The sequence below is a fragment of the Schistocerca serialis genome, chromosome 10 (genome assembly GCF_023864345.2).
Source record: "Schistocerca serialis cubense isolate TAMUIC-IGC-003099 chromosome 10, iqSchSeri2.2, whole genome shotgun sequence".
In the NCBI taxonomy this organism is placed as follows: domain Eukaryota; kingdom Metazoa; phylum Arthropoda; class Insecta; order Orthoptera; family Acrididae; genus Schistocerca; species Schistocerca serialis.
Window position 1 is genome coordinate 110,098,925 of NC_064647.1, and position 288,358 is coordinate 110,387,282.

The 288,358-nt window shown below is 42.4% G+C and overlaps 1 protein-coding gene and 1 long non-coding RNA gene across 6 annotated transcripts; one reads left to right on the plus strand and one right to left on the minus strand.

Annotated features, from left to right (window-relative positions):
- The first annotated feature begins 3,632 nt into the window (after positions 1–3,632).
- Positions 3,633–208,334, plus strand: LOC126424960 (uncharacterized). 5 transcript variants are annotated; one of them, XM_050087832.1, is made up of 9 exons: positions 3,633–3,753; positions 40,558–40,758; positions 65,827–66,300; positions 115,334–115,807; positions 152,335–152,520; positions 156,064–156,423; positions 187,536–187,787; positions 202,198–202,979; positions 207,917–208,334. In XM_050087832.1, exons 2-9 carry the CDS (start codon positions 40,586–40,588, stop codon positions 208,252–208,254), a joined length of 3,039 nt encoding a protein of 1,012 aa, XP_049943789.1. In that variant the 5' UTR covers positions 3,633–3,753; positions 40,558–40,585; the 3' UTR covers positions 208,255–208,334. The 5 variants fall into 5 exon arrangements, with proteins under 5 accessions (XP_049943789.1, XP_049943788.1, XP_049943790.1 ...); XM_050087831.1 differs by having other exon boundaries at positions 3,661–3,753; positions 40,561–40,758; XM_050087833.1 differs by lacking the exon at positions 156,064–156,423 and having other exon boundaries at positions 3,661–3,753; positions 40,561–40,758.
- Positions 34,964–35,730, minus strand: LOC126424961 (uncharacterized). The gene is made up of 3 exons (XR_007576238.1): positions 35,604–35,730; positions 35,335–35,445; positions 34,964–35,156 (listed from the first exon to the last, which is right to left on the minus strand). It is a non-coding gene; the product is annotated as an uncharacterized LOC126424961 (long non-coding RNA).
- Positions 208,335–288,358: the final 80,024 nt, after the last annotated feature.

The following is a 288,358-nucleotide window of genomic DNA, read 5'->3' on the forward strand; positions in this document are numbered from 1 at the left end:
GATGAAACGTGAGTGGCCTATGTCACACCAGAATCAAAGCAACAGTCCTTGGAAGTTGAGCAAGGGCATCGTTTTGCTGCAAGACAATGCCCGTCCGCATGTGGCGAATCAGACCAAAGATCTCATCACATCTTTTCGATGGGAAATTCTAGATCATCCTCCGTACAGACCCGATCTTGCACCCAGTGACTACCATCTGTTCCTGCACTTGAAGAAACACCTGGGCGGTCAGCGTCTTCAAGACGATGACGAAGTCAAAACAGTGGTGATGCAGTGGTTAACAAGCCAGGCGGCAGACTTCTATGAGGAGGGTATTCAAAAACTGGTACAACGTTATGGCAAGTGCCTCAATATTGACGGAAATTATGTAGAAAAGTAGATTAAGGTACAGGCTTTCATGTAAAAATAATATTATTGATATATCTTAGTACGTCTTTTTTTAAATTTCAAAACGGTACTTACTTAAAAAACACGCCTCGTATGTGCGACAATGTGTGGCATGTCAACGGAATAAAGTTAGCCGGCACATTGGGTAACCTCTTGGCACATTTCTTCCTCCAAATCGGAGATTTGATCACGTCCACCTAGACCTAGTAGGACCTCTCTCACCATCGGAAAGATACAGCTACTGCCTTACAGCCATCGATTGTTTTACACGCTGGCCCGAGGTGTTTCTGATCGCCGACATCACCGCCGAAACTGTCGCGACTGCGTTCTTCAGGGGATGGATCGTCCGTTTGGGATTGCCGTTAGGAATCACAACAGACCAAGGAAGACAGTTTGAGTCGTATTGGTTCAAAGCACTCTCTATCCTACTGGATACAAGGCACATTAGAACTACAGCTTACCAACTGTCAGCAAATGTTTTTGGATGTGAGGTCCGCCAGTTATGCAAAACACCGTTCTTCTCAGTACCCAAACATGTTTCGGCACTACTGTGCCATCGTCAGTGGGTTTTCATTTTTTATTTATTCTGCAATGTGAACATTTTGTTAAATGGTTATAAAATTATGTGCATTTTTGCTTCAAACAACAGATCATTTCTTTATGTAAATACCTTTACATTTGGTGTGCATGAACTTTCTGGATCACTTTTATGTTAATTACCACAGGTAGCTTGTCATCCGCAACCAAACGATGTTGGCTCAAATGGTTCAAATGGCTCTGAGCGCTATGGGACTTAACGTCTGAGGTCATCACTCCCCTAGAACTTAGAATTACTTAAAACCGAGCGAGGTGGCGCAGTGGTTAGCACACTGGACTCGCATTCGGGAGGACGACGGTTCAATCCCGCATCCGGCCATCCTGATTTAGGTTTTCCGTGATTCCCTAAATCGCTCCAGGCAAATGCCGGGATGGTTCCTTTGAAAGGGCACGGCCTACTTCCTTCCCTAATCCGATCAGACCGATGACCTCGCTGTTTGGTCTCTTCCCCCAAACAACCCCCAACCCAACAACTACTTAAACCTAACTAACCTAAGGACATCACACACATCCATGCCCGACGCAGGATTCTAACCTGCGACCGTAGCGGTCACGCGGTTCCAGACTGAAGCGCCTAGAACCGCACGGCCACACCGGCCGGCCCAAACAATGTTGATGAGAAAGTTTTTTGCTGGGAGTTAACCTATCTTCTAGAATGTAATTTAGTTTTTCGCGCCTGTTTCCGTATTTACTTACGTTTTCGTGTGGCAAGCGCTTCCATTCTGCACATCATGCTGAGATGTGATGCATACGTAACTATAACAAGTATTTTCCGCAAAGAACGTAGTAAAACACTTTCTCACTACACTTTTTCACTCTCTCCCCTATACGAAACATGCTCTTCTTTGAACTTTCTCGATGTACTCCGTTAATCCTACGTGGTAAGGATCCAAGACCGCGTAGCAGTAATCCAATAGAGGACGGACAAGCGTAGTGTAGGCAGTGTCTTAAGTAGATCTTTTGCATTTTCTAAGTTTTACCCAATAAAGCCCAGCCTTTGGTTTGCGTTCCCTCTTCCAGGAGAGGTGTGTGATCTCTTGTATACAGAAAATACAGAAGAAAACACTTAAAATGACCTAAAAGCCTTGAGCTAATAAAATAAATACAGCAGTAGTAGGAAAATGCAACATTCTTTTAACGTATTTTGATGTCTGTCGCTCTGACTTCCGAGCGACGATTTATAGCGGGACCCATACTATGTTATTCCTCAGTAAAACCGTTTTGGAAAAATGCGTTTAGTATTTCGGATTTTTCTCTCTGTCACCGTTTCGATGCCATTACAGTCACGGAGAGTCTGGACAAATGACTTCGATGTGTTTGTACGTTTAACGTAAGACTAAAAATTCTCAGGATTTTCTGCTAAGTCGGTAGATATAATATTACTTTGTAATTCGTTGAATGCTCCACGAATTTTGTAGAATCCTAGGCATTTGCGAGACTCTCGGTTTCGTGCTAGTTTATTGTCCGAAAGTTAACTGAGGAATTTGGAAATTGGTATATGCAGCGGGAATTAGCTGCCCCTGCCACTGACGTTATATGCAACCCGCAATGCTATAGCTGGCCTTCAAAACCCTACTAGAGATATTAATACTCTGTAGCTCGCTACGCGCAAACTATTAATCCTATAGGAAGAATGTGCAGAACCTTTTTGTACTGGGATACGTTTTCCCTGCAGGCCACGGTTTTCGAGTTATTAAAGAAAAAGTACAAAAAGGCCTTCAAACGTTTCTAGTACGTTTTTCGTGGCACTCCTTCCTACCATTATTCAACAATTCCCGACTACACGAACATTCCCGATATTTACCTTTTTTTACCATTACTGACTGGGCTATTACACCAGAAGCACAGTCGGTTATTTCGTTAATGTTATTGGTTTAACCATGTCCTTGAGGGTAATGAGCGAAAAACGACTTTTAGAACATTACGCTAAAACTAAATATGCTCACAATTCGATCCAAACTTAACTCTTACAAACACAGTGGCCTCGTATTCAGAAGGCCTGACGAACACAACGATGTAATTGTTTATTTTTTGCTGCTAAAATTCGCAAAGTTAGTTTGCAAAATTTACACAGACGTCAATTTTACTATTTGTAATTGCTCGACTAAGCTGGTGGGGTAATACGGCCTGGTAGCGGAGACTAAAAAAGGTCGAGTGAGGGAAATAATTCGTGCAGTCGCAAACATTTGTGGAGTGGTAGGAGGGGGTGCCTTGAGCAACAAACATACTAGAATTGCGGAGCGGTGGCGGCTGAGTTTGATCACTTTTGTACGTATTACTTGAATAACTCGAAAACTGCGGTTTCTAGCGGAAACGTACCGCAATACAAAATTTCAACTACATTAAATTTCTTACAGTTTGCACTAAGCTAGCGAGAGACTATGGAAATATGCGACGTAATTTATGAAGGTGAGTTATAACGTTGCGGGCTGCATAAAACGACAGCGATAGGGCCAGCTGAATCACGCTGTCTGTAAAAATTAAAGTGTTACTAAACTGTGCTGTGTATGTGCGTGCCTTTGCTTCATGGAGAGACCTAGTTGTAACGAGCAGTTCAGCGATGACGTCACGGTTAGTGCGAAATGCACGAGGATATTTTCCTTGATTCGCGGAACGCCGTAGATCTCCCAGCGCTTGGCAGTAGTTCCCAAAGCTGCCGCATGGCACCACGGAGCTCTGATGTGGATCAGCCGACGCCGGTCAGTCTGCCTCAAACAGTAACGTGGATCGGTCCCTTCTTAGTCGTTTGTGGCTGTTGTTACTCACGAGGTGAGTTTGTTCATGTCGCTGGCTGTGTTGTCTGACTGTATACTACACATCTTGGTTTATATTAGTCTTGTGGTGTTGAGTGTAGTTTGCAACTAGATACCTGATCTTATTGTTGTTGTTTTGGTGTTCAGTCCTAAGACAGGTTTGATGCAGCTCTCCATGCTACTCTCACCTGTGTGAGCCTCATGTTCCAATAACTACTGCAATCTATATCCTTCTGAACGATTCCCCCCCCCCTTCCGCCCCTACATTTCTCTCCAATACTAAATTGGAGCTCCATTAATGTTTCAAAATGTGTCCTAGCAACTGATCCCTTCTTTTGGTCAAGTTGTCACACAAATTTGTTTTCTCCCCAATTTTATTCAGTACTTCCTCATTGGTTTCATGGTCGACCCATCCAATCGTCAGAATTCATCTGTAGCACCACGTTTCTCTTGTCTAAGATGTTTATCATTCATGTTTCACTTTCAATAATGGCTACACTCCATACGAATACTTCCAGAAAAGATTCCCTAATGCTTAAATCTATAATCATGTTAACAAATGCTTTTCTTGCCATTGTGGGTCTACATTTTATATCCTCTCTACTTCGAACATCAGTTATTATGCTGTCCAAATAGCAAAACTCATCTACTACTTTGTGTCTGGTTTCCTAATCTGAATTCCTTAGCATCGCCAGATTTAAATCGACTACATTCCATTATCCTTGTTTTGCTTTTGTTGATTTTCATCACGATACAGTCCATTTCGTTCAACTGCTCTTCAAAGTCCTTTGCTGTCTCTGACGGAATTACACTGTCATGGGCAAATCTCAGTGTTTATTTCTTCTCCCTGAACTTTTAATTCCTTCTTCAAATTTTTTTTGGGTTCCTTTACTGCTTGTTCAATGTACATATTGAATAACACCGGGGATATGTTACAACACTAGTCCACTCCCTTTTCAACCACTGCCTCCCTTTCATGCACTTCGACTCTAATGACTGCTATTTACAAGTTGTAAATTGCCTTTCGCTCCCTCTATTTTACTGCTGCTACCTTCATAATTTCAAAGGGAGTATTCCAGTCAACTTTGTCAAAACCTTTCTCTAAGTCTACAAATGCTATAAATGTAGGTTTGCCTTTCCTTAACCTATTTTCTAAGATAAGTCGTTGGGTTAGTTTTTATTCGCGTGTTCCAATATTTCTCTGGAATCCAAACTGATCGTACCCGTGGCGTGCTTCTGCCTTAACGTAGGTTTGCTATAATTTTTGTCTTGTATGTTAGATAACAAACTGGAACATTTCTCTCAAACTGATTAAAAATGGACCTAATTTGGGAAGCAGAAATCTAGACGCTTCTCTTAAGCTTGAAAAAAGTGAATTAATTAATGAAAATATTTTCTCGGCTTTGTTATTACTACTGTGTGCAGCTATGTCAAAATAAAACGGACCTTTGAAAGGTTGTCGCATGTCTAACACTGATTTCTCAATTAATGTTGAGCTTTTTCTGCCCAAAGTCACGTTTTTTGCCGATTCGGAATCATTAAAAAGTTTGGAGCGTAATCTACAGGTACAATCCACTGGTTTCAAAGACGTAGTATGTTTAAACTTTACGACTGCACATTGCTAATTCCGCTGCTGTTACTAATTTGCCCTGTTTAACTTAAGCTGAAACAGAATGACTGTCCGTTTTTCTAAAAGTGCTTGCGAGTACACGTTTGATTTACCCTTTACGCTAGCTAAATAATTCTGAATATCTGCTCTTCCTCCATGTGCATTGGAAACAACACAGATTCTGCTTCTCGTTTTACGAAGAACCACTTTTCTTGGAATTAACAAGGATTTTTGCCGAGGAGCTTAAAACTTTTTGTACTGTTTTTATTTTACCCTCCAGCACACAGCTTTTGTACACACTTAATACTACTGGCTCATGCTATTCTCTAAAGAAATATTTAGCTTTCATTGTTGGGTGAGCATTGTTGTGTGTATAAGATAACTTGGTTTGCTGAAAATGCATTATCTGCCTGGTTTTTTAGCTGATTGGCAGTATAACTTCTCTGATCTCGTATGTTTTAGAATACTAACTGTTTACATATTCTCTCAGAATGCCAGATTAATGTACTAAAGGATAATATGCATGTCCAATATAACCTCAGTAATAGTCTATTTAAGAACATCATTATAGAACTACACTAGTGTTATGCATACAAAACTCAGGTTCAATATGTCCTGCAATTTCTCTTTTGCTGTGGCGTGTACTTATACTGTATTTTAATGACAAAAGCGTACTACAATAGTACAATTAACTGAAATGTATATAGCAATGGAAAATCCAGGATGGAATGAGGGTGACCAAATTATTTTCAGTGAAAACCGGGACACATTCACCTGGGTGCCAATGGACACCTCATTCCACATGTACCCAGGTTTCTTAATTTTAAATATTAATGTTTTGTTGATACATTATGTTAACCCGATCATTATATATAACTAATAAGAGGATACAAAAGATTGATATAATCTAGATTATCTGTATAATTAATGACATTTAATAAACATATACAGTAATAAAGAAATGTATTACGATTTTACAAAATTTTACAGCCATTCAACTTTTAATCAAATAATATTAACATGAGGTTTAATATTACTGAGCACTTGTAGATGGAATTGACTGTCCTTGGAGAAAAGGGTATTTTTCACTGCCTCCAGCCTTCTTGATCATGTCTTTCTTCTTTGAAACACAGTGATAAAACTCGGCACAATCCTTTTTGTAGTTGTACAGGGTCTGCAGGATTGCTTCAAGAGAGTCCACCTCCATTCTGTTTCTTTCATCAGTCCACTGGATATTCATGAACGAAAATATTCTTTCCACATTGGCATTATGGGCTGGGATTGCAAATAAATACCTCGCAATTATTACCAACTCAGAGTAATGCTGAAGACAGTCAAAGCTTTAAAAAAACTTACCCACTTCTCATGACATTCCAATGGTGTTTTCTTTTTCATCATTCCACTTGTGAAGACTTTCTTCAACAAAATTTGTCAGTATGCCGAACTGATCAAAGAGAATGGAATCATCGATTTCAATCTCTTTACTCTTCAAATAAGAAACTGTCTCTTCAACACATTCCCATTTTGGCATTCTCTTCAGTAACATACAATCAAACACCGGCGATGAGGGTAAATATGAGGCGCTCCACTTGCTGAGATATTCTACACAAGTGTCATAAAACTTGTTAACTTCTTCTCTAAAACTCCTTTCCGCTGCTTCTGATACTTATGCTCTTTTAAGGACAGATTTAACATTAAAAGAAATGAACTGCTGTTCTCTCCTCTTAGTAAGAGTTTCCAGAGTATTTTTCAAAAAATCATTTACCTCTATTACACTTTTCGTGCTTCCCTCAATTTCCTTTATCCCATGCTGCAAGGTGCTAAGCTGACTGTGAATGAACCATAAGTAGGCTTCACTTAAAGGGTTACTGAAAAACTGAACCAATATTTTGGGGGCTTTGTCTTCATTTAGGAAAAAATCTTTTAACGGTTCAAACAGTCGGATTACTCTTTCAACTGCTGGAAACAGTGATAACCAGCGAGTTTTCGAGTGACACATTACATTCATATATTCAGTTCCCACATAATCACAGAACTCCTTAAGCCTCACTATTCTAACAGTATATATGTAAAAGTGTGAGTATACCTTCATGACGAGAGTTTCAACATCACAGCTTTATTTTAAACTGTCAGCAGATGTCTGCACGCTATTGTGTAAAACATGTGCAGGGCACCCTATGCCTTCAGTGTTTTCATGCAATGTCGCCTTTAATTTGGTAAATACGTTGCATTTGCCTTGCCTTTTTAAACCACCGAAGTCTGTGTTGGTGTTGCCTCCACAAAATGCCACACATTTATTTTTCTCAAGATCAAACATTTCGATAGTATTCATACAAAATCTTGAAATTTCGTCAGATGTTTCATTAGGTAGGGAACTCACCTTCAAAAGTTTGGTCTGAATTCCCTGATTAATACCGAAAAACTTAACAACAAACGGAAATATTTTAGTGGCCTTATGATTGCTGGCATCAGTGGATATCCCGTAGAAAGAAGACTTTTTGATGTATTCAAGGCTTTCTTTTACACTCTGGGGAGCAATAACTCCTAAGGCTGACACTTTAGTTCTTGCTGAACTAAACTTTTTGGCAATGGAAGAATCATCAAACATAATGCTGTTAAGGTTATTAGTACAATCACTAGATCTACAAGTTTGGTGATGTTTTACCGTGTGGTAGGCTAGTGTAAGCTCGGCTGCTCGAATTTTCGTCTCTTCACTTGACTGATGTTTCACAAAATAATTTTGTAGAGTTTTACTGCAGCTCGGTGCACTGCATCTGTTAATGTGTTTCTTTGACCTGATGTGATCAACTATGTCGGAACGTCCACAATGACTTATACTAATAAAACAGTTACATACTGAACACTCTGCACGTAATCAAAACTAACTTTCTTAATGAAATTCCATTCCTTGGAATAACAGTCACTGAACTTGCAGGAACGTTTCGGCATTGCGTTTCACAGTACTGCAGCAATAATACCACTAATATGAGAAAAAACTATTGCAGTTTGTCTGACAAAACATCAACTACTAGACTGTTCTGACAATGAGTGTGTGAGTAAGTGGCGCGACAATCGGACGGTTTCATAGCTCTGTTACAATAATACAACTTACTACGTGTTGGCCAAAGTACCACTCAAAGTAAATTATTGCCTGAGTGTATCAATACTGATACTGCGATTACTAGTATGGGACAACGGAGGTTTTAGACAAATAAGCTAAAATATATTAATTTCTTGTGTTGTATTTCCTTTAATATAGCGAAATCCCAAAAATTTGAGAAAGTTTCACGAAATGTATTTAAAAACTGAATTCCGGGACTTTTGAGCGTCCCGAAACAAATTTTCGGGACACCGGAACACAGGGATGAAAACCGGGACAATCCCGGTTTTCAGGGACGTTTGGTCACCCTACATATAGGCACAGCTACAAGAGACTGGTCAAGTGTGTGTGTGTGTGTGTGTGTTGTCTTTTTCTCGACAAAGACTTTGTTGGCCGAATACTCACTTTGTGACAGTATTTATGTTGTGCCAATCTGCGACTCGGCATCTCCACTAGGGTAGCGACTACCTTTTTCATAATATTATTAAAAAGTATATAACGTGCACGCAGTCATATTTACCATTCAGGCTGTATAAATTTCCACTGTTGTATCAGATATAAAACCTAACTAAATTCATGTTACTATTGTTTCGGAAATACACATATGAAAAACTTTATTTGCGAGCTGTTACTTTATAAGGAGCATTTTTTCAGTAGGATTACTCTCATCTCGTTATAACGAATAAAATGCAGTAGTATGAAGTGAATTACTGTGTAAAAGTAATTAAGTGAAATGAAATAGAAACCCGGAGGGACATTTGGCTTCAAACTGAGGCAATATACAGGACGTCCCAAAAATAATGACCCTATTTTAACTTTTAATAATATTGAGACAAATGTCACTAGGTACGTGAAACAGCTCTAGCTGTAATCGGCATGGTCTAGAGTTTCAGAAAAAATCCGCTAGATGTCGCTACGAGCGCTGACCTGGAGCGTGCAGCTAATCTCGCGCAATATGGACCCTACTTTTTTTAGGAAGAAACCGTAACAGAACAATCATATCTTGTAATACTACGGAACTGGTTATTCCCAGAACTTGACTCTGACAATTTCATCTATCAGAAAGATGGAGCACCACCGCACTGGCACAACAACGTGCGCAGTTTCCTCAATGCCAACGTGCCTCAACGTTGGATAGGGCGTACAGGACTGCGAGACCAGGCTTTACACTCTTGGCCTCTTAGGTTCCCTGACTTAACACTATGTGATTTCTTCCTGTGGGGATATGTTAAGCAATGTTTTTACGTTCCTCCTTTACCTCGTGACATTGATGAACTAAAAACCAGAATATCGGAGGCTGTAGCTTCAGTGACAGAACACACATTACACTCACTTTGGGATGAATTCGGCTATAGGCTAGATGTCGTCCGTGTAGCCAATGGACGACATATTGAACATTTATGATGGATTTTTATAAACTTCTGTCTTTTCTGAGTAGTTTAGTATGCAATTTATTGGTGTTGAAGCCCTTTTTCCTAATAAATAATTCTATTTAAAATCGGGTCATTCTTTTTGGGACACCCTGTATAAGCGGCTTCAGGAAATGACGACGGCATAGTGACTGGCAACAAACTGATGCTGTAAATGCCGCTCATCCAGTAATGTGATATTCACTTAGGTCGAAAAGACTGGTAGCAAGTCAACAAGCAAGAGTCGTATACAAGTTTATGGGTGGAATTGATACAGCTCACAAATATTTCACTGTATAGAGTATCTATCAAGGGTAAGAAATTGGATTTCCCCATAACTGCAGATTTTGTCAGTGTAGCTGAATACAACGTTGTTGTCTTCAGTCAGACTGGTTTGATGGTGAAGTTGTGCCACAAACTCCTCTTCTACCCAATTCTATTCAATACCTCCTCATTAGGTATATGATCTACCCACCTAATCTTCAGCATTCTTCTGTAGCACCACATTTCGATAGCTTCTATTCTCTTCTTGTCTAAACTATTTATCGTCCATGTTTCACTTCCATACATGGCTACAATCCATACAAATACTTTCAGAAACGACTTCCTGACACTTAAATCAATACTCGATGTTAACAAATTTCTCTTCTTCAGAAACGCTTTCCTTGACATTGCCAGTCTAAATTTTATATCCTCTCTACTTCGACCATCATCAGTTATTTTGCTTCTCAAATAGCAAAACTCCTTTACTACTTTAAGTGTCTCATTTCCTAATCTAATTCCCTCAGCATCACCCGACTTAATTCGACTACATTCCTTTATCCTCGTTTTGCTTTTGTTGATGTTCATCTTATATCCTCCTTTCAAGACCCTATCCATTCCCTTCAACTGCTCTTCCAAGTCCTTTGCTGTCTCTGACGGAATTACAATGTCATCGGCGAACCTCGAAGTTTTTATTTCTTCTCCATGGATTTTAATACTACTCCGAATTTTTCTTTCGTTTCATTTACTGCTTGCTCAATATACAGATTGAATTACATTGGGGACAGGCTACAACCCTGTCTCACTCCCTTCCCAACCACTGCTTCCCTTTCATGTCCCTCGACTCTTTATAACTGCCATCTGGTTTCTGTACAAATTGTAAATAGCCTTTCGCTCCCTGTATTTTACCCCCGCCACCTTCAGAATTTGATAGAGAGTATTCCAGTCAACATTGTCAAAAGCTTTCGCCAAGTCTGCAAATGCTAGAGACGTAGGTTTGCCTTTCCTTAATCTATTTTCTAAGATAAGTCGTAGGGTCAGTATTGCCTCACGTGTTCCAACATTTCTACGGAATCCAAACTGATCTTCCCCGAAGTCAGCTTCTACCAGCTTTTCCATTCGTCTGTGAAGCATTCGCATTAGTATTTTGCAGCTGTGACTTATTAAATACAATGTATGGTAGCTCTAAAAAGGAGTACATGGTAGTGTATCGAAGAATGGTCACTGCATTTCTGGGATAAAACTGCCATGTTACTATGCAAGTGGAAAGCCATCTAAAACTGCAAAAACTGGTTGTAGGTTTGACAAGCTGGATCACTGTCACAGATTTGTAACTAGATCCTGTTCTGAGAAAGAAGAAACAACTCCACTATCGCCAGTGTTTGAAAAATCTACAACACAGTTTAAATGTGGTGTAACACTTCATATTTCTTCTTTCATACGGTTCCATACGAAATAGTAGGAGTATTGCTTCACAAATAGTCACATTGTTTTAAGTACACGTATATACAGCTGAAGTCCTTCCAGAAGAAATTATTCCAATCCATCTGTGGCATGAATCAGGAAACCAGTGTTTAGTAGTATTAGTTGAAAACGGTCTTGGTTGCAATTTTAGTTTTTTTATTTATCAACTACGCGTTTCACCTTATTGAGGCATCTTCACGCTGATCTACATAGAAAACAAGAGAACAAATACACCTGTTTAAGGATCGCGATCGCGTTGTGCAGACATGGATAACCTGAAAGCATGTATAAACAGATCAAATAGTGAAAGAGCAAATACTTTAATTTGGTATTTCTTAGGACGATCCTTTAGTTTAGCTAAAGGGCATCGTCGGGTACGTCAGGCCAACATCGCCTTCGTTAACCTCAGTGAATACTAGAAATATAAAATAGTAAAAACGGATAAAGAATTGACCATTTATCGGACACTCGGACTCTCAGAAATCAATCATTTTGCCGAAGCCTTATGACAAGGCCTTACCTTTCTAGATGGAGGTGAGTAACTCCAAGACCTGGATAACGCGCACACGTTCACAGGACCAAGTAATAGTGTAAGATGGGTCTTAAGTAGTTAGGTGTGTGCTAATACTGACGCCTAATACAGAATCACCCAAATAGGTGGCGCTGCCACGCAGCTGCTGGTAAGAATGAAAGATCGTAAACCGGATATACATAGCCACTAAAACGTTATAAATATAGCGCACATAAAGCATTAATAAGATAAAATTACTAGACGCAACATCTCTGCATTAATTTATCCAAAACTTATGACGGAGTAAAATACAAAAGAAGGCCTATAATTTAAAATATAATATCACGGTGTATAATACAACACACAGATGCAGTGCCTAAACGGGTATGGTGTACCATATATCACTACAACGAGAACATTACTAACACAGGACCATAATTTCGGATGAAGAGGTCCAGCTATAACACGCAATACTGCGTCATACGGAGGAAGAACTTCTAACTAACAATAAAATTCTTTTTATAAAAATAACATAGTAAAATTATTACGCTTGAAAGATACACACCAGCGTGGGAGGAAATCGTAATGCGAGTGAACTTCTTTCCCATTTCCATTTTATACTTAGATTAAAATGTGTAAGATACCTCGACATTTGAAGCCACAAACTCGCAAGTCATTTTCTAGTCAAGAAACTCTTAACGGGTTGGCTAACATGACGACATAAGGCCAGAGAGGAAAGGTGTCATATTTAGGCAGAAACGCGAGAGCCCCAGGATTACATTAATAACACCGATTTCATAACTTCTAAAAAAGGCCCGATTAGCGCCCAATATTTGGTCGTTAAGGAGGGTCAAATATTTGTCCTCCATATGCCAAAATATTTCAATTTCTTCTAAAATGCCGGCCGGGGTGGCCGAGCGGTTCTAGGCGCTACAGTCTGGAACAGAGCGACCGCTACGGTCGCGGGTTCGAATCCTGCCTCGGGCATGGATGTGTGTGATGTCCTTAGGTTAGTTAGGTTAGAGTAGTTCTAAATTCTAGGGGACTGATGACCTCAGAAGTTAAGTCGCATAGTGCTCAGAGCTATTTGAACCATTCTTCTAAAATGTTTAACTTCTTACCCTTTTGTGCAGAATGCAAAATTTTAAGATTATGTGCTTACGGAGGACTATGGCCACTGGCTTTAAGGTCTTGAGCAAAGGCAGAGTTCTCTTTTACCTGTCCCCATCTTTTGAGGAGATGTTCTTGTAATCTAATTTTAAAGGTTCTGCCCTTTTGTCCGACATGTCGTACATTACAATCGCGACACTCCAGCAGTTATAACCCCGATGCAAAATGGTTGTTCTTTTCAGGTGATTCATTATGTATGTACATAAACTGGAGATTGCAGCCGCGGAAAATACTATACGAGAGCCCACTCCCCGAAAACGTTTTCCCAGTTCATAACTAAAATTGCCCATAAATGGCAAAGCAATGTAATTGTGTTCCTCGACAGAAACTGCACTGGGTGTACTCCGAAGGGGCATTGATATTTTGTCTTAGTATAACTTTTCAACTAGCCCGACGCTGTAGCCGTTATTACGGGCGATATACTTTAGATGAATAATAGCATCTGTGGTCGAGGATTTCCTAAAAATATCTATGGATACTTCGTTATCACGCAGCTATAACCGCAGATCTAGGTTCAAATGACTCTGAGCTCTATGGGACTTAACATCTGAGGTCATCAGTCCTCTAGAACTTAGAACTACTTAAACCTAACTAACCTAAGGACATCACACACATCCATGTCCGAGGCGGGATTCGAACCTGTGACCGTAGCGGTCGCGCGGTTCCAGACTGAAGCGCCTAGAACCGCTCGGCCACCGCGGCCGGCGCAGATCTAGGTAGTTAAGGACTCGGTCAGTATTCATATCTACATGTGTGAAAATCATCTTTGGATGAAGGGCATTAAATTCATCAACTAAACTCGAAATTTCGGATTCATCGCCATTAAGCACGATCAGAATGTCGCCAGCATAACGCTGATAAAATATCCTTCCAGGAGGATGAAGTATTTTTCAGAAACTATGCAATGTAAAAATATTATACACATGTAATTTAAATTATGATTAAGTGATTAATTAAAGTCTTCATTAAAATGCAAACAAAAGCCTTATCTTGGTTAAGGGGCCCAATCAGCTGCGATAGTAAAAACGTTCATTCATATCCACATAGATACTCCTCAAGCTATGTTACGGTGCGAGGCGCGCACCCTGTACCGCTGCTAGTCATTTCCTTCCTGTTCCAATCGCAAATAGCGCAAGGGAAAAACGACTGTTTTAGAGGGTGAGTCAAATGAAAACCTTAAATCTGTAATAACAAATCGAAATTTCGCCCCGTTATCGTGTAAGTTGGTAAGCGTGCTACAAACAGCGTGCAGAATGGCCTGTAGGTGGCAGCACAGTGCAGATGCACACATACCGTCGCAGTATCAGTATAAAGATGGCCGCCCCACTTGCGACTTGCACCAGGGAAGAACAGCGTTCTGCTATTCGGTTTTTGCGTAGTGAAGGTGTGAAACCTATTGAAATTCATCGACGAATGAAGGTTCAGTACGGTGATGCATGTTTGTCACAGCAGCAAGTCTACGAATGGAGCAAGAAGTTCGCAAATGGTATGACTTCAGTGGAAGATGCTCCTCGTCCAGGTCAGGCACAACTAATTGTGACTCCACAGAACATTGCAGCAGTTGAAGCCATAGTGAAGGAAAACCGCCGAGTGACACTGAATGACATTGCAGCATGTTTACAGATTAGTCATGGGTCAGCACACCACATTGTGCCATGACGTGCTCCAGTATCACAAAGTATCTGCAAGATGGATGCCACGGCAGCTGACTCCTGAAATGAGAGAACGACGTGTTGATGCTTGTGAAGAACTTCTTCTGCGCTTTGAACGAGAAGGCGATGGCGTCCTTGCAAGAATCGTTACTGAGGACGAAACCTGGGTTCACTTCCACCAACCGGAAACGAAGAGAACGAGCAAGGAATGGCGCCATTACTCATCACCAAAACCAAAGAAGTTTCGAACAGAACCATCAGCAGGGAAGGTTATGCTGACTCTCTTTTGGGACGAAAAAGGCGTCATTTTGGAGCATTACATGCCTAGAGGGACCACCGTCACCAGTGCATCACACACAGTTCCCCTAAAAAATCATCGTCAAAGGGACGTGGATTGCTGTCAGCAGGTGTCCTTTTGCAACAAGACAATGCAAGGCCCAACACTGCCTGTACAACAGTTGCAACAATCACAGACCTGCATTTTGAGTCTTCCTCATCCACCATACTCACCAGACCATGTCCCAAATGATTTCCATATATGTGGACTATTCGAAGACGCAATAGGAGGAAAGAAGAGGTACGCCACGCGGTGCATGGGTGGTTGCGCGGACTACCAAAAGAATTTTTTCTAAGGGAATTTATGCGCTTTATAAGCGCTGGAGTACTTGCATTGAGCGTGGGGGAGAATATGTTGAAAAGTAATAAAGCTTTGTACCACTTCCGCACAATAAATAATATTTAAAAAAAATTTAAGGTTTTTATTAGACTCACCCTCGTATACGCCAACTTTCGATATTTAGCTTGACAGTTGGAGTTGAAATATAGATGCGCGCATAAATTTGTAGAGAAAATAGGTAGTTTGAGAATATTTCTCCGGAGTTTGGGACAAACAGCCGGTCCGAAAGTATTTATTCGGGACACTCATTTCTTCTGATTTCGCTTGTTTTGTTATGATGTTCTTTTCTTACTATGTAGGTCGGCGTCTACAAAATATTTTCGCATTTGGAGGAGAAGGCTGCCGATTGAAATTTCGTGAGAAGATTCCGCTGGAACGGAAAACGCCTTTGTTTTAATGATGTCCACGCCAAATCCAGTATCATGTCAGTGACACTGTGTCCCCTATTTGTCGATAATACAAAACTCGCTGCTCTTCTTTGAACTTCCTCGTTGTAATCCTATCTGGTAAGGAACCCAGGTTGCAAAAGAGGATGGGCAAGCGTAGTGTAGGCTGTCTGTTTAGTAGATCTGTTACATTTTCTAAGTGCTCTGCCAATAATAAGCAGTCTTCGCCTTGCCTTCCCCCACAACATTTTCTGCGTGTTACTTCTAATTTAAGCTGCTCGTAATAGTAATTCCTAGATATTTCATTGAATTTACGGCCTTTAGACTTGACAGATTTATCATGTACCTGAAGTTTACCGGATTCCTGTTAGCACTCATGGGGATGACATTACAGTTTTCATTATTTAGCCTCAGTTGCCAATTTTCGCACCATAAAGACATCTTCTCTAATTCGTTTTGATCTTCTGATAACTTTACTAGATGGTAAACGACAACATCTGCAAGCAACCTAAACGAAGACTTTCCGTCAGTTACTACGAACTGTTACGAATCCAGTCACATAACTGAGACGATATTCTATAATGACGCAAATTGATTACAAGCCTCTTGTGAGTTACAGTATCAAAAGCCTTCTGGAAAACAACAAATACGGAATCAATATGAAATCCCTTGCCAGTAGCACTCAACACTTCGTGTGTGTAAAGAGCTAGTTGTGTTTCACGAGAACTATGCTTTCTAAATCCGTCTTGACTGTGTCAATAGACAGTTCTCTTCGAGGTAATTCTGTCTTGAGTGCCCATAGCCTAGTACGCTTGAAATTCAGGTGTCTGTTACTGAAGTAGCAAGCGTTGCCTAAGAAAATATCATTGTAATTCATGTGTAGGAAAATGTGCTGTATAATACGGGGTGTTCAAAAAGTATCTCCGCAGTGCCGTATGATTATTAACCGCGCGTGCCGTATACCGCAGTGAATATACCGAAATGAAATTCAGTGACATACAAGCTATTAATTTATTGAATATTCATTTGTTGTTGTTGTGGTCTTCAGTCCTGAGACTGGTTTGATGCAGCTCTCCATGCTACTCTATCCTGTGCCAGCTTTTTCATCTCCCAGTACCTACTGCAACCTACATCCTTCTGAATCTGCTTAGTGTATTCATCTCTTGGTCTCCCTCTACGATTTTTACCCTCCACGCTGCTCTCCAATACTAAATTGGTGATCCCTTGATGCCTCAGAACATGTCCTACCAACCGATCCCTTCTTCTGGTCAAGTTGTGCCACAAACTTCTCTCCTCCCCAATCCTATTCAGTACTTCCTCATTAGTTATGTGATCTACCCATCTAATCTTTAGCATTCTTCTGTAGCACCACATTTCGAAAGCTTCTATTCTCTTCTTGTCCAAACTATTTATCGTCCATGTTTCACTTCCATACATGGCTACACTCCATACGAATACTTTCAGAAATGACTTCCTGACACTTAAATCAATACTGGATGTTAACAAATTTCTCTTCTTCAGAAACGCTTTCCTTGCCATTGCCAGCCTACATTTTATATCCTCTCTACTTCGACCATCATCAGTTATTTTGCTCCCCAAATAGCAAAACTCCTTTACTACTTTAAGTGCCTCATTTCCTAATCTAATTCCCTCAGCATCACCCGACTTAATTAGAATACATTCCATTATCCTTGTTTTGGTTTTGTTGATGTTCATCTTATATCCTCCTTTCAAGACACTGTCCATTCCATTCAACTGCTCTTCCAAGTCCTTTGCTGTCTCTGACAGAATTACAATGTCATCAGCGAACCTCAAAGTTTTTATTTCTTCTCCATGAATTTTAATACCTACTCCGAATTTTTCTTTTGTTTCCTTTACTGCTTGCTCAATATACAGATTGAACAACATCGGGGAGAGGCTACAACCCTGTCTTACTCCCTTCCCAACCACTGCTTCCCTTTCATGCCCCTCGACTCTTATAACTGCCATCTGGTTTCTGTACAAATTGTAAATAGCCTTTCGCTCCCTGTATTTTACCCCTGCCACCTTTAGAATTTGAAAGAGAGTATTCCAGTCAACATTGTCAAAAGCTTTCTCTAAGTCTACAAATGCTAGAAACGTAGGTTTGCCTTTCCTTAATCTTTCTTCTAAGATAAGTCGTAAAGTCAGTATTGCCTCACGTGTTCCAGTGTTTCTACGGAATCCAAACTGATCTTCCCCGAGGTTGGCTTCTACTAGTTTTTCCATTCGTCTGTAAAGAATTCGTGTTAGTATTTTGCAGCTGTGACTTATTAAGCTGATAGTTCGGTAATTTTCACATCTGTCAACACCTGCTTTCTTTGGGATTGGAATTATTATATTCTTCTTGAAGTCTGAGGGTATTTCGCCTGTTTCATACATCTTGCTCACCAGATGGTAGAGTTTTGTCAGGACTGGCTCTCCCACTGCCGTCAGTAGTTCCAATGGAATATTGTCTACTCCGGGGGCCTTGTTTCGACTCAGGTCTTTCAGTGCTCTGTCAAACTCTTCACGCAGTATCATATCTCCCATTTCATCTTCATCTACATCCTCTTCCATTTCCATAATATTGTCCTCAAGTACATCGCCCTTGTATAGCCCCTCTATATACTCCTTCCACCTTTCTGCTTTCCCTTCTTTGCTTAGAACTGGGTTTCCATCTGAGCTCTTGATATTCATACAAGTCGTTCTCTTATCTCCAAAGGTCTCTTTAATTTTCCTGTAGGCGGTATCTATCTTACCCCTAGTGAGATAGGACTCTACATCCTTACATTTGTCCTCTAGCCATCCCTGCTTAGCCATTTTGCACTTCCTGTCCATCTCATTTTTGAGACGTTTGTATTCCTTTTTGCCTGTTTCACTTACTGCATTTTTATATTTTCTCCTTTCATCAATCAAATTCAATATTTCTTCTGTTACCCAAGGATTTCTACTAGCCCTCGTCTTTTTACCTACTTGATCCTCTGCTGCCTTCACTACTTCATCCCTCAAAGCTACCCATTCTTCTTCTACTGTATTTATTTCCCCCATTCCTGTCAATTGCTCCCTTATGCTCTCCCTGAATCTCTGTACAACCTCTGGTTCTTTTAGTTTATCCAGGTCCCATCTCCTTAAATTCCCACCTTTTTGCAGTTTCTTCAGTTTTAATCTACAGGTCATAACCAATAGATTGTGGTCAGAGTCCACATCTGTCCCTGGAAATGTCTTACAATTTAAAACCTGGTTCCTAAATCTCTGTCTTACCATTATATAATCTATCTGATACCTTTTAGTATCTCCAGGGTTCTTCCATGTATACAACCTTCTTTCATGATTCTTAAACCAAGTGTTAGTTATGATTATGTTGTGCTCTGTGCAAAATTCCACCAGGCGGCTTCCTCTTTCATTTCTGTCCCCCAATCCATATTCACCTACTATGTTTCCTTCTCTCCCTTTTCCTACACTCGAATTCCAGTCACCCATGACTATTAAATTTTCGTCTCCCTTCACAATCTGAATAATTTCTTTTATTTCATCATACATTTCTTCAATTTCTTCGTCATCTGCAGAGCTAGTTGGCATATAAACTTGTACTACTGTAGTAGGTGTGGGCTTCGTATCTATCTTGGCCACAATAATGCGTTCACTATGCTGTTTGTAGTAGCTTACCCGCATTCCTATTTTCCTATTCATTATTAAACCTACTCCTGCATTACCCCTATTTGATTTTGTGTTTATAACCCTGTAGTCACCTGACCAGAAATCTTGTTCCTCCTGCCACCGAACTTCACTAATTCCCACTATATCTAACTTCAACCTATCCATTTCCCTTTTTAAATTTTCTAACCTATCTGCCCGATTAAGGGATCTGACATTCCACGCTCCGATCCGTAGAACGCCAGTTTTCTTTCTCCTGATAACGACGTCCTCTTGAGTAGTCCCCGCCCGGAGATCCGAATGGGGGACTATTTTACCTCCGGAATATTTTACCCAAGAGGACGCCATCATCATGTAATCATACAGTAAAGCTGCATGCCCTCGGGAAAAATTACGGCTGTAGTTTCCCCTTGCTTTCAGCCGTTCGCAGTACCAGCACAGCAAGGCCGTTTTGGTTATTGTTACAAGGCCAGATCAGTCGATCATCCAGACTGTTGCCCTTGCAACTACTGAAAAGGCTGCTGCCCCTCTTCAGGAACCACGCGTTTGTCTGGCCTCTCAACAGATACCCCTCCGTTGTGGTTGCACCTACGGTACGGCTATCTTTATCGCTGAGACACGCAAGCCTCCCCACCAACGGCAAGGTCCATGGTTCATGGTTCATGGTTCATTTATACAGCCGAATTTTCAAATTAAATGTTGAAAGAGTCACCTCTGTTGTTGAATACACAATTCAATTCGTCTAATCATGTAACATTTCTTCTGTAACAGAAGCAGTGAAAGTGGATATTGCAGTTTTCAATTCATCGCTGGATTTTAGGCGGTTTTTATAGACAGTTGCTTTCGCTGCACCCCAGAAGAAAAAGTCAGGTGGTGTTAGGTCAGACGATCGTGGAGGCCAAAGTCCCTGTGAAATTACGCGATCACCAAAAACCATCAGCAAGCAGTGACATTGAAACGCGAGCTGTATGCGCGATTGCACCATCTTGTTGAAAATAACCATTCAGTATTTCACTTAACAAAAGTTCTCCTATGAATGGGCACAGAATATCACTGCAGTATCGTTGTGCATTTATTGTTTCGTTGAAAATATGAGACCCACAATCCGACGTCTAGAAATTGCAATCCAAACTCCTATTTTCACAGAAGGAAGTAGTTCCTCATGAATACACAATGGATTTGCAGTACTCCACTTACGAGAATTTTGCGACTTCGTGCACCCGGATAAATGAAACCACGTCTTATCAGTGAAAAACGTTTCATTAAGAATATCCCTTCCATTTTGTTGAACGAAATTTTTGAACCATTGACAATAATGCCATGATCAGAATTTTTCAGTTCTTGCACGACTGTCACTTTGCATGAGAAAAGTTCTAATTTTTACCTTACAGCTGTGTGGGCCGTTCCGACACTAACATCGATTTCCTGGGCAAGTTATCGTACTGACTTGTTCGGACCCGTGGACATTTTTTCGGAAATATCGTGTAGTTTATCCTCAAACAAAACGCTAGGACGACCACTTCTCGGTGCATCTGTCACTCAATCCGTGCTTCGAAATATGTTAATCAAATCTCGTACAGTATCGCGATGTGGGAGTGTTGTCTCCGGGAAAACTGAATTAAGTTTTTGACGAACTGAAACACTGAATTTACCGTCAGCTTTGAACACTTTTTCGACTAAAAACACACGTTCTTCAATGGTTAGCATTTTAACAGTGACAGAAACGAAACAAACGAGCAAAGGAACTAAACTTAAGACGTTCGCGTCAACATGTAACAACGCACACCAATAATACTACTGACGCTGGCTGAGATAAACGAAACAGTGGAATTCATGTAACATTTCTGGGCTGAGCTGCCGTGGTCCATACATAAGACTCTCCCCTGACGTTTCGCCTTCGACTGCAGAACGCATCCTCCGAGGACAATCGTCGAACTGCAACGAAAGCACTAGTGATCGCCGTATACATAAGCCATCCAGAGGGCGCCTTTGTCAATCGCGTGACATCGGCTGTGCTATGATCCTTGGTATTGCCAACTTTCTCAATTGAAACTAATCGATTGTCACGCTGTTGCTGCAATGGTGACATCCATATCTTATCCAGCTTAATGCCTTCATCTTTTCTATTAAAATTATTGCTGTGTTTGGCAATCTCAATGGCCTCTCTGTACGTTCGCGCATAATAATGCGACGTCTTTGCTATGACGGTCGTCTCACTAAACTTTATTTCATCATCACCTCTCTGAAACACATGTTCCGCTACAGCTAGAAAAAGACCAGCCAGATGGTATCGTTATGTAGACGATACATTTGTTATATGGACCTATGGGAAGAGGAACTGGATGCCTTCCTGTTACATCTGAATAGTATTAATCGAAGAATTCAATTCACTATAGAAAAGGAAATCGATGGTCACCTGAACTTCTTAGATGTGACTGTAATCAAACGAGAGGACGGTTCATTGGGTCATAAGGTTTTCAGAAAAGACACACACACTTATCGTTACCTGAAGAAAGATTCTATCCACCACCCAAGACATAAAAGAGGGGTGGTTAAAACATTAATAGACAGGGCGCACAAAATATGTGAACCAGCTCACTTAGATAAGGAGATTGAACACCTTAGAGCGACCTTCAAAAAGAATGGTATTCCAACACAAAGATAGTTCGTGCACTATGCCCTAGACTGACAATTAGGACGGACGAGGATAGACATCAACCCAAGGGGAAAATGTTCTTACCCTTCATCAGTAAGGTCACTGGTCGTATTGGAAAAATTCTAACCAAGTACGATGTGGAAACTGTTTTCAGACCCACTACGAAAATAAAAGAATGTTTAAAATCCGCAAAAAATAAACGACATCGTCTAGCTACACCAGGTGTCTATAAAATTTCGTGCAGTTGTGGAAAGGTCTATACAGGCACAACAAAAAGAAGCGTCAACACCCGTCTGGGTGAACATAAAAGGAACTGCCGCCTCGGACATACTGATAAACCAGCTGTAGCGGAACATGTGTTTCAGAGAGGTGATGATGAAATAAAGTTTAGTGAGACGACCGTCATAGCAAAGACGTCGCATTATTATGCGCGAACGTACAGAGAGGCCATTGAGATTGCCAAACACTGCAATAATTTTAATAGAAAAGATGAAGGCATTAAGCTGGATAAGATATGGATGTCACCATTGCAGCAACAGCGTGACAATCGATTAGTTTCAATTGAGAAAGTTGGCAATACCAAGGATCATAGCACAGCCGATGTCACGCGATTGACAAAGGCGCCCTCTGGATGGCTTATATATACGGCGATCACTCGTGCTCTCGTTGCAGTTCGCCGATTGTCCTCGGAGGATGCGTTCTGCAGTCTAAGGTGAAACATCAGGGGAGAGTCTTATGTATGGACCACGGCAGCTCAGCCAGGAAATGTTAAGTGATGACAACACCTTCCGTGAAAGCCTTCATTCTATGATAAAACAGTGGAATGTTGGGAGAGTCCACTCGAAGGGAAGTAACCCAGGCAGCCGAACAATCATACGGCACGCGCGGCTAACAATCATGTGGCACTGCGGAGACTCCCCATATAATTGGGGAGGTTTCTTAAAGTTCACACACTCAGATGTTCCTAGCGATGTGGAAGTATCACATGCTGGTATGCGTTTTCCTAGTGTGAAACTTTCGAGATTTCACCTGATCATCTAAGCCGGACGACTCAACCAGGCGCGCTGGGAACGAAAGCGACTCTGGGAGTCCCTCTACGTTCTAGTCATCTAGTGGAACAGCCACACCTCCGGCTGGTCCACTAGCTTACAGTTCAGTGCGAGCCCTGTGCCAGAAGCGGTAACCGTTCAAGCTGTCCAAGTACGATCAGAAAAATAGCTCGCACCGACGGAAATCGCTCAGGATATCCGTTCTGTACAGACACCCAAATTGGCAGGTACTGATGCTGTCAAGGATGCAAAAAGTGTCAAGGGGGCTAGGACGTCAAGCGGGCCGACTTGGAGCAGGAGAGGCACCACAGGACATTTTAATTTCCACTGTCTATACATTTATAAATAAATTCATAAAACTTTGTCAGCATGACCAGGAAGGATTCAGGATTCACACTAATAGCAGTGGAAGTTCAGAAACATAACAAAAGAAATTTTGATTTTATCCATACTGGATGAGAGGTCGTGGTTGTGAATGTCAATGTTAAAAAAATATATCGGCTCAACCACTTGTTTATAGTGTAAAACACTAAGATTGACGCGTTTCGGAAGTCAAGCTTCCATCATCAGAATAATAAAAAGTAAAAGAACCTGTTAAAACTCGCTAAAATGGAACATGCACCAGGCACAATAAAATTGATAATAAAGTTAAAACATTGTGGCTACTTCCCTTGTTGCTGCCATGTCTTCCAAGGTGCATCTCCACATGGTCTTCAAAATATGAAAAACTCTAAAATGGTGTCGCCTATGGTGTTCAACATCTAACCACATGGCTCTCCTCTATCGTCGTAAATGCCCGTGCGTCTTCGTTGATACCACACACACCACGTAGCCAAACACGACACTGAAACGCGAGTGAGCTTACGCGCAAGTAAGGTGCGTGTTCCATTTTAGCGAGTTTTAACAGGTTCTTTTACTTTTTATTATTCTGATGATGGGAGCTTGACTTCCGAAACGCGTCAATCTTAGTGTTTTACACTATAAACAAGTGGTTGAGCCGATATATTTTTGAACATTAAAAAGAAATTTTTTTAAATGTGAAATTTCATCATTTTTTCCACGTATTTGTTGCTGTAGGTACACTTTTCTTCATATGTAAGACATTCTTTGATGAATTTTGCACAGCATACAAACCATACTTGCAGGTGTGTGGAAAATCATTCAGGGAACCTGTAAGTAGAATTTAAAATATTACTGTGCCATAGAAAAACCAACCACTAGAATTGTTTATGTCCTATATTTACACTGTGTGATCAAAAGTATGCGGACTCCCTCGAATACATACATTTTTCATATTAGGTGCATTGTGCTGCCACCCCCTGCCAGGTACTCCATATCAGCGACCTCAGTAGTCATCAGACATCGTGAGAGAGCAGAATAGGACGCTCAGCGGAACTCACGGACTTGGAACGTGGTCAGGTGACTGGCTGTCACTTGTGTCATACGTCTGTAAGCGAGATTTCCACACTCCTAAACATCCATAGGTTCACTGTTTCCAATGTGATAGTAAAGTGGAAACGTGAAGGGACAAGTACAGCACAAAAGCGTACAGGCCGACCAGAGACTGCCGACAGTTGAAGAGGGTCGTAATGTGTAATAGGCAGACATCTATCCAGACCATCACACAGGAATTCCAAACTGCATCAGGATCCACCGTAAGTACTATGACAGCTAGGCGTGAGGTGATAAAACTTGGACTTCATGATGGATCGGCTGCTCGTAAGCCACACACCATGCTGGTAAATGCCAAACGACGTCTCGCTTGGTGTAAGGTATAAGGTGCGTAAACATTGTGTGGAGTGACGAATCACGGCACACAATGTGGCGATCGATGGCAGGGTGTCGGTATGACGGATGCCCAGTGAACGTCATCTGGCAGCGCGTGTAGTGCCAACAGTAAAATTCGGAGGCGGTGGTGTATGATGTGGTCGTGTTTTTCATGGAGGGAGTTTGTACCCCTTGTTGTGTTGCGTGGCACTATCACAGCACAGGCCTACATTGATGTTTTAAGCGCGTTCTTGTTTCCCACTGTTGAAGAGCAATTCGGGGATGGCGACTGCATCTTTCAACACGATGGAGCACCTGTTCATAAGGCACGGCCTGTGGCGGAGTGATTACACGACAATAACATCCCTGTATTGGACTGGCCTGCACAGAATCCTGACCTGAATCCTGTAGACCACCTCTGGGACGTTTTGGAACGCCGACTTCGTGTCAGGCCTCACCGACCGATACCTCTCCTCAGTGCAGAACTCCGTGAAGAATGGGCTGCCATTCCCCAAGAAACCTGCCAGCACCTGACTGAACGTATACCTGCGAGTGTGGAAGGTGTCATCAAGGCTAAGGGTGGGCCAACACCATACTGAATTCCAGCATTACCGATGGAGAGCGCCACGAACTTGTAAGTCATTTTCAGCCACGTTTCCAGATACTTTGGATCACATGTTGTACGTTGAACATTGTCCCAAAATATAAACTAAATAGCAATAATATGTACATGTTCCAGCCCGCTGAAGATGCCTTACAGAGAATAAAGCAGAAACGCATATGGCACGATAATTTCATTCAGTTGTAGTTAGACTGTCCAGAAATAAAAATTATTGGTATACCGTAATATTATACGCAACTGAGTTGGTCACGACTACAAAGTTTGAAGATGTTCGATGAGGGATTTTGCGAGCATTAAAATATTTGATGTAAATAGACTGAAATGCCAAACAAACTGGTATAGGCATGGGTATTCAAATGTAGAGGTACAGGGTGTTTAAAAAATGACCGGTATATTTGAAACAGCAATAGAAACTAAACGAGCAGCGATAGACATACACCGTTTGTTGCAATATGCTTGGGACAACAGTACATTTTCAGGCGGACAAACTTTCGAAATTACAGTAGTTACAATTTTCAACAACAGATGGCGCTGCAAGTGATGTGAAAGATATAGAAGACAACGCAGTCTGTGGGTGCGCCATTCTGTACGTCGTCTTTCTGCTGTAAGCGTGTGCTGTTCACAACGTGCAAGTGTGCTGTAGACAACATGGTTTATTCCTTAGAACAGAGGATTTTTCTGGTGTTGGAATTCCACCGCCTAGAACACAGTGTTGTTGCAACAAGACGAAGTTTTCAACGGCGCTTTAATTTAACCAAAGGACCGAAAGCGATACAATAAAGGATCTGTTTGAAAAATTTCAACGGACTGGGAATGTGACGGATGAACGTGCTGGAAAGGTAGGGCGACCGCGTACGGCAACCACAGAGGGCAACGCGCAGCTCGTGCAGCAGGTGATCCAACAGCGGCCTCGGGTTTCCGTTCGCCGTGTTGCAGCTGCGGTCCAAATGACGCCAACGTCCACGTATCGTCTCATGCGCCAGAGTTTACACCTCTATCCATACAAAATTCAAACGCGGCAACCCCTCAGCGCCGTTACCATTGCTGCACGAGAGACATTCGCTAACGATATAGTGCACAGGATTGATGACGGCGATATGCATGTGGGCAGCATTTGGTTTACTGACGAAGCTTATTTTTACCTGGACGGCTTCGTCAATAAACAGAACTGGCGCATAAGGGGAACCAAAAAGCCCCATGTTGCAGTCCCATCGTCCCTGCATCCTCAAAAAGTACTGGTCTGGGCCGCCATTTCTTCTAAAGGAATCATTGGCCCATTTTTCAGATCCGAAACGATTACTGCATCTCGCTATCTGGACATTTGTGGCGGTACAAACTGCCTTAGACGACACTGCGAACACCTCGTGGTTTATGCAAGATGGTGCCCAGCAACATCGCACGGCCGACGTCTTTAATTTCCTAAATGAATATTTCGATGATCGTGTGATTGCTTTGGGCTATCCGAAACATACAGGAGGCGGCGTGGATTGGCCTCCCTATTCGCCAGACATGAACCCCTGTGACTTCTTTCTGTGGGGACACTGGAAAGACCAGGTGTACCGCCAGAATCCAGAAACAATTGAACAGCTGAAGCAGTACATCTCATCTGCATGTGAAGCCATTCCGCCAGACACGTTGTCAAAGGTTTCGGGTAATTTCATTCAGAGACTACGCCATATTATTGCTACGCATAGTGGATATGTGGAAAATATCGTACTGTAGAGTTTCCCAGACTGCTGCGCCATCTGTTGTTGAAAATTGTAACTACTGTAATTTCGAAAGTTTGTCTGCCTGAAAATGTACTGTTGTCCCAAGGATATTGCAACAAACGGTGTATTTCTATCGCTGCTCGTTTAGTTGTTATTGCCGTTTCAAATATACCGGTCATTTTTGAAACACCCTGTATATAAACAGGCAGAATAACGCACTGCGGTCGGCAACCCATATATAAGACAACAAGTGTCTGGCGCAGTTGTTAGATCGGTTACTGCTGCTGAAATGGCAGGCTATCAAAGTGAGTTTGATCAGGTGCTGTAGTCGACGCGCGAGCGATGGGACACAGCATCTTCAAGGTACCGATGAAGTGAGGATTTTCCCGTACGACCATTTCAGGAGTGAACCGTGAATATTTAGAGTCCGGTAAAACATCAATGGAATGACGAGATACGTTTGAAGTTCTCTAACGCTATAGATACAGCAATAAGGAATAGCGCAGTAGGCAGTACAGTTGAAGAGGAATGGACATCTCTAAAAAGGGCCATCACAGAAGTTAGGAAGGAAAACATAGGTACAAAGAAGGTAGCTGCGAAGAAACCATGGGTAACAGAAGAAATACTTCAGTTGATTGATGAAAGGAGGAAGTACAAACACGTTCCGGGAAAATCAGGAATACAGAAATACAAGTCGCTGAGGAATGAAATAAATAGGAAGTGCAGGGAAGCTAAGACGAAATGGCTGCAGGAAGAATGTAAAGACATCGAAAAAGATATAATTATCGGAAGGACAGACTCAGCATACAGGAAAGTCAAAATAATCTTTGGTGACATTAAAAGCAACGGTGGTAACATTAAGAGTGCAACGGGAATTCCACTGTTAAATGCAGAGGAGAGAGCAGTTAGGTGGAAAGAATACATTGAAAGCCTCTATGAGGGTGAAGATTTGTCGGATGTGATAAAAGAAGAAACAGGAGTCGATTTAGAAGAGATAGGGGATCCAGTATTAGAATCGGAATTCAAAAGAGCTTTGGAGGACTTACGGTCAAATAAGGCAGAAGGGACAGATAACATTCCATCAGAATTTCTAAAATCATTGGGGGAAGTGGCAACAAAACGACTATTCACGTTGGTGTGTAGAATATATGAGTCTGGCGATATACCATCTGACTTTCGGAAAAGCATCATCCACACAATTCCGAAGACGGCAAGAGCTGACAAGTGCGAGAATTATCGCACAATCAGCTTAACAGCTCATGCATCGAAGCCGCTTACAAGAATAATATACAGAAGAATGGAAAAAAAAATTGAGAATGCGCTAGGAGACGATCAGTTTGGCTTTAGGAAAAGTAAAGGGACGAGAGAGACAATCCTGACGTTACGGCTAATAATGGAAGCAAGGCTAAAGAAAAATCAAGACACTTTCATAGGATTTGTCGACCTGGAAAAAGCGTTCGACAATATAAAATGGTACAAGCTGTTCGAGATTCTGAAAAAAAGTAAGGGTAAGCTATAGGGAGAGACGGGTCATATACAATATGTACAACAACCAAGAGGGAATAATAAGAGTGGACGATCAAGGAAGCAATGATGGAAATACAAGAAATGTTAAGGAGTGGAATTAAAATACAAGGTGAAAGGATATCAATGATACGATTCGCTGATGACATTGCTATCCTGAATGAAAGTGAAGAAGAATTAAATGATCTGCTTAACGGAATGAACAGTCTAATGAGTATACAGTATGGTTTGAGAGAAAATCGGAGAAAGATGAAGGTAATGAGAAGTAGTAGAAATGAGAACAGCGAGAAACTTAACATTAGGATTGATGGTCACGAAGTCAATGAAGTTAGGGAATTCTGCTACCTAGGCAGTAAAATAACCAATGACGGACAGAGCAAGGAGGACATCAAAAGCAGACTCGCTATGGCAAAAAAGGCATTTCTGGCCAAGAGAAGTCTACTAATATCAAATACCGGCCTTAATTTGAGGAAGAAATTTCTGAGTATGTACGTCTGGAGTACAGCATTGTATGGTAGTGAAACATGGACTGTGGGAAAACCGGAACAGAAGAGAATCGAAGCATTTGAGATGTGGTGCTATAGACGAATGTTGAAAATTAGGTGGACTGATAAGGTAAGGAATGAGGAGGTTCTACGCAGAATCGGAGAGGAAAGGAATATGTGGAAAACACTGATAAGGAGACGGGACAGGATGATAGGACATCTGCTAAGACATGAGGGAATGACTTCCATGGTACTGGAGGGAGCTGTAGAGGGCAAAAACTGTAGAGGAAGACAGAGATTGGAATACGTCAAGCAAATAATTGAGGACGTAGGTTGCAAGTGCTACTCTGAGATGAAGCGGTTAGCACAGGAAAGGAATTCGTGGTGGCCCGCATCAAACCAGTCAGTAGACTGATGCAGAAGAGCAACCCTCCCGTAAATTGCTGCAGATTTCAATGCTGGGCCATCAACAAGTGTCAGCGTGCGAGCCGTTCGACGAAATATCATCGATATGGACTTTCGGAGCCGAAGGCCCACTCGTGTACAATTGATGAATGCACGACATAAAGCCTTACGCCTCACTTGCGCCCGTCAACACCGACATTGAACTGTTGATGACTGGAAACATGTTGCCTGGTCTGATGAGTCTCATTTCATATTGTACGTGGATGAACGTGTACAGGTGTTGAGACAACGTCTGCGTGTCAGCAGGGGACTGTTCAGGCTGGTGGAGGCTCTGTAATAGTGTGGAGCCTGTACAGTTTGGGTGATATGGAAGCCTTGATACGTCTAGATATGACTCTGGCAGGTGACACGTACATAAGTATCCTGTCTGATCACCTGGAATCATTTATGTTCATTGTGCATTCCGACGGACTTGGGCAATTCCAACAGGACAATGCGACACCCCACACGTCTAGAATTGTTACAGAGCGGCTACTGGAAAACACTTATGAGGTTGAACACTTCCGCTTGCCACCAAACTCCCCAGACTTGTACATTATTGGGTATATCTGGGATACCTTTGAACGTGCTGTTCAGAAGAGATCTCCACCCCCTCGTACTGTTGTGGATTCGTGGTGTCAGTTCCCTCCAGCACTACTTCAGACATTAGCCGAGGCCGTACCATGTCGTGTTGCGCCACTTTTGCGTGCTCGCACAGGCGCCCTACTCGATATTAGGCAGTTGGACCAGTTTCTTCATTGTCTCTTTGGCTTGCATTGACGTTGAAACTTAAATTGTTTACATTGCCAAGTGTAGTATGTGACAATACGATACGATACGTGCACTCGTTCCTGAGAAAACCGGTTCTTAGCAGTCGGAAATAGATGGACAACAAAGTGATCTTGTAAGAGTTCCATTTGTACCGATTTAGGTACGGAATCCTAAAAATGATGGTGGAAAAAGGAAACAGTGAACCAAACAAAACGGGCGGCGGGGGAAACTGAAAGTCAAGAGATGCAAAATGAAGAGGACTGGGCAAGTGACAGGGGAAAAGATGAAGGAAAATGCAGGCCGCCTCAGATGCAATGACGTCGGAGTGGGAGATGATGAAGTGGCGTTAATTCGTTCAGAATACATTCAAGCTCTCTCTGACTAATTGTGCGGCGAGAATGTCAATTCAATAATTTATATACTCTGTGACGATTACTGTGAGGCATTCGTTACAGATTCATCGTCATCGTTCCAACTACAATTTTCCGGCTGTGGTGTACAAGCGCTCGCCATCTCCTTCTGTTTTCATACATCTTCTGTTCCAGGACAGCTTCCCATTTGTTCCCCTTCTCCTCGAAATCTGATCTTACAGTCCCTGTCCAGCATTTTCCTGGTCTTTCCCGTGGTCTTTTTTCTACGAAGCTAAAGCTGAAATACCTTTTGGCATGTCTTTCCATGTTCATTCTCATTATATGCCCACACGAGTGCAGCCTGCGTTTCTTCATGACACTGGTGACAGGAAGCTCAAGACCAGCTATTCTATTCACCTCATTTCTGATTTTGTCCTTTCTAGTTGTTTGATTCATAATTCTAATGAGTCTCATTTCTGTTGTCTGAATTCTGCCGAGGTCTTTGTTTAGTAGGGTACATGTTTCTAAACCATATATTAGGACTGGTACGAAATAGATGTGGTACATGGTCGCTTTTGCTTTTCGTGGCATTTTATCAATCGAGAGAAGAGTTCTGATTTGACTGTAAAAATTGGATGCTTTCTGTGTCCTGCTGAGTATTTCCTGCTTAATTGCGTTGTTTTTGGAGATCATGCTTCCTAGGTGCTTGAAATGCGAAACGGATTCTACTTTGACTCCTTCTAGAAATACATTTGAGGTTGTTCCTTGCCTGTTGATGGTCATTTCTACTGTCTTTGTTATACTTATTTTTATTCAGAAATTTTTGAATGTGTTGTTCCAGTCATTAAGTTTCTTCTGTACTTCAGCTTTTGTCTCTCCCCGTAGTATCAAATCATCAACAAAAACAAAGGCATTTGGTTTGCTGTCTATTGTCTTGATAGATTTTATTGTCCATTACTATTACAAACAGGACTGGTGATAGGGGACTTCTTTGTTGGAAACCTCTCTTTGTTTTAAACCATTCTGATCGTCTGTTGTCTATCTGGACACAACTGTAACACATTTGGTATAGCATGTTGACTTTATCAAGTATGTACTTTGGCACCTTTAGATCTTCCCAAGCTTTTTCCAGTCTTGTTTGGAGGAACACTGTCATCTTTTTCAATCTAGAAATACAATGAAAGGAATCCTTCCACATTCCCAGTACTTTTCTGTCAGCATTTTTATAGATTCGTAAACGGTGTTTAACATGGTTATAGACAACCAATGCACCGTCTGAAACCCTGACATACGGCATAATAACATTAAATAAAAATATAACAGTTGCCAGGGTGATGCCTTTATGCTCCAAGTTTGGTGAGACCAGTCGCTCAGACCAACACAATAAATAATTCAATAAACGTAGTATTTATTAGTATTTCAATTAGAAACAACAGAACTTCTCTTCAGTCATTTTCCTTCGTTTTAGGGACTGTTTATAAGTAAATGTGGCAGTAAATGGTCATTAAACAAATAACACGCAACTCTGGTCAGATAATTAATATGTACCATATACTAGCATATCACCAAAAAACTAAGGATATTCAAGCAATGCTTTCAAACATTTGCACACAGTATCATCAGACTATGTAATCAATTTTAAGAAGCTCTGAAGAAAACAAAAAAATTACACAGTGACTAATTATTTGACACTGTGCACAAAACTACTGCATGTTTAAGACGCATGTATTTTTTGCACTTCCTGCAGTGATTTTCGTTTTCCTATTTTGTTTTAATGTACATATACGGCATGTGCAAAAGGCGCCGATTGTCTCTTGGTCTTGTTGTAATCTTTGATCTGCTTTGCAATCCTCAGAAATTCTCTCAGGCAGAAGACATGGAATATTTGTCATTGCCGCTGTAGGAAGAAGATGACTTTTCACAAGGGTGCTTGCTACTTCACAAATAATAATAAAATTTATATTTTAACAATGCTTTAGCACTACAAAGTTATTGTAGTAGGTCTAGGGCAGCAGTTTTTAAATTTTTCCGTCGTGCTCCCCTTCTGAGACGTAACTTATTCCCCCACCCCTTTTTCTTTCCATCCTCAGCACTTCACATTCTTGGCACAAAAACGGCCACAATTTCTACGAGTATTTACTTCTATCCAAATGCTACAATTATCAATTACAATAACAACAATAATAAAATTAGAGGGTGTGCTTCGACTACATCAGCCGTACGCATGCATTTTTTAAAATTATCACACATTTGTATTTTTCAAAGGTGGTGAAAGTTAGTAGTTACAACTGGTTTATGAACTATGTCTGGTATATTTCACTACAATTGTTTTATAAATTAGTTGGTTAATTAAAGTTTAACTGTTTCCAGCTCTGTTGCTTTCAAAGCTTTTAATCACGTCGTACAAATGATGATAAGACAATAGCTAACATTTAAATGCCAATTTAAAAACTTTTATATTCTACAGACGTGCCAACTCTCCCGATTTTTCCTTCTTCCTCCCGATCTCCCGACAGTAAAGACCGATCTCCCGATTTTCAGAGCAGTTTCAATACTTTCCTTATTATTTGAAAATCCTGCGCCTTCGATATATTGCTGGATGACGAGGTATGGCTACTACTTGTCTATGTTAATTTGGTAGATTGGTACGGTGGCTGTCGGGAGCGGCAGTAGCCTTAGCTCTCGCTTCGTATCTACAAGGAAGTAAGGAACTTACCGTTCCCAGTAGTGTTGGTCAGGAAATCGCGTATCTGTTAGAAATCACAGTGACTGAGAAGTCGCAGATATCACAATAACAACTTTCGATTTCAGTCACAGTTGGCAGTCGCAAGTAGTATTTCACATTCAAAGACGTGAGCCATCTATTGGTCTAATTTAGCACTGCTTTCTGCGATTTCCGTGACAAGTCGCAACTAAGAGTTGCAAGTAGCAACTAAAAAGCGCAGTTAACATTCTTTTCCTAGTGCCATCTGTTGACCGACGTACGTACTTCGTTATGAGAGCCTTGTGCCTCACAAGATCGGTGTGCTGTGTGTGCATATGAAGGACTTATTTCATTAGTGGTACAAGTCTATTTTTGTTCATTTTGAGGTACAGAGTCGTAAAGTTAAATGAGCGCTGAAAAATCTGCAGTTGAGATACCAGAAATATTCAAGCATATGGCTTCTTGCTAGAGATGAACCTTTATTTATGTTTGTTTGGATCATTAATTTCAGAAGCATTATAGACAGAAAAGTGGAGGTAATGGACTTGTACCACTATTGAAATAAGCCCTTCACATTATATGACGACATGCCATTCAGCATCAGTTATGGTTGGTCAAACACAGCTGTGACTCTGAAAGTATTATATTAATAAGAAGCAACATTGCCTTTTTCTCCTGAAAATATCAAGTAACGTAACAAATGTGTTTGATTCTGCTTCCAATATGACAGTTTTGCTTAATACTCCACATGCCTACAGGACTTTGCAATGTTAACACAGAGGAACTCAGACATCTGTATAAGTGTAGTGAAATGAAAACAGTATTATTGGGTCATATGAATGCCTCACTTTTGTTCCGACACAGTTCAAGACTCGGGATGAAAGTTTTACACCTGGTGTTCTACATGGCAACTTCACACACAAGAACTTTTTGCCGACACTACTACCACCTACATAAGTAAGCTTTTCCTGTGTTACTTTCAAGTAATGCACTTAAGCTATTCCTGATTTAAATGGAAGATCTGTACTTCCCACTTTCATATCAACAGCCTCAAAATGCATATTGTAGACTTTGGGATATGTTACAGGTCAGTGTCACACCAAGATTGTGGAGAAGAGGAAGGGGGGGGGGGGCGGGGGAGCGGCATGTCACTCTCCAACTAGTGTTTACCAGTAAATAAGTGGCGGAAAATTACGGGTATAGGACGGCTTAAACATGTGGAAAATGAGATTTGCATTATTCACTCACTGTATTTAACATTTATTATTCCTTTAAAATCGCACAACTACTTCAATAAAACACAGTTTAATCACTCATCTGCACAATTATGTCACTTTTAAACTGCAAAATCTTCTAAGAGCTGTCTTGAATCTTCACGAGTCTCTCTCAACAGCCTTGATGTGGATAGATACGTAAAGCAACCAGCAATCAGAGTCAGAACTGTGTCTGCAAAATCACAAGGATTATTAAACAATTTTTGCTGTCACTAATTACAGGTAATGTAATTGACAGAGTAGATTGCTAAAATTTGCTCTAATGAAAGCCACTCAATGGGGTATATTTCACATTAGCAAGAACGATCTCACTGAAGTAATTAAGTCAATCGAAACACTTAGAAACTAACCTCTCGTCTGACGAAAACGGTCTAAAGACGCAGTGGCAATTTCTCCAGATCTGTTGACAATGATATTTTGAGTTATCACTTTACTGAGTGACTAAAATGTAGTTCGCGTACCTGTGAACATAACAATATGTTAGAATTCATTTTATAAACATGAACTATTACGCTACTGTATGGCTACTTACATATTAATTACACTATTAATATTTTCACAGTTGTTTCTTCAATACAAAATTAAAGCCAACGGAAGAACAAACGTAAAACATGCTTACCAGTGACAGGTTTGTTGAGATGCAATTTTCTGTGTGGACAGATGTAACTTTTTCATACAGTGGTAACTCGCAGAAATCGCAGGAGTCACAGAAATCACAGAAGTCGCAGAAATAGCAGGAATCACAGAAGTCGCAGAAATCGCGGAAGTAGGAGGAATCACAGAAGTCGCAGAAATCGCGGAAGTTGCAGAAATCGCAGAAATAGCAGTGGCGGAGGGATACACGACTTAGGTTCCTGAACTGCGACTCTTAACTGCGACAAATCACAGTTAAGAATAACAGATACTGAAAAGTAGCATTCACAGAAATCACTGATATCGGAAAATCGCAGTTTAGCTCATCACTAGTTCCCAACGTTAGGAGACAAATGAATATCTTTCAACTAATGTCAGTTTCCTCCGCTTCTGGTAGCACCAGCGCAATCGTAAAGTTATCGTGGACAAGGAGTAGTCGATAGTTGTTCCAAGCGAAGTGATTAGCATTGTTGTGTCTAAAGGGCAGTGTTGCCAAGTTAGGGGATTTCCCCCTAAATTTAGGGGGAATTAAGCTGCCTAGGGTGAAGTTAGAGAGATAAATGTTTCAGGGGGAAAAATCTTTAGGGTTACTACCCTCCCCTCCGCGCCCCTCTGCTCGACAATTTCATTCTTGACTCCCTTTTACCGCCCCACTACCCCGCTTGTTTACCCGACGGTGTGATAAATTATTTAGGGAATTTGAAGTGCAATATAGGGGGAAACGGTGCGCGAGGGTTGGCATCACTGCTACAAGACCATTGTCTAGAACGTAGGATCATTGTGTTCTCAGTTCTGTTGCACGATTATAATATACGTTAATTTGTTTCCTCGGATTGTAATTCCCAACTGTAGTTCTCTCGAGAGTGTTTCATTTGAATGTGTGTGAATCCAAAGAAACATGGAGAGCTCATCATTCATATTCTTCAGCATGTTGAATGATAAGTTATACAGTCCGAAGGCTCAGGTATGTCCATTATTTAGTATTTACATGTAAATAATAAAGCAAATGTAATTGAATTGTTACAGTTATTGAATTATTGCAACTTTAATCGTCAGGGATGTGTTATACACCTCTAAAATTCTCCTGATTTTTCACTTTTGAAAGTTGGCATGTCTGATATTCAAACTGATCACCCAAAAAGGAAATAAACAAGATAAAAAATGCATATAGTTCAAAATTCGGAAATTTTATGACATATGCACATTTAGTGCGACGTGTACTTGAATTTTTGAAGAAAGCAGATTCAGTCTTGGTTGGATCTTTGAAACAGAAGCTTACAGATGCCATTCCAGCTGCAGTCGAGCAGATGTTTTGTCTTGATTAATGCCATTGCCGGAAATGTTGATTCATACAAGTGAGTTGCTGCGCAGGGCAATAACACGTCCGCGGCCTTCTTGCTAAATTGAGACATTCGTTCCGACGTCTACACCAAAAAAATTTCAAGAGACTTCCATTTAAATTAATTTGGTTTCAGAGTTCTATTAGATCCTCCTGCAAGTGGTCTCTTGATCGTATTGAACGAACTGTGGATCCAGTCGTATTCAGATGAAGGTTCTGGAAATTTGTCTTCGAATTGTTGACGGAGGTTTTCGAGCTGTACTAAGCCCATTCGACTAATTTTCCTTTCATCCAACTAATTTTCCTTCACGAAACAATTCAGTCAAGAAAAAATCTCGCATTTGCTCTTCTCCGTCAGCATTTTTCGAAGTGCATGTATTCTCCTATAAATTAGCACTTCGATTAGAAAGGTAATATTACCATTTCAGTCTTGAAGTGACACGTTAAATCATCCAGTTTCTCGAAACCGTCGGGCAAGTAGCACCCAGGAAGTATAGGGCTGCTGTTCAATAGGAAAAGACGAATAAGTTCATCCTTCAGGGCCATAAAGCGACGAAGAATTTTACCACGAGACAAACAACATACCTTCATGTGCAACAGAAGGGAATCATGAGTGGAACCCATCTCCTCACAAAGAATGGAAAATAGCCTAATGTTTATAGCTCGTGCTTTCACAAGATTTGCAGCACTGACTGTGTATTTCAGCAAATTATTGACATCCGATTGTACTACTTTCGAAGTCAACGCCTCCACGTACATCATGCAATGTGTGATTTTACAGAAGGAGAAACAGCACACGATTGTGGTCACGAACCTAAAAAAAAAAAAAAAATGGTGATATTGGAATTCGATTTTTCATGTCAGTGGCTATTCTATCAATACGACGAACCACGGTTATGACTTGCAGGTGGTATCAAATTCAGAGTGTCGCCAAACCTTTCTCCGTGCACTATTTCGCACATTTTGACGGCTGCGGGAAGAAGTATTTTCTCACAAATAATGGGTGGTGATTTGAATTTTACAATGAAGTAGGATACCTCTAGGGATGCACTTAGCGCTTTCCTGAGAGTTGGTACATGTTTTTTGAGGAATCTGACAGTGTCTTTCAGTTATTGCCCATGATGCTTAAAACATTCGCTGTGTTTACACTGGGATGAAAAAAAAGTCACGGGAAAGCTATATGCACATATGCGAATGACGGTAGAATCGCGTACACAGGGTATAAAGGAGCAGTGCATTGGCAGAAGAGTCATCTGGATACAGCAGATTCACGTGTAAAGGTTTCTGACGTGATTATGAGCGCACGACAGAATTAACAGACTTTGAACGCGGAATGGTAATCTCAGTTAGCGCATGGGACATTGCATCTCGGAAGTCTATGGGGAATTCAATATTCCAAGATCCACAGTGTCAAGAGTGTGCTGAGAATACCACATTTCAGGCATTACCTCTCACCATGGACAACGCAGTGGCCGACGGCCTTCAAAGCGGCTCTAAGCACTATGGGACTTAACATCTGAGGTCATCAGTCCCCAAGACTTAGAACTACGTAAACCTAACTAACCTAAGGACATCACACAGATCCATGCCCGAGGCAGGATTCGAACCTGCGACCGTAGCAGCAGCACGGTTCCGGACTGAAGCGCCTAGAACCGCTCAGCCACTTAATGACCGAGAGCAGCGGCGTTTGTGTAGTTGTCAGTTCCAACAGACAAGCAACACTGCGTGAAATAATGGCAGAAATCAATGTGGGACGAAGGACGGACGTATCCGTCAGGACACTGTAGCGACATTTTGTTTTAATGGGCTATGGCAGCAGACGACTGATTCGGTTGGCTTTGGTAACAGCATGACGTCACCTGCAGCGTCTGCGCTGGGCTTATGAACATATCAGTTGGACCCTAGACGTCTGGGAAATCGTGGCCGGATGAGTCCCGATTTCAGTAGTAAGAGCAGATGGTAGGGTTCGTGTGTAGTGCACACACAATTAAGCCGTGGATCCAAATAATCAACAAGGCACTATGCAACCTGGTGGTGGCTCCATAATGGTGTGGGTTGTGTTTGAATGAAAGGGATAGGTTCTTTGGTCTAAATGAAGCAATCATTGTCTGGAATTGGCTATGTTCGGCTACTTGGAGACCTTTTGTAGCGATCCATAGATTTCATGTTTCTGAATAACGATGAAGTTTTTGTGGATGACAGTGCGCCATATCATTGGTCCACAATTGTTCGTGACTGCTTAGGATACTCTGGACAATTCGAGCAAATGTTTGGCCACCCACATCGGCTGACATGAATACCATCGAGCATTTTGGGACGTAATTGAGAGGTCAGTTCGTACACAAAAACTTGCACAGACAACTCATTCGCAATTATGGACAGCTTAGAGTCAGCATGTCTCAATATTTTTGCAGGGAACTTCCAACGACTTGTTAAATCCATGCCTTGTCGAGTTTCTACACGAGGCCGAGCAAAAGAAGGTCCACCACAATATTATGAGGTACCCCATGACAAGCATCTCTTTAATTTTATAGGCTCCACACAGTCGTTGGCCAAATTCTCCAAACAAAGAGCATATTGTGGTTGTGTCTTATTATTGAAAAGAATGCTGGAAAAGCCTAATGTCAGACAATCAGCTTGATATTTACGCACGTTGTTTTTGCATTTATAACTAACGTTGCTGATAGGAACAGAGAGAGATGGAAAAGAAGAATATACTTTGCATAGTTTGTTAGCATTATACCATGGCAGTCTCAAAAAACTACATCACCTTGCCCAATGGTTTTTTAGTGGGGTGAATCTACACGTTTCAAGTAGCTGCTTTGCTTCTTTTTTTCACGCCAAAGTGAAACACGCAGTTCATATTCATAATTATAAAGCAGCTGAAGAAGTAATCTAAATTGATCTCAAAGAACAACTGCCTCGATTCGGCAGGTTTCTTGAATCAACGTGAGGGGTTGCGGACCTCGAAGGGTGGTTACTTGTGTCCAGAATGTCGGGCAAAATGTTGATAACTAATTACTGACAGATTTTCATTTTGTCCACAGTAGTCTCGATTCTGATACTTAACTTACCAGAGTACCACAACCTCCACGTCTCTTGAACTTCCAGATTCTTTACAGAGAGATGATATACCACTTGGTTCTTCGTCGCTAAGACTTGTTTGGACAACTGCAGCACCTATCTACTATGTCATATGATGCTGCATTGTTGCTGTACACCTCCATCAGCGCAGCTTCGATTGTCGCAGTGTTGTTCCCGTCCAAAAGCAGAGGGCGAATACCTCTCAGTACTCCACTTTATTAATCGACAAGGCTTTTTTTTTTTTAAATTCCTTTAGCGGCCTGTTATGTTACTATGGAGTGGGAATTTCAGTATGTGCCAGGACCGAAAACATGTTCCAGAAAATAAAGAAACAATTACTTAATTTTTCTTTCGAGATGATAATTGGAACTCACTAGTTCTTATACTTTGGCGCACTGCTTCTCCTTTCTAGAGGGAAATGAATAAATGTGGCAGTCTTGTAGCTCAGTATTTGGTTGATAAAAGTTTATAATTTATGGAGACGAAAAAGACCCTTCCCAAGGATATTGTTTTGCAGCAGTGTGTGTGGCGTGTAGCAAGTGACGATGGACTGGCACCTGAGGACTGCTTGGTGTCTGATGGTGGCGGTGTGGTTGTGCAGCAGTGTAGGCCATGCCACTGGCTTCATCTGGAGCTGGAACAAGAACATGAGCAGCGACTGGGGGAGCCAGGACACCCAGATCTACATTCCTGTCATCTCCAAGCCTGGCATCCAGAGGTGAGTCCCAAGCCATAGCCATCTTCTGCAAGAGCTTCAACATTGGGGGGATGCTTATCACTCAGCTGACCGCCATACATAGTTACATACTCACACACAAATGAGAGGAAGCACAAAACAGTACACCATCTCTGACTTTGAGGTCAGCGTGTTGTGAAACCCATACGAGCCAACACTAAACATTGAAGTGTGGAACTGGAAAGGAACCAGATAAGCTACTCAGGAATCTCTGTCTAAACGTTCTGTGTGTGCATGCTCACTGGAACAATGTGATGGGCAAGTAGCCGACTGAGCACATCTTGGCCAGTTTCGCCAGGTGACTGTGTAAGCCAGTACCCCAATGTTCATAGAGAAAGCTTGCCCACTCCTTGTAACAGTTGGCCAGACATGTTTCTGTTGAAATCTTAAACTTGGGATTGTCCAAAGGAGGGGCAGTATCTTGACTCTTAAGACCTTCCTGATGTTATGGCTACTGCAAATTGCCTTTGATGCGTAGGCTCAAGATATGTTTTCGTATGCAGCGGCGCAGCTTAGGATTCCTGCACTATCATCATCATCAATTTCATCTCCACTAATATCATTATTACCATTGTCATACCCATTACCATTGTTGTCACATTATCATTGACACATCACACTATATCATTGTACTTTACTATCATTATTGTGACTGGGATTTGACAAAAGATTGGCTGTGACTCAAGAAAACCGCTGAGGCTATCTGATCAGCTTGGGGTTACCAACAACAGATGTGAACAGAAGACAACGCCGAGGAAATGAACAAGTGCAAATGGCACTGCAAAGAAACAAGTCCAGCAGGTAATCTATACAGAGGCTAAGACATAGAGAAGTGGAAACCAATACGCAACGGTGTGTTGCAGCTAGTGATACATATGCGAGGTGAATATGTCACTGAAAGTGGTGCCACAGAGTGTCACCACTTAAAGTAGTGCTGCGATCACTAATTGCTCAGTTATGGTGGTGATGCACTGTGGCAAGGTAAACCCAGCAGCGCATTATGCTGATGTGTGCGTATGCATCTGTAGCTGCTGCACCTGGCAGCAATTGTCGAGTTTCATGTTCTCTTGTGGGCTTTGAAAGTTGTCTGGAATATATGTCCCCTGAAATGGCCAAGTATGGTTGGATACCTCTCAGCCAATATTTGGGATGTGAACCGTTGATATGGTTCACACCCTGGCAATGAAGCTCGTTGGATGGTGTGGGGAATAAGAAGCATCCAGTGTCACACTGGGTTCCATGTTCTCTTGTGGGGTTTGAAAGTTATCTGGAATATCGGTCACCAGAAATTGCCTGATGCTGGACGCCTTCAAGCCAGCGTTGGGAGGTGAACTGTTGGTATGGTTCATATGCCAGCAATGAAGCTCGTTGGATGATGTGAGGAACCAGAAGCCTGCAGCATCACACTGGGATGTGGTGACACAGGCGTCATTGGCTGTGTCTCTAAAGACTTTGTGGAGACACCAGCCTACATTTTCATGTCTGCAGAAATTGCAGCTAGTGTTCTGTGGAGCGCAAGTTATACGTGTGCTGTTGTAGGACTTGCGAACATGGCGTTTCTAGGCCAAGGTGATCTGCCAGTCGCATTGTAGTCATTAGGTGTGGACAAAGTTAGTGGATGTGATGGCACTCCAAACCATCACATGTCCTCTTTCTCCCCCCCCTTTTCCGCCAAGAGGCTGCTCACATTGCTGTGCCTGGTGGAAATTGCCCAGCATTCTGGGTCTGGGGTTCCCAGGGCATCGGTGCCAGGAGAAAAGGAGAGATTGTGGTTGTCTCCCATGGGGGAGCTCTACAAGGCAGTGGTCATGGATGGAAGTGTTCCTGTATGTGCTTAGGAACAATGTGAATGCAGCTATGGTAGTGGCTGTTCCCATTGCTTTCAACAATTGTTATTTAAATGTCCACACCATACACTGTGGTTTGCCATTGGAGGATGGATGAGATGGCGGACTAAAAGGTGTTTTATGCCATCTGAAGTGCAGAATTGTTCGCAATCTGTCACTGTGAACTGGAGCATGTTCTCTGATACTGTAGTTTGGAGGAAGGTCTTCAGTGGTCAGAATCTGGATGAGCCCATTAATTACACAGTCCGTTTGGTGGTCGCCATGCTGACTGTATAGCGGTAATTAGAGCAAGTGTCTGTGACTATAAATCACAGAGAGCCCAGAAGCTGGCCAACAGAACCCAAATGAATGTGATCCCAGGGGAGATAGGGATTGAACAGGGAGCCTGGTGATGTGACCTGATGCTGGGCACAAGTGGAACAGCAGCACACGTGGTGTCTACGTCATTGCTGAAACCAGGTAAATGTGTTGCTGCAAGAGAGTTTTAATCCGTGACATTTCCCTTTTCCCACCATGGGGTAGTTGTAAAACCTGAGGCCCTAGAGCTCCTTTGAGAGGACATCATTCATGACTGATATACAGTGGTAGTGCAAGCCCAGGTGCAGAGCTTCGAACTAGTGTTCTTTGAAAAGTACATGGCCAACCGATGGAGGTCATGGTGGATAACTTTCCATAAGACAGGATTGCAGCACCTGTCCACAGCAATTCGTGCAACCACAATGGGAAACCCATCCAGCGTTTGTCTCTGTTCTCTATCTATATAGAAACATAAGGTTTCCTATAAATTTCCTTTACTTTATGTCTATGGTCACAAATTTTCTGTCACCAGACTACCGCTTTCGGTCTATAATGACCTTCTTCAGATCTGTTTTATAAAAACGTGTCCTAATGTACTGCAGCCATAGTGGCATGTTTTATAAAACAGATATGAAGGTGGACATTATAGACCAAAAGCGGTAGTCTGATGACAAAAAATTTGTGACCATAGACATAAAGGAAATTTATTCTATATTCGGCTCATTGTTTTATTCCTGACCATGTCGCAACTTGTGAAATAGGGTTTCCTGCTGGTCAGAGGGTGGATCTGGTCTCACAGGTGGTGAAATAGAGCTTCAGTATTTGTGTGTTGCGCTGTGGGCTCGCATTTAATGGTATAACACCGTGAAGTTTGGGGGAAAGTGACCAACACTGAAGCTGTTTTGCTGTCTGTTCTGCAAGACTGGAGCGTAGCCTGATTAGTTCTACCATCGGTTTGTGGTCTGTAATTAAAGTTAACGTAGCTCCGAACAGGTAAACATGTAACTTCTTAACTGCAAAGACAGTCGCTAAAGCTTCTTCTTCTATATGTGAGTAGTTATTGTGCTTAGGTGTCAGCATCTTTGACGAATAGTCAATCTTCCTATACACCAACATTGCATCAGTGCTGTATGGGGAGGCACCTGTGGCGAGAACGAGTGGATGCGATTGTGAAAAGGGTTAAGGCAATGTGATAAGCACAGCATTTGCTTCATTCTTCCGCAACTCGCTTATCTGATGCATGATAAGGGTTGCCTGAGGTAGTAACTTAAAATAATAATTCACCTTTCCAGAAAAAGCTTACACCTCCTACAAGTTTTGGGGATGAGCTGGAGAGTCAATAGGTGCGACATCGTGATAAGTGGGTTGGACCCTTCCGTTGATGAGCAAATGTTTGAGGTATTCCACTTGCTCCAGGAAAAACCGGCGTCTGCTAAGCATCACTTCACTCTGCGTCACATAATGTTGTAAATATGCTCCAAAGGTTTTGCTGGCGACTCTGATACTTAGCATCCATGACAATTGAGCCATCGAGATAACTGGTGCAAGTAGATACTGACCTTGACAGCTGTTCCAGGAATTACTGAAAGATTACTGGAGCACTTGTATTTGTACAAAGCGAAGGGAGTGTTGATAACAATGACTCCTTGCGACTCCTCATCCGGTGGGATCTGCCTTCTCTGCTCACAAGTTTTGTGAGGAGCTCTTCTGGAAGTGGAACAGGATACGTATCTACTTGTGTTTGGGCATTGATTGTTGATTTGAAGTCGTTGTATAGCCAGAGGGAGCTGTTAGGTTTTGTTACCACTATCACTCGTGTGGTCCAACCGCTGGTTTTATTTGGTTCAGTCTCCTCAAGACTCATGGTGTCGATCAAGTGACTGCTCAATGGCAGTCCATAAGTGGACTGCATTGGGCCATACTCAGCAGGGTCCAGGCAACACATCTGGATGCAAGGAGATGTGAACCTGGAAATCTGTGGTGCACTTCATGCCACGTATAAAAGTGGCACAAAAGTCATAGAGTTATTGGAAGGGAACTGTCTCACAGACGACCTGAACCTCACCCTTGGAAAATCCAAACAACGGGAAGGTGCCCAGACCGAAAACGTTTCCGACTGAGTGACTAGCCAAGTGATCTTTTCGTCGAGTATGTTGACCATTAATTGATCCCAGAGGAAATTGAACCGTCACTTTACACTAACAAGGGTGGGGCTAATTCTGGGGAGCTTAAGCGGCATAGGTTTGGAGGTTCACCAAGGAAACAACAGTTCCTGTGTTCATCTAGAGACAGACATCTTTGCTTGCAGTTAAGACATTGGTAAACAACTTTATAACAAAAGCATCGTACGGGGCTATTACTGCCCAAAGTTCATGCACTGTTCTTTGACACTTGTGGAGAACTGGGTACGATTATTGGGAGACGTCCATTTTTTCTGCAGTGGGTGCAGTGTGCCCAGCAACCCAGACGCTTACACACACAGGTGTGCTGTGAAGCAGTCTGGGCATGCCCTGCTTCCCACATCAGTCATATGTGATATATTGTTCAAAGGCTATTGACATATCTGAAGCTGATGGATCATGATGCTGCCGTCTGGTAAATGGTTTACAAGAAATTTGTGTTCTTGGGGCGCAATGGGATGTCTGGACTACTGTCACCTGTGCTCAAACCATGAGGTGCTCATTTGCTGCCTGCACGATTTAAAAAAAAAAATGCGGTGATTGTGAAAATATCGTCCAATGATGGTTTGTGTAGCTGGGGACTGACGTGTGTTCTTCTGGATTACAAGCTAGATGGACCACTACATCTCGAAATAAAGTCTGTGTATGAGGTTTTGCATCCGGGAATGTGAGAGCTACTGGATTTAAGAGAGGAACCAACTTCTTCAACAAGGCAAACGTCTCCAGGGAAGCGCAAGAAAGGAAGCGTGACTATTGGGGAGCGTCATCAGTGACCTGAATGGCGAAGAAATGGTGTTTCACCCACTGTAGAGGCGTGTTCCGATACTCTTTGGCCTCTTTAAAAGGTGGAAACGCAGGTAGACAGCTCTGTGCCTAGAAAGTGACTACTGCTGTTGTTAGTTGGGTACTGTTAATCTGCAGGTGATACTTCAAAAGCTGAATATCTTGATGGAGCTAGTTAGTTTGCTGCTGCTGCTGCTGTTGTTGTTGTTGTTGCTGCTGCTGCTGCTACTGCTGTTGAAACTTCTGTTGGAACTGCCGTTGGAACTGCTGCTGTAGAAGTGGCTGTTGTTGTTCCAAGAGTTCCATGCGTTTTGAGTCCATAGAATGCTGCTAACCTTTTACTTCGTCGCCAATTATTGTGACCGGTATATGACTAAAGACTGGGGATGACTCGAGGAACCAGCTGAGGATGACTTACCAGCCTGGTGCTTCCGACAGTAGATTACGGAGTGGAGCGGAAGAAACCAGCAAGCAAATGGACAAGTAAAGGTGGCACTAGAAACAAACAAGTCCAGCGAGTAATCTATAGAGGAGCCAAGACGTAGGGAAGCAGAAACCAATGAAAATAGTTGCGTTATGGCTATCAATACAAATGCAGTGCAAATACACCACTGGAAGCAGTACAGGCAGGCATACGTCATCTGGTCTGGACAGTAAATCTACAACGAGCTTATCATAGTATCAACCCTAGGTCATAGCCGACTGCAGTCATGAGATGATACACATGGTTTGGCATCTTGTGTGTTTGGTGTTGCACTGGGTGCAAGTCTGATCTACGTATAATTCAACGTCAGAAGGTATTGCCTACCATCGAAGCAGCGTCACTGGCCTCTTATACTTGTCGTGGTCGTTGGTCCCTCTCTAGTTGGTGGATGAGGGGGTTCTGAAAGAGTCAGGGCTTGGTGTACAGTCTTGTCGCCTCATGTTGGCACCTTTCAAGCACATAGGGCTCGACAGACGTGTTATGGAGGTAGTGCACTGGGAAGTTGTAGGGCACATGGAACACTTCATGCAGGATTTTTTCTGGAGGGCACATAGACGCTTGATGTGGCTAGCAGCTGCATTTCCTCACACCTTACTGGTGTATTTCACGATGGGCCGAATACTCAGCCTGTCGATACAGAGACCACAACTTACTGACAGAGGAGACCTCTCGTTTAGCAGCCAATAGAGCATGTCAAGCCGCTGTATTGTTTGCTTAAGCACATGAATAATTTACTCCTTCCATCTGAGATTCTGACGTAAGAAGGCCCTTAGATATTTCGAGGATCTGATCCATTCAATTGGATGCCCAAAGGGCACAACACTGGCAACCACTGGTGGACGACACTTGGTCGGACTCGTGCCTTGGCTTTTGACCACACTGAAACCAGCACTCTAGCTCATAGCCCATTCTTCAAGCTGGTGCAAGAACTTGCAGTCAATGATGCACAGCAACTAGCCATGTACTGCGTGTATCATTAGAGTACACGGCGTTGACGACTTGCGGCGACTTTGGGAAGTCTGCTATATTCAGCACCACACCTAAAATGGAGCCCTGCGGCACCCCGGCATAAATTTCTGTTTGGTAAACATCCCCTATGCAGCACGGACAATGAATGTGTTGTGGTAAAGACAAATGCACTGAAAGTGAGGCCACTTATAGCACTGCTGTGAGCATTAACTGGCCAGTGAGGGGTGTGTGGCGCTACGGCAAGGTGGGACTAGCACTGCGACAAGGCAGTGTGCCCACTTATGCGTGTCACCTAGCAATGATTGTAGAGTTCCATGCTCTCCTACAGACTTTAAGTCACCCCACTGGTGTAAGAGAAGTATTCTCCTCAGCTCCTTGCAGTAGATGCTGACAAAGAATTCACCAGTGTATGATCATATCTCGATGTCCAACAATTGTTTTTGTCACCAGGAACAGAATCATTATCATCTGCTTTTTGACATCTGCTGCGAGCTAAAATCCTCCTCCAGATTTCTCTGCATTATGGTCTTCAGTTGTACTCACACGTAAGGCCATTTCATGTTTTCTAATGTGTGGGGTGGAGCGTATGTCGAATACCAACAGTGTTTTCAGCCTTTCGTGTTCCATCTGCCCATACCACATGAGAGAAAGGACTGTCATTAAGGCTCCGAATGAACTCTAATTTCCTTGACATTTTTCAATCATGGTCATTTTGTGAAGCATGTGGAACTAACATCTTGCCTCACCCTTCATGGAGTGTAGGCACCCATAATCACTTGTCATAGTGTCTGAATTATGTAACTCATAGTATCTTAAATATAAACCATCTTTTGTGGCTACCGAACTGGATATCTAACTTGCTGTTTCTTAATGTTCATATTTGAAGTGTGCATCTCATTGCTGCAAATTGTCTCCATCTGAAAGAAAGTCTGGGCTATTCCTATGTTAGGAGCAACTTGTCACATCAATAAAATCTAATAAATGATGTGGCCAAAATGAAAATGTACTTAATAACTTATTAATATGCACCACAAAGTTGGCATTAACAGTGAACCTTCATTGCTTATATAGCTTTTACCAGTCAAAATTTGAATTCATTCATTATTTCAAACAGTAATTTTGAAGTTTGCAAATAAAAATCTCATTAAGTTTTTCAAAACAGATTACAACATTTTGATCTACAATTTGTTACACTCTATCCAGAATAATAAACATACTGAAATATTACAGTTATCATTGCCAAATTACATGAAACTCCTGGTGGATCGCGCTCTAGTTTCAACAGAGCGCGATCCGCTGGAAAACTCAGCTTATGGGCCGCCATTGCGGTTTCCTGCCACGCCCATCGAGCTTCCGGTCATGAGCAGGATGTGCGACGTATGGCGCTGGTGTTATCAGTACATGCAGGCAGCTACTGCTTGTTTGCTGGACTTGTATTGCTGCTATATAACGAAGCTGCTGCATTTTAATTAACATGAGGCAACTGCATGTTTTACACAGCCATGCTTCCTTTTTATTCATTAATAATTATTATAATTAATCTCTCGTTATTTGTGCAGGAGTTCCGACTCCTGGGGAGTTGGGTTGGTTTATTTTCTTATCTATTAAATACTACTACACATTGATCTTGCCAAAAGTTTGCAATTAAAAATCTCATTAGTTTTTCAAAACAGATTACAACATTTTGATCTACAATTTGCTACACTCTATCCAGAATAATAAACATACTGAAATATTACAGTTATCATTGCAAATTACATGAAACACTTTTCTACAATAATGTTGGATTTAGACATCTTAACAACTTTTTAAATACAGGTTTGATTTTGATATTTACATGAACCTTCCATCCTTAAATTTAGCTGAACAGTAGTTACAATTGTGTGAAAGTTATTTTATGTGTTCAAAGTGACCCCCATTGGCAGCCAAATAACATCGATGCTGTTGACCTGTTTACCGAACTAGGGCTGTCTATGTTGCCGGTGCGATAGCCGCACAGGATGCCTCAATGCTTTCTTGTAGCTCATTCAGTGTAGTTGGCTTCTGTTGATAAACTTAACTTTTAAGGTGCCTCATAGGTAGAAGTCAAGAGGTGTAAGGTCTGTAGACTGCAGTGGGCAGTCAACAGATTCTGTTTGAACTATCTGTTGTACACTTAGATTTTCAACCAAGTAGGCTCTGACCTCTGGTTTAGAGGTGGAGTACCATCTTGTTGTAGGTAAAATCTTTCATTCCCAAACACCTCTCGGATGGCAGGTAAAATCGATGTTAGCAGCCCATGAAAATACATCTCACCAGTAACAGCACCTTCAAAGAAGAATGGGCCAATCAAACTGTGCATTTACAGACCACAGCAGACATTAACACCCGGTAAATTAACATGTTTGCCCATGTGAGTGTGAGGATTTTCAGGAGCCCAGTACATGCAGTTGTGATGTGTTACTGCACCATTCAGATTGAATTGCACCTCGCCAACAGATAACCGTCTCTGCAAACTGTTCACCCTTCACAAAACATGCATTCAACTCCATTCTTTAACCTGGGTCGTCCTTGTTCTTTGTCTGCAGCAATCCTGAAATGTACACTTTCCTCTTTGCAGCCTTCAGAATTTGTTACACACTTTCATGTACACCCTGCTTCTCAGATTTTTGAGGTGACCTAATAAAATGTTGCAACACAGCTACGGACCTTTCCTTGTACACATTCTGATCAGTGCTGTTGGATTCATATTTATTACAAATATGATAAATTGTTGTATGAGTTGGTGGTTGAGTTCTGTAAACATTACGCCATTACCATTGTCCCTCCCTCATGTTTTCGTACTTCCAGTACCACTTCAAAACAGCCTTGCGTTGCTCAGATGACAATCTTACTTCCTTCAGTGCTGCACTGTCATGTGCTGGAAAACGAGTGCCAAGAACTGGTGAGGAAACAATGTATGTTGTTACTGTGCAAAATTGCAACAGTATGCCATTTGTTCCAAAGATATTAACTATCAAAGAGTATTTACATTTTTCTGAACTCCTGTGTGTCTATGCTATTAATCCTATTTTGTAACTGTTCCAGTACGATAAGCAAGCAAAACTCAAAAATCAGTCAACGAGTGTTTTGTAAGCAACTTCTTTTATGGGTGAGTTGTATTTTCTTAGGTTTCAGCTGGTAACCCAAAAACATTTCATCAATAGTTTTATAAGGTAATTCCACTTGATGCTGGCGATGCTTCTTTCTACATTCATCTCTTACATCTGTATCTTTGTTGATGCAAGAGCTAAGAGGATTAATGATACATGAAAATTACATACCACCATATGTAGAAAACTTCATTTTGCTGTCTGGAACCATTCATTGAAATCGCTTTTTATATAGTGAACAGCACACCCCTAGTTTTACAGTCACTAAGGGTGTGAATGATGGTACCTTTACAAATGACGATGTTGCCTTTTTGAACATGGCGTATTGAGTTCTATCTGCTAGAAAGTCCTGGATACAATTGCAGAGATGGCCTGTCTTCCATGAATTCTGTATTTTATTCACTAAGCAATGGTGGGAACAGTATCAAATGCCTTTGGGATGCAAACAACACATTTACCTGTGTGCCATATCTGCTCAGCCTTCTGAATGTTATGGGCAAACACAATGAACTGAGAAGCCCCCCTGCGGGTCCGGGGATTAGAATAGGCCCGAGGTATTCCTGCCTGTCGTAAGAGGCAACTAAAAGGAGTCCCTCCCCCTCAAGGGGGTAGTTAGCGCCTGCATCCGGAGACGGACGGTTCCACGACCTCTATTTGCGGTCATTTTGCTTTTTCACTTCTCGTTTCTTCCTTCCTTTGGTTGGTTCTTTTCTTTGCTCTTCTCCACCTCACTGTCTTCCTTACTCTTTCCCCTGCAAAATCTCCTTGCCTTCTCATTGCCTTCTTCTCCTTGCCTTCTCATTGCCTTCTTCTCCTTGCCTTCTCATTGCCTTCTTCTCCTTGCCTTCTCATTGCCTTCTTCTCCTTGCCTTCTCTGGTCTCCGCCTCGGCGTTTGAGACAGTCTGTCCTCTCTCTCTCTCTCTCCCTCCTTTTTCCTCTTCTTCCTTCCTCCCTGTGCGCGCCTGAAGGCCGACCCACGCGTTCGCACGCGTAGCCGGTGACGGGGTAACGCGTAATTCCCCGCCCTGGGTAGACATGTAAGGCACGCGCGTACCCGCTGGTAAAGGCCAGGCCCGGGGAGGGGTGATTGCCTGAGCTGATACCTTCTGACCATGCCGATTGGTCCCTCCGTCTGTTTCTCGGGAGGTGTGACCTGAGGTGTAAACATTCCTCTGTCAACCCTTTCGTTATCCAGAAGGGCGTAGATGCCACAGCCGGATCTGTCAAATCTTGTACCAAGTTGCGTAACGGTACCTTATTACTCGAAACTGAGAGCGCCTTTCAGGCACAAAAACTGCTTCGGGCCACACTCCTGTACACGTTCCCTGTCCGGGTGGAGGCTCACCGAACTTTGAATTCGTCTCGTGGTGTGGTCTATACTAGCTCCCTCGACGGCTTGACTGACGAAGAGATTCAATCTTTCCTCGCTGAGCAGGGCGTGACGGCTGTCCATAGGGTTATGAAAAAGGTCAACAATGACCTTGTACCGACCCGGACACTTTTCTTAACCTTTGATTGTGTTAAGCTGCCATCGCGCATCAAGGCGGGCTACGAGGTTATTTCTGTTCGCCCCTATGTCCCGACACCTACGCGCTGCTACCAGTGTCAGCGTTTCAATTACACTCGACAGTCTTGTTCCAATGCGGCTAAATGTGTCACTTGTGGCAGGGATGCCCATGAGGGTGACTGTCCACCTCCGTCTCCTCGTTGTGTGAACTGTCAGGGTGACCATGCCGCATCCTCCCGCGACTGTCCTGTCTATAAGGAAGAACGCTGTATCCAAGAAATTCGGGTCAAAGAGAAAGTGTCCACCTCGGCTGTTCGCAAGCTATTGGCTAGTAGGAAGCCAATGCTGCTCCCAGCGGGGAAATACAGTACTGTCCTCGCCTCTCCTCGGACTACCAGGGAGGTGGCAACCCAGACATGCGATCTGACCTTCAGCACCACGGTTGTCCGTTCGGCCAGTGCTAAGATCGCCCGGTCGACGTCTCCTCTTCCTCCCGTCACCCCTCAGACACAAGCACCTTCATCAGCTTCTGCCAAGACGAAGACCCAGAAGTCAGATGCACGGGCCTTTAAGAAGGAACCGTCCCGTGCAGACTTCCTACGTACCTCGACCTCCCAGCCTTCGACCGGTACTTCCACCAAACGTCCTTCCAAGAAGGCTCCTAGGAAGCACAGTTCTCCTTCTCCGCCACGGCGCATTTCTTCTCCTGCGCCACCCAGCGGTTGCCGCCCCAGGCCATCATCCATTTCGCCTGGCCGCACCGCTGGTAGCCGAACATCTGGCCGTTCACCGGCGGAGGAAGCTCCCCCTCCCAGCCATCTTACCAAGATGGCCGATGAACCTATAGACCCAATGGACGATGACTGTCCGCCTACTGATAGCGGCGGCAGTGCTCGCTCGAAGCCAGGCCCTCAGCGGCCTTCGAGGTGACCCCTTCTTTCATCTTCCTTTTTTTTCTTACGATGGCACTTATTCACTGGAATATTCGCAGCATTCGCTCCAACCGAGAGGACTTGAAGTTGCTGCTCCGCTTGCACCGTCCGCTCGTCGTAGCCCTCCAGGAAACGAAGCTACGCCCATGCGATCAAATTGCCTTGGCACATTATACCTCTGTGCGTTTTGACCTACCCCCTGTGGTAGGTATCCCAGCTCATGGAGGGGTTATGTTGCTGGTCCGGGATAATATTTACTACGATCCCATCACGTTGCACACCGGCCTGCAGGCAGTTGCCATCCGCATTAGTCTCCCCACTTTTACATTTTCCATTTGTACCGTTTACACTCCATCGTCGTCTGCCGTTACCAGGGCAGACACGATGCAACTTATTGCTCAGCTACCTGCACCATTTTTGTTAACTGGAGACTTCAATCCCCACCATCCCCTTTGGGGCTCTCCAGCATCCTGCCCAAGGGGCTCCCTGTTAGCAGACCTTTTCAATCATCTCAATCTTGTCTGCCTCAATACTGGCGCCCCTACTTTTCTTTCGGACGTGAAAGTTATAATGCCCCATTCACCATGCGGGAACTCGAAAACGCACTTGGCCGATCACGGTCCTCTGCTCCAGGGCCTGATTCTATTCATATTCAGATGCTTAAGAACCTTTCTCCTGCGGGTAAAGGTTTTCTTCTTCGTACTTACAATCGCATCTGGATTGAGGGACATGTTCCCGCATGCTGGCGCGAGTCTATTGTTGTCCCGATTCCTAAGCCGGGGAAGGACAAGCACTTGCCTTCCAGTTATCGACCCATCTCGCTTACCAGCTGTGTCTGTAAAGTGATGGAGCGAATGGTTAACTCTCGATTGGTTTGGCTGCTCGAGTCTCGACGCCTACTTACCAATGTACAATGTGGATTTCGTAGGCGCCGCTCTGCTGTTGACCATCTGGTTACCTTGTCGACCTTCATTATGAATAACTTCTTGCGGAAGCGCCCGACCTCGGCTGTGTTCTTTGATTTGGAGAAGGCTTACGACACCTGTTGGAGGGCGGGCATTCTCTGCACCATGCATACATGGGGCCTTCGTGGTCGCCTCCCTCTTTTTATTCGTTCCTTTTTAATGCATCGACAGTTCAGGGTACGTGTGGGTTCTGTCCTGTCAGACACCTTTCGCCAGGAGAATGGGGTGCCACAGGGCTCAGTTTTGAGCGTCGCTCTCTTCGCCATAGCGATCAATCCAATAACGAATTGCCTCCCAGCTGATGTATCAGGCTCCCTTTTCGTGGACGATTTTACCATCTATTGCAGCGCGCAGCGTACGTGTTTCCTGGAGCACTGTCTTCAGCGTTCTCTTGACCGTCTTTACTCCAATGGCTTCCGTTTTTCTGCCGAGAAGATGGTCTGTATTAACTTCTGGCGCTACAAAAAGTTTCTCCCACTGTCCTTACGACTCGGTCCCGTTGCTCTCCCATTCTTGGAGACAACAAAATTTTTAGGTCTTACATTTGACAGGAAAGTTAGTTGGTCTCCACATGTGTCATATTTGGCTGCCCGTTGTACCCGTTCTCTAAATGTCCTCCGTGTTCTCAGTGATATGTCGTGCGGAGCAGATCGAACCGGCCTACTTCGCCTATATCGGTCGATCGTCCGCTCCAAGCTGGATTATGGAAGTTTCGTATACTCCTCTGCACGGCCATCCATCTTACGCCGCCTTAACTCCATACAACATCGGGGTTTACGACTTGCGATCGGAGCGTTTTATACTAGTCCCGTCGAGAGTCTTCATGCTGACGCTGGTGAGTTGCCACTCACTACCGGCGCGATATACTGCTTTGTCGGTATGCCTGTCGGCTACTGGCAATGCCCGACCACCCGTGTTATCGTTCCTTTTTTGATGACTCTCTCGACAGTCAATACGGGTTGTATGTATCTGCCCTGCTACCCCCTGGAGTTCGCTTTCGTCACCTCCTTCAACACCTTAATTTTTCACTCCCTGCAACCTTTCAAGTGGGCGAGAGCCACACGCCACCTTGGCTCCAGGCTCAGGTTCGCGTCCACCTTGACCTCTGCTCGCTCCCCCGGTTCAGTCTACCACTCCCATTTTGTCGAACTTCGTTCGAAGTTCATTAATATGACCTTCATTTATACAGATGGCTCTAAGACCAATGACGGGGTCGGGTGTTCTTTTATTGTCAGGGCACAAAGTTTCCAATACTGGCTCCATGGCCATTGTTCGGTCTTCACAGCTGAGCTCTTTGCCCTCTACCAGGCTGTTCTTTACGTCTGCCGCCACCGACATGCTGTATATGTCATCTGCTCCGATTCCCTGAGCGCTATCCAGAGCCTCAGTGATCCGTACCCGGTTCACCCTTTCGTGCACCGGATCCAACGCTCTCTTCAGCAGCTGGTGGACGTCGGTTCTCCGGTTAGCTTTATGTGGGTTCCTGGCCATGTCAGTATCCCTGGGAACGAAGCTGCAGATGCCGCGGCCAAGGCTGCGGTCCTCCAGCCACGGACAGTTTCTTGTTGTGTCCCTTCGTCAGATTGTAGCAGGGTCATTTGTAGGCACATTTTATCACTGTGGCATGCCGATTGGGCTGCACTTACAGACAACAAGCTTCGGGCCTTGAAACCTCTTCCCGTGGCTTGGACGTCCTCCTCACGCCCTTCTCGGCGGGAGGAGGTAGTTTTGGCCCGGTTACGAATTGGACACTGCCGGTTCAGACATCGCCATCTGCTGATGGCTGCGCCGGCGCCATTCTGCCCATGTGGGCAATTGCTGACGGTCCGCCACATTTTAACGTCCTGTCCGGATTTTAACACCCTGCGTCTTGATCTTGGCCTGCCATGTACTGTAGAAGCCATTTTAGCGGATGACCCACGAGCAGCTGCTCGCGTTCTTCATTTTATCAATTTGACAACCCTCTCAAAGGACATTTGATTATGCTGTTCTCTTTTTTTTAATCCTATGCCTGTCAGTCTGTCTTTTATCGTGTTTTCCGTTTCGTTGCTGTTTTAAACTTGTGACTCGCGGTGCATTCCTAACGTAGTCTGGGCGCTATTGACCGTTGCAGTTGTGTGCCCTAAAAAAAAAAAAAAAAAAAAAAAAAAAAAAAAAAAAAAAAAAAAAAAAAAATGAACTGAGTGAGACCTTAGTTTCTCCCAGTGTATACAAAGTTCAAATAACTTACAGGAATGTGGCCAGTTGATGTTGTTGATTACTACCGATATTACAAGAAGTACACACCCTGTCATTTTCAAGGCAAAACTGCAGCAAGTAAGCATTGTCTAAGGAAATTCAAAATCTCTCTCTCTCTCTCTCTCTCTCTCTCTCTCTCTCTCTCTCTCTCTCTCTCTCTAAACACAAGCATCACCACACAACCAACAACGGCCAGTGTCAGAAGTTATCAATAGTGAAAGTTAATAACCAATGGGTGAGGTGGCATTAATGCTGTCCCTCTGTTTTTTGACAAAGGAGAGAGTAGTGTTCCATCCAGATTTTAACCAAAAGCCTCCATCATTACTTGCTCATTTAATTTCACCTACTACCTTATTAACACTTTCCCAATAGCTGGAAGTGCATTCCAGAATCTCAATGTTGTTGTATTCCTAGGATGATCAATGCCAAGACAATGTTCTACAAAAGCAGTTTCGCTCAGCTGTTGTAAGCATGAGGTTGTGTTGTTTGGGGGAGGAGACCAAACAGTGAGGTCATCGGTCTCATAGGAACTAGGGGAGGATGGGGAAGGAAGTCGGCCACGCCCTTTCAAAGGAACCATCCTGGCATTTGCCTGGAGCGATTTAGGGAAATCACGGAAAACCTAAATCAGGATGGCCGGACACGGGATTGAACCGTCATCCTCCCGAATGCGAGCCCAGTGTGCTAACCACTGTGCCACCTCATTTGGTTTGTGAGAATGTATGATGCTTATGCTCAGTACGCCAGTCCTAATAGTGTGACCAGTATGTGACATACCACACATACGAGGAATATGTCAGACACCCAATCCTGTTGGAAATTCTCCCTGCATATTATCATCACTCACGCGGTACATGGTTGGTCAGTAGCACAATGCACTCCGATCTGTCTTTCACTATAACCAATCTGATGAAAAGTGACCTCAAGATGGGCTAACTCAGCTGACAAACTCTCAGGGTCTGAGATGAAGTGGGGCCTTTTAATTGAGGTACAAAGTACCCACTTCACACTGAGCCAGATGGTGACAACCATTAGCCTATAGATACAAGCAGTGTGAGTAGGCTTCCTATATATGAAATTTCCCGATGTACCATCAACCAACCCCCAGACCAACAAATCAAGGAAGGGAAAGTATTCATCCTTTTCCCCTCCATCATGAAATGAATATTCAGCAGGGCTGAATTCAAGTATTTTTAAAATTCTCACTGTGCACAACAAAAGTGTCACGTATGTATCTGAAAAAAAAACACATAGGTTTCAAGGTTGCCAACTCCTTGAAACCTTCCATAAACAAATTGGTGATAGGGGCTTCCCATCAAAACTTTTATCTGTCTACTCATAGTGCTGGTCATAGAATAAAAAGTAAGTGGAAGTGAACACATGTCGAAATGGGTTCATTAATTTGACACCAAAGCTAACGTCAATCAACTGTAACGAAGCAGACAAATACGAGTGAAGAGACAGACCACATCAAAACTTAGTAGCATATCACAAACATTCAAATGCATTCCCTCTAATTGTCGTAAGAATTCCACCGAGCTCATAATGTGATACTCAAACTGACCTACTAGTGTTCTCAGCAGGTGCTTTGTTACATGATATGTCATAGCACCAATATTACTTACAGTCGGAATAAGAGGAACACTTTCCTTGTGACACTTCAGAAGGCCATATAACCAACCTAGGGGAAACTTCACAGTAAGAGCTGATTGTATGTATCGTATTGTGTGTTAACTGTGGACCTAAAAATAACGCAGAGGCTCCATCCCTGCCGCAGCTGCAGTGGTCCACAACCCCACGACGACTACTGCAGTCCACTTAACCCCTCCGCCGCCCCACACCAAACCCAGTGTTATTGTGCAGTTCGACCTCAGGTGGCTCCCCCCCCGGAAACATCTCACACCCCAGCTGACTGTTGATGAGTAATGGATCCTCTCATGAACAAGAGCTAGGCCAACACGTTGTGCATTATTGTGCACAGCTTTACCAAATGTTGGAACATTATTTTAACTGAGGTTTTCCATTCCATTGCACAATCTTTACTTGCTGCATTTTTCTTTCAAAATGACAAGGTGTGGTCCTATTGCAATATTGGCAGTTTTTGATCATGTTACTTGGCTGAATTCTTGTAAGTTATGTGAACACAGTGAATAGTGTTTCCCAAGACCTCTGTTGGCAGAATCCATATTGACTCTATACAGGGTAAACCTGAAATGCTGTAAAAAAGTTTCTGAGGTTGTTCAGAGATATTTTATGTATATTTTGATATAAGGGACATGTGGTCTTCAATGGCTCACTACATGTTAATTGTAGTTTGCTTGATTTCTTGTCCTTGTTTATCCTTGTATCTGCATAGCGCTGAATATGCCCAACAGTTCAGATGTTGACAGTATGTTCTGTGGATCTTGTTTGGAAACAGATTTGTTCTATTCACTCACAGTACTTCAAGGCAGATGGGACCAAGAAGGGACAGGAGGGGTGGTGGCTTCTAGACCTCGTTCAGCAGTCATTGTGCCAGTGTCCTCGATTAAATTCCGAACACCTACGCAATGTCTCATTAAGTGAGGACATATGACACTGTTGATGGTGATCCACCCATCAGATGTGGATGTTAAGCTCAGCGGCTCCCATGGTGCTATTCGGCTATTCGATAGGAGTGGGTTGTCTGCTGGCAGTGGGCTTCACAGTCTCCCTCCTGCCATCATCATCCAACACATACATGACACCACACTATACAAAAACCCATTACTGTGACCTACACTTAACAGTTACACTTAAACAACATGTAACACTCACACTTTGCACAGGAAAGGTCCCTACCAGTGTGAAGGATAGAAAACAACTACCTTTCCAATTCAAGTGGCCCAATATTCCCTTTGGGTCTTCCAGCGTTCATGCTGTATGACTTCACTTGCTGTTGACAACAGTAATGCTAAGTTTACTTTCCACTCTTTGGCTTGTGTTCTCTTTAGCCTGGTCCTGTGTCTGGCAGTGATTGTTGGTACAGAAACTCTCTGTCCGAACAGGCCTTGTTAGGCCCAACAGTAGTGAGTGGCTGCCGTGTCATCCTCTGCCCACAGGTGTCACTGGATGCGGATATGGAGGGGCATGTGGTCAGCACACCGCTCTCCCGGCCGTATGTCAGTTTACGAGACCGGAGCCACTACGTCTCAATCAAGTAGCTTCTCAGCTTGTTTCAAAAAGTCTGAGTGCACCCCGCTTGCCAACAGCACTCGGCAGACCGGATGGTCACCCATCCAAGTGCTAGCCCAGCCCGACAGCACTTAACTGTGGTGATCTGATGGGAACCGGCGTTACCACTGCAGCAAGGCTTATTGTACAGAAGGTGGACAAAAATACACATATAAAAAAAAGTTTTGCATCACCCCGGTTTGCAGAACTCCTGAAGATAGACGTTGATTGTGGATATTGTATCACAGACAGTTTCTTTGACTGTTCAGAGATGTCACCAAACCCATCCATAGATGTAAACAACCATGCACGAGCAGCACCTATAAGACGGAGGGGGTCCGACAGCCGATCAGTTCCCGTCATTCCACCAGGAAGGAGGTACACGGCTCATGTTGTCTGTAGTTCAACCATGCTTAGACAGTGAACACTCTGGTTCAATCACATCCACATTGTTGCTTTGTGCCAGAAAGGGCTTTCAACAAGGGAAGTGTCCAGGTGTCTCGGAGTGAACCAAAGCGATGTTGTTCAGACAAGGAGGAGATACAGAGACAGGAACTGTCGACGACATGGCTCGCTCAGGCCGCCCGAGGGCTACTACTGCAGAAGATGACCACTACCTACGGATTATGGCTTGGAGGAACCCCGACAGCAATGCCACCGTGTTGGATAATGTTTTTTGTGCAGTCAAAGGATGTTGTGTTGTGACTCAAACGGTGCGCAATAGACTGCACGATGCGCAACTTCACTCCTGACGTCCATGGCAAGGTCCATCTTTGCAACCACAACACCATGCAGCGTGGTACAGATGGGCCCAACAACATGCCGAATGGACCACTCAGGATTGGCATCACGTTTACTCCACCAATGAGTGTCAAGTATACCTTCAACCAGACTATCGTCAGAGATGTATTCGGAGGCAATTCGGTCAGGTTGAATGTCTTAGACACACTATCCAGTGAGTGCAGCAAGGTATAGGTTCCCTGCAGTTTTAGAGTGGCATTATGTGGGCTGACATACGCCGCTGGTGATAAAGGCTGTAATGGCTGTACAATACGTGAGTGCCATCCTGCGACTGATAGTGCAACTGTAATGGTAGCACATTGGCGAGGCTCTGAGGGATCTGTGTCAAATCACCATTGAGGAGTGGGACAAACTGGACGAAGAGTGCCTTGATAACTTGTGGATAGCATGCCACGGTGAATACAGGCATGCATCAATGCAAGAGGAAGTGCTACTGGGTATTAGAACTAACGGTGTGTACAGCAATCTGGACCACCACCTCTGAAGGTCTCGCTGTATGGTGGTACAACATGCAATGTGTGGTTTTTATGAGCAATAGAATGGGCGGAAATGATGTTTATGTTGACCTCTGTTCCAATTTCATGTTCATGGTATGGAACTCTCAGAAGTGAGGTGATGCAAAACTGTTTTCGATATGTGTATGAAAACATCAAGAACACAACACCTTACACACCTAATATGGTGTAGGAAAAGCATTGACATTTGAAACAGCTTCCCGTCATCACAGAATGCATAAATACAGTTGCTGTATGTTTTCAAGGGAATCTCATATGATTTGTCCTACAAAATAGTAGCAAGTTCTGGGATCAATGATGGAGGTGGATAGTGATCATGCACCATTCTCTCCAAAGTAGACCACAAATGCTCAGTGATGCTGGTGACAGTGGTGATCAGGGAGAGGTGAAAATTTACCCTCATGCTCATGGAACCAGTCCTGAATGATGTGAGCAGCGTGAACAGGAGCTCTGTCATCTCGGAACACAGCTCGCCATTGGGAAACGAATACTGTACCGTGGGAAGGACCTGATAAAGTGGTCATATAATCCTTGGCAGTAACACAGCGATGCAGAGTAACCGTGGGTCCCATGGAATAGCGTGATAAGACTGCCAAAATCATCGCTGAATCTCTCGTATGTTTTACTCTTGGGATGTAAACTGAATCTGAAGATTGATTTCAGTGTCTTTTCATAATTGATCGATGTACACATACAATGTTGAGCATTTTTCTGTAGCATCATATCAGCTTGAAACCCCTGTATTCAGTATACACTGGCTGTAAGATGTGAGGAACACTTCCTGTAGCCTTAAGAGCACCCTGTGCAAACTAATTTTGGTGAAACTTTATGAGGGGCTGTCCACATTCTAACCTTGAAATCTATGTTTAATGCCCATCACAAGAGGTCATGGGAATAGATGATTTGTAAAGCTAATGATGTAATGATGCTTTTTGTTTCAATCGCAGGAGAAATAGTAAGTATGACATGACAACTTCCTTAACATACTGGGTGCTAGAGTGTGATCAAATATAATTTTTGAAGAAAACACTTCATTTGCATGGGAAAGAACATATAAACACCTAATAAGTAATATAACACTGATCTTTCTTTTTATGCTTTGGCCACATCTTCACATTTCATATATACATTGCAGGAATCTGGAAGCAACTAAAATGCAAATAAAGTGTCAGCTTCCTGGCTACACTACATGTCAGTCATCACATCCTACTGTGTGTTCAAAAAGTCTTGCTGCAGTGCCGTATGATTGTTAGCCGTGCGTGCCATATGATTGTTCACCTGCCTGGGTTTTTCAACAAAACAATAAGCGCAGAATGATACTTCAGTGATATTCTGTACCCATTCATAGGAGAACTTGTGTTAAGTGAAATATTGAATGGTTATTTTCAACAAGGTGGTGCAGCCATACATACGGCTTGCGTTTCAATGACACTACTTGCTGATGTTTTTGGTGATTCCATAATTTCACAGGGACTTTGCCCTCCACGATCGCCTGACCTAACACCACCTGACTTTTTCTTCTGGGGTGTATCGAAAGCAAATGTCTATAAAAACCGCCCAAAATCCATTGATGAAGTGAAAACTGCAATATCTGCTTTCAATGCTTCTGTTACAGAAATGTTACAGCTTGGGTTTGGAAATATGATTAGACAAATTGAATTGTGTATTCAACAACAGGGGGGACACTTTCTACATTTAATGTGAAAATTTGTAAGTAAAACTGAATATTCAATAAATTAATAACTTGTATTTCAATGAGTTTCATTTTGGTATATTCACTGCAGCATGCGGCACGCGCGGCTAACAATCGTACGGCACTGCGGAGAGACTTTTTGAACACCCTGTAGGATCCACATTTACATTTGTTGGCTTTGCCAACACAAAACTATATTTTTACTTTCCAAACTAACCTTAACATCAGGATATGCTACAGATGTGTCTGTCATCACTCGGCAGTTCTGATTTTGAGAGACAATTGTTAAAAATAGTTCATCGCAGACAGTGCAAAGTGCTGTATATATCAATACAAGAAATCCTGTAAGTAACAGAAACAGAAACTGAAGAATGGACTGTTCACAAAGTATGATTAAGCTGCATAATTTTGTCACCACAAGCCAGACTTGTATTTTGGATGATACCATTAAAAAAAACAGCTGTTAATTGGGAACCACTTACTATCCTCTCATTGACTGCTTCTAACGTGATACGGAGGTGCATTGCAAACGCCTGCACTATATCATGAAAAAGTACTGTGAACAACCCTTTGTAAAGTTTAGGTATTGTTTGTTTGCTACTGTTTCACTTACATTACTTAAAAGCAGTATTGTAAAATTAGTAAAAGCGAATGGAACAGCTATATAGCAGAATATCTACATACCAAACGGTGGCAGGAGGAAAAACACATAAAAGGTATTACATATGAAGGCTTTTGGAGCCAGTGGCTCCTTCTTCTGGCAGAGGAGTTGAAGGGGAAGGAAGAGAGGTGAGTTTTAGGAAAAGGGGTTGAATTCAGAAAGGTCACCCAGAACCCTGGGTCAGGGGACTTACCAGACAGGATGAGAAGGAAGAAACGGATGAGATTTGAAAACATGAGAGCTTAAAGGTGACAAGATGGTGGTAATATACAAAAAAGAGAATACAGCCAAAACATCATGCAAGAGTTAATGAGAGCAAAAAGCTTAGTGCGTTGTATGTGATAGAGGTGAGAGCAGGTGGCAGAAAATAGACAGGTCAGAAAATGAAAGATGTAGAAAACTAAAAGGAAGTGAAGAAAGTAATAGTTACTGTGAAGAAATGCTGAAAACAAGGAAACTACCATAACTTATGGCCAGGTGGGTGGAAAGAACCAAGGGCATGTTGTAGTGCCAGTATCCACCTATGGAGTTCTGAGAAATTGTTGTCTGGGGGAAGAATCGTGATGGCACATGTGCTGAAATAGGCACCGATGCTGTGCAACAGGTTATTGTGTGTTGCCAGTGCACACCCACTGCATATGCCCATTCATCTCAACTGATATCTTGGCAGTAGTCATACCAATGTAAAAGGCCAAACAGTGTTTACATAACAGCTGATATATAACATGTATCATTTCACAGATGGCCATTCATTTGATAGTATATGTTTGGTTAGTTACAGGGCTTGTTATAGGTTGTGGGCGATAGGGGGGTGCATAGGGCACCTTGCAGTGGGGCAGTCACAGGGCTGTAGGGTAGGGAGGTGGGTGCAGAAGGAGCACAGGATCTGTAAAGGATCTTGCAGAGATTGGGAGTGCGATAAAAATCTATTCTAGGTGTGGTGGGCAATACATCACACAAAGTGGACCTCATTTTAGGGCATGATTTTAGGACATCATGGCCTTGTCAAAGTAGCTAATTACTACAGTCAAGGTGAGGATAGTACTGAGTGACAGGTGGTGTACTCTTAAGCTGTGTTTTGTGGGGATCTGCAGTACCAGGATTGGATGTGATGACCCAGGAAATCTGCTTTAGAACTAGACTGGTGGGGTAATTATGTCCAGTGAAGCCTGAGGTGAGAATGGTGGTGTATTGGTGTAAAGAGTCTGCACCTGAACAAATACATTAGCCTTGAATGCCAAGGCTGTATGGGAGGGAACTTTTGACATGGAAAGTATGCCACCTGTCAAGATGTAAGTACTGTTGCTTATTAGTAGGTTTAATGTGAAAAAAGTGAGTAGCTGGCCTTTGGTGAGGATGAGATCAACATAAAGGAAAATGGCATGGGATTTGGACAAAGAGCAGGCAAAATTTAATTGGGGGAATGTATTTAGAGATTCCAGGAGTTTTAACAGTCAGCCTCACCTGAGTCCATAGGGCGAAATGTCTCATTGTGAGGCTGACCTGTTAAAACTCCTGGACTCTCTAAATACATTCTCCAAATTAAATTTCATGTAATCCTGTCCCAAATCCCGCACCACTTTTCTTTTCACCAAAGCTTTTTGCTGGACGTAATTATCCACCAACCTAGTTCAAAAGCAGATTTCCCAGGCCATCACATCCAATACTGATACAGTTGATGCCTCCAAAAAACAGCTTCACAGCACACCACTGGTCACTCAGTATTAATCAGCTACTTTGACAAGGGCACAACTTCCTAAAATCGATCCCTGAAATGAGATCCATTCTGTCTGACATTTTGCACACCACACCTAGAATAGCTTTTTGTTGCCCTCCCAATCTCCGCAATATCCTTGTCAGTCCCTATTCTCTTTCTACCACCATCTCCCTACCCTATGGCTCCTACCCCTGTGATCATTCCCGCTGCCAAACTTGTGCTATACACCCTCCTACCATCACCTATATCAGCCCTGTAACTGGCAAAACATATACTGTCAAATGGAGAGCCACCTGTGAAATGACATATGCCATGTACCAGCTGTTATGTAAACACTGTTCGGCTTTTTACATCGGTGAGCCCACTGTAAAGTTATCAGTTAGGATAAATAGGCATAGGCAGAGGGTGTAGACTGCCAACACTCAATATCCTGTTGCAGAGCGTGCTCTACACTGTGACAGTTGTGAGCTCAGTTCCTGTTTCATCACACGGGACATCTGTATTCTTTCCCCAGACACCAGCTTTTCAGAACTCTGTATGCGGGAACTGGCACTACACCATGTACTTAGTTCTCGCCAACCATCTGGTCATAATTTAGGTTACTTTCTTTGGTCTCAGTATTTCTTCACAGTAACTATTCCTTCCTTCATTCCCTTTTAGTTTTCTACATCTTTCATTTCCTGACCTGTCTTTTTTTTTGCTATCTCTCTCCACCTCTATCATATACAATGTACTTAGCTTTCTGCTCATGCACAGTGTTCTAGCAGTAATCTCTGCCTTGCATATCACCCTACCTTCCACCTGTAAACTCTCTGGTTTTCAAATCTTGTTCGGTACAGTCTTTCCTTCTCATCCTTTCCGGGAAGTCTCCTCTGACCCAGGGTTCTGGGTGACTTTTCTGAACTCTGCCCCTTTCCCTAAACCTCAGCAGACCTTTTACTTCACCTGTCTTCCTTTCCCTTCAACCCTAGTGCTAGAAGAAGGAGCCACTGACTCTGAAAGTTTACATACATAATAGCTTTTATATATGTGTTCTCCTGCTGCCACTTGGTGATGTTTTTCATCAATGCAATTAAATTATATTTTCAAAAACCGATTATTTTTGTTGATATAGCAGAATACGTTTCTTTGTTCCAGTGGCACTGGAAGCAAACCTGCAGACTACCCACAGAAGCCTCTGTACAACCGCAATTATTTCCGTCAGCCACCAGGCACCAGTAAATTGACACATGAGGCCAGATATCCTGGCTACCAACAGGGCTACCCAGGATATCAAAACTATCCAGCTGGATACCCCAGATCTCCTGGGGATTATGGACGTCATGGAGGCTACCCATCATCGTCAGGTGGTAGCACTTACGATGGTCACCAACAAGTGTACACTGGCTCTCCAGGCTTTGTCCATTATCCGAGCAACAGATACTCTGGTGGCGGCTCACAGTGGAGTCCTCTGGGATACACACCCAGCTACAGTATGATACCAGGCCTCGACGGTATCTACAGTGCCAGGGGCAGCCGTTTCTTGACAAGCTACCATTCCAGCCAATTTGGACTCTCAAAGAATTTTTTTAGGCCAAGCTTCCCAACCGTCATCTCCTTGTCAATACCACAGTGAGTACAGCTTAGGCCATAATTTTATTTTCATTAGAATTTTTCATCCAGGAAAAACCCAGAAATTTTTTTGGATTCTGAGTATTTTTCATTGTTTTAGTTTTCAGATAAATTTTTATAGTTTTGACTGGTAAGAACTGGTACTTTAAAAAAGAATTTTATGTTAGTCCGCTGCTGTAGAATAATACTGCAGCATTAAAACATAAACGAGAGAATAACACCATAATAAAAATGTAGTTGCGAAGAAAATGTGCCATTTGAAAAACAAAACACTGTGCAAACACAGACGAACCTGTCGAAGGCTGTAGGATGGAGACTATGCAATACTTTGAAACAACAAAACTGCTTTTGATGAGTATGATGTCACAACTGTTTACATTTCTAACAGTTCGCAGGAAACTACTGTAAATGGTGGTTTCAGAAATGTTATTTTCAAAGTAAATTTCCTTTTACACAAGATGAATTAAGTTATATGTGACAATCATGCAGCATTTGACTCTCATTAAAAACTTAACACTTTGAGGACCAGCCACTTAGAAAAATTTTGGGGCGAGAAAACCAGCCATTTATGCCATTATTTAAAATTTTACTGGTTCATTTGTGCTTGATATATTATAGAGGGTTATACACACTAAAATATTGTATGTGCAAGCTTAGCATTTCTTGTCACTGTGCTGTATGTATATTAATTTAAACCATTACCTTTTTCGAATTGTGTGATTGGGCTACTAAGTCATGTTGTTATTGGCTGACTCATCACATTTGTGTCCTATATTCTGCTGTCATTGACTGCAAGATCATGTGACTTGAGCAGTGACTGGCTGACAAAAGAGCAGTGTAGTTTTGATTTCAGTTCTCCAGAAGTAACCATGTGTGGAATTAATATTTATGCTTCCATAATACAAAAATATACAATATACATGTTGCTGCACACCAAAGCTATTCCAAAAGTTTTTTTTTCTCTCTCTCTCTCTCTCTACACTGGTGTATGAAACCTTTACCTTTCAGAGGATTGATAAATTTGGGTATAGAAAGTTTTCACGTGGGACAAAGTGTATTTTTAAGTGGGAAATCCGGGAGTTTTTTTTCTTGTCTGTGTACAATGTTAAAAGAACCCACACTGGTCACTCTATAGATGTTGGACTGGTACCACCTGGTCATGTGATCCTCTATCTCTGACAAAAGTCATGTCAGTGACATGAACATATTTCAGTTGTTTGTGTGGAATCAGTATAGCAAGTTCGATCAACATGGATACTTGACAGAATGGCAGAAAGGAGCCGTCATGTTTGAAAGTGCTCATGACCACACGTTGAATGTAGTTATCTGATTTGTCAGTGTACTAATGTGGGCTATCCTACATATCTACGAGGAACAATGTACCTCTTGCAGCCATATATTATCTTGGTGCATACGTTTGTAGCATTCTCGTTTTGTGTGTTGGTATTCTTGTTGTTATGGGTTTATTTATCAATTGTCATTTTTTATTTGTAGTTAACAGGGTATATATGACCCAGGACAACCGGGAAATCTGGGAAAAACCCGGGAATTTTTCGGAATTCCGGGAATTTTTCACTGTCTTAGCTTTCAGTTAAATTTTTGTAGTTGTGCCTGGTAAAAATTGGTTCTCCTCCTACTGGAGAATGATACAGCAGAATAATATATAAACGAGAGCGAAATAAAATAAAACCTTAGTGGCAAAGGAAATGCACAATTTACAACAACAAAACACCGAGCACGCACAAGCGTCTGCAAATAGCAAAAATATGTCAAAGGCCATAGGGTAAAGACTATGTAATTCTTTGTAACAATAAACTGCATGCTACATGATGTCACAACTGTTCAGATTAGGTTCATTAGTAGCTGCAAGCAGCCAGATGCCAACGAGAAAAATCTTTCTCACGCGCCCTAGCTGCCAGATTCGCACATGCGGAAAATTGTCTGAGTTGTAGTGGGGAGGGCGTTAGTCTCCACACGACCCATGTTTGCGTTAAGTGATTTTGCTGCTTCTCTTCATTTACAGCTCCCACATCAAATGAAAACAAAAAGGGTTTCTGTGGCTGGGAGCTATCAAGTGAATTAAAATACACTTACATAATTATGGAGGGCAAAAATATATTATTAGTTTCAGTTTCCTCCCCCCCATGAACCATGGACCTTGCCGTTGGTGGGGAGGCTTGCGTGCCTCAGCGATACAGATAGCCGTACCGTAGGTGCAACCACAACGGAGGGGTATCTGTTGAGAGGCCAGACAAACGTGTGGTTCCTGAAGAGGGGCAGCAGCCTTTTCAGTAGTTCCAAGGGCAACAGTCTGGATGATTGACTGATCTGGCCTTGTAACAATAACCAAAACGGCCTTGCTGTGCTGGTACTGCGAACGGCTGAAAGCAATGGGAAACTACACCCGTAATTTTTCCCGAGGGCATGCAGCTTTACTGTATGATTACATGATGATGGCGTCCTCTTGGGTAAAATATTCCGGAGGTAAAATAGTCCCCCATTCGGATCTCTGGGCGGGGACTACTCAAGAGGATGTCGTTATCAGGAGAAAGAAAACTGGCGTTCTACGGATCGGAGCGTGGAATGTCTGATCCCTTAATCGGGCAGGTAGGTTAGAAAATTTAAAAAGGGAAATGGATAGGTTGAAGTTAGATATAGTGGGAATTAGTGAAGTTCGGTGGCAGGAGGAACAAGACTTCTGGTCAGGTGACTACAGGGTTATAAACACAAAATCAAATAGGGGTAATGCAGGATTAGGTTTAATAATGAATAGGAAAATAGGAATGCGGGTAAGCTACTACAAACAGCATAGTGAACGCATTATTGTGGCCCAGATAGATACGAAGCCCATGTCTACTACAGTAGTACAAGTTTATATGCCAACTAGCTCTGCAGATGACGAAGAAATTGAAGAAATGTATGATAAAATAAAAGAAATTATTCAGATTGTGAAGGGAGACGAAAATTTAATAGTCATGGGTGACTGGAATTCGAGTGTAGGAAAAGGGAGAGAAGGAAACATAGTAGGTGAATATGGATTGGGGGACAGAAATGAAAGAGGAAGCCGCCTGGTGGAATTTTGCACAGAGCACAACATAATCATAACTAACACTTGGTTTAAGAATCATGAAAGAAGGTTGTATACATGGAAGAACCCTGGAGATACTAAAAGGTATCAGATAGAATATATAATGGTAAGACAGAGATTTAGGAACCAGGTTTTAAATTGTAAGACATTTCCAGGGGCAGATGTGGACTCTGACCACAATCTATTGGTTATGACCTGTAGATTAAAACTGAAGAAACTGCAAAAAGGTGGGAATTTGAGGAGATGGGACCTGGATAAACTAAAAGAACCAGAGGTTGTACAGAGATTCAGGGAGAGCATAAGGGAGCAATTGACAGGAATGGGGGAAATAAATACAGTAGAAGAAGAATGGGTAGCTTTGAGGGATGAAGTAGTGAAGGCAGCAGAGGATCAAGTAGGTAAAAAGACAAGGGCTAGTAGAAATCCTTGGGTAACAGACGAAATATTGAATTTGATTGATGAAAGGAGAAAATATAAAAATGCAGTAAGTGAAACAGGCAAAAAGGAATACAAACGTCTCAAAAATGAGATCGACAGGAAGTGCAAAATGGCTAAGCAGGGATGGCTAGAGGACAAATGTAAGGATGTAGAGTCCTATCTCACTAGGGGTAAGATAGATACCGCGTACAGGAAAATTAAAGAGACCTTTGGAGATAAGAGAACGACTTGTATGAATATCAAGAGCTCAGATGGAAACCCAGTTCTAAGCAAAGAAGGGAAAGCAGAAAGGTGGAAGGAGTATATAGAGGGTCTATACAAGGGCGATGTACTTGAGGACAATATTATGGAAATGGAAGAGGATGTAGATGAAGATGAAATGGGAGATAAGATACTGCATGAAGAGTTTGACAGAGCACTGAGAGACCTGAGTCGAAACAAGGCCCCCGGAGTAGACAATATTCCATTGGAACTACTGACGGCCGTGGGAGAGCCAGTCCTGACAAAACTCTACCATCTGGTGAGCAAGATGTATGAAACAGGCGAAATACCCTCAGACTTCAAGAAGAATATAATAATTCCAATCCCAAAGAAAGCAGGTGTTGACAGATGTGAAAATTACCGAACTATCAGCTTAATAAGTCACAGCTGCAAAATACTAACACGAATTCTTTACAGACGAATGGAAAAACTAGTAGAAGCCAACCTCGGGGAAGATCAGTTTGGATTCCGTAGAAACACTGGAACACGTGAGGCAATACTGACCTTATGACTTATCTTAGAAGAAAGATTAAGGAAAGGCAAACCTACATTTCTAGCATTTGTAGACTTAGAGAAAGCTTTTGACAATGTTGACTGGAATACTCTCTTTCAAATTCTAAAGGTGGCAGGGGTAAAATACAGGGAGTGAAAGGCTATTTACAATTTGTACAGAAACCAGATGGCAGTTATAAGAGTCGAGGGACATGAAAGGGAAGCAGTGGTTGGGAAGGGAGTAAGACAGGGTTGTAGCCTGTCCCCGATGTTGTTCAATCTGTATATTGAGCAAGCAGTAAAGGAAACAAAAGAAAAATTCGGAGTAGGTATTAAAATTCATGGAGAAGAAATAAAAACTTTGAGGTTCGCCGATGACATTGTAATTCTGTCAGAGACAGCAAAGGACTTGGAAGAGCAGTTGAATGGAATGGACAGTATCTTGAAAGGAGGATATAAGATGAACATAAACAAAAGCAAAACAAGGATAATGGAATGTAGTCTAATTAAGTCGGGTGATGCTGAGGGAATTAGATTAGGAAATGAGGCACTTAAAGTAGTAAAGGAGTTTTGCTATTTGGGGAGCAAAATAACTGATGATGGTCGAAGTAGAGAGGATATAAAATGTAGGCTGGCAATGGCAAGGAAAGCGTTTCTGAAGAAGAGAAATTTGTTAACATCCAGTATTGATTTAAGTGTCAGGAAGTCATTTCTGAAAGTATTTGTATGGAGTGTAGCCATGTATGGAAGTGAAACATGGACGATAAATAGTTTGGACAAGAAGAGAATAGAAGCTTTCGAAATGTGGTGCTACAGAAGAATGCTGAAGATTAGATGGGTAGATCACATAACTAATGAGGAAGTATTGAATAGGATTGGGGAGAAGAGAAGTTTGTGGCACAACTTGACCAGAAGAAGGGATCGGTTGGTAGGACATGTTCTGAGGCATCAAGGGATCACCAATTTAGTATTGGAGGGCAGCGTGGAGGGTAAAAATCGTAGGGGGAGACCAAGAGATGAATACACTAAGCAGATTCAGAAGGATGTAGGTTGCAGTAGGTACTGGGAGATGAAAAAGCTTGCACAGGATAGAGTAGCATGGAGAGCTGCATCAAACCAGTCTCAGGACTGAAGACCACAACAACAACAGTTTCAGTTTACTGATTTTATTTTATTTCCAAGTTATTAGCAGTCAAGCGTTAATCACCTTGCAGAACAATGAAGTTATTTTTGCAAGTGTGCTAAAGAAATTTGGCTTCATTAATCTTTCTGATGAGGCGATCATTTTATTTGAAACGAAGTGTTTCATTCCACAGTATTGGCCAGTTCCAACTACTCGCTGAATTTCAAGTGCACGTTATCATCTTCTGTCATGTATGGCATTATGCCATAAGAAAGAACCAAAAATGAGATCATAGAGTTCTGGTACTCCAAGAAAACTTAAATCCCAAAAACAGCACTGAAAACCTTAATATCAGATGGGACATACTTCATTGTGAATCTGGAAAAAAACCAATGTGCACTTCAAGGCAAATGATGCATTTTATTATGGTTTACGAAATTCTGATGCTCTTGGGAGTATCCTCTGATGGTGTAATGTAAGCTCTCTTAGTGCTTTATACATATGAATATGAGGGTTTCCTACATCACTGCAGCTGCGTACGTGCAATAATGCCTGTTTCCTGGCACTCTCTGGCAACTAATAAATCGAACCTATTTCTAATAGTATTGCGAACGGTGGTTCAAAAAGTGCTACTTTCAAAGTAAATTTCTTTTTAATGCATGATGAATTATGTTGCGTGTGAGAAAGTGCTATGAATCTCTAAATCACAGAGCATTTAAAACTGAACACTTACAAGAATTTCGAGCCCAGAAGACCAGACATTTATGTCATAATTTTAAATTTAATGGCACATTTGTGTGATGTATCTTAAAGTATAACACACGCAAAAAAAGATCAGTATTACATGTGAAACATGAGACCAATATTAGATGTGAAAGCTTAGCTTTTCTTGTAGCTATTCTATGTAGATTAATGTAAACCGTTAACTTTTCCTCTTTGTGCTTTCACGCTACGTAACCAGTGATCTTGCTATTGGCTGACTACATCATGTGTCCTATGCTCTGAATATCTGCTGTCATTGGCTGGTGAGATCGCGTGGCATGAGATATGGTTGGCCTACAAAAGGAAATTGCAACCTCGGTTTCAGCGCTCTGGAAACTAACGTGCTGTGTTTGGTGCAATTCGAATTTACACTTTTGTAATACGAAAATATGCAGCGTACATGTTCCTGCAAATCAAAGGTCTTTCCAAAACTTCTGTTCCCCAGCTTTACTTTTTTTTCCGGGAAGTTCTACACCTGAGTGTATTTTATTCAAAGGATTGATAAGTTTTACAGTTCCAAGGGAAAATCTATGGAAAACCTATTGTCACTTAGCACCAGAAAAAGTGTATTTTCGCCCGGGAAAAAGGTTATTTTTTAAACGGGAAATCCGGGAATAATCAGGGAATTTTTTTTCCTTGTCCCCATATACACCGAGTTCACTGTTGCTGTTTGAGTTTACATATTGTCATTTGTCATTTGGAGACAGAGTGGAATTATGGACGCTAGAAAATTGAGTGCCAAGTGGAGAAATTGGAACATTTCCAATATATTCTTCTGTTTGAGTTCAATAGAGGGGTGACAGCAGTGCAGGCAGCCTGAAACGGCATTTGACAGAGCACAGCAAGAAAATGGTTTTCCCATTTTAAGGAGGATTGTGCTAACATTAGTGATTCTCCATGTTCAGGAAGAACTTCAGAGTTTGATGAAGATAGTTTACGCAAATTAATCCACAATGATCCACATCAGTATAATTGAGAACTAGCAAGTGTGATGAACTGTGATCATTTCACCATTGGGCAATGCTTGGATTCAGTGGGAAAGGTTCAAAAATCGGGTGTATGGATACGACATACTCTCTCTGCTTGCTCGCCATCAATTGGCTCATGAACAAGACAAATCATTCTATCCTTTATCATTACTAGTGACAAGAAAGGGTTTTTTTGTGCTGACATAAGGGAAAGAAATGAGTGGTTGATCTGAAACAAAGCAACAGTACCCCTGTCCAAAGACCTGTGTGCATCTACAAAAGATAAATTTTTAGCATCTAGTGGAACAGCGACAGTGGGGTGTACTATGAATTGCTTCCCTGAGGTGTAACCATCAATGCTGAAATTTATTGTCACAGGGTGTATACGACCCGGGACAACCGGGAGATACGGGAAAAACCCGGGAATTTTTTCATCCGGGAGAAAACTGGGAAAAACCCGGGAATTGTTTAGAATTCTGGGAATTTTTCATTGTTTTAGCTTTCAGTTACATTTTTGTGATTTTGACTGGTAAGAGCCAATGCTCTAACAAAGGATATTACTGTATCCCACTACTGCAGAATAGTACTGCAGCAACAAAGCATGAACAAGAGAAAAAAGAAAACGGAAATAAAACTTAAGTTGCAAAGGAAATGCACCATATACAACAACAAAACAGTGCTCATACAAGCATCTGCTAACAGCAAAGTGTGTCAAAGGCTTTAGGAAGACTATGCATTTCTTTGTAACAACAAATTGCCTCCGATGAGCGTGGCATGACAACTGTTTAAATTAGATTTGTTTGAGCTGTTGCGGCAGGCTCTTGCGCATGTGCAGTTGAGTCGCGTATGAGTAGTACCTTCTCCCCTGCTTCTGGTTACAGAAGTGTGGCTGGGTGCCACTGCTTAATATTGCCTCGGTTCAGAAATATAGTAAATCTGGGGCTGATGCACAGAGCAGTCTGAGTTGTGGTGGGCAGCGTCCATGTGACCTGTGTTTGCGTTCAGAGATTTTGTTGTTTCCTCTTCGTTTTATTGCTCTCACGTTAAATGATAACAAAATGGATTTTTGTGGCCGGGAGCTATCAAATGAATTAAAATACGTTCGCATAATTACGGTAGGCTAAAATTTGTTATTAGTTTCAGATTTTATTTCCACCTTTCTTACAGAACAATGAAGTTATTTTTGCCGGTTTGGTAAAGAGATTTGGCTTAAAGTTAATCTTTTCTGCTGAGGCAGTCAATTTATTTGAAACAAAGTGTTTAATTTCACACTATTGGCTAGTTTCAACTGTTTGCTGCATTTCAAGTGCACGAATGGCATTATGCCATAATAAAGAACCAAACATGAGATAATACAGTACTATTACTCCAAGAAAATTTACATTTGAATGTGCATTTTAAGCCGAATTATGCGTTTCAGTATGGTTCATGAAATTTCAACGCTCTGATGTCTTGTTTCTTTTATGCAATACGTAAGATCTTTTAATGTTTTACACGTATGGACATATGGGCTTCCTGCGTCATCGTAGCTGCGCAAGCACGGTGACGCCTGTTATTTGGCGCTTTCTTGCAACTGCTGAAATGAACCTATTTCTAACAGGTCATGGGAAAATATTGCGAATGGTGGTTTGAAAAGCATTACATTCAAAGCAGATTTCCTTTTACGCAAGATAAACTATGCGCGAGAATGTACAATGAATTTCTTAAATCACAAAGCGTTTGACTCTCATTTAAAAATCAACTCTTTGAGGATGACCATTTAGAAGAATTTCAAGCCCAAAAGATCAGACATTTACGTCATTTTACTGGCACATTTGTGTGATGTATCTTAAAGTGTAACATGCGCAAAAAAGATCAACATTATATGTCGAAGCTTTTCTTCTTTTCCAGCTTATTAATCTTAAGAGACCAATACTATAGGTGAATGGTATGTGTATTAATTTAAACCATTAACTTTTCTTATTTGTGTGTTCGCGCTGCCTAAGAGTGATCTTGCTATTGGCTCACTACATCACGTGTCCTATGCTGCCATCAGCTGGCGAGATCACGTGACATGAGCTATGACTGTCTTACAAAAGTGCATCGCAATCTCGATTTCAATGTTTTGGAAAGTAACATGCGGTGTTTGGTGGAATTCAAATTTATACCTTCGTAATACGAAAATATGCAGCGTACATGTTGCTGCACATCAAAGGTCTTTCAAAACGTGTTTTCCCCCCCAGAGTTAAGTTTTCTAAAGTGCCGTGAAATTCTACTCCAGTATATAAAACCATAAACATTCAAAGGATTGATGAGGAAGAGTATACTGTCACTTAACATGGAAAAGCCGTATTTTCACCCGGGAAAAAGTGTATTTTTAACTGGGAAATCCGAGAATTTTTTTTTCCTTGTCCACATATACACCCTGTGTCAACAACTGGGACATCTTGCAGACACAGTTAGAGAATTGGAGGGAGTGGAATAACTAGTGGGCCAAGGTATGAGGACTGCAGCCTTGGCAGCAGTGTAAGCGGCCTCGTTTCCTGTCAGACTGACATGATCAGGAATCCACATAAACACCACAGAGGCTCCATAAAGAGTGAGCAAGTGACAGCATTTCTGCACCTGTTGCGCTAAGGGATGGACTGTGTGCAGTTCACTGAGGCTCTGAAGTGAGAGAGTCGGAGCAGATGATGCAATTGAAAAGTCTGTGTCATCGGATGTACTGTATGGCCCGTTACTCGACGAAGAGCTATGCTGTAAATACTGACCAGTACTCCAGAAGCCGATACCAAAATCATCGGTGGTAATGATGAAGGCGCACCTGACACCACAGTCAGTCCAAGAGCCATCAGTGTACACAAAGTACTATTGCAAAGTTCCGTGTGAAGGTCATGAAACTTACGGCGATAGTGAGGCTGGAGTAGTATCTTTAGGAAGTGAATGAAGGCCAAGGTGAACACAAGCCTCTGCACGAAGCCAAGGTGGTGAAGGATTCACATCCATCGGAAAAGTGACAGGCAGTATGAAGTTAAATTGCTGGAACAAGAGCTGAAAGCAAACTCAAGGATGCTTCAGCATACAGACTCTTACCTGGGCTGTTATAAATGGTACCAATGGCCAAACAGATAACGTGATATTAGATAGTATAGAGATTGTGTAAGGGGGGAGGGTGTGCAGATGCATAAATGAAACATCCATAGTCTAGTTTCGAAGGAACAAGGGACTGATACAAACGGAGGACGATGATCTGATCTGCTCTCCAGGAAGTATCGCTGAGGACATGTTAGGACACTGAGGGACTCTGTATAGTGGGCGACCAGGTAAGACACATGGGCAACAAACAGAACAGCAACAGGCCCAAGATTTAAAGATCATGAAAGAATCCAATTGCGCCACCAGAAATTAATACAAATGATTTTGTCAGTGGAAAAGCAAAAGCCATTTTTGATGCTCCATGAGTAAAGACAGTTGAGACATCACTGAAGATGCTGCTCAAGGAGACAAGCCTGTGGAGAATTGCATGATATGGAAAAATCATCAACAAAAAGGGAGTTGGAGACGCCCAGAGGGGAACAGTCCATAATAGGGTTAACGGAGATAGCACACAGGACGACTCTCATGATGGAATCCTGAGGCACACTGTTTTTTTAGATAAAGGTGTCCGACAAGGCAGAACCTCTCACATACCTTGAAAATTTGGTCTTTTAAGAATTCCTGAAGGAAACAGGGCATGCGGCCATGGAAGCCCCACGTTTAGAGAGGATGGAGAATACCAGTCATCCAGCAAATGTTCTAGGCTTTCTCTAAATCGAAAAACATGGTGTCAGTCTGGTATTTCCACATAAAACCATTCATGACATGCATTGACAGAGTGACAAGATGATCAACTGCAGAATGGCACAAAAATCTGCACTGTGCAGTGGTTAGAGAATTGTGAGGCTCAAGCAACCGTACCAGCTGGGCATGAATCATACATTCCATCACCTTGCAAACACAGCTGGTGAGAGAAATGGACAATAATAGAGGGAGGTGTTTGTCCTTGCCGGGCTTAGGTATGGGTGTGACAGTGGCTTCACTCCTGCATCTGGGAAACATGCCCTCTGCCCAAATGTGATTGCACGTATGAAGGAGATGCTTACGTGCAAGAGAAAGGTTCTGCAATGTGAACATCATCCAGCCCTGGAGCAGAAAATTGGGATGAAGTGGGAGCACAATCTGGCTCCCTCACAATTGTTGTTGTTGTTGTTGTTGTGGTCTTCATTCCTGAGACTGATTTGATGCAGCTCTCCATGCTACTCTATCCTGTGCAAGCTTCTTCATCTCCCAGTACCTACTGCAGCCTACATCCTTCTGAATCTGCTAAGTGTCTCTGCTTGGTCTCTCTCTACGATTTTTACCCTCCACACTGCCCTCCAATGCTAAATTTGTGATCCCCTGATGCCTCAGAATATGTCCTACCAACTGGTCCCTTCTCCTTGTCAAGTTGTGCCACAAACTCCTCTTCTCCCCGTTTCTATTCAATACCTCCTCGTTAGTTATGTGATCTACCCATCTAATCTTCAGCATTCTTCCATAGCACGACAATTCAAAAGCTTCTATTCTCTTCATGTCCAAACGATTTATCGTCCATGTTTCACTTCCATACATGGCTACACTCCATACAATTACTTTCAGAAACGACTTCCTGACACTTAAATCTATACCCGATGTTAATAAATTTCTCTTCTTCAGAAACGCTTTCCTTGCCATTGCCAGTCTACATTTTATATCCTCTCTACTTTGATCATCATCAGTTATTTTGTCCCCAAACAGCAAAACTCCTTTACTACTTTATGTGTCTCATTTCCTAATCTAATTCCCTCAGCAACACCCGACTTAAATCGACTACATTCCATTATCCTCATTTTGCTTTTGTTGATGTTCTTCTTATGTCCTCCTTTCAGGACACTGTACATTCCGTTCAACTGCTCTTCCAAGTCCTTTACCGTCTCTGACAGAATTACAATGTCATCGGCGAACCTCAATGTTTTTATTTCTTCTCCATGGATTTTAATACCTACTCTGAACTTTTCTTTTGTTTCTTTTACTGCTTGCTCAATATACAGATTGAATAACATCGGGGAGAGGCTACAACCCTGTCTCACTCCCTTCACAACCACTGCTTTCCTTTCGTGCCCCTCGACTCTTATAACTGCCAATTGGTTTCTGTAAAAATTGTAAATAGGCTTTTGCTCCCTGTACTTTACCCCTGCCAGCTTTAGAATTTGAAAGAGAGTATTCCAGTCAACATTGTCAAAAGCTTTCTCTAAGTCTGCAAATGCTAGAAACGTAGGTTTGCCTTTCCTTAATCTTTCTTCCAAGGTAAGTCGTAAGGTCAATATTGCCTCACGTGTTCCAACATTTCTATGGGATCCAAACTGGTCTTCCCAGAGGTCGGCTTCTACCAGTTTTTCCATTCGTCTGTAAAGAATTCATGTTAGTATTTTTCAGCTGAGACTTATTAAACTGATAGTTCGGTAATTTTCACATCCATCAACATCTGCTTTCTTTGGGATTGGAATTATTATATTCTTCTTGCAGTCTGAGGGTGTTTCGCCTGTCTCATACATCTTGCTCACCAGATGGTAGAGTTTTGTCAGGGCTGGCTCTCCCAAGGCCGTCAGTAGTTCTAATGGTTGTCTACTCCCGGGGCCTCTCTTCAGGAACCACACGTTTGTCTTGCCTCTCGACAGATACCCCTCCGTTGTGGTTGCACCTACGGTACGGCCATCTGTATCTTGGAGGCACACAAGCCTCCCCACCAATGGCAAGGTTCATGGTTCAGGGGGGGGTACACAGTACAGACGCCATTGTAGTACTCTCAATTCTGAGAAGAGAAGGGTGCTATGCGAGCCTCCTCCACTCGTTTCTGATGGAGGAAGGTAGGGTGATAGTGGATGGAGCTCGAAATCTCTGCAAAATAGCTGCCCAAGGTGTTGGAGATAGCAATAGTTTCCACGATGACATGATCTGCCACTGTCAGGCAGGAAACTAGGGAATAGACCTTGGTCCCAGACAGCAGTTGATGGTTGGCCCACACTACACAAGAGGGAGTGGAACTGTTAAAAGAACTAGTAAAAACCAGCAAGCTTTCCTGCTATCCTGAAGAATGCAATGACACTGTGCACACAACTGTATGTAATGAATCTATATACCTTCCCAATTCTCTATTATTCCAATCTCCACGCAGAAGGAACCAACACCTGTATCTTTCTGTACAAGCTCTGGTTTCCCTTATTTGATCATGGTGATCATTTCTCTGTATGTAGGCTGGCGTCAACAAAATATTTTCGCATTTGGAGGAGAAAGTTGGTAACTGGAATTACATGTGAAGATTGCTCCACAGCGAGAAATGCCTTTGTTTTAATGATGTCCAACCCATTTCCTGTATCATTTCAGTGACACTCTCTCCCCTATATCATGGTAAAACAAAATGTGCTGCCCTTATTTGAACTTTTTTGATGTACTCTGTCAATCCTATCTGGAAGGATCCCACATCGCACAGCAGCATTCTAAAAGAGGACAGACGAGCATAGTGTAGGCAGTCTCCTTAGTAGACCAGTTACATTGTCTAAGCATCCTGTCAATAAAATGCAGTCTTTGGTTAGTATTCCCCCACAACATTTTCTGTGTGTTCATTCTCATTAAGTTATTCATAATTGTAATTCCTTGGTATTAAGTTGAATTTGCGGCCTTTAGATTTTAGAGATTTATCATGTAACCAAAGTTTAACGGATTCCTTTTCGCATTCATGTGGATGACCTCATACTTTTTGTTATTTGGGGTCAATTGCCAAATTCTGCACCAGACAGACATCTTTTATAAATTGTTTTGATCTTCTGATGATCTTACTAGTCAATAAACAGCAGCGTCATCACCAAACAACCTAAGATGGCTGCTCAGATTGTCTCCCACATCGTTTATATACATAAGGAACAGCAAAGGGCCTATAGCACTATGTTGGGGAATGCCAGAAAGCACTTCTATTTTACTCGATGACTTTCCTTCAATTACTATGAACTGTGACCTCTCTGACAGGAAATCATGAATCCAGTCACATACCTGAGACGATATTACACAATGACGCAATTTCACTACAAGTTTCTTGTGTGGTACAGTGTCAAAAGCGTTCTAGAAATCCATAAATATGGAATCAGTTTGAAATCCCGTGTCAGTAATTTGTGATTCCCCGCCCCACATCTGGTCTACACTTATATTATTAATTTGTATGGAGCAGAGATTGTCTCTCGGGAAGGAATCAAGTGAATTTTTATCTACTTTTTTGAATATGTATATTTTTCATTTATTTTTGTAGGATTTGGTGGTTGCAGTATTTAATCTCACCATGACAACCCTGTGCTTACTAAGCACTGTATCCATTTTGATGCTTTTTATTATGCAGTTGGTCATCATAGGATGACAGCTAAAAACACGTAGAGCATGTCTTCGCATGTGAATTGTCACAGCACACCTGAGTTCACCAAGGCATAGGGACACGTCACGGCAAAGAGGAAGTGTGAGGAATGGAATGTTCTGCAGCAGTAAGGTTAACGTTTGTAAGCTTAACTTTTTATACTTGGGATTCACAGTCATGTAGAACTTTATAAAAGACATCATATTTATGCCAGTGACTGTAACACTTTCTTTATTTCACAATTGTGGTTTTGTCCTTACACCATTATCAAGTGCAGATTTTTGTGGCTTTAAGCCAAGTCAACTTAAAATGAGCTGATGCATTTATATGCCATTGTCATTACTATTACTATTAAATACATTCATGACACTGTGCTCACAATATGTAACAGTGTCACGAGTGTATTTAATAGTAATGACAACGGTGATTGAGAAGGTCAGCCAAGAGGGCAGCTCTGGGAGAACCCCAAAGGGGATGGTGTGCATTAGTCATGAAGCAGAAGAAAGGGGTGAGGGAGTTGCCCAAAAATATGAAGGGAGATGGGTTGACTATGAACATCATCCCAGATGAGTAGCACAACTCCCCTAAGAGATGGAATGCCATCCTCTGGGGAAAGATCAAAGCGGACTGCGAAGAAATGCGAGAGCTCAAAGCAGACCAGGAAGAAATGCAAGAGCTCAAAGCAGTCATCAGGAAGCAATTTTATTTCCTGGAGGCAGAGAACAAGCAGACGCCACAATTGTAAGACCAACCATAAGTCCTCTTTGTGGGACTGAAGGCCGTGAATGTCCCATTGGAGGAGAGTCCTAACGAGGAAAGGGAAGAAGGGAAAAAATGAAGGGGTGTCACCTCAACAGCCGCGGAGTGCCAGACTTTGAAGACTTACTGCTACAGGGTGAAGTGGCTGGAGGATACTGCTCCATGAGATCTGCAAAGGCATCAGTATTCCTTATCAATTTACGATGTTCATCATAAAAAAAAAACAGTTGGTGGTGGTCGGACAGGCGAGGGTGTCATATGGTGACACCGTTGAAGAGGATCTCTGAGTCGGGGAAGAAGATCATTTTCCTTTGACTTCTTGGAGCGTTTCTGATTGGCAGAGGAAGACTCAGATGTTTGTTGGTTGGAGGGACATATGAAGTCTTTTTTGTGTAGTTCTCCTGTCCTTTCTGGCCTGTCCGTTGTGTAACAAGTGACTTCACCCATGAGGCAAAAGTTTGGTGGCTTGTTGTACAGCCAGAGGAGGCGGGGACTCTATCATGACACTGGGCAATTTCACAATCATAGTGCTGAATTTGAGGTTGCATTGTCTTCATGGCCATGTCCTTAGGGGAGTGAGATGTAGCAAGAACAATACTGTAAGTGTCAGATGGTAGAAGGCAGGGTTTCTAACTAGTTGACAGCTTGCGAGCAACCGAAATTTTGTAGGCACTTGTCATAGCATAGCACAAGTTTCTTTATGCCTTCTCCATAGAAGGTTGCCGCCTGTGTATTCAACCATGTGGTAACATGTTCTTTCAACTCATCATTATCATTATCATTGAAGTGTTGACCACCAAGGACAGATTTTAGGTGTAAGAAGAGATGAAAGTTGCTAGGAGTGCTGTGCTTAATCTTCTCTTCAATTGTATGAACCAGTTCATCAGTAACCGCAGACAGATGTCCACTTCATTCTTCATCGTGCACTTGATCACATCCTTCGTTGAACAGTCTGACCCATCTTCTAACCATTGAATCACTCAAAGCATTTTGCCCGTAAACCTCGCAGATTTGCCGATGAATTTCCTTTGGTTTAACTTTCTTTCCATTAAGAAAACGAATCACAGATCTGATTTCACACGCGGCAGCATTTTCAGGTACAGCTGACATTATAAAGAAGCACTACAAAGCACATGTCGGCAGCAGTGATCTGAAAATGGCGTACGTGTCTTCTCCTCGATTCAAAGTAACTGCCGCCCATGCTCGGAAATGCAGTCGTAGCGCTGCCGTGGATAGGAATAGAAACGGAACTTACTTTATGGACTACCCTTGTACATGGGAGAATCTCAGTAGGAGGTGGCATGGTCACCATGGCAGTTGATACAGTGGGGATAAGGAGATGGACATTCAGTTGTAGTTGTAACGATCACACTGGTAGCAGCACATTAGGTTTTAAATGTACGGTTGGACTGTGGTAAATTCGTGGCCTGCTTTGATCTTTGACAGAAGCACCACTCTATCAAAGGTGAGAAGAAGAGTGTGAATGGGCACTAAGAATACATCTACCTTTTTCATCAACCGATGGACCGCAATGACACTCTGGTCAAAGAGGTATGTTTGGATTTCTGTCTCGGTCAGACCATTGAGCAGCCTAATGTAAATAACACCACAGGAAGAATTCAGTGTGCAATGGGACTTGAATGAGCAGGATAACCTTGGAGGAGTGAAGCTGCAATTAGTTGCTGTGATTGAGAATCAGAAGTAGTCTCCAAAAACAAAGTGCCGTTTTTGTAAACAAGAACAGGATTTCACAGGGCCAGCAATTGTGTGAACACCTTTCTGAATAATAAGCCGTAGCAAAGGACTGACCGTCTTCAGTAAGTGAAACCATGAGGAACTGTGGTGCAACTTGGTCTTTGAATTGTTAGCCTCATTCCATTTGTGTTTGGTAGACACTGACTGTGAAGATGATGATTGGCTCATTGCGAGAAAATCCCTCACAATTGCCAGCGTCTCTGATGGCGCTCTCGTTCCAACCCTCAGAAGTGGGTGCACCCGCCTTAGGTGATTCCAGAAGTTTGTCCACAAAATTTTTCTACATTATATACTCTCCTCCACAATTGATACACCACTTCCAATGCTGTTTCCACTTCCAGAAGCAGTCTTGGTGTGCCTCTTGCTGGATTGTGTGATGCGCCATCTGCAAATTTTCTTTTATCTCATCTATCATTGCAAATTGTCGTCCTTTCAATGGGGTTTTCAACAGTGGAAATAAAAAAAGCTCCACAGGGACCAGGTCTTGAGAGTACAGAGGATGAGGCAGCACAGTGATTTCGTTTTTTGTGCAAGAGTCACGCACCAACCAGGATGAATGTGCATGTGTGTTATTGTGATGCAAGAACCATGAATTGTCTCGTCACATTTCAGGTCATTTCCTTCTCACATTTTCTTGCAGGCGTCGCAACACATTTCGATAGTACCATCAATTAACAGTTTCTCCCTGTGGTAGGAATTCACGATGAACTAATCCTCCAAAGTCAAAGAAAACTGTCAGTATAGCTTTGACATTTGACTTGACCTGACAAGCTTTGTTGGTTGTGGAGAACCTTTCCTGACTCATTGTGAAGACTGAATGTTGGTCTCAACATAATAACCATAGACCTACATCTCGTCAGCAGCTATGATTCTCTTATAGATCATCTCATTTTCATCTGCACAATCCAAGAGCTCTTCACAGAATGCGAGTTGAAGATCTTTCTCGTCTTGACTCATGATCCGTGGGATGAACTATGTTGCAACACGAGGCATTCCATGATGCTGTGTCAGGGTTCATGACATGATTGAACTGAAATGTTACAATTTTCTACAATCTTTTGGACAGTCAGTCATTGATTGGAGTGCACAATTTCATTGTCGTTCCTGACATCAGCATCGGTAGACGTTGAAGGATGTCCTGAACGAGGATCATATTTAACTTGTGTCAGGCCATTTTTAAACCATTTGAACGCATGCATCGTCATAGGCTTTCTACATCATTTGGTGTGTCTCTGTGAAGATTTTCTTGAGTTCCACGCAAAATTTAATGCAGACGCGTTGTTCCTGTAACTCTTGTCATCTTGAAATTCACAAACTGCAATGCGGCGTTCTACTTAATACAGCACTGAACAATAACTAACAGACATATGACAATGAAACTTCTGGCAGTTATACATTAAAACCAGGCATGCGCAGGAATGACAACTGCATTTCACTGCAACACACCGTTGGCACAAAATTAGGAACCTTCTGCAATTTCTTGAACAGACCTCGTATACTGTTTCTAAGCACAAGCACATTGGATGTCTAAAGAACGAATCATTATTGGTACAATTTCTTGTAATAAAGTGATGGGAAATGTCATATTGATGGTTAAAGAATAGTTCATACGTAGTAATTTTCGTGTTATAATGTCTGTGTTACAAAAGTAAACCATTATAAGGAACAGCCCATTGAAGGTCATGAAAACATGTCTTTCTTATTAGGATCTGTTATAATTAAATGTCAGTTAATAACACATCAGTGATCAAATCCTTCAGAAGACTGTAACATAAATACTAGGTTGCTAGAAGCAATGCACCAGTGTAGTGTAGTTCTCTGAGCCGCCACGTTATGGAACTGAGGATGGTTATGTAGAGATTTTTCTTTCTTTCTTGTGTTTTCTGTAACATAATGGGACTTTCCTATGAAATTAATAAAAATAATTACTGTAGCATTTGATGTTAGTGAATATAAGTGTGCCCTCTGTCAGGAGTGAGTTTGTTCGATTTGCTGATCTTCTATATGGTGATGTCCTTGCTGACTGGACATATGTCTTTCATTTACATAATATTACACATTGAAAAATACTGAAATTTTTATTTATGTTTACCACAGACAGAACATGACTAGCCTGTGGTCAGAAAGGAAATGTGTGTTTTATTTGAGCTAACATAGGAATTCTATGCTCTACCATTTTCATGAACAAACCATATGGTTTGCAAGCCAAATAAAACCAACAACTGCTGCTGGAGAAAGCTGAGAGTGCAATGTCATGTTAACCAGCTAGTGCAGTGTGCCAACAACACTATGTTGAGTGACATTGGATATCACGTTGCGTGCACGTCTGTGTCAACTGCCTCGTCCCATGCACTGACGGCTTAACTTGCTACTTACAGGGGTTGTAACAAGGATCCCCACACATTTGAAACTGCAGATTCATTTCACAGAAAGTAGGAGGGTGTTAGGAGAGGTAAGGAAGTCACTTGGGGCCCAGGTGTATAGCGACCAATTAGGTTTTGTACTGGTGTATGCAGAGTCACCTCTGTCCCTTTAAATTCTCGGTGCTTGTATTTGCTTCCCTTCACTTGTGCCTGATTGTCTCTTTCACGTTCCCTCAACTCTTGTGCTCTTTCTCCCTCAAAGAAGCGACCTACACTTCCAAACGCTACTAATAATGTTTTGTTTACAATGAATCCTTCACTCTGCAGCCAGGAGTGCACTGTTTTATAACTCCCTAGTAGATTGAAACTGTCTGTCAGTCTGGTACTCAAACCAAAGACTTCGCCTTTGTAGTGTTTTTACCAAGTGATCTATCCTGGTGTGGCTGACAGCCTGTGGTTCTGGGGTCAAGACCCTGTCACGTAGAAAGTTTTAATGTGTCAGGAAGTTTCGAAACAGAATGCATTCTGCTGTAAAGTGAAAATATTACGTTGAAAGTGAACTCTATTGTAGACTGTGGCTTAACCACCTCTCAATGGTAGATTTTCTTTCAGGAGGTGGGAGACATCCAGGAGAACTTTTGCAAGGATTGGAAAGTAGGTAATCGGTATGGGCAGAAATGGTTTATTTAATATCACTGAAACACACACTACTAATATTCAACAATAATATTGATTTTATATTTTGTTGTGAACTGCCTTCTGGTTTCTGACCATCTATCCAATTACATTAGAAAACAATCTGCTCAGTAAATTGTGGCAGGAAAACACACAAATAAAATATATTAAAGTTTGCAAGCTTTGGAAGCCAGTGGCTTCTTCTTCTGGCAGAAGGGTTGAAGCAGAAGGAACAGGGGTGAAAGAAAAAGGCTGGTGAGATATAGGAAAAGGGGTAGAATGTGGATAAGTCACCCAGAACTTCGTGTCACCAGACGGAATGAGAAGGAAAGACTGATTGTTGGGGAATGCATCGTAGAGGATTTGTAAACCTAAGAGCATAAAAGTTGAAGATAGGATAATATACAAGAAAGAGTGTACTGACAAAACATCACCCACGAGTTAAAAAGAGCAAAAAGTTAAGTGTGTTACATGTGATAGAGCTGAGAGGAGGTGATGAAAAATAGATAGGTCAGAAAATGAAAGATGTAGAGAACCAAAAGGGAGTGAAGAAAGGAATAGTTACTGTGAAGAAATGCTGAGACTGAAGAAATTAACATAAATTGAGACCAAGTGCGTGGAGAGAACCGAGGACATGTTGTAGCGCCAGTTCCCACCCACGGAGTTTTGAGAAACTGGTGTCTGGGGGAAGAATCCAGATGCCAGATGTGGTGAAATAGGCACCGAGGTCACGACTGTCATGTTGTAGAGCATTCTGTGCAACAGGATATTGTGTGGTGCCAGTGTACACCCTGTGCCTATGACTATTCATACTAACTGGTAACTTTGTGGTGGCCATGCCAATGTAAAAGGCCAAACAGTGTTTACATAACAGCTGATCTGCAACATTTGTTATTTTACAAGTGGCTCTCCCTTTGACAGTGTATGTTTTGCCAGTTACAGGGCTGGTATAGGTGTTGGCAGGAGGGTGCATAGGGCAAGTCTTATAGTGGGGGTGGTCACAGGGGCAGGAGCTGTTGATAGGGAAGTGAATACAGAAGGAGTATACAGTCTGACAAGGATATTGCGGGGATTGGGAGGGTGACGAAAAGCTATTTTAGGTGTGGTGGGCAAAATTTCAGACAGAATGGATCTCATTTCATGACATGCTTTTAGGAAGTCATGGCCTTGTCAAAGCAGCCGATTAATACATTCAGGACCAGGATAATACTGAGTGACAAGTGTTGTTCTCCTAAGTTGTTTTCTGGAGGGATCAACCTTATTAGGGGTAGATGAGATGCCCTGGGAAACCAGCAAAAACTGATTATTTTTGTTGATTTAAGGTTGTTTTATCTGTGTATGTACATTTGTGTTGTCTATACTGAAAGTTGCATCTTCTGCAGGTTAGTGTTGGTGAATTCATATGTATGCCTGTGTATTTTACATATTTCTGAATGGGATTTTCCATATACAGTGGAACCTTGTATAGCAAGTATAATTCATTCTGGAATCTTACTTTTAGTGCAAAACTCATTAAGCAATACAGTTTATCCCACATAAATAAATGTAAAATACGATAATATGTTCTGTGCATAAAAAGTACCAAAAGTTTTATTGATGCCATTTACTCAAAGAGAATTATACATGCAGTATTATGTACTTTTATTATTCACGATACATAACTAATTCTTTTTTACTACGAAGTTATCTATAGTCACTTGTTCCTGCCATCGCTTTAACACTTGGTGAAAATGCAACTCAGCATTATTGTCAAATAAATTTGTAGCGTGCATAGCGACTGGTTTATTGGGGTTATGATTTTCGATGTACAATGCAACCAGTTCCCATGCTTTCAATATTTCTCTTATTGTGCCAGAAGGTTGCTGCTTTGCTGTTACTGCCTCCTCCTCTTCCTCCTCCTCTGAAGAATTCCTCTTCATAACTACTTGCTGTGAAACACACTGCTACTCCATAAGCTCTTCGGTGGTCATTTCTTGGTTGTGATCTTCCATAAGCTTATTGACATCATTGTTATCCACTTCTAGTCCCTAGCTCTAAGCCAAAGACACCATCTTTATGACGACAGGCTCCACAGGTACTGATTCAAATGCCTCTTGAGTCACATTTGACAAAGCACTGGGCACAGCTTCTTGCATGCAGAAATGAGAGTTCTCTTGGTAACCCCTTCCCATGCCTTTTCGATCATATTGGCGCAGGCAACGATGTTGAAGTGATTTTTCCCAAACTCCCTGAGAGTGAAATGGATGGCTTCAGTCAACTCAAAGCAATGTTTGAAGAGTGCTTTAGTGTTGAGCTTCTTAAAGTTAGAAATAATCTGCTGGTCCATAGGCTGGAGTAATGGAGTGGTGTTGGGAGGCAGAAGTCGGATCTTGATCAATTGATTTGCTTCAAGGAATGGGCAGCAGCATTGTCCATAACAAGCAAGATATGGAGTGGCAGATTCATCTCAAGCAAATATTTTTTCATCAAAGGACCAAACAATTCATTGATCCAATCACAAAAAGGATCACGTGACACCCAAGCCTTGTTGTTTGACTTCCTCATCACATCTAATCTGCTCTTCTGGACTTAACACTTTTTGAATTATTGTGGAGTTTCTGAATGATAAACAAGCAGCAGTTTAATTTTCAAATTGTCACTTGCATTGGCACAGAGAAGTGGTGTGAGGCAGTTTTTCATTGGCTATGACTGTGCTGTGCATTCTTGTCCGCTCTTATAAAGGTACGCTTCAGCATCTTTTTCCAGAATAGACTCATCTCATCACTATTAAAAACCTGTTGTGGCAGATAACCCTTAGAATCTATGAGCACCTTGAAGTTTCTGATGAAGTTTTCTGCTGCCTTTGTGTCAGAGCTGGCTGCTTTGTTGTGCCTCACAATGCTCTTAAAGTTCTTGAACCACCCATGGCTTCCCTTAAACCATTCTTTAGCTGCTGATGATCCTGGTGTCTGCTTAATGAGGTCGGTGAAGATCATTCTCACCTTCTCACAAATGATGTTCTCATTAATAGCACCGCCTGCAGTTGCTTTTCATTTATCATTTTAAGGAGCAACATCGGCTAGAAAACGAAACTGAAGTCAACAATGTTCATGTTTTTCAGTGATTTTATGTTTCACTTCTAAGGTCATTTTCTTTCTCTTATGGTCGTCTTCTTGCAGCTTTATCTTTGGGGACATTTCCATGAAGGTTATTAAAATTTACGCTCAAAAAAACACTATGTGAATACAAGTTTAGAAAAACAAGCTGCACCTAAAATGGTAGCAGAAAGAATGCTAAGCCCAGACTCCAGTACGTACTAGAATTATTGTTCATATGCAGCTGGTGACAATGACAGGTGTTCATATTGTTGAATGTTTCTCCCACCATGCGTGAATGGCTGGTGACACCACACTCAATCATCATTACTCGTCTTGTGGAACATCAGTCGTTAAGTGAACCTTATTCATTTTGCTCATTATGTGAATTGCACGTTATGAGAGGTGCTCATTAAGTGAGGTTCCACTGTATTCATCTTTTGGATTTGCAGCTCTTATATCTCCATATCACACAGTTAACTTTAAAATTAAATTTAACATACTAGTAAGTTAATTACATGCTCAGTAGATCATGTTTAGTCTAAGCATTATGATGTGAAACATATCATCTGAGAAAACATACACTGTGTCCAGGAGAACTTGTCTACTCAATATTTCATATACAATAAGCCCAGTCTTCTCTAGAAGATGTAATGCAACACTAACTCAAGGTATCTGTTGAGAGACTGGGACATGCCATTATTAAACCCATCTTTAAGAGATGTCAATAACTACCAAACTGTTTCAGTACTGATATCATTTTGCATAATTTTATAGAATAGTATCTCACATTAGCAGCAACAATATCATCAGCAAATCACAGTTTGAGTTGCAGAAGGGTTGCTCTTCTAAGAATGCCATTTGCATGTTCACATGCCAGATTTTACAAGCATTAAATAATAAAATAGTGCCGGTTCGCATTTTCTGAAACCTATCTATGGCATTTGACTGTATGAATTTTAGTATTTTCGTAGACAAATCGACATTTTATTGGACTGATTGTATAGTTAACCAACAGATAACTTCATACCTAACCAAAAGAGTATAGGAAGTTGTTCATAGTAATTCAACCAATATAGTATGAGGACATCATTCTGATTTGGCAGAAATCATGTATGGGGTTCCCCAAGGCTCAGTTTAGGTCTACTGTTCTTCCTCATGCATGTAAATGATCTTCTATGTAATATACAACAAGCAGAATTACTTCTGTTTGCACATGACACTAGTATTGTAATCTATCCAACCATATATACAGAAACAGAAGAAATGGTAAACAATGTTCTTAAAAGTATCATTGACTGGTTTTCTGCGAATGGTCTCACTCTCAATATATATATAAAGATGAGGTGACTTACCTAACGAAAGCGCTGGCAGGTCGATAGACACACAAACAAACACAAACATACACACAAAATTCAAGCTTTCGCAACAAACGGTTGCCTCATCAGGAAAGAGGGAAGGAGAGGGAAAGACGAAAGGATGTGGGTTTTAAGGGAGAGGGTAAGGAGTCATTCCAGTCCCGGGAGCAGAAAGACTTACCTTAGGGGGAAAAAAGGACAGGTATACACTAGCGCACGACACACATATCCATCCACTCATACAGACACAAGCAGACATATTTAAAGACAAAGAGTTTGGGTAGAGATGTCAGTCGAGGCAGAAGTGTAGAGGCAAAGAAGTTGTTGAAAGATAGGTGAGGTATGAGTGGCGGCAACTTGAAATTAGCGGAGATTGAGGCCTGGAGGATAACGAGAAGAGAAAATATACTGAAGGGCAAGTTCCCATCTCCGGAGTTCGGATAGGTTGGTGTTGGTGGGATCTATCCAGATAACCCGGATGGTGTAACACTGTGCCAAGATGTGCTGGCTGTGCACCAAGGCATGTTAGCCACAGGGTGATCCTCATTACCAACAAACACTGTCTGCCTGTGTCCATTCATGTGAATGGACAGTTTGTTGCTGGTCATTCCCACATAGAATGCATCACAGTGTAGGCAGGTCAGTTGGTAAATCACGTCGGTGCTTTCACACGTGGCTCTGCCTTTGATCGTGTACACCTTCCGTGTTACAGGACTGGAGTAGGTGGTGGTGGGAGGGTGCATGGGACAGGTTTTACACTGGGGGCAGTTACAAGGATAGGAGCCAGAGGATAGGGAAGGTGGTTTGGGGATTTCATAGGGGTGAACTGACAGGTTACGAAGGTTAGGTGGACAGCGGAAAGACACTCTTGGTGGAGTGGGGAGGATTTCATGAAGGATGGATCTCATTTCAGGGCAGGATTTGAGGAAGTCGTATCCCTGCTGGAGAGCCACATTCAGAGTCTGGTCCAGTCCCGGAAAGTATCCTGTCACAAATGGGGCACTATTGTGGTTCTTCTGTGGGGGATTCTGGGTTTGAGGGGATGAGGAAGTAGCTCTGGTTATTTGCTTCTGTACCAGGTCGGAAGGGTAGTTGCGGGATGCGCAAGCTGTTGTCAGGTTGTTGGTGTAATGGTTCAGGGATTCTGGACTGGAGCAGATTTGTTTGCCACGAAGACCTAGGCTGTAGGGAAGGGACCGTTTGATGTGGAATGGGTGGCAGCTGTCATAATGGAGGTACTGTTGCTTGTTGGTGGGTTTGATGTGGACGGACGTGTGAAGCTGGCCATTGGACAGGTGGAGGTCAACGTCAAGGAAAGTGGCATGGGATTTGGAGTAGGACCAGGTGAATCTGATGGAACCACAGGAGTTGAGGTTGGAGAGGAAATTCTGGAGTTCTTCTTCACTGTGAGTCCAGATCATGAAGATGTCATCAATAAATCTGTACCATACTTTGGGTTGGCAGGCCTGGGTAACCAAGAAGGCTTCCTCTAAGCGACCCATGAATAGGTTGGCGTACGAGGGGGCCATCCTGGTACCCATGGCTGTTCCCTTTAATTGTTGGTATGTCTGGCCTTCAAAAGTGAAGAAGTTGTGGGTCAGGATGAAGCTGGCTAAGGTGATGAGGAAAGAGGTTTTAGGTAGGGTGGCAGGTGATCGGTGTGAAAGGAAATGCTCCATCGCAGCGACGCCTTGGACGTGCGGAATATTTGTGTATAAGGAAGTGGCATCAAGGGTTACAAGGATGGTTTCTGGGGGTAACACATTGGGTAAGGATTCCAGGCGTTCGAGAAAGTGGTTGGTGTCTTTGATGAAGGATGGGAGACTGCATGTAATGGGTTGAAGGTGTTGATCTACGTAGGCAGAGATACGTTCTGTGGGGGCTTGGTAACCAGCTACAATGGGGCGGCCGGGATGATTGGGTTTGTGGATTTTAGGAAGAAGGTAGAAGGTAGGGGTGCGGGGTGTCGGTGGGGTCAGGAGGTTGATGGAGTCAGGTGAAAGGTTTTGCAGGGGGCCTAAGGTTCTGAGGATTCCTTGAAGCTCCGCCTGGACATCGGGAATGGGGTTACCTTGGCAAACTTTGTATGTGGTGTTGTCTGAAAGCTGACGCAGTCCCTCAGCCACATACTCCTGACGATCAAGTACCACGGTCGTGGAACCCTTGTCCGTCGGAAGAATGACGATGGATCGGTCAGCCTTCAGATCACGGATAGCCTGGGCCTCAGCAGTTGTGATGTTGGGAGTAGGATTAAGGTTTTTTAAGAAGGATTGAGATGCAAGGCTGGAAGTCAGAAATTCCTGGAAGGTTTGGAGAGGGTGATTTGGAGGAAGAGTAGGTGGGTCCCGCTGTGACGGAGGACGGAACTGTTCCAGGCAGGGTTCAATTTGGATGGTGTCTTGGGGAGTTGGATCATTAGGAGTAGGATTAGGATCATTTTTCTTCATGGCAAAGTGATATTTCCAGCAGAGAGTACGAGTGTAGGACAGTAAATCTTTGACAAGGGCTGTTTGGTTGAATCTGGGAGTGGGGCTGAAAGTGAGGCCTTTGGATAGGACAGAGGTTTCGGATTGGGAGAGAGGTTTGGAGGAAAGGTTAACTACTGAATTAGGGTGTTGTGGTTCCAGACTGTGTTGATTGGAATTTTGAGATTTTGGAGGGAGTGGAGCTGGAAGTGGGAGATTGAGTAGATGGGAGAGACTGGGTTTGTGTGCAATGAGAGGAGGTTGAGGTTTGCTGGAAAGGTTGTGAAGGGTGAGTGAGTTGCCTTTCCGGAGGTGGGAAACCAGGAGATTGGATAGTTTTTTGAGGTGGAGGGTGGCGTGCTGTTCTAATTTACGGTTGGCCTGTAGGAGGATGCTGTGAACAGCCGGTGTGGATGTGGGAGAGGAAAGATTAAGGACTTTTATTAAGGATAGGAGTTGACGGGTGTGTTCATTGGCTGAATTGATGTGTAGGTGAAGGATTAGGTGGGTGAGGGCAATGGATTGTTCAGTTTGGAACTGGTATAGGGACTGATGGAAAGAAGGGTTGCAGCCAGAGATGGGAACTTTAAGTGTGAGGCCTTTGGGGGTAATGCCAAATGTCAGACAAGCCTGAGAAAATAGCATATGGGAGCGTAATCTGGCTAGGGTGAAGGCATGTATGCGGAGGGAATGTAAATAAAACTTAATGGGGTCGTTGTGGGGGTGTTGTGAGGGTGACATGGTATTGGAAGGTGGAAAGTGTAACATGAGGCTGAAATGAAAATGAAAATAAAAATATATGGGGAGGGATAAAGGTGGACTGGAAAGTAACTGGAGATCTGGTGTGAAAAAAGGCGAAAAGGTGTTGGTTACAGCTGGGCTATGTTGGACTTGGGTTGGTAGACAACGATGTGCACAAAGGTTAGGTGGTTGTGTTGCCGCCAAAACACGTTAGAGGACGGAGAAATTCGGGAAAATTCGAAAAAAAATGCTTGTAATATATTAAAAGGAGAGGTTTTGTGGTGGCAGATTATGAAAATGAGGCTAACAATTGTCTGACGAAGATATAATGACGTTAAAACCTGTGGGAAGCAGCTGAAAATTATCAGTGATAATATATATATATGTCTGCTTGTGTCTGTATGTGTGGATGGATATGTGCGTGTGTGCGAGTGTATACCTGTCCTTTTTTCCCCCTAAGGTAAGTCTTTCCGCTCCCGGGATTGGAATGACTCCTTACCCTCGCCCTTAAAACCCACTTCCTTTCGTCTTCCCCTCTTCTTCCCTCTTTCCTGATGAGGCAACAGTTTGTTGCGAAAGCTTGAATTTTGTGTGTATGTTTGTGTTTGTTTGTGTGTCTATCGACCTGCCAGCGCTTTTGTTCGGTTAGTCACCTCACACATTATCATTGACACATCACACTATATCATTGTACTTTACTATCATTATTGTGACTGGGATTTGACAAAAGATTGGCTGTGACTCAAGAAAACCGCTGAGGCTATCTGATCAGCTTGGGGTTACCAACAACAGATGTGAACAGAAGACAACGCCGAGGAAATGGACAAGTGCAAATGGCACTGCAAAGAAACAAGTCCAGCAGGTAATCTATACAGAGGCTAAGACATAGAGAAGTGGAAACCAATAAGCAACGGTGTGTTGCAGCTAGTGATACATATGCGAGGTGAATATGTCACTGAAAGTGGTGCCACAGAGTGTCACCACTTACAGTAGTGCTGCGATCACTAATTGCTCAGTTATGGTGGTGATGCAGTGTGGCAAGGTAAACCCAGCAGCGCATTATGCTGATGTGTGCGTATGCATCTGTAGCTGCTGCACCTAGCAGCAATTGTCGAGTTCCATGTTCTCTTGTGGGCTTTGAAAGTTGTCTGGAATATATGTCCCCTGAAATGGCCACGTATGGTTGGATACCTCTCAGCCAATATTTGGGATGTGAACCGTTGATATGGTTCACACCCTGGCAATGAAGCTCGTTGGATGGTGTGAGGAATAAGAAGCATCCGGTGTCACACTGGGTTCCATGTTCTCTTGTGGGGTTTGAAAGTTATCTGGAATATCGGTCACCAGAAATTGCCTGATGCTGGACGCCATCAAGCCAGCATTGGGAGGTGAACTGTTGGTATGGTTCACATGCCAGCAATGAAGCTCGTTGGATGATGTGAGGAACCAGAAGCCTGCAGCATCACACTGGGATGTGGTGACACAGGCGTCACTGGCTGTGTCTCTAAAGACGGTGTGGAGACACCAGCCTACATTTTCATGTCTGCAGAAATTGCAGCTAGTGTTCTGTGGAGCGCAAGTTATACGTGTGCTGTTGTAGGACTTGCGAACGTGGCGTTTCTAGGCCAAGGTGATCTGCCAGTCGCATTGTAGTCATTAGGTGTGGACAAAGTTAGTGGACGTGATGGCACTCCAAACCATCACATGTCCTCTTTCTCCCCCCCCTTTTCCGCCAAGAGGCTGCTCACATTGCTGTGCCTGGTGGAAATTGCCCAGCATTCTGGGTCTGGGGTTCCCAGGGCATCGGTGCCAGGAGAAAAGGAGAGATTGTGGTTGTCTCCCATGGGGGAGCTCTACAAGGCAGTGGTCATGGATGGAAGTGTTCCTGTATGTGCTTAGGAACAATGTGAATGCAGCTATGGTAGTGGCTGTTCCCATTGCTTTCAACAATTGTTACTTAAATGTCCACACCATACACTGTGGTTTGCCATTGGAGGATGGATGAGATGGCGGACTAAAAGGTGTTTTATGCCATCTGAAGCGCAGAATTGTTCGCAATCTGTCACTGTGAACTGGAGCATGTTCTCTGATACTGTAGTTTGGAGGAAGGTCTTCAGTGGTTAGAATCTGGATGAGCCCATTAATTACACAGTCCGTTTGGTGGTCGCCATGCTGACTGTATAGCGGTAATTAGAGCAAGTGTCTATGACTATAAATCACAGAGAGCCCAGAAGCTGGCCAACAGAACCCAAATGAATGTGATCCCAGGGGAGATAGGGATTGGACAGGGAGCCTGGTGATGTGACCTGATGCTGGGCACAAGTGGAACAGCAGCACACGTGGTGTCTACGTCATTGTTGAAACCAGGTAAATGTGTTGCTGCAAGAGAGTTTTAATCCGTGACATTTCCCTTTTCCCACCATGGGGTAGTTGTAAAACCTGAGGCCCTAGAGCTCCTTTGAGAGGACATCATTCATGACTGATATACAGTGGTAGTGCAAGCCCAGGTGCAGAGCTTCGAACTAGTGTTCTTTGAAAAGTACATGGCTAACCGATGGAGGTCATGGTGGATAACTTTCCATAAGACAGGATTGCAGCACATGTCCACAGCAATTCGTGCAATCACAATGGGAAACCCATCCAGCGTTTGTCTCTGTTCTCTATCTATATAGAAACATAAGGTTTCCTATAAATTTCCTTTACTTTATGTCTATGGTCACAAATTTTCTGTCACCAGACTACCGCTTTCGGTCTATAATGACCTTCTTCAGATCTGTTTTATAAAAACGTGTCCTAATGTACTGCAGCCATAGTGGCATGTTTTATAAAACAGATATGAAGGTGGACATTATAGACCAAAAGCGGTAGTCTGATGACAAAAAATTTGTGACCATAGACGTAAAGGAAATTTATTCTATATTCGGCTCATTGTTTTATTCCTGACCATGTCGCAACTTGTGAAATAGGGTTTCCTGCTGGTCAGAGGGTGGATCTGGTCTCACAGGTGGTGAAATAGAGCTTCAGTATTTGTGTATTGCGCTGTGGGCCCGCATTTAATGGTATAACACCGTGAAGTTTGGGGGAAAGTGACCAACACTGAAGCTGTTTTGCTGTCTGTTCTGCAAGACTGGAGCGTAGCCTGATTAGTTCTACCATCGGTTTGTGGTCTGTAATTAAAGTTAACGTAGCTCCGAACAGGTAAACATGTAACTTCTTAACTGCAAAGACAGTCGCTAAAGCTTCTTCTTCTATATGTGAGTAGTTATTGTGCTTAGGTGTCAGCATCTTTGACGAATAGTCATTCTTCCTATACACCAACATTGCATCAGTGCTGTATGGGGAGGCACCTGTGGCGAGAACGAGTGGATGCGATTGTCAAAAGGGTTAAGGCAATGTGATAAGCACAGCATTGGCTTCATTCTTCCGCAACTCGCTTATCTGATGCATGATAAGGGTTGCCTGAGGTAGTAACTTAAAATAATAATTCACCTTCCCAGAAAAAGCTTGCACCTCCTACAACTTTTGGGGATGAGCTGGAGAGTGAATAGGTGCGACATCGTGATAAGTGGGTTGGACCCTTCCGTTGTTGAGCAAATGTTTGAGGTATTCCACTTGCTCCAGGAAAAGCTGGCATCTGCTAAGCATCACTTCACTCTGCGTCACATAATGTTGTAAATATGCTCCAAAGGTTTTGCTGGCGACTCTGATGCTTAGCATCCATGACAATTGAGCCATCGAGATAACTGGTGCAAGTAGATACTGACCTTGACAGCTGTTCCAGGAATTACTGAAAGATTACTGGAGCACTTGTATTTGTACAAATCAAAGGGAGTGTTGATAACAATGACTCCTTGCGACTCCTCATCCAGTGGGATCTGCCTTCTCTGCTCACAAGTTTTGTGAGGAGCTCTTCTGGAAGTGGAACAGGATACGTATCTACTTGTGTTTGGGCATTGATTGTTGATTTGAAATCGTTGTATAGCCGGAGGGAGCTGTTAGGTTTTGTTACCACTATCAGTCGTGTGGTCCAACCGCTGGTTTTATTTGGTTCAGTCTCCTCAAGACTCATGGTGTCGATCAAGTGACTGCTCAATGGCAGTCCATAAGTGGACTGCATTGGGCCATACTCAGCAGGATCCAGGCCAGACATCTGGATGCAAGGAGATGTGAACCTGGAAATCTGTGGTGCACTTCAGGCCACGTATAAAAGTGGCACAAAAGTCATAGAGTTATTGGAAGGGAACTGTCTCACAGATGACCTGAACCTCACCCTTGGAAAATCCAAACAACGGGAAGGTGCCCAGACCGAAAACGTTTCCGACTGAGTGACTAGCCAAGTGATCTTTTCGTCGAGTATGTTGACCATTAATTGATCCCAGAGGAAATTGAACCGTCACTTTACACTAACAAGGGTGGGGCTAATTCTGGGGAGCTTAAGCGGCCTAGGTTTGGAGGTTCACCAAGGAAACAACAGTTCCTGTGTTCATCTAGAGACAGACATCTTTGCTTGCAGTTAAGACATTGGTAAACAACTTTATAACAAAAGCATCGTACGGGGCTATTACTGCCCAAAGTTCATGCACTGTTCTTTGACACTTGTGGAGAACTGGGTACGATTATTGGGAGACGTCCATTTTTTCTGCAGTGGGTGCAGTGTGCCCAGCAACCCAGACGCTTACACACACAGGTGTGCTGTGAAGCAGTCTGGGCATGCCCTGCTTCCCACATAAGTCATATGTGATATATTGTTCAAAGGCTATTGACATATCTGAAGCTGATGGATCATGATGCTGCCGTCTGGTAAATGGTTTACAAGAAATTTGTGTTCTTGGGGCGCAATGGGATGTCTGGACTACTGTCACCTGTGCTCAAACCATGAGGTGCTCATTTGCTGCCTGCACGATTTAAAAAAAAAAAATGCGGTGATTGTGAAAATATCGTCCAATGATGGTTTGTGTAGCTGGGGACTGACGTGTGTTCTTCTGGATTACAAGCTAGATGGACCACTACATCTCGAAATAAAGTCTGTGTATGAGGTTTTGCATCCGGGAATGTGAGAGCGACTGGATTTAAGACAGGAACCAACTTCTTCAACAAGGGAAACGTCTCCAGGGAAGCCCAAGAAAGGAAGCGTGACTATTGGGAAGCGTCGTCAGTGACCTGAATGGCGAAGAAATGGTGTTTCACCCACTGTAGAGGCGTGTTCCAATACTCTTTGGCCTCTTTAAAAGGTGGAAACGCAGGTAGACAGCTCTGTGCCTAGAAAGTGACTACTGCTGTTGTTAGTTGGGTACTGTTAATCTGCAGGTGATACTTCAAAAGCTGAATATCTTGATGGAGCTAGTTAGTTTGCTGCTGCTGCTGCTGTTGTTGTTGTTGTTGTTGCTGCTGCTGCTGCTACTGCTGTTGAAACTTCTGTTGGAACTGCCATTGGAACTGCTGCTGTAGAAGTGGCTGTTGTTGTTCCAAGAGTTCCATGCGTTTTGAGTCCATAGAATGCTGCTAACCTTTTACTTCGTCGCCAGTTATTGTGACCGGTATATGACTAAAGACTGGGGATGACTCGAGGAACCAGCTGAGGATGACTTACCAGCCTGGTGCTTCTGACAGTAGATTACGAAGTGGAGACGGAAGAAACCAGCAAGCAAATGGATAAGTAAAGGTGGCACTAGAAACAAACAAGTCCAGCGAGTAATCTATAGAGGAGCCAAGATGTAGGGAAGCAGAAACCAATGAACAAAGTTGCGTTATGGCTATCAATACAAATGCAGTGCAAATACACCACTGGAAGCAGTACAGGCAGGCATACGTCATCTGGTCTGGACAGTAAATCTACAACGAGCTTATCATAGTATCAACCCTAGGTCATAGCCGACTGCAGTCATGAGATAATACACGTGGTTTGGCATCTCGTGTGTTTGGTGTTGCACTGGGTGCAAGTCTGATCTACGTATAATTCAACGTCAGAAGGTATTGCCTACCATTGAAGCAGCGTCACTGGCCTCTTATACTTGTCGTGGTCGTTGGTCCCTCTCTAGTTGGTGGATGAGGGGGTTCTGAAAGAGTCAGGGCTTGGTGTACAGTCTTGTCGCCTCATGTTGGCACCTTTCAAGCACATAGGGCTCGACAGACGTGTTATGGAGGTAGTGCACTGGGAAGTTGTAGGGCACATGGAACACTTCATGCAGGATTTTTTCTGGAGGGCACATAGACGCTTGATGTGGCTAGCAGCTGCATTTCCTCACACCTTACTGGTGTATTTCACGATGGGCCGAATACTCAGCCTGTCGATACAGAGACCACAACTTACTGACAGAGGAGACCTCTCGTTTAGCAGCCAATAGAGCATGTCAAGCCGCTGTATTGTTTGCTTAAGCACATGAATAATTTACTCCTTCCATCTGAGATTCTGACGTAAGAAGGCCCTTAGATATTTCGAGGATCTGATCCATTCAATTGGATGCCCAAAGGGCACAACACTGGCAACCACTGGTGGACGACACTTGGTCAGGCTCGTGCCTTGGCTTTTGGCCGCACTGAAACCAGCACTCTAGCTCATAGCCCATTCTTCAAGCTGGTGCAAGAACTTGCAGTCAATGATGCACAGCAACTAGCCACATACTGCGTGTATCATTAGAGTACACGGCGTTGATGACTTGCGGCGACTTTGGGAAGTCTGCTATATTCAGCACCACACCTAAAATGGAGCCCTGCGGCACCCCGGCATAAATTTCTGTTTGGTAAACATCCCCTATGCAGCACGGACAATGAATGTGTTGTGGTAAAGACAAATGCACTGAAAGTGAGGCCACAGTTTGGAGGTACTTATAGCACTGCTGTGGGCATTAACTGGCCAGTGAGGGGTGTGTGGCGCTACGGCAAGGTGGGACTAGCACTGCGACAAGGCAGTGTGCCCACTTATGCGTGTCACCTAGCAATGATTGTAGAGTTCCATGCTCTCCTACAGACTTTGAGTCACCCCACTGGTGTAAGAGAAGTATTCTCCTCAGCTCCTTGCAGTAGATGCTGACAAAGAATTCACCAGTGTATGATCATATCTCGATGTCCGAAAATTCTGTTTTTGTCACCAGGAACAGAATCATTATCATCTGCCATTTGACATCTGCTGCGAGCTAAATTCCTCCTCCAGATTTCTCTGCATTATGGTCTTCAGTTGTACTCACACGTAAGGCCATTTCATGTTTTCTAATGTGTGGGGTGAAGGGTATGTCGAATACCAACAGTGTTTTCAGCCTTTTGTGTTTCATCTGCCCATACCACATGAGAGAAAGGACTGTCATTAAGGCTCCGAATGAACTCTAATTTCCTTGACATTTTTCAATCATGGTCATTTTGTGAAGCATGTGGAACTAACATCTTGCCTCACCCTTCATGGAGTGTAGGCACCCATAATCACTTGTCATAGTGTCTGAATTATGTAACTCATAGTATCTTAAATATAAACCATCTTTTGTGGCTACCGAACTGGATATCTAACTTGCTGTTTCTTAATGTTCATATTTGAAGTGTGCATCTCATTGCTGCAAATTGTCTCCATCTGAAAGAAAGTCTGGGCTATTCCTATGTTAGGAGCAACTTGTCACATCAATAAAATCTAATAAATGATGTGGCCGAAATGAAAATGTACTTAATAACTTATTAATATGCACCACAAAGTTGGCATTAACAGTGAACCGACTCGAAACCAACTCCGATCAGCTATTGCCGTCATTGCTTATATAGCTTTTACCAGTCAAAATTTGAATTCATTCATTATTTCAAACAGTAATTTTGAAGTTTGCAAATAAAAATCTCATTAGTTTTTCAAAACAGATTACAACATTTTGATCTACAATTTGTTACACTCTATCCAGAATAATAAACATACTGAAATATTACAGTTATCATTGCCAAATTACATGAAACTCCTTTCTACAATAATTTTGGATTTAGACATCTTAACAACTTTTTAAATACAGGTTTGATTTTGATATTTACATGCATGGCTGTGTGTGCCGCCATATTGGCGGATGACCTTGAACTTGACTTAGCCGCAGCACGAGGCACCTGGTGGATCGCGCTCTAGTTTCAACAGAGCGCGATCCGCTGGAAAACTCAGCTTCCGGGCCGCCATTGCAGTTTATCTGCGCGCTACTTCCTGCTGCGCCCATCGAGCTTCCGGTTATGAGCAGGATGTGTGACGTATGGCGCTGCTGTTATCAGTACATGCAGGCAGCTACTGCTTGTTTGCTGGACTTGTATTGCTGCTATATAACGAAGCTGCTGCATTTTAATTAACATGAGGCAACTGCATGTTTTACACAGCCATGCTTCCTTTTTATTCATTAATAATTATTATAATTAATCTTTCATTATTTGTGCAGGAGTTCCGACTCCTGGGGAGTTGGGTTGGTTTATTTTCTTATCTATTAAATACTACTACACATTGATCTTGCCAAAAGTTTGCAATTAAAAATCTCATTAGTTTTTCAAAACAGATTACAACATTTTGATCTACAATTTGCTACACTCTATCCAGAATAATAAACATACTGAAATATTACAGTTATCATTGCAAATTACATGAAACACTTTTCTACAATAATGTTGGATTTAGACATCTTAACAACTTTTTAAATACAGGTTTGATTTTGATATTTACATGAACCCTCCATCCTTAAATTTAGCTGAACAGTAGTTACAATTGTGTGAAAGTTATTTTATGTGTTCAAAGTGACCCCCATTGGCAGCCAAATAACATCGATGCTGTTGACCTGTTTACCGAACTAGGGCTGTCTATGTTGCCGGTGCGATAGCCGCACAGGATGCCTCAATGCTTTCTTGTAGCTCATTCAGTGTAGTTGGCTTCTGTTGATAAACTTAACTTTTAAGGTGCCTCATAGGTAGAAGTCAAGAGGTGTAAGGTCTGTAGACTGCAGTGGGCAGTCAACAGATTCTGTGTGAACTATCTATTGTACACTTAGATTTTCAACCAAGTAGGCTCTGACCTCTGGTTTAGAGGTGGAGTACCATCTTGTTGTAGGTAAAATCTTTCATTCCCAAACACCTCTCGGATGGCAGGTAAAATCGATGTTAGCAGCCCATGAAAATACATCTCACCAGTAACAGCACCTTCAAAGAAGAATGGGCCAATCAAACTGTGCATTTACAGACCACAGCAGACATTAACACCCAGTAAATTAACATGTTTGCCCATGTGAGTGTGAGGATTTTCAGGAGCCCAGTACATGCAGTTGTGATGTGTTACTGCACCATTCAGCTCGAATTGCACCTAGCCAACAGATAACCGTCTCTGCAAACTGTTCACCCTTCACAAAACATGCATTCAACTCCATTCTTCAACCTGGGTCGTCCTTGTTCATAGTCTGCAGCAATCCTGGAATGTACACTTTCCTCTTTGCAGCCTTCAGAATTTGTTACACACTTTCATGTACACCCTGCTTCTCAGATTTTTGAGGTGACCTAATAAAATGTTGCAACACAGCTACGCTGCAAGCTGGGCATTTTGATGAATTTGGTTGGCCAGACCTTTCCTTGTACACATTCTGATCAGTGCTGTTGGCTTCATATTTATTACAAATATGATAAATTGTTGTATGAGTTGGTGGTTGAGTTCTGTAAACATTACGCCATTACCATTGCCCCTCCCTCATGTTTTCGTACTTCCAGTACCACTTCAAAACAGCCTTGCATTGCTCAGATGACAATCTTACTTCCTTCAGTGCAGCACTGTCATGTGCTGGAAAATCGAGTGCCAAGAAATGGTGAGGAAACAATGTACGTTGTTACTGTGCAAAATTGCAACAATATGCCATTTGTTCCAAAGATATTAACTATCAAAGAGTATTTACATTTTTCTGAACTCCTGTGTGTCTATGCTATTAATCCTATTTTGTAACTGTTCCAGTACGATAAGCAAGCAAAACTCAAAAATCAGTCAACGAGTGTTTTGTAAGCAACTTCTTTTATGGGTGAGTTGTATTTTCTTAGGTTTCAGCTGGTAACCCAAAAACATTTCATCAATAGTTTTATAAGGTAATTCCACTTGATGCTGGCGATGCTTCTTTCTACATTCATCTCTTACATCTGTATCTTTGTTGATGCAAGAGCTAAGAGGATTAATGATACATGAAAATTACATACCACCATATGTAGAAAACTTCATTTTGCTGTCTGGAACCATTCATTGAAATCACTTTTTATATAGTGAACAGCACACCCCTAGTTTTACAGTCACTAAGGGTGTGAATGATGGTACCTTTACAAATGACGATGTTGCCTTTTTGAACATGGCGTATTGAGTTCTATCTGCTAGAAAGTCCTGGATACAATTGCAGAGATGGCCTGTCTTCCATGAATTCTGTATTTTATTCACTAAGCAATGGTGGGAACAGTATCAAATGCCTTTGGGAAGCAAACAACACATCTACCTGGGTGCCATATCTCCTCAGCCTTCTGAATGTTATGGGCAAACACAATGAACTGAGTGAGACCTTAGTTTCTCCCAGTGTATACAAAGTTCAAATAGCTTACAGGAATGTGGCCAGGTGATGTTGTCGATTACTACCGATATTACAAGAAGTACACACCCTGTCATTTTCAAGGCAAAACTGCAGCAAGTAAGCATTGTGTAAGGAAATTTAAAATCTCTCTCTCTCTCTCTCTCTCTCTCTCTCTAAACACAAGCATCACCACACAACCAACAACGACCAGTGTCAGAAGTTATCAATAGTGAAAGTTAATAACCAATGGGTGAGGTGGCATTAATGCTGTCCCTCTGTTTTTTGACAAAGGAGAGAGTAGTGTTCCATCCAGAATTTAATCAAAAGCCTCCATCATTACTTGCTCATTTAATTTCACCTACTATCTTATTAACACTTTCCCAATAGATGGAAGTGCATTCCAGAATCTCAATGTTGTTGTATTCCTAGGATGATCAATGCCAAGACAATGTTCTACAAAAGCAGTTTCGCTCAGCTGTTGTAAGCATGAGGTTGGGTTGTTTGGGGGAGGAGACCAAACAGTGAGGTCATCGGTCTCATAGGAATTAGGGGAGGATGGGGAAGGAAGTCGGCCACGCCCTTTCAAAGGAACCATCCTGGCATTTGTCTGGAGCGATTTAGGGAAATCACGGAAAACCTAAATCAGGATGGCCAGACACGGGATTGAACCGTCATCCTCCCGAATGCGAGCCCAGTGTGCTAACCACTGTGCCACCTCATTTGGTTTGTGAGAATGTATGATGCTTATGCTCAGTACGCCAGTCCTAATAGTGTGACCAGTATGTGACATACCACACATACGAGGAATATGTCAGACACCCAATCCTGTTGGAAATTCTCCCTGCATATTATCATCACTCACGCGGTACATGGTTGGTCAGTAGCACAATGCACTCCGATCTGTCTTTCACTATAACCAATCTGATGAAAAGTGACCTCAAGATGGGCTAACTCAGCTGACAAACTCTCAGGGTCTGAGATGAAGTGGGGCCTTTTAATTGAGGTACAAAGTACCCACTTCACACTGAGCCAGATGGTGACAACCATTAGCCTATAGATACAAGCAGTGTGAGTAGGCTTCCTATATATGAAATTACCCGATGTACCATCAACCAACCCCCAGACCAACAAATCAAGGAAGGGAAAGTATTCATCCTTTTCCCCTCCATCATGAAATGAATATTCAGCAGGGCTGAATTCAAGTATTTTTAAAATTCTCACTGTGCACAACAAAAGTGTCACGTATGTATCTGAAAAAAACACATAGGTTTCAAGGTTGCCAACTCCTTGAAACCTTCCATAAACAAATTGGTGATAGGGGCTTCCCATCAAAACTCTTATCTGTCTACTCATAGTGCTGGTCATAGAATAAAAAGTAAGTGGAAGTGAACACATGTCGAAATGGGTTCATTACTTTGACACCAAAGCTAACTTCAATCAACTGTAACGAAGCAGGCAAATACTAATGAAGAGACAGACCACATCAAAACTTAGTAGAATATCACAATCATTCAAATGCATTCCCTCTAATTGTCGTAAGAATTCCACCAAGCTCATAATGTGATACTGAAACTGACCTACTGGTGTTCTCAGCAGGTGCTTTGTTACATGATATGTCATAGCACCAATATTACTTACAGTCGGAATAAGAGGAACACTTTCCTTGTGACACTTCAGAAGGCCATATAACCAACCTATGGGAAACTTCACAGTAAGAGCTGATTGTATGTATCGTATTGTGTGTTAACTGTGGACCTAAAAATGACGGAGAGGCTCCGTCCCTGCCGCAGCTGCAGTGGTCCACAACCCCACGACGACTACCGCAGTCCACTTAACCCCTCCGCCGCCCCACACCAAACCCAGTGTTATTGTGCAGTTCGACCCCTGGTGGCCCCCCTCCGGAAACATCTCACACCAGACGGTTGTAACCCCTATGTTTGCATGGTAGAGTAATGGTGGTGTACGCATACGTGGAGAACTTGTTTGCGCAGCAATCGCCGACATAGTGTAACTGAGGTGGAATAAGGGGAGCCAGCCCGCATTTGCCGAGGCAGATGGAAAACCGCCTAAAACCATGCTGGCCAGTTCACTGGACCTCAACGCAAGTCCGCCGGGTGGATTCGTGCTGGGGACCAAGCGCTTCTTCCCGCCCGGCAAGCCGTGCGTTAGACCGCACGGCCAACCGGGCGCGCAGTAAGAGCTGACAGTCTCCTACAACAAGGAACGTTCTTCTTTCCCTCAACAATTTTTTTGGGGTCATTGCTGATCTTGTGATACACTGAATTAGATAGTAAACAGTGCATCTTTCGAACGTAAACCTGCTTGTCCAAAACAAGTGTAGCATTTCCTTTCTGCAGGTAAAGTAACAAAGTGTGGGTCAATTGTAAGTGAATGTAAAGGGCACCCCTCTGCTGCTGTTCAGTTCTGTGGATGGACGTACCTCATTCATCACATGGCATGCCTCCCTCCTAGTCTCCTCTGAAACATCGGGAGGTAGTTAAAAACAGCCTGTTCAACAGAACTAATAAAATCAAACACTGGCAAACGCTTGGGAATCAGCGCAAAATTTAAATTATTCCCTAATGTGGATAAAGCTGTGTCGTCAGAAGGTTTCTTGGCGAGATCTATTACAGGATGTCAATTGTTAGTATTAGACTGTGAGCCATTGAAACATTCAGACTATGCCAAATGCTAAGCAGTTAAAGAATGAAAATTTTAGTCAGACTATGACCCTGAAACATCACCCAGCCAATCCCAAGAAAAAGCTGAAATTTTAGTAGCTATCAATAAATGAAGCCAAAACAGTTCTTTGGAAAGAAAAGCTGACTGTTGATGAGTAATGGATCCTCTCAAGAACAAGAGCTAGGCCGACACGTTGTGCAATATAGTGCACAGCTTTGCCAAATGTTGGAACATTATTTTAACTGAGGTTTTCCATTCCGTTGCACAATCTTTACTTGCTGCATTTTTCTTTCAAAATGACAGGGTGTGGTCCTATTGCAATATTGGCAGTTTTTGATCATGTTACTTGGCTGCATTCTTGTAAGTTATGTGAACACAGTGAATAGTGTTTCCCAAGACCTCTGTTGGCAGAATCCATATTGACTCTATACAGGGTAAACCTGAAATGCTGCAAAAAAGTTTCTGAGGTTGCTCAGAGATATTTTATGTATATTTTGATATAAGGGACATGTGGTCTTCAATGGCTCACTACATGTTAATTGCAGTTTGCTTGATTTCTTGTCCTTGTTTATCCTTGTATCTGCATAGCACTGAATATGCCCAACAGTTCAGATGTTGACAGTATGTTCTGTGGATCTTGTTTGGAAACAGATTTGTTCTATTCACTCACAGTACTTCAAGGCAGATGGGACCAAGAAGGGACAGGAGGGGTGGTGGCTTCAAGACCTCGTTCAGCAGTCATTGTGCCAGTGTCCTCGATTAAATTCCGAACACCTACGCAATGTCTCATTAAGTGAGGACATACGACACTGTTGATGGTGATCCACCCATCAGATGTGGATGTTAAGCTCAGCGGCTCCCATGGTGCTATTCGGCTATTCGATAGGAGTGGGTTGTCTGCTGGCAGTGGGCTTCACAGTCTCCTTCCTGCCATCATCATCCAACACATACATGACACCACACTATACACAAACCCATTACAGTGACCTACACTTAACAGTTAAACTTAAACAACATGTAACACTCACACGTTGCACAGGAAAGGTCCCTACCAGTGTGAAGGATAGAAAACAACTACCTTTCCAATTCAAGTGGCCGAATATTCCCTTTGGGTCTTCCAGCCGTTCATGCTGTTTGACTTCACTTGCTGTTGACAACAGTAATGCTAAGTTTACTTTCCACTCTTGGGCTTGTGTTCTCTTTAGCCTGGTCCTGTGTCTGGCAGTGATTGTTGGTACAGAAACTCTCTGTCCGAACAGGCCTTGTTAGGCCCAACAGTAGTGAGTGGCTGCCGTGTCATCCTCTGCCCACAGGTGTCACTGGATGCGGATATGGAGGGGCATGTGGTCAGCACACCGCTCTCCCGGCCGTATGTCAGTTTACGAGACCGGAGCCACTACGTATCAATCAAGTAGCTTCTCAGCTTGTTTCAAAAAGTCTGAGTGCACCCCGCTTGCCAACAGCACTCGGCAGACCGGATGGTCACCCATCCAAGTGCTAGCCCAGCCCGACTGCACTTAACTGTGGTGATCTGATGGGAACTGGCGTTACCACTGCAGCAAGACCGTTGGCTTATTGTACAGAAGGTGGACAAAAATACACATATAAAAAAAAGTTTTGCATCACCCCGGTTCGCAGAACTCCTGAAGATAGACGTTGATTGTGGACATTGTATCACAGACACAGTTTCTTTGACTGTTCAGAGATGTCACCAAACCCATCCATAGATGTAAACAACCATGCACGAGCAGCACCTATTAGACGGAGGGGGTCCGATAGCCGATCAGTTCCCGTCATTCCACCAGGAAGGAGGTACACGGCTCATGTTGTCTGTAGTTCAACCATGCTTAGACAGTGAACACTCTGGTTCAATCACATCCACATTGTTGCTTTGTGCCAGAAAGGGCTTTCAACAAGGGAAGTGTCCAGGTGTCTCGGAGTGAACCAAAGCGATGTTGTTCAGACAAGGAGGAGATACAGAGACGGGAACTGTCGACGACATGGCTCGCTCAGGCCGCCCAAGGGCTACTACTGCAGAAGATGACCACTACCTACGGATTATGGCTCGGAGGAACCCCGACAGCAATGCCACCATGTTGGATAATGTTTTTTGTGCAGTCAAAGGATGTTGTGTTGTGACTCAAACGGTGCGCAATAGACTGCACGATGCGCAACTTCACTCCTGACGTCCATGGCAAGGTCCATCTTTGCAACCACAACACCATGCAGCGTGGTACAGATGGGCCCAACAACATGCCGAATGGACCACTCAGGATTGGCATCACGTTTACTCCACCAATGAGTGTCAAGTATACCTTCAACCAGACTATCGTCAGAGATGTATTCGGAGGCAATTCGGTCAGGTTGAATGTCTTAGACACACTATCCAGTGAGTGCAGCAAGGTATAGGTTCCCTGCAGTTTTAGAGTGGCATTATGTGGGCTGACATACGCCGCTGGTGATAAAGGCTGTAATGGCTGTACAATACGTGAGTGCCATCCTGCAACTGATAGTGCAACCGTAATGGTAGCACATTGGCGAGACTCTGAGGGATCTGTGTCAAATCACCATTGAGGAGTGGGACAAACTGGACGAAGAGTGCCTTGATAACTTGTGGATAGCATGCCACGGTGAATACAGGCATGCATCAATGCAAGAGGAAGTGCTACTGGGTATTAGAACTAACGGTGTGTACAGCAATCTGGACCACCACCTCTGAAGGTCTCGCTGTATGGTGGTACAACATGCAATGTGTGGTTTTTATGAGCAATAGAAAGGGTGGAAATGATGTTTATGTTGACCTCTGTTCCAATTTCATGTTCATGGTATGGAACTCTCAGAAGTGAGGTGATGCAAAACTGTTTTCGATATGTGTATGAAAACATCAAGAACACAACACCTTACACACCTAATATGGTGTAGGAAAAGCATTGACATTTGAAACAGCTTCCCGTCATCACAGAATGCATAAATACAGTTGCTGTATGTTTTCTAGGGAATCTCATATGATTTGTCCTACAAAATAGTAGCAAGTTCTGGGATCAATGACGGAGGTGGATAGTGATCATGCACCATTCTCTCCAAAGTAGACCACAAATGCTCAGTGATGCTGGTCACAGTGGTGATCAGGGAGAGGTGAAAATTCACCCTCATGCTCACGGAACCAGTCCTGAATGATGTGAGCAGCGTGAACAGGAGCTCTGTCATCTCGGAACACAGCTCGCCATTGGGAAACGAATACTGTACCGTGGGAAGGACCTGATAAAGTGGTCATATAATCCTTGGCAGTAACACAGCGATGCAGAGTAACCGTGGGTCCCATGGAATAGCGTGATAAGACTGCCAAAATCATCGCTGAATCTCTCCTATGTTTTACTCTTGGGATGTAAACTGAATCTGAAGATTGATTTCAGTGTCTTTTCATAATTGATCGATGTACACATACAATGTTGAGCATTTTTCTGTAGCATCATATCAGCTTGAAACCCCTGTATTCAGTATACACTGGCTGTAAGATGTGAGGAACACTTCCTGTAGCCTTAAGAGCACCCTGTGCAAACTAATTTTGGTGAAACTTTATGAGGGGCTGTCCACATTCTAACCTTGAAATCTATGTTTAATGCCCATCACAAGAGGTCATGGGAATAGATGATTTGTAAAGCTAATCATGTAATGATGCTTTTTGTTTCAATCACAGGAGAAATAGTAAGTATGACATGCAACAACTTCCTTAACATACTGGGTGCTAGAGTGTGATCAAATATAATTTTTGAAGAAAACACTTCATTTGCATGGGAAAGAACATATAAACACCTAATAAGTAATATAACACTGATCTTTCTTTTTATGCTTTGGCCACATCTTCACATTTCATATATACATTGCAGGAATCTGGAAGCAACTAAAATGCAAATAAAGTGTCAGCTTCCTGGCTACACTACATGTCAGTCATCACATCATACTGTGTGTTCAAAAAGTCTTGCTGCAGTGCCGTATGATTGTTAGCCGTGCGTGCCATATGATTGTTCACCTGCCTGGGTTTTTCAACAAAACAATAAGCGCAGAATGATACTTCAGTGATATTCTGTACCCATTCATAGGAGAACTTGTGTTAAGTGAAATATTGAATGGTTATTTTCAACAAGGTGGTGCAGCCACACATACGGCTTGCGTTTCAATGACACTACTTGCTGATGTTTTTGGTGATTCCATAATTTCACAGGGACTTTGCCCTCCACGATCGCCTGACCTAACACCACCTGACTTTTTCTTCTGGGGTGTATCGAAAGCAAATGTCTATAAAAACCGCCCAAAATCCATTGATGAAGTGAAAACTGCAATATCTGCTTTCAATGCTTCTGTTACAGAAATGTTACAGCTTGGGTTTGGAAATATGATTAGACAAATTGAATTGTGTATTCAACAACAGGGGGGACACTTTCTACATTTAATGTGAAAATTTGTAAGTAAAACTGAATATTCAATAAATTAATAACTTGTATTTCAATGAGTTTCATTTTGGTATATTCACTGCAGCATGCGGCACGCGCGGCTAACAATCGTACGGCACTGCGGAGAGACTTTTTGAACACCCTGTAGGATCCACATTTACATTTGTTGGCTTTGCCAACACAAAACTATATTTTTACTTTCCAAACTAACCTTAACATCAGGATATGCTACAGATGTGTCTGTCATCACTCGGCAGTTCTGCTTTTGAGAGACAATTGTTAAAAATAGTTCATCGCAGACAGTGCAAGGTGCTGTATATATCAATACAAGAAATCCTGTAAGTAACAGAAACAGAAACTGAAGAATGGACTGTTCACAAAGTATGATTAAGCTGCATAATTTTGTCACCACAAGCCAGACTTGTATTTTGGATGATACCATTAAAAAAAACAGCTGTTAATTGGGAACCACTTACTATCCTCTCATTGACTGCTTCTAACGTGATACGGAGGTGCATTGCAAACACCTGCACTATATCATGAAAAAGTACTGTGAACAACCCTTTGTAAAGTTTAGGTATTGTTTGTTTGCTACTGTTTCACTTACATTACTTAAAAGCAGTATTGTAGAATTAGTAAAAGCGAAAGTACTGTGAACAACCCTTTGTAAAGTTTAGGTATTGTTTGTTTGCTACTGTTTCACTTACATTACTTAAAAGCAGTATTGTAAAATTAGTAAAAGCGAATGGAACAGCTATATAGCAGAATATCTACATACCAAACGGTGGCAGGAGGAAAAACACATAAAAGGTATTACATATGAAGGCTTTTGGAGCCAGTGGCTCCTTCTTCTGGCAGAGGAGTTGAAGGGGAAGGAAGAGAGGTGAGTTTTAGGAAAAGGGGTTGAATTCAGAAAGGTCACCCAGAACCCTGGGTCAGGGGACTTACCAGACAGGATGAGAAGGAAAGACTGATTATTGGGGACTGCAACGGATGAGATTTGAAAACATGAGAGCTTAAAGGTGACAAGATGGTGGTAATATACAAAAAAGAGAATACAGCCAAAACATCATGCAAGAGTTAATGAGAGCAAAAAGCTTAGTGCGTTGTATGTGATAGAGGTGAGAGCAGGTGGCAGAAAATAGACAGGTCAGAAAATGAAAGATGTAGAAAACTAAAAGGAAGTGAAGAAAGTAATAGTTACTGTGAGGAAATGCTGAAAACAAGGAAACTACCATAACTTATGGCCAGGTGGGTGGAAAGAACCAAGGGCATGTTGTAGTGCCAGTATCCACCTATGGAGTTCTGAGAAATTGTTGTCTGGGGGAAGAATCGTGATGGCACATGTGCTGAAATAGGCACCGATGCTGTGCAACAGGTTATTGTGTGTTGCCAGTGCACACCCACTGCATATGCCCATTCATCTCAACTGATATCTTGGCAGTAGTCATACCAATGTAAAAGGCCAAACAGTGTTTACATAACAGCTGATATATAACATGTATCATTTCACAGATGGCCATTCATTTGATAGTATATGTTTGGTTAGTTACAGGGCTTGTTATAGGTTGTGGGCGATAGGGGGGTGCATAGGGCACCTTGCAGTGGGGCAGTCACAGGGCTGTAGGGTAGGGAGGTGGGTGCAGAAGGAGCACAGGATCTGTAAAGGATCTTGCAGAGATTGGGAGAGCGATAAAAATCTATTCCAGGTGGTGGGCAAAACATCACACAAAGTGGACCTCATTTTAGGGCATGATTTTAGGACATCATGGCCTTGTCAAAGTAGCTAATTACTACAGTCAAGGTGAGGATAGTACTGAGTGACAGGTGGTGTACTCTTAAGCTGTGTTTTGTGGGGATCTGCAGTACCAGGATTGGATGTGATGACCCAGGAAATCTGCTTTAGAACTAGACTGGTGGGGTAATTACGTCCAGTGAAGCCTGAGGTGAGAATGGTGGTGTATTGGTGTAAAGAGTCTGCACCTGAACAAATACATTAGCCTTGAATGCCAAGGCTGTATGGGAGGGAACTTTTGACATGGAAAGTATGCCAACTGTCAAGATGTAAGTACTGTTGCTTATTAGTAGGTTTAATGTGAAAAAAAGTGAGTAGCTGGCCTTTGGTGAGGATGAGATCAACATAAAGGAAAATGGCATGGGATTCGGACAAAGAGCAGGCAAAATTTAATTGGGGGAATGTATTTAGAGATTCCAGGAGTTTTAACAGTCAGCCTCACCTGAGTCCATAGGGCGAAATGTCTCATTGTGAGGCTGACCTGTTAAAACTCCTGGACTCTCTAAATACATTCTCCAAATTAAATTTCATGTAATCCTGTCCCAAATCCCGCACCACTTTTCTTTTCACCAAAGCTTTTTGCTGGACGTAATTATCCACCAACCTAGTTCAAAAGCAGATTTCCCAGGCCATCACATCCAATACTGATACAGTTGATGCCTCCAAAAAACAGCTTCACAGCACACCACTGGTCACTCAGTATTAATCAGCTACTTTGACAAGGGCACAACTTCCTAAAATCGATCCCTGAAATGAGATCCATTCTGTCTGACATTTTGCACACCACACCTAGAATAGCTTTTTGTTGCCCTCCCAATCTCCGCAATATCCTTGTCAGTCCCTATTCTCTTTCTACCACCATCTCCCTACCCTATGGCTCCTACCCCTGTGATCATTCCCGCTGCCAAACTTGTGCTATACACCCTCCTACCATCACCTATATCAGCCCTGTAACTGGCAAAACATATACTGTCAAATGGAGAGCCACCTGTGAAATGACACATGCCATGTACCAGCTGTTATGTAAACACTGTTCGGCTTTTTACATCGGTGAGCCCACTGTAAAGTTATCAGTTAGGATAAATAGGCATAGGCAGAGGGTGTAGACTGCCAACACTCAATATCCTGTTGCAGAGCGTGCTCTACACTGTGACAGTTGTGAGCTCAGTTCCTGTTTCATCACACGGGACATCTGTATTCTTTCCCCAGACACCAGCTTTTCAGAACTCTGTGTGCGGGAACTGGCACTACACCATGTACTTAGTTCTCGCCAACCATCTGGTCATAATTTAGGTTACTTTCTTTGGTCTCAGTATTTCTTCACAGTAACTATTCCTTCCTTCATTCCCTTTTAGTTTTCTACATCTTTCATTTCCTGACCTGTCTTTTTTTTTGCTATCTCTCTCCACCTCTATCATATACAATGTACTTAGCTTTCTGCTTATGCACAGTGTTCTAGCAGTAATCTCTGCCTTGCATATCACCCTACCTTCCACCTGTAAGGTTTTCAAATCTTGTTCGGTACAGTCTTTCCTTCTCATCCTTTCCGGGAAGTCTCCTCTGACCCAGGGTTCTGGGTGACTTTTCTGAACTCTGCCCCTTTCCCTAAACCTCAGCAGACCTTTTACTTCACCTCTCTTCCTTTCCCTTCAACCCTAGTGCTAGAAGAAGGAGCCACTGACTCTGAAAGTTTACATACATAATAGCTTTTATATATGTGTTCTCCTGCTGCCACTTGGTGATGTTTTTCATCAATGCAATTAAATTATATTTTCAAAAACCGATTATTTTTGTTGATATAGCAGAATACGTTTCTTTGTTCCAGTGGCACTGGAAGCAAACCTGCAGACTACCCACAGAAGCCTCTGTACAACCGCAATTATTTCGGTAAGCCACCAGGCACCAGTAAATTGACACATGAGGCCAGATATCCTGGCTACCAACAGGGCTACCCAGGATATCAAAACTATCCAGCTGGATACCCCAGATCTCCTGGGGATTATGGACGTCATGGAGGCTACCCATCATCGTCAGGTGGTAGCACTTACGATGGTCACCAACAAGTGTACACTGGCTCTCCAGGCTTTGTCCATTATCCGAGCAACAGATACTCTGGTGGCGGCTCACAGTGGAGTCCTCTGGGATACACACCCAGCTACAGTATGATACCAGGCCTCGACGGTATCTACAGTGCCAGGGGCAGCCGTTTCTTGACAAGCTACCATTCCAGCCAATTTGGACTCTCAAAGAATTTTTTTAGGCCAAGCTTCCCAACCGTCATCTCCTTGTCAATACCACAGTGAGTACAGCTTAGGCCATAATTTTATTTTCATTAGAATTTTTCATCCAGGAAAAACCCAGAAATTTTTTTGGATTCTGAGTATTTTTCATTGTTTTAGTTTTCAGATAAATTTTTATAGTTTTGACTGGTAAGAACTGGTACTTTAACAAAGAATTTTACGTTAGTCCGCTGCTGTAGAATAATACTGCAGCATTAAAACATAAACGAGAGAATAACACCATAATAAAAATGTAGTTGCGAAGAAAATGTGCCATTTGAAAAACAAAACACTGTGCAAACACAGACGAACCTGTCGAAGGCTGTAGGATGGAGACTATGCAATACTTTGAAACAACAAAACTGCTTTTGATGAGTATGATGTCACAACTGTTTACATTTCTAACAGTTCGCAGGAAACTACTGTAAATGGTGGTTTCAGAAATGTTATTTTCAAAGTAAATTTCCTTTTACACAAGATGAATTAAGTTATATGTGACAATCATGCAGCATTTGACTCTCATTAAAAACTTAACACTTTGAGGACCAGCCACTTAGAAAAATTTTGGGGCGAGAAAACCAGCTATTTATGCCATTATTTAAAATTTTACTGGTTCATTTGTGCTTGATATATTATAGAGGGTTATACACACTAAAATATTGTACGTGCAAGCTTAGCATTTCTTGTCACTGTGCTGTATGTATATTAATTTAAACCATTACCTTTTTCGAATTGTGTGATTGGGCTACTAAGTCATGTTGTTATTGGCTGACTCATCACATTTGTGTCCTATATTCTGCTGTCATTGACTGCAAGATCATGTGACTTGAGCAGTGACTGGCTGACAAAAGAGCAGTGTAGTTTTGATTTCAGTTCTCCAGAACTAACCATGTGTGGAATTAATATTTATGCTTCCATAATACAAAAATATACAATATACATGTTGCCACACACCAAAGCTATTCCAAAAGTTTTTTTTTTTCTCTCTCTCTCTCTCTCTCTCTCTCTCTCTACACTGGTGTATGAAACCTTTACCTTTCAGAGGATTGATAAATTTGGGTATAGAAAGTTTTCACGTGGGACAAAGTGTATTTTTAAGTGGGAAATCCGGGAGTTTTTTTCTTGTCTGTGTACAATGTTAAAAGAACCCACACTGGTCACTCTATAGATGTTGGACTGGTACCACCTGGTCATGTGATCCTCTATCTCTGACAAAAGTCATGTCAGTGACATGAACATATTTCAGTTGTTTGTGTGGAATCAGTATAGCAAGTTCGATCAACATGGATACTTGACAGAATGGCAGAAAGGAGCCGTCATGTTTGAAAGTGCTCATGACCACACGTTGAATGTAGTTATCTGATTTGTCAGTGTACTAATGTGGGCTATCCTACATATCTACGAGGAACAATGTACCTCTTGCAGCCATATATTATCTTGGTGCATACGTTTGTAGCATTCTTGTTTTGTGTGTTGGTATTCTTGTTGTTATGGGTTTATTTATCAATTGTCATTTTTTATTTGTAGTTAACAGGGTATATATGACCCAGGACAACCGGAAATCTGGGAAAAACCCGGGAATTTTTCGGAATTCCAGGAATTTTTCACTGTCTTAGCTTTCAGTTAAATTTTTGTAGTTGTGCCTGGTAAAAATTGGTTCTCCTCCTACTGGAGAATGATACTGCAGAATAAAATATAAACGAGAGCGAAATAAAATAAAACTTTAGTGGCAAAGGAAATGCACAATTTACAACAACAAAACACCGAGCACGCACAAGCGTCTGCAAATAGCAAAAATATGTCAAAGGCCATAGGGTAAAGACTATGTAATTCTTTGTAACAATAAACTGCATGCTACATGATGTCACAACTGTTCAGATTAGGTTCATTAGTAGCTGCAAGCAGCCAGATGCCAACGAGAAAAATCTTTCTCACGCGCCCTAGCTGCCAGATTCGCACATGCGGAAAATTGTCTGAGTTGTAGTGGGGAGGGCGTTACTCTCCACACGACCCATGTTTGCGTTAAGTGATTTTGCTGCTTCTCTTCATTTACAGCTCCCACATCAAATGAAAACAAAAAGGGTTTCTGTGGCTGGGAGCTATCAAGTGAATTAAAATACACTTACATAATTACGGAGGGCAAAAATATATTATTAGTTTCAGTTTCCTCCCCCCCATGAACCATGGACCTTGCCGTTGGTGGGGAGGCTTGTGTGCCTCAGCGATACAGATAGCCGTACCGTAGGTGCAACCACAACGGAGGGGTATCTGTTGAGAGGCCAGACAAACGTGTGGTTCCTGAAGAGGGGCAGCAGCCTTTTCAGTATTTGCAAGGGCAACAGTCTGGATGATTGACTGATCTGGCCTTGTAACAATAACCAAAACGCCTTGCTGTGCTGGTACTGCGAACGGCTGAAAGCAAGGGGAAACTACAGCCGTAATTTTTCCCGAGGGCATGCAGCTTTACTGTATGATTACATGATGATGGCGTCCTCTTGGGTAAAATATTCCGGAGGTAAAATAGTCCCCCATTCGGATCTCCGGGCGGGGATTACTCAAGAGGATGTCGTTATCAGGAGAAAGAAAACTGGCGTTCTACGGATCGGAGCGTGGAATGTCAGATCCCTTAATCGGGCAGGTAGGTTAGAAAATTTAAAAAGGGAAATGGATAGGTTGAAGTTAGATATAGTGGGAATTAGTGAAGTTCGGTGGCAGGAGGAACAAGACTTCTGGTCAGGTGACTACAGGGTTATAAACACAAAATCAAATAGGGGTAATGCAGGAGTAGGTTTAATAATGAATAGGAAAATAGGAATGCGGGTAAGCTACTACAAACAGCATAGTGAACGCATTATTGTGGCCAAGATAGATACGAATCCCATGTCTACTACAGTAGTACAAGTTTATATGCCAACTAGCTCTGCAGATGACGAAGAAATTGAAGAAATGTATGATGAAATAAAAGAAATTATTCAGATTGTGAAGGGAGACGAAAATTTAATAGTCATGGGTGACTGGAATTCGAGTGTAGGAAAAGGGAGAGAAGGAAACATAGTAGGTGAATATGGATTGGGGGACAGAAATGAAAGAGGAAGCCGCCTGGTGGAATTTTGCACAGAGCACAACATAATCATAACTAACACTTGGTTTAAGAATCATGAAAGAAGGTTGTATACATGGAAGAACCCTGGAGATACTAAAAGGTATCAGATAGATTATATAATGGTAAGACAGAGATTTAGGAACCAGGTTTTAAATTGTAAGACATTTCCAGGGGCAGATGTGGACTCTGACCACAATCTATTGGTTATGACCTGTAGATTAAAACTGAAGAAACTGCAAAAAGGTGGGAATTTGAGGAGATGGGACCTGGATAAACTAAAAGAACCAGAGGTTGTACAGAGATTCAGGGAGAGCATAAGGGAGCAATTGACAGGAATGGGGGAAATAAATACAGTAGAAGAAGAATGGGTAGCTTTGAGGGATGAAGTAGTGAAGGCAGCAGAGGATCAAGTAGGTAAAAAGACGAGGGCTAGTAGAAATCCTTGGGTAACAGAAGAAATATTGAATTTGATTGATGAAAGGAGAAAATATAAAAATGCAGTAAGTGAAACAGGCAAAAAGGAATACAAACGTCTCAAAAATGAGATCAACAGGAAGTGCAAAATGGCTAAGCAGGAATGGCTAGAGGACAAATGTAAGGATGTAGAGTCCTATCTCACTAGGGGTAAGATAGATACCGCCTACAGGAAAATTAAAGAGACCTTTGGAGATAAGAGAACGACTTGTATGAATATCAAGAGCTCAGATGGAAACCCAGTTCTAAGCAAAGAAGGGAAAGCAGAAAGGTGGAAGGAGTATATAGAGGGTCTATACAAGGGCGATGTACTTGAGGATAATATTATGGAAATGGAAGAGGATGTAGATGAAGATGAAATGGGAGATAAGATACTGCATGAAGAGTTTGACAGAGCACTGAGAGACCTGAGTCGAAACAAGGCCCCCGGAGTAGACAATATTCCATTGGAACTACTGACGGCCGTGGGAGAGCCAGTTCTGACAAAACTCTACCATCTGGTGAGCAAGATGTATGAAACAGGCGAAATACCCTCAGACTTCAAGAAGAATATAATAATTCCAATCCCAAAGAAAGCAGGTGTTGACAGATGTGAAAATTACCGAACTATCAGCTTAATAAGTCACAGCTGCAAAATACTAACACGAATTCTTTACAGACGAATGGAAAAACTAGTAGAAGCCAACCTCGGGTGAAGATCAGTTTGGATTCCGTAGAAACACTGGAACACGTGAGGCAATACTGACCTTACGACTTATCTTAGAAGAAAGATTAAGGAAAGGCAAACCTACGTTTCTAGCATTTGTAGACTTAGAGAAAGCTTTTGACAATGTTGACTGGAATACTCTCTTTCAAATTCTAAAAGTTGTTGTTGTTGTGGTCTTCAGTCCTGAGACTGGTTTGATGCAGCTCTCCATGCTACTCTATCCTGTGCAAGCTTTTTCATCTCCCAGTACCTACTGCAACCTACATCCTTCTGAATCTGCTTTGTGTATTCATCTCTTGTTCTCCCTCTACGATTTTTACCCTCCACGCTGCCCTCCAATACTAAATTGGTGATCCCTTGATGCCTCAGAACATGTCCTACCAGCCGATCCCTTCTTCTGGTCAAGTTGTGCCACAAACTTCTCTTCTCCCCAATCCTATTCAATACTTCCTCATTAGTTATGTGATCTACCCATCTAATCTTCAGCATTCTTCTGTAGCACCACATTTCGAAAGCTTCTATTCTCTTCTTGTCCAAACTGGTTATCGTCCATGTTTCACTTCCATACATGGCTACACTCCATACGAATAGTTTCAGAAACGACTTCCTGACACTTAAATCAATACTGGATGTTAACAAATTTCTCTTCTTCAGAAACGCTTTCCTTGCCATTGCCAGCCTACATTTTATATCCTCTCTACTTCGACCATCATCAGTTATTTTGCTCCCCAAATAGCAAAACTCCTTTACTACTTTAAGTGCCTCATTTCCTAATCTAATTCCCTCAGCATCACCCGACTTAATTAGACTACATTCCATTATCCTTGTTTTGCTTTTGTTGATGTTCATCTTATATCCTCCTTTCAAGACACTGTCCATTCCGTTCAACTGCTCTTCCAAGCCCTTTGCTGTCTCTGACAGAATTACAATGTCATCGGCGAACCTCAAAGTTTTTATTTCTTCTCCATGAATTTTAATACCTACTCCGAATTTTTCTTTTGTTTCCTTTACTGCTTGCTCAATATACAGATTGAACAACATCGGGGAGAGGCTACAACCCTGTCTTACTCCCTTCCCAACCACTGCTTCCCTTTCATGTCCCTCGACTCTTATAACTGCCATCTGGTTTCTGTACAAATTGTAAATAGCCTTTCGCTCCCTGTATTTTACCCCTGCCACCTTTAGAATTTGAAAGAGAGTATTCCAGTCAACATTGTCAAAAGCTTTCTCTAAGTCTACAAATGCTAGAAACGTAGGTTTGCCTTTCCTTAATCTTTCTTCTAAGATAAGTCGTAAGGTCAGTATTGCCTCACGTGTTCCAGTGTTTCTACGGAATCCAAACTGATCTTCCCCGAGGTTGGCTTCTACTAGTTTTTCCATTCGTCTGTAAAGAATTCGTGTTAGTATTTTGCAGCTGTGACTTATTAAGCTGATAGTTCGGTAATTTTCACATCTGTCAACACCTGCTTTCTTTGGGATTGGAATTATTATATTCTTCTTGAAGTCTGAGGGTATTTCGCCTGTTTCATACATCTTGCTCACCAGATGGTAGAGTTTTGTCAGTTTTCTAAAGGTGGCAGGGGTAAAATACAGGGAGCGAAAGGCTATTTACAATTTGTACAGAAACCAGATGGCAGTTATAAGAGTCGAGGGACATGAAAGGGAAGCAGTGGTTGGGAAGGGAGTAAGACAGGGTTGTAGCCTGTCCCCGATGTTGTTCAATCTGTATATTGAGCAAGCAGTAAAGGAAACAAAAGAAAAATTCGGAGTAGGTATTAAAATTCATGGAGAAGAAATAAAAACTTTGAGGTTCGCCGATGACATTGTAATTCTGTCAGAGACAGCAAAGGACTTGGAAGAGCAGTTGAATGGAATGGACAGTATCTTGAAAGGAGGATATAAGATGAACATCAACAAAAGCAAAACAAGGATAATGGAATGTAGTCTAATTAAGTCGGGTGATGCTGAGGGAATTAGATTAGGAAATGAGGCACTTAAAGTAGTAAAGGAGTTTTGCTGTTTGGGGAGCAAAATAACTGATGATGGTCGAAGTAGAGAGGATATAAAATGTAGGCTGGCAATGGCAAGGAAAGCGTTTCTGAAGAAGAGAAATTTGTTAACATCCAGTATTGATTTAAGTGTCAGGAAGTCATTTCTGAATGTATTCGTATGGAGTGTAGCCATGTATGGAAGTGAAACATGGACGATAAATAGTTTGGACAAGAGGAGAATAGAAGCTTTCGAAATGTGGTGCTACAGAAGAATGCTGAAGATTAGATGGGTAGATCACATAACTAATGAGGAAGTATTGAATAGGATTGGGGAGAAGAGAAGTTTGTGGCACAACTTGACCAGAAGAAGGGATCGGTTGGTAGGACATGTTCTGAGGCATCAAGGGATCACCAATTTAGTATTGGAGGGCAGCGTGGAGGGTAAAAATCGTAGGGGGAGACCAAGAGATGAATACACTAAGCAGATTCAGAAGGATGTAGGTTGCAGTAGGTACTGGGAGATGAAAAAGCTTGCACAGGATAGAGTAGCATGGAGAGCTGCATCAAACCAGTCTCAGGACTGAAGACCACAACAACAACAGTATCAGTTTACTGATTTTATTTTATTTCCAAGTTATTAGCAGTCAAGCATTAATCACCTTGCAGAACAATGAAGTTATTTTTGCAAGTGTGCTAAAGAAATTTGGCTTCATTAATCTTTCTGCTGAGGCGATCATTTTATTTGAAACGAAGTGTTTCATTCCACAGTATTGGCCAGTTCCAACTACTCGCTGAATTTCAAGTGCACGTTATCATCTTCTGTCATGTATGGCATTATGCCATAACAAAGAACCAAAAATGAGATCATAGAGTTCTGGTACTCCAAGAAAACTTAAATCCCAAAAACAGCACTGAAAACCTTAATATCAGATGGTACATACTTCATTGTGAATCTGGAAAAAAACCAATGTGCACTTCAAGGCAAATGATGCATTTTATTATGGTTTACGAAATTCTGATGCTCTTGGGAGTATCCTCTGATGGTGTAATGTAAGCTCTCTTAGTGCTTTATACACATGAATATGAGGGTTTCCTACATCACTGCAGCTGCGTACGTGCAATAATGCCTGTTTCCTGGCACTCTCTGGCAACTAATAAATCGAACCTATTTCTAATAGTATTGCGAACGGTGGTTCAAAAAGTGCTACTTTCAAAGTAAATTTCTTTTTAATGCATGATGAATTATGTTGCGTGTGAGAAAGTGCTATGAATCTCTAAATCACAGAGCATTTAAAACTGAACACTTACAAGAATTTCGAGCCCAGAAGACCAGACATTTATGTCATAATTTTAAATTTAATGGCACATTTGTGTGATGTATCTTAAAGTATAACACACGCAAAAAAAGATCAGTATTACATGTGAAACATGAGACCAATATTAGATGTGAAAGCTTAGCTTTTCTTGTAGCTATACTATGTATATTAATGTAAACAGTTAACTTTTCCTCTTTGTGCTTTCACGCTACGTAACCAGTGATCTTGCTATTGGCTGACTACATCATGTGTCCTATGCTCTGAATATCTGCTGTCATTGGCTGGTGAGATCGCGTGGCATGAGATATGGTTGGCCTACAAAAGGAAATTGCAACCTCGGTTTCAGCGCTCTGGAAACTAACGTGCTGTGTTTGGTGCAATTCGAATTTATACTTTTGTAATACGAAAATATGCAGCGTACATGTTCCTGCAAATCAAAGGTCTTTCCAAAACTTCTGTTCCCCAGCTTTACTTTTTTTTCCGGGAAGTTCTACGCCTGAGTGTATTTTATTCAAAGGATTGATAAGTTTTACAGTTCCAAGGGAAAATCTATGGAAAACCTATTGTCACTTAGCACCAGAAAAAGTGTATTTTCGCCCGGGAAAAAGGTTATTTTTTAAACGGGAAATCCGGGAATAATCAGGGAATTTTTTTTCTTTGTCCCCATATACACCGAGTTCACTGTTGCTGTTTGAGTTTACATATTGTCATTTGTCATTTGGTGACAGAGTGGAATTATGGACGCTAGAAAATTGAGTGCCAAGTGGAGAAATTGGAACATTTCCAATATATTCTTCTGTTTGAGTTCAATAGAGGGGTGACAGCAGTGCAGGCAGCCTGAAACGCCATTTGACAGAGCACAGCAAGAAAATGGTTTTCCCATTTTAAGGAGGATTGTGCTAACATTAGTGATTCTCCATGTTCAGGAAGAACTTCAGGGTTTGATGAAGATAGTTTACGCAAATTAATCCACAATGATCCACATCAGTATAATTGAGAACTAGCAAGTGTGATGAACTGTGATCGTTTCACCATTGGGCAATGCTTGCATTCAGTGGGAAAGGTTCAAAAATCGGGTGTATGGATACGACATACTCTCTCTGCTTGCTCGCCATCAATTGGCTCATGAACAAGACAAATCATTCTATCCTTTATCATTACTAGTGACAAGAAAGGGTTTTTTTGTGCTGACATAAGGGAAAGAAATGAGTGGTTGATCTGAAACAAAGCAACAGTACCCCTGTCCAAAGACCTGTGTGCATCTACAAAAGATAAATTTTTAGCATCTAGTGGAACAGCGACAGTGGGGTGTACTATGAATTGCTTCCCTGAGGTGTAACCATCAATGCTGAAATTTATTGTCACAGGGTGTATACGACCCGGGACAACCGGGAGATACGGGAAAAACCCGGGAATTTTTTCATCCGGGAGAAAACTGGGAAAAACCCGGGAATTGTTTAGAATTCTGGGAATTTTTCATTGTTTTAGCTTTCAGTTACATTTTTGTGATTTTGACTGGTAAGAGCCAATGCTCTAACAAAGGATATTACTGTATCCCGCTACTGCAGAATAGTACTGCAGCAACAAAGCATGAACAAGAGAAAAAAGAAAACGGAAATAAAACTTAAGTTGCAAAGGAAATGCACCATATACAACAACAAAACAGTGCTTATACAAGCATCTGCTAACAGCAAAGTGTGTCAAAGGCTTTAGGAAGACTATGCATTTCTTTGTAACAACAAATTACCTCCGATGAGCGTGGCATGACAACTGTTTAAATTAGATTTGTTTGAGCTGTTGCGGGCAGGCTCTTGCGCATGTGCAGTTGAGTCGCGTATGAGTAGTACCTTCTCCCCTGCTTCTGGTTACAGAAGTGTGGCTGGGTGCCACTGCTTAATATTGCCTCGGTTCAGAAATATAGTAAATCTGGGGCTGATGCACAGAGCAGTCTGAGTTGTGGTGGGCAGCGTCCATGTGACCTGTGTTTGCGTTCAGAGATTTTGTTGTTTCCTCTTCGTTTTATTGCTCTCACGTTAAATGATAACAAAATGGATTTTTGTGGCCGGGAGCTATCAAATGAATTAAAATACGTTCGCATAATTACGGTAGGCTAAAATTTGTTATTAGTTTCAGATTTTATTTCCACCTTTCTTACAGAACAATGAAGTTATTTTTGCCGGTTTGGTAAAGAGATTTGGCTTAAAGTTAATCTTTTCTGCTGAGGCAGTCAATTTATTTGAAACAAAGTGTTTAATTTCACACTATTGGCTAGTTTAAACTGTTTGCTGCATTTCAAGTGCACGAATGGCATTATGCCATAATAAAGAACCAAACATGAGATAATACAGTACTATTACTCCAAGAAAATTTACATTTGAATGTGCATTTTAAGCCGAATTATGCGTTTCAGTATGGTTCATGAAATTTCAACGCTCTGATGTCTTGTTTCTTTTATGCAATACATAAGATCTTTTAATGTTTTACACGTATGGACATATGGGCTTCCTGCGTCATCGTAGCTGCGCAAGCACGGTGACGCCTGTTATTTGGCGCTTTCTTGCAACTGCTGAAATGAACCTATTTCTAACAGGTCATGGGAAAATATTGCGAATGGTGGTTTGAAAAGCATTACATTCAAAGCAGATTTCCTTTTACGCAAGATAAACTATGCGCGAGAATGTACAATGAATTTCTTAAATCACAAAGCGTTTGACTCTCATTTAAAAATCAACTCTTTGAGGATGACCATTTAGAAGAATTTCAGGCCCAAAAGATCAGACATTTACGTCATTTTACTGGCACATTTGTGTGATGTATCTTAAAGTGTAACATGCGCAAAAAAGATCAACATTATATGTCGAAGCTTTTCTTCTTTTCCAGCTTATTAATCTTAAGAGACCAATACTATAGGTGAATGGTATGTGTATTAATTTAAACCATTAACTTTTCTTATTTGTGTGTTCGCGCTGCCTAAGAGTGATCTTGCTATTGGCTCACTACATCACGTGTCCTATGCTGCCATCAGCTGGCGAGATCACGTGACATGAGCTATGACTGTCTTACAAAAGCGCATCGCAATCTTGATTTCAATGTTTTGGAAAGTAACATGCGGTGTTTGGTGGAATTCAAATTTATACCTTCATAATACGAAAATATGCAGCGTACATGTTGCTGCACATCAAAGGTCTTTCAAAACGTGTTTTCCCCCCCAGAGTTAAGTTTTCTAAAGTGCCGTGAAATTCTACTCCAGTATATAAAACCATAAACATTCAAAGGATTGATGAGGAAGAGTATACTGTCACTTAACACGGAAAAGCCGTATTTTCACCCGGGAAAAAGTGTATTTTTAACTGGGAAATCCGAGAATTTTTTTTTCCTTGTCCACATATACACCCTGTGTCAACAACTGGGACATCTTGCAGACACAGTTAGAGAATTGGAGGGAGTGGAATAACTAGTGGGCCAAGGTATGAGGACTGCAGCCTTGGCAGCAGTGTAAGCGGCCTCGTTTCCTGTCAGACTGACATGATCAGGAATCCACATAAACACCACAGAGGCTCCATAAAGAGTGAGCAAGTGACAGCATTTCTGCACCTGTTGCACTAAGGGATGGACTGTGTGCAGTTCACTGAGGCTCTGAAGTGAGAGAGTCGGAGCAGATGATGCAATTGAAAAGCCTGTGTCGTCGGATGTACTGTATGGCCCGTTACTCGACGAAGAGCTATGCTGTAAATACTGACCAGTACTCCAGAAGCCGATACCAAAATCATCGGTGGTAATGATGAAGGCGCACCTGACACCACAGTCAGTCCAAGAGCCATCAGTGTACACAAAGTACTATTGCAAAGTTCCGTGTGAAGGTCATGAAACTTACGGCGATAGTGAGGCTGGAGTAGTATCTTTAGGAAGTGAATGAAGGCCAAGGTGAACACAAGCCTCTGCACGAAGCCAAGGTGGTGAAGGATTCACATCCATCGGAAAAGTGACAGGCAGTATGAAGTTAAATTGCTGGAACAAGAGCTGAAAGCAAACTCAAGGATGCTTCAGCATACAGACTCTTACCTGGGCTGTTATAAATGGTACCAATGGCCAAACAGATAACGTGATATTAGATAGTATAGAGATTGTGTAAGGGGGGAGGGTGTGCAGATGCATAAATGAAACATCCATAGTCTAGTTTCGAAGGAACAAAGGACTGATACAAACGGAGGACGATGATCTGATCTGCTCTCCAGGAAGTATCGCTGAGGACATGTTAGGACACTGAGGGACTCTGTATAGTGGGCGACCAGGTAAGACACATGGGCAACAAACAGAACAGCAACAGGCCCAAGATTTAAAGATCATGAAAGAATCCAATTGCGCCACCAGAAATTAATACAAATGATTTTGTCAGTGGAAAAGCAAAAGCCATTTTTGATGCTCCATGAGTAAAGACAGTTGAGACATCACTGAAGATGCTGCTCAAGGAGACAAGCCTGTGGAGAATTGCATGATATGGAAAAATCATCAACAAAAAGGGAGTTGGAGATGCCCAGAGGGGAACAGTCCATAATAGGGTTAACGGAGATAGCACACAGGACGACTCTCATGATGGAATCCTGAGGCACACTGTTTTTTTAGATAAAGGTGTCCGACAAGGCAGAACCTCTCACATACCTTGAAAATTTGGTCTTTTAAGAATTCCTGAAGGAAACAGGTCATGCGGCCATGGAAGCCCCACGTTTAGAGAGGATAGAGAATACCAGTCATCCAGCAAATGTTCTAGGCTTTCTCTAAATCGAAAAACATGGTGTCAGTCTGGTATTTCCACATAAAACCATTCATGACATGCATTGACAGAGTGACAAGATGATCAACTGCAGAATGGCACAAAAATCTGCACTGTGCAGTGGTTAGAGAATTGTGAGGCTCAAGCAACCGTACCAGCTGGGCATGAATCATACATTCCATCACCTTGCAAACACAGCTGGTGAGAGAAATGGACAATAATAGAGGGAGGTGTTTGTCCTTGCCGGGCTTAGGTATGGGTGTGACAGTGGCTTCACTCCTGCATCTGGGAATCATGCCCTCTGCCCAAATGTGATTGCACATATGAAGGAGATGCTTACGTGCAAGAGAAAGGTTCTGCAATGTGAACATCATCCAGCCCTGGAGCAGAAAATTGGGATGAAGTGGGAGCACAATCTGGCTCCCTCACAATTGTTGTTGTTGTTGTTGTTGTTGTTGTTGTTGTTGTTGTGGTCTTCAGTCCTGAGACTGGTTTGATGCAGCTCTCCATGCTACTCTATCCTGTGCAAGCTTCTTCATCTCCCAGTACCTACTGCAGCCTACATCCTTCTGAATCTGCTAAGTGTACTCATCTCTTGGTCTCTCTCTACGATTTTTACCCTCCACACTGCCCTCCAATGCTAAATTTGTGATCCCCTGATGCCTCAGAATATGTCCTACCAACTGGTCCCTTCTCCTTGTCAAGTTGTGCCACAAACTCCTCTTCTCCCCGTTTCTATTCAATACCTCCTCGTTAGTTATGTGATGTACCCATCTAATCTTCAGCATTCTTCCATAGCACGACAATTCAAAAGCTTCTATTCTCTTCGTGTCCAAACGATTTATCGTCCATGTTTCACTTCCATACATGGCTACACTCCATACAAATACTTTCAGTAACGACTTCCTGACACTTAAATCTATACCCGATGTTAATAAATTTCTCTTCTTCAGAAACGCTTTCCTTGCCATTGCCAGTCTACATTTTATATCCTCTCTACTTTGATCATCATCAGTTATTTTGTCCCCAAACAGCAAAACTCCATTACTACTTCATGTGTCTCATTTCCTAATCTAATTCCCTCAGCAACACCCGACTTAAATCGACTACATTCCATTATCCTCATTTTGCTTTTGTTGATGTTCTTCTTATGTCCTCCTTTCAAGACACTGTACATTCCGTTCAACTGCTCTTCCAAGTCCTTTACCGTCTCTGACAGAATTACAATGTCATCGGCGAACCTCAATGTTTTTATTTCTTCTCCATGGATTTTAATACCTACTCTGAACTTTTCTTTTGTTTCTTTTACTGCTTGCTCAATATACAGATTGAATAACATCGGGGAGAGGCTACAACCCTGTCTCACTCCCTTCACAACCACTGCTTTCCTTTCGTGCCCCTCGACTCTTATAACTGCCAATTGGTTTCTGTAAAAATTGTAAATAGGCTTTTGCTCCCTGTATTTTACCCCTGCCAGCTTTAGAATTTGAAAGAGAGTATTCCAGTCAACATTGTCAAAAGCTTTCTCTAAGTCTGCAAATGCTAGAAACGTAGGTTTGCCTTTCCTTAATCTTTCTTCCAAGGTAAGTCGTAAGGTCAGTATTGCCTCACGTGTTCCAACATTTCTATGGAATCCAAACTGGTCTTCCCAGAGGTCGGCTTCTACCATTTTTTCCATTCGTCTGTAAAGAATTCACGTTAGTATTTTTCAGCTGAGACTTATTAAACTGATAGTTCGGTAATTTTCACATCCATCAACATCTGCTTTCTTTGGGATTGGAATTATTATATTCTTCTTGCAGTCTGAGGGTGTTTCGCCTGTCTCATACATCTTGCTCACCAAATGGTAGAGTTTTGTCAGGGCTGGCTCTCCCAAGGCCGTCAGTAGTTCTAATGGTTGTCTACTCCCGGGGCCTCTCTTCAGGAACCACACATTTGTCTTGCCTCTCGACAGATACCCCTTCGTTGTGGTTGCACCTATGGTACGGCCATCTGTATCTTGGAGGCACACAAGCCTCCCCACCAATGGCAAGGTTCATGGTTCAGGGGGGGTACACAGTACAGACGCCATTGTAGTACTCTCAATTCTGAGAAGAGAAGGGTACTATGCGAGCCTCCTCCACTCGTTTCTGATGGAGGAAGGTAGGGTGATAGTGGATGGAGCTCGAAATCTCTGCAAAATAGCTGCCCAAGGTGTTGGAGATAGCAGTAGTTTCCACGATGACATAATCTGCCACTGTCAGGCAAGAAACTAGGGAATAGACCTTGGTCCCAGACAGCAGTTGATGGTTGGCCCACACTACACAAGAGGGAGTGGAACTGTTAAAAGAACTAGTAAAAACCAGCAAGCTTTCCTGCTATCCTGAAGAATGCAATGACACTGTGCACACAACTGTATGTAATGAATCTATATCTACATCGATACTGAAGTGCCTGGCAGAGGGTTCATCGAGCTACCTTCCCAATTCTCTATTATTCCAATCTCCACGCAGAAAGAACCAACACCTGTATCTTTCTGTACAAGCTCTGGTTTCCCTTATTTGATCATGGTGATCATTTCTCTGTATGTAGGCTGGCGTCAACAAAATATTTTCGCATTTGGAGGAGAAAGTTGGTAACTGGAATTACATGTGAAGATTGCTCCACAGCGAGAAATGCCTTTGTTTTAATGATGTCCAACCCATTTCCTGTATCATTTCAGTGACACTCTCTCCCCTATATCATGGTAAAACAAAATGTGCTGCCCTTATTTGAACTTTTTTGATGTACTCTGTCAATCCTATCTGGAAGGATCCCACATCGCACAGCAGCATTCTAAAAGAGGACAGACGAGCATAGTGTAGGCAGTCTCCTTAGTAGACCAGTTACATTGTCTAAGCATCCTGTCAATAAAATGCAGTCTTTGGTTAGTATTCCCCCACAACATTTTCTATGTGTTCATTCTCATTAAGTTATTCGTAATTGTAATTCCTTGGTATTAAGTTGAATTTGCGGCCTTTAGATTTTACAGATTTATCATGTAACCAAAGTTTAACGGATTCCTTTTCGCATTCATGTGGATGACCTCATACTTTTTGTTATTTAGGGTCAATTGCCAAATTCTGCACCAGACAGACATCTTTTATAAATTGTTTTGATCTTCTGATGATCTTACTAGTCAATAAACAGCAGCGTCATCACCAAACAACCTAAGATGGCTGCTCAGATTGTCTCCCACATCGTTTATATACATAAGGAACAGCAAAGGGCCTATAGCATTATGTTGGGGAATGCCAGAAAGCACTTCTATTTTACTCGATGACTTTCCTTCAATTACTATGAACTGTGACCTCTCCGACAGGAAATCATGAATCCAGTCACATACCTGAGACGATATTACACAATGACGCAATTTCACTACAAGTTTCTTGTGTGGTACAGTGTCAAAAGCGTTCTAGAAATCCATAAATATGGAATCAGTTTGAAATCCCGTGTCAGTAATTTGTGATTCATGTGGCTATGAATTTTCATTTTCCTCCTCCAAAAAAACTGACAGTGGTACCTATGAAAGCAATTTTAGTTTAGTATATGCTCTGAGAGGCCTTGGATAGGGCAGGGAAGGAGGTATTTATTGTGTGGTTTTCTGAACATGCCTCCACCTCGTACAAGGTTTGAAAAAATAAGTAAAGACATATCTGATGCTGTATGCAATACCACCAAAAAGGAGAAAGCAGTGGAGGAATTGCTGGAAATAAACCAAAAAGAAATATATCATGGGGTAGACGTTCATGATAGTGAATCTCCTACAAATGTTACTGACCTGTGTGTGTGTGTGTGTGTGTGTGTGTGTGTGTGTGTGTGTGTGTGTTTGTGTGTGTGTGTGTGTGTGTAGATGGGACCTGGATGAAAAGGGGTCTCACATATCTGTATGGGGTTGCATCTGTTACTGGTATTGACTCAGGTAAAGTTTTAGATGTAGAAATTATGTCTAAATACTGCCACCAGTGTGCAAAAAGGAAAATGTCCAACAACGAAGTCAGTGAGAAACCGTGGCAATAAAAGCATGCAGTAGCCTGCTCTAAAAATTATAGTGGCTGAAGTGGGGGCACGGAGGCTGCTGCAGTTGTGAGGATGTTCTCCAGATCTGAGTAGCAGTATGGTGTTAGATATACTAAATGACTTGGTGGTGGAGACTCCTCTTTGTTCAAAGCTGTAACAGATAAAAATCTATACAGTACAACAATATAAAAGTTGGAACGTGTTGACCACATCCAAAAGAGGCTTCATGGAAAGCTTCATCACGTGCTGAATGAGAAGGAAGGTGAAGTACTTGAGGATGGAAAACCACTAGGAGGAAAAGGTAGGCTTAATGTGAAAGAAACTGATTCTCATCAGTTATTTTATGGGAGAACTACCAGAAAAAACACACATAATTTAGAGGCAATGACCAAACACCAATGCAAAATCTGTGTTCGAAAGATGATTGGTGTAAGTTCAACAATAGAAAAGAGACGTATTCACATAAACACTCATTACCAGAACCTATCATGAATGCAATTAAGCCCATATTCAGGTTTCTTGCAAACCATGATTTATAGAAGAATTGTCTTACGGAAAGACACAAAATGCAAATAAAAGCCTCAATAATTTAATTTGGATTAGATGATCTAAACAAACATTCTGTGGACTTGAAGTACTCAAAATAGGTGTCTATGATGCAGTTTTACGTTACAATAACGGAAATAATGGCAGAATTGAAGTTCTGGTGAGACTTAGTATAGATTCTGGTGTGTTTACAACAAAGTCATTTTACACCATTGACGAGAACAGGATCAAGAAAGCTAACAGATCAGTGTCTTACCTGCAAATACAGGTCAGGCAGATTCGTAGAGGAGAGAAGAGAAACCTGGAGGATTAGGAGTATCAGTGTGGAGGATTTTAAAATTGAGGTAATCTTCTTACTTGTAGAAGTATGAGAAGAAAATCTTTGAACCTCATTTCCTCTGTTTTAAATTTCTCAAAAAGGATATGTGCCAGTGCCATAAAAGTTTCACGAACTGTTTGCAACATGTTGCTGTCTCCCTATGATATTCTGCAATTACATTCTGATTTTTATATGATTGTATGTAGAAAAAAAGGTTAATTTTGGATGTACCAAATTAAAAACTCTGTTAATGATACAATTTGTACCATAAATTAATAACTATAGTTCAGTGGTCTTATAACCTGCTCAGGACATTACAATAAAACCTTCAGATTAATTGCATGATTAGAATTTGAGTTATGGTTTCCTACAAAAAATACAATAAAAAATTAAAAATTCAAATTTCCGGCAAAATATTAATCCTGCATTTAAAAAAATGGCTCTTGTGCTTCACATGTGCAAAATTTAATTCGTACATTAATAAATATGGCTGTATAAATAAATGTTTACATTTCCTGTGACATCCCCCCCCCCCCCCCTTAAAAATTTTCTGTAGTTAAACATATTATTGTGTGCTGTGGTTAAGTCACATGTAATTACATAGTGTATACAATACACTATGTACAGTGTATACTATACTATACTACACTATATTAAAGTATAGCTTATTAATTAACTTTTAGAAACTATCCTGGTGTAATTTGGTACACTGCCATGCTTAAAACGTATACTATAATGTATAGATATTAGTTTATTTTATTATTATATATGTACTACTACATCCTGTATGATGATCATTGTAAAATGACCTATGGTGAATACAATTCTTGATATTTGATTCTTGTGTTTCACAAAAACGATATTTTCTAAATCCGTGTTGAATGTGTGTCAGCAGACTGTTTATTTGAAGTAATTCATAATCTTCAAACACAATATATGTTCCAAAATCCTGCTGCATATCGTCATTAATAGTGTGGGCCTGTAATTTAGTGGATTACTCCTACTAACTTTATTGAATATTGGTGTGACCTATGCAACTTTCCAGTCTTTGGGTATGGATCTTTCGTCGAGCAAACAGTTGTATATGATTGTTGAGTATGGAGCTATTGCATCAGCATAATCTGAAAGGAACCTAACTGGAATACAGTCTGGACCAGAAGACTTGTTTTTATTAAGTGATTTAATTCGCTTCACAACGCCGAGGATATCTATTTCTATGTTACTCATGTTGACAGCTGTTCTTGATTCGAATTCTGGAGTATTTATTTCGTCTTCTTTTGTGAAGGCATTTCGGAAGACTGCGTTTAGTAACTCTGCTTTGGCAGTACTGTCTTTGATAGTATCTCCATTGCTATCACACAGAGAAGGCACTGATTGTGTATTGCTGCTATCATACTTCACATATGACCAAATCTCTTTGGATTTTCTGCCAGGTTTCGAGACAAAGTTTAATTGTGGAAACTATTACAAGCATCTCACAATGAAGTCCATGAGTCCGTGCAAAATTCTGAGCTTCTTTGAAAGATCACCAGTCTTGGAGATTTTGTGTCTGTTTGAATTTGGAATGTTTTTTTTTTATTTTCTTTTATTCCTCCTCCCTCCCCCCCCCCCCCCCCACCCCCCCCCATCTGGTCTACACTTATATTATTAATTTGTATGGAGCAGAGATTGTCTCTCGGGAAGGAATCAAGTGAATTTTTATCTACTTTCTTGAATATGTATATTTTTCATTTATTTTTGTAGGATTTGGTGGTTGCAGTATTTAATCTCACCATGACAACCCTGTGATTACTAAGCACTGTATCCATTTTGATGCTTTTTATTATGCAGTTGGTCATCATAGGATGACAGCTAAAAACACGTAGAGCATGTCTTCGCGTGTGAATTGTCACAGCACACCTGAGTTCACCAAGGCATAGGGACACGTCACGGCAAAGAGGAAGTGTGAGGAATGGAATGTTCTGCAGCAGTAAGGTTAACGTTTGTAAGCTTAACTTTTTATACTTGGGATTCACAGTCATGTAGAACTTTATAAAAGACATCATATTTATGCCAGTGACTGTAACACTTTCTTTATTTCACAATTGCGGTTTTGTCCTTACACCATTATCAAGTGCAGATTTTTGTGGCTTTAAGCCAAGTCAACTTAAAATGAGCTGATGCATTTATATGCCATTGTCATTACTATTACTATTAAATACATTCATGACACTGTGCTCACAATATGTAACAGTGTCATGAGTGTATTTAATAGTAATGACAACGGTGATTGAGAAGGTCAGCCAAGAGGGCAGCTCTGGGAGAACCCTAAAGGGGATGGTGTGCATTAGTCATGAAGCAGAAGAAAGGGGTGAGGAAGTTGCCCAAAAATATGAAGGGAGATGGGTTGACTATGAACATCATCCCAGATGAGTAGCACAACTCCCCTAAGAGATGGAATGCCATCCTCTGGGGAAAGATCAAAGCGGACTGCGAAGAAATGCGAGAGCTCAAAGCAGACCAGGAAGAAATGCAAGAGCTCAAAGCAGTCATCAGGAAGCAATTTTATTTCCTGGAGGCAGAGAACAAGCAGACGCCACAATTGTAAGACCAACCATAAGTCCTCTTTGTGGGACTGAAGGCCGTGAATGTCCCATTGGAGGAGAGTCCTAACGAGGAAAGGGAAGAAATGAAGGGGTGTCACCTCAACAGCCGCGGAGTGCCAGACTTTGAAGACTTACTGCTACAGGGTGAAGTGGCTGGAGGATACTGCTCCATGAGATCTGCAAAGGCATCAGTATTCCTTATCAATTTACGATGTTCATCATAAAAAAAACAGTTGGTGGTGGTCGGACAGGCGAGGGTGTCATATGGTGACACCGTTGAAGAGGATCTCTGAGTCAGGGAAGAAGATCATTTTCCTTTGACTTATTGGAGCCTTTCTGATTGGCAGAGGAAGACTCAGATGTTTGTTAGTTGGAGGGACATATGAAGTCTTTTTTGTGTAGTTCTCCTGTCCTTTCTGGCCTGTCCGTTGTGTAACAAGTGACTTCACCCATGAGGCAAAAGTTTGGTGGCTTGTTGTACAGCCAGAGGAGGCGGGGACTCTATCATGACACTGGGCAATTTCACAATCATAGTGCTGAATTTGAGGTTGCATTGTCTTCATGGCCATGTCCTTAGGGGAGTGAGATGTAGCAAGAACAATACTGTAAGTGTCAGATGGTAGAAGGCAGGGTTTCTAACTAGTTGACAGCTTGCGAGCAACCGAAATTTTGTAGGCACTTGTCATAGCATAGCACAAGTTTCTTTATGCCTTCTCCATAGAAGGTTGCCGCCTGTGTATTCAACCATGTGGTAACATGTTCTTTCAACTCATCATTATCATTATCATTGAAGTGTTGACCACCAAGGACAGATTTTAGGTGTAAGAAGAGATGAAAGTTGCTAGGAGTGCTGTGCTTAATCTTCTCTTCAATTGTATGAACCAGTTCATCAGTAACCGCAGACAGATGTCCACTTCATTCTTCATCGTGCACTTGATCACATCCTTCATTGAACAGTCTGACCCATCTTCTAACCATTGCATCTCTCAAAGCATTTTGCCCGTAAACCTCGCAGATTTGCCGATGAATTTCCTTTGGTTTAACTTTCTTTCCATTAAGAAAACGAATCACAGATCTGATTTCACACGCGGCAGCATTTTCAGGTACAGCTGACATTATAAAGAAGCACTACAAAGCACATGTCGGCAGCAGTGATCTGAAAATGGCGTACGTGTCTTCTCCTCGATTCAAAGTAACTGCCGCGCATGCTCGGAAATGCAGTCGTAGCGCTGCCGTGGATAGGAATAGAAACGGAACTTACTTTATGGACTACCCTTGTACATGGGAGAATCTCAGTAGGAGGTGGCATGGTCACCATGGCAGTTGATACAGTGGGGAGAAGGAGATGGACATTCAGTTGTAGTTGTAACGATCACACTGGTAGCAGCACATTAGGTTTTAAATGTACGGTTGGACTGTGGTAAATTCGTGGCCTGCTTTGATCTTTGACAGAAGCACCACTCTATCAAAGGTGAGAAGAAGAGTGTGAATGGGCACTAAGAATACATCTACCTTTTTCATCAACCGATGGACCGCAATGACACTCTGGTCAAAGAGGTATGTTTGGATTTCTGTCTCGGTCAGACCATTGAGCAGCCTAATGTAAATAACACCACAGGAAGAATTCAGTGTGCAATGGGACTTGAATGAGCAGGATAACCTTGGAGGAGTGAAGCTGCAATTAGTTGCTGTGATTGAGAATCAGAAGTAGTCTCCAAAAACAAAGTGCCGTTTTTGTAAACAAGAACAGGATTTCACAGGGCCAGCAATTGTGTGAACACCTTTCTGAATAATAAGCCGTAGCAAAGGACTGACCGTCTTCAGTAAGTGAAACCATGAGGAACTGTGGTGCAACTTGGTCTTTGAATTGTTAGCCTCATTCCATTTGTGTTTGGTAGACACTGACTGTGAAGATGATGATTGGCTCATTGCGAGAAAATCCCTCACAATTGCCAGCGTCTCTGATGGCGCTCTCGTTCCAACCCTCAGAAGTGGGTGCACCCGCCTTAAGGTGATTCCAGAAGTTTGTCCACAAAATTTTTCTACATTATATACTCTCCTCCACAATTGATACACCACTTCCAATGCTGTTTCCACTTCCAGAAGCAGTCTTGGTGTGCCTCTTGCTGGATTGTATGATGCACCATCTGCAAATTTTCTTTTATCTCATCTATCATTGCAAATTGTCGTCCTTTCAATGGGGTTTTCAACAGTGGAAATAAAAAAAGCTCCACAGGGACCAGGTCTTGAGAGTACAGAGGATGAGGCAGCACAGTGATTTCGTTTTTTGTGCAAGAGTCACGCACCAACCAGGATGAATGTACATGTGTGTTATTGTGATGCAAGAACCATGAACTGTCTCGTCACATTTCAGGTCATTTCCTTCTCACATTTTCTTGCAGGCGTCGCAACACATTCCGATAGTACCATCAATTAACAGTTTCTCCCTGTGGTAGGAATTCACGATGAACTAATCCTCCAAAGTCAAAGAAAACTGTCAGTATAGCTTTGACATTTGACTTGACCTGACAAGCTTTGTTGGTTGTGGAGAACCTTTCCTGACTCATTGTGAAGACTGAATGTTGGTCTCAACATAATAACCATAGACCTACATCTCGTCAGCAGCTATGATTCTCTTATAGATCATCTCATTTTCATCTGCACAATCCAAGAGCTCTTCACAGAATGCGAGTTGAAGATCTTTCTCGTCTTGACTCATGATCTGTGGGATGAACTATGTTGCAACACGAGGCATTCCATGATGCTGTGTCAGGGTTCATGACATGATTGAACTGAAATGTTACAATTTTCTACAATCTTTTGGACAGTCAGTCATTGATTGGAGTGCACAATTTCATTGTCGTTCCTGACATCAGCATCGGTAGACGTTGAAGGATGTCCTGAACGAGGATCATATTTAACTTGTGTCAGGCCATTTTTAAACCATTTGAACGCATGCATCGTCATAGGCTTTCTACATCATTTGGTGTGTCTCTGTGAAGATTTTCTTGAGTTCCACGCAAAATTTAATGCAGACGCATTGTTCCTGTAACTCTGTCATCTTGAAATTCACAAACTGCAATGCGGCGTTCTACTTAATACAGCACTGAACAATAACTAACAGACATATGACAATGAAACTTCTGGCAGTTATACATTAAAACCAGGCATGCGCAGGAATGACAACTGCATTTCGCTGCAACACACCGTTGGCACAAAATTAGGAACCTTCTGCAATTTCTTGAACAGACCTCGTATACTGTTTCTAAGCACAAGCACATTGGATGTCTAAAGAACGAATCATTATTGGTACAATTTCTTGTAATAAAGTGATGGGAAATGTCATATTGATGGTTAAAGAATAGTTCATACGTAGTAATTTTCGTGTTATAATGTCTGTGTTACAAAAGTAAACCATTATAAGGAACAGCCCATTGAAGGTCACGAAAACATGTCTTTCTTATTAGGATCTGTTATAATTAAATGTCAGTTAATAACACATCAGTGATCAAATCCTTCAGAAGACTGTAACATAAATACTAGGTTGCTAGAAGCAATGCACCAGTGTAGTGTAGTTCTCTGAGCCGCCACGTTATGGAACTGAGGATGGTTATGTAGAGATTTTTCTTTCTTTCTTGTGTTTTCTGTAACATAATGGGACTTTCCTATGAAATTAATAAAAATAATTACTGTAGCATTTGATGTTAGTGAATATAAGTGTGCCCTCTGTCAGGAGTGAGTTTGTTCGATTTGCTGATCTTCTATATGGTGATGTCCTTGCTGACTGGACATATGTCTTTCATTTACATAATATTACACATTGAAAAATACTGAAATTTTTATTTATGTTTACCACAGACAGAACATGACTAGCCTGTGGTCAGAAAGGAAATGTGTGTTTTATTTGATAACATAGGAATTCTATGCTCTACCATTTTCATGAACAAACCATATGGTTTGCAAGCCAAATAAAACCAACAACTGCTGCTGGAGAAAGCTGAGAGTGCAATGTCATGTTAACCAGCTAGTGCAGTGTGCCAACAACACTATGTTGAGTGACATTGGATATCACGTTGCGTGCACGTCTGTGTCAACTGCCTCGTCCCATGCACTGACGGCTTAACTTGCTACTTACAGGGGTTGTAACAAGGATCCCCACACATTTGAAACTACAGATTCAGTTCACAGAAAGTAGGAGGGTGTTAGGAGAGGTAAGGAAGTCACTTGGGGCCCAGGTGTATAGCGACCAATTAGGTTTTGTACTGGTGTATGCAGATTCACCTCTGTCCCTTTAAATTCTCGGTGCTTGTATTTGCTTCCCTTCACTTGTGCCTGATTGTCTCTTTCACGTTCCCTCAACTCTTGTGCTCTTTCTCCCTCAAAGAAGCGACCTACACTTCCAAACGCTACTAATAATGTTTTGTTTACAATGAATCCTTCACTCTGCAGCCAGGAGTGCACTGTTTTATAACTCCCTAGTAGATTGAAACTGTCTGTCAGTCTGGTACTCAAACCAAAGACTTTTTGTAGTGTTTTTACCAAGTGATCTATCCTGGTGTGGCTGACAGCCTGTGGTTCTGGGCTCAAGACCCTGTCACGTAGAAAGTTTTAATGTGTCAGGAAGTTTCGAAACAGAATGCATTCTGCTGTAAAGTGAAAATATTACGTTGAAAGTGAACTCTATTGTAGACTGTGGCTTAACCACCTCTCAATGGTAGATTTTCTTTCAGGAGGTGGGAGACATCCAGGAGAACTTTTGCAAGGATTGGAAAGTAGGTAATCGGTATGGGCAGAAATGGTTTATTTAATATCACTGAAACACACACTACTAATATTCAACAATAATATTGATTTTATATTTTGTTGTGAACTGGCCTTCTGGTTTCTGACCATCTATCCAATTACATTAGAAAACAATCTGCTCAGTAAATTGTGGCAGGAAAACACACAAATAAAATATATTAAAGTTTGCAAGCTTTCGAAGCCAGTGGCTTCTTCTTCTGGCAGAAGGGTTGAAGCAGAAGGAACAGGGGTGAAAGAAAAAGGCTGGTGAGATATAGGAAAAGGGGTAGAATGTGGATAAGTCACCCAGAACTTCGTGTCACCAGACGGAATGAGAAGGAAAGACTGATTGTTGGGGAATGCATCGGAGAGGATTTGTAAACCTGTTGTTGTTGTTGTTGTGGTCTTCAGTCCTGAGACTGGTTTGATGCAGCTCTCCATGCTACTCTATCCTGTGCAAGCTTTTTCATCTCCCAGTACCTACTGCAACCTACATCCTTCTGAATCTGCTTAGTATATTCATCTCTTGGTCTCCCTCTACGATTTTTACCCTCCACGCTGCCCTCCAATACTAAATTGGTGATCCCTTGATGCCTCAGAACATGTCCTACCAACCGATCCCTTCTTCTGGTCAAGTTGCACCACAAACTTCTCTTCTCCCCAATCCTATTCAATACTTCCTCATTAGTTATGTGATCTACCCATCTAATCTTCAGCATTCTTCTGTAGCACCACATTTCGAAAGCTTCTATTCTCTTCTTGTCCAAACTATTTATCGTCCATGTTTCACTTCCATACATGGCTACACTCCATACAAGTACTTTCAGAAATGACTTCCTGACACGTAAATCAATACTGGATGTTAACAAATTTTTCTTCTTCAGAAACGCTTTCCTTGCCATTGCCAGCCTACATTTTATATCCTCTCTACTTCGACCATCATCAGTTATTTTGCTCCCCAAATAGCAAAACTCCTTTACTACTTTAAGTGCCTCATTTCCTAATCTAATTCCCTCAGCATCACCCAACTTAATTAGACTACATTCCATTATCCTTGTTTTGCTTTTGTTGATGTTCATCTTATATCCTCCTTTCAAGACACTGTCCATTCCATTCAACTGCTCTTCCAAGTCCTTTGCTGTCTCTGACAGAATTACAATGTCATCGGCGAACCTCAAAGTTTTTATTTCTTCTCCATGAATTTTAATACCTACTCCGAATTTTTCTTTTGTTTCCTTTACTGCTTGCTCAATATACAGATTGAACAACATCGGGGAGAGGCTACAACCCTGTCTTACTCCCTTCCCAACCACTGCTTCCCTTTCATGTCCCTCGACTCTTGTAAACCTAGGAGCATAAAAGTTGAAGATAGGATAATATACAAGAAAGAGTGTACTGACAAAACATCACCCACGAGTTAAAAAGAGCAAAACGTTAAGTGTGTTACATGTTATAGAGCTGAGAGGAGGTGATGAAAAATAGATAGGTCAGAAAATGAAAGATGTAGAGAACCAAAAGGGAGTGAAGAAAGGAATAGTTACTGTGAAGAAATGCTGAGACTGAAGAAATTAACATAAATTGAGACCAAGTGTGTGGAGAGAACCGAGGACATGTTGTAGCGCCAGTTCCCACCCACGGAGTTTTGAGAAACTGGTGTCTGGGGGAAGAATCCAGATGCCAGATGTGGTGAAATAGGCACCGAGGTCATGACTGTCATGTTGTAGAGCATTCTGTGCAACAGGATATTGTGTGGTGCCAGTGTACATCCTGTGCCTATGACTATTCATACTAACTGGTAACTTTGTGGTGGCCATGCCAATGTAAAAGGCCAAACAGTGTTTACATAACAGATGATCTGCAACATTTGTTATTCTACAAGTGGCTCTCCCTTTGACAGTGTATGTTTTGCCAGTTACAGGGCTGGTATAGGTGTTGGCAGGAGGGTGCATAGGGCAAGTCTTATAGTGGGGGTGGTGACAGGGGCAGGAGCTGTTGATAGGGAAGTGGATACAGAAGGAGTATACAGTCTGACAAGGATATTGCGGGGATTGGGAGGGTGACGAAAAGCTATTTTAGGTGTGGTGGGCAAAATTTCAGACAGAATGGATCTCATTTCATGACATGCTTTTAGGAAGTCATGGCCTTGTCAAAGCAGCCGATTAATACATTCAGGACCAGGATAATACTGAGTGACAAGTGTTGTTCTCCTAAGTTGTTTTCTGGAGGGATCAACCTTATCAGGGGTAGATGAGATGCCCTGGGAAACCAGCAAAAAGTGATTATTTTTGTTGATTTAAGGTTGTTTTATCTGTGTATGTACATTTGTGTTGTCTATACTGAAAGTTGCATCTTCTGCAGGTTAGTGTTGGTGAATTCATATGTATGCCTGTGTATTTTACATATTTCTGAATGGGATTTTCCATATACAGTGGAACCTTGTATAGCAAGTATAATTCATTCTGGAATCTTACTTTTAGTGCAAAACTCATTAAGCAATACAGTTTATCCCACATAAATAAATGTAAAATACGATAATATGTTCTGTGCATAAAAAGTACCAAAAGTTTTATTGATGCCATTTACTCAAAGAGAATTATACATGCAGTATTATGTACTTTTATTATTCACGATACATAACTAATTCTTTTTTACTACGAAGTTATCTATAGTCACTTGTTCCTGCCATCGCTTTAACACTTGGTGAAAATGCAACTCAGCATTATTGTCAAATAAATTTGTAGCGTGCATAGCGACTGGTTTATTGGGGTTATGATTTTCGATGTACAATGCAACCAGTTCCCATGCTTTCAATATTTCTCTTATTGTGCCAGAAGGTTGCTGCTTTGCTGTTACTGCCTCCTCCTCTTCCTCCTCCTCTGAAGAATTCCTCTTCATAACTACTTGCTGTGAAACACACTGCTACTCCATAAGCTCTTCGGTGGTCATTTCTTGGTTGTGATCTTCCATAAGCTTATTGACATCATTGTTATCCACTTCTAGTCCCTAGCTCTAAGCCAAAGACACCATCTTTATGACGACAGGCTCCACAGGTACTGATTCAAATGCCTCTTGAGTCACATTTGACAAAGCACTGGGCACAGCTTCTTGCATGCAGAAATGAGAGTTCTCTTGGTAACCCCTTCCCATGCCTTTTCGATCATATTGGCGCAGGCAACGATGTTGAAGTGATTTTTCCCAAACTCCCTGAGAGTGAAATGGATGGCTTCAGTCAACTCAAAGCAATGTTTGAAGAGTGCTTTAGTGTTGAGCTTCTTAAAGTTAGAAATAATCTGCTGGTCCATAGGCTGGAGTAATGGAGTGGTGTTGGGAGGCAGAAGTCGGATCTTGATCAATTGATTTGCTTCAAGGAATGGGCAGCAGCATTGTCCATAACAAGCAAGATATGGAGTGGCAGATTCATCTCAAGCAAATATTTTTTCATCAAAGGACCAAACAATTCATTGATCCAATCACAAAAAGGATCACGTGACACCCAAGCCTTGTTGTTTGACTTCCTCATCACATCTAATCTGCTCTTCTGGACTTAACACTTTTTGAATTATTGTGGAGTTTCTGAATGATAAACAAGCAGCAGTTTAATTTTCAAATTGTCACTTGCATTGGCACAGAGTAGTGGTGTGAGGCAGTTTTTCATTGGCTATGACTGTGCTGTGCATTCTTGTCCGCTCTTATAAAGGTACGCTTCAGCATCTTTTTCCAGAATAGACTCATCTCATCACTATTAAAAACCTGTTGTGGCAGATAACCCTTAGAATCTATGAGCACCTTGAAGTTTCTGATGAAGTTTTCTGCTGCCTTTGTGTCAGAGCTGGCTGCTTTGTTGTGCCTCACAATGCTCTTAAAGTTCTTGAACCACCCATGGCTTCCCTTAAACCATTCTTTAGCTGCTGATGATCCTGGTGTCTGCTTAATGAGGTCGGTGAAGATCATTCTCACCTTCTCACAAATGATGTTCTCATTAATAGCACCGCCTGCAGTTGCTTTTCATTTATCATTTTAAGGAGCAACATCGGCTAGAAAACGAAACTGAAGTCAACAATGTTCATGTTTTTCAGTGATTTTATGTTTCACTTCTAAGGTCATTTTCTTTCTCTTATGGTCGTCTTCTTGCAGCTTTATCTTTGGGGACATTTCCATGAAGGTTATTAAAATTTACGCTCAAAAAAACACTATGTGAATACAAGTTTAGAAAAACAAGCTGCACCTAAAATGGTAGCAGAAAGAATGCTAAGCCCAGACTCCAGTACGTACTAGAATTATTGTTCATATGCAGCTGGTGACAATGACAGGTGTTCATATTGTTGAATGTTTCTCCCACCATGCGTGAATGGCTGGTGACACCACACTCAATCATCATTACTCGTCTTGTGGAACATCAGTCGTTAAGTGAACCTTATTCATTTTGCTCATTATGTGAATTGCACGTTATGAGAGGTGCTCATTAAGTGAGGTTCCACTGTATTCATCTTTTGGATTTGCAGCTCTTGTATCTCCATATCACACAGTTAACTTTAAAATTAAATTTAACATACTAGTAAGTTAATTACGTGCTTAGTACATCATGTTCAGTCTAAGCGTTATGATGTGAAACATATCATCTGAGAAAACATACAATGTGTCCAGGAGGACTTGTCTACTCAATATTTCATATATAATAAGCCCAGTCTTCTCTAAAAGATGTAATGCAACACTAACTCAAGGTATCTGTTGAGAGACTGGGACATGCCATTATTAAACCTATCTTTAAGAGATGTCAATAACTACCAACCTGTTTCAGTACTGATATCATTTTGCATAATTTTATAGAATAGTATCTCACATTAGCAGCAACAATATCATCAGCAAATCACAGTTTGTGTTTCAGAATGGTTGCTCTTCTAAGAATGCCATTTGCATGTTCACATGCCAGATTTTACAAGCATTAAATAATAAAATAGTGCCGGTTCGCATTTTCTGAAACCTATCTATGGCATTTGACTGTATGAATTTTAGTATTTTCCTAGACAAATCGACATTTTATTGGATTGATTGTATAGTTAACCAACAGATAACTTCATACCTAACCAAAAGAGTACAGGAAGTTGTTCATAGTAATTCAACCAATATAGTATGAGGACATCATTCTGATTTGGCAGAAATTATGTATGGGGTTCCCCAAGGCTCAGTTTAGGTCTACTGTTCTTCCTCATGCATGTAAATGATCTTCTATGTAATATACAACAAGCAGAATTACTTCTGTTTGCACATGACACTAGTATTGTTATCTATCCAACCATATATACAGAAACAGAAGAAATGGTAAACAATGTTCTTAAAAGTATCATTGGTTTTCTGCGAATGGTCTCACTCATATATATATAAAAACAAAGATGATGTGACTTACCATACGAAAGAGCTGGCAGGTCGATAGAAACACAAACAAACACATACATACACACAAAATTCAAGCTTTCGCAACAAACTGTTGCCTCATCAGGAAAGAGGGAAGGAGAGGGAAAGACGAAAGGAAGTGGGTTTTAAGGGAGAGGGTAAGGAGTCATTCCAATCCCGGGAGCGGAAAGACTTACCTTAGGGGGAGAAAAGGACGGGTATACACTCGCACACACACACATATCCATCCACACATATACAGACACCAGCAGACATATTTAAAGACAAAGAGTTTGGGCAGAGATGTCAGTCGAGGCGGAAGTGCAGAGGAAAAGATGATGTTGAATGACAGGTGAGGTGTGAGTGGCGGCAACTTGAAATTAGCGGAGATTGAGGCCTGGTGGGTAATGGGAAGAGAGGATATATTGAGGAGCAAGTTCCCATCTCCGGAGTTCGGATAGGTTGGTGTTGGTGGGAAGTATCCAGATAACCCGGACGGTGTAACACTGTGCCAAGATGTGCTGGCCGTGCGCCAAGGCATGTTTAGCCACAGGGTGATCCTCATTACCAACAAACACTTTGTTGCTGGTCATTCCCACATAGAATGCATCCAGTGTAGGCAGGTCAGTTGGTAATCCATGTGGGTGCTTTCACATGTGGCTCTGCCTTTGATCGTGTACACCTTCTGTGTTACAGGACTGGAGTAGGTGGTGGTAGGAGGGTGCATGGGACAGGTTTTTCACCGGGGGCGGTTACAAGGATAGGAGCCAGAGGGTAGGGAAGGTGGTTTGGGGATTTCATAGGGATGAACTAACAGGTTACGAAGGTTAGGTGGACGACGGAAAGACACTCTTGGTGGAGTGGGGAGGATTTCATGAAGGATGGATCTCATTTCAGGGCAAGATTTGAGAAAGTCGTATCCCTGCTGGAGAGCCACATTCAGAGTCTGGTCCAGTCCTGGAAAGTATCCTGTCACAAGTGGGGCACTATTGTGGTTCTTCTGTGGGGGATTCTGGGTTTGAGGGGATGAGGAAGTGGTTCTGGTTATTTGCTTCTGTACCAGGTCGGAAGGGTAGTTGCGGGATGCGCAAGCTGCTGTCATGTTGTTGGTGTAATGGTTCAGGGATTCTGGACTGGAGCAGATTCGTTTGCCACGAAGACCTAGGCTGTAGGGAAGGGACAAATCGACATTTTATTGGATTGATTGTATAGTTAACCAACAGATAACTTCATACCTAACCAAAAGAGTACAGGAAGTTGTTCATAGTAATTCAACCAATATAGTATGAGGACATCATTCTGATTTGGCAGAAATCATGTAGGTTGTTCCCCAAGGCTCAATTTAGGTCTACTGTTCTTCCTCATGCGTGTAAATGATCTTCTATGTAATATACAACAAGCAGAATTACTTCTGTTTGCACATGACACTAGTATTGTTATCTATCCAAGCATATATACAGAAACAGAAGAAATGGTACACAATGTTCTTCAAAGTATCATTGGTTTTCTGCGAATGGTCTCACTCATATATATATAAAAACAAAGATGATGTGACTTACCATACGAAAGAGCTGGCAGGTCGATAGAAACACAAACAAACACATACATACACACAAAATTCAAGCTTTCGCAACAAACTGTTGCCTCATCAGGAAAGAGGGAAGGAGAGGGAAAGACGAAAGGAAGTGGGTTTTAAGGGAGAGGGTAAGGAGTCATTCCAATCCCGGGAGCGGAAAGACTTACCTTAGGGGGAAAAAAGGATGGGTATACACTCGCACACACACACACATATCCATCCACACATATACAGACACAAGCAGACATATTTAAAGACAAAGAGTTTGGACAGAGATGTCAGTCGAGGCAGAAGTGCAGAGGCAAAGATGATGTTGAATGACATGTGAGGTGTGAGTGGCGGCAACTTGAAATTAGCGGAGATTGAGGCCTGGTGGGTAATGGGAAGAGAGGATATATTGAAGAGCAAGTTCCCATCTCCGGAGTTCGGATAGGTTGGTGTTGGTGGGAAGTATCCAGATAACCCGGACGGTGTAACACTGTGCCAAGATGTGTTGGCCGTGCGCCAAGGCATGTTTAGCCACAGGGTGATCCTCATTACCAACAAACACTTTGTTGCTGGTCATTCCCACATAGAATGCATCACAGTGTAGGGAGGTCAGTTGGTAAATCATGTGGGTGCTTTCACATGTGGCTCTGCCTTTGATCGTGTACACCTTCCGTGTTACAGGACTGGAGTAGGTGGTGGTAGGAGGGTGCATGGGACAGGTTTTACACTGGGGGCGGTTACAAGGATAGGAGCCAGAGGGTAGGGAAGGTGGTTTGGGGATTTCATAGGGATGAACTAATAGGTTACGAAGGTTAGGTGGACGGCGGAAAGACACTCTTGGTGGAGTGGGGAGGATTTCATGAAGGATGGATCTCATTTCAGGGCAAGATTTGAGGAAGTCGTATCCCTGCTGGAGAGCCACATTCAGAGTCTGGTCCAGTCCCAGAAAGTATCCTGTCACAAGTGGGGCACTATTGTGGTTCTTCTGTGGGAGATTCTGGGTTTGAGGGGATGAGGAAGTGGCTCTGGTTATTTGCTTCTGTACCAGGTCGGAAGGGTAGTTGCGGGATGCGCAAGCTGTTGTCAGGTTGTTGGTGTAATGGTTCAGGGATTCTGGACTGGAGCAGATTTGTTTGCCACGAAGACCTAGGCTGTAGGGAAGGGACCGTTTGATGTGGAATGGGTGGCAGCTGTCATAATGGAGGTACTGTTGCTTGTTGGTGGGTTTGATGTGGACGGACGTGTGAAGCTGGCCATTGGACAGGTGGAGGTCAACGTCAAGGAAGGTGGCATGGGATTTGGAGTAGGACCAGGTGAATCTGATGGAACCAAAGGAGTTGAGGTTGGAGAGGAAATTCTGGAGTTCTTCTTCACTGTGAGTCCAGATCATGAAGATGTCATCAATAAATCTGTACCAAACTTTGGGTTGGCAGGCCTGGGTAACCAAGAAGGCTTCCTCTAAGCGACCCATGAATAGGTTGGCGTATGAGGGGGCCATCCTGGTACCCATGGCTGTTCCCTTTAATTGTTGGTATGTCTGGCCTTCAAAAGTGAAGAAGTTGTGGGTCAGGATGAAGCTGGCTAAGGTGATGAGGAAAGAGGTTTTAGGTAGGGTGGCAGGTGATCGGCGTGAAAGGAAATGCTCCATCGCAGCGACGCCCTGGATGTGCGGAATATTTGTGTATAAGGAAGTGGCATCAATGGTTACAAGGATGGTTTCCGGGGGTAACACATTGGGTAAGGATTCCAGGTGTTCGAGAAAGTGGTTGGTGTCTTTGATGAAGGATGGGAGACTGCATGTAATGGGTTGAAGGTGTTGATCTACGTAGGCAGAGATACGTTCTGTGGGGGCTTGGTAACCAGCTACAATGGGGCGGCCGGGATGATTGGGTTTGTGGATTTTAGGAAGAAGGTAGAAGGTAGGGGTGCGGGGTGTCGGTGGGGTCAGGAGGTTGATGGAGTCAGGTGAAAGGTTTTGCAGGGGGCCTAAGGTTCTGAGGATTCCTTGAAGCTCCGCCTGGACATCGGGAATGGGGTTACCTTGGCAAACTTTGTATGTGGTGTTGTCTGAAAGCTGACGCAGTCCCTCAGCCACATACTCCTGACGATCAAGTACCACGGTCGTGGAACCCTTGTCCGTCGGAAGAATGACGATGGATCGGTCAGCCTTCAGATCACGGATAGCCTGTGCCTCAGCAGTTGTGATGTTGGGAGTAGGATTAAGGTTTTTTAAGAAGGATTGAGATGCAAGGCTGGAAGTCAGAAATTCCTGGAAGGTTTGGAGAGGGTGATTTTGAGGAAGAGGAGGTGGGTCCCGATGCGACGGAGGACGGAACTGTTCCAGGCAGGGTTCAATTTGGATGGTGTCTTGGGGAGTTGGATCATTAGGAGTAGGATTAGGATCATTTTTCTTCGTGGCAAAGTGATATTTCCAGCAGAGAGTACGAGTGTAGGACAGTAAATCTTTGACGAGGGCTGTTTGGTTGAATCTGGGAATGGGGCTGAAGGTGAGGCCTTTGGATAGGACAGAGGTTTCGTATTGGGAGAGAGGTTTGGAGGAAAGGTTAACTACTGAATTAGGGTGTTGTGATTCCAGATTGTGTTGATTGGAATTTTGAGGTTTTGGAGGGAGTGGAGCTGGAAGTGGGAGATTGAGTAGATGGGAGAGACTGGGTTTGTGTGCAATGAGAGGAGGTTGAGGTTTGCTGGAAAGGTTGTGAAGGGTGAGTGAGTTGCCTTTCCGGAGGTGGGAAACCAGGAGATTGGATAGTTTTTTGAGGTGGAGAGTGGCATGCTGTTCTAATTTACGGTTGGCCTGTAGGAGGATGCTGTGAACAGCCAGCGTGGATGTGGTAGAGGAAAGATTAAGGACTTTTATTAAGGATAGGAGTTGACGGGTGTGTTCATTGGCTGAGTTGATGTGTAGGTGAAGGATTAGGTGGGTGAGGGCAATGGATTGTTCAGTTTGGAACTGGTATAGGGACTGATGGAAAGAAGGGTTGCAGCCAGAGATGGGAACTTTAAGTGTGAGGCCTTTGGGGGTAATGCCAAATGTCAGACAAGCCTGAGAAAATAGCATATGGGAGCGTACTCTGGCTAGGGCGAAGGCATGTATGCGGAGGGAATGTAAATAAAACTTAATGGGGTCGTTGTGGGGGTGTTGTGAGGGTGACATGGTATTGGAAGGTGGAAAGTGTAACATGAGGCTGAAATGAAAATGAAAATAAAAATATATGGGGAGGGATAAAGGTGGACTGGAAAGTAACTGGAGATCTGGTGTGAAAAAAGGTGAAAAGGTGTTGGTTACAGCTGGGCTATGTTGGACTTGGTTTGGTAGACAACGATGTGCACAAAGGTTAGGTGGTTGTGTTGCCGCCAAAACACGTTAGAGGACGGAGAAATTCGGGAAAATTTCGAAAAAAATGCGTGTAATATATCAAAAGGAGTGGTTTTGTGGTGGCAGATTATGAAAATGAGGCTAACAATTGTCTGACGAAGAAATAATGATGTTAAAACCTGTGGGAAGCGGCTAAAAATTATCGGTGATAATATATATACATATATATAAGTTAATAGAGCGAAACATTCCACAAGGGAAATATATATAATAGACGGAAACATTCCACGCGGGAAAAATATATTTAAAAACAAAGATGATGTAACTTACCATACGAAAGCGCTGGCAGGTCGATAGAAACACAAACAGACACATACATACACACAAAATTCAAGCTTTCGCAACAAACTGTTGCCTCATCAGGAAAGAGGGAAGGAGAGAGAAAGACGAAAGGAAGTGAGTTTTAAGGGAGAGGGTAAGGAGTCATTCCAATCCCGGGAGCGGAAAGACGTACCTTAGGGGGAAAAAAGGACGGGTGTACACTCGCACACACCACCACCTACTCCAGTCCTGTAACCCGGAAGGTGTACACGATCAAAGGCAGAGCCACATGTGAAGGCACCCACGTGATTTACCAACTGACCTGCCTACACTGTGATGCTTTCTATGTGGGAATGACCAGGAACAAACTGTCCATTCGCATGAATGGACACAGGCAGACAGTGTTTGTTGATAATGAGGATCACCTTGTGGCTAAACATGCCTTGGTGCACGGCCAGCACATCTTGGCACAGTGTTACACCGTCCAGGTTATCTGGATACTTCCCACCAACACCAACCTATCCGATCTCCGGAGATGGGAACTTGCTCTTCAATATATCCTCTCTTCCCATTACCCAACAGGCCTCAATCTCCGCTAATTTCAAGTTGCCGCCACTCACACCTCACATGTCATTCAACATCATCTTTGCCTCTGCACTTCCGCCTCGACTGACATCTCTGCCCAAACTCTTTGTCTTTAAATATGTCTGCTGGTGTCTGTATATGTGTGGATGGATATGTGTGTGTGTGCGAGTGTATACCCGTCCTTTTTTCCCCCTAAGGTAAGTCTTTCCGCTCCCGGGATTGGAATGACTCCTTACCCTCTCCCTTAAAACCCACTTCCTTTCGTCTTTCCCTCTCCTTCCCTCTTTCCTGATGAGGCAACAGTTTGTTGCAAAAGCTTGAATTTTGTGTGTATGTATGTGTCTGTTTGTGTTTCTATCGACCTGCCAGTGCTTTCGTATGGTAAGTCACATCATCTTAAAAAATATTCAGTTCTGTACATGTAGGGGTACAACTCAGTGATAAGTGTAACACGTGGTGAGGAAATAACAAATAGGATCGAAAATTCAAAATTTTTTGGTGCCCATATTGATGAGAATTTAAATAGGAAAAAGCACATCTTGGAACTCCTAAAACAACTTAGCTCAGCCATATTTGCACCTACAATCACAGAAAATCTTGGGGGCAGTTATTAATTTGTGATGTGAATGTAAAACGACTCATTATTTCACATGATTAGAATCTGCTATGTAAAATGATCTATGGGACACGTAACTAACTAACTAACTCTGCTTTGCAGCTATCACTACCCTTCAAGCATTCCACCGAAGACGACTTGGGGCTGTGACTGCTATGTCCAGCACGCAACAGCAGTGTGCATGTACGGGCTGAAGGATGACTTAATACCGCCTTGTGTGGGTTTGTCAGTCACTGCAGTGTTCATCCAGTCAGAGGAAGTTGACTGGCTGTCTGTTGATGCATTCAGGTTAGTGCCTATTTTGTAATATGCTCCTACTTATTTTCAAATGACGTGCTGTAGGTGAAACTACATAGTTTTGACCTGGAATGGGTGCTTCTTTTCATTCAAGAAATGTTCAAAACAAACCAAGCAGGAACACCAAATGAAAAATGTTGCACCAGAATGGTCACAAAGGTTCTCACTACTAAGATCAAAGGCAAAGACCTTTGGGAGCGACGAACCGTGCAGGATGTTCAGCTAGCCATCCACTCTTAAAGAATGCATATAGAATCATACTGGTGTAACGGGGTGATGACGACTGAAGGAACGTGATGGCATGCAACCTTATACAAAACAGTCTGTCATGGAGCTTATTGTGGACCTGGGTATCCTTTAAGGCATAGAGCATGTAGTGTGATTATATGCTCTGTAGGCATGGAAAAAACAGTGGTTCCATGTGGTGTGAATTGCAATGTTGCAAACATTTCAGGAGGAATAGTTTGCTCTAAAGGAGTATGATTTTTATATGTAGACCAGGAATCAAGCAAAAGCAAATTATTTGGACCAGCTATTGGTCAAAAGCAGTGTTAATACCATATTTATAGCTCTCTTATGCCCATGTTCCCACTCTTAGTTGCTGTGATGTAAATATTCCCTACTGCCTTTGCAAGATTGTGTACACAAGAAAGAATTGTAGGGGGCAGAGCACCTCCAACTTATTGCAGAACAATAAATACTTTCTAGCCAATTTACCATTCAGATTAACAGTTGACATAATTGTATATGAATGCGTTAAAGCATTGATTTTAGTTGGTCTTAAATACATATACAGGGTGTTACAAAAAGGTGCAGCCAAACTTTCAGGAAAAATTACACACAAAGAAAGAAAATACGTTATGTGGACATGTATCCAGAAACGCTTACTTTCCATGTTAGAGCTCATTTTATTACTTCTCTTCAAATCACATTAATCATGGAATGGAAACACACAGCAACAGAACTTACCAGCGTGACTTCAAGTACTTTGTTACAGGAAATGTTCAAAATGTCCTCCGTTAGCGAGAATACATGCATCCACCCTCCGTCGCATGGAATCCCTGATGCGCTGATGCAGCCCTGGAGAATGGCGTATTGTATCACAGCCGTCCACAATACGAGCATGAAGAGTCTCTACATTTGGTACCGGAGTAGCATAGACAATAGCTTTCAAATGCCCCCATAAATGAGAGTCAAGAGGGTTGAGGTCAGGAGAGTGAGGCCACGGAATTTGTCCACCTCTACCAATCCATCGGTCACCGAATCTGTTGTTGAGAAGCGTACTAACACTTTGACTGAAATGTGCAGGAGCTCCATTGCGCATGAACCACATGTTGTGTCGTACTTGTAAAGGCACATGTTCTAGCAGCACAGGTAGAGTATCCCATATGAAATCATGATAACGTGCTCCATTGAGCGTAGGTGGAAGAACATGGGGCCCAATCAAGACATCACCAACAATGCCTGCCCAAACATTCACAGAAAATCTGTGTTGATGACATAATTGCACAATTGCGTGTGGATTCTCGTCAGCCCACACTTGTTAATTGTGAAAATTTACAATTTGATCACGTTGGAATGAAGCCTCATCCGTAAAGAGAACATTTGCACTGAAATGAGGATTGACACAGTGTTGGATGAACCATTCGCAGAAGTGTACCCGTGGAGGCCAATCAGCTGCTGATAGTGCCTGCACACGCTGTACATGGTACGGAAACAACTGGTTCTCCCGTAGCACTCTCCATACATTGACGTGGTCATCGTTACCTTGTACAGGAGCAACTTGTCTGACGCTGACATTAGGGTTATCGTCAACTGCACGAAGAATTGCCTCGTCCATTGCAGGTGTCCTCGTCGTTCTAGGTCTTCCCCAGTCGTGAGTCATAGGCTGGAATGTTCCGTGCTCCCTAAGACGCCGATCAATTGCTTCGAACGTCTTCCTGTCGGGACACCTTCGTTCTGGAAATTTGTCTCGATACAAACGTACCGCGCCACGGCTATTCCCCCTTGCTAATTCACACATCAAATGGGCATCTACCAACTCTGCATTTGTAAACATTGCGCTGACTGCAAAACCACGTTCATGATGAAACTAACCTGTTGATGCTACGTACTGATGTGCTTGACGCTAGTACTGTAGAGCAATGAGTCGCATGTCAACACAAGTACCAAAGTCAACATTTCCTTCCTTCAATTGAGCCAACTGGTGGTGAATCGAGGAAGTACAGTACATACTGACAAAACTAAAATGAGCTCTAACATGGAAATTAAGCATTTCCGGACACATGTCCACATAACATCTTTTCTTTATTTGTGTGTGAGCAATGTTTCCTGAAATTTTGGCCGTAGCTTTTTGTAACACCCTGTATATGAGGATGGTATCTGTTCTTTTGGACATGTCCAAAAGAACAGATACCATTGGTGACCATGCAGCTTGTTAGAATGAAATTACAATGAAATGAATACCCCTAGCTGCATACAGGCATTGATATAAGTCAACGGGGACAGTTGAAAATGTGTGCCCCGACCGGGACTCGAACCCGGGATCTCCTGCTTACATGGCAGATGCTCTGTCCATCTGAGCCACTGAGGACACAGAGGATAGTGCGACTGCAGGTACTTATATCTGGCACACCTCCTGTGAGACCACATCTCGGGTTCGAGTCTCAGTTGGGGCACACATTTTCAACTGTCCCCGTTGACTTATATCAATGCCTGTATGCAGCTATGGGTATTCATTTCATTGTAATTTCATCTTAAATACAACTCTCTTGCGATCTGTGATTTCCAATGTTCCTTTCATATTGATTTCCTCTTCAAATCAGGATTGGTCAGAGTTGAAAGCAAATGCCTTACTGAAAGGTGGGATAATTTTGTTTATCTCATCTGCAAATTTTCAGGTTGATTCCACAGTTCGCTGTGCATTGCCAAGTTGGTGCTTCATTTGAAATTTTGTTTCCTTATGCCTCCCAGTTATGTAGCATTGTTTGAAGTTATGCAACCATCCACTTCTTCCTTTGAAATCACTGTAATCTCTGTTGTGTGCGATTTGATGTGCATAATGTAGTAGGTCACTGTCGTGCACATCCTGTAAATCATTTTGAGCATCCTGTTCCTATTATTAATTGCAAAATCTGGCAATAATTAGAAAAATTTATTTTAGGACTCATCATTTACAATATAATGATGTATTTCAGCGAAGATTCTTCTTTTGTCAAGAAAGTTTGTAAACTATTTTGCTATGTAAACTCTTTGGAATATTGTGAGTACCACAGAATGTAAGTAATAGTGGGCATGCCTCTTCACTCCAGGTGTTTTATTTAGCTACCTTCTGGATGTCAAGGACGGTATTCCAGTGAACATTTTCAAAAGCTTTCTTTTATCTACAAATGCTATGCATGTGGGTTTCCCTTTCATCAGAATGTCTTCTAAGATTAGTCAGAGGGTCAGAATACGTGCTCAGTATTTAGTAGGAGATGTAAATGTAAATTTACAGACTTTTGTTATGAATAAAGCCAAATTTTCTTCCTACAGGTACGTTCCACATCTAGAGTACATAAACATGACGGACACAATGCTCATTTCACTGCCAAAGAACCTTTTTCACTACACCCGTGACCTGAAGCATCTGTTGGTTCAACGAAATCGTGACTTGAGATCTTTGGACCGTGATGTCTTCCAGGATGCTAGCAAGCTTGAGGATGTTATTTTGGACCGCAATGGCATCAGTTCACTGGAACAAGATGTGTTCATTCACTTGAAAAGTGTCCAGAGGCTGAACCTAGCCTACAATAAGATCAGGAGCCTGCCCATCGGTATCTTCAGAGATAATCGAGAACTACAGGAGCTGGTGTTGTCAGGGAACCCACTGCACTTTACCTCAGATACAGCAAAGTAAGTTTGTCTGTTATTTTCACAAGGTTTCAGACTTTTTAAAAATCGTGGAAAAGAATCATTAAAGGAGCTTTTTACATTGGTACCATTTCAAAAGTAACAGACATCGATTTTGCATTAATAATGGGAAAATTCTGTGTGCAAAAGAGATGCAATGGGAACTAAATTGTTGGAGAATTGAAGAGGGAGTATGAATATTAATATCACTACTCACTGAGTCACACAGCCAACCAATTGCAAATAACTGTTTCGTACACTGACCTAAGTTGTGACACCTCTAACGATATCTTCATCAGAATGAAAGTTTTAGAAAATTAAGTCTGACAAAAGTATTAACCAAGATGATCATTGTCATGGCATACAAGGGTTACTTATGTAAAGTTACATTTTTAGAAAGAAATAGTCAAAAGTTTTGAGCAGATATGCTCAAGTCAAAAATTAAAATTCAGCGCTTTCAAACCTTTGGTACTTATGCCTTGCTAGGAACATCAGACTGATTGGCCCAGTGGCTTACATTGCTGCCGTGAAAACAATACGTGTTGCACTGCCTGTCAGGTGCGGACAGTGACATGTGCCCATTTGAGGTATTACAACAGAAGTAAATGAGTTAAACAACAAAATACAAAGGAAGTAAGTGTAATGTACTTTTGCAAATAGAAAAAAAGTTGATAAATGAAGTATTAACAGAGCCATATGTTAGGCTATACAAAAATTACCATTACATAAAACACAGGATATTATAGAATATTTATACAAACAGCTGGGCAATCCGAAATGAGATTCGAAGAAAAAGTTGTTTGGTAACTAGAGGTAGCAAAACATAATAAAAAATAAGGGAATCAAAATTCTGGGAGTAGTGGATTAAAGCCATTGGAAAAAATGTTTGGTACTTAATTGTAACTGTTCATTGAGGATGAGGCCATTGTTCTTAGAAATATACTTGAAAACCTTCATCTCTTTGAGTATGTCAAGCCTGTGACCTATGTTTTCATATGTGAAATGGAAATTTCTTCAACACTTCTTGATTTGTGACCGGAAATTAACATATGATCAGCAAAGGTGGAATTATGTACATTAGTGCCAATTTTTCCCAATAAATTTTCCTTGTACCTAACTGAAAGATATTCCAGTTTGTCCTATATAATAAACAGGACACGTATTACAAGTGATTTTATAAACTCCTGAACTGAGTATAGGAGCAACTGTGGACTTGAGAGTGTGAATAAGATTTTTTTGCAAGTTATTGTTATTGGAAAAGGTTACTTTGCATCCTTTGCATAGGAAATAGGTCTGAAAAATTGAATAGAAAAAACTTTCTTGTGCTCGCTATCGTCAGAAAGAGCTCCAATATCTAAAGTGGTCACTTTAGCATCAGTTTTAACTTTGAAGATCTTTTCAACTAATGAGAGATCATAGCCATTATTAACTGCAATAGTTTTTCTGGAATTCATCTCTTCATTTGGTTGTCAAATGACAAAGATATAGAAAATGCACAATGAATGGCTGAATGGAAAAATGCTTTTTCTTGGGAATGAGGATGCACTGAATTAGCAAGTATGATCTTTCTTGCTTTGTAACTTGATGTTACTAAGCTTTGTATACCATGACAATTGTCATTTCGGTTAATATTTTTGTCAAACTTAACTTTCAGTGTATTTTTATAGGGTGTCTTGAAGTTTCATTCTGATGAAGACATCCTTCAAGGTGACGAAACCTAGGTCAATGTATGAAACAGTCATTTGCAACCCGTTAGCTGTGTGATTCATATACTGAAACGTATATATAGCTGCTGAAGGACAGCTATGTTTAAAACTGTAGTACTCACTGAATAAAGAGGCATTAACACATAAAAAGTTGTTAGAAGTTTTTAGGTATACATTTCATAAATCATTTGAATGATTTCTATTAAATTGCTGCAAGAAGTGTCAAATGTCCTCTCACTGTGTTCCACTACAGTAATCAAGTTAATCGTCTTTGCAAACAATACTTCTCTCTTAGTGAATAAAACAGAATGAAAAAACCTGGAAGTTAACAGTGTTTTTGATGATATCCCCTATTGATTTAGTGGTAATGGACTCTTTGTGAATGTTAAAAAAAACTTGATATCTGCAATTTCATGTACACAAAAAGAACAGTGGGAAATAAATATCGTTACAATGTGGAAGTGCTGTAACAAAGATACCTAAAACACCCATGCACATAATCATGTTTTGGGGAGGTCTTGGTGCTCAGTTCCTATTTGAGCTATTTGGATAGAACGTTCTTGGTTCACCCTGGATCAGTAGCCATTTGTACATTGTCTTACTGTAGCTAGCCTATGTTACAGTATATTACGCAAGACTTGAACAATAAATTGGAGGTGGTGCCCAGACATATTGTTCAAACTGATTAATTCCTGCTGCAGAAGATTTTAATTGGACTGAAATTTGTATGCACACTGTTCAGATTTTTTGTGCAAAAACATGCACAAAACTTGTTTTTCTGGGTGATTTTTCATGCACACCACTTCTATCTTTAAACTTCTACAGTTCAAACTTTGTGTGAGTGTAGATTAATGGACAGTCAAAATGGACCTTTTTTATCCACTAATCTTTATCTCTCCCCCCCCATGAACCATGGACCTTGCCGTTGGTGGGGGGGCTTGCGTGCCTCAGCGATACAGATAGCCGTACCGTAGCTGCAACCACAACGGAGGGGTATCTGTTGAGAGGCCAGACAAACGTGTGGTTCCTGAAGAGGGGCAGCAGCCTTTTCAGTAGTTGCAAGGGCAACAGTCTGGATGATTGACTGATCTGGCCTTGTAACAATAACCAAAACGGCCTTGCTGTGCTGGTACTGCGAACGGCTGAAAGCAAGGGGAAACTACAGCCGTAATTTTTCCAGAGGGCATGCAGCTTTACTGTATGATTACATGATGATGGCGTCCTCTTGGGTAAAATATTCTGGAGGTAAAATAGTCCCCCATTCGGATCTCCGGGCGGGGACTACTCAAGAGGATATCGTTATCAGGAGAAAGAAAACTGGCGTTCTACGGAACAGAGCGTGGAATGTCAGATCCCTTAATCGGGCAGGTAGGTTAGAAAATTTAAAAAGGGAAATGGATAGGTTGAAGTTAGATATAGTGGGAATTAGTGAAGTTCGGTGGCAGGAGGAACAAGACTTCTGGTCAGGTGACTACAGGGTTATAAACACAAAATCAAATAGGGGTAATGCAGGAGTAGGTTTAATAACGAATAGGAAAATAGGAATGCGGGTAAGCTACTACAAACAGCATAGTGAACGCATTATTGTGGCCAAGATAGATACGAAGCCCACGCCTACTACAGTAGTACAAGTTTATATGCCAACTAGCTCTGCAGATGACGAAGAAATTGAAGAAATGTATGATGAAATAAAAGAAATTATTCAGATTGTGAAGGGAGACGAAAATTTAATAGTCATGGGTGACTGGAATTCGAGTGTAGGAAAAGGGAGAGAAGGAAACATAGTAGGTGAATATGGATTGGGGGACAGAAATGAAAGAGGAAGCCGCCTGGTGGAATTTTGCACAGAGCACAACATAATCATAACTAACACTTGGTTTAAGAATCATGAAAGAAGGTTGTATACATGGAAGAACCCTGGAGATACTAAAAGGTATCAGATAGATTATATAATGGTAAGACAGAGATTTAGGAACCAGGTTTTGAATTGTAAGACATTTCCAGGGGCAGATGTGGACTCTGACCACAATCTATTGGTTATGACCTGTAGATTAAAACTGAAGAAACTGCAAAAAGGTGGGAATTTAAGGAGATGGGACCTGGATAAACTAAAAGAACCAGAGGTTGTACAGAGATTCAGGGAGAGCATAAGGGAGCAATTGACAGGAATGAGGGAAATAAATACAGTAGAAGAAGAATGGGTAGCTTTGAGGGATGAAGTAGTGAAGGCAGCAGAGGATCAAGTAGGTAAAAAGACGAGGGCTAGTAGAAATCCTTGGGTAACAGAAGAAATATTGAATTTAATTGATGAAAGGAAAAAATATAAAAATGCAGTAAGTGAAACAGGCAAAAAGGAATACAAACGTCTCAAAAATGAGATCGACAGGAAGTGCAAAATGGCTAAGCAGGGATGGCTAGAGGACAAATGTAAGGATGTAGAGGCCTATCTCACTGGGGGTAAGATAGATACCGCCTACAGGAAAATTAAAGAGACCTTTGGAGATAAGAGAACGACTTGTATGAATATCAAGAGCTCAGATGGAAACCCAGTTCTAAGCAAAGAAGGGAAAGCAGAAAGGTGGAAGGAGTATATAGAGGGTCTATACAAGGGTGATGTACTTGAGGACAATATTATGGAAATGGAAGAGGATGTAGATGAAGATGAAATGGGAGATATGATACTGCGTGAAGAGTTTGACAGAGCACTGAAAGACCTGAGTCGAAACAAGGCCCCCGGAGTAGACAATATTCCATTGGAACTACTGACGGCCGTGGGAGAGCCAGTCCTGACAAAACTCTACCATCTGGTGAACAAGATGTATGAAACAGGTGAAATACCCTCAGACTTCAAGAAGAATATAATAATTCCAATCCCAAAGAAAGCAGGTGTTGACAGATGTGAAAATTACCGAACTATCAGCTTAATAAGTCACAGCTGCAAAATACTAACACGAATTCTTTACAGACGAATGGAAAAACTAGTAGAAGCCAACCTCGGGGAAGATCAGTTTGGATTCCGTAGAAACACTGGAACACGTGAGGCAATACTGACCTTACGACTTATCTTAGAAGCTACATTAAGGAAAGGCAAACCTACGTTTCTAGCATTTGTAGACTTAGAGAAAGCTTTTGACAATGTTGACTGGAATACTCTCTTTCAAATTCTAAAGGTGGCAGGGGTAAAATACAGGGAGCGAAAGGCTATTTACAATTTGTACAGAAACCAGATGGCAGTTATAAGAGTCGAGGGACATGAAAGGGAAGCAGTGGTTGGGAAGGGAGTAAGACAGGGTTGTAGCCTCTCCCCGATGTTGTTCAATCTGTATATTGAGCAAGCAGTAAAGGAAACAAAAGAAAAATTCGGAGTAGGTATTAAAATTCATGGAGAAGAAATAAAAACTTTGAGGTTCGCCGATGACATTGTAATTCTGTCAGAGACAGCAAAGGACTTGGAAGAGCAGTTGAATGGAATGGACAGTGTCTTGAAAGGAGGATATAAGATGAACATCAACAAAAGCAAAACAAGGATAATGGAATGTAGTCTAATTAAGTCGGGTGATGCTGAGGGAATTAGATTAGGAAATGAGGCACTTAAAGTAGTAAAGGAGTTTTGCTATTTGGGGAGCAAAATAACTGATGATGGTCGAAGTAGAGAGGATATAAAATGTAGGCTGGCAATGGCAAGGAAAGCGTTTCTGAAGAAGAGAAATTTGTTAACATCCAGTATAGATTTAAGTGTCAGGAAGTCATTTCTGAAAGTATTTGTATGGAGTGTAGCCATGTATGGAAGTGAAACATGGACGATAAATAGTTTGGACAAGAAGAGAATAGAAGCTTTCGAAATGTGGTGCTACAGAAGAATGCTCAAGATTAGATGGGTAGATCACATAACTAATGAGGAAGTATTGAATAGGATTGGGGAGAAGAGAAGTTTGTGGCACAACTTGACCAGAAGAAGGGATTGGTTGGTAGGACATGTTCTGAGGCATCAAGGGATCACCAATTTAGTATTGGAGGGCAGCGTGGAGGGTAAAAATCGTAGAGGGAGACCAAGAGATGAATACATTAAGCAGATTCAGAAGGATGTAGGTTGCAGTAGGTACTGGGAGATGAAAAAGCTTGCACAGGATAGAGTAGCATGGAGAGCTGCATCAAACCAGTCTCAGGACTGAAGACCACAACAACAACAATCTTTATCTGTTGTTGAGTTATGATGGTTTAATGTTGGGGTAAATGTGGCATGTAAAATTCATTCTTACATAAACTGAATGAGCAGAGGGGGGAGGGGTGGGGGGGGGGGGGGTGGGGGAGAATTAATCAAAACAATTGACATATCATGCTTTTTGTGAGTTAATCCTATTTCACCCCCCTCTCCTACTCCCCCCCCTCCTGCCCCTAGCTGCAGTATGTTGACACACCTGCATCTTACAAATTAAAGGCTAAAGTCCCTGATCCTGTGCCCAAAATCTAGAAGTAACAATATATAATATCATATGGCTGAAGAGCATACATGTAATAGCTATCCTGGGGGGACAACAAAACAGGTTTTTGAACTATGGGTGATGGTGGGGAGAGATGATTTTTTTTCCCCAGAGGAGACCAGTCCTTCCCCAAACCCGCCCCCTGTTGTATGTATAGAGAGGCCCCCTGTTGTATGTATAGTGAGGGGTGTAAGAATAAATAGACACAAATTTATGTGCTTCTGGAGAGTGGGATGCAATAGAAAGTATCTGAGAGTGGGGTGAATCTATAGTAGGAAGTACACTAGAATGGAGATGCGTGGTTCCTAAACTTTAATGGACCTTGTGTCATATTGCATGACATGACAAATATCATGTTGGATGACATGATAGACTGTGTCAAGTTGTATGACATGACATTATGTATCACATTATTTCACTTGACATGATGCATTATATTACATGGCATAGGTAGTGATACCAAAAAGTAAAAAAAAAAGTATGAATATGTAAAATGTTTTGATTTAAATGTTTTTGAAACTGCCAGATAAGATAAAAAAACGTAGTTCCCTTCTTTTACATCCCCAACTCCTTCTTTGTGCTATGATAGGAGCATTTTTCACTCTGGTTAAATGCAATGGACAACAAATACAGCAAGTGGACTCCACTAAGCTTTTGGGTGCTTACATTGACAACAGATTAATCTGGTCTTGCCATATCTTAAACCTGCAAAAAGACTTCATTCCAATTCCACATTTGCCTTACTCATAAGTGCATCATATCCACACAACTATGGCAACAGTGATGCTTACTTTGGATATTTCCATGCATTGTAGTTGAGTTCGGCAGTATAATAATTTGAAATAATCAGCTTCTGACAAAAAGAATTTTCATTGATCAGAAGACAACGTTAAAAATGAACTACAAATCCTGCACAGAATCCTGAAAGGTCCAGTCATGAATATTTTGGAGTAATTTTAAACATACATATGCACTAATAACAATATTGGAGAAGGGAAGTTGCTACTCACCATATAGTGGAGATGCTGTGTCGTGATAGGCACAACAAGAAGATTCACACAATTATAGCTTTTGGCCATTAAGGCCTTTGTCAGCAACACACACACACACACACACACGCACGCACACACACACACCTACAAATGCAAATGCAAATGCAACTTGCACACACGTCTGCAGTCTTGGACAACTGAAACCACACTGTTGTCTTGAGACTGCAGACATGTGTGTGTGTGTGTGTGTGTGTGTGTGTGTGTGTGTGTGTGTGTGTGTGTTATAGCTTTCGGCCATTAAGGCCTTTGTCAGCAATACATCGTGTGAATCTTTTTGTTGTGCCTATCGCGACTCAGCATCTCTGCTATATGGTGAGTATCAACTTTCCTTCTCTAATACTGGTACATTCCATCCTGGATTTTCTGTTGTTTAAAAAAAATTATTGAAATTTTATCTAGGGGTAAAAGATAACCAAAACTCCAGACATTACAAACAAGTCAATAATAGTTTCATAGATACACGACCCACAACAACATAATGTTTTTGAGTAAACACCTAACTGTCCAAGTTGAATTTCTACAGTTGTGAGAATAATAAAAAACATATTGTAATATACTTGCAACATCAAATCATCAGACAACTTTAAAACATTACTAAAAAAAGCATTACATTCAACAACTACACATCGCAGCAGCAGTTTACTGAAAGCTGACATATGTCTGTTTACAATGTCAGGATGTGAGTACAACAACCAGTGTATAAAACCTTTCTGAATTATATATTATATAAAACATAAATAAATGTGATTGTTTGCAGATGTACTGATGAAGGCAATAAAGCTGAAATAAGCTTATATACAAGAATAAAATATCAAGCAGCCTGCTATTTACTGATTCTCTGCATAATGTCCTACTGTTACATAATATATGCTGTAGGTTTCACAACAAAGAAATCTCAATATATCTTCAGATTCAGTAGTGCATACCATGGCTATAGTAGCAGAACGAAACAGGACTTGCATAGTAACCATACAAAATTCACCCTAGTGCAGAAAGGAGTAAATACTCAAGCATGAAAACTTCTGTGTACCTATGGAAATCAAAATAGTGTTTAGTATGGCTGCTTGTGCTGATTATTTTATAATGTCTATGCAGAGAAGGACAATATCGTATGAGTGCTTCCAATGTTTTTTGTATATTCTGACAAACGCGTGATCTATCATTCCTTTATTATCATTGTTAATAGAATTTTAATTCAGGTAATAAAACTTATTCACCCCAAACTGTAAAACTTGGTTACAGTCTGCCCAAGAGGTTATGGTCCGAGTGAAATGTGTTTATTAACTGGGGTAATGCCTTTTTTTTTCCCACACACCCATAACACCCATGAAGTCTCCCAAGAACATTCAGTTACATCCTATGGGTGTTTCTCTTGGCAAGTGACAAGGTAAAAGATAGATTGAATGTTTATCAGCATCCAGAAATTTGATGCAGGTAACTTTCAACTGGAGAAATATCAAATGGAAATTATCTTTCATGCTGAGAAATTGCTGGATGTTATTGCAGAAGTAAAGTGAGGCCAGCTAAAGGAACAGATGCACAGAACTTGTGGGATGAGCTTAATGCAAAAGCTAAGCCTTTTAGTTTGTCTGATATGGAATTTGACCAGTGGCAAACTGTGCTTTCATGTTGCTACAGCAAATGGTGTATGGAATCTCCTTAAGAAAATTCATGAAAATTGATCTGCAATAAGTAAAGTAACATTGAAACAACAATTCTTCAATACAAAATGTTGCACTATAATAGTATTGTACAGCAAATTAGTAAAGTCGAAGTACTGGCATAGTCTCTTGCAGATGTTGGTGAACCAGTGGTAGTTCAGAGACAAGATTTCCAAAGTTTTCAGTGGACCTCCAGCAAAGTATGTTTCTTTTCTTTCTGCTTGGGACTTTTGTGAGGAAAGCAAGCAGACTTTATAACTTGACAGCAGGGATACTGAAAGTAGAGAATCATTTGTCGCAAACTGAAGAAACAGCAACAGCATTTGTTGTTTTCAAGGTTAACCACAAAATGATTAAAGTTAGTGTTTACAAAACAGTTTAAGCAAATATTCTGTGAACAAGAAAAATGTTGAGTGCTATTGTTGTAATAAGTAATGTCATTATCAGAAGACTTTTTAAATTGTCAAGAGAATGTCAAGAAACTAAACATTAAGCTTTGAGTGCAGAGATTAGAAACATATTGGCTACTAATCGTGATAACAATGCTGTGTCAAAACATGCACCTTCGCACAAGGTGTGGGTTTCAGTATTTAACTTCATGGGGAGATTTGAAGTTTCTTTCCAGAGAGAAGATAGTTCAGTTGTCTGTGCCAAAGGTACTGGGTCACTCAAGTGAAATACATTAGTAAATGATGCATGGAAACCATGCACACTGGAGGATGCATTATACATACCTGGTTTGAAGAGAAATCTTTTTTCAGCAATAAAGCAAGTGGCAATGAAGGAGTTAAACAACAACAGTGTTGTGGTATGTAGTGAGAGGCCAATGCCAACTTGTATAAAAGCTGAAAAATCAGTATTGCAGAATGTTATCTTCTATGAAAAATACTGAACAATCAAATTGTCTATCATCTGATTTAGCTCTGTGATGACACAAGAGGCTGGGACATGTAAACTTCAAGAATTTGAAGAAAATGGCTGTCAGTGGTTTGATTCCAAATTTAAAATAAAGCACTTCATACTTTTTTGTGAATCACGTTACTATGATAAACTACATAGAAAATAATTTAAATTGAATTTGCCAACTTGTGCCTATACTCCAGGAGAATTAGTTCATGCTGCTCTATATGGAACCAACAATTTTGTTGTTTTTAAAGATGAAATTCAAAAACCTGTGGAAAATAGAGAAGCAGTCATGTAGGATCATGTACCTTGTGCTACTGAGAGGGTTGTTCAGTTTGGAATAAATCTTAGAAATTGTGATGAAATTCACTAACCAGTCCATCTCCAGAATTAAGTGGTTTGCACAGCAGTCACTGATGAAACACAAATTTTCGAGGAGATGATCTCATCCCGAGACTCTGAGAAGTGGTACAAAGTAATGAAATATGAAATGTCCTCATTGGCAATAAATAATACCTGTGATGTAGTGGATCGACCTCTAGACCTTCATTTTGAAATTGTGGTTAATGCTCTTAATCACTTTGTAAGATTGGAAATCAGGTAATGCCACGAAGCTAAAAAAACTGTTCATTTGTCGCCTCTTAGAAAAAAATCAACATGAACAACTATAAGACTTGTGTAACACATACTGATTACAGTTTACAGTTGCACATGGGTTAGAACCCAGCTAATGAAGGCAAGTAATTCATGGAACATTTTCCATTTTGTGAGGCTGTAGGCAGGTTAATGTTTGCTGCCACAATAACAAGACCTGATATAATGTGTTCTGCCAGTTGTTCCTTCACAGCCCAGGACCTGAGCTTTGGAATGCTTTTAAACACATCTTAGAATATCTTCCAAGTGGTAGAGAGTATTAAAACTCAGTGGTAGCAATCTTAAACCTCATGGGCACCCAGGTTCTGATTTTGCTGGCAACATTGATACTCATCATTTGACATCAAGTTACATCAGTATCTTAACCAGTGGACATGTTACATTGACATCTCACAGGCAAAAAATGTGTTACCAGGTCTACAATGGTGGAAGCAGAGTGTATTCCAGCATGTGACCAAGCTCTTGAAATGTTGTGGCTTTGCACTGTCATGCAGGAGTTCAGTGTCAATGTGGGACAAGGAACTCAGCTCTTTGTGGACAACCAGATTGAACCACACTTCTTAAAAAGTTGAACATCACAAAAGGACTACACACACAGACATGAAGTGTCATTAAATTTGTGAAAAGATGAATGATGATTCTATCCTTGTCTCCTCTGTCAAGTGAGTAGATAATTGAGCAATCATGTCCACAAAAGCACTTAAAAGAAAAGTTCCAAACTAATTGTACACCATTATCAATTGCATTTTTAAAATCTGCAAATGAATGGGAGTTCCATAGTATGGTTTCTTGTGCTGATTATCTTGTGATGCCTGTGTGTAGGTGGACAATATCTTATTAGTATGTCTGATGTTTCTACATCTTTGGCACTTCTGTCTGTCACATGATATTGTAGTCCTTAATGTTCTTTTTTGTCTAGTTTCCATTGTTAATGGGGTCTGTTCTGTGACCTGTGTTTGAAGTGCATTTTTCTTTTCATTTAAGTAATAAAACTTATTCACCCCAAACTGTAATAACTCGATTAAAAAATCAAACAATGGAAGTCCAGATTGGAATATCAACAATATAAGGAGAAAATAGATTGCTGCTCACTGTAAAGATGACACATTGAGTTGGAGACAGGCAGAATGCAAAGACTGTTACGATTTAGCTTTCAGCCAAAGACTTCTTCAGAAAAGAAAACACACCTTTTCATTCAGACGAGCAAATACATCTCAAGCACACGAGTGTCATCTCTGCAGCTGGAACTGTAATACAACCTCCATGTTGGATGAAAGCAGCTGTCTGGAGGGGACAGGGAAGGGGAATAAAACATGCCTGATTTCAATGGCTGCTTTACAACCCAAGCCATCTGGATCATTCCCTCCACTACCTGCTTTTCTTAACTGCTTAGGTGGGAGTTATCCTTACAACACATTCTCTGCTCCCGAAATCATCTTGTCCTCAATCTACCGTAAAACAGCCCCCACCCGTCACCTGTCCCATCACCTCCTTCCTATTCATGTCCCCTCACTCTCATAGTGTGACGCATCTGCCAAAATATATGCCTGTCTTTACTTTCTATTGCTCCTCTTTTTTTTCTGTCCCTCAACCCCCTCGTCTGCTCCACCACTGCCCAACATTGCACCTGGCAGTCTTCATGCCTCCATCTAGTCCCTGTACACTTAACCAGATAGCACTCTTCTCTCTCTCGCCCCCCCCCCTTCCTGTACCCTGCTATGCCTCCCCATTCCTCACCCACTCCAGATTGCTGCTTTTCTTCAGTGTGACAGTTGGATTCTGATCTGAGCTCCTGGAGATGGCAGTCATGTGTGCGTGTGATGTGCTTGCTTGTGTGAATGTGTTTGTTTTCTTTTCTGGTAAAGGTTTTGGCCGAAAGCTAAATCATAATAGTCTTTTTATTGTGCCTGTCTGCAACTCAATGTGTTGTCTTTAAGGTGAGTAGCAGTCTATCCTTTTCTTCATATTGTCCAACAAAATGTCTTGCTTTTGAAACACCAAATTCAATACCAAATAGAAAGAATTACTGTTGCAGTATTCATTCTACTAAATTAGTGAATTTTTTGACATAAAATTTAATGAGTGTGCATGCATGTAGTTCTATAATTTAACATGGATGTCCCATTAGTGTAAACAAAAACATAAATTATTGTTTATCATTAAGGATATCACATTGATTATTAAGTATTGAGATATTACTAATATAAATTCTTGCAGTGTAGCATAAATATTGATCCTGATGTCTTGTTGTGTTATATACCTTACTTATTGTCATGCATTACAATGTAAGATTAGTTGATACGAGTGCTATCATGAATTTATTGTGCCCAGCTGTAACTATAATTTAATTGTACAAAAAATTTATGATTGTAAATATTGAATACTTGTCCCATATCCTAATAACACTAAGGAATCAGTGGAGCTCGTAATACACTAACTGAAAAAGTTTAACTGAATAAATGTGAATATATTAGGTTTTATTACTGCTGATGTTACAAGTGAAGGACTGATCTAAGAACAAAATTACTGGACAAATTGCCAAAGATTTTTGTGGCTGTATATTTCACTACTTTTGAGCCATTAATTGTCTCAGTAATGAGTCATTTGTTATTGTAATATTATAGCTATGGAACTCCTTCTTATTCTCAAATTGGGATCGTTCTTCTAAAGCAGTATGACACAGTTATCAGTAAATCTCAAAACAAAGTGTTTGTCAAGATTATGTTGCTGAGCTCTGTTGAATAAAAAAAAAAAAACATTTCCACTTTGTTGATGTAGAGGATGAAATTCTTGTAACTATAAAGTTGCTGGTTTGACTGTGACCAGTAACAACTTCTTTACCTTAAAATTCTGTATTTACTAACATATGGAAATGTTAGTTATTAAATACTTAATCATAATTTATTTAATAGGAATAATCTTTTTATTTTTAGTTACTGTTACCGATTGTATAAAAATCTAAGCTTTCACAATAAATTATAATTTGGTAAAGAAATACAAATCTTAAAAGATAATATAAAATACTTTCTTCATTTCTAGAGATTGTACAGGGTTACTGAAGTATATAAAGCACTTCACGTAACGAATCTTAATTTACTTTCATATGACTATTATTTAAAAATAAAATATCTTCTTTTATTTCAAAATTATGAGTCTATTTGTTAACTAACATTTCCATATGACAGCGAGTATAGATTTAAAATAAACATTCCTAGTAGTGAGCTTTGAACCAACAACTGCATGATTTTAAGGCTTTTGCGCTACACTCTCAGCTACTGGAAACAATGTTAATCAACCGCAAATGTTTTGTAGTTAACAGAGCTTGGAAATAATCTTATCTTCAAAGGTGATTATTTTTTATTCTTAAATGAATCAAACCCCCATTTATGATTATTGCACAAGTGAGTTAACACATTAAATATGTGTCATTAACAAAGTAAAATATTTATGGTTAAAGACGCATAACCCTAATTATGTTTTTTTCTATTATTTTCTGATTATTCATGCATAGACTAATGGAAAAGGCAAAATAAAAATGATAAATTAAAAAAGTGATAACACCCTTATATATTCAGTTAAGGCCTTTTTGGCAAATAATGCTGAGGGTCAAACTATTTACTTTCGACTTGATCATAGTAAAGTAAGTTATAAAAACAAAGTTAACAAATTACAATTTAACACCACAATTTTGTGTAAATATTAATGGTTGTTGTTGTTGTGGTCTTCAGTCCTGAGACTGGTTTGATGCAGCTCTCCATGCTACTCTATCCTGTGCAAGCTTTTTCATCTCCCAGTACCTACTGCAACCTACATCCTTCTGAATCTGCTTAGTGTATTCATCTCTTGGTCTCCCTCTACGATTTTTACCCTCCACGCTGCCCTCCAATACTAAATTGGTGATCCCTTGATGCCTCAGAACATGTCCTACCAACCGATCCCTTCTTCTGGTCAAGTTGCGCCACAAACTTCTCTTCTCCCCAATCCTATTCAATACTTCCTCATTAGTTATGTGATCTACCCATCTAATCTTCAGCATTCTTCTGTAGCACCACATTTCGAAAGCTTCTATTCTCTTCTTGTCCAAACTGGTTATCGTCCATGTTTCACTTCCATACATGGCTACACTCCATACAAATACTTTCAGAAATGACTTCCTGACACTTAAATCAATACTGGATGTTAACAAATTTCTCTTCTTCAGAAATGCTTTCCTTGCCATTGCCAGCCTACATTTTATATCCTCTCTACTTCGACCATCATCAGTTATTTTGCTCCCCAAATAGCAAAACTCCTTTACTACTTTAAGTGCCTCATTTCCTAATCTAATTCCCTCAGCATCACCCGACTTAATTAGACTACATTCCATTATCCTTGTTTTGCTTTTGTTGATGTTCATCTTATATCCTCCTTTCAAGACACTGTCCATTCCATTCAACTGCTCTTCCAAGTCCTTTGCTGTCTCTGACAGAATTACAATGTCATCGGCGAACCTCAAAGTTTTTATTTCTTCTCCATGAATTTTAATACCTACTCCGAATTTTTCTTTTGTTTCCTTTACTGCTTGCTCAATATACAAATTGAACAACATCGGGGAGAGGCTACAACCCTGTCTTACTCCCTTCCCAACCACTGCTTCCCTTTCATGTCCCTCGACTCTTATAACTGCCATCTGGTTTCTGTACAAATTGTAAATAGCCTTTCGCTCCCTGTATTTTACCCCTGCCACCTTTAGAATTTGAAAGAGAGTATTCCAGTCAACATTGTCAAAAGCTTTCTCTAAGTCTACAAATGCTAGAAACGTAGGTTTGCCTTTCCTTAATGTAGCTTCTAAGATAAGTCGTAAGGTCAGTATTGCCTCACGTGTTCCAGTGTTTCTACGGAATCCAAACTGATCTTCCCCGAGGTTGGCTTCTACTAGTTTTTCCATTCGTCTGTAAAGAATTCGTGTTAGTATTTTGCAGCTGTGACTTATTAAGCTGATAGTTCGGTAATTTTCACATCTGTCAACACCTGCTATCTTTGGGATTGGAATTATTATATTCTTCTTGAAGTCTGAGGGTATTTCGCCTGTCTCATACATCTTCCTCACCAGATGGTAGACTTTTGTCAGGACTGGCTCTCCCACGGCCGTCAGTAGTTCCAATGGAATATTGTCTACTCCGGGGGCTTTGTTTCGACTCAGGTCTTTCAGTGCTCTGTCAAACTCTTCACGCAGTATCATATCTCCCATTTCATCTTCATCTACATCCTCTTCCATTTCCATAATATTGTCCTCAAGTACATCGCCCTTGTATAGACCCTCTATATACTCCTTCCACCTTTCTGCTTTCCCTTCTTTGCTTAGAACTGGGTTTCCATCTGAGCTCTTGATATTTATACAAGACGTTCTCTTATCACCAAAGGTCTCTTTAATTTTCCTGTAGGCGGTATCTATCTTACCCCCAGTGAGATAGGCCTCTACATCCTTACATTTGTCCTCTAGCCATCCCTGCTTAGCCATTTTGCACTTCCTGTCGATCTCATTTTTGAGACTTTTGTATTCCTTTTTGCCTGTTTCACTTACTGCATTTTTATAATTTCTCCTTTCATCAATTAAATTCAATATTTCTTCTGTTACCCAAGGATTTCTACTAGCCCTCGTCTTTTTACCTACTTGATCCTCTGCTGCCTTCACTACTTCATCCCTCAAAGCTACCCATTCTTCTTCTACTGTATTTATTTCCCCCATTCCTGTCAATTGCTCCCTTATGCTCTCCCTGAATCTCTGTACAACCTCTGGTTCTTTTAGTTTATCCAGGTCCCATCTCCTTAAATTCCCACTTTTTTGCAGTTTCTTCAGTTTTAATCTACAGGTCATAACCAATAGATTGTGATCAGAGTCCACATCTGCCCCTGGAAATGTCTTACAATTTAAAACCTGGTTCCTAAATCTCTGTCTTACCATTATATAATCTATCTGATACCTTTTAGTATCTCCAGGGTTCTTCCATGTATACAACCTTCTTTCATGATTCTTAAACCAAGTGTTAGTTATGATTATGTTGTGCTCTGTGCAAAATTCTACCAGGCGGCTTCCTCTTTCATTTCTGTCCCCCAATCCATATTCACCTACTATGTTTCCTTCTCTCCCTTTTCCTACACTCGAATTCCAGTCACCCATGACTATTAAATTTTCGTCTCCCTTCACAATCTGAATAATTTCTTTTATTTCATCATACATTTCTTCAATTTCTTCGTCATCTGCAGAGTTAGTTGGCATATAAACTTGTACTACTGTAGTAGGTGTGGGCTTCGTATCTATCTTGGCCACAATAATGCATTCACTATGCTGTTTGTAGTAGCTTACCCGCATTCCTATTTTCCTATTCATTATTAAACCTACTCCTGCATTCCCCCTATTTGATTTTGTGTTTATAACCCTGTAGTCACCTGACCAGAAGTCTTGTTCCTCCTGCCACCGAACTTCACTAATTCCCACTATATCTAACTTCAACCTATCCATTTCCCTTTTTAAATTTCCTAACCTACCTGCCCTATTAAGGGATCTGACATTCCACGCTCCGATCCGTAGAACGCCAGTTTTCTTTCTCCTGATAACGACATCCTCTTGAGTAGTCCCCGCCCGGAGATCCGAGTGGGGGACTATTTTACCTCCGGAATATTTTACCCAAGAGGACGCCATCATCATGTAACATACAGTAAAGCTGCATGCCCTCGGGAAAAATTACGGCTGTAGTTTCCCCTCGCTTTCAGCCGTTCGCAGTACCGGCACAGCAAGGCCGTTTTGGTTATTGTTACAAGGCCAGATCAGTCAATCATCCAGACTGTTGCCCTTGCAACTACTGAAAAGGCTGCTGCCCCTCTTCAGGAACCACACGTTTGTCTGGCCTCTCAACAGATACCCCTCCGTTATGGTTGCACCTACGGTACGGCTATCTGTATCACTGAGGCACGCAAGCCTCCCCACCAACGGCAAGGTCCATGGTTCATGGGGGGGATATTAATGGTATATGCATTTAATTGTGCTTTTAACATAAGTAACTAAACTAATGTACATATGATCATACAATACATGGATGTCCTTCCGGTCCATAGTGTCCAACAGGAACAATATTTCAGCGATAAGACATGTCACGATCATCAGGTGCATAGTTGAACTGAGCTTGTGAGAACTCATCGCTGACTTATATTCTTTTCCAACATAAGCCATTCTCTCCACAGTCCACTCCCAAGGGTGAGTGTCGACTGTCACAAGACACTTGCGTCGGCATCTGTGATAGCATCGATCTAGTTGGTATATCCCCACTAGTCACCAGATCATTGTGTTTTCTTCATGATATCTTAATTAGACCCAGTGCTGGTTCCCAAGCTATGATGAGATTATAGCCACAGCCCCAACTGATAAGAATGTTTCTGGTGCGAATTTCTGTGGCTTCTCTGAAGAAACAGTCCCAGTATTTGGAAGTCTGTCCTAAAATCCTGATATATTTGTATTCTGTTGCGTGATGCTCTGACAAACAGTGCTCTGCACTGGCAATTGATGCACATGTGTGTCCCTCTTTGGCAGTCTACTTTCACGTTAGGCCATACAAAACATTCAGTGATCAACTTGGTAGTTAGTTGGATTATGGGGTGCAACATGTTACGGAGATAGTTAAAAATTACTTTGCAGAATTTTTATGGAACAGTTGGGCGTGACTTTTGTTGGGAGTACCACACCATAACTGCTTATCCATGCCAGGGATTGTTCTCCATTCCAGTGTCAGTCCGATGCTATTGTATTGCAGAAGTGATGTGATTTGTGGATCCTCCTGCTCTGCCTCAGCTATTTAATTATAGTCTATACTGACTGTCATTGCATGGATACCTGAGATGAACTCAGCCTCTGTGTCATTAGCTTGCCTGAGGTGTCATACATCTGTTGCAAGTTGTCCAATAAAGTGGAGGTGGTGGAAGTGGGAAAGGGTGCAGCTTCTTCCTGGGTTGTGAACTGAGTGCACCAGAGGCCAGTGACCTATGAAAGTTGTGAAGGGTCTTCCTTTTATGTCCTCACAAAAGTGTTTGTCTGCTTCATATAGTGCCGACAACTCTGTTGTAGGTGAACCATTTGCGTTGCGACACTGTGAGCTTCTGTGAGAAGAATTTGAGTGGTTGTTGCTGGCCAGCTATCATCAGCTGCAATGTTGTGCTGATATCAGTTTCACTGGCAGATGTTGTAACATACAGAGATGCTGAAGGTACTGTGTATGTCAAGATGACAGCTTTGTGTAGGCAGTCCTTTATTTTATCAAATGCCTGTTGCATCTGATCGGTCCATTGCAGTGCTTGCTTGCCATGAGCATTGTTTCTGGATAAAGCATCTGTTAATGGGGCTTGGATTTCAGCAGCCTGTGGTGTGTGGTGATGGTAGATGTTCATGGAAAGTTGCCAGTTGGTGCACCTGCTTAATGAAGTCCAGGCCTTCTCATATTAGTCAAATACCTGTCCATGTCACTGGGTGACATAGGTAAGTTACATGCTGTGTGCATGGTAGTTTTCTTCATTGGCTATGATCTAAATTTCTCCAAAGCCTCAAAAATTTGTCAAAGGTGATCATCATGCTCTTTAGAAGAAGATGAGAATATGAGAATGTCATCCAAAAAGGGAAAGCAGAATGGAAACTTAGGGATAACTCTGGCAATGAAACATTGCCATGTATACGTGACATCCTTTAACACAAAAAAAGGTCATTCAGCTCAAATGGCATAAAAATATAATGTTGTTTTAGGTGTATCTTCAGGGGCATAGGAATTTATAAGTACATCTAATGACAGCAGAGAACACTGAAAACAGATGCACTAGCTAATGTGTTGGTGAAATTTGAATGTTGGATATTTGGTGCCTGGGACCATATGAGAATTCAAAGCCTAGTAATTGCTGCATAACTTGTAGGAACCACCATTTTTTGTCACCAGGTGAATGAGGGAAACCCAAGCACTGTATGAAGGGTATAGTCCCTGTGTGTAATAAACCATCCACTGCTGGCTTAGAAGCATGTAGCTCATCTGAAGATAGTCAGCAAGGCTCATGAAAACAGGGGTTCCAGCATAGTACTGATTTAATGAACCATGTTGTCTTTGAAGCCTCTCTGTATCTGAAGAGATGCAATGAAGAACAGAGCAGTGTTACACTGGGACATGGGAGTTCTGCACTAATCCTAGTAGTACTGACCTGCATTGGCCTGAAAGATTTCTCTCGAAGCTCATGCAAAGGATGTGGTGATAAACTGCAAAGCTTCTCCACTGGGTGATTCTATCTGGCTGACACACCCTTGAATGCTACAGATTGCATTCTCACATATTTGTTTCACATTCTTCTTGCCCTCCATGATCTAACCTTAGCAAAGTTCTAGTCATCATCTCATCCAGGTAATAAACTGTTTATCATCTCTGGAGGAACCACAAAAATTGTTTATCAAACACTGAAGATTTTCCACATTCTTTAAAACCCCCTGGATTTGGGCAGTTGGAACTAGAGGTTTTCTTCACAACACATTGTGTCTTGCTGCAATTTAACAAGATGCTTCTTAATTTCCATCAGCTCTCTTCTCCTGTTGGTTAAAGTTGATTGTAAAACTTTAGTTTCTTCTTTTTAATTTCACATGTTCCACCTTCATGTCCTTGTACTTCTTGTTCACAGTAGCGAGGTCCAACTTCAAGGAACTGTAGGTATTGAGTAACTATTTGGCTGTTGTAATGCTGAAAGCTGCTGTATACGCATGTGAATGTGTAGGCAGACTGCCTAACATGTGTGACACTGACTCGCTGCTGCTACTGTCATTAAATTTGTTGTCTGCTATGTCAGGGAAAAGGGTAAACTGCCGCAAAAAATCTGAACCCAATAATGGCTCATTGACCTTGGTGATTGTGAATTGCCATGTGAAAAGTACAGGCAGACCAAGATCCCCTGTAAAAATGGTCATGCTGTGTATTTTGATGGGTGTGTCATTTGTCACTCACAGCTGCAGGAGAGGCTCCAAAACTTCTGATTGAGTTGTTGTTTTTGGAATGATTCTCATCTCTGAGCCTGTATTGATGAGAAAATACTGCTCCACCTTCTCATCTTGGATGTATAATCTGCAGCTATTCTGAGGAGATCAAGCTAAACTTGTCTGGCTTGCTCATTTGGAATGAAGAAGTTCAAGAAATGTGCCGCAGCATGCACTGTGTACTGGAGGTCATGCCTGGCGTTTGGGTGACGGCAAGATGCTGAACATTTGCGACTGTGACTCCTGAAAAGTCAATGTCATGTTCCTCTATACATGACCAGTGCTCTATGACAACACATTGCTGTGACAGAGAGGTTAACTTTATGACAGTAGCAGCAGAGAGTCAGTGCCACAGATGTTAGGCAGACTGCCTACACATTCACATGTGTGTACAGCAGTTTTCAGCACGATATTCATCATAGCAACACCACTGTTGTGGGAGCATAAAATTTCTGTAAGTAATCTGAAATCCACTTTCTTGCACTGTGCATTCACAAGATATCAACAAAGTCTGTATCTATGGAGGCAGCTGTTTAACCATACAGTCCAAACCATGTCATCTAGCATGAGCACTGGATCTATTAATTGCCTCCAAAATTGGGAAGGCATACTGCTGTCCAGTTTCCTTGTGTAAACCACCTGCTGCATCCATTGTTCATGTGTTGTGGAAAGTGTTAGAGAAAAATGGCCTTTCCCATGTTAAATTTGGCTGTGGAATAAAGTGGTTGTATCACATCAGTGATAACATACGCATAGTCACCAATACTACTCACTGAAATGAAGAACTTTGAAGTGTTGTCAACTACACTCCTGGAAATGGAAAAAAGAACACATTGACACCGGTGTGTCAGACCCACCATACTTGCTCCGGACACTGCGAGAGGGCTGTACAAGCAATGATCACACGCACGGCACAGCGGACACACCAGGAACCGCGGTGTTGGCCGTCGAATGGCGCTAGATGCGCAGCATTTGTGCACCGCCGCCGTCAGTGTCAGCCAGTTTGCCGTGGCATACGGAGCTCCATCGCAGTCTTTAACACTGGTAGCATGCCGCGACAGCGTGGACGTGAACCGTATGTGCAGTTGACGGACTTTGAGCGAGGGCGTATAGTGGGCATGCGGGAGGCCGGGTGGACGTACCGCCGAATTGCTCAACACGTGGGGCGTGAGGTCTCCACAGTACATCGATGTTGTCGCCAGTGGTCGGCGGAAGGTGCACGTGCCCGTCGACCTGGGACCGGACCGCAGCGACGCACGGATGCACGCCAAGACCGTAGGATCCTACGCAGTGCCGTAGGGGACCGCACCGCCACTTCCCAGCAAATTAGGGACACTGTTGCTCCTGGGGTATCGGCGAGGACCATTCGCAACCATCTCCATGAAGCTGGGCTACGGTCCCGCACACCGTTAGGCCGTCTTCCGCTCACACCCCAACATCGTGCAGCCCGCCTCCAGTGGTGTCGCGACAGGCGTGAATGGAGGGACGAATGGAGACGTGTCGTCTTCAGCGATGAGAGTCGCTTCTGCCTTGGTGCCAATGATGGTCGTATGCGTGTTTGGCACCGTGCAGGTGAGCGCCACAATCAGGACTGCATACGACCGAGGCACACAGGGCCAACACCCGGCATCATGGTGTGGGGAGCGATCTCCTACAATGGCCGTACACCACTGGTGATCGTCGAGGGGACACTGAATAGTGCACGGTACATCCAAACCGTCATCGAACCCATCGTTCTACCATTCCTAGACCGGCAAGGGAACTTGCTGTTCCAACAGGACAATGCACATCCGCATGTATCCCGTGCCACCCAACGTGCTCTAGAAGGTGTAAGTCAACTACCCTGGCCAGCAAGATCTCCGGATCTGTCCCCCATTGAGCATGTTTGGGACTGGATGAAGCGTTGTCTCACGCGGTCTGCACGTCCAGCACGAACGCTGGTCCAACTGAGGCGCCAGGTGGAAATGGCATGGCAAGCCGTTCCACAGGACTACATCCAGCATCTCTACGATCGTCTCCATGGGAGAATAGCAGCCTGCATTGCTGCGAAAGGTGGATATACACTGTACTAGTGCCGACATTGTGCATGCTCTGTTGCCTGTGTCTGTGCCTGTGGTTCTGTCAGTGTGATCATGTGATGTATCTGACCCCAGGAATGTGTCAATAAAGTTTCCCCTTCCTGGGACAATGAATTCACGGTGTTCTTATTTCAATTTCCAGGAGTGTATGTTGTGACTAGCTAATATAATCTCTGCAGTAGTTTACCACATCAGTGGATGGTCTGGATGAAATGGAGGCAGTTTATGTGGAGAACACCATTTGCAGAAACTTCATGGAATATGTGTACTTATGGTACTAAGTCATATGTTCCAAAGACTTTGGTGTATGAAACCCCATCAATCATGCATGATGTGCGGAAGGAGGCATGAAAATCTTCTCATGCAGCCCAGCTGGCTATGCCCCATGTGGTGGGAGAAATGGACTTGACGGCATTGTATCTGGTGTGAAAGCAGAAAGGAATTGCTGTGGGGCATTGTCGTGATGCTGTGAAATCATAGGAAAACCAGGATTGTCCCTTTGAACTCTATAGGGGACAGTGTCCTGTACCTGTGTAACTTGTATAAGTCACTGAGAGGAACAAGTTTTACCACACAGTGTCAATAAAGCAGCTCCATGTCATTGTTATCATGTGCAGGGGGTGAAAGATACCACTTTCCGATTTCACTACATACATTGCCTTTTCAATATTGTTCACTATGCATTGAGAGCCACTGAGAATGTCACTGGGTTGGTAGAAAGGTTGTTTATTGTAACGAGCCATTTTTACTGCAGTGTTATTCTGTTGCTTGTTTTGGAGGTTGATGGAAATACAGAAATTCTATGTGCTTGCTTTTTGAGGGTCACCACTGTACGAAGAATAACTGTTCAAATAACATTCATATGTAGAAGAGTGAAATTGTGACATATTATTGCATAATCCACAGAATACATGTTCAGAGAATATTTGCATAAAAAAGGTACAAAGAACCGGCTAAAATGCACTTTAATAACTTTACTTATGTCTTGGCCACACTTTTATTTTTCATCAACCTTATACGTTTTGACTTTCCATCATTTTCAAAGGCATTGCTATATCATTCTTATAAAAATATTAGATACATTGTATCACATCAACATTCTCGAGCACGACACAAGTCCCTCCAATATTTCAATGAAGGCTTAATCAGTCTTCTATCAAACAATTAAATATTATATGCAGAGATAGGAAATCAAGGGAACAACTTAAATAGTGCATCACTTCCCTGCAATTTGCATTTATTGTAACACTTGATAACAGACCAAGAAAGTGTTGCACATTATACGTGACAGATAAAAGGAGCCCAATCCATCTAACTAGCCTAAAAATGGCAAGTTAATGGCTGCCTAGAGTAACAAAATTAAGAATAGCATGCTTACAGATTGACTAGAATGAAGGAATAAATAACATATAAACGGCTTCTGACGGCCGACAAACTGTGTTGGGCCATTGAGCAGTGATTAATTTAAGCTAGCCACAACATACGCTAACCAGGTTAGCAGTGTATTGAAAGACAAGCATGGAGCAAGAACCCTGCACAGAAGGTAATGGAACCAGTACTAAATTACTACTAACTACAGCATTGAAATCAAATGATGACAGGTTGACCATTACCGATGGGGAGTATGATGGACAGTCAATAGACTGAACACTCAGCTGAATCCCAAGTGTAATCCCGGGGGGTGAAACACCTGACCCAAGGCATGTTTAGCGCAAACACTTAGTTTGAGAAGAACCATGAAACAACAGGCAGGAATTGCAGGTTACAGTACAAGTGACAGAGTCTGAATATGCAGCCTTAATCCATGGCAGGACTAAAGCACACTAGTTTCTCTCTCAATTAAAGTTTCCAAAAAAAATCTATACTAGCAGGATTCCCTTACATGCCAGACGTGCCAGCACTTCCATACATACTCCAGAATCAACTAGTGCAACATAAATCATTGACACATTTCAGATAATATTTTAAAACAACATACTTAAATACCTTTGTTTACCACAAGTTAACAGGTTAGGCTCTGTTATTGATGCCACACAAATGAGGTAGCAAGTAAAGGTCTACAATTCTAGTTTGCCAGTAAACATGCGTCGTGACAAGGAAAGAAAGAATCCAGCTAATTAATTGAAAGTCACTACTTGGATTCACTATTTGACGATGCGCTTAAAATCAACAGACAAAGGTGGGAGTCAAGTTTACACTCGTTAGCAGCACATGCAGAACATGGGCATAAGGTGAACATTAAATAAACTGCTCCTTGTTCAGTCATTTACACACCGACGAAACAAATAATCTTTGCCGAATTACTGCAGACGTCGGAATTCCCAGTTGCTTGCAAATGACGCAAATAATGGTCAAAACGTCTTACTTTAAGTCTGATGACATCCGTGGGATAGGAGTTTCAATGGACAACCAGGCCTCATCCCCTTGGATCCACCTGTGACCAAGACGGTAACATTGGACCGACATGAGTCACACCAACCGTCTACAAAACAGCTTGGCCTCCTGTACACTCCCAGACATCCACAATCGGAGTTCCTCCTCCCGACCGACACTCTCCCACAAACACGGTAGGCAGACAGCCACAGCATTCTCTGGCTAGGGTACGACAACAGCAGAGCACGAAGTGGGAATTTCAAAAGGAACGTGCTACAGACAAGGAGGAAATGCAGAGAACCAACTGTGACATTTTGTCACAGTTCAGTCGATAAAAAAGAAGTGTGGGCAAGACATAAGTGAAGTTATTAAGAGTGCGTCCAGATGGCCATGTCGTCTCACAGCCTTTTCATGTGAACTGCAAAGATAAAATGCCACACTAAGAAACTAGTCACTCTTGACAGTTGTGCACAGATGATACTGTTCAGGGGTAAAGTCCCCATAAAGTTTGTCTGTGCACATTATTTTATGAAAGTAGTATCAGATACTTGAATCGGCTTTCCCTGCTTGTGAATGGATGAAACATTTATTTTTATGTCACTTGAATGTCAAACACTTGATATTGCAACATAGATCAGGTCGGGAATGAAAAATTGTTCTCACAGGAATATTCCCACTTTGTCCATTGTTTGGCCATGGGAGTTGTTGATGGGCTTGGCAGAAGCAACCTTATCAAGAAATTGTCGATGCCCAAGTGTGAAAGGTAATTGGGGCATGTCAAGTCGATTCTCAGAAGTAAAATAATTTCCCCTGTATGGGACCCGAAAAGAATTTATGCCTCAGTCATGTTATCTTCCATACTTCTGAATGTACCTTTCCAAAATGGCATTTTTGTGTTATGATTTCTTAGTAACATGACTATAATTCCAAATTACAGGCATAGTTGATGCTGTTCTAGGCCAGCGGGATTGATGATATTTAAACGATGTGAGTCGCTTTGGATCTGAGGAAATTCTCTCTGGATTTCAGCGGCTATCTGATTTGGTGAAGGCTGCCGGTCTTGCTTACGAGATGAAGGCAGAGCTCATCATCTGCAGCATCGTTGATAGAACCGACTGCGGACCTTTGGCGCAGAGCCGGGTGGAGGGTCTGAATCAGAGGCTCAGATGGTTCTGCGACCGTGTTGGCTGCAGATTCCTTGACTTGTGCCATAGGGTGGTGGGGTTTCAGGTTCCGCTGAATAGGTCAGGAGTTCACTACACTCAGCTGGCGGCTACACAGGTAGCGGAGGCTGTGTGGTGTGGACTGGGCAGTTTTTTAGGTTAGAAGGCCTCGGGAAAGTATGGGGTGGGCTGCAATGTCAAAGGGTGCATGGCAAATACAGGACGTGCTTGGATCAAGGAACAGTCGGAATTGTAGTTGTAAATTGTTGTAGTTGTGCTGGGAAAGTCCCTGAGCTTCAAGCGCTAATAGAAAGCACAGAAGCTGAAATCGTTATAGGTACAGAAAGCTGGCTAAAGCCTGAAATAAGTTCTGCAGAAATTTTTATGAAGTCTCAGACGGTGTTCAGGAAAGATAGATTAGGCAGAATTGGTGGTGGAGTGTTTGTGTCTGTCAGTAGAGGTTTATCTTGTAGTGAAGTCGAAGTAGATACTCCATGTGAATTGGTGTGGGTGTAGGTTATACTTAACAGCTGAACTAAGTTAATAATTGGCTCCTTTTACCGACCCCCAGACTCTGATGATATAGTTGCTGAACAGTTCAGAGAAAATTTGAGTCTTGTAACAAATAAATACCCCATTCCTACGGTTATAGTTGGTGGGGACTTCAACCTTCCCTCGATATGTTGGCAAAAATACTTGTTCAAAACCGGTGGTAGGCAGAAAACATGTTCCAAGATTGTCCTAAATGCTTTCTCCGAAAATTATTTCGACCAGTTAGTCCACAAACCCATGCGAATTGTAAATGGTTGCGAAAACACACTTGACCTCTTAGCCACAAACAATGCAGAGCTAATAGAGAGCATCGTGACTGATACAGGGATTAGTGATCACAAGGTTGTTGTAGCTAGGCTCAATACCGTTTCTTCCAAATCCACCAGAAACAAACGCAAAATAATTTTATTTAAAAAAAGCGGATAAAGTGTCACTAGAAGCCTTCCTAAGAGACAATCTCCATTCCTTCCGAACTGACTATGCAAATGTAGACGAGATGTGGCTCAAATTCAAAGATATAGTAGCAACAGCAATTGAGAGAGTCATACTTCATAAATTGGTAAGAGATGGAACTGATCCCCTATGTTACACAAAACAGGTCCGAACGCTGTTGCAGAGGTAATGGAAAAAGCATGCGAAGTTCAGAAGAACGCGAAATTCCAAAGATTGGCTAAAACTTACAGACACACAAAATTTGGCACGGACTTCAATGTGAGATGCCTTTAATAGGTTCCACAATGAAACATTGTCTCAAAATTTGGTAGAAAATCTGAAGGAATTCTGGTTGTATGTAAAGTACACAAGCGGCAAGACACAGTCAATACCTTCGCTGCGCAGTGCCGATGGTACTGTTACCGACGACTGTGCCGCTAAAGCGGAGTTATTGAACGCAGTTTTCCGAAATTCCTTCACCAGGGAAGACGAATGAAATATTCCAAAATTTGAAACACGAACAGCTGCTAGCATGAGTTTCTTAGAAGTAGATACCTTAGGGGTTGCGAAGCAACTCAAATCGCTTGATACGGGCAAGTCTTCAGGTCCAGATCGTATACCGATTAGGCTCCTTTCAGATTACGCTGATACAATAGCTCCCTATTTAGCAATCATATACAACCGCTCGCTCACCGATAGATCTGTACCTACAGATTGGAAAATTGCGCAAGTCGCACCAGTGTTTAAGAAGGGTAGTAGGGGTAATCCATCGAACTACAGACCCATATCATTGACGTCGGTTTGCAGTAGGATTTTGGAGCATATACTACATTCAAACATTATGAATCACCTCGAAGGGAATGATCTATTGATACGTAATCAGCATGGTTTAAGAAAACATCATTCTTGTGCAACGCAGCTAGATCTTTATTCGCACGAAGTAATGGCTGCTATCGACAGGGGATCTCAAGTTGATTCCGTATTTCTAGATTTCCGGAAAGCTTTTGACACCGTTCCTCACAAGCGACTTCTAATCAAGCTGTGGTCCTATGGGGTATCATCTCAGTTGTGCGACTGGATTCGTGATTTCCTGTCAGGAAGGTCGCAGTTCGTAGCTATAGATGGCAAATCATCGAATAAAACTGAAGTGATATCAGGTGTTCCCCTGGGAAGAGTCCTGGGACCTCTTGTGTTCCTGATCTATGTAAATGACCTGGGTGGCAATCTGAGCAGTTCTCTTTGGTTGTTCGCAGATGATGCTGTAATTTACCATCTAGTAAGGTCATCCGAAGACCAGTATCAGTTGCAAAGCGATTTAGAAAAGATTGCTGTATAGTGTGGCAGGTGGCAGTTGACGCTAAATAATGACAAGTGTGAGGTGATCCACATGAGTTCCACAAGAAATCCTTTGGAATTCGATTACTCGATAAATAGTACAATTCTCAAGGCTGTCAATTCAACAAAGTACCTGGGTGTTAAAATTACGAACAACTTCAGTTGGAAAGACCACATAGATAATATTGTGGGGAAGGCGAGCCAAAGGTTGCGTTTCATTGGCAGGACACTTAGAAGATGCAACAAGTCCACTAAAGAGACAGCTTACACTACACTCGTTCGTCCTCTGTTAGAATATTGCTGCGCAGTGTGGGATCTTACTAGGTGGGATTGACGAAGGACATCGAAAGGGTTCAAAAAAGGGCAGCTCGTTTTGTATTATCACGTAATAGGGGAGAGAGTGTGACAGATATGATACGCGAGATGGGATGAAAGTCATTAAAGCAAAGACGTTTTTCGTTGTGGCGAGATCTATTTACGAAATTTCAGTCAGCAACTGTCTCTTCCGAATGCGAAAATATTTTGTTGAGCCCAGCCTACATAGGTAGGAATGATCATCAAAATAAAATAAGAGAAATCAGAGCTCAAAAAGAAAGGTTTAGGTGTTCATTTTTCCCGTGCACTGTTGGGGAGTGGAATGGTAGAGAGATAGTATGATTGTGGTTTGATGAATCCTCTGCCAAGCACTTAAATGTGAATTGCAGAGTAATCATGTAGATGTAGATGAAACATTCCAGGGAAAAGTCATTACACTTATTCTCATCTTCTGTTTCAATTTAATCAGTAGACTATTGGTTCCTCGATTCAGCATTGTCCTGGTAGCAATCTTATTACATCATAGTTGATTGTACTCGTATCCATGTTTCTAGAACACAGAATTACTTTTTTGGGCTATGAGGAAAATTCCCGTGTTTTGATTTTAGAATTTTGGGTGCCAGGTTGTTGTTAGACTGTACTGTGTTTTTCAAATGATATTTGTAGATCTGCTGTTTCATTAAGAATTAATATTTGTTTTTATGCTGTTTCAGTGTCTTGATATAGAAGTTATGTGTCATCTGCAAAAACTAAGCAGTTTATCACAATATTGGTTCTTCCAAAAACCTTTGATTTACCAATTTTATGCTGAGCTTTTAGTGTTCATCACTCTTGGATTACTTTCACTACAAAACAATAGAAAAGTAATGCAGACAGTCTTACTCTTGTCTTACTTCGGTAAATTCAAAATATTCTGATTTTTTTCCCCCCACGAGTTTTATTTTAGAACTTGTTCCATTTACTGTTTCACTGATAGATGCACTGGTTTTGAGGTCCAGACTTTCAGAATTTGAGAGAGTCTTATGGTCCAGTGAATCATAAGTGTTTATTAAAATTTACAAAAGTACAAACCTGTTCCTTATGATGACTTTTTTTATTTTCAAATTAAAACAGTATTCGTCACAACAGAACATTTATTCAAAAGTGGAACTGGTTTCAGTCAAACAGCAGTCATCTTCAGAACATATGCACCTTGATGGCAGTTGTGGTGGTGAACAGAGCATCATGGATGCACGAATGTCAACTACTCAACTGAACAGCTGACATTCATGCATCCACAATTCCTGATCACATCACCACCATCTGCCAATTATAGTGCATATGGCCTGAAGATGATTGCTGTTTGATTGAACCCAGTTCCCATTTTTAATAAATGTTCTGTTGTGATCAATACTGTTTCAATTTTAATTTTAGAATTAAAAAGAATTGTAATTAGTAAGTAGTTTTCTCTGTTGAGCAGCTGTCATTTGTGCATCCATGATATCTGCTGCGTTCACCACCACCACCTGCCATCATGGTGCATATGGTCTGAAGATGGTCACTATCTGTCCATAACCAGTTGCCATTTTGAATAGATGCTCTATTGCAATCAAGGTTGTTAGCTTTTTAATTTTAAAATGTTCACTGACATCACTGTATTATTCTTCACCAAAATGCTTGGAGAAATTACAATTTTTTGGACATCTGGGAATTAAACTTTGGGAATAAAAATTAGCTTTGTGCAGGGAATATTTGGTATGAAGGGTCCTTGATATTCACTAGTTTTGCATTCAAGTTGTACTCTGTGCTGGAGATATTTAATACACATATTGTAGTTTCCATAGTGATGGAAAACAGAATGGATGTTAGCTGATAAGACTTCGTGTCTTTTTATTTTCCGAATCAGCAAAGCACAGCCAGGGGCAGCGGCAAGGGGGGAGGGGGCTATGGGGGCTATAGCCCCCCCCCCCCTCCATGGAGTATCATATGGATAAAATGACTTCAGAAATCAGTGAATATATTATTTCAACAGATTCAGTCATTATTTTTATAATTATGTAGCAATATAGGTTGCAATGTATTCCAAACAAATCTCAACAAAAGCAGCAAATAGCTTACTACCTAAACCAATAAATATCATTTAACTTAAAATAGGTGTCTTATTATTTATTAATACACATCCACACAATTAGACCCCCCCCCACCCCCCCACCCCACCAAGACCGACTTCTAGAATCGCCCCTGTGTCCAGCAAGCTTATTCCAGAATTGCTTGTAAGATAGTTGAGATGTTTTGAAAGTTTTTTTGTTGATACATTTCATAATATAATTTCAGCTTAAATGTGGTGTCAGGTAGGTACTAAACACAACAAACTAAAGACAACCACTGTAAATTATGTTTGCAGGGACCTGCTGAGAAACAATGGCAAACTGCGAGTGCTTCTGATGCGCAAATGCAAACTCGAGGACCTTGCAACTGGCCTTCTGGGAAGTTTATCAAATCTGGAATGGCTGGACCTATCACACAACAGGATCTCTAAGTTTCCTTTGGAGTTCATTCAGAACTGCACAAAGCTGTCCTACTTAGGACTCGCCTACAATAAGTTTAGGGTCTTCAGCTCAGATATGTTTTACCAACGTGGTGGATCTCTTGCTACGTAAGTACACCTCTGATTTAGTTTTGATTAACAGTTTTGAAAAGGATACACTGCAAAGATATCAGACAGATACAATGAAAAGACTGTTACACACTTAGCTTCTGGCCACACCCTTCTTCAGAAAAGAAAGGAAAGCACACAGATTCACACAAGCAGACATATTTCCCGCACACAAGACCATTAACTCCATCCACTCTGGCCAGACTGCAATTGTTGCATTGAATGAAATCATAAGTGAGGCGAGGAAGGGGGATAGATAGCAGAGTACAGGTGGGTGGAGGGAAGAGTGCTGTCTGGCAGAGCAAGCAGACATTAGATAAGGCTGTCAGGGGCAGCTTCAGGAGGCTGCAGGGAGGGAAAGGGGGGGGGGGGGGGAGCATGGAAGGAGAGGAGCAGAGAGATGACAAGGCTGGTAGGTCTGTCGCCAGAGAGTGAGCACAGTGATGGTGAGAGGATGTGAATTTAGAGGAGGTGATAGGACACAGCAGGCAGAAACTGTCAGGTAGATGGTGTGGGAACAGTAGGTTATCATAGGTTGAGACCAGGATAATTTTGGGAGCAGAGAATGTCTGTAAGGGTAACGCCCATCTGTACAGTTCAGAAAAGCTGGTGATGGAAGGGAGGATCCAGATGGCCCTGGAAATTGAGGGCATTATGTTCAGCTGCATGTTATGCCACAGAGTGGTCTACTCTGATCTTGGCCACAGTTTTGCGATGGCCATTCATCCTGATGGATAGCAGGTTAGTAGTCATACAAATATAAAAATCTGAGCCGTGCAATGATTGGAGCAGAGCTGATGTATGACATAGCTACTTTCACAGGTGGTCTGGCCTCTGGTGTGGTAGGATAAACCTGTGACAGGACTGGAATAGGAAGTGCTGTGGGGTTGATTGGGCAAGTCTCACAGCTGTGTCTTCTACAGGGATATGAGCCCTGAGGCAATTGGCTTGGGTTGGGAGTGGCATAGGGATGGATTAGAATGTTGTGGAAGTTGGGTGGGTGATGGAACACCACTATAGGAGGGGTGGGAAGGATCTTGGGTTGGATGTCCCTCATTCCAGAGCAAGGTTACAGATAATCAGAGTCTTGACAATGGATATGGTTTAGTTGTTCCAGTTGAGGGCAGTATTGGGTGATGAAGGGGATGCTCCTTTGTAGCTGGTTCTGCGGGGTGGTGGAAGGATTGGGATGTGTGGGGAAATGGCACGGGAAATCAGTTTGTGAACTAGGTCCGGGGGATACTGCCTGTCTGTGAAGGTCTTGGTGAGACCTTCAGTATATTGGGAAAGGGAGTTTTTGTCACTGATTGTTAGAAATCCTTGTTTGATACTGTATATTCCTAATGAATGGAAATCTGAAAATGAGAACAGCTTTGAAATTTAATTTCACTATTATTGGAATTTAATTTCAGTACACAAGTAATACTTATCTGTTCAAAAGCACACACAACCAATGTATATACCTGACTGTCCATTAGTTGCAGGCATGGATCCATTGGTGGAGGGGGGAGGGTGGTGTTCTAACAGTTTTCAGATGGCACAAGACAGTGTGGTACTCGGGTCAAGACTCACGTCTCTCACAGTTGACTCACATATTGTATGCAGCCGATCTTCTTCTCGGGTCAGATGGCTGCGTTGATCTTCACAAACTCTTCTTCTCTGAAGGCATTAGCTGGTTAAGGGAATATCGAAATAGACTTCTTTTCTACTCTTGAAATGGTTCTGTTTTCTCACGATACTGTTGTTCAACTATGTTGTATTTTCATCTCCACAATAAAACAACTTCACAAGTTTCACACAAGCGTTCATCTCTCGCGACTCAACCCTGTCTTGGACCATTAGATACTAACAGATACAATTACATTATGTTTGGTTTAATAACCCCTGTAAAACCAGTTCTTGCTTCTCGCAAGTCCAACACCAGAAAAACTAATGTAATGTCATTTGTTCAATACATAATTCATTTGTTCACAACAATACAGTCCACCATCATTGAATAGAGCATACTTACTCTCTCACCCTCGTACTTAAAATATCGGATGTTCGAGACGGTGGAAAGCCGAGTGTCTCGAAATTCTTGAGGCACTACAGTGTCATGGGGTTATGAGCCCGCCTTTCCACATGCAAACAGCATTTGGCTAGAAGTGCTTATATTTTTGTGTACATCAATTTCCAACTGTCACAAATAACATGAAAAAGGTGACGCAAAAATCATGAGTAAGTTCTCCTGTCTAGCTTGTGGAACTGACACTCCTGGAAGAAACGATAAATGCAGATAAATGGCTTAGTTCCACGCAGTGTAAGGGATTATGTATGCTGGTGAAAGGCAATGTTCCAGAACACAGATTGAATCTGCCAGTTAGTTTAGAAACAGTGCTCTCTGTGCTGCAGGGCAAAAGATTGATTCTAGGAAAAGAAGTACACTTGGTAGGTAATTTCCAAAGCACTCAAATGTCTGTAAGGGAACATAAAAAAACACTAAATTCATTACTTGCTTCCATCAACATAATAAATTTTGTTGAAAGTAAACAGATAAGAATGCGTATTTATTATGTTGGTTAATTTGAAATTAAAAATATTTGAAATACACTATACATTCCTACCTAATAGTCAGTATGTCCACTTTTGGCATGAATAACAGCACGGACACATTGTGGCATGGAGGCAATGAGGTCTTGGTGGGTAACTTGAGGGAGTTGGCACCACATGTGCACACACAAGTCACCTAATTCCCATAAATTCTGGGGAGGAGGCAATGAGCTCTGACACCAAATTCAATGACATCCCACATGTGTTCGATCAGGTTCAGATCAGGCAAGTTGGGGGGCCAGCACATTGACTGGAACTCACCACTGTGTTTCTTGAACTGCTCCATCACACTCATGGCTTTGTGACATGGTGCATTATCTTGTTGAAAAATGCCACTGCCATTGGGAAACATGATCGTCGTGAAGAGGTGTACATGGTCTGCAACTGGAGTACGATTCTCCTTGGCCATCATGGTGCCTTGCACAATCTCTATTGGACCAATTGATGCCCATGTGAATGTTCCCCGGAGCACAATGGAACCACTGCGAGCTTGTCTCCATCCCACAGAACAGGTGTCAGGGGGCTGTTCCCTGGAAGAAGATGGTTTGCCACCCCCCATTGGCATGATGAAGTAAGTATTGGGATCCGTCATATCATGAAACACTTTGCCACTGTGCGAACATTCAGTGATGATGGTCATGTTCCCATTTCAGTTTTAGTTGCCAATATCATTAACAGTGGATAATGCATGGGTTTTAAGCTGCAAGGTCCATCGTTACGAGTGTTCAGTGCACTGTGTGCTCAGACAACCTCGCACTCCACCCAGAGCTAAAGTTTGATGTTAGTTTCACCAAAGTTTGCCACTTGTCCTGTTTACCAGCCTGTCCAGCCTATCGTGTATGACATCTGTGATGAAGGGTGGCCACCCAACAACAAGACATCTGGACATGGTTTCATCTTGGTTTTGCCACATGTTGAAGACACTCACCATAGCATTCCTTCAACACTTCACAAGTTGTGCAGTTTCGAAAATGCTCATGCCGAGCCTCAAGACCATCACAATCTGCCCTCGGTCTAACTCAGATATATTGTGTACCTTCCTTGTTCTGCACACAGACAGCAAGCTCACTGATACTACATGCACTATGCATGTGTCTGACTAGCAATAATTCCTCATCAGGTAATCTTCTATCACCTGGATGGGTTTATATCAAGAGTAGATCAGTGGTCATAATGTTCTGGCTGATCAGTGTACATCACTGATGTATGTCTGTAATATAAGGAACTTTCAATGTAATAACTGCATAAATAAAAAATCATTTTCTTTGATGATGATTACTGTCTTCTAACAATCTGTATAGTCAATTGTATCAAATAGCCTGTATGACAGGTCATATGTATATTTAATATTACATTAATTGGTGTTTTGCATATGTTACTACAGACTATATGAAATGTGTCAACTGTAAATGGAAAACCTACCTCTAGTTGCTATAAATAAACGTAAATTCTAGCATTTCTTCAGATTATGTCAGTCATCAGTAATTAGTTTTGTGCTTTGAAGCTTTCTCCCTTTAGCTGCAGTAAGAAGTGAGCAAAGTGCATCAGTTTTCATATGTCCAAAGTTTTGGAATAATGCTTCTTTTGTGAAGATATTAAATGGAATGATCACATAGGCTCAGTCTTGGGAAAAGCTGGTGGTATATTTTGGTTTATTGATAGAATACTGGGGAAGTACAATCAGTCTACAAAGGAGATTACTCACAAATCAGTCATATGGCTGGTTCTAGAATATTGCTCAAGTATGTGGGACTCATACCAAATAGGACTAGCAAGGGATATTCAATGTATACAGAGAAGGGCTGCATGAATGGTCATAGGTTTGTTCGACCCCTGGGAGAGTGTTGTGGTGATGCTGAAGAAAGTGAACTGGCAGAGTCTTCAAGATAGACATAAACTATCCCAAGAAAGTGTACTTACAAAGTGAAGAATTGGCTTTAAATGATGACTCTACAAATATACCACAACCCCCTACACATTGCTCACATAGGGATCATAAGGAGGATGAGATTAGAATGATTAGAGCATGCACAGAGGCATTCCGACAGTCATTCTTCCTGCGCTCCATTTGCGAGTGGAATGGGAAAAGACGCTAATAACTGTTACATTGGACTTCACCCTCTGCCATGTACTTCACAGTGGTCTGCAGAGTGTAGAAGCAGGTGTAGATGGAGGTGTAGAAGGCTGGGACTGCAATTCAGGGCTAAGTGTGCTGCCTCATGGTGTTTCATGCTTGTTGAATAATTCAGACACCTACATGATAGCAGTAAAGATTAAAGAACATGGTTGTATACAGCTGAAGTTGGATGAGAGTTTACAGTATATGGGATATGTATTACACTTAATGTGGTGTCACCGCCAGACACCACACTTGCTAGGTGGTAGCCTTTAAATCGGCCACTGTCAGTGATTGCAGACCGAGCGCCGCCACACGGCAGGTCTAGAGAGACTTCCTAGCACTCGCCCCAGTTGTACAGCCGACTTTGCTAGCGATGGTTCAATGACAAATTACGCTCTCAATTGCCGAGGCGATAGTTATCATAGCCTTCAGCTACGTCATTTGCTACGACCTAGCAAGGCGCCATTATCAATTGCTATTTATCTTGTGATGCATGTACCGTCAGACCGATGCTCACCAATTATGGATTAAAGATAAGTATTTCAGAAGCTACGTACCTTTTTTGCTAGTCTCAATTCCTTGTCATTTTCCAGACCTCACGCCAGCCTGCGTGAGTTTAAACGCGTGCCCTTCGGCCTCCCGTCCTAGTGGATTGGCTGTCTTGCCAGTCCACAAAACTTAATGCATCACTAAAAATTTTACATTTTATATTAAAATAAAAAAGGGTTGTGTTTTTTCTGTTAATAGGTGCTCACATTTACACAGAGTTCATTTCTTGGGGTATTACTTGTGCCCATGTGCGTACCTTTATTCTGTATTCTTGTCGTCTTCATTGTAACATTTCCTCACTTCTCCAATTAACTGCTCCTCATATAAAATGTGGAGAAGTAGCATAAATAGCACTTAACATCTCCAACTACATCTAAGTGGTAAATTTCAATCATCAGGAAATAATTATTTAATACTACACTTCAATAACTATCTACTATTTAAAATATGTGCATTTCTCTATATGCACCCCTGTGCTAGTGAAATGTGCATACTCCCATAAGAATATAATATTTCATCCTTTCATATACAGTGTATGCACGATACTTCTAGGATCCATTAGTTATAATTTTCTGTATCTTGTACAAGAGGTCTGTTTAAAAAATTCCGAAACGTTTGTAATTTCATGCTAGTGTTGTGTTGGACTAAAATGCACTTGACATCCCTGTACATGCCTGTGTTTAATGTGTAACTGCTGGAAGTTTAGTTTTTATATGTCTGCTAGTTATTATTCAGTGCTGTATTAAGTAGAATGTTGTGTTGCACAGTTTGCAAATTTCAAGACGGTAGAGTTAGAGGAGCAACACGTCAGAAGTAAATTTTGCATGAAACAAGAGGAAACCTTTATAGACACATCAAATGGTGCTGGAAGCCTATAGTGATGAGTGCTTAAGCCATATTTGGGGTTACAAATGGTTCACATGGTTTAAAGATGTTAAAGACGACGCTCATTCAGGACGCCCTTCAATGTCTACTGACGACTTTGAAGGATTAGTTCGTTATGAATTCATGACAAGGAGACAAACTGTTAATCTATGTTGGGATGTGTTGCGATGTGTGTGAGAAAATGTGAGGAGGAGTAGGCCAAAATGTGAGGAGGAGTAGGCCTGAAATGCACTGAGACATTTCATGGCTCTTGCATCATGATAACACATGCACATTCATCCCTGTTGGTGCGAGACTTTTGCACAAAAAACGAAATCACTGTGCTGCCTCATCCTCCATACTCTCCAGACCTGGCCTCTATGGACGTTTGTTTATTTCCAAAGTTGAAAACCCACTTGAAGGGATGATGATTTGCAACGATATATGAGATAAAAGAATATTCGCAGATGGTGCTTCATGCTACTCAGCATGAGGCATACCAAGACTGCTTGTGGATGTGGAAATGGCATTGAGACCAGTATATCAGTTGTGGAAGATAGTGTCTTGAAGGAGACCATGCACAGTAAGTAAAAAGTAAGTGCAGAAAAATTTTGTGGACAAAGTTCCAGAATTTTTTGAACAGATCTAGTCTCTCTCTCTCTCTCTCTCTCTCTCTCTCTCTGTGTGTGTGTGTGTGTGAGTGTGTGTGTGTGTGTGTGTGTGTGTGTGTGTGTGTGTGCGCGCGCGCGCGCTCATATGGTGTGGAGAAAGGCTCTTAATTTTATGGGTTCCTGGATATACCAGTAAGAATGCTCCAGCTTGGGTATAATGGCTATTTGGAATGTTCTTAAATACAGCAGTTGTCATTTTTTTATTCTTTTTATTTAACAGTTAAGATTAAAGCAAAGTAATACTCTCTTTTGTGGTTCCTGTAATGATGACAGGCTTATTACTCATGGAATGGGTTGGGGTATAGGGCAATGGTTATCCAGCATTGTGATGTACAGCTGACACTTAAACCCTTGGATTAAACTGTGTCTTTCGTGAAACAGCTTTAGATATTTCAGCAACACACCTATTGCATTGTTGATCAGTTAAGTATCTAGACTCTGTTGCCTTTTGGATTATCTTTTTCTTGATATTAGCCACAGAAACAGTTCAGTTAGTTGTCTTTCTACATAATCCATCCCTCTGCTTATTGTTTGAATATTTACCATCGGATTCAATAGTTATTTGCAATTCTACCTCTGCCTTTATGACATCAAAATTCAAATGACATATTCCAGCTGAAAAGTTAATCATTGTGTCTTTTTCACAGAGGAACTCCATCCCCAGTATACAACACATTACCAAAAATTTCACTAGTAATAATGTGCACAATATTGCTACATTTCTTAGTCTAAATAGTATTCAGACCTCCCTTACATAAGTCCATGGAGGTAACATCTGTGGCAACACCCATGTCTAACATTACTGTAGTTAATATAATGCCTAGCATACATGGTAATTGCTGACTGTAGCATGATATTGTGCTATCACATTTTGCATCCTGGGAATAAATTTTGCCCATGGCGTCATGTCTGTCCTTGTAACTACTTAGTTGAACTGATGGTTTTCTTTCATACCTCATCTATTAACCATCATTTGGAGGCGCAACATGGTTGAGTTTAGTTTACCAGATGTGACATGGGCGGACAGTTCCTATCATTTTCCACTTCTTGTATTTTAGCTGAAATATGCCAGTTTGAGTCACTTTGTCTGCTCCATGGTGGTTGCACCACAGGTTGTGGTTAGTGATGTTTGCATATCCCAGGTATTTCTGGTTTTCATGTCTTCTTTGCTTTCTCCTACTGTTAAAGACATTATTTTGGTTTCACGCATAATTTGAATTTCCGTTGTGCCAGTCCATCGGAACATTATTTCAGCCTTTATTGTGACATGTAAGATCATCACGACTTGAAGCAATTTTTTCATTATCACTTCTGCTGAGTCAGCCATTGTTGAACACAGCTTTTCAGTCTTCTTGTATCAGATTTATCAAAATCAATATCGCTAAGAAATCTTCTAAATTTGTTTTAGGGACTGTAACTAATTTTTCTTCTGTATATACTGGAAGTTCTGCCTTCAGTAGCAAGCTCCCTTGCCATATTTGAAATGGTTTTGGGTTGAATAGTTCTTTACAATGTTATTCATGTACCTCATCTGACCAGTACTTCACCAGAAATACTTTCTTAAATTCATCATACATTCTGCAGCTTCTGTGGCCCACATTGGACTTTCACCTTGTATAAGCTCACTCACGAAGCCTTTTTTTTTTCTTTTTGACCATCCAATAAACATTTTTGCATGGCTCTGTGAAATGTGTGAATGAACACTGTAGGGTGAACAAATTTCTTTCCTCACAGAAAAGTTTGAAATTACCTGTGGTAGATTACATTTTGTTCCAGCAGCAGCACAGGTTATAGTGCTATGGCCCCTATATTGTATGTAGTATTGCATAATGATGTATTTGCTGCTAGTTGATATTTGTAGCAATTTCGTTATCACTGGTTCAGAAATGAAATTACTCCCTGGCCTGCACACCTCTTGTTGCATATTTCCTTCCAGATAGATCCTGACCTACTTTTTCTGTTGTGCTCCATAGTTTGGTTCCTACAGGATCGTCAGACCAGGTTTGTGATTGGATTCAGGATTTCCTAGAAGAAAGAACACAACATGTCATTCTTAACGGTTCAAAATCTGCAGATGTAGAGGTAATTTCGGGAGTACCGCAGGGAAGCGTGATAGGACCTTTATTGTTTACAATATACATAAATGACTTAGTTGACAACATCGGTAGCTCCATGAGGCTATTTGCAGATGACACGGTTGTCTACAAGAAAGTAGCAACATCAGAAGACTCGTACGTACTCCAGGAGGACCTGCAGAGGATTAATGCATGGTGCGACAGCTGGCAGCTTTCCCTAAACGTAGATAAATGTAATATAATGCGCATACATAGGGGCAGAAATCCATTCCAGTACGATTATGCCATAGGTGGTAAATCATTGGAAGCGGTAACGACCGTAAAATACTTAGGAGTTACTATCCGGAGCGATCTGAAGTGGAATGATCACATAAAACAAATAGTGGGAAAAGCAGGCGCCAGGTTGAGATTCATAGGAAGAATTCTAAGAAAATGTGACTCATCGACGAAAGAAGTAGCTTACAAAACGCTTGTTCGTCCGATTCTTGAGTATTGCTCATCAGTATGGGACCCTTACCAGGTTGGATTAATAGAAGAGATAGACATGATCCAGCGAAAAGCAGCGCGATTCGTCATGGGGACATTTAGTCAGCGCGAGAGCGTTACGGAGATGCTGAACAAGCTCCAGTGGCGGACACTTCAAGAAAGGCGTTACGCAATACGGAGAGGTTTATTATCGAAATTACGAGAGAGCACATTCCGGGAAGAGATGGGCAACATATTGCTACCGCCCACATGTATCTCGCGTAATGATCACAACGAAAAGATCCGAGAAATTAGAGCAAATACGGAGACTTACAAGCAGTCGTTCTTTCCACGCACAATTCGTGAATGGAACAGGGAAGGGGGGATCAGATAGTGGTACAATAAGTACCCTCCGCCACACACCGTAAGGTGGCTCGCGGAGTATAGATGTAGATGTAGATGTAGATGTAGATTCCTCCATAACTTTGATTGAAAATTTTTCCTTGTGCCTTTGTACGCTGGTACTTAACAGTTATATAATTTGAGTGTCATTTTTGGATACGCAGGCTGTGAGGTATTGTACAAAATGTTTACCCTGCATTTCGAACTGCTTGTGCAAAACTTGTTGGTGGTCTTCTGCAAAATTATCAGTCCTGTTCAAAAGCGGTTAGACTTTTAGAGGAATGCAGAATTCCTGTTAATTTCTGCACCACCTCCAGGATATCTTCATGCATTTTCTTCAGTCCTGATCTCTCATTCGTTAACTCTTTCCCCATATCAGCCTGTCTTTCTGAAAATGCAGTAAGATCAAACATGAACTCATTCTGCTTCTGCATGACTTCTGAAATCTTCATCATTTGTGTAGCCATAGCCTTCTGGTCTTTTGCTGTTTCAATCACAGCTGAAAACATCAACTAATATTTTAGTAATTCAGCCACTGAATTTATTGGTTGAAATTCCTCTATACCAGTTTCTCGTACTACGGACTCCAATGCGACATCGCTGTGTGATCACTATCCATGATTAACTGACTGGCTTTTTTTTACCTTAACCTGGATTTATTCAAAGATATTAAAATGAAACTAAATGTAATGTCAAGATATTTAATAAGGCAATATATTTTCCAAATATTACTACTGAAACAGTAACAGTTGCATCACAATCACTTAACAAGAAAAAAACAATCAAATTGTGTTTCTGCCTAGTGTTGCATTAGCAGCAGCTTTCACTCACAAATTACATTGAGTTCTTAATTGTCTAATTGAAATTACTTTATTCCCAGCTAGAATATTGATAACTACAGTTTGAGCTAGTCTAAGCCCCCAAAACCTGATGCAGGAAGATTAATACATAATACAGGAAATGTTTTAACTTGGGTTTTTGTTACTCCATTCACTATCACTTCTCCATCACTCAATGTACCACAGCATTCCACCCCTCCCCCACCCCCACCCCCTCCCCACTCTCTGCTCGGAAGGGCATGAAACAGAAACAGAAATAGATGCAACTTGGTTATCACATTAAACTTTTAAAAATTCCTGTAACAAATGCTCTTGTTACTGTGAGCCAATTTGGTATATGGGATAAGTATTAGAGATGAAAGAACTGTTGGCACATGGCTACTCAGTAAATTAATTCTCTTGAATATTATTTGAATATTACTGCCATTAAAGATAATCTGTGAATTAATTGATAATGTAGAATGTCCATCATTTGTCGTGTTTAATATGAACATTGATAACTACTGTTCCAGAGGTCTAATACGCCACAAATTATGTCTATAATTAGCCTGAAATCTCATTGAAGAGGATCACTTCTTTAAATTGACATATTTTCTTAACTGGAAGAAGTGCAATAAGAACACAGTATGCTTTATTATATTTTAACACGTGATTATTTCTATTACTGACTATTACTGTGTTAAGACAACTGCACTCTTCTAGAAATTAAGAAGGAATGGGGGTTTTAAAATGGCCATAATTAATTTTATATTATTCTTTAGTGACCTGCAGGTCATGTCACTATTGGCTGCGATTCATATTCTGTACCATCAGTTCCTCTGCGTTGTTACATGATCTCTGACCAAAACCAGAGGCAACATTTTTTTTCTAGTATTTCATAGGATGTTTGTTATTTTGTACATGAGTGTATGTTCAATATCTTTTAAGCGTTTATATTTGAAAGAACAAGTCTCAAAAAATACACAGTGTTTAAAAGAGTTAGAAAACATAAACCTTTTTATTTATGAGTCGTGTCTGGTCTTTTAATTATTACATCATTTGTTTGACCATGCTGCTGCATTTAATCTGCAGTCTGGCACTAACCCCTTTAGGGTATACATTTTGTGAGCTCTCCTCTGCGTTAATGGGTAATTCCCCCAAGCACTGATAGGCAGACTCGCACCAGTCATCTGGCTCAATCATTCAATTATTTCTTCGTTCATTTTAGTTCATGGACCAAACATGAAGTGGACTGGGATGTATTTTTATTGTATGTACTTAATCGTATGGCTAGGGCCCCCTGTCGGGCAGACCGTTCGCTGGGTGCTGGTCTTTCAATTTGACGCCACTTTGGCGACCTGCAGTCAATGAGGATGATAGGATGATAATGAGGACAGCACAACACGCAGTAACTGGGTGAAGAAAATTCCCTGACCCAGCCGGGAAGCGATCCTGGGCCAAGAGGATTGACAATCGATCACACTGACAATTCAGCTACCGGGTGCAGACTATTAAAGAACAAAATTAAATTTTATTTTGACATAATTACACACTCTATTTCTGGAAAATGACTGGATAGAAGACAGATCACTTTTGGTGTTCAAGATGGGCATCCATTTGACAACCTTTATTGTGGAGAGGATATGGCAATCTTTCTTAAATCTAATCAAGAGTTCCTGTCTGCTTTTTTTTTTTGCCATTATGTGTTTTTGTACAGAACATCTGTATTGAAGCAGAAAATATCCAGTATAATGAAAAACCTTCTGATAATGTTTTTTCAGCGTGCTTCTGCCATTTGGTAGTTTTGCAACTGGAAATCAATCCTCTCCACATCCACCATATTATTATTCTAACCCATAACAACACTATGCTTTTGCATGATGCCATTCTTTGAATTTACTTCCTTAAATGCATTGTGACAGAACATGCTGACAATCATGGTGTGTCAGTTGTCCTTCCATTTCAACACCATGCGCTTTTTACTATATGTCACCACGGACTGTTCACCCTGTTTCAGGTTTTCCTTCTTCGTTTCAGTTTTGCTGCATTACACCAAAACACTGGCGTTTATAGTTGCTTGCTTGTCAACCAAAATGGACTAGCGTACCAGTTTTTGAGGCAAAAGTGATAGCCCTTTCCTAGAAGTGATAAGTAAGCACCAAAACAATTAAAGAAGTTATTTTCTTTTCAGGGCAATAGCTTAAATGATTTGTGTTCTTGTCAGTATAAACAGTGAAAAGTTGACCAAGTACAAGTAGAACATATGCTTGAAGGTTTGGTACAAACTTAATTATGTGTATAGACGGCCATCCATCCTAGGAGCAAAGAATATTGATGATATTTGCCTGCTTTCAATATTGATACTGGCGAGATACCGGTCGTGGGAATTCCAAGACTGTAGCAAAATCTCTACAGTAGTTCCTGAGACTAGCTCAGACATACAAAAAGAAGCGAGCAGGGGACAGTTTACATAAGTAGAGAGACAAAATTTGATGTACTTACTAAAATATGACTACAGCTTACATTTTATTTTTGCGTGCTGTAATATTCTTCTGTTATGCTTTTGATATATGATGAATGCACAGTAAGGTCAAATGGCAAAAAATATTTCTGTGTCATATAGTTTAACAATTTTTGAATTTTTTTGCTTTACTTGTGCTGTGAAACCTTGCTCCTTTTCAAACTTTGTGAGTCTAGGTCAACAGGAGCTATCCTGAAGGTTTTGATGAGTGAATTTGTGGGTATCAAAATATGTAACATACATAGTCATAGCTTTTGATTGTTCACTTAGAAAGGTAAATGTTTTACACTGTGAAGGGACCATGGACCTCAGTAAGTGACAAAAATTTGAACTTGATGTGCTTACCCATTCCTGAGGATAAGGGGTCTCAACAGACAAACAGATAAAAAAAGAAAAAAGGCAAAAAGAAATATTTTTTTGTGTGATATAATTACAAATTTACAATTTTTGGATTTTTCCTTTACTTTTACTGCGAAAATTCTTACCAAATGTCACGATTGTAAGTCAAGTAGAAGTACCACTTACATTTTGTTGAATGAGTTTGCGAGCATCATAATATGTGACATAAATGCCTGATTCTTTTGATTGCATTGACTTAGAAGTTTAAATGTTGTACACCACCAAGAGACTATATGGTATGTGACTTCAATTTGAACTTGATGTACCAACTTGTTCTTGAGAAAAAGGGGTCAACAGACTGGTAGACAGACAAATAGATGAAAAATGACAAAAAGAAATATTTTTTTTCTTATAGTATAGTTACAAATTAACAATTTTCGGATTTTTTTCATGAGATTTTATTGTGAAACAATGCTTCTTGGCAAATTTCATGATTCTATGGGGAAGTACCGTACAGATTTTGATGAGTGAGTTTGCAAGTGTCAAAATTGGGGCCATATCTTTTTATTGCATTTACTTAAAAACTTTAATGTTTTACACCAACAAGGACTATAGACCTCAGTATATGGCATAAATTTCAATTTGATACATCCACCCCTTCATGAGAAACAGGATTCTTAACAACCAGAAGACAGAAAGACAGAAGCCTAAAAATGATAAAAATTACCAAGAATACATTATCTTTACTGATGAGGGTTCCATCTAGTTTAGAAAGCATGAACATATAGTGTGATAACACCGGCAAATGTGAAACTCATTAGTCATACTACTTACAAGCCACAGAGTGCTGTGGACAGAAATATCCATTGAAGCCACTTAGGAGTAGCTGGTCATTGATGGATGCATCTATATCGCCAACTTGAAGTCTTAAAGTCAATCCCTCATTTTCAGCCATAGAATACAAAATTAATTTTCTAATTTCCTTCCACCTGTTACAGTTTGAATCTGGAAGGCAACCCTTGGCACTGTGACTGCGATCTTCTGCCACTGGCCAGCTGGGCCAGTTTGCGAAAAGACGCAGTGCCGGGACAGCCCAGATGCAGCACCCCACATTACCTCGAGAAAGAATCCCTGCAGCACTGGTTCCACAGCAAAGATACGAGGAAGTGTAGTGGCGCCACCTCGTCGCTGCGAACAGATCTGAATCGTGTGCTGTCCGTGGCTCGTGCCATCGCCGAGCAGCCATTGAGCTTCTTTGCAAACTTGCTCCCCGTCTCCGACGAGGAAGTCAGTTTAACTGCTACGTATTACTTTTTGTATGCTATGGCTGCCCAAACCAGTGACGACGTGGAGAGTGTGGTGTGGCACTGGGCACGGTTCCTCGAGAAAGTTCTGGATAGGCGGCACCTCCGCTACGTGGAGATGTCCACCAATGTAGGCATCGATCCTATCGGCTTGGACAGGACTCAGCAGCTTCTCGGCAGTGAGCTGGGCAAAGATGGTCCATTTAATTTTAAGGTGGACTTAAGCATGAACCCATTTGCAACTACCACCACAAAGCCACCAACAGCCAGAGCTAATGAGCAGCCCCTGAGGCCAAAGGGATTTGAACCATTTGTAAATTTCACTTATGTTCTGAAAAATGTTCCACATAATATGACAAAAGTTGTTGATGTGACTATTGAGGAAGAGCTGAAGATTGTGTTTGGAATTATCAGTCGTACCAGTGCCAGCAGCCCGAGAGTTACAGCAGCCAATGGAATACCACGGAATTCAGAAGGTAATGTAATGGCTTGGCTCTGAGCACTATGGGACTTAATATCTGAGGTCATCAGTCCCCTAGAACTTAGAACTACTTAAACCTAACTAACCTAAGGACATCACACGCATCCATGCCCGATGCAGGATTCAAACCTGCGGCCGTAGTGGTTGCGCGGTTCCAGACTGTAGCGCCTAGAACCGCTTCGCCACACTGGCCGGCGGTAATGTAATGACTGCCTCCCCAAACATTACTGCAGCTGCCACAAACATGACCATGCCTTCTGGAAACACAAAATAATACTTCTGTCATTACAACACTTGCAAGCCTGGTACTTATCATTACTTCCACTTGTTCACCTGCTACACCAGTCACTCTCCATCCAAATCTGCCTTCTGTAGTGGCTGGCATGTATACCTCTACCAGCCAATGCCTCCAGTGTGGTAACTGTCAGTGTAATCATGAATACAACCTCGCATGAATCGGTCAGTTTAGAAACATTGTAACTCCATAAATGCACATTTTTCAGGCAACATATAAAACTATTTTTAAAAGGAATTTCAATACATATCAAAAGTTGCTTCATCCTTTTCAAAGAGTGTAGATAGGTGGGTAATTTAGAATAAAATATAATCTCTGGCTCCTAATAGAACCAGCCGAAACAGTGTTCATAGTGATTGGAGTTACATTTTTTCTAAAATTAACTCAAATGCATGTGAAAATTTATTACTGAAACATGCTATTGTAATCAGCTTTATAAAAATTTTACTTTCAAAAGCCACAAAACACATAAAAACTGATTTGTACAGCAAACCTACACAAATGTATGACATTAGTAATATATTGCCTTTAAAATTAACATTAATTTGAGGCATCTGACTTTTTTTTGTAAATTATGCAACAAAAAAATCTTATAATGTTATGTCTCGGCAATGCAAAGACTGAAAGACTGAAAATAACTTCAAATTATAAATGATTGTCCAAAATTTCAAGCTAAAATGGCTGATATTCTTCAGGAATATACTGCAAGATCTTCTTCAGGTCAACATGTTTAGCTTCAGTGATTGACAGCTGTATGTCATACGTCCTTGTTTGTGACATACACACATTTTTCTTTCCATTATCCCCGAGATGAAAGTATGTTCCACTGCTGTGTTGATGAATAGTGATGCAACTACTGTCTCTGGGTGCTGAGATGAGTATTTGAAATGCCTTAATGTTGATATCGGGAATGCAGTACACTTGTTTCTTGAAAACTTTCTCGTGAATTTACCATCTTTTTATGTAGAGGATGCCATCAGTCCTTCAAGTTCATTGCATCTTAAGTTCTTTGCATCTGAAGGTTAGTTCGTTGCATCTTAGGTTAACCACATCTTCAGCATTCACCATAGTAACCATGAACTTCCCAGGGAGTCTTGACTGTACTATTATCTCACATATTTCTGTTGGAAGACAAATTCAACTTTGCTATGACAAAAGCCTCTTCACAGTGCCTCTTCATTGTGGAGAAAAGAATGTCCTCTCAATGGAAAGCAGTACTGGATTTTATGAAAATGCTCCGTTCCTACAAGAGCCACTAAAAATGGTGTGATTTCTGCTTTGACTACTGCAGCTATCACTAAAGCTATCATTCACATTCTTTGGCATCGAATTATCTATTTAAGGCAGAGTAGAAGAAGCTGCTTTATTTGACCCCTGGATTTCATCAGGTAAAAACGACCTCCTCTTGATTTTGCACCGAGCGAGGTGGCGCAGTGGTTAGCACACTGGACTCGCATTTGGGAGGGCGACGGTTCAATCCCATCTCCAGCCATCCTGATTTAGGTTTTGCGTGATTTCCCTAAATCATTTCAGGCAAATGCGGGGATGGTTCCTTTGAAAGGGCACGGCCGATTTCCTTCCCCATCCTTCCCTAACCTGAGCTTGCGCTCCGTCTCTAATGACCTCGTTGTCGACGGGATGTTTAACAACACTAACCTAACCTAACCTTGATTTTGCATTATGAATGTCAAAAACATTGAGGGTTAACTGCTGAAGATGAAACAATTCCTGCACCAGAATTTTAGGCCGTGAAATATTCTGTATGTAGTCAGATGCTATAAAAGCCAGATCCTCCCTTTCCTTGCTCAGATTTGTTGAAGCTTGACAAGTATTACAAAATGTTTTAGCTCTTCTTTTGTGGATCATTCTGCTTCAGCAAGCTTCTTTGCCTTGTCGTTAAGGAATGGGAAATTTGATTCCTGTTCCAGAACTTCTCACGTACAGCAGATATCTACCTGAGGCCTCCAAAAACTGAGGTGAAAATGGTATTTGCTGTATTTAGCATAGCACTGATATGTAATGTCTTTGTCAGGACTTTTTTTTACTTAAATGTCTGAAACACGATTTTCACATTTAACTTTGCACCAAGATAATGTCTCACCTTGGAGGAATAGGGAATCTGTTTTCTTGGAAAAGAGTCAATATGTTGATGAAATAGCATCTTAATTTTGGCAGGCTTTGAATTTTCTGTGGGTTTTTTTCCTCTTAAATCAACTGGAGACTACCAGTTAAGAACAATTTTCTTAGATGATGGTGTCTACTGTCACCGTTAAGACCATGGAAAGCTATAGAAGCCCCTGACAGACCACCTTACTTTCATCATTTAGCATGATGAAGTATTTAGAAATGTGACTATGCTTAAAAGATGACACATTTCTAGATGGACAAGGTATTTGTACATTGTTACTGGTGATGAGATCTTCTATGTATGTATCCTGTCCGACTTTGCTCTCAAAATTATTAAATCTATCTAAAAAAGATGACTGATGAAATATATTAACATTATCAAAACATGCTTCACCTGTTTCTCTTTCTGGAATTGCTTTTCGTGCATAGTTTATGTATTAACTTCCCTGAATATGTGCTCTTTTAATTATCTCATTCCTGTATTCAGCTTCATTCTTCACTCCCCTATTTCTTTTTGTGGTGTTTTCGATTATCACAGTACTTTAAAATAAAACTGCTACCAACCTGCACCTTGTAATCACATAAGATAACTAAGACCTTTGACTGGAATACTCTCTTTCAAATTCTGAAGGTGGCAGGGGCAAAATACAGGGAACGAAAGGCTATTTATAATTTGTACAGAAACCAGATGGCAGTTATAAGAGTCGACGGGCGTGAAAGGGAAGCAATGGTTGTGAAGGGAGTGAGACAGGGTTGTAGCCTATCCCTGATGTTATTCAATCTCTATATTGAGCAGACAGTAAAGGAAACAAAAGAACAATTGGAGAAGAAATAAAAACTTTGAGGTTTGCTGATGACATTGTAATTCTGCCAGAGACAGCAAAGGACTTGGAAGAGCAGTTGAATGGAATGGACAGTGTCTTGAAAGGAGGATATAAGATGAACATAAAAAAAAGCAAAATGAGAATAATGGAACGTAGTCGAATCAAATCGGGTGATGCTGCGGGAATCAGATTAGGAAATGAGACGCTTAAAGTAATAAATGAATTTTGCTATTTGGGGAGCAAAATAACTGATGATGGTCGAAGTAGAGAGGATATAAAATGTAGACTGGCAATGTCAAGGAATGCGTTTCTGAAGAAGAGAAATTTATTAACATCGAGTATAGATTTAAGTGTCAGGAAGTCGTTTCTGGAAGTATTTGTATGGAGTGTAGCCATGCATGGAAGTGAAATGTGGATGATAAATAGTTTAGACAAGAAGAGAATAGAAGCTTCCAAAATGTGGTCTACAGAAGAATGCTGAAGATTAGATGGGTAGATCACATAACTAACGAGGAGGTATTGAACAGAATTGGAGAGAAGAGAAATTTGTGGCACAACTTGACTAGAAGAAGGGTTTGGTTGGTAGGGCATATTCTGAGGCATCAAGGGATCACCAATTTAGTACTGGAGGGCAGCGTGGAGGGTAAAAATCGTAGAGGGAGACCAAGAGATGAAAACACTAAACAGATTCAGAAGGATGTAGGTTGCATTAGGTACTGGGAGGTGAAGAAGCTTGCACAGGATAGAGTAACATGGTGAGCTGCATCAAACCAGTCTCAGGACTGAAGACGCCCCCCCCCCCCCCCCCCCCCCCCCCCCACACACACACACAACTAAGACCTGTTCTGTCTAAAAGACAACCAGCTCCTCAACATTGACACATTGACAAATTTTATGACTAGAATAAACAGATCACACAGCACTGCCAACAGAATCAGCAATGCTGCCATGTTAAGATTAGAAACAACAGAACTCCAGGAGTTACATTGCTTTTCAAAACTAACACAACCTTACCCGACAGACACACAAACGTACACAGATGGAAATTATATTTTTTTCTATACAGAGCATTGCAGCTACCCTTAAAGAAGTTGTGGACATAAAGAACTCATTTTTCCTAAAAATGTGGAGTTGCATTGTTTTTAAAATGACCACATCACCACATTTGCTTCTTCTAATACATATGTCTCTCATTAATTTTTAACTACTTTATTGTTCCATTTCGCCTCCAACTTCCTGTAATTGATTTTAGGTTTTATTTGGCATAGATTTTGATGATGACTACAAAAACATGACATGCTACAGAGAAAGAGGCTTCAGATTCATGATCAGTGCAATCAATTTAGTCAAAAATTCATACTTTTGTGCAAACCCTGATAAAAATTCATAATTTGTCAACTTATTTAATTATACTAAAATTACCACAATTTGGGATGGTCCTCCATACATAATAAAAGGTGGGATATAGTTCTTAATAGTGTGTGACCACCACAGATGGCAGTGCTTGCTTTGAAATGTGCTGCCATGCTGGCCCCAAGGTTGGTAAGAAATCCTTGAGATAGATTGTTCCTTTCCTCCACAGCATGGTTGACAAATGCTCAATAATCATTGCTGCAAAATGTCTCCCCAAGACATTCCATTTGTTCTACTAACCAGAAATAACAAACACTGTTGCCTCTCTTTCAGGCTTCTACATGACTTCAGAATCTGCCAACGACATGGCAGTGCTGCCAAAGAAGTTGAATGCCACAGAGCAGATGGTGGCCGGCCTGTGTTTCGAGCTTCGCAAAATGCTTTCTGTTCTACTGCAGAGCATTGATCAGGCCGAATTGGATGCCGCGTACCAAAAGTTTGTCAACAAGGAAGAGGAGAAAGCCACGAAATCTCCACTGCAGCCAACACTCACCACTGATCCGATGAGCACAAGGAGAGTGAGAAGCAGTGCAGAGAGCTGTGTGCTGACACAGCCTCAGCTGACTGTGCTTGTTGTTTGTCTGACTGTATTGGCCCAGCCTCTTGTGTAATTACTCCATACAGCTGTGCATGTAATAGCCGGCTTTCGCTACTTTTGCCTAAATTTATTATAAAATGCATTTTCATCATCGATCTTTATGTCATTGCCTTTATTCCTTATTGAGTTATTATGAATTTAAAATACAAGTGTACTTTGAAGAATATTGTGAGAACAATTTTGCTCCTTGGGTGGAATCTGATTTTTAGAAAAATAGTGCAGCTAACTTGCATGAAATTATTTGAATAAAATTCAAAATGTCTATGTAAGACATTTGGTTTGATGCATTACATCTCACACTTTGATTTAAAGGATTTAGTGCTAGGAAAAGGAACATAAATAATGAGCAGCTGCCAAAATTTAGATTTCATCAAAGTCCTATTTCTCGAATCATCAGGTGCAATCTGTAATTGACTGAAGATTTAATTTTTTTATCTACTGATCTGCTTGTGAACCACATGAGTAAATAAGAGATTAAATTTGACAACATTATGAAAAAGGTAGATTGCTACTCATCATATGGAGGAGATGTATCACAGACACAACATATTTAAACTTTCAGCCAAATGGCCTTCTTCTGAATTAGAAAAAGCGCGCGCACACACACACACACACACACACACACACACACACACACACACACACACACACACACGCACAACCGCTATCCCTTGCTGCTGAGGCCAGACTGTGAGTGGATGAACTGAATTTCTTCTAGTGGACTCATCATTACAGTCAAGTCTTTAATTAGAAATACTTTTGCACAATTTATGTGAAGGAAATATGTTATTTGTTGTAGTTCCATTTTACAGAAGCGACCTTTAGTAGCTGCTTCTATCATGTGTTTTCTCACTCTTCACTTTCCGCCTTGATGAATTCGTCATGGTTTGGACTCCATATCTGCTGTGAATAAGAACATCTATCCTGATGAGCTCCTAGTCCTCCCTATCCTCCTTCTCCTCCCACTCCTGTGGTACCAGACCTTGTCACTTAGTTGCTCTCTCATTAGAAGAGCCAATGTCTTCGAAAATTACAGAATGTGTTTTAAGACATCCAGCTGCTGTGTTTCAGCATGCTTGTCTACTGACTCCGATGTTAAAACTCTTGTGCTCTGTACATTCTGACATCATCTGGGATCTGCCACAACCTACAGCCTGACAATATTTACTGTTGCTGTATTCATACTTTAATCCTGATACTGTGCTTCACGGGCTTTATATTTACCATTAATGCTTCTTTTGGCATTTTGTCACTGCCGCTCATTTCACAAGTGACGTGAGCTGCCAAAGCTGGATGGCTTTGCTTGCAGCTGAGATATGAGCTCCTTCCCCTGGACTAGTCTGGCCACCAGCTCATTCATCTCGAGGTCTGTGAGTGCTCCTCCAGAGTGGGTGGTGCTCACTTTTCTTTGTCGGGCTCTGATACAGGGCCTTCAGGGCTGGTTTATGCTCACTTGCTTGTGCTCTCATCTGTCTGCTCTCTACCTGCACTTCTCAAAGTGCTACTGCTGTCCATTGCCTTCTCTTCCATGACTCTCATCGTGGCCTTTTTCTGAGTTGAATGTTTAGCGTGGTGGTAGCCTCAATGCCTGTGCACCAGTAGCTGAGATACAGCAGCTGGATGTATCAAAACACATTCTTCCACAACCAAAGGTCCTAAGGGACAAACATGGCTCGCAGTCAGAGGAGGAGGAGGAGGAGGAGGATGTGGTAATGGTGTTGACTGGGACAGACTCCAGGGGCAACATGTGACCTACGGCCGTGCACAGCTTCAGTGCAGGGACAGAGACTGACTTATGTGGATCTTCCAAAGTCAGGAAAATGAGTAGCAAGAAACCTCAGCTGCAAAGGACAGCATGTTCAACATTTTGCAGATGACTTAAATTCAGTATTTGGGACCAGGATAATGCTGGAGAGGATATTGACAAATATGAGTGGATGGAAGAGACAGATGACAATAAAGGTCCTGTTGACAAATGTGTAGGAAGCATAATCTGCTTCATGAAAGGGGTGAGAGGATGATACTGACCGCTAACATTTTGGACCTTCTACGATGTAGCACAGACACTATCAACATCCGTGGAGTTGCCAGACGGAAACCAGATGTTGACAGGGTAACAGTTTGTGATAGCTGAGTTCGTACTGGAAAGGTGGTGGGACTGGCCCGCCAGAGTAATGGCTCAAGCAGAGTGTGCCGGTGGCCCAAAAGAGAAATGACAGTGACAGTGGCACCAATTGGCTGTGTTGGACTGAGGAGCAGGTGGCAGTGGAAAGCCAGCTGCTGGAGGAGGTGGCTGTCCGAGTGGTAGTGGTCTCTCAGCCACCTGCAATATGATAGCTGCAACAGAAGGGAAGAGGGACCGTGAGAGAGGGTGGCTAGCATCAAGAAGCCTGAAAGTTTGACTCTGGAAGAGGATGAGAGGATAGTCGTGGAAGAAAAGGTGACAAAGTGAAGCAGTAGTGTGAGAGGTACAGGCACAGAGCAGACAGATACAAGCACACGGAAATTAGCACATAATAGTTCTGAAGGACCCACATTGAAGTCTGAAGAAGGAAAGCAACAGACAAACCACTCTGGAGAAACACTCAAAGTCCTTGAGACGAATGAGGTGTTGTCCGTGCTGGTTGAGGCAGAGCCTTATTCATGAAATACGTAGCAGTGACAAAACACCAAAAGAAGCATTACTGGTTAAATGGTTAAAACAAGGAAGCAAAAGCCTGTTCTACTCTCAAACAATGCATGGGAAAAATGAACAGTTAAGTCTTTCTGTGTGAGCTCTGATTTCCCTTATTTTATTATGATGATCATCTCCCTACATAGGCAGGCACCAACAAAATATTTTCCCATTCTGAGGAGAAAGTTGGTCATTAAAATTTCAGGAGGAGGTCCTGCTGCAATGAAAGCTGGCTTTGCTTTAATGATCACCATTCTATTTCATGTATCATATCCGTGGCACTCTCTCCCCTGTTCTGTGATAGTACAAAAATGAGCTGGAACTTTTTGATGTCCTTCATGTCATATCTGATACAGATCCCACACCAAACAGCAATACTTTAGAAAAGGGCACACAAGTGTAGTGTAAGCAGTCTCTTTATTAAATCTGTAGATTTGTGCAATTTATCATGTAACAGAAATTTAGCATATCCTTTTTAGTGCTCATGTGGATGACTTCACACTTTTCATGATTTACTGTAAATTGTCAGTTTTCGCACCATATAGATGTCTGTAGTAAATCATTTTGCAATTCGTTTTGATCCTCTGATGACATTATATGATGACAAATGACAGCATCATCTGCAAACAATCCAAGATGACAGCTTAGATTGTCCCCTAAATTGTTTATGTAGATCAGGAACAACAGAAGGCCTGTAACACATCTTGGGGGAACACTAAATATTACTTATGTTTTACTTGATGACTTTCTGCCTGCTATTATGAACTGTAACATTTTTGACAGGAAACCACGAATTCAGTCACACAACTGAGATGAAAATCCATAGCCAAGCAAATTCGTTAAAAGACGCTGATGAGCAACTGTGTGAAACGTGTTCTGGAAATCTAGAAATATGGAATCACTTTTACATCTTCTGTCAATAGCCCTCATTACTTTGAAAGAATAAAGAGCTAGTTGTGTTTCAAAAGAAAGATATTTTCTGAATCTGTGTTGGTTGTTTATCGATAAATTGTTTTCTTCAAGGTAATCAATAACATTTGGGCACAGTATATGTTCCAATATCCTACTGCAATTTGTTGTTAATGATACAGGTCTGCAATTCAGCGGATGGTAAAGGTGAATTCGTTAAGAATGAATCAAGGAAGACTAAAAGGTTATCAGCAGAGTAAAAGTTAACTAGAAAATGAATTTATTTGAACGTTTCCATGTATTATCAGATTAGGTAGCCTGTTTTGACCCTTTTTCAGGCCACACAAACACTGCAGTTGCTTCCATGATCTGTTTCAGAGTTCCCTCCAACAGTTACAGATCGGATCCGACAGTTTAAATTCTTCATTCACATTGTGTTCATTTCCTTTGACTTGTAAAATCCATTTTAAGGTAAATCCATTTTAAGAAAACATTTCTTGGGATAGTAATATAAAAACAAAATGAGAAGTTTACAGACAGGAAGGTGATTAGAGCAGCTACACTTCTGGAGAATATTCTGAATGTTCTTAACATTCTACCCATGTACCTTTCTGTTATGTTTTTCCAGCTTCCACGTATGGGTGCTGGATCAATGGAAGTGTCACTTTACTTAGTTTCTGAAATTTTGTTTAAACCCAGGTGACTGTCAGTGGCTACACAATATGTCGATTTTTCCAGATTGGTACCCAAACCTTGCTTGTTGTAAACAAGTTACAAGGTGTTTGCAAATTCAGTTGCTTTTTCCTTTATTATTGGACCACTGACTGTAATTCCTTTACTGCATTGTTGTACAAGTCATATATAAACAGTTATTCCAAGTTCTTCTTACTCACCCTTTCTGATAACTCTCAGTTCACTTTCCATTTGGGTAGCATTCTGTCAAATTACGTATTTCTTTTTTTCAAACAATGGAAAATCCAGGATGGAATGTAACAATACCAGAGAAGGAACGTTGCTACTCACCATTTAGCAGAGATGCTGAGTCGCGATAGGCACAATAAAAAGATTCACACAATTAAAGCTTTTGGCCATTAAAGCCTTTGTCAGCAGTAGACACACATACACACACGCGCAAACTGACACACTCACATAAACGCAACTTGCACACACATTTGCAGTCTCAGAGAGCTGAGACCACACTGTGAACAGCAGCACCAGTGCATGATGGGAGTGGCGACTGGGTGGGGGTAAGGGGAAGACTGGAGCGGGGAGGTGGAAGGATAGTATGGTGGGAGTGGCGGACAGTCAAGTGTTGCAGTTTAGACGGAGGGCAGGAGAGAAGATGCGGTGGGGGGAGGGGGTAAGTAGCGGAAAGGAGAGAAATAAAAGAAATTAAAAGACTACGTGTGGCAGTGAAATGACAGCTGTGTAGTGCTGGAATGGGAACAGGGACGTATTGCAGGGAAAGTTCTCACCTGCGCAATTCAAAAAGCTGGTGTTGGTGGGAAGGATCCATATGGCACAGGCTGTGAAGTAGTCATTAAGATGAGGGATATCATGTTTGGCAGCATGTTCAGCAACAGGGTGGTCCACTTGTTTCTTGGCCACAGTTTGTTGGAGGCCGTTCATGCGGACAGACAGCTTGTTGGAGTCATGCCTACATAGAATGCAGCACAGTGGTTGCAGCTTAGCTTGTAAATCACATGACTGGTTTCACAGGTAGCCCAGCCTTTGATGGGATAGGTGATGTTAGTGACTGGACTGGAGTAAGTGGTGGTAGGAGGATGTATGGGACAGGTCTCGCATCTAGGTCTATTACAGGGGTATGAGACATGAGGTAAGGGATTGGGAGCAGGGGTTGTGTAAGGATGGACGAGTATATTGTGTTGTTTCGGTGGATGGTGGAATACCACGGTAGGAGGGGTGGGAAGGATAGTGGGCGGGACATTTCTCATTTTAGGGCACAGCGAGAGGTAGTCGAAACCTTGGCGGAGAATGTAATTCAGTTGCTCCAGTCCCGGATGGTACTGAGTTACGGGGGGAATGCTCCTCTGTGGCCGGACTGTGGGACTTTGGGAGGTGGTGGGAGACTTGAAAGATAAGGCATGGGAGATTTGTTTTTGTACAAGGATGGGAGGATAAGTACGGCCAGTGAAGGCTTTAGTGAGACCCTCGGTATATTTTGAGAGGGACTGCTCATCACTGCAGATGCGATGACCATGAGTGGCTAGGCCGTATGGAAGGAACTTCTTGGAATGGAATGGGTGGCAGCTGTCGAAGTGGAGGTATTGCTGGTGGTTAGTAGGTTTGATAAGGATGGAGGTACTGATGTAGCCATCTTTGAGGTGAAGGTCAACATCTAGGAATGTGGCTTATTGGGTCAAGTAGGACCAGGTGAAGCAAATGGGGCAGAAGTTGTTGAGGTTCTGGAGGAATGTGAATGAGGTGTTCCTCACCTTCAATCCAGATAGCAAAGATGTAATCAGTGAATCTGAATCTGAACCAGGTGACGGGAATCTGAATCTGAACCAGGTGAGGGGTTTAGAATTTTGGGTTTTTAGGAAGGATTCCTCTAGATGGTCCATGAATAGGTTAGCATAGGTTGGTGCTATGCAGGTGCCTATAGCCATACCACGGATTTGTTTGTAGGTAATGCCTTCAAAGGAGAAGTAATTGTGGGTGAGGATATAGTTGGTCATGGAGACTAGGAAGGAGGTTGTTGGTTTGGAATTCATAGGGCGTCTGGGAAGGTAGTGTTCGACAGCATGGGCATTAGGAATGTTAGTGTACAGGGAGGTGGCATCAATAGCAATGAGCAGGTCACTGTGTGGTAAAGGGACAGGAACTGTGGAGAGTCGGTCAAGGAAATGGTTGGTATCTTTTATATAGGAGGATAGATTCCGGGTAATAGGTTGAAGGTGTTGGTCTACAAGAGCAGAGATTCTCTCAGTGGGGGCACGGTAACTGTCCACAATGGGGCGTCCTAGGTGGTTGGGTTTATGGACTTTAGGAAGCATGTAGAAGGTGGCAGTGTGGGGAGTGGTAGGTGTAAATAGAGAGATGGACTCTGGGGAGAGGTTCTGGGATGGGCCTAAGGATTTGTGTAGTGACTGGAGATCCTGCTGGATTACTGGAATGGGATCACTGTGGCTTGGTTTGTAGGTGGAAGTATCTGACAGCTGATGGAGTCCTTCTGCCACGTAATCCTTGCAGTTCAAAACAACGGTGGTGGAGCTTTTGTCAGCAGGTAGGATTATAAGGTCGGGATCAGTTTTTAGATGGTGGACTGCAGTTCTTTCTGCGGATGTAAGGTTAGTTTGCATGTTGAGAGATTTGGGGAATGATGTTGAGGCAAGGTTTGAGGTTAAGAAATTCTGGAAAGTTAACAGGAAGTGGTCTGGAGGCAGTGGGGGTGGATCTCGGTTGGATGGAGGAGTGAACTGACTTAGGCAAAGCTCAATATTGGTCTGGTTGAGTCTGATTGGTCGGGTTAGTAGCGAGAAAGTGTTTCCACTGTAGGGACCAGTAGAACGAGAGAAGGTCTTTAACTAGTCCAGCATGGTTGAATTTGTTAGTGGGGCAAAAGGTGAGGCCTTTGGAAAGGACTGATATTTCTGTGGGACTAAGACTTCTGGAGGAAAGGTTCATAACTGTGTTGTGGGTCTGTTATGGTTCTGGGTTCTGTGTGGTGGTGGGACAGAGTTTTTGAGGGTTGGGTAAATGTTGTAGGTCTGCAAGACAGGGTTTGTCAACTATGAGGGTGCGTGGGGGAGGTTTCGAGTTGCTTGTAGAAGTGGTGGACAGTGGTAATCTGAGGTGGGAGTAGGAAGCGAGTAGGATGGAGAGCTTTTTGAGGTGCGTTGTGCATATTGCTCAAGTTCCTGCAGGGCAAGGGTTACAATGTGTGTTATGGGTTCCAGGAATTTGGGATTGCATAGCAGGAGAATTTTGCGGATGGAGAGAAGGTACTGCAAGAAGGATTGGGCTTGGTTGATAATGGTTTTGCAGGACTATGTGGGAGAGGGTTAAGGATTGGTGGAATCTGAACACATGGAGGACATTGTGGAAGGATGGGTGGCAACCAGATGTGGTGGGACTGGGGCGTGGCTAGGAATAAGGGAACTTTTCTATATTGATGCAGATGGAAGGAGCATGGATCCATGGTGGCGCAAAAAAATGGGAAAAATTTACGTAAGAAAGTAGAATTACGTCCGAAAAATAACGCAAAAATATACCCAAATACGTGTGAAAAGAATGAAAAGGACGAAATGGATGCACAAGGGGAAAAAAGAGATGAAATATGAGGAAGAGCACGATAGTGGAAGGCGAAAACTCACTAAAATTTGTGAGAAGTCACAAGGGTCAAATTAGAATATAACTAATCAATAATAAATATATCTATATTACTGTGGGTAGCAGGTTTAAGAGCAGATATTTGTAAGGGGGACGGCGGATGTGACTGGAAGAGGTGGATTTAGTGGGTGCGAACAGGCATAGAACAGGGAAAGTGTGGGGAGTGAGGAGAGGTTTGTAGTTAGAGATGTAAGATCGTGTGGCACCAGAAAAGTGCAGGAGATAACATGCAAAAATCCAGGAATTGACACAGGGGGCCTGATCAGTTTGAAGGTATAGGCTTCATTATATCGGTGGGAGTAATGTGGGACCTAAGATGCTGCACTAACAATCAGTGTGGTCTTGAGGCCATCTGTTGCACACGGCCGAGACGGTTGATACAGTGTAGCTCATAAGTAGAGCGTGCAGCTTTAATTGTGTGAATCTTTTTATTGTGCCTATCGCGACTCAGCATCTCTGCTATATGGTGAGTTGCAACTTTCCTTCTCTGGTATTGTTATATTTCTTTTTTTCTCATAAGCAGGTGCTCATTGAACATTATACTCACAAGGGAACCTACCCATCGCACCCCCCTCAGATTTAGTTATAAGTTGGCACAGTGGATAGGCCTTGAAAACCTGAACACAGATCAATCGAGAAAACAGGAAGAAGTTGTGTGGAACTATGAAAAAAATAAGCAAAATATGCAAACTGAGTAGTCCATGCGCAAGATATGCAACATCAAGTATGTTGTCGGCTCAGTTGCGCCGTGGTCCCGTGGTTAGCGTGAGCAGCTGCGGAACGAAAGGTCCTCGGTTCAAGTCTTCCCATAAGTGAAAATTTTACCTTCTTTATTTTCGCAAAGTTATGATCTGTCCGTTCGTTCATTGACGTCTCTGTTCACTGTAATAAGTTTAGTGTCCGTGTTTTGCGACTGCACCGCAAAACAGTGCCATTAGTAGACCAAAGGACGTGCGTCTCTAATGGGAACCGAAAACATTTGATCGCAAGGTCACAGGTCAACCCATTCCTCCACAGGAAAACAACTCTGGTATATTCTATACGACACTGGTGACGGCATGTGCGCCACATGACAGGAAGATGTTGTCGACCCACCTAACTTGTACACTTGGCAAATGGGTGAAAAGATTCTTCTACCTTGCCCGATTTAGGTTTTCTTGTGGATATCATAATCACTCCCAAAAAAGTGATGAAAACATAAGAGTTTGTCACAGAAACTGCAACAAATGAATGCAACAGTTTCACAGTCGCACAGTTTTCCCTGTGCTCTGTCAAAACATATGTTTTTAACGTTTTCAAATTCTTCCGTGTGTAGACTGTCAAATCCTGCATATGTCCAAGCAAATCTGAACATGAACTGGAATTTTGGAGAGCGAAATTGATTATGTGTGAGTACCTGAACTTTGATAATTGTCTCAAAATAAAAAATTAAACTTTTCACTCGAGGGAAGACTTGAACCAAGGACCTTTCGTTCCGCAGCTGCTCACGCTAACCACGGGACCACGGCGCTACTAAGCCCACAACATACTTGATGTTGCCTATCTTGCGCATGGACTACTCACTTTGTATATTTTGCTTATTTTTTTCATAGTTCCACACAACTTCTTCCTGTTTTCTCGATTGATCTGTGTTCAGTTTCTCAAGGCCTAACCACTGTGCCAGCTTATAACTAAATCTGAGGGGGGTGCGATGGGGAGGTTCCCTTGTCAGCAGCAATGCCCTTCTAGGAAAGATCTCAGTTCAGCTTATCTGAAATTTAGAGTTTCTTCTGAGGTCTAGAGTAATGTGAGTCCTTTTAGAAGGCATGATACTGAACTGTAAAGAAAACCACAGTTTCAAATATTTATAGCATTATTTAACACTGTAATTGACTAACAACACATTGTTGTGCACAATAATACAAATGTTCAAATGTGTGTGAAATCTTATGGGACTTAACTGCTAAGGTCATCAATCCCTAAGCTTACACACTATTTAACCTAAATTATCCTAAGGACAAACACACACACACCCATGCCCGAGGGAGGACTCGAACCTCTGCTGGGACCAGCCACACAGTCCATGACTGCAGCGCCTTAGACCGCTCGGCTAATCCCACAATAATACATTGTTATGTGTGTCATTTCTGCTTGAACGACTAGAGTCCGAATTACTGAGAGGCCAGAATACTGTGGGTCGAATCTGCAAGAGTTTAATGTATACGAGTTATATTTTACTATTCTGTGTTAATTATTCAGGTACAAAGTATTTTTGTGTTAAATACATACAATACGTAGCTTAATTCTCTGTTGCTTGTGCAGAAGACAGCCATCATCCACATGATTCTCTTGCTCTGTTTTGTCTGAATGGTATGGACTACGATTGCACTGCTTTCAGTAGCTTTGTGTTAACTCTCCATCTGTTAGCTTCAGCCATCATTGGGTTTGAGTTATGCAAGATTGCACTGTTTATGATATATTTTACTCATGCTGAGAAAGAGCAGATCACCTTGAATAGCTAAAGATAGGACATTCATATTCACAGGACATGTACACTAGTATGTTCTGCAGAAATGATTTTCATTTGAACCAGGTCAGCCTGTGGCTTCAAGGTCAACATCAATATCGTGGTGCAGCACCAGCTACTGATAAAATGTGCACGTGGCTCTAGTTGTCACTAAAAATCGAAGGTAATGGATCAGTGTGACCTGAGTAGATTTGCAGGATGCCTTGCAGATGTGTGCACAAACCACATCTGCAACCTTCTTGGCTCTATTGAAAGTGTAACACATTGTACTCTATCAGGAGTGACAGTCCGTTACTGTTTATTATGGCACATGCTATGTGTATGTCGTCCACTTCTCCACCTAGCTTTGACAAATGTGCAGAAACATGCTAGACAGAAATGCTTTATGGGACATCATTGGGGAGAGGGATGGCAGCAGATAGTGTTTTTGGATGAATCCACGTTCTGTTTGTTCGAAAATTATGGCTGCATTTTGGTTCACCGCAGACAAGGGGAGTGGCATCACAGTGACTACATTCATTCAAGACATAAAGTGTCAACTCAAGCCCTTACAGTGCTTGGTACTACTGGGTACAACCACAAATCACAGTTAGTGCATGTCCAGGGCACTGTGATGAGTGTGACCTAAGTGAATGATATCCTATGATCTGTAGCCATAAACTTTCTGCACATCTCGACATATGCCATTTTTCAGTAAGACAATGCATGATGACATGTTGCTGCACATACACTTGCCTTCTTTGTGTCACAGGATTTCAGCCTTCTGTCCCAGCCTGCCAAATCGCCAGACTTGTAGCCAACTGAAAGTGTGTGGGATATGGTGAAACGATGGGTGCAGTGCTGTGACCCGATGCCAACCACCATAGATGAAATTTGGAACCAGGTGAATGCAGCACAGATGTCTATACCACAGGATGCCCATCACACCTTTACGCATTACCATTATGCATGGAACAAGTTACCGAGGCCCATGGTGGCCTTGTGCCTACAAGACAACCGGACAATGCGAAACTGAGGTGACTGAAATGTTAATCATCTCTGCAGAACATACTAATGTGCACGTCCTGTGAATGTGCATGCCCTATCTCTTGACATTCAAGGTGTTCCCCCCCCCCCCCCCCCCCCCCCCCCCCCACCCTCCCCCTGTTTATAGCTTGGAGGACAGTGCTCATCAGCATGAGCACTAATGTTACAATCTGAAACAAGGTAAGTGGATGTTACTTTACTGCTTTCCTAGATTCAGTCCTACTTTCATGTACATAGTTTTAGGCGTATTGAAGCTAATAACAGTTAATTTCCTTTTGACTGAAATACTTACATACAAAAAGTAAACATCCTCTATACCTTCAGTTTGTGGAACACTTAGTCTCAGGCTAAAAGAAACCTAGGACAGAGTTTAGCAAAGATGGAATGGTTCCATCAGCTGAAGATGCCGACAGTGATATTGCTGACCCAGAGAATGATGAATGTGTGCGTGAAAGTTGTTGTGACACAGAAATGAACAAAAACTGTTGGAAAATTATGAATATGAATCACAGAAATAACTAATTCAACTTCTGCCTCTATATCTACGTAGATACTCTGCAAGCCACCATACAGTGGTTGGTGGAGTGTACCCTGTACCACTACCAATAGATTTCTTTCCTTTTGCACACATAAATAAAGTGAGGGAAAAACGACTGTCTGTATGCCTCCATATGAGCCCTAATTTCTTGTACCTTATCTTCATGGCCCTTACACAAGATGTATGTTGGCAGCAGTAAGATTGTTCTGCAGTTCGAAGTCTTCCTTCAATTTGACCTGATGCGGATCCCAGACAATCAAGCAGTACTCAAGAATAGGTCACACCAGTGACCTATATGCAGTTTCCTTAACAGAGGAACCACTCTTTCCTAAAATTCTCTCAATAAACCAAAGTTGACCATTTGCCTTTCCTACCACAGTTCTTACATGCTCGTTCCACTTCATATCACTTTACAACATTATGCCCAGATATTTAAAAGACTTGTGTCAAGCAGGACACTGTTAATACTGTCCCTATTCATCCACGTAACTTACATTCTTCCACATTAAGAGCTAGCTGCCATTCATCACACCTACTGGAAATTTTGTCTAAGGCATCTTATATTTTCCTACTGTCAGTCAACTTTGACACCTTATTGTACACCACAGCATCAAACAACTGCAGATTACTGTCCACCCTGTCCAACAAATCATTTATGTATATAGAGAACAACAGCGGTTCTATCACACTTGCCTGGGATGCTTCTGATGATACCCTTGTCTCTGATGAACACTTGCTGTCAAGAACAATGTACTGATTTCTATTACTTACGTAATCTTCAAGCCCCTCAGATATCTGTGAAGTTATTCCATATGCTTGTAATTCCATATGTTTATATTTCAAGATGATGTACTTCCTTCAGGAAAAGCTGGAATAGCCAAATGGAGGAAAAGTAAATTGTATATCAATGTTAGAACAAGATCTTTTAATATTATTATGCATTTTCCCATACCCAGAAATGAAGCTTGTGTAACAGACAGAAATTATGAAGTTATTTTTAGATGAAAATATAATACTCATTATTGCAACAAATGTTAATATTTACATCAATGACATTTGTGGTGAATTTTCCAGGGAAAAGAATGCTAAAGAAGCAGATGTTATAGAGGTTAGAGCTTGTATTGGTTTGTAATATCCATGTAGATCTCTGAGATGTTCTAGAAAGAGTTTGTTAGAGTTGTGGAATAACTCAAAGGACAACGGACTTGAATCATGCTGGTTGTGCATGAACGAAAATTGATTAAGGTTGCACTTGAGACGTTTGATCGTTGTTTATAGAGTTGTTTGCAGAATGATGAGTTGGTTGCTGTCAGAGAGGTACTGGAGCTGTTTATGAATGATTGCCAAAAATATTTATCACCAATAGCATGCCTTACTGTGTTTGTGCATTAAGTGTATTATATTTAGATTTAAATAAAACACTCACAAAACCATTCATATACACCATTCAAAGTGTCCAAATACATTGTTTATGTTATGGATGACACCTGTCCTCCATGAAAGTGACCATGCCAGGAATTACGGTATGAGTAACAGAGGATTAAAAGCCAATAAATGTAGCATTTAGGAAATTACACTTTTTTTGCACTTTATTGTGGCATTTTACTGTTTGTTGCATTGTTTTTTTATCAGTTGTCTAAATGACATATTTGATAATGTCATTAAAATGATCATGAAGAACAAGTGTCTTGTGTTTATACAAGTCACATGGATGAAATGTGACAGAAATGGAGCTAAGCACTCTTCAAGACAAAGGAAGAGCACGTTGTAACTAACACACGGACTGTGTAAGTACAGAAATGGAAAATGAGATTTGTTTCAAGTTTCACAAACTTCTATCTCCACTGTAATTCTCTTAATGAAGAAACTGGAAGACAGCATAAAGTGAGTTAAGGTTTTAATTTTTTTATTTCCTTTTGAATTTCTGCGATGCCTGGCACCCTTCCTCCCTCCAACTCTTACATTGTGGGAAGTTTCATAAAGTGTTTTATTTCACAGGGATCACATGTTTGTAATAGTATTGAGGTGTCAGCACTGCTAATTTTTTGGGAATTGATGTAGCAGTAGAATAAGGAATTGTTCACAAAATTTCATGAATTCTTCTCAAAAAACAAAATAAATTTTTCATTTTTTCAGAAACAAATTGAGATTTAAAACAATGTGAATGATTAGCACATAAAACTTTGTATTCCTTATGGTGGAAATTGTTAATCATTAGCATTTGACAATACATATTTTGGTATAATTTTATCAAGTAATGGAATAAGATTGGCGTGCATTCAGATAGATTCTTACAGGATTAGAAAGGAATACATTTTTCTGACGATAATTGTTGTTCTCTTCTTTCATTTATGTTTTTCTGTTTATGGCTGAGATATGTTGTGAACAGCAAACATTCAACACTCTCAGACTAAAGTATTTTCATACTGTATTGTACTGAATTGTAATAAGCAAATTTGATCACAAGAAGGTGGAATTCTTACTGTGTTGTTGTATATACAAATTTTAAAATATATCTAAAAGTTTGAGGAACAGTTTTTCATTTGGATCCTGGATGGTTACAATTAAATTGCATGTACTCACAGACGTCCACTGTGGGTGGTAATTATTGTATGGCAGTAAAACTTGATAGATATGCTAATCCATTAATGCACCAATTTATGCTGGAAAACAAATTAGCTCCAATTGTGGCCACAGGATGCAAATCTGGCACTGTACATTGTGTGATCATATGACAAAATGGCTCTGAGCACTATGGGACTTAACAGCTGTTGTCATCAGTCCTCTAGAACTTAGAACTACTTAAACCTAACGAACCTAAGGACATCACACACATCCATGCGCGAGGCAGGATTCGAACCTGCGACCGCAGCAGTTGTGCAGTTCCGGACTGCGCGCCTAGAACCGCGAGACCACCATGGCCAGCCGTTAGTATGACATCCCCACTGTCATTTGACAAGCCATAACATGAGTGAATTTTAAAACTATTGAGAAGAGAGACCATGTGCTGTTAGTGGAACTGTCTTATGTGTGTAGTATAACTGTTTAAACTTAACTAACCTAAGGACATCACACACATCCATGCGCGAGGCAGGATTCGAACCTGCGACCATAGCAGTCGCGCGGTTCCGGACTGCGCGCCTAGAAGATAAATACTAGATGATTATAGCCATGAACTAATTGCAGATTGTTGTTGTGGTCTTCAGTCCTGAGACTGGTTTGATGCAGCTCTCCATGCTACTCTATCCTGTGCAAGCTTCTTCATCTCCCAGTACCTACTGCAGCCTACATCCTTCTGAATCTGCTTAGTGTATTCATCTCTTGGTCTCCCTCTACGATTTTTACCCTCCACGCTGCCCTCCAATACTAAATTGGTGATCCCCTGATGCCTCAGAACATGTCCTACCAATCGGTCCCTTCTTCTTGTCAAGCTGTGCCACAAACTCCTCTTCTCCCCATTTCTATTCAATACCTCATCATTAGTTATGTGATCTACCCATCTAATTTTCAGCATTCTTCTGTAGCACCACATTTCGAAAGCTTCTATTCTCTTCTTGTCCAAACTATTTATCGTCCATGTTCCACTTCCATACATGGCTACACTCCATACAAATACTTTCAGAAACAACTTCCTGACACTTAAATCAATACTCGATGTTAACAAATTTCTCTTCTTCAGAAATGCTTTCCTTGCCATTGCCAGTCTACATTTTATATCCATTTTTGCTCCCCAAATAGCAAAACTCCTTTACTACTTTAAGTGTCTCATTTCCTAATCTAATTTCCACATCATCACCCGACTTAATTCGATTACATTCCATTATCCTCGTTTTGCTTTTGTTGATGTTCATCTTATACCCTCCTTTCAAGACACTGTCCATTCTGTTCAACTGCTCTTCCAAGTCCTTTGCTTTACAATGTCATTGGCGAACCTCAAAGTTTTTATTTCTTCTCCATGGATTTTAATACCTACTACGAACTTTTCTTTTGTTTCCTTTATTGCTTGCTCAATATACAGATTGAATAACATTGGGGATAGGCTACAACCCTGTCTCACTTCCATCCCAACCACTGCTTCCCTTTCATACCCCTCGACTCTTATAACTGCCATCTGCTTTCTGTACAAATTGTAAATAGCCTTTCGCTTCCTGTATTTTACCCCTGCCACCTTTAGAATTTGAAAGAGAGTATTCCAATCAACATTGTCAAAAGCTTTCTCTAAGTCTACAAATGCTAGAAATGTAGGTTTGCCTTTCCTTAATCTTTCTTCTAAGATAAGTCGTAGGGTCAGTATTGCCTCACCTGTTCCAACGTTTCTACGGAATCCAAACTGACCTTCCCCGAGGTCGACTTCTATCAGTTTTTCCATTGAGGATTAAGTTGCATAAATGAGAAGACTGCAACTGTGAGTTAAACTGTTCTGAGAAAGGAATTGCTGAAGAAAGATTGAATATTATAGGAAAATCCAATGTTATGGAAGACTGGAATGAACAATTATTGCATCATTGCAGACCTCATTACACTACCTGCAGTTCACAGAAAATGATCAAGAAAGAATGAAGATGAAGCACAGCTCTGAGAGTGTCATTTCAACTTCAGAGTGAGAGCGAAAGAGGATGGCACTGTACATGAAATTCCTAATGGAGAAAACCCTTCATGGCATTACATGGAATACCAAGGTGACTCTGAATGACAGTTCAGAAATTTATGATGTGGACAAGTCCCTTTGTGATAGAAGGGGTAGACGTGGAAATAGACCATGGAAAATTAAGGAAGAAGTGGTAAAGCAGTTTATGATCACAATGATCCATTTAAGTGTAGTTCAAGTTAGCTACAGCAATGACAAGACGAAGAAGTTGTATCTCCTAGAGGAACTTTCAGTGAAAAAATGTGAGAAATGTTCCAGGAAAAATACCAAAAATATGACATTTCACATGAAATGTATAAAACAGTATTCAACATCAGTTTAGTATAGCTTTTGGGCATCCAAGGGTGATACATGCTCAACCTGCAGTAAGTACACTCCTGAGATGTAAGTATTATTCGCAAAATTTATTCGAAAATTTAGATGATGACATGAAGAAACAAGTCTTAAAAGAAAGTAATAAGGTCATCATTGACCACAATGTACTCTAAATCAAAGTTGAAGCATCGTATTCCAGAAAGAGAAATGCTCGTTTAAGATGCCAGAAATCTAATAAAACAGAAGCAATCTGCATGAACTACCAAGAAGATTTATGCTTACCAAATATAAGTTCTAATATTGTCAGTTACAAAAGGCAGTTATCTGTTTACTCTTTCCATATTCATCAGCTTTCAAATGCAATTTCAGTGTTCTAGTTTTACATTGAAGGTATTTGAAGAAAGATGGCATATGAAGTTGTTTCAAAAGTCTAACCAGCCTGAGGAGACGGGCCAGCTGGGGCTGTTGATTGATGGAGAGCAAAAGGGCAAGTACCAAGAACATTGAAAGGAAAGCTGTGTAACCCTGCTTTGAGTATATACCTCCAATTATAACCATTATCTCTTGATGCATATGCAGCTGCATGAGATTGTTCAATGATCCTGTGTTAAACTATTGCATAAGTTAACTCTAAAGTCATTTACTTCTCAGCTTGAATTTGTTTTTCAGATTTCTATATTTAATTGGAGTAATGTTTTTATGAGAAAATTTGTCTTAAAATTTTATGATCTGTGTTTTTTTAGTAAGTACAAAGGAATGGAACTTGACCAGAGAGTTATATTGTAATAAAGTCAATCACGTTCGACAATTGTGTCCTAGTCCTTTCATTAACTGAACCTTTCCTGTGCTAACGTAAAGTTACGCCACAAGCAGTTTGATTATTTAAAGAGTTGTTGGTTTCTTGGTTTTGTTCTGTTAGAATTTCAACACATCGTCACAATTTTCGGCAAAATCACAAATAAGACATGTATACTATGTGATCAAAAGTATCCGGACACAGCAAAAAACATACGTTTTTCATCTTAGGTGCATTGTTCTGCCATCTGCTACCAGGTACTCAATATCAGCGACGTCAGTAGTCATTGGACATGGTGAGAGAGCAGGATGGAGCACTCCACGGAATTCACGGACTTCGAACGTGGTCGGGTGATTGGGTGTCACTAGTGTCATACGTCTATACGCGAGACTTCACACTCCTAAACATCCCTAGGTCCACTGTGATAGTGAAGTGGGAACGTGAAGGGACACATACAGCACAAAAGCGTACAAGCCGGCCTCATCTGTTGACTGACGGAAACCGTCGACAGTTGAAGAGGGTCGTGATGTGTAATAGGCAGGCATCTATCCAGACTATTACAAAGGAATTCCAAATTGCATCAGGATCCACTGCAAGTACTATGACAGTTAAGCGGGAGGTGAGAAAACTTGGATTTCATGGTCGAGCGGCTGCTCATAAATGCCGGTAAATGCCAAACGATGCCTCGCTTGGTGGAAGGAGCGTGAACACTGGATGGTCGCACAGTGTAAAAACGTTGTGTGGAGCGACGAATCACGGTACGTAATGTGGCGATCCGATGGCAGGGTGTGGGTATGGCGAATGTCCGGTGAACGTCATCCACCAGCGTGTGTAGTGTCAACAGTAAAATTCAGAGGCGGTGGTGTTACGGTGTGGTTTTTCATGGAGGGGCCTTGTACCCCTTGTTTTGCGTGGCACTATCACAGCACAGGCCTACATCAATGTTTTAAGCACCTTCTCGCTTCCCACTGTTGAGGAGCAATTCGGGGATGGCGATTGCATCTTTCAACACGATCGAGCACCTGTTCGTAATTCATGGCCTGTGGCGAAGTGGTTACACGACAATAACTGGCTTGCACAGAGTCCTGACCTGAATTCTATAGAACACATTTGGGATGTTTCGGAAAGCCGAATTTGTGCCGGGCCTCGCCGACTGACAGCGATACCTCTGCTGACCACTCCGTGAAGAATGGGCTGCTATTCCCCAAGAAACCTTCCAGCACTGGATTGAACGTATGCCTGCGAGACTGGAAGCAGTCATCAAGGCTAAGGTTGGGCCAACACCATACTGGATTTCAGCATTACCGATGGAGGGCGCCATGGATTTTTTGTCATTTTCAGCCAGGTGTCTGCATACATTTGATCACATGACAATGGCGAACGTATAGCTCCAGCTAAACTACAGATCAACCTATTAACAGCAATCATATTTTCGTGTCGAGATTCGTTGGCTTCGCCAATTCACAAGAAAATTGCCACATTCCAACCCAACATAGGCCTCGGGCTATGATATCAGTAAGTTTGTCAGCACATCTTATTTCTATTCACCAAATACATACGAAGATCAGTAATTAATCTTAAAATTCATAATGAACTGATCAGCAAAAGTTGTTCTGGCGCTCTCCATATCGAAAACAAATGTTATTAGTTCGTATTCTGTGCCAAAAGAAAACACATTAGATTCAGCAGTTCCTTTTGGTTATCGTATACTATTGTCTGACTGGCTATGACCAACGTCAACAATCGCCAACACCAGCAAGCAACGCGACCTCCGTGGACACCATAAATGTCCTTGGATCCCTTTCTTTACTGAAGCGTTTTTGCGCTCTGCTCGTCACAACATTCGGTGCTTCACCCAGGACGCTGACATTTACAACGGTGTCAGCTACAACGAAAAATCTCGTGTTTCGACAGCTGTGTGATTCGCGAACCTAAGTAATAAAATTAATAAATTTGTGAACTGTGTAACAGAAGAATACAGTGAAGAGCCAAAGAAACAGGTACACCTGTCTAATATGATGTAGGGCCCCCACGAGCATGCAGAAGTGCCACAACACGACGAGGCATGGACACGACTAATGTCTGAAGTAGGGCTGGAGGGAACTGACAAAATGAATCCTGCAGGGCTGGCCAGGAATCAGTAAGAGATCTCTTCTGAACAGCACATTCCAAGTCATCCCAGATATGCTCATATCTGGGGAGTTTGGTGGCCAGCGGAAGGGTTTAAACTCTGAAGAGTGATCCTAGAGCCAATCTGTAGCAATTGTGGACGTGTGGGGAGTCGCATTGTCCTGCTGGAATTGCCCAAGCCTGCCAAAATGCACAATGGACATGAATGGATGCAGGTGGTTAGACAGGATGCTTACGTACGTGTCACCTGTCAGGGTCGTATCTAGACGTATCAGGGGTCCCATATCACTCCAACTGCAGATGCCACACACAATTACAGAGCCTCCACCAGCTTGAACAGTCCGCTGCTGACATGCGGGGTCCATGGATTCATGAGGTTGTCTAAATAACTGTCCACATCCATCCGCTCGATATAATTTGAAGCGAGACTCGTCGGACCAGGCAACACAGTTCCACTGTCATCAGCATTCCAATATCGGTGTCGATGGGCACAGGCGAGACGTAAAGCTAAGTGTCGTGCAGTCACCAAGAGTACACGAGTGGGCCTTCGGCTCCGAAAGCCCATATCGATGATGTTTCATTGAATGGTTCCCACGCTGATATTTGTTGATGGCCCAACACTGAAATCTGCAGCAATTCGCGAAAGGGTTGCACTTCTGTCACACTGAAAGATTCCCTCCAGTCGTCGTTGGTCTTGTTCTTGCGGGATCTTTTTCTGGCCGCAACGATGTTGGAGATTTGATGTTCTACCGGATTCCTGATATTCACGGTACACTCGTGAAATCGTCGTACCAGAAAATTCCCACTTCATCACTACCTCGAAGGTACTAAGTCCCATCGCTCGTGCACCGACTATAATACCACGTTAAAACTCACTTAAAACTTGATAACTTGCCATTGTAGCAGTAGTAACCAATCTAACAACTGCGCCAGACACTTACCGCCGTTTTCTGCCTGTTTACATCTCTCTGTATTTGAATATGCATGACTATACCAGTTTCTTCGGCGCTTCGATGTATTTCAGTTGATCGATTAAGGAAAGAAGTACCAAAATGTTCAGGGAAATTCATGAACACAGAAATACAAGTGACTGAGGAAGTAAATAAATACGAAGTGCAGGGAAGCTAAGACGAGATGGCTGCATGAAAAATGTGAAGAAATCGAACAAGAAATGATTGTTGGCAGATTTGACTCGGCATATAGAAAAGTCAAAACATCCTCCTGTGAGATTAAAAGCATTTTCGACTACATTCCATTGTCCTCGTTTTGCTTTTGTTGATGTTCATCTTATACCCTCCTTTCAAGACACTGTCCATTCCATTCAACTGCTCTTCCAAGTCCTTTGCTGACAGAATTACAATGTCATCGACGAACCTTAAAGTTTTTATTTCTTCTCCATGGATTTTAGTACCTACTCCGAACTTTTCTTTTGTTTCCTTTACTGCTTGGTCAATATAAAGATTGAATAACATCGGGGAGAGGTTACAACCCTGTCTCACTCCCTTCCCAACCACTGCTTCCCTTTCATGCCCCTCGTCTCTTATCACTGCCGTCTGGTTTCTCTAACTCTACAACTGCTAGAAACGTAGGTTTGCCTTTCCTTTATCTTTCTTCTAAGATAAGTCTTAAGGCCAGTATTGCCTCACGTGTTCCAACAATTCTATGGAATCCAAACTGATCTTCCCCGAGGTCGGCTTCTACCAGTTTTTCCATTCGTCTGTAAAGGATACGTGTTAGTATTTTGCAGCTGTGACTTATTAAACTGATAGTTCGGTAATTTTCACATCTGTCAACACCTGCTTTCTTTGGGATTGGAATTATTACATTCTTCTTCAAGTCTGAGGGTATTTCACCTGTCTCATACATCTTGCTCATCAGATGGTAGAATTTAGTCAGGACTGGCTCTCCCAAGGCCGTCAGTAGCTCTAATGGAATGTTGTCTAGTCCCAGGGTCTTGTTTCGACTCAGGTCTTTCAGTGCTCTGTCAAAATCTTCATGCAGTATCATATCTCCCATTTCATCTTGATCTACATCTTCTTCCATTTCCATAATATTGTCCTCAAGTTCAGCGCCCTTGTATGGACCCTCTATATGCTCCTTCCACCTTTCTACTTTCCCTTCTTTGTTTAGAACTGGGTTTCCATCTGAACTCTTGATAATCATACAAGTGTTCTCTTCTCTCCAAAGTTCTCTTTAATTTTCCTATAGGAAGTATCTGTCTTACCCCTAGTGAGATAAGCCTCTACATCGTTACATTTGCCCTCTAGCCATCCCTGCTTAGCCATTTTGCACTTCCTGTCGATCTCATTTTTGAGACGTTTGTATTCCTTTTTGCCTGCTTCATTTACTGCTTTTTTATATTTTCTCTTTTCATCAATTAAATTCAATGTTTCTTCTGTTACCCAAGGATTTGTACTAGCCCTTGTCTTGATCCTCTGCTGCCTTACTACTTCATCTCTCAGTGCTACCCATTCTTCTGCTACTGTACTTCTTTCCCCCATTCCTGTCAATTGTTCCCTTATGTTCTCCCTGAAACTCTGTACAACCTCTGGTTTAGTCAGTTTATCCAGGTCCCATCTCCTTAAATTCCCACCTTTTTGCAGATTCTTCAGTTTTAATCTACAGTTCATAACCAATAGATTGTGGTCAAAGTCCACATCTGCCTCGAAATGTCTTACAATTTAAAACCTGGTTCCTAAATCTCTGTCGTACCATTATATAATCTATCTGATACCTTCTAGTATCTCCAGGATTCTTCCATGTATACAACCTTCTTTTATGATTCTTGAACCAAGTGTTAGCTATGATTAAGTTATACTCTGTGCAAAATTCTACCACACGTCTTCCTCTTTCATTTCTTACCCCCAATCCATATTCACCTACTGTGTTTCCTTCCCTCCCTTTTCCTACTCACGAATTCCAGTCACCCATGACTTAAATTTTCATCTTCCTTCACTACCTGAATAATTTCTTTTATCTCATCATACATTTCATCAATTTCTTCATCATCTGCAGTGCTAGTTGGCATATAGACTTGTACCACTGTAGTAAGCGTGGACACAATAATGCGTTCCCTATGCTGTTTGTAGTAGCTTACCCTCACTCCTATTTTTTTATTCATTATTAAACCTACTCTTGCATTACCCCTATTTGATTTTGTATTTATAAGTCTGTATTCACCTGACCAAAAGTCTTGTTCCTCCTTCCACCGAACTTCACAAATTCCCACTATATCTATCTTTAACCTACCCATTTCCCTTTTTAAATTTTCTAACCTACCTGCCCGATTAAGGGATCTGACATTCCACACTCTGATCCGTAGAACGCCCGGTTTCTTTCTCCTGATAACGATGTCCTCTTGAGTAGTCCCCGTCCGGAGATCCAAATCGGGGACTGTTGTACCTCCGGAATATTTTACCCAAGAGGACGCCATCACACAGTAAAGCTGCATGTCCTCGGGAAAAATTACGGCTGTAGTTTCCCCTTGCTTTCAGCCGTTCGCAGTACCAGCACAGGAAGGTCGTTTTGGTTAGTGTTACAAGGCCAGATCAGTCAATCATCCAGACTGTTGCCCCTGCAACTATTGAAAAGGCTGCTGCCCCTCTTCAGGAACCACACGTTTGTCTGGCCTCCCAACAGATACCCCTCCGTTGTGGTTGCACCTACGGTACGGCCATCTGTATCGCTGAGGCACGCAAGCCGCCCCACCAATGGCAATGTCTATGGTTCACGGGGGACATTCTCCAGATCTCTCACCAATTGAAAACGTCTGGTCAATGGTGGCCGAGCAACTGGCTCGTCACAATACGCCAGTCTCTACTCTTGATGAACTGTGGTATTGTGTTGAAGTTGCATGGGCAGCTGTACCTGTACATGCCATCCAAGCTCTGTTTGACTCATTGCCCGGTAATATCAAGGCCGTTATTACGGCCAGAGGTGGTTGTTCTGGGTACTGATTTCTCAGGATCTATGCACCCAAATTGCGCGAAAATGTAATCACGTGTCAGTTCTAGTATAGTATATTTGTCCAATGAATACCCGTTTATCATCTGCATTTGTTCTTGGTGTAGCAATTTTAATGGCCAGTAGTGCATTTGGGCATTCACAATGTATAAGAGTATCGGAAAAAATGAATATCGTGTACAGCAAATGTCTCCTAACTATTTGAACAGAGGTGCGGTTGTATGCTGAGGATCTGTCTTTGCAAATATTATAAAAGAAGCTCTAGAAAGAGGAAGTGTGGAGGATAAAATGCGGCAAGAAAAAGAACAGCTGATGAAAGAAATGAAACAAAAATTTTATCAGCAGTAACACACTTTGCAAATGTCACTAAGAGGCATCTCAGAAGTACGAGAGGCATCAGCCAACCAAATGCTCTGCGAACACTATATCCCATATTTCATCATCATCATCTACAGGTTCATAGCAGTAACTTCGAAATTGGTTATAGTTTTCCGAAGTGCAGAGTGGTGCGGCAAATTTACGGCAAATTTTGTTGAAGGAAGAAGCATCGTTTACAAACAATGAGCAAGTCAATCTTCGTAATGTGCGCTAATCGTCAGTTGAAGATAGTCGCTGACTCAAAGAAGTCAATAAAAACAACGCTCTTGTTCTAACAACGTTTGGTGCGCGTTTTTGAAGACTTGCGTCATTGGTCCCTGTTTTATTGATGGGAATCTAAATGCACTCAAGTATCTCGAGTTCTTAAGATATGCTGCTGCCGCAATTATTGGAAGACATCCCACTGGTCATAAGGCAGTCAGCGTGGTGGCAACATGAAGAATGTCCTTGGCATTCTGCACAAGTAATGACAGACCCTCTTAAGAGATCATTTGGGAGAACATTGGAACCGTCGTTCAGAAAACGCAAAATGGTCATATCTATGCTTTTATCTGTCACGAAAATTAAAACAAGAGGTGTATTAGGAAACACCGACGACTCCCGAAGGTGTGAAATGCCTTATAACATATAACACGGTCCTCGCTGCCGTCAACCACAGATGATGTTCAACTTGCAATATTATTTCTCCAGAATCACTTTATAGCATGCAACAATGCACAGGGGCAACATTTTGAGCTTTTGTATGGCAGCCTTGATAATGAACACACGAACTGTACGTGAGTTACGTGCTTATTTACATTTGGTGTAATAGGGCAGACGAATGTGTAACCTCTTCGCCTGACGGAGGGACAATGGTTTGCGGAGCTGTTGTCTTGATACTATTTTGTTATGCCCCATACATGTTATTCGCTGAAGTCAAATGCCACAGAAAAAGTGTAGGATTCCATTAAAAAAAAAAAAAAAAAAAAAAAAAAAAAAAAAAAAAAAAAAAAAAAAACGAAGTCAGTGTCATTATTCGGCGAGTATAAACGAAAAAAATTAATTGCGTATGTCAGGAAATTCGCCGTATTTTCCGCTACAACTTGGCGAAGACCGCACGTCTATATTTTTATTCATCCTGGATACCTTTGAGATGGTCTATCTTAGCTACCTCGCTTTGAAAGTTGAAAAAAGCTGGAAAATATTATAACAGGTATTATTATTTTCTTTGGATTTTGACGTAATATAATGTTAATTAGTCTCTGATCTCACTCAACTCTGATTAAGTAGATACTGAAGCAACAATGACTGCTTTCACCGAAGATGCATGATTTTCTCTCTTATGTACATGTGAACGTGTTGATACAAATATTTGACAATGTTACCTTTTTCAGATGTCTGCCTCTCACATCAATGTTGTATGAGGTCTGCTACAAATATTACCATAAAGGAGAATCATTTTAAAAACAGGATCTTACAACAGATAACGAGAGCATTCCGTTACGGACTATCTACCAAATGATTTACACACTGAGTTTTTACCTTGCTTTAATATATTCTCTTATATGATATTGAATGCAATACATTTCACATCAGTATCTGAGCACCTAACCTCAATCTTGTTCGAAAATGAGCTGTTCTAGGCACTTCAGTCTGGAACCGCGCGACTGCTACAGTCGCAGGTTCGAATCCTGCCTTGGGCACGGATGTGTGTGATGTCCTTAGGTTAGTTAGGTTTAAGTACCGGTAGTTCTAAGTTCCAGGGGACTGATGACCTCAGCCTAATCGTGTATTTCATGCGATGTGCTGCGAAGAAAAAGCGAAAAAGAAGACAGAGCAATCTGAATGTCACGTAAAAACAGGCGAGAAGCGCAATTCCCAGCGGCAATGCATAAAAACTGTCTGCCTGCCCGACCTTTAGCCTTTGGCGACTAATTAATGTTAGATAAAAATACTAATTGTAAGTTTCAAGGTACTACACAATGATACTAAAAACAACGAGGGGGAAACAATTTAACAAGCAGATACAGGGGCAAAGCTATTCCAATGGCAACTCACTTTCGACAAATATGTTGATTATAAAGTTGTTAGGATGAACGATTCAAATCATAAATCAGACCAATCTGGAAAACCACACACTTTTTAAAGTAATAGCCCACTTAGTATATTATAAATAAAGCCAAATTATTTAATTCTTAGCTATTTTACTCAGGAACTATGGTATATATTTCACAATAAAAGTCAAGCCCCGATGCACAATTAGGAAATTTGGGATATCATAAATCATTAGAACATTGTCACATGTGTATGTAAAGTACACACATCAAAAAAAGTTTTGCATCACCCCGGTTCCCAGAACTCCTGAAGACAGACATTGACTGTGGATATTGTATCACAGACACAGTCCCTTTGACTGTTCAGAGACGTCACTCAACCCACCCAAAGATGTAAACAACCATGATTGAGCAGCGCCTACAAAGACCTTGTAAAAAATAACTAGACTCACTGATGGCGCTGCAGTCGCGGGACAATTTGAACCTTCGGCTGGACGCCATTATAGTGGTTGTAGTCTGATGTGTTGTGTAGTATTGTTGTTTATGAAGAACCTGATTCAACGTTTTATATTTGTTGGGGCGTACATACAGTATTTGTTAATCGTAATTCTACTGTCTGTACATTCCAATTAAAAGAAGTACAATGGTGAAGAGTTATGCAGCGATTAATTGTACAAATAAATTCGAGAAAGGAACGAATAATACATTTCACAGGTATGTGAATACTTTAAGTTGTTTCGTATGTCAGTGTACTTGCTTAATAAATGTTTTTGTAACACGGTATTAGCATAATGTCTGTGCATCTATTTGCAGGTTTTCTTTCTCAAAACGACAGCTGTTACAAAAATGGTTACACGCTGTCAGGAGGCAAGATTTCCGACCGACAGAATACCATTTTATATGTTCTGATCATTTTGAAGAAAGTTGGCTGATCGGTAGTGTTTTTATGGTCTAGGTTAGGTTGAAACTTGATAATTTGGTCGTGTGTTGCCAAAGCACTATGCCATATGTAACGCACTTCTCGTCATAAAATCTAAAGCAAGGTAGCATCAGAAAATATCTATTAATATAGTGGGCAAATGTTTGTGTATTTTGATGCATTTTGCGTACATCTATCGTAAATGAACTACGAAAAATGCTGGGGGTCCAGTACATAACTTTTAGCTACGGCAGATTCCATGTAGTACGTAAGATAAATTCATAAACAGTGACTAGTTGCTGTTTGTTCATAAATTAAAAAGTATATTGTAGTAAAGCATTTAAATGAGGCATTATGTTTGCGACCTAACTCAAGGGAAGGCATTTAATAACCAAAAGCGATGTATAAACATTCGTACTCCGCGTGTCAGTTTACCACTCTAATGGCCGCCGCCCAGCTATTCAATTTGTCCGCTCTTCAAAGTCGACCACTCGTGCGGTTGTGGGGGCCTGAGCGCCTATTAGACGTAGGGGGTCAGACAGCCGATCAGTTCCAGTCATTCTACCGGAAGGAGGTGCACGGCTTGTGTTGTCTGCAGTTCAACCGTGTCCGCATTGCTACTCTGTGCCAAGAACGGCTCTCAACAAGGGAAATGTACAGGCGTCTCGCAGTGAACCAAAACGATGTTGTTCGGACATGGAGGAGATACAGAGAAACAGGAACTGTCGATGACATGCTGCGCTCAGGCCGCCCAAGGGCTACTACTGCAGTGAATGGCCGCTACCTACGGATTATGGCTCGGAGGAACCCTGGCAGCAACGACTCTATGTTGAACAACACTTTTCGTGCAGCCACACGACGTCGTGTTACGACTCAAACTGTGCGCAATAGGCTGCACGATGCGCAACTTCACCCTCGACGTCCATGGCGAGGTCCATCTTTGCAACCACGACACCATGCAGTGCGGTACAGATGGGCTCAATAACGTACCGAATGGACCGCTCTGCATTGGCATCACGTTCTCTTCGCCGATGAGTGTCGCGTATGCCTTCAACCAGACAATCGTCGGAGATTTGTTCGAAGACAACGCAGCGAGGCTGAACGCCTTAGACGCACTGTCCAGCGAGTACAGCAAGGTGGAGGTTGGCTGCTGTTTTGGGGTGGCATTATGTGGGGTCGACGTACGGCGCTGGTGGTCATGGAAGGCGCCGTAACGGCTGTACGATACGTGAATGCCATCCTACGACTGATAGTGCAACCATATCTGCAGCATATTGGCGAGGCATTCGTCTTCATGGACGACAATTCGCGCTCCTATCGTGCACATCTTGTGAATGACTTCCTCAAGATGACAGCATCGCTTGATTAGTGTGTCCAGCATGTTCTCCAGACATTAACCCTACCGAACACGCTTGGGTTAGATTGAAAAGGGCGCTTTATGGACGGCGTGACCCACCAACCACGCCGTTGAGGAGTGGGACATTCTGAACGAACAGTACGCTGATGAACTTGTGGATAGTATGCCACGACGAGTATAGGCACGCATCAATGCAAGACGATGTGCTACTGGGTATTAGAGGTACCGGTGTGTACAGCAATCTGGACCACAACCTCTGAAGGTCTCGCTGTATGGTAGTACAACATGCAATGTATGGTCTTAATGAGCAATAAAAAGGGCGGAATTATGTTTACGTTGACCTCTATAACAGTTTTCTGTGCTGGTCCCGGAACTCGGGGAACGGAGGTGATGCAAAACTTTTTTTCATGTGTGTGTAAAAAGTGTACAACAAAGCAACTTGTCTGATATTTGTGGCTACGAAGTCTTTCGCGACGTATTTCCTGAGTAAAAATTTCTCGGTGTACATGCCGCGTCAAATCAGGATAAATCTCCAAGCTTTCGACCACTACCTCCATGGTCGTCGTCAGGGCTAAAACTGACTGTCGTGAACTAGCTAGGTTCCCACTTTTATATGCAAATGACGGCTTCTTATTGGCTGGAATACGTCAGCGATATGGCGCGTAGCGAAGTGGTGCCCTCTACTTCCATAGATGTAGTTGCTATCCCGCGTTGCTTTCAGCGCCATCCCTTGAATCAGGAGGTAAAGTGCGGGAAGTTTTTCTCTGCGATTTTTCTTTACCCAGTGCACTCTTCCAAGTGTTGCTAAGTGCATAGCCGTTGTCTCTATGAAAGTTATTATCGCTAAGTCTAATTTCGACTGCTTCCCGGATCACAGAGTCCCAGTAATTCGATGTGTGGGCTATTACTCTGGTTTCTTCAAATAAAATCTTATGCTTGTTAAGCAGGCTATGTTCAGCCACCGCTGATTTTTCCAAATACCTGTATTTCAGGTGGCGTTGGTGCTCGATGCAGCGGTCGGCAACGGTTCTTACAGACTGGCCCACGTAATTCTTGCCGCATTCGCAAGGAATAGTATAAATTCCCGGCACTCTTAGGCCGAGACTATCTTTGACTGGTCTCAACATTTCCTTAATTTTCCTAGGTGGTCGGAAAACTGGTTTTATTCCTTGCCTCTTCAGGACTCTGGCTATCTTGCTCGATGTAGCACCGCAAAAAGGAAGCCGCGCTATGTGTTGGTCCTCTTCTTGTATGTGGCCGGCATCGTGGCTTACTTTCGTGGACAATACTGATTTAATTTCACCGGCAGAATAACCATTCCTCTTGAAAACAATCGTCAAATGGTTGATCTCGGGACCGAGGTGGTCCTTGTCGGAAATAGTCCTGGCTCTGTGTACTAAAGTATTCAGCATAGCTCTCTTCTGAGACGGATGATGGAAGCTATGGCTATGCAGATATAAGTCTGTATGGGTTGGCTTCCTGTACACAGAATGGCCCAGTCGTCCATCCGGCTTTCGCTCTACCAACACATCTAAAAAAGGTAACTTCCCTTCCTTCTCTAACTCCAATGTAAATTTTATGTTTGGATGTACACCATTCAGATGTTCGACGAACTGCTGCAGCGTGTCCTTGCCGTGTGGCCAGATTAAAAAAGTATCGTCGACGTATCTGTAGAAGTATGATGGGCGGAGGTGAGCACTGCACCGGGCTCGTTCTTCAAAGTCCTCCATGAAAAAATTCGCTATTGCTGGTGACAGTGGCGAACCCATGGCTGTTCCATCCGTCATTTCATAATAATTTCCACTGTATAAAAAATAAGTGGTCGTCAAGGTATGCCGGAACAACTTCAAAATTTCTGAGGAGAAATGAGCAGACAACAATTGTAATGTGTCATCCACAGGTACTTTGGTGAACAGAGAAACCACGTCGAGGCTGACCATGATATCACTTGGGCCTATCTTCATCTGTTTTATGATATCAACAAACATTTTTGAATTTTTAATATGATGTGGGCAGTGACCAACTATAGGCGCCAACAATTTAGTTAAGTGCTTTGCAAGCTTGTACGTAGGAGAGCCAATAGCGCTGATATTTGTTTAGCACATATCAATGTTTTCGTCACGGAAACGTAATACAATGACGTGCCGAAAAATGCATATTAATCCAAACGTAAATGACTACTCTACAATTCGCACTTCAGGTCCTGATAGAGGGTTCATCGAATCACTGCGTATTTATCTAGCGTTACACTCTGGAACGGCGCGCGGGAAAAACGAACCCTTAAGTATATCCGTAGGAGCTCTGATTTCTCTTATTTTATTACGATTATAATTTCTCCCTAAGCTGATAGACGCCAACAAAAAATGTTCGCATTCAGAGGACAAAGTTGGAAATTGAAATGTTGTGAAAAGATTTCGCCACACCGATAAACACCATAGCTCATGCATCATCCCCATGAAACTCTCCCCCTGTTTTGCGACAGTCCAAAACGAGCTGCCCTTCTTTGAATTTTTCGATGTTCTCCATCAATCCCGACTGGTAAGGATCCCATTCCAGACACAGCAGTACTCGAGCAGAGGATAGGTAGGTGTAGCGTAGGCAGTCTCTTTAGCGGACTTGTTGCATCTTCTAATGTTCTGTCAGTAAAATTCAGCCTTTCGTTCGCCTCCCCCACAACATTATCTATGTGATCTTTTCGATGTAACTTATTCGTAATTGTCATCCCTAGGCATTTAGTTGAGCTGACAGCCTTTACACTTGTGTAGTATATCGTGTAACCGAAATTTAACGGATTCATTTTAGAAGCCATGTGGATTACCTCACACTTTTCATTATTTAGAGTCAATTGCCAGTTTTCGCACGAAACAGATGTCTTGTCTAAAACGTTTTTGAGTTGGTTTTGATCTTTTGATGACTTTAATAGCCGGCAAATGACAGCATCAGCTGTAAATAATCTAAGAAGGTTGCTCAGATTGTCTCCTAAATCTTTTACATAGATTAGGTGCAGCACAGGCTTGCAACACTTCCTTGGCCAACGGCAGATAACACTTCTTTTTTACTCGACGACTTTCCGTCAGTTACTACGAACTGTGACCTCTCTGACAGGGCCGGCCGGAGTGGCCGAGCGCTTCTAGGTGCTACAGTCTGGAACCGCGCGACCGCTACGGTCGCAGGTTCGAATCCTGCCTCGGGCATGGATATGTGTGATGTTCTTAGGTTGGTTATGTTTAAGTAGTTCTAAGTTCTAGGGGCTGATGACCTCAGAAGTTAAGCCCCATAGTGCTCAGAGCCATTTGAAACATTTGAACTCTCTGCCAGGAAGTCACGAATCCAGTTGCAAAACTGAGACGGTATTCCTCAGGCACGCAGTTTGTGTGTGGTAATTATTAACAGAGATTCACAATTCACTGTGAATGAATCACATTTATTTATGTAGTCAAGTTTTCGTGACAGTACCAAGAAACATAGAAGCATATAAAATTTATAACTGAGGTATATAAAAAGGAAGGCTTTGCCACAGTGGATGGACCGGTACCCGTCAGGTCACTGCAGTTAAGCGCTGTCGGGCGTGACCGGCACTTGGATGGGTGACCATCCGGGCCGCCATGCGCTGTTGCCATTTTTCTGGGTGCACTCAGCCTCGTGATTCCAATTGAGGAGTTATTCGACCAAATAGTAGTGGATCCAGTCAAATAAAACCATCGTAACCACCGGGACAGCGGTGTGCTGACCACATGCCCCTCCTATCAGAGTCCTCAACTGAGGATGACGCGGCGGTCGGATGGTCCCGATGGACCACTTGTGGCCTGAAGATGGAGTTCTTAGTGCTTATGTAAAAAGGAAGTTATACACTGATCAGCCAGAATATAATGACCACAAGCCCACTATCGATATAAACCCGTCCTGGAGATAGCAGCGTCACGTGGCGAGAAATTACTGCTAGCCTCATCCCCCCCCCCCTCCTGTCCCAAACACACATTGCGTGGAGTATCAGTTAGGGAGCTGTCCATTTGTAGAACGGGGAAAGCACGCAATCTGAGTTCGACCGAGGCTAGATTGTGATGGTCTTCAGGGTCAGCATGAGCATTTTGGAAACTGCACGACTTGTCAAGCGTTGAAGGAGTGCTATAGTGAGTGTCTTCAGCTTGTGGCCGAACCGAGGTGAAACCACATCCACACGTCATGTTGTTGGGTGGCCACCCTTCATTACAAATTTGGACGCCGTACGCTGGGCAGACTGGTAAACAGGACCAGCGGCGAACTGTGGTGGGACTATCATCAGTCTTTAATCCCTGGCAGAGTACAAGTGTGTCTGAACACACAGTGCGCCAAACACTCCTAAAGATGGGACTCCGCAGCCGACGACCCATGCATGTGCCAATGTTAACACCGTGACATTGGCAACTGTGACTGAAACAGGCACATGACCACTGGCGCTGGACTTTGGCAAAGTGGCAGAGGATTGCATGCTTTGATGAACCCTGATACTTTCTTCATTATGCCACGAGTCAGTCGACTTCCAGTGGAACAGCTCCTCGACACCGTACTGCGGGGCGGAGACAAACTGATGGCGGCTCCAATAAGCTCTGAGAAACTTTCACGTGGACATCCATAGGTCTAGTGCATGCAAGGCACCATGACGGCCAACGAGTGTGGTACACTGGATCCATACCACATACACCCCTTTATCATGATCGTGTTTCCCGCCGGCAGCGGCATTTTTCAACAAGATAATGCGCCATGTTACAAGGCCAGGAGTGCGATGCAGTGGTTCGAGGAACACAATAGCGAGTTCCAATTAATGTCCTGGCCTCCAACTCGCCTGATGGGAACCCGGTCAAACACTTCTGCCGTCTGACATCATCGCCCCCTCCCTGCTAGTTACGGGAATCGTGTGATTTGTGTGTGCAGATGTTGTTCCAGCTCCTTCCAGCGACCTACCAAGGCCTCCTTACTTCCATGCCACGACACGTCGCCGCTGTCATCCGTGCCAAAGGTGGACATACCAGCTGTTAGGTAGGTTGTCATAATGTTCTGGCTGATCAGTCTATATTACACATATGAGAGACATGGCACATAATTCCACACAAGCTATTCTCAATATCTAAATGACCTTTAGTGGTTTTCACCATTTAATAAGAGATCCTATACAGTCAAAACAGCTTCTGATTTTCAGTGCACTCTGATCGTTCAACAGATCTTTGGAATGATAAAAAAATGTTTATATACGTATTTGGAATATTCTAAGAGGGAATTAGAATTATATTAATACCTGCTGCTGACGGGTGTTGATAAACACTCCTGGAAATGGAAAAAAGAACACATTGACACCGGTGTGTCAGACCCACCATACTTGCTCCGGACACTGCGAGAGGGCTGTACAAGAAATGATCACACGCACGGCACAGCGGACACACCAGGAACCGCGGTGTTAGCCGTCGAATGGCGCTAGCTGCGCAGCATTTGTGCACCGAAGGAGTCAATGTCAGCCAGTTTGCCGTGGCATACGGAGCTCCATCGCAGTCTTTAACACTGGTAGCATGCCGCGACAGCGTGGACGTGAACCGTATGTGCAGTTGACGGACTTTGAGCGAGGGCGTATAGTGGGCATGCGGGAGGCCGGGTGGACGTACCGCTGAATTGCTCAACACGTGGGGCGTGAGGTCTCCACAGTACATCGATGTTGTCCCCAGTGGTCGGCGGAAGGTGCACGTGCCTGTCGACCTGGGACCGGACCGCAGCGACGCACGGATGCACGCCAAGACCGTAGGATCCTACGCAGTGCCGTAGGGGACCGCACCGCCACTTCCCAGCAAATTAGGGACACTGTTGCTCCTGGGGTATCAGCGGGGACCATTCGCAACCGTCCCCATGAAGCTGGGCTACGGTCCCGCACACCGTTAGGCCGTTTTCCGCTCACGCCCCAACATCGTGCAGCCCGCCTCCAGTGGTGTCGCGACAGGCGTGAATGGAGGGACGAATGGAGACGTGTCGTCTTCAGCGATGAGAGTCGCTTCTGCCTTGGTGCCAATGATGGTCGTATGCGTGTTTGGCGCCGTGCAGGTGAGCGCCACAATCAGGACTGCATACGACCGAGGCACACAGGCCAACACCCGGCATCATGGTGTGGGGAGCGATCTCCTACACTGGCCGTACACCACTGGTGATCGTCGAGGGGACACTGAATAGTGCACGGTACATCCAAACCGTCATCGAACCCATCGTTCTACTATTCCTAGACCGGCAAGGGAACTTGCTGTTCCAACAGGACAATGCACGTCCGCATGTGTCCCGTGCCACCCAACGTGCTCTAGAAGGTGTAAGTCAACTACCCTGGCCAGCAAGATCTCCGGATCTGTCCCCCATTGAGCATGTTTGGGACTGGATGAAGCGTCGTCTCATGCGGTCTGCACGTCCAGCACGAACGCTGGTCCAACTGAGGCGCCAGGTGGAAATGGCATGGCAAGCCGTTCCACAGGACTACATCCAGCATCTCTACGATCGTCTCCATGGGAGAATAGCAGCCTGCATTGCTGCGAAAGGTGGATATACACTGTACTAGTGCCGACATTGTGCATGCTCTGTTGCCTGTGTCTATGTGCCTGTGGTTCTGTCAGTGTGATCATGTGATGTATCTGACCCCAGGAATGTGTCAATAAAGTTTCCCCTTCGTGGGACAATGAATTCACGGTGTTCTTATTTCAATTTCCAGGAGTGTATATCAAGGGGCAGAGGTGAAAATTTCTGCCCTGACCTTGGACTCGAACCCAGGATCTCCTGCTTACATGGCAGACGCTCTATCCATCTGAGCCACCGAGGGCACAGAGGATAGCGCGACTGCAGGGACTATCTGGCGCACGCCTTCCGCGAGACCCACATTCTCACCTTGTATGTCCACACACTACGTCCGTAGTGTCCCACTCCAACACACTCATTACTCGTGAAAGACATGTCCGAAAGAACAGACACCATATCCATATAAGTATATACTTCTGGCAATAACAACCATGACGCTCTTCTTTTGTGCGGATGCACACACATTCCCCGGACTGTTACGGGGCTCGGTAAGAATGTCTTCCACGAGTAATGAGTGTGTTGGGGTGGGAAACTACGAACGTAGTGTGTGGATATACAAGGTGAGAATGTGGGTCTCACAGGAGACGTGCGCGAGATAGTCCCTACAGTCGCGCTATTATCTGTGCCCTCGGTGGCTCATATGGATAGAGCGTCTGCCATGTAAGCAGGAGATCCCGGGTTCGAGTCCCTTTCGGGGCACACACTTTCACCTGTCCCCGTTGGTATATGTCAACTCCTTCAGCAGCTGAAGTTATTAATATAATTCTAATTTCGTTCTAGACGGCTGCAAGTCATCGGACATGTCCGAAAGAACAGACACCATATCCATATAAGTAATTCTTCTAAGAGGGTTTTGTAGCCCTTGTAAGCTTTATGTAAAATTTCCATGTTAAGTAAAGACGAAGGAGGAAAAGTGTGTTCGTCGATTTTGAAATAACTGCAGAAGTTGATTTATATAAATTTTCAACTTCTTTCATGAGCAGGAACCCGCAGAAGTGGGCCTAAAGTGCCTTCCCTGTCCGGTTTGTATAAAAACTCGTACATACGTTACACTGAATTTTATATGCCCAGATTTGAGAAATTTGAGATTTGTAGGATTCTCATCGTGTGCAACGAGCAGCTTGGTAACATTATTTCTCTTGTAACGTTGTACTAAGATGAGGGGAAATGGGAAAACACCAAAGTTGTGTAGGAAAAAATTGGATCAAAGTGGGCGAAAAATTGCCAAGAATGAATGTGCGGCCAAGTTCCTTTCGACGTGAATCTCCGCTTGCAACGAAGAAAAAAGCTCTCGTTTTAAGAACATGTGGAGAAGAGACAGAAACACCGTAAGTAAATTGTACTGCACGTCTATAAGGAAATACTATTTTCATCTATAAATCCTGAATGCTCTGCATGAAGGATAGTTGGTAAGCTTCCGTGTAGTCTTTCCAGGCGATATACATAGGAGGAAGAAACAAATCGGTTAACTCTAGTAGGAACTCCGATCTCGAAATTTTAAGAGTAAACAGCGTGGAACGTGCGCAGAATTTCTAAAAGTGCAAAGTGATAACTAGCATGTCAGATATTCTGAGCTTGCGTTTGGACGTTCACCAATGAGATAGCAGAACGGCACCTACGTCAAATGCATGCCATCTCCCTCCAGTACAGTGTCACGAGGCGCCATATTGGCTTCCAGTTGGATCCCATATTTACATTAATGTTTAAAAAAAATGGAACTCCTTGAATGACTAGAGATAGAACATTCATATTCACAGGACGTGTACATTAGTATGTTCTGCAGAAATGATTAGCATTCAGTCGCCTCGGTTCAGCACGTGTCCTGTTACCTAGTAGGCATGGTGTCTGAAATGGGTCCTAGTAATTTGTTCCATGCGTCATGGCACCAATGCTTATAAGGCGCGAATGGCGTCCTGTGGTATTACCATCCATGCCCCATTCACCTGGTTCCGAAGTTCATCTATGGTGACTGGCATTGGGTCACAGCACTGTACCTGTCATTTCACCGTAAACCAAACATTTTCGACTGGCGACAAGTCTGGTGATCTGGCGGCCCAGGACAAATGGCTTACATCCTGGGACACCAAGAGGGCACATGTTCATGCAGCAACGTGTCGTCTTGCTGAAAAATGGCGTCACGGGTGTTGTGCAGAAAGAGTATGGCAACAGCTCGCAGGATGTCATTCACGTAAATCACACTGGTCACAGTACCGTGGACTCGCGCCAGATATGGTTTGTGGTTGTACCCAACAGCACCCCACACCGTAAGACCTTGAGTTGGTGCTGTATGTCTTGTGCAAATGCTGATGCCGCTCCCCTATCTGTGGCGAACCAAAATGCGGTCTTCATTTTCAAACAAACAGAAGCTGAATTCCTCCGAAAGCACTATCTGATCCCATTCCTATCGCCAGTGACGTCTTTCCATACACCAGTGCCGTCTATAACGTTTCTGCAGATTTGTCAAAGGTAGACAGAGAAGTGGCAGCTAACTCGAAATATAGATAAATGTAAATTAATGCAGATAGATAGGAAAAAGAATCCTGTAATGTTTGAATACTCCATTAGTAGTGTAGCGCTTGACACAGCCACGTCGATTAAATATTTGGGCGTAACATTGCACAGCGATATGAAGTGGGACAAGCATGTAATGGCAGTTGTGGGGAAGACGGATAGTCGTCTTCGGTTCATTGGTAGAATTTTGGGAACATGTGGTTCATCTGTAAATGAGACCGCTTATAAAACACTAATACGACCTATTCTTGGGTACTGCTCGAGCGTTTGGGATCCCTATCAGGTCGGATTGAGGGAGGACATAGAAGCAATTCAGAAGCGGGCTGCTAGATTTGTTACTGGTAGGTTTGATCATCACGCGAATGTTACGGAAATGCTTCAGGAACTCGGGTGGGAGTCTCTAGAGGAAAGGAGGCGTTCTTTTCGTGAATCGCTACTGAGGAAATTTAGAGAACCAGCATTTGAGGCTGATTGCAGTACAATTTTACTGCCGCCAACTTACATTTCGCGGAAAGACCACAAAGATAAGATAAGAGAGATTATGGCTCGTACAGAGGCATATAGGCAGCCATTTTTCCCTCGTTCTGTTTGGGAATGGAACAGGCAGAGAAGATGCTAGTTGTGGTACGAGGTACCCTCCGCCACGCACCGTATGGTGGATTGCGGCGTATGTATGTAGATGTAGAAGTGGACGATGCCCACGTAACCCGTGCCTTAATCCGAGGGACTGTCATCCGTGATAGTGTACGGTGTATTACACTATTCCACAGTTGCACCAGAGCCGAGGAGGACGCAGATCTATCCCGTAGTGTCATTTGGATGAGGTGTCGATCTTCTCGGGAGGTGGTCTGGATGGTGCGGCCTGACCAATCTCGGCGTGTTCTACAGCCTTCTGCGATCCATTCTGCGGACGCCCTTTGCACTGTCGAAACACTTTGTCCCACACGAGCACCGACTTCCCGTATGGATGCATCATATTCTCTCATCTCAATAATGCGTCCACTTTCAGACTCACTGATTTGGCAGTATGGTTCGTGCATACGTCTGCGAGGCATCCTCCACATCTGTTCAAGTCGCACTGATCCATTACCTTCGGTTTACAGCGACAACGAGAGCCACAGGCACATTTTACCCGTAGACGATGCTCCGCCACGATATCGATGTTGACCTTGAACTTGGGGGCCGACATGGTTCAAATGCTAATAATTTCTGCAGGACAAACTACTGCACATGTCCTGTGAATATGAACGTCCTATCTCCAGTCGTTCAAGGTGTTTTGTTTTCTTTTCTAATCATGAGTGTACATGTGCCATTCCTGATCACCAGGAAACTGAGTGAGACGCCCGCTAAACCCGCTGGGCAGAACAAGTGATTAGGATTGTGGAGAGGGCCAAATAACGTGTCGGTCAGTTTCACTTTAAAATTGTAATTTATTGTAATTTAATAACACCTTTACACCAAAACGGCACATAGCCGAACCTTTACAACTACGAATTTCAAAATCCAATTCTTTTACAGCTGAAGGCCTCCAAACAAGAAATCTTAAAAAAATGGCTCTGAGCACTATGGTACTTAACATCTATGGTCATCAGTCCCCTAGATCTTAGAACTACTTAAACCTAACCAACCTAAGGACATCACACAACACCCAGTCATCACGAGGCAGAGAAAATCCCTGACCCCGCCGGGAATCGACCCCCGGGAACCCGGGCGCGGGAAGCGAGAAGCGAGGACGCTACCGCACGACCACGAGCTGCGGACAGAAATCTTAAAAGCAACTAGATAAATTTCAAATAAATATATCACAGCTAGGCGGAAAGCCTCAAGGCAAAAGTGGACAGAACAAAAATATGCAAGGTGCAATACAAACGGCTGAAGGACACAATTAAATTTCAAAAATGTAAAAATATATTACCATAATTTTTTAAGGCAGAAGCCCGCAATGTTTTTGGTTAAGGGGAAATTTTGAGAATAAGGCTTTAAGCGGCTGAAGGCCCACAGTTGATTTTCCAAAAATTCAAAAATACCTTAAGCTTTAAGCTTTCAATGGCTGAACGCACACTAAATGAAAAAGCAACGCAACGACAATAACTAAATTTAAGAATAACGTTTTAAGCGGCTGAAGGCCCACAATTGATTTACATAAATTTATTACATAAAACACAATAAAAATTTTTTTCTTTAAAAGCATTGGCTATAATAGATTACCAACAGACCATTAAACACCCATGAAAAGGACAGTATTGACAACGGCACTCAGGCGCCTCTGGGAGGGGGCGGGGGGGGGGGGAAGGGGGGGGAATTGTCCTCGAAACATTACCGTGCAATTAGGTCAGACAGGTGGTGGGCCTAGCTACACTTGATTCGTTGGTAACCCAACCAAGAGACAGTCACGGATCTACCGACCAAACGACTTGCTAACCACCAATCGGTACATAAAAACTGTTACGGACGTGATTATCCACAATGAAATATGTATTAAGCTGTCAAAACTATACACACCACGTTGGAGGTGAGGAGAGAGCGCTGCCTGAAATTACGTTAGTGGCCAGGCAGGTAAACGTAACACTAAAGGCCACAAGGCAGAAAATTCCGCTGGTCCACTTTAATTTCAAACAAGGTAATATACACTCCTGGAAATGGAAAAAAGAACACATTGACACCGGTGTGTCAGACCGACCATACTTGCTCCTGACACTGCGAGAGGGCTGTACAAGCAATGATCAAACGCACGGCACAGCGGACACACCAGGAACCGCGGTGTTGGCCGTCGAATGGCGCTAGCTGCGCAGCATTTGTGCACCGCCGCCGTCAGTGTCAGCCAGTTTGCCGTGGCATACGGAGCTCCATCGCAGTCTTTAACACTGGTAGCATGCCGCGACAGCGTGGACGTGAACCGTATGTGCAGTTGACGGACTTTGAGCGAGGGCGTATAGTGGGCATGCGGGAGGCCGTGTGGACGTACCGCCGAATTGCTCAACACGTGGGGCGTGAGGTCTTCACAGTACATCGATGTTGTCGCCAGTGGTCGGCGGAAGGTGCACGTGCCCGTCAACCTGGGACCGGACCGCAGCGATGCACGGATGCACGCCAAGACCGTAGGATCCTACGCAGTGCCGTAGGGGACCGCACCGCCACTTCCCAGCAAATTAGGGACACTGTTGCTCCTGGGGTATCGGCGAGGACCATTCGCAACCGTCTCCATGAAGCTGGGCTACGTCCCGCACACCGTTAGGCCGTCTTCCGCTCACGCCCCAACATCGTGCAGCCCGCCTCCAGTGGTGTCGCGACAGGCGTGAATGGAGCGACGAATGGAGACGTGTCGTCTTCAGCGATGAGAGTCGCTTCTGCCTTGGTGCCAATGATGGTCGTATGCGTGTTTGGCGCCGTGCAGGTGAGCGCCACAATCAGGACTGCATACGACCGAGGCACACAGGGCCAACACCCGGCATCATGGTGTGGGGAGCGATCTCCTACACTGGCCGTACACCACTGGTGATCGTCGAGGGGACACTGAATAGTGCACGGTACATCCAAACTGTCATCGAACCCATCGTTCTACCATTCCTAGACCGGCAAGGGAACTTGCTGTTCCAACAGGACAATGCACGTCCGCATGTATCCCGTGCCACCCAACGTGCTCTAGAAGGTGTAAGTCAACTACCCTGGCCAGCAAGATCTCCGGATCTGTCCCCCATTGAGCATGTTTGGGACTGGATGAAGCGTCGTCTCACGCGGTCTGCACGTCCAGCACGAACGCTGGTCCAACTGAGGTGCCAGGTGGAAATGGCATGGCAAGCCGTTCCACAGGACTACATCCAGCATCTCTACGATCGTCTCCATGGGAAAATAGCAGCCTGCATTGCTGCGAAAGGTGGATATACACTGTAATAGTGCCGACATTGTGCATGCTCTGTTGCCTGTGTCTATGTGCCTGTGGTTCTGTCAGTGTGATCATGTGATGTATCTGACCCCAGGAATGTGTCAATAAAGTTTCCCCTCCCTGGGACAATGAATTCACGGTGTTCTTATTTCAATTTCCAGGAGTGTAGTTAACTTCACTAAAAAGGAACACTGCCTGAATTTATGTCAGTTGCCAGGGCAGCTAACCAGAACACTAACGGCCACAAGGCAGAAAATTCCGCTGGTCCACTTGAATTGTAGTGAACCAATATAGTTAATTCTACCACACGATGGCTCGATTTCACCACTAAAAACACTCGGTGTTGCTCACAGGAAAAGCTCCCCAACAGCAAACCACCAAAACGAACAACACAACACGAACGGACGTGGCTTGGGGACGTAACACATCACTCAACTTTGACGTCCTGGTTTGGTGAGCCACGAAGCTCGTAGCGATCGGACAGCTCCACACACGCTCCGACACTGCACAGGGACCGCCAGCGGACTCAGCCGATTGCACTGCACAGAGATATCCTCCCTGGTACGCACCAATCGACTGACTGCCCTCAGACCACATAGCCGGATAGTATATCCACAAGACCAAAGATGGTACACGGTGTAATATCGATACACATCGCTGCTGCCACACGTAGGAGGAGGAAGAACCACGGCATAACCGCAACAACGGCGGGAAACCAAACACAGATAGACAGCCAAGTTCAAGGAAACGCATAGTTCGGAGTGAGCACGGCTGAAGCATCCCTCGAAAACCCCGTCGTTAATGACTGCTTATGGTAAAGTGATGAGTGACGTTATATTAATGATTGGCGACTCCATGGCGTGTTGTGTGCACCACGACCAAATAGTGGATATAACTGGAAGGAAAATCAGCATTGGCCGTATTTTGTTGTTTTATTGTCAGCAAAATCGATTTTCGGTCACTTAGTGATCATCCTCAGTGCTATAATATACAATTAAAATTGGTAGGCACTGGTATCAAGCTACAACCACAAGGTTAGAGCGATCACGTGACACATGTGATCGCTCTAACCTTGTGGTTGTAGCTTGATACCAGTGCCTACCAATTTCAATTGTATATTATAGCACTGAGGATGGTCACTAAGTGACCGAAAATCGATTTTGCTGACAATAAAACAACAAAATACGGCCAATACTGATTTTCCTTCCAGTTATATTAATGGTTAGACAATTAATGTAACTTGCGTATTGTGAGAGTATGCCGTTTGAAGGCAACGGCAATCAGGATCAATGAAAAACCCATTGCTCTTGGTACAATTTGTCAAAAATAAATTTCAGTTAGTTACTAATGGAACATATGACGAAACGTGCTACTCTTATTTAGACCTTTCCTATTTCTTCTACCAAAACTATTTGGTACGGATCGCAGACTGACGAGCATTATTCAAGTACTGGTTTTGCTGGTTACCTCCTTTGTGGGTGGATTACACTTCCTGACGATTCATCGAGTGAATCTGTCTGGCGGCATCTGTCTTTTATGCCTTCGTTACACTTTAAATCACTTCATAAGTAATGGATGTAACTGCTTCCAGTGATTTTACTGCATTGTGTAATCATACAGTACTGGGTTTTTCTGGCATGGAAATCTCCCTCTAATGTTCCCCTTTCACGGAAACGACAATCCAAAGCAGCAAATGTTTTCTAATTTGGTATTAGTCTGTTTGGATGACGTTTTTCTTACAAACGCCATGCTCCCCCCATAGTTCCTGCAGCACCAAGGGCCAAGCGCATCTCTGCAAGTTGATTCCACGTGAAAAGTTCCAAGTCCAGCGTATGATAACAAAGCGTAAACAATCTTTTTACATTTGCAAGTGCATACCATTGTTCCACAATACACTAACTTACTCTTGGTACAATACTTCATTACAAATTACGTTGAGGTGGAAGCGAAGTACAAAAACCACAGCTTACTACAGGTAGGCAGCACCGAAAGACAAATCTAAACTGCAGTAGTACACAGGTTCCTCGTTAGGGCGCTGGCACCTATGAAAACAAGTGACACTAGATATCCAAACTTACGGATACGTACCGCGAACTTAGAACTACTTAAACCTAAGTAACCTAAGGACATCACACACATCCATGCCCGAGGCAGGATTCGAACCTGCGACCGTAGCAGTCGCGCGGCTCCGGACTGAGCGCCTAGAACCGCTAGAGCACCGCGGCCGGCCGTCGTGTTATGACTCAAATTGTCAGCAGTAGGCTGCATGATGCGCAACTTCACTCTCGACGTCCATGGCGAGGTCCATCTTTGCAACTACAACACCATGCAGAATGATAGAGATGGGCCCAACAACATGCCGAATGGACTGTTCAGGCTCTGAGCACTATGGGACTCAACTTCTGAGGTCATCAGTCCCCTAGAACTTAGAACTACTTAAACCTAACTAACCTAAGGACATCACACACATCCATGCCCGAGGCAGGATTCGAACCTGCTACTGTAGCGGTTGCTCGGTTCCACACTGTAGCGCCTAGAACCGCTCGGCCACCCCGGCCGGCTGGACTGTTCAGGACTGGCATCACATTCTCTTCACCAATGAGTGTCGCTTATGCCTTCAACCAGACAATCGTCACAGACGTGTTTGGAGGCAACCTGGTCAGGCTGAACGCCTTGGACACACTGTCCAGCAAGAGCAGCAAGATGGCTGTTTCCTGCTGTTTTGGGGTGGCATTATGTGGGGCGGACGTGCACCGCTGGTGGTCATGGAAGGCGCCGTAACGGCTGTACGATACGTGAATGCCGTCCTACGACTGATAATGCGACCATAACGGCAGCACATTAGCGAGGCATTCTTCTTCATGGACGACAATTCGCGCCCCCATCGTGCACATCTTATGAATTCTTTCAGGATGTCGCTCGACCAGAGTGGCCAGCATGTTCTCCAGACGTGAACCCTATCGAATATGGATGGGATGGATTGAAAAGGGCTGTTTATGGACGACGTGATCCACCAACTAGTCTAAGGGATCCACGCCGAATCGCCGTTGAGGAGTGGAACAGTGGCGTGATGAACTTGTGGATAGTAGTGGATAGTAGTGATCAATACAGGCATGTATCAATGCAAGAGGATGTTCTACTGAATATTAGAGGTACCGGTGTGTACAGCAATCTGGACGACCACCTCTGAAGGTCTCGCTGTGTGGCGGTACAACATGCAATGCATGGTTTTGATGAGCAGTAAAAAGGGCGGAAATGATGTTTATGTTGATCTCTGTTCTAATTTTCTGCACAGTTTCAGGAACTCTAGGAACCGCGGTGATGCAAAATATTTTTTTGCTGTGTGTATATATGTTTCAAAATTCTACAACTGTCCGACTTCAGAGATATAAGCATATAGCTTTGTGCGTCTGTTCGATGGCCCTTTTTGAAAAGAAAAACGACCTGCGCTTTTTCTCCAGTCATTGGGAACGCATTCCTTCTCCAGTGAAACTGCTGCCGAAACTGCAAGTCCTTTTGCATGCTCTGTGTAGAATGGTTTTGGTATTCCGTGAGGTCCGATGGTCTCGGTTGAGCACACTGGACTCGCTTTCGGAAGGACGACGGTTGAAAGGTGGCTCCGACCATCCTGATTTAGGTTTTTCGTTATTTTACTAAATCGCTTCATGTAAATGCCGTGATGGTTCTGTGAAAGAGCACGGCTGATTTCCTTCCTCATTCTTCCCTAATCCGATGGATCGATGAGCTCTCGCTGTTTGGTTCCCTCCCCCGAATCAACCAACCAACCAATCAATCAACCAACCACCTGTTGAACGATTTCATTCGCTGTTCTATCCCGTAGTCACTTATTCGACAGCTGTCATTTTGACGGTCGTGGGACGATGTAATGGAGGAGCAATAGTACGATCTACCTCAATGAAACATTTTTGGAAAAAGACTTTTAGTATTTTGACCTTTCTGTGTCATCCTCCGTTTTGATGCCATTATGGTCACAGTGTCTGGACAGATGGTTTCGATCCTTTGATTGATTTAACGTAAGACAAAAACCTCTTAAGCTTTTCTGTCTGGGCATTCGTTTAAGGTTTCACACAAAAATATAATGATGATAATAATAATTTTATTGACATTAGGCCATTACAGCAAGAGACAGCGTCGCACACATAGTACAATATTATTGATTAAGAAAAAAATCAACGGGCTTGTTACTAGCATTAAGTATTACACTACAGTTGATAAATTACTTACGCTGTAGAAGGTGGCCAAGTAACCTATCATACAGTGTTTGTTTGAACGCTTGTTCTGGTAAATTTTGTACAGTGTTTGACACCTCACTAAAGGAACACTGCACAGCACACTTTTTGAACTCTGCATGAAAATAGGTGAGTGTAATTTTCGTTTGCTGAATTCAGATTTCATGTTTATTTTTCTCCGTCACGTACAGTTTCTTACGGATATCCGTTTTTTACCTGTCACGGAAATGTGCTGTAATATAATTGAAATAAAGTTTCAGTTCACATACAGGGAAACTTATCTTCTCTATGTGTATTTTGCTCCCTGTGTTTGTCGATCGAGTATTAGCTCTCATAAAAAGAAGTCACAATTCTGCCTTGTCCTGCCACTTGGTGAGTTTTCCGCAATTTCGAAGAAAGATTATTGGTGTTTCACTGTAGTGGCAGTTACTACTGTATTATGCGTTTTGCTTGTATGGAGTTTGTCATATACGACTATGTTCTGTCAGAAACTTCTGTACAAAATGTTTAGGCCATGTGTAAATAACCCCAATTTGTTTTATTACGTATGTGGGGAATATGCAGTGAAAAGTCAAAAGGATAATCTTATACCTGTGGTTAAGAAAGTATACGAGCTGCATTGTGGCTGCAGAGTTGGTAAGTGGCGGCAAGGTTTTCGAGCGCCACTACCATTTACGATACCAGTGATGTGGCGCGAACAGAAGGATCATATCACTGACTGCTACGAGGGTTGCCCAGAAAGTAATGCACCCCATTTTTTCTCTCACCCGAATACAATGCTACGAATGCGATACGCTACATATGTATTATTTGAAGTCTCCCGAGTAACTGATAGCGTAGCTGCAGGACAGTTTCAAAATGGCGTCTGTTAGTGAGGTGCGTTACAAGCAATGTGTCGTCATTGAATTCCTCACTGCAGAGAAAGAAACTGTGGGTAATATTCACACACGCTTGTGCAAAGTCTATGGAGCATCTGCTGTCGAAAGAAGTACAGCTAGTCGCTGGGCATGGGGGGTGAGGTCATCAGAAGGCGGTTCGGTGGAGCTCCACGATTTGCATATAGAGATGGGGCCCCTCCACGCCCGCACAAACGTGGTGACCAAACCAAAAGTTCTACTGTCACCTCCGTCAACGTGTTAGTTTTCTAGTAAGTGGATCACAAGTTGCTGGGCTGTGATGTTAACCGTGCGTCTGGGTAAGACTACGCATTAACACGGTCCATCAGGTGATAGATAGTGGACGAAACGCGAGTGAGGGTAGCGATTTGAAGAGCAGAGGGAAAAAAGTGCCAAGGCTCGTGCCGTGGGAGAAAAACCTTTTCGACAGTGGGATGGGTAGTAAGAGCAGTAGTGGCTTACTAGCTGCGGTAGTTCATGCAAGGTTGGGTTTGTTAGTACGGGTATCATGCATCATTACCGTGGCAAGCGATGGCGATGTATCCGAGTTTGCTGCAACAGCTGCATTCCTGGAACAATCGAGATCGTTATATAGCAGTGGTAGATCGGCCATAGATCATCTCATTGTGTGTGTGTGTGGGGGGGGGGGGGGGTGGAGGGGGGGTTGGAGTTTGTCTGCATGCAGTGTACGGTACGGCTTCCCTGCGAGTTAGCAAGTGTATTCCAGCTGGATATCCAGTAATGGCGTCTTATTAACAGGGGCTCACCTGTACCGTTGTGTTTGCGTGTGCTTGGCCATAGATGTTAGGTCCTTACAAGTATGTCTTTTTGTCTTTTATGTTTCCATCTATGGTTGTGGTCGTAGTTCCCCAGATTCAGAATAAACGGGTTCTGCGAATGTCTGGAGTTTCTGTATACTCTTGTGGTGAGGATTACCTCCGTGAGAGTCTCAAGTCGGTATTGCCGGTGAAGGTCCGCGATGCGTGTGTATCGTGGAGCATTGCTTATGATTTTGAGTACTCCGTTTTGTATCAGCGGCAGACGGCGTAGGCGTGTAGGCGCAGCGTATCCCCAGACAGGAGCTGCGTACGTCATCAGGGGTCGGGTAAGTGTCATGTACATGGACCTCGACACCCTTCTGTTCAGTGTGCTACGCCTGTTGAGCATAGGGTAGAGCCGTTTGAGCCTCGCGCTTGCTCGGTTGGTCATGTGTTGTATGTAGTCCCCCAGAGTAATTTCCGGTCCAGCCAGACACCGAGGTATTTGAGTTTCTCGCGTAAACGTATTAGCGTGCATGTAGAGTCATCGGTCTGCAGTATCGGTGTTTGCGCAGTTGCTTCGGTCTTCTAGTGAACGGAACGGCTTCGCACTTCTCGACGTTTACTCTAACACGCCATTTCTCCAACCAAGACTCAGCCACTCTGAGTACGGTCTGTAAGCGTGACGTAATGTTTGATGGTTTCCAATCTTGCGCGATGATGGCTGTGTCATCCGCGTAATTTTCCATCGTTGCGTTGTGTGTGGTTGGGAGATCGTTTATGTGGAGGTTAAACAGTAGGGGCCCTAGGATGCTTCCCTGGGGTACTCCCGCGTGTACACCGTGTCGTGTTGATTGTTTTCCCTGCACGTCAGTGTTGAAACTCCTGTCTGTGAGGTATATGAAACGCACCAGCCCGTCGGGTAATCCCGCGTCGCTGAGTTTGCGAATGATGCCGTTGTGCCATAGACGGTCGAAAACCTTTTCGATGTACAGCAACACCGCCCCTGTTGCTTTGTTTGTGTTGGAGCCATGTTTTTTATGTTCAACGACCCGCAAAAGTTGTGTTGTGGAGCGGTGATTCCAGAAGCCGAATTGCTCCGGTCTCAGGATGTCATTTGTTATGCAGTGCCTAGTAATGCGTTTGAGAATCACATTCTCAACAATCTTGCTGAGCGAGTTCAGAAGGCTGATGGGTCGGTAATTTTGTGGGAGGCTGTGGTCTTTCCCCGGCTTCCTGAACATCAGGACCTTGGCCGTCTTCCAAAAGGCGGGGAAGTGTTGGTGTTTTAATATGGCATTCGTTATGTCTATTAGTTATTCAGTGGCTTTATCGGTGAAATCCTGGAGGACACGGTTTTGAGTGCTATCATGACCCGGGACTTTCCTAGCAGCGGAATGCATTATAGCCCAGGAGACTTCGGCTGTACTAGCATGTCGAATGTCGTCGCGCGATGGTTGGGCTAAAATGCGTGTAACCTCATGGTTAGTAGCAAGCGTGAACACTGGATCTGATGGTACCAGGTTCGGTCTGAATGACGCTGCGATTGTGCGGGCCATTAGTTCTGCTTTCTCTTCCGCTGAGTATGCAAGTCCGTCAGAACCTTGAAGCGTTGGGGTGTACATTTTCTCCCTGGGAAGTGTCGGGCTAGTTGCCACACTGTTGTGTTCTATGTGTTTGTATTTTGTCGTGTATGATGCCCTGTAGCCTGTTAATGTGCCGTTTGAAGTACGGGCGCCTGGTGCGCTGCCATTGTCTCCTGAGGCGATTCCTCATTTAGGCCCAGGATTTCCTGGGGCGCGGCCGCACTGTGTTGTTGTGAGGTGCGATCAGGTATGGTGCCTCCCATTGCGTCCTGGACGGCGTTGGTGAGGGTTTTTACTGCCTCGTCAATTTCTGCTGTTTCGTTAATTTCGTGTTTGGGTGTGATGTGGCTATCGAGCGTTTCCTTGAACAATGTCCAATTAGTACGCCCGTAGCCCAACATTCTGCATTGTTCCATGTGCTACAGTGTTTCCTCAATGTATAGTATTACAGGTTGGTGGTTTGAGGGCATGAGGGCAGATCGTTTTCAACGCCAACGTTGAGTGTCGATGTAATGCCCTTGATGAGGGCTATGTCTAACACGTCTGGCCTGTGTCCCCTCTGATAGGGAATGTGCGTCGGTTCAGTCGGCGCTAGTGTAATGTAGTTTCCGCCAGATTCACACAGTGAAGCACATTCAAGTAAACCAAAGACTGTGATAGTGTCAAGTGATAAATTTTTAATACAGGACAGTATATTGGTTTGCCCTTCTACATCTTTTTGGGCCACTTCCCCCCACGTAGACGATACAGTCTTTCTTCACGGTAGTAATGACTTCAGTAGTCTTAAGACCTGTGTTGCAAAGACAATCGCTTAAGCAACCTATTCGTTCAAAGAAAACTGATCCTTACTGAATGAAAACAAAACGCAGCAGATGGTTTTTGTCTAAAAGACAAGCTTTTGTTAGATGGTCCCAGTTATGTTTATTTGTTTTTGGGGTATAGTTAGATGATAAACTATCTTGGGGTCAGCATGTAGCCAAAATATTTTTTATTGATAAATTATTTTTTAAGGCGACTTATGGATTGTGTATCTGAAATATATGTCAGAACATCCTATTTTTCATTTTTCCAGAGCACAGCAGCATATGATATTTTTTATGGGGGAACTCTACTTGTCTGCATGACATCTTAATACTGCATAAGAAAAGTCACACTGACAACCTATATTTTATGAACAAAAAATCGTGACTATAATCAACTTATATGTTTTAATTTTTGCAAAGAAGAAGCTAACGGATCAAAACGCAGAGAAAATGTACGTTGTTGCAGCACAAGCAGCAATAGATGCATTTGTACTCCATGCCACAGACTGTCAAAATCACTTACCAACTATGAAAAAATTATATTTTAACTTTATTCTGGCCTCTGGATAAAGTTATGATTTTTCAGTTGTCATGATTATGGGTAATAAGGATTTCAAAATAAAAAATTTCCTTCACATGGCGTTTTCCAAAAGTAGGATTCTATTATTTATGAAATATGTATAATATTGAAGCCTTGGAACGACTAATTTTTCACCAAAGGATAAGTTTAGAGGGACATTTTTGGTCGTTTTCTTTTGTATTCATGTTCTGGAGGTTCTTTAAGGACCAGCAATATTCTGTCAACATGCTACCGTTCCACTACCCCAGGAACTGCTTTCCCATTAGTGCACTGTCCTGGTGAATAACATACCCCGTTTCATCACCTGTATTCCCCCAAGTTGTGAAGGAAAGTTTCAAGATGACAATCAAGGAAATGTAACCTTGGTGGCACATGACACTTCACACATCTTATCATTTTATTCACAATCTCTTTATATTCATCTTATTTGTGATTCTCAAGAAAGTGCCTACACACTGACTAAGACATTCCGTGCTTCTTTTTCAGTCTCACTTAACGAGTCAGTGAAATATGAATCATCCATAAGCTATCGTATTTGAGAGCCAATAAATAATCTTTAATCATAAAGTGTAGGCTTTCACGGCCGCCATCTTCATTAATTAAAACTTCCGGGCTAAGAGGCCGTGGTCGAACAGTAGCAATTTTTCCTCATGACGTTTCGTTGCCAATTGTTGGCAACATTTTCCGAGGTGAACGTATGACTGGCTCACCTCGGAAGATGCTGCCCGCAGTTAGCAACGAAACGTCATGAGGAAGAATTGCTACTGTTCGGCTACGCCCTCTTAGCCCGGAAGTTTTAATTCACTCTTTAATGTTTGCATCGCCGATATTGGGAAACTTTGTCTTTAGGTGTGAAAAAGCTTCCTCTTCTCTTGTGCAAATGTCTTCATTAACCTCATTTTAAAAAAAGCAGGGCAAGGAGGCATTCATCTCCACGGTTTGCTAACGACTCATACGAGACTCTCATTTTACACGGAACGTAGGCGTTCCGCGTGGACCACTGTTCTTGTAAGTAATGTAACTTCTTTTTGGGACTGTCCCACTTATACAGAAAGCACCAATGTAACCTGGTTGCATCCCACTGAATAGCTCTGTTCAAAAAATGGTTCATATGGCTCTGAGCACTATGGGACTTAACATCTGAGGTCATCAGTCCCCTAGAACTTAGAAGTACTTAAACCAACCTAAGGACATCACACACATCCATTCCCGAGGCAGGAGTCGAACCTGTGACCATAGCGGTCGCGCTGTTTGAGACTGAAGTGCCTAGAACCGCCCGTCCACACAGGCCGGCTAATATCTCTGTTGCTTTCACGTCTGCACACAATTTCCATTTATACATATTATAGTGTAAGCTCTTCGTTTGTGTGGCCATATTGTCCATAGCTGCTTTAAAATTTCTGTGTAAGTAATTGAGCAAGTCTCGTAGGGCTTCGTAAGTCTTCTTATTGTTAACTGCGTATCCTACTGGAAATGAGGAATATTTATTGCCATTATGAAGGAGGACTGCCTTTAAACTTGATTTCGAGGTATCAATAAAGAGTCTCTATCCCTCAGGGTTGTGAAAGTGAAGCAGTACCCCAGAAAAACCAATGATGTCACTGCAGCCCACAAACTCGTTGGAGGAAGACCATAGAGTGGGATGGAGATTACGTGGAGAAATAGGGTGTGTAGAACAAACACCATTCTTTCGTGTGTGTAATTCTCATCATGTTCAATAAAGAATTGTTGAAGAAAAAAATGCGGTGCATCACTTTCTGGGCAACCCTCTTATGTTTCCTTGACTATGGTGAACGGGTATTCTGCAAAATGCTATTCAGTTTCCACGGCATGTGGCCAGTTGCGCAGGATGCTTCTCCACCTGTTAAGCACCAAGTGATAGGACCATTAACGAAGAACATAAAGAGATTCTATCCGACAGAAGTGGGAACGAAACAGCAGTAGCACTTGTTGGTCTGGGTCCCGAGTATTTGCCATGGAAACCAACATCAACTCATCGCATTACGCAGGTAGAACTTAACGACGTCGGTAGGGACTGGAATCTGTCACAGGCACAATATAACTTACTGGCTTTACAACTGCAAGGACGGGATATACTCGCTCAAGACCAGAGTGAGTTTGAAACCTTTTTCTCTTCCTCCAACGAGCTTGTGTGCTGCAGTGACATCAATGGTTTTGTTGAAGCACTACATCACTTTCATAACCCTGAGGAATAGAGACTCTTTATTGATACCTCGAAATCAAGTTTGAAGGCAGTCCTCCGTCATAATGGCAATAAATATTCATCATTTCGAGAAGGATACGCGGTTAACAAGAAGTAGACTTACGAAACCCTGCGAGACTTGCTCAATTACTTACACAGAAATTGTAAAGCAGCTATGGACAATATGGCCACACAAATGAAGAGCTTACACTATATGTTGAAATGGAAATTGTGTGCAGACGTGAAAGCAACAGGGCTATTCAGTGGTATGCAACCAGGTTACGTTGATGCTTTCTGTGCAAGTGGGACAGCCGCAACAAGAAATTACATTACCTACAAGAAGAGTGGCCCAAGGGGAACACCTATGTTCCATGTAAAATGAGACTGTAGTATGCGTCGTTAACAAACCTTGAAGATGTATGCCTGCCAGCCCTGATTTTTAAAAAATGAGGTTACTGAAGACATTTGTAAAAGTGAAGGGGAAGCTTTATTACACCTGAAGACAAAGTTTCCCAATATCGGCGATGCAAACATTAAAGAGTGAATTAAAACTTCCGAGCTAAGAGGCCGTGATCGAACAGTAGCAATTCTTCCTCATGACGCTTCGTTGTTAACTGCGAGCATTATCTTCCGAGGTGAGTCAGTCATTGGTTCACCTCGGAAAATGTTGCCAACAATTGGCAACGAAACGTCATGAGGAAGTATTGCTACTGTTTGACCACGGCCTCGTAGCCCGGAAGTTTTAATTAATGTAGACGCAGGTCGTAAAAGCCTACACTTTTTGATTAAAGAGTATTTATTGGCCCCCAAATACGATAGCTTACGCATGATTCATATTTCACCAACTCGTTAAGTGAGACTTAAAAAGAAGCATGGAATGCCTTAAAGTCAGTGTGTAGGAACTTTCTTGAGAGTCACAAATAAGATGAATATAAAGAGATTGTGAATAAAATGATAAGATGTGTGAAGTATCATGTGCCACCAAGGTTACATTTCCTTGATTGTCATCTTCAAACTTACCTTCACAACTTGAGTGAATACAGGTGATGAACACGGGGTATGTTTTTCACCAGGACGTTGCACTACTGGGAAAGCAGTTCCTGGGGTGGTGGAACGGTAGTGTGTTGACAGAATATTGCTGGTCCTTAGAGAACCTCCACATCATGAACACAAAAAAAAGAAACCTACCAAAAATATGTCTATAACTAATCCCTTGATGAAAAATTAGTCGTTCCAAGGCTTCAATATTATACATATTTCATAAATAATAGAAACCTACTTTTGGAAAACGCCATGTGATGGGAAATTTTTTATTTTGAAATCCTTATTACCCATATCCAAGACAAGTAAGAAATCGTAATTTTATCCAGAGGCCAGAATAAAGTTAAAAAACATCATTTCTGCCCCATGAGTTCATAGTTGGTAAGTGATTTTGACTGTCTGTGGCATGGAGTACAAATGAATCTATTGCTGCTTGTACTGCAACAACGTACATTTTCTCTGCGTTTTGATCCGTTAGCTTCTTCTTTGTAAAAATTAAAACATACTAGTTTATTATAGTCACGATTTTTTGTTCATAAAACATACGTTGTCAGTGTGACTTTTCTTTTGCAGTATTAAGATGTCATGCATAAAAGTAGAGTTCCCCCCATAAAAAATATAATATGCTACCGTGCTCTGGAAAAATGAAAAATAGAATGTTGTGACATATATTTTAGATACACAATCCATAAGTCGCCTTAACAAATAATTTACCAATAAAATATTTTTAGCTACATTTTGACCCCAAAATAGTTTATCATCTAACTATACCCCAAAAACTAATAAACTTGACTGGGATCATCTCACAAAAGCTTGTCTTTTAGCCAAAAAAACCATCTGCTGCGTTTTGTTTTCATTCAGTAAGGATCAGTTTTCTTTGAACGAATAGGTTGCTTGAGCGATTGTCTTTGCAACACAGGTCTTAAGACTACTGAAGTCCTTACTACCGTGAAGAAAATTTGTATCGTCTACGTGGGGGGAAGTGGCCCAAAAAGATGTAGAAGGACAAAACGATATAGTGTACTTTATTAAAAATTTGTCGGTTGACACTATCACAGTCTTTGGTTTACATGATTGCTTGCACTCTCTATTCGCCCACAAGCCATTTATCTTTGCCTGCTTCCATTTATTGACGTGAGAAGCAGGAAATCACTTTCGAAGCAAGTGAAACCAATATTTCTTCTAGGAAACTTTTCAAATTGGACAGTGTTGGCTATTTGTGTGGAAGATTTACTACCTGGGTGAGAGCTTAGAAAGGTAAGTCTTTAAATCTATAGCAATATTTTGATTGTATGTCTGTCAGTTGTCGAGACTGTGACCAAAGATTACGCTTCTGTTGAATGGGGCAAAATGACACTAGACTACGTCGATTTTGTGCTGTTTCGTCAGGTACCCTACTGATTTTTGAAATGCATTGGGTAGGTTTATAAGCATGTTAGAAATTAAAACGCCGACACTACAAGTTCTGAAGGAAGAGGACCTCCAGAGAAGATAAAAGCAGTTGAGGAAATCAAACCGCGGCGCTGTGAATCGTCGTTTGGCCATGGTTTCCCCTCCAGACGAAGGAGAAGTAGCAGATATCAACGTTAGTCCTGATGAAGAAAAGGACACAGCTTGGATTTACTGTTGTCGTTAATTCAGCGGAACAAACGAAAGGTACATATGGCTGAAGTGTATGGGCTGCTCAAAATGGAGCCATGCTGATTGTGCTGGACTTTAAAAACTCACAAAATAGTTTGTGTGTGATCTGTGCCAAAAGTATAACGATTTTCTAAATATATGAACTGAAAATATTACTCATAAATTGAATACAGCTGAAATTTTAAATGTGAGCTGTAAGACTCTTAAGTCCCTGGAACTAATTTCCCATACATTTGGCACATTGTTAATTTGTTAGGATTACAGTTCCCACACATAATTGTGTACATGTTTGTGCTGAACTTTATGCTTAAGCTGACAACTGAATAGTAAAAAATAAAGGAATAACTATGCTAAGACAGAAGGTATATCATTTTCCCCATCAGGTAGCACAAAATGACACATTGACAACATTTCCGGAATTGTGGATTAATTGTGAGACTAATTATTGTATACTGACTTCTATATGCATATGCTGCTCTAGAAATCTGTCTACCGCAAAATTGCATTTATATAATTTGAATTGGCATAAATGAGCTGTGAAAGTTTATATTGTGTTGGTTTGGGTTGTAGTGGACTTAATAAATGATGGCAGATCATTGATCATTACACTACTCAACAGCCAATTTGCATCTATGATGCGGTATCTCATTTAGTATGTATTTTGGAGTGAACAAACCGAATCATCCGTTGAAAACGTTCTAGCATGTGGGTTTTTTGTGATTTTTTTATGAGCTTTTGCTGTTTATTTTACTCATTTCGATATTTACTGTTCTTTTGTTTATATTTATAGATTTATTTTTGTACACGAGTGCTACAAGAGATATTAATGGCTCAAATTGTTCTGAGCACTATGGGACTTAACTTCTGAGGTCATCAGTCCCCTAGAACTTAGAACTACTTAAGCCTAATTAACCTAAGGACAGCACACACATCCATGCCCGAAGCAGGATTCGAACCTGCGACCGTAGCGGTCGCGCGGTTCCAGACTGTAGCGCCTAGAACCGCTCGGCCACTACGGCCGGCCAAGAGATATTAGTCGTCACTACATGGCAGGTGTAATACAGAAATAACAAACAAAAGAAGAGCATTGTTGTCACATTTCTCGAATACCAAAGAACAATTAAGTTGTAAATATGTTTTACCATGAATCCAGCACCTAAAACCTAAATCCATCCATTTACAAATCGGACACAGGTTTTTAGAAAATTGTTGGTTACTGTTATTAGGAACAAGAAAGGGTCCAGTACAGAGTCCTGTGTAACAGCTATCTTAAAGTGTTCTATATTGGGCGTTTGTTTGTCAACTCACACAACTTGCTTACGGTCCTGCAGACGTTATTTTAATCGTTCAAGCCTGTTATTTTATACAATCCAGGCCGTTTTCGTGAAATCGAAGTTTTGACGCTACTTCACTCTCAGGAAGCTGACTGAGAAATTTGGAAATTGGTATGTGTAAAAATATAAAAATATTGTGGTGTGCGTACTGTAAGACCTTAGGTACACACACCATCAGATTATTTGACTTGTCGCTCTAACGAAGTGGGCGAGTGTCAGAAATATGTCTCGTGGTCTTATCGTGGCGTGTTTATCTTCTGCCGTTAGGTCAGACGATAGAAATGCCACTTGCACGCTTAGAGTAGCAGATTGACGGTGACGAACTTTAAACAGAACTTGATTAATTTTCACACAGATTTATTAAAATAATAAATAACATAGATACTACATAACTTGATTCTGGATGCTGTTTGCAGTTGACAATCTGAGTTCCTTTGGTCTTGGTACTTTAATCTTATTCTCACATATCTCTGATACTTGACAAAGTGTCTGTACATTTCTCTTCATGGCTATGTACAGGAATATGATAATTTTATTAGGCGCAGACGGAAACTTGACTATAGACTGGTACAGACAAATGCAGACGGACTAATTGGAGGTCTGTACACTCGTTATAATACCTCGAGCATTCAGGTATCACTGCGTGATTGTGATCCGCAAGGAGAAAAGGTTCTACGTTAGCAGCAATCTCATTGGCTGCGTTACATATTAATACGTGGATTGGCGGAAGCAGAATTTGGTCCGTCTCTAAGACAGCGCCATCTCGTAGTGCGGAGATGTACGAGTGCTGCGCCTGCGCTGTTGTGCTTAGCGGGGCGCGCTCTAGTGGGAAAGCTGTGTACGCGCTGACTACGCGGAACTATGTACACAACAGATATACACTGATCAGCCAGAACATTATGACCACCCACCTAACAGCCGGTATGACCACCTTTGGCATGGATAACAGCGGCGACGCGGCTTAGCATATAACCAATGAGGCCTTGGTAGGTCGCTGGAACAACATCTGCACACACAATTCACCTAATCCCCATAAATTTCGGGGACGGGGGTGATGAACTCCAACTTCACATTCAATCACATCCCAGGTGTGTTCGATTGGAATCAGATCTGGAGTGTTGGGCGGTCCAGCACATCAACTGGAACTCGCCACTGTCTTCCTTGAAACACACCATTACACTCTTGGTCTTGTGGCATTGTGCATTATGACGTTGAAACATGCAAATGCCATCAGGAAACACAGTCATCATAAACGGATATATGTGGTCTGCAGCCAGTGTATGACACTCCTCGACCGTCATGGTACCTTGCGCGAGCTCCACTGGACCCTTGGGTTGCCCACGTGAATGTTCCCCAGAGCAAAACTGAGCTGATGCGAACTTGTCTCCGTCCTGCAGTATAGGTCTCGAGAGGTGTTTCACTGGAAGATGATGTATTCGCGTCATCCCATCGGCATAATGAAGAAGGTATTGGAATGGTGGTCTGATCATTTAATATTAAAAGACTACGACTAAGGTGTGGACGGGGCCAAGGAATTGACATATCAGACGTGATTTAACACATAAATAATTTATCCATGACATACAATACATAACACCAACTACGTAAATCCTGCTTCGATGCTTACAATTGCCCAAAATGGGAGGGCCACCACTTTCGAATTGGAAAGGCTTTAAGAAACTAAAACGCCTATTATAATTTTAAAAAAAATAATAATAACACAACACATAAGTAAGCGCTAAGTGAACGCACTTTTAAATCTGATTATTAATCACAAAGCGTGGGTTTATCACATTTAAATTCTCATTGCAACATAAAACATAAATACATAAATTCACAACACAGCCAATCACATTAATAACTTATAAGCACGGTTGGTAAAATACAAACGTTTGCACTATAATCAATTTTAATAATCCACAATCACTCAAAAACATCAGAAGTTCGATACGGAGCATGTAAGCCTGTTTCGGATCAAAATAGGAACGAGGGCCACCATAACAGAAGTGTGCTAGTTGCTTTTAGGATAGGTGTTCCCATTAGCTGAATCACTGGGCAGATATTTACTTAAGCGACAGGTAAGATAGTTAATGCAAATAGAAGGTAGTTCTAAAGTTTTTTTTCCTTCCTCCCTTTTAACAAGGGGTTTTTATTAAGGTGGAAATTACACTTTTAGGAGACGCAATAGCAATCTAGTGCGCACGCCTTCACGAGGACGCCATGCCACCACATACTTACTAAACTAGCCGCGTAACCGCTGTTCTAGCGAAACATTAACAACACAGTTCCATATTCCTGACACCCAAATAGTCAGGATCAAAACAAAACCAAAAATCCCAAGAGCGCAAGATCCAGCATAGCTTCAGAACAGATCTTACTTCATGCGGTTGCCTTCACAAATACAGGTATCGAAATGAAAACAATAACGTGTAACAACATTCCCTAATCAGCACAATGTTCTTCTTTAGGTCCCGGTAGCGCTAGACAACGCTGACATGCCAATGTTATCAAACCTCTAAAGCAACACCCTACAACTGACAAGCCGAAACCAATGTGACCCCTTATCAGCTCCGTGACAGGACTCGAACCCCCAACTACTGTCAGTGCAACTCACTTAGAATAAATACAGCGGAAATAGTATGGCGGACAGGGATTAACAGAACACTAGACTGAACTAGAATTAACCTTAATAATACAGCACTAGATCTTGGGAGACAAGGAACTAACTCCCCACCCGAAATTCTGCAACCCCAGGGAGGAGGATGAACTACCAAAATATAGGAGTGCAAACGTACCCAAGTAACTACCAAAATACACCACTACACCGGTTAGCATCGATGCGTGGGGGAATCTGCACTGTCAGAATTGCACCAGTGAACAGAACAGAGGATTGCCTCAGCAGTGGCCACAAGGCGGGAAAGACGACTGGATGAACTCAGTCCCAAAGGACGATCAACTTGAAACATTCACACTCGGCGCACTTCGTCATTTGTCCGGGACTTCTGTGCACAATTCTGAGCCGTCCCCAGACGTGCCGGCAGACACTGACCCAGCCGAACTGCTCCCGGACTCAAACCCTCGCCGAACGGCGGCTCCACCGCCCCATGATGGTTACTATTTGTTTGCCTTCGTCGACGCAGGCGATGATCAGACTGCCATCCACCTCCCGCGGACAACCAGTGAAGAGCGGACAGAGGGGCCCAACCAGGCCGGCGTTCCTCCACGGGTAGAAGTGCGGGTTCGATAACAAAACCCGTAAGCGGAAGGCAGGATGTCGACGTCACCAGAGCAGACACGAAGGCCTCTGCGCGACAACCTCCTCCAGCGTGTTTTTTTTTGTTTATTGTGATTTTAATGCCTGTATAACAGGTAGGCTGGCAGCAGCACAATACGCCGCTCTTCAGCCAAAGATAGTACAATGATAAAACAGAGAAGACACATGAGTTGGAACAAAACGGCGCGGAAAAAACAGTAGACACATGAACATAAAAAACATGAAGCCGTTCACACTCGATGACAATCCACACTACAAACTGTTGACACGAAGCACAAACACTGAAGATGTCGATGGCACTGGTGAACGATGGAGTTTGATGGTGAACACTGAACACTATACACGACGACACACACGAGACACTAATGGCGATGATCTCGGGCGCGCGAATGTCCACGTAGTGTTTGTGAGTCCGGGGACCTGCCAAGTGGGGAAGAAGGGTGAGGGAGGAGGGAGAGGGGAGAACAAAGATGCCAATGGACGAGGAGATGGGAGGAGGAGTAGAGGGACAGGGGAGGGGAAGCCCAGGGGAGGAGTGGGGAGAAATGGAGGAGGGAGGGAAGGGGGGAGAGAAGGGGGGAGGGTGCCCAAAGGAGCAAACACAGGAAGAGGGAGGGAGGATCAAAGTTGGTAGTAGGGGTAGATGGAGGGGAGGAGGGCATCATCAGGGAGGGGGAGCTGGCGGAAGCCACCTTGGGAGAGGGTAAGGAGGGTGGAGAGATGGAGACCGGGTGGGATGTGGGAATACAGGCGCGGCAGCGGGCGAGGGTGGGAGAGGATGGGGGAGACAAGTGGTCGAGGAGGATCGAGTGTTCAGGAGGTGTACAGGATCCGTATCTGTTCAAGGAAGAGGTGGGGGAACGGAATGAGGTCGTACAGGATCCGCGTGGGGGAGGGGAGACAGATGCGATAGGCGAGGCGGAGAGCATGGCATTCAACGATCTGAAGGGATTGGTAAAAGGTAGGGGGGGCGATCCAGGCAGGATGGGCATAACAGAGGATAGGGTGGATGAGGGATTTATAGGTGTGGAGTATGGTGGAGGGGTCCAGACCCCACGTACAGCCGGAAAGGAGCTTGGAGTCGGGAGCGTGCCTTGGCTTAGATTGTCTGGAGATGAGGGGTTCCAGGAGAGGCGACGGTCGAAGGTGACGCCAAGGTACTTAAGGGTGGTCCGCAGCTCGTGGTCGTGCGGTAGCGTTCTCGCTTCCCACGCCCGGGTTCCCGGGTTCGATTCCCGGCGGGGTCAGGGATTTTCTCTGCCTCGTGATGACCGGGTGTTGTGTGATGTCCTTAGGTTAGTTAGGTTTAAGTAGTTCTAAGTTCTAGGGGACTGATGACCATAGATGTTAAGTCCCATAGTGCTCAGAGCCATTTGAACCATTTTGAACTTAAGGGTGGGGGTGAGGGCTATAGGACAGCCATAGATGGTGAGATTGAAATGAAGGAGGCGGAAGGAAGGGGTGGTTTTGCCTACAATGATCGCCTGGGTTTTGGGGGGATTGACCTTGAGCAACCACTGGTTGCACCAAGCGTCCTCCTGCGTGACCGCGCTCGCCTATAAATAGTACAGGCCAAAGAGTCTGCTGCAGTAAACACGTGAGTCAGTCGGGTTGCCAACCTACGGTTTCTAAGTACACCAAAGACAGAACTCGCAATCGATAGTGGGTACACTACGGGCGGGAGTTCAAACGAAGAGCTTCATAAAAGACCAACCCTGAACAACCGCGGAAAAACGAAATAGGAGCGAAGCAACAAAAGACAGCAACGAGATGCTAGAGCCCGATCGCGTCCAAACACTGTCGATTACCAAAAATATTGGCTCCACACGACGCTCAGGAAACGAGCCGTGGAAAGATGGAAGTACACAGGGCTCAGGTATCGGGGCTCATTAGAGCATGCAATTCTCTGCCACTGCACCATCGTCAAGTTCGATGGTCACATGCCCATTTCAGGCGTGGTTGCCGATGTCGTGGTGCTAACATTGGCACATGCATGGATCGTCGGCTGCAGAGTCACATCTTTAGGAGTGTTGCGTGCACTGTATGTTCAGACACATTTGTACTCTGCCCAGCATTAAAGTCTGATGTTAATTCCGCCACAGTCTGCCACCCGTCCTGTTTTACCAGTCTACCCTGCCCACAAAGTCCGACATCTGTAATGAGAGGTGAGTAGTAGGCTAGTGGGGTTCCCACCCCAATTTTGATATCAAATTGTTATGCAAATTGATTAAATTTATGAACAAATCACCACACTTCCGAGCACCCCCGCCTCCGATCACGCCCCCCCCCCCCCCCGCCTTCGTCCATCCCCACCCCAGGTGACGACACGTATTTTTCTCACCCTGCACGTGGGCTTCAGTCCTCTTCCCCCTCCCCACTCTCCCCCTCCTACAACCAGTCCCAATTGGTGTGGTGGAAATTTCGAATTTTGGTTGCAATTCCGAATTTTCGCTGTGCAAATCGATTGTTAGTTCAGAGGACATAATATTAACGGACATTGTTGATGGAAACTGTATATAAAACGGGATTTTGATGTAGAAATTCGAATGAAAAACAATTCAGAGGATAGGAAATCGGAGAATTATGCTGTGACAAGGACATAATTTTGCATTTCGTAGGACATGGATACTCTTGTTTAAGTTCCGATCACTTCATATACACTCCTGGAAATGGAAAAAAGAACACATTGGCACCGGTGTGTCAGACCCACCATACTTGCTCCGGACACTGCCAGAGGGCTGTACAAGCAATGATCACACGCACGGCACAGCGGACACACCAGGAACCGCGGTGTTGGCCGTCGAATGGCGCTAGCTGCGCAGCATTTGTGCACCGCCGCCGTCAGTGTCAGCCAGTTTGCCGTGGCATACGGAGCTCCATCGCAGTCTTTAACACTGGTAGCATGCCGCAACAGCGTGGACGTGAACCGTATGTGCAGTTGACGGACTTTGAGCGAGGGCGAATAGTGGGCATGCGGGAGGCCGGGTGGACGTACCACCGAATTGCTCAACACGTGGGGCGTGAGGTCTCCACAGTACATCGATGTTGTCGCCAGTGGTCGGCGGAAGGTGCACGTGCCCGTCGACCTGGGACCGGACCGCAGCGACGCACGGATGCACGCCAAGACCGTAGGATCCTACCCAGTGCCGTAGGGGACCGCACAGCCACTTCCCAGCAAATTAGGGACACTGTTGCTCCTGGGGTATCGGCGAGGACCATTCGCAACCGTCTCCATGAAGCTGGGCTACGGTCCCGCAAACCGTTAGGCCGTCTTCCGCTCACGCCCCAACATCGTGCAGCCCGCCTCCAGTGGTGTCGCGACAGGCGTGAATGGAGGGACGAATGGAGACGTGTCGTCTTCAGCGATGAGAGTCGCTTCTGCCTTGGTGGCAATGATGGTTGTATGCGTGTATGGCGCCGTGCAGGTGAGCGCCACAATCAGGACTGCATACGACCGAGGCACACAGGGCCAACACCCGGCATCATGGTGTGGGGAGTGATCTCCTACACTGGCCGTACACCACTGGTGATCGTCGAGGGGACACTGAATAGTGCACGGTACATCCAAACCGTCATCGAACCCATCGTTCTACCATTCCTAGACCGGCAAGGGAACTTGCTGTTCCAACAGGACAATGCACGTCCGCATGTATCCCGTGCCACCCAACGTGCTCTAGAAGGTGTAAGTCAACTACCCTGGCCAGCAAGATCTCCGGATCTGTCCCCCATTGAGCATGTTTGGGACTGGATGAAGCGTCGTCTCACGCGGTCTGCACGTCCAGCACGAACGCTGGTCCAACTGAGGCGCCAGGTGGAAATGGCATGGCAAGCCGTTCCACAGGACTACATCCAGCGTCTCTACGATCGTCTCCATGGGAGAATAGCAGCCTGCATTGCTGCGAAAGGTGGATATACACTGTACTAGTGCCGACATTGTGCATGCTCTGTTGCCTGTGTCTATGTGCCTGTGGTTCTGTCAGTGTGATCATGTGATGTATCTGACCCCAGGAATGTGCCAATAAAGTTTCCCCTTCCTGGGACAATGAATTCACGGTGTTCTTATTTCAATTTCCAGGAGTGTAGGTAAGAAAAGCGGGTCACTATGCTTTCTACTACCTAGTTTCAACTAATTTTCAAAGTCATCCTACTACCTACTTCCACATCTGGAATACATGCACATAGGTCGCTGTTTATAGGACATGTCTTAGGATTTTTGGTAGGTTAGCGAATAAGACAGGTAAATATTCTCATACAAAATATTTATAAACTTTTGCATATACGTTTACACACAGGAAACAACTCTTCCCCTACTTTTGTTTGGTGTAGTTTTAATAATGTCCAGTTAAATTTTTTACTTATAACTTAAATCTACGTCTGAATCATCTATTTCTTACTACAGCCAGTAATTTGACTAATACAGAGGAGGTATATTCTCGAATTCTAATACATAACTAATTTTCTTCCTGTAAAATACTTGTTTTATGGCTTTAACTATTAGCTCTGTTCCATCCTGCAGTTCTTATGGGCGAGAGCATTCAGGGATTTTAAGTTTACCTTGTATCTCTTGCATGACGCTATTGTTAAAGCATTCCACATCTTCCTGTATGTATGTCGGCAACTCTTCTATTCCACATTCTTGCGGGATTTTTGTATAGAACTTTAAGTTACAACTTTTGCAAACGATTGTCCATTAAATGTAGTTATTGCAGCAGTTTTAAACTCGGCAAGCGGTTGTTCTGCTGCTAGGTGGACAACATCCACGTCGCCGCACTTAGAATATAATCATCCTTTTTAAGCAGATCCAAATGTGAATAGAGCTTAATAAAGGCTTTTTCATGTATCCCTTAAGTAAACGTTCTCAAATCCATTGATTTCGGCCAGTACTCAAACACAATAGCAGTTTCCATTGCTGTTTACTGTAAATGTCAATATTTTCTATTCCCCTTTCATAGTCAGATTTTTCCATACAGTGTGTTTAATTCCGTATGTAAACCTGGCCTACACATCGGCAATAGCTTCTTGCTTTTCCAATTGCAGCTTATATTCTTCCTTTACGGCAATTGCCTTCTCCGTATACTCCAGTTTCCTTTTCTTTCTGTCGAGGTCCTCCATTTACAGTTTTCTTTTCCTTACACAATACACTAACTGCACTTAAAGGAATAATTTCTTTAATGGGGGATAGTTTAAGTATGTTTGATACATTGGCCCTTTTTCTTTAGACTTGGGGTCTAACATTATTTGTAGGAACCAGTCCCAATTCGGCGATATTTATATCGAACGGTATTGTGGAGAACAGTGTTTTCGACTGAGAAAAATAAGCTTCTCCAGCTTGAACATAGCACTTCTGCGTAATACTTATATTCTATTTGTTTGAGTCAGAGTTAAGAACCTCCACGTAGTTTACAGGTAGATAGTTAAAACTGCATGCATACAAAGCATAACTCACAAGCTTTTCTTGGTCTTGAGAGTCCGGCAGACTTTCTTGCACACCAGTCAATTTTCGGGTTTCTTATTACCCTAGTAGACAAACTCCAGAACGTTGTGAAACGGACGCAATTGGCACAGAGAAAAGTGGAGCGCATTGTAAATACTGATTGTTGGTGTCTAATACACCTAAACAGCTGTGCACTGGGTAGGACACACAACCCATTGTGTAGCTGTATATTGTAGCCTCCAGCCTGGTAATGCCATGCTCTTTAGCCAAAGAAGATGTAAAAGTTTCCCGTAGTCGCGTGTTTGGACAATTTATAAAATCTATAACATGGTTACTGATAACTTTTGTTTACTCCAGGACTTGTGCTCTGGCATATAAATTTGCTATATATCTTTACAGTTGGAGCTCATCCATGTTAAACAGTCTACTTCAGCTGTCTTATTGTTGTCCACGATCACATTGCTGCCTCCCTGATGGTCTTCTTCCAAGCAGAAGTCGTGGTTTGATATTAGATAATCGCACATCTCCATTTTATTAAAAATTTCGGCAAAGTCTTGAGTTGTGCCTAAATCGGGAAGGTAATAATAGTCCACAGGTATCTGCTACAACATTCCAGGCAACTCCTCTATTAGAACATCCAATTTAACGTCGGCTAATTCCACTTTACATGGTACAGCCACAGGATTTTTATATTTCTTCGATATGGTTTCCAGTGATTCCTTGCCGATTTTATCCAATATTCCTCTCGCTGTCACGCTGTCGCTTCCATGTAGGAGAAATGGTAGCTTCGCCTTGACACCATGTCTTGCAATGACGAATTTGGAGAATTTACTGCGTATAGAGTAGTTAAATGAGCCCTTGTTCACAGATTTTAACTACCATACGTTATCGCAAAACGGTTCAGTAGTACGTGTAAGCACATTTAAATTCTTCTTGCTAAGGAGCGTACCATTTTCGGTGTAATCTACAGGGTGGCGCACGAAATGTGTTACCAATTGTTCCTTTCACAATTTACGACGCACATCAGATATCCCGCTGGGATCTCTACAGCAGTACCAGCAGAACTTGGAAAAACAAATGAGGTACGAAATGACGTGTAATTCACGATACTGCCGCTAGGAGACTAGTAAGCAGCAATGGCTGACAATGGAAGACTGACGACACAGCAACGATCGGAAATTGTGTTACTTTTTCATGAAACGAAAAGCCTTGTTGTGACTCAGAGGCGTTTTTGACAACAGTTTAACACACAATGGGTCCCTTGCGAGAAGACCATCCACAGGTTATACGATAAATTTGTACGGGAAGGAACAGTATTGGAAGCGAAGCTACCTCGGCCTAAGCCTGTTTGTTCGCCGGAGAATATTGAAGCGGTACGAGTTGCTGTACAGAGAAGTCCCGTGTAGAAAGGCAGCAGTGCATCTGCGAATATCCAGACGCTCCGCTCAGCGCATTTTTAAAAGTGACCTCCATATGTACCCATACAAGATGACCTGTGCACAGAAACTCACTGAAGAACACAAGCAGCAGAGACTACTGTTTGCTCAGTGGGCGGAGGATAGGGAAGAAACTCTCAACAACGTTTGGTTTTCAAAAGAGGCGCATTTCCATTTAGACAGTGTGGTTAACAAACAAAATGTACGCTTTTGGGCCACTGAAAACCCACAAGTGCTTCATGAACGACAACATTATGCTCCGAGGATTACAGAATGGAGAGCAATTTCCAGTCACGGATCTTATTGGACCCTTTTTCCTTGAAGAAACTGTGAATAGCGAGCGTTATTTGAGCATGCTTCGCAATAGCTTCATTCCACAGCTTGTTGCTACTGCCTTGCCTTCAACACGCAGTGGTTCATGCAAGATGGAGCTAGGCCACATACTGCAAACACTGTGTTGGAGTTTTTACACAAGCATTTCGACATGCGGATCATTTCACTCGGATTTCCAGGTCGCCTCAATGACGAACAAAATTGGCCCCCCAATAGTCCAGATCTCAACCCATGTGACTTTTTTCTTTGGGATACCTGAAGGAAAAATTTTCCCGAAACGTCTACGTGATTTAATGGAGCTCAGAAGACTTATTCTTCAAGCTTGCAGTGAAATTGAGGAAGACATGTGCCGTAGGATAATCACTAACTTCAGTGCTCGTTTGAAGGAAGTTAGGAAACGAAATGGTGGACATATTGAGCATGTGCTGAGTTAGAACAAATCTCCATGGACGGCTCTTCATTGTAGTATATGTTCCTTTCAGATTGTATTGACATTAAAGTTTATATTCAAAAACAAAATGGCAACACATTTCGTGCGCCACCCTGTATGTTACCAATGTCAGAAACAAGGTTGTCCAGGTTCTCCAGTAGTAACCATAAACCAAAGCGTACGTCGGTTGATCTCGACCTTCTCCCTAATAGCTGAGGGATATTAAGCACTTTGGAGGAATCCATTTTGACACTTTCAACTACCACAGAATACAGATCAGTTGTGGCGGTCATGCCTCCTTTTATACTCTACATATCCACGATGGCTGCAGTTCCGGTCACGTGATCTAAATTTCATTGTCCGTGCAGTCCAACTGTAAACACCTAGCTGATTTGCGGTATTTTGTGTGCAAGGTGTCCGTGGGAGGAAAGCCGATGTGCAGTACATGATTACAATCGGATTTAAACATACTGTATGGAAAAATCTGACTACGAAGGGGGAAAACAAAATTCTGGAATTTACAGTAAACAGCAATAGAAACTGCTCAGGCGTTGGAGTTCTGGCCGACATCAATGGAATCGAGAACGTTTTCTATATTAAGGGATACAGGAAAAATGTCTGTTTTAAGCTCTTTTTACATTTGGAATGGCTTAAAAAGGAAGGCTATATTCCATCTAAGTGCGGCGACGTGGATGTTGTCCACCTAGCACGAGAACAACCACTTGCCGAGTTTAAAACTTCTGCAATAACTACATTTAATGGGCAATCGTTTGCAAAATTTGTAAACTTAAAGTTCTATACAAAAATCCCGCGAGATTGTGGAGCAGAAGAGTTGCCAAAATACACACAGGAAGAGATGGAACACCTTAACAATAGCGTAATGCAAGAGATACGAGGAAAAATTAAAATCCCTGTATGCTCTCGCCCAGAAGAACTGCAGGGTGGAACAGAGCTAATAGTTAAAGCCATAAAACAAGTATTTTACAGGAAGAAAATTAGTTACGTATTAGAATTCGAGAATATACCTCATCTGTATTTGTCAAATAACTGATTGGAGAAAGAAATAGATGATTCAAACGCAGATTTAAGTTATAAATAAAAAATTAAATTGGACATTATTAAAACTACACCAAACCAAAATAGGGAAAGGGTTGTTTTCTGTGTGTAAATGTATATGCAAAAGTTTATATATATTTTGTATGAGAATATTTACCTGTCTTATTCGCTAACCTACCAAAAACCCTAAGATATTTCCTATATATAGCGACTTTGTGCCTGTATTTCGGATGTGGAAGTGGGTGGTTGGATGACCTTGAAAAGTAGGTATTTGGAAGCATAGCGACCGGCTTTTCTTACCTATATGAAGCGATCGGAATTTAAACAAGTGTGTCCATGTCCTACGAAATGAAAATTATGTCCTTCTCAGAGCGTAATCCTCCGATTTTCCACCCTCTGAACTGGCTTTTTTTTCGAATTTGTACTGCCTAATCCAGTTTTATAAACGATTTCTATCAACAATATCCGTTAATATTATATCCTCTGAACTGACAATTGAACAGAAATTCGGGATTGCAACCAAAATTCGAAATTTCCACCAAAATTCGAAATTCCCACCGATAGGGTAGGCTGGGGGAGGGGGAGAGGGAACTGAGGCCCAAGTGCAGGCTGAGAAAAACACGTGACGTCATCAGGGAGTGGGGGTGGACTTGGTCAGGGGCGGGAGTGGGTGTGGTCGGTGGCCAGGGTGGTCGGGGGAAGGGTGATTAATTGATCCATTAGATTAATTTGCGTATCAATTTGATATCGTACTACGAGGGTGACCACACTGTCCCACGATGTCTGCACGTGGTTACACCTCGGTTTCGCCACAGCACTCCTCGAAAACCCGACAAGTCGTAAAGTTTCCGAAACGCTCGTGTCGAGTCTCCGGGCCACCAAAATCTGCCCTCGGCCACACTCAGATAGGTCGCGCGCCTTCCCTATCTCCACACGGGCAGCACGCTTACTGATGGTACATGCACCGTGCTGAGTTAGCCATTCCTCGGCAGGTGACGCTGCCATCGCCTGGACAGTTTTCCATCGATAGTACGTCGTTGGTCATAATCTACATATACACTACTGGTCATTAAAATTGCCACACCAAGAAGACATGCAGATGATAAATGGGTATTCATTGCACAAATATATTATACTAGAACTGACATGTGATTACATTTTCACGCAGTTTGGGTGTATAGATCGTGAGAAATCAGTACCCAGAACAACCACCTCTTGCCGTAATTTACGGCCTTGATACGCCTGGGCATTGAGTCAAACAGAGCTTGGATGGCGTGTACAGGTACAGCTGCCCATGCAGCTTCAACACGATACCACATTTCATCAAGAGTAGTGACTGGCGTATTGTGACGAGCCAGTTGCTCGGCCACCATTGACCAGACGTTTTCAGTTGGTGAGAGATCTGGAGAATGTGCTGGCCAGAACAGCAGTCGAATATTTACTGTATCCGGAAAGGCCCGTAAAGGACCTGTAACATGCGGTCGAGCATTATCCTGCTGAAATGTAGGGATTCACAGGGGTCGAAAGAAGGGTAGAACCACGGGTCGTAACACATCTGAAATGTAACGTCCACTTTCAAAGTGCCGTCAATGCGAACAAGAGGTGACCGAGACGTGTAAGCAACGGCACCCCATACCATCACGCCGGGTGATACGCCAGTATGGCGATGACGAATACACGCTTCCAATGTGCGTTCACCACGATGTCGCCAAACACGGATGCGACCATCATGATGCTGTAAACAGAACCCGGATTCATCCGAAAAAATGACGTTTTGCCATTCGTGCACCCAGGTTCGTCGTTGTGTACACCATCGCAGGCGCTCCTGTCTGTGATGCAGCGACAAGGGTAACCGCAGCCATGGGCTCTGAGCTGATAGTCCATGCTGCTGCAAACGTCGTCGAAATATTCGTGCAGATGGTTGTTGTCTTGCAAACGTCCCCATCTGTTGACTCAGGGATCGAGACGTGGCTGCACGATCCGTTACAGCCGTGCGGATAAGATGCCTGTCATCTCGACTGCTAGTGATACGAGGCCGTTGGGATCTAGCACGGCGTTCCGTATTACCCTCCTGAACCTACCGATTCCACATTCTGCTAACAGTCATTGGATGTCGACCAACGCGAGCAGCAATGTCGCGATACGGTAAATCGCAATCGCGATAGGCTCCAATCCGACCTTTATCAAAGTCGGAGACGTGATGGTGCGCATTTCTCCTCCTTACACGTGGCATCACAACAACGTTTCACCAGGCAACGCCGGTCAACTGCTGTTTGTGTATGAGAAATCGGTTGGAAACTTTCCTCGTGTCGGCACGTTGTAGGTGTCGCCACCGGCGCCAAGCTTGTGTGAATGCTCTGAAAAGCTGATCATTTGCATATCACAGCATCTTCTTCCTGTCGCTTAAATTTCGCGCCTGTAGGACGTCATCTTCATGGTGTAGCAATTTTAATAGCCAGTAGTGTACATCTATATGGATACTTTGCAAATCACATTCAAGTGCCTGGCAGAGGGTTCATCGAACCACCTTCACAATTCTCTATTATTCCAATCTCGTATAGCGCGCGGAAAGAATGAACACCGATTTCTGTCCGTACGAGCTCTGATTTCCTTTATTTTGTCATGGTGATCGTTCCTCCCTATGTAGGTCGGTGTCAACAAAATATTTTCGCATTCGGAGGAGAAAGATGGTGATTGGAATTTCGAGAAGATTCCGTCGCCACGAAAAACGTCTTTCTTTTAATGATTTCCAGCCCAAATCCTGTATCATTTCTGTGACACTCTCTCACATTTGTCGCGATAATACAAAACGTGCTGCCCTTCTTTGAACTTTTTTCGATGTACTCCGTCAGTCCCATCTGGTAAGGATCCCACACCGCGCAGCAGTATTCTAAAAGAGGACGGACAAACGTAGTGTAGGTAGTCTCCTTAGTAGGTCTGTTACATTTTCTAAGTGCCCTGCCAATAAAACGAAGTTTGTGGTTAGCCTTCCCCACAACATTTTCTATGTGTTCCTTCCAATTTACGTTGTTCGTAATTGTAATGCCTAGGTATTTAGTTGAAGTTACGGCTTTTATATTAAATTGATTTATCGTGTAACCGAAGTTTAACGAATTCCTTTTAGCACTCATGTGGATGGCCTCACACTTTTCTTTATTTACGGCCAACTGCCACTTTTCTTACCATTCAGATATCTTTTCTAAATCGTTTTGCAGTTTGTTTTGATCGTCTGATTACTTTATTAGTCGATAAACGAGAGCGTCATCTGCAAACAACCGAAGACGGCAGCTCAGATTGTCTCCCATATCGTTTATATAGATGAGGAACAGTAAAGGCCCTATAACACTACCTTGGGGAACGTCAGAAATCAATTCTGCTTTCCTCGATGACTTTCCGTCAATTACTACGAACTGTGACCTCCCTGACAGGAAATCACAAATCCAGTCTCATAACTGAGACGATATTCAATAAGCATGCAATTTCACTACGAGCCGCTTGTATGGTACGGGGTCAAAAGCCTTCCGGAAATCCAGAAATACGGAATCAGTCTGAAATCCCTTGTCAATAGCACTCAACACTTCATGTGAATACAGAGCTAGTTGTGTTTCACAGGAACGATGTTTTCTAAAGTCATGTTGACTGTGTGTCAATAGATCGTTTTGTTCGAGGTAATTCATAATGTTCGAACACAATATACGTTCCAGAATTCTGCTGCATGTCGACGTTAACGACATGGGCTTGTAAATTAGTGGATTACTCCTACTATCGTTTTTGAATATTGGTGTGACCTGTGCAACTTTCCAGTCTTTGGGTACCGATCTTTCGTCGATCGAACGGTTGTATGTGATTGTTAAGTATGGAGCTAATGCATCAGCATAATCCGAAAGGAACCTAATTGGTATACAGTCTGGACCAGAAGACTTGCTTTTATTATGTGATTTAAGTTGCTTCACTACTCCGAGGATATTTACTTCTACGTTACTCATGTTGGCAGCTGATCTCGATTCGAATTCTGGAATTTTTACTTCGTCTTCTTTTGTGAAGACATTTCGGAAGGCTGTGTTTAGTACCTCTGCTTTGACAGCACTGTCTTCGATAGTATCTCCATTGCTATCGCGCAGAGAAGGCATTGATTGTTTCTTGCCGCTAACATAATTCACACACGACCAGAATCGCTTTGGATTTTCTAGCAGGTTTCAAGACAAAGTTTCGTTGTGGAAACTGTTACAGGCATCTCGCATCGAAGTCTGTGCTAAACTTCGAGCTTCTGTAAAAGATCGCCAGTCTGGGTGATTTTGCGTCTGTTTAAATTTGGCATATTTGTTTTGTTGCTTCTGCAACAGTGTTGTAACCCGTTTTGTGTACCAAGGAGCTCCGTTGTTTGTTAATTTATTTGGTATAAATCTCTCAATTGCTGCCGATACTATTTCTTTGAATTCAAGCTACATCTGGTCTACATTTATATTATTAATTTGGAATGAGTAGAGGTAATGTTCTGGCTGATCAGTGTAAACTGTTATTAAAATGTTGAGTGTATCCGGGTCTTTATTTAGTGGAAATGTCCTCTCACTTCTAGTTGTAATGGCCAGCTGAGCGATGTGTTCGCGATTAGCGTGAAACTGACGAGGAAATTTCCGTCATTCACAGGACGCCCAGAGGTCATCGTGGGCTTCGCAGTAGTCTGGAAGCGGCCTCGCGGAACCCCGACTCAAAGGAAGGCCTCGGCGCTTGTTGGTGACGTCACGTGAGCTAGGCACGGCGAACGCCAGGTCTGTTGCAGGCAGAAACTGTGGTGTCACTGCCAGACACCACACTTGCTAGGTGGTAGCCTTTAAATCGGCCGCGGTCCATTAGTATACGTCGGACCCGCGTGTCGCCACTGTCAGTAATTGCAGACCGAGCGCCACCACACGGCAGGTCTAGAGAGACGTCCTGGCACTCGCCCCAGTTGTACAGCCGACGTTCATAGCAATGGTTCACTGACAAATTACGCTCTCATTTGCCGAGACGATAGTTAGCATAGCCTTCAGCTACGTCATTTGCTACGACCTAGCAAGGCGCCATTACCAGTTTATATTGAAATGGAAATTATGTACAGTCAAGAGAGATGTACACCGATTGTGGATTAAAGTTAAGTATTACATCAACTACGTACTTTATTTGCTACTAAAAATTCCCTTAACTGTTCCAGACCTCACGCGAGTCTGCGTGAGCTTAACGTGTGCCTTTCGGCTTCCTCTCATAGTGACTTGGCTGTCTTGCCAAGTCACAACATTTTGGCGACGAGCTAAATCGCGTTTGTACCAATTGAACTTGCTTAAATTACTTGTGTCATGGCTTCGCCACAAACTCCAGATGTACTGTCCGAATTTTATCGTTTGCAGAATCAGCAGACGCAGGCCTTATTGGATGCCCTTGGACAGCTCGTCCAGGGTCAACGTGCGATGCAAAATGATGCGGCAGCCGCCGCTCCACCGCTACCGCAGCCACAACACGCAGTTGCACCACCTTTTCGTCAATTCGATGCGGCACTGGAAAGCTGGATGGAGTGGTCACGCCAATTTGGATTCCATCTCGCCGCCTGCAGAATTCAAGGTAATGAGCGGCAGCCATTTCTTCTTTCCGCCGTAGGCGTCCACACGTACCGAGTGATAGTGAAATTGTTTCCCCGACACGACGTAGCAACTCTGTCCTACGACGAAATTTTGTCGGCATTAGATGCATATTTCAAAGAATCAGTCAATGTAGTTGCAAAAAGGTATACTTTCTTTCGTACAAAACGTATGGCCAGTCAGACTAATAGGGTGTGGGTTGCCACTTTGCAAGGCCTTACCAGGGATTGTGCTTTGAGTGTGAATGTGGACTCCCTTATTCAGATACTATGGTGCATGATGCAATTGCACAGAACGTTTCTGATGTTCTTATAAGGGAACAGATTTTGAAACTAGTCAATCCCTCCCTTCAACAAGTGATAGACATATTGGATCAGCAAGACACACTTGACTTTGGTCAGGAATCATTTGAAACTTCGCCAGCCATGTGTCACATTAACCGGCCCGCTGGGTGCGCTGCACGGAACAGTAAACAGCCCTCGCGCCCGTCCGCGCAGCTGCCGCCAAGCTCTCCGCTATGTTTGCCGCGCAAGCAGGCAAATGCAGTGTTAAAGTCATGCCCGCGGTGTGCTACTAGACATTCGCGTGAGAATTCCCCGTCACGCCAAGCTATTTGCTTTTTCTGTACTAAAAAAGGACATGTTCAAAGTGTTTGCCAGAAAAAGCTCAGATCGGACACTAGCAACCACTCCAGGCCCTTTGCTTCGCGCCGGAATCGAACCAAGAATACTCGGGCTTGTGAACCTTCGCCCATGGACATTCATGTAGTTCATTCCACTCCGCCCAGTGCCACTCTCTCTACCAGTGACTGTGTTCGTCCCACAAATAGTGTGCGTCGCCAACGACGGAAATCACGTCAAGTAGCGAGTGCTTCTGTACCAGTGTCGGTTCACGTTGCTCGCGACAGTCGCTCTTGTCGTCAGCAGGACAATAAACTGTTTGTAGACTTGGACATTCATGGCCACGTGATACCATTCCAGCTCGATACCAAAGCTGCAGTTTCCTTGATCAATCACGACGCTTACCAACAGCTGGGCAAACCTCCGTTGCGTGCCGCAAATGTTAAGTTAACTAGCTATTCCGGTCAGAATATCCCTGTGTTAGGACAGTGCAGCCTTCTTGCAACGTACAAGGGACAAACAAAACTTGTCATTTTACGTCCTTCGTTCTTCTTCTGCAGTGAACTTGTTTGGTTTATATTTATTTCAGTTGTTTAACTTGTCTACAGTCAATCATATCAGTGAACCAGACTGTGCCATCCGTCAGTGTTTCTCATCTATGTGAAGAATTTGTAGACATTTTTGAACCGGGCCTGGGTTGCACTAAGAACTATAAAGCACATTTGGAACTGAAAGTAAACGCGCAACCGAAATTTTTCAGAGCGCGCAATGTTCCCCACACATTGCGTGGTGAGGTCGCAAGAACATTACACGATTTGGAATCACAAGGTGTGATTGAAAGTGTGCAGGCTTCTCTCTGGGCATCACCCTTAGTAATTTTGCCAAAACCTTCCGGAAAATTGAGACTTTGTGTGGACTTCAAGGCAATGGTGAATCCACAACTAGTGATTGCAACTTATCCTTTACCCCGCCCGGGAGATCTTTTTGACAAACTGTGCCCGGGTAAATATTTTTCGAAGTTGGACCTAGCAGATGCGTACTTGCAAATACTAGTGGACGACGAATCCCAGCGCGTCTTGGTGGTTAACACGCATCTTGGTTTGTATCGATTCAAAAGACTGCCATTCAGGTGTGCATCCGCCCATGCATTGTTTCAGAAAAATCTTCAAACTGTTTGTGCCTCGGTCCCTACTGCAGCAAACTATCTGGACGATATTGTGATCGCCGGAAAGACGGAAGAAGAACATTTAGCCAATCTCAGAACATTATTTCAGGTCTTGCGACAAAATGGTCTTTGCTTGCGGAAGGACAAATGTGTGTTTTTTGCTCGTGATTTACCATATCTGGGACATGTAATCAATGCCCAAGACATACATCCCAGTCCAGAGCACCTCCGTGTCATACAAGACTTGCCTTCGCCGCAGAATTTGAAGCAGCTACGGAGTGTGCTGGGAAAACTAAAGTACTACAACAAATATGTGCGCCACGCCTCTTCCATTTCAGCTCCGCTTCATCGCTTACGCCGTAAAGGTGTTCCGTTCGTCTAGACGACGGAATGCGAACGCGCCTTTCGCCAGTTGAAATCGGCGTTGCTTTCCACTACTTGCCTTACGCCATTCGATCCCCAGAAACCCCTTTTGTTGATGGTAGATGCATCGGATTTCGGGATCGGTGCTGTGCTTGCGCACAAAGATGGATCGCATGATCGCCCTATTGCCTTTGCGTCCAAATTGCTCTCGTCTGCGCAAAGAAATTATTCCCAGATAGAGAAAGAAGCTTTGGCTCTAGTATTTGGTGTTACGAAGTTTCATGATTTCTTGTATGGTAGTCACTTTACCATCATCACAGACCACAAATCTTTGACATCGCTTTTTCATCCGAACAAGCCTGTACCTCCACGTACAGCGCAAAAATGTATTCGCTGGTCAATTTTCCTCTCGCAGTACCGCTACGATATCTTGTATCGGTCCACTGCTAAGCACGGAAACGCTGATGCGTTGTCCCGTTTGTCTGTTGCTGAGGATAGAGCATTCGATTCCTCCGAACTTACTTGCATGTTCATTGAATCGGAAACCGATGACGTGGTCGAATCGTTTCCGATTGATTTTCGTCGTGTAGCTACAGCCACAGCTGCTGACCCGGTCCTTGCTACCGTTTTGTGTTTTGTTGCTACGCAATGGCCCTTGTCAAAGTCACGGATCGAGGATCCGTTGTTTCGCCGATTTTTTGCTCACAAGGAGAGACTTTTTGTACGACGTGGTGTTTTGCTGTTGCGTTCTGATAATGATCAGTCCAGGGTCGTGGTCCCACGTTCGTTACAGTCCTCTGTCTTACAGCTTCTCCACCAAGGACATTGGGATATAGTGCGAACGAAACAACTTGCTCGTCAGCACTGTACTTGGTTCGGAATCGATGCCGCGATTACGAATATGTGCTCTTCTTGCATGGCGTGTGCCGAACAACAATCCGCACCACCGCGGAAATTCTTTGCATGGCCACAAGCCACTTCCCCTTGGCAACGCTTACACACAGATTTTGCTGGTCCATTGTGGAATGCTCGATGGTTGGTTGTGGTCGATTCTTTCAGAATTTTCCTTTTGCTGTCAGGATGTCTTCTACGACGTCTTCTGCCACCATCCAAGCGTTATCGGCTATCTTTTGCATTGAAGGTCTTCCACAGACTCTTGTTTCCGACAATGGCCCACAATTCATGTCCGCAGAATTTCAGTCATTCTGCAAGACCAATGGTATTCAACATCTGACATCCGCGCCGTTTTCTCCTCAGTCAAACGGTGCCGCTGAACGATTGGTCCGGACTTTCAAGTCACAGATGTTGAAGTTGAAAGAGTCGCATTCTCGGGAGGATACGTTATTGCTCTTCTTGTCCTCGTATCGCTCTCAGCCCCGAGATGGTCGCTCGCCGGCTGAGTTGCTCCACGGTCGTCCTCATCGAACCTTGATGTCTTTGCTACATCCGCCGCATCAGGTTCCTGTGCAGCGGCAGCCATCTGCTTTTGCTCCAGGCGACGTTGTATACTATCGCAACTATCGAGGTTCACGGCGTTTGCTCGCAGGGCGCATTCTTCACTGCTTCGGCCGCGCTATGTATCTGGTTTCGGGGGCCTCTGGTGAGGTGCGTCGGCATCTCAATCAGCTGCGCCTCTGTCGTCGCACGGGTTCTGCCGCTCCCTGTCTGCTTTCAGCGACGGTGCCGTCCGGTCAGGGCCCTGGGGACCCATCTACTGGCTCGCCTCATCCCCAGGTGTTACCGACGATGCCTTCCATTTTGCCCCATGGCGGCGCGCCGCCGCAGCCGCCGGTCCTCCCGCCGGCGCCGCCCGCAGTGGACGCGTCGCTGCTGCCGCCGGACGCCTCCCTGGGTCACGCGCCGCCGATCGCTTCCCGTGACCAGCTGTCCTCCGCCATGGAACTCTTGCTCGCTCCGGACCAGATGGCGTCTTCGCCCGTCGGGTACCCCGACGCGATGGAGGTCGACCCTTCGGCCCCTCCTGTCTATCTACGGGCGCATACACCGCATGTTGGCGTGCACCCTGGACTAGGTTTTCAGGCGTTTCCTAGCTCCTCGGGCCGAATGGCCGGGTGCGGGTGGCACAGCCTCGCCTGTTGTTAGGCTCCCCACCTCGTCGCATACGTCAACATGGGGTCCTCCCCACGGCGGGCGGAAGCCTTATAACACCACCGTTAGCCGATTTGCGGGGGAGGAATGTGGTGTCACTGCCAGACACCACACTTGCTAGGTGGTAGCCTTTAAATCGGCCGCGGTCCATTAGTATACGTCGGACCCGCGTGTCGCCACTGTCAGTAATTGCAGACCGAGCGCCACCACACGGCAGGTCTAGAGAGACGTCCTGGCACTCGCCCCAGTTGTACAGCCGACGTTCATAGCAATGGTTCACTGACAAATTACGCTCTCATTTGCCGAGACGATAGTTAGCATAGCCTTCAGCTACGTCATTTGCTACGACCTAGCAATGCGCCATTACCAGTGTGTATTGAAATGGTAATTATGTACAGTCAAGAGAGATGTACACTGATTGTGGATTAAAGTTAAGTATTACATCAACTACGTACTTTATTTGCTACTAAAAATTCCCTTAACTGTTCCAGACCTCACGCGAGTCTGCGTGAGCTTAACGCGTGCCTTTCGGCTTCCTCTCATGGTGACTTGGCTCTCTTGCCAAGTCACAACAGAAACGCCTGGGCGTGCTTATCACTATAAATCTCTTATTTTTGGACAAAATGTTTGGTATCGTTTTGGATTCTGCAGTTTTATTTAGATGAGAGATTTTCTTACTGTCGTAAAGCTACAAATGAAGATCATAGTTCTGTATTACTGAATCCTGTCGAAACAAACGTAGATCAACATGAGAAGATGCTTTGCCCCATTGCAAGCTTCGGAAATTTTACATTCAAGTAACTATATTTACTTGATCCATTTTGTTATCGAAACTTACCCCAACCGCCTTACAATGAACTCGTTTCTTTTATTTATTTTCGTTTGACATCGTCACTGGAAATGTGAACTAATTTACATGTGTAAATGTTCAACTGTTGCCAGTCGTTAGATTACAGTCGTTTTCAACGAACGGGATTCTAAACAGGAAACAAAATAGCTTTGTAGCGTACCCTTAGAAAAATTAGTGAATTACTGTGCTGGTAAACCCCTTACGTTATTTGATTTTCAAACAGCTGAGCAGAACTGAACGTACTCATACATTTCGCTCTATACCTGTTCTGATCAACACTAAACTGACACACAATATTTTTAGCGCAACGCAATCTGACTTTCAAAAATCCCTACAAAAGAATGGCCCTGACTAACATTAGCCTATACCTTTCACAAATCACTTATCTCACAAAATCTTTGTTACTCGAACTACTGCAAATACAGCGAGCGCCACTACTGCCAGCTAAATAAAAGATTCTGACTATTGAAGGCACTAACTACTGATAGGCATAGTTAGCAAATGAAAGATTTTGATAGAGAGCAAACGATGTATTTACGTTAATAGTGTTCATAAGTCATAATATATATAGCAGTTCATGACATCCATTCTTAGAAATGTACTGTTTCTGATGGACACACGTCCAGATCATCCGCTCTCAAAACCCCGCCATCTCTCCCCACATCCATCACTGCTGGCGGCTCACCTCCAACAGCGCAACGCTACGCGCTGTTAACATCCAACTGCCCAACACTACAATAGCGACTATTGCAACAATGCCGACCAGCCTCAGACTGCACACAGCACAGTCAGTGATTTTATATAGAGCGCTACGTGGCGTTAGCAATA

Coding starts and splice junctions, on each gene's coding strand:
- LOC126424960 (XM_050087832.1), top strand. CDS start 40,586: ATGGACTGGCACCTGAGGACTGCTTGGTGTCTGATGGTGGCGGTGTGG. Junction 115,808..152,334: donor ATCTCCTTGTCAATACCACA/GTGAGTACAGCT, acceptor TCTGCTTTGCAG/CTATCACTACCCTTCAAGCA. Junction 202,980..207,916: donor AATACCACGGAATTCAGAAG/GTAATGTAATGG, acceptor CCTCTCTTTCAG/GCTTCTACATGACTTCAGAA.